The sequence below is a fragment of the Ochotona curzoniae genome, unplaced genomic scaffold, assembly GCF_017591425.1.
Source record: "Ochotona curzoniae isolate NIBS_2020 unplaced genomic scaffold, NIBS_Ocur_1.0 contig_2688, whole genome shotgun sequence".
In the NCBI taxonomy this organism is placed as follows: domain Eukaryota; kingdom Metazoa; phylum Chordata; class Mammalia; order Lagomorpha; family Ochotonidae; genus Ochotona; species Ochotona curzoniae.
Genome location: NW_024465553.1, coordinates 8693929 through 8981371, shown reverse-complemented (window position 1 = coordinate 8981371; position 287443 = coordinate 8693929). Strand labels below are relative to the sequence as shown.

General features: G+C 44.7%; 5 protein-coding genes across 20 annotated transcripts; 3 read left to right on the top strand and 2 right to left on the bottom strand.

Moving 5' to 3' along the window:
* Window positions 1-21111: 21111 nt before the first annotated feature.
* On the top strand, window positions 21112-42278 carry SPATA7 (spermatogenesis associated 7). Of its 3 annotated transcripts, XM_040975198.1 has the most exons (11): window positions 21112-21210; window positions 26548-26622; window positions 28255-28350; window positions 30806-30853; window positions 33012-33145; window positions 34027-34493; window positions 35481-35547; window positions 37364-37479; window positions 40701-40778; window positions 41396-41453; window positions 41674-42278. In XM_040975198.1, exons 1-11 carry the CDS (start codon window positions 21192-21194, stop codon window positions 42253-42255), a joined length of 1740 nt encoding a protein of 579 aa, XP_040831132.1. In that variant the 5' UTR covers window positions 21112-21191; the 3' UTR covers window positions 42256-42278. The 3 variants fall into 3 exon arrangements, with proteins under 3 accessions (XP_040831132.1, XP_040831133.1, XP_040831134.1); XM_040975199.1 differs by lacking the exon at window positions 40701-40778; XM_040975200.1 differs by lacking the exon at window positions 21112-21210 and having other exon boundaries at window positions 26565-26622; window positions 28283-28350.
* A 5442-nt stretch (window positions 42279-47720) lies between these two features.
* PTPN21 (protein tyrosine phosphatase non-receptor type 21) lies at window positions 47721-96548 on the bottom strand. Its single transcript, XM_040975197.1, has 18 exons — window positions 96341-96548; window positions 78933-79102; window positions 73851-73948; window positions 73105-73172; window positions 72354-72424; window positions 70652-70739; window positions 70059-70147; window positions 69378-69465; window positions 67900-67979; window positions 61610-61670; window positions 60612-60696; window positions 56593-58025; window positions 53331-53468; window positions 52148-52369; window positions 49510-49638; window positions 49137-49371; window positions 48636-48796; window positions 47721-47849 (listed from the first exon to the last, which is right to left on the bottom strand). Exons 1-18 carry the CDS (start codon window positions 96518-96520, stop codon window positions 47721-47723), a joined length of 3525 nt encoding a protein of 1174 aa, XP_040831131.1. The 5' UTR covers window positions 96521-96548.
* A 13810-nt stretch (window positions 96549-110358) lies between these two features.
* On the top strand, window positions 110359-150827 carry ZC3H14 (zinc finger CCCH-type containing 14). Of its 4 annotated transcripts, XM_040975193.1 has the most exons (17): window positions 110359-110533; window positions 110773-110815; window positions 116515-116629; window positions 119558-119598; window positions 121172-121379; window positions 121995-122406; window positions 123243-123403; window positions 123755-123855; window positions 125290-125442; window positions 133243-133317; window positions 138435-138594; window positions 139295-139527; window positions 142778-142898; window positions 144657-144793; window positions 145078-145166; window positions 146264-146370; window positions 146816-150827. In XM_040975193.1, exons 1-17 carry the CDS (start codon window positions 110498-110500, stop codon window positions 146820-146822), a joined length of 2199 nt encoding a protein of 732 aa, XP_040831127.1. In that variant the 5' UTR covers window positions 110359-110497; the 3' UTR covers window positions 146823-150827. The 4 variants fall into 4 exon arrangements, with proteins under 4 accessions (XP_040831127.1, XP_040831128.1, XP_040831130.1 ...); XM_040975194.1 differs by lacking the exon at window positions 110773-110815; XM_040975195.1 differs by lacking the exons at window positions 138435-138594; window positions 139295-139527 and having other exon boundaries at window positions 110360-110533.
* Window positions 148236-240371, bottom strand: EML5 (EMAP like 5). Of its 3 annotated transcripts, XM_040975189.1 has the most exons (45): window positions 240113-240264; window positions 239736-239991; window positions 222001-222160; window positions 219370-219468; window positions 217068-217136; window positions 215589-215774; window positions 213360-213495; window positions 212166-212367; window positions 205872-206009; window positions 204185-204441; window positions 202518-202730; window positions 200311-200478; window positions 199301-199407; window positions 198803-198921; window positions 196949-197135; window positions 196016-196121; window positions 194965-195058; window positions 194401-194501; window positions 192930-193132; window positions 191745-191856; window positions 190698-190825; window positions 188914-189055; window positions 183361-183513; window positions 182567-182698; window positions 181137-181225; window positions 179331-179507; window positions 176636-176837; window positions 175760-175886; window positions 173519-173533; window positions 171923-171931; window positions 169464-169542; window positions 168452-168581; window positions 165912-166010; window positions 163891-163911; window positions 161736-161909; window positions 160846-161054; window positions 159247-159404; window positions 157656-157770; window positions 155551-155739; window positions 155208-155380; window positions 154122-154284; window positions 152467-152570; window positions 150995-151148; window positions 150367-150467; window positions 148236-150158 (listed from the first exon to the last, which is right to left on the bottom strand). In XM_040975189.1, exons 2-45 carry the CDS (start codon window positions 239930-239932, stop codon window positions 150122-150124), a joined length of 5934 nt encoding a protein of 1977 aa, XP_040831123.1. In that variant the 5' UTR covers window positions 239933-239991; window positions 240113-240264; the 3' UTR covers window positions 148236-150121. The 3 variants fall into 3 exon arrangements, with proteins under 3 accessions (XP_040831123.1, XP_040831125.1, XP_040831126.1); XM_040975191.1 differs by having other exon boundaries at window positions 239736-240371; XM_040975192.1 differs by lacking the exon at window positions 171923-171931 and having other exon boundaries at window positions 239736-240371.
* Window positions 240372-249680: 9309 nt separating this feature from the next.
* Window positions 249681-287114, top strand: TTC8 (tetratricopeptide repeat domain 8). 9 transcript variants are annotated; one of them, XM_040975181.1, is made up of 16 exons: window positions 249681-249876; window positions 254734-254763; window positions 259483-259603; window positions 260674-260737; window positions 260845-261004; window positions 261210-261299; window positions 263931-264004; window positions 266497-266545; window positions 270622-270707; window positions 272741-272828; window positions 276012-276122; window positions 281363-281502; window positions 282864-283038; window positions 283339-283461; window positions 285653-285736; window positions 286546-287114. In XM_040975181.1, the coding sequence occupies exons 1-16, from the start codon at window positions 249763-249765 to the stop codon at window positions 286660-286662; spliced, it is 1626 nt and encodes a 541-aa protein (XP_040831115.1). In that variant the 5' UTR covers window positions 249681-249762; the 3' UTR covers window positions 286663-287114. The 9 variants fall into 9 exon arrangements, with proteins under 9 accessions (XP_040831115.1, XP_040831116.1, XP_040831117.1 ...); XM_040975182.1 differs by lacking the exon at window positions 254734-254763; XM_040975183.1 differs by lacking the exon at window positions 266497-266545 and having other exon boundaries at window positions 263931-263975.
* The last annotated feature ends 329 nt before the right edge of the window (window positions 287115-287443 follow it).

Here is a 287443-nt window from a genome sequence, read left to right as displayed (position 1 = left end):
GCTCACTTGGGGAGTGAATCATCGGACGGAAGATCTTCCTCTCTGTCTCTCCTCTCTGTATATCCGCCTTTCCAATGAAAAAATAATAAAAATAAATCTTTAAAAAAAAAAAATGCAATCATTGAAAGAGACTACAGAGGTGATTCAGTGACAGCTTTTCAAACTTTCCCAGAGTCTTTTTTCATCATTATTGCAATAATACAATACCTGACAGCAGGTAATTCAAAGAATACCTGTTGACTTAGCCCAAAGTTTTGAAGCTAAAAAGCTCAACATGGCCTTGGCATATACTTGGCATCTAGTAAGGGCCTTCTTCACTACTGCCCACTGTCTCCTCCTTCACCTTGATCAAGACCCTCTCCTAAAAATTCATAATAAGCCAGTAACTTACATTGTATGTTTACCTCCAATACCATTCACTTCATCATCCATTCATCTTATTGCTCTGTTTCTCCAGTCTTCTGTACCTCATGCTAGCACATGCATGCTGATATGAATGTTAAGGTTTTCAGGTGTGAAATGGCTAATCAAGAGCAGAAACATCACGAGATGGTGATTAGAACTAGCAATTTCTAATCCCCCTGTGCTGCTCACAGGCTATGTATATCTGAGTAAGGTCACTTAGTCTTTCTGAGCTGTTGTTATTCAGTTAAACATTTTGCTGTCTAATAAATTCTATTTTAAAGATGTATTTATTTATTAGAAAGACAGTGACAGAAAGAGGGAGACATGGAGAGAACTGTATATTGTTTCACTCCCGCAGACACTCAAAACAACTGGGGCTAAGAGGCAGGATCTTCATCCCTATCTCCCGTCTAGGTAGCTGGAACTCAAGTACTTGAATCATCATCCACCACCTCACAGGCACACTCTACCAAGAAAGTGGATTAGTGGTCAAAACCAGGGATGAAGATGTCCTGAACCCAGTTTACCCCATTGCGCCATAATGCCTGTTGCAAATTCTGAAATTCTAAGTACTATTTCTGTGTATGCTCCATCTATTCAAGAAAGCAACCATCTTTTCTAGTGGTGAACTTTTGGCATAGTGATTAATATATTATCTGGGATGCCCCAAGTCCCATATCAGAATGTCTGAGTTCAAGTCCCTGCTCTCCTTTCAGTTCCATTCATGCAGGTGTGCACCCTGAGAAAAAGCAGTCTCTGCCATGCAGATAGGAAATATGGATGGAGTTCCAGATTCCTGGTCCAGCCCTGATCGTTGCAAGCATTCAAAAAGAGAACTAATGAATGGAAAATATCATTGCATGCGTCGCTGCCTTTCAAAGGTAACAATAAACAGAATGTGTAAAATCATCTTTTCTGATTTATTTTTCTCCTTGCACTTGATCTATCTCATCCAACAACATAGAGAACTCACTAGAAGCATGCCAGTGCGTGCTTCCTTGCCTTAGTTAGGCTTCCTCCACTCCCATCGTGGATGGAAGCTGAGCAATAGGTCTGATCAGAGCCGGCCTTTGTTTTAGTAAACAACAGGTGTTTTGTTTTTGTTTTTCGAGAATAGGTGGTTTGAGGTAGTCACAATTGTGTGTATTTTCAGGATCTCCTGTCCTTCCCATGAAGTGATATGTCCTGTTCCTTGACCCTCCACATTTGCAGTTAAAACAGCATTTCTAAATGTCCTTTCATTTTGCAGCTTCTTTATTTTTCTTTAGTTTCACATATAATATTCTTGATGTTTGCATCTACCAACGTTGTTTCTCTTTATTCCTGGTGCCCTGGTTTAACCTTTTATTTCTTTAGAATCTGTGTTTGCAATTGTGTCTCCATTCATACACAGTTTGGGTCATGGTCATTTAATCTTTTGTGTTTGTTTAGAAGATAATTGACCTCCCAGCCAGAATCACATTTGTTTCTTTGTATTTTTAAGAAAAGGATCTCTTAAAACATTTTATAATCCATCACATGAAAAGTTTTCCTTTTAATATAACTGATTTGTATTCAGAAGTTTTGACTGTATTTAGTTAGCTTTATTAAATTTATTTATTAACATACATAAACATCAGTGAAAGAGGGCATGGAAAGTACTAAGTGATAGAATGTCTGTTCCAGGAATAAATCATTCTGAGTTCAAGATAATATACAAGAATGTACAAGAGTAGCACATAAGATTTCAGGACCTTGGACAGTTAAAAAATATTCTGGCTGTAATCCCTAGCATCATCAACAAGCTTATGGTACATTTTTTAAATCTAAAGTACCATACAGGATATTGTGCCTTAGAATATCTTGATGTTATTTTTCCCCAGCTGAAGCAGAAGAAAAATGACCATTCAAAAGTAATGTGGACAAATAGCATTTCCCCAGACTATTTTTTCTTTTTAAGAAATGGCAGATTTACAGAGACAGAAAGAAAGGTAGATCTTTATTGGAAAGGCAAATTTGCAGAGAGAAGGAGAGACAAAGATCTTCCACACACTCGTCCACTCCCCAAATAGCTGCAATGGCAAGAGCTGAGCCGATCTTAAACCAGGAACCAGGAGTTTCTTCCAGGTCTTCCCCACAGGTGCAGGGTCCCAAGACTTTGGGCTATCCTCTGCTGCTTTCCCAGGCCATAAGCACAGAGCTGGGTGGGAAGCAGAGCAGCCAGGACATGAACTGGTGCCGATATAGGATGCTAGTGCTTGGAGATGGAGGACTAGCCAGTTAAGCCAACATGTTGGCCCTGGTCTTTTTTTTTTTTAATTAATTTATCTTTACTGGAAAGTCAGAGTTACAGAGAGGGAGAGACAGAGGGGGATAATACTTCTACTGATTCACTCCCCAAATGGCCTCAACCCACTGAATCTGAGCCAATTGGAAGCTAGGAGCCAGAAGCTTCCCCCACATACTCCGTGTTGGTGCAGGGGCCCAAGGACTTGGACCATTCTCCTCTGCTTTCCCAGGCACATTAGCAAGGATCTAGATCAGAAGCAGAACATCTAGCACCCACGTGGGATGTGGTGGCAGCTCCATTATTTATATGAAAAGCAGAGAGGTTAAAGAGGTGTTCCGTCTTTGGTTCCATTCTCCAGATGCCTGAAGCAATCAGGGCTGGACCATACTGAAACCAGGGAAGCAGAATTCACTCTGAATCTCCCGTATTGACAGGGACCCATGTGTTTCTGCCATTAACCACCTTCCACCATGCACTTTAACAGGAAACTGAAATTAGCAGTGAAGCTGGGGCTCACATCCAGGCATTCAAATATGGGATGCAGGAATCCTAAGCGGATTCTTAATTGTGACAACAGAAACTGACCCAAGATCTTCTTTATCAGAGAGATGATGTGGGAACAGTTATTCCTGAACATTCTGATAATCGGTACTTGAACTGCAGACTGAACCTTGAGGATGATCAGAACTGAAACAGACATAAATGCAAATTATAGACCATAGGCACGGCGTGATCGCTCAGTGGCTAAATCCCCACCTTGCACATGCCAAGACCTTCAATGGGCACCGGTTCATGTTTCGGCTGTACCACTTCCCATCCAGCTCTCTGCTTATGGCCTGGGAAAGCAGTGGAAGAAATGCCCCAAACCTTGCATCCATGTGGGAGATTAGGAAGAATCTCTTGTGTCCAGATCAGTTCAGCTCTGAACACTGATCTTTCACTGTGTATCTCCTTCTCTCTATAAATCTGCCTTTCCAATAAAATAAATAAATCTTTTAAAAAAACTGACCATAGAGAATTTTCTATAGCTCATATTTTTATGAGAAGAAAATAAACTGTTCTCAGAATACAGGACAGTTAGTGGTTTCCAAGGTTTAGTGGAACTCTGTTTTACACTCTAGTAGAGTTGCTGCAGTGCGAGATGAAGTGTCTTCCTGGACAGTCTTGCCATTTAAAGTGTAAACCAACACTTTGAATCACACAATTATGAGGAACAACAGGTGACTGGCATTAGAAGGAAAAGCAGTTCAACCTCACCAACTTCTGAGAAATGCAAATTAAACAATAGGAGGTGGTTTTTCATCTATCACATGGGCAGAGATGAAAAGATTTCCAGAGCTGTGGGGAAATGGACACTTTCATGTGCTGCTTGGAAAGCAGCTTCTTCCCAATCACTGAGAGGGTCGATTTGAATATATGGATCAAAAGTCTAAAAAAGTAATGGAGAAGCTGCATATGTAAAAACACACAAGGTTCACTGTAAAATAGGGAAAAACACATTACCAAGTCAGACAATGGCATATTTACAGTATGAACACATTCTGAAAAGATACATACCAAATATTATCTGAAAGCATACATGGGGAGATGTTTATATTTTGTTTGATGCTTTCTAGCATATCTGCATTCCAACATGAATTGTTGCCTCATTTTTTTAAATAATTTGCCTAATTATCAATTTTTAAAATTCTAGCACAGAGACATTTATCCCTTTCATAAGAGTTGGCCTTGGCATATTTAAGGTATGAAGGCCAGCAGGTGCTTGACCTAGTAGTTAAGATGTGGCTAGGGAGGCTGTTACTTCATATCAGTACGCCTAGGTTCCCGTCCCAACATCACTGCCAATTTCAGCATCCTGGTAATGTGCACCCCAGGAGGCAACAAGGGATGGTTTAGGTACTTAAACCCCTCCCATCTGCATAGGAAACTCAGACTGAGTTCCCTACTCCTGGTTTCTGCCTCCTGTTGTCTGCTGTGGGCATTTAGGAAGTGAAACATGGAGAGAATCTCTCTCTCTCCCCAGTTCTGCCCGACATTGATTTCTGTCTTAATAGTATTTAAAATTAAATAAGTATTGATTTAAAGTAAGTTTAAATTTATATTAATTTTTACCTTTAACATAAATTCTAACTTTATTTTTTAATTTTTAAAAATAAGTTCTTCTTATTAAAATACTACCAAATATGTAAATCTGAAGATCCAAATGGACAAATTTTTATTATAAGGATCCAGTCAGAACATAACTTAAATTCTATCTCTTTTCTTTATAAGACATGAGCGATGGTGCTAAAGTATAATCTGTTTCTCCTGGGATTACAAGAGAAAAATCAAGTTTGCTTTCTAGAACTATATTTGTAAAGTAAAGGGCTTCTGCAATCATTTATTGGGCTTTTGTTGTATCATTTAAGAAACAGACCAGGAGTCTTTTCTCATACTCAACTGTATTTGAAGTCAACAGGTGTTCTCAAATTGAACTGTTTTAGAATATATGATGTATTTGGCATTGAGTCAAAGAAACAATGGGTTTTTTTTTTAACCTGGAGAAAATCAGTAGCAGGTGCTTCTTTGTCTATTTTATCAATTCCTAAAGAGAAGTGGGAGTGGATAGCATCCTTCTGTCTCCCTAGGAAACTCATGAGTATGGAATACAATGACATGTATTTTCCTCAGCAATGCCATAGGAAAGAAGGCTGGGAGCACCTTCTCCTGATGCTGCTTGCCGTAAGTGAAGCAGCCAGGGAGGAAAAAATATATACATACTCTTCCACCTGCACCTCTGCAAATCAACTCATACTTATTTCCAGAGAACTCTAATTTTTGAAAAAAAGAAAATGAGAGCAGCTATTAATTTAATGTCTCTTTCCCCTTCCCTAACACGTTCCAGAAATCTTGAATCTTTGTACAGTTATGTTTGCCTGATGAAAAGATCTATGGGATGAAAGTCCCCAACAGCACATTTGTGGTGAGTTGCCCAAGCTCAAGCCCAAGGACAAGTGTCTAGAACCAATCTCAGGAAGTACAGTCAGGACTCACGGCCAGTGGCATGGCACACATCTCTCTGTTGTTTCCTGCCATCCCTCCCTCCTCTATCAAATGAACCCTAAGCAGGCAGCCTCATTACATACTAAACTTCTATGTCTATACAAAAGTCCTTAAGAAACTTCCAGTCTTGGTATGTAAATATTCTTGTTTGTTTAAGATTTATTTATTTTTACTTGATAGAGTTACAAAAAAAGAGTGGGAGAGATGGGGAGAGAGACCTTCCATCCATTCACAGGTTGACTCCCCAAATGATCACAACAGTCAGAACTGTGCCGATCTGAAGCCAGAAGCCAGGAGCCTCTTCCAGGTATCCACATGGATGCAGGAGTCCAAGGCCTTGGAGCAACTTCTGCTGCTTTTCCAGGCCTCCAGCCAGGAGCTGCATCCGAAGAGGAGCAACAGGGACATGAATTTGCACCCACATGATCCCACATCAGCCCACTGCCCCACCAGATCCTCCTCAGCATGTAAATATTGGCCTTTCAAAGAAATGGCTCTGCTTGAAACAATAGCATAACTTATTTCTGTACATCATGTAATGCTGTAAACAAAATCTGAGTGAGTGTTTGCATCAGCTAAGGCACTTTAGAGTTTCAGGTGACAGAAAAACTGGCATGGTAGCCTAGTGGTTAAAGTCCTTGCCTTGAACGTGCCAGGATCCCATATGGGCACTGGTTCTAATCCCAACAGCTCCACTTCCCATCCACCTCCCTGCTAGTGGCCTGGGAAAGCAGTGGAGGACGGCCCAAAGCCTTGGGACCCTGCACCCACGTGGGAGACCCAGAAGCAGCTCCTTGTTCCTGGCTTTGGTTCGGCTCAGCTCCAGCTGTTACAGCCATTTGAGGAGTGAATCAACGGACGGAAGATCTTCCTCTCTGTCTCTCCTCTCTCTCTATATATATATGTATAACTGCCCATTACAAAGTAAATCTATAACAACAACAACAACAAAACAAAAACAAACAAACAAACAAAAAAAAACCCTGAGACTGTACTAAGAAGACAAAGAATTCAAAGACTGCCAGGACCAGAAAGATCAAACATCAGTGACTTCATCTGTGGTTTAATCTTAATGGTTCAAAACACCCCAATTCTCTCTGCCTCTCAGCTTCTCTTCTTCTAAGTTGGCTGTTTTTCAACAGAACCTCTCCTCCAGTGACAAGGTGGACACAACTGCTCTCCATCTTGTCCTCCTAAATTCAAACTCACCATAGAAGAGGTTTTGTCTCTCTTTGTAGTCCTAGGACAAATCTTGTTTCACGTAAATAACTTGGACTGGGTCAGTTGTCGGTCCTTGAGCCAATGACCGCATTTTCCAAGGCCGTTAGCAGGGAGCTGGATGCAACACCAGCCCCAATAAACTATTTCCTGATATGAGTTCTCGAAGCACAAGTCTGTTAGGTTGGTTAGAATTCAGCCAACTGGCATTTGCGTGCATTTCTCTAAATATCTACTGAATTTTAAATGTTTAAAATTTTAAAAGGAAGAGATCAGTTAAGTTTCCAGCCTGTCAGTTCCTTTCATTTCTAACTCCCTTGCCGTTTCATAAAATTGTCTCTCAGTGCTAAAATACTTTCCCCGATTTACCAAGTGGTGGGAGGTTGCTGCGATTTCTCTATCAGTGGTTTTTATGGTGCTTTGGGAAGCACAATGTGAATGATTAAGCATTTGGGGATAGTCACAATTTTTTTCATAGCAATCACAATATTAAGTCATAATACTTTATATATCTAGAGGCAGAGAGACAGATGAATGTACAGACTCAGCCATCAGTCAGTTCACTCCCCAAATGCCCACAATGACTGAGCTATCATATCAGGAGCCAGGAACTCAGTCCAGGTCTCCCATATGGGCAGCAGAAAACAATTACTTGGGCCATGGTGAGAACCTCGCAGGATCTGCATTAGCCCTAAGCTAGAGTCAGGAGCCAAAGCAGAGAATCAAAGCAATGGTCTCTGGTGTGAAACACTGACCTCTTAAAGACTTCACTGCTAGACCAAGCTCCTGCCCTACACCATGGAACTGTCTTTTTAAGATTTATTTATTTTTAATTGAAAGACAAAGTTACAGGGAGAAGAAGAATGAGAGAGAGAGAGAGAGAGAGATTTTCCATCCACAGTTTTACTCCTTAAATGGCTGCCACAGCCAGACCTGGATCCATAGCCAGGAGCCAGGAGCTTCTTCTGGGTCACCCACATGATGCAGGAGCTCAAGGGTTTGAGCCATCCTCTGCTGCTTTCCCAGGACATAAGCAGGAAGATGGGCTGGAAGTGGAGCAGCCAGGACATGAATCAGGACCCACATGGGATCCTAATGCTAACTGCGGAGGATTAGCGTGCTATGCATGACGGGGTCCCCAATCATGAAACTTCCATTTAGCTTGTTTTACCTATGCAGAGTAACACCCTAAAGTCCTCAGTTTCCACTTGTAGATTATACCACATTGATTCCTATGAAGATCACAGCTCTCGGAACATTTCTTTATGACAAGAATCACGTAAAATCTTCATTGTTTGTTCTGAAATGTTGTTTGCAATAGTGAAGAAAAGTATAAAAAGAGTTGTTATCCATTCTCATACTGTGGCTTTTTACCACCTCTAGCTTGTATCTAGTAGATACAGAGTAACTAATGGCCAGGTTTTTTTTTTTCAGACTTATTTATTGTTATTGGAAATGCAGATTTACAGAGAGAAGGAGAGACAGAAAGAAAGAACTTCCATCTGTTGCTGATTCACTTCCCAAGTGGCCATAACAACCAGAATTGAGCTGAAACAAAGCCAGAAGCCAGGAGCCTCTTCCAGGTCTCCCACGTGGGTGCAGGATCCCAAGGCCTTGGGCCATCCTCGACTGCATTCCCAAAACAAGCAGAGAGCTGGATGGGAAGCGGAACAGCAGGTGCCCTATGGATCCCAGCGGTTGCATAGCAAGGATTTAGCCATTGAGCCACTATGCTGGGCCCATGATCAGGTTTTAATAATAATAATAATAATAAATCTCCATTTGGGACCCCATGTTTCAGTAGCTTCCATGTGTGCCAGCAAGTCTTCCATCCAATCAGAGCTTTTTTTCAGTGTTGCAACTTCCCCTGTAAATACAAACATTCTGCATAAATACAGAGAGTTTGTGTTAGCATTGAAAGTAATCAAGTTATTTCCTGAAGTAGCATTCTATTAATCAGATAATGGAGTTCATGTACCATGCAAAGTCATAAAAATATAAAAAAGCATAAAAAGTTTTAAATTATGGAATTATGAGTCTATTTGGAAGACATTTGTAAAAAAATTGGCAAAGGGCATGCATCAGGCAGAAATTGTTTTATTCTAAAGTCATAACAGGCAGTGGAGGGAGGGCTTCCATCAGTAACAATCATGTCAAATATTACAAATATCATGACCCATAATGTTGAGAATAACATTTACTATCTCTTGGAAGTTGCTGTACTTCATCTTTGTTTCTATGACATGAAGAGACCTACCTTCCCAAAGCATTTTTTTTTTTGTATTTTATTTCTATTTGAAAGGCAGAGAGAAACAGACATGGACAGGTGCGGAGTTATCTTCCGTCTGCTGATGTAATCCTCAGAGGCCCACAACACCCAAGGCTGAGCCAGGCGGAAGCCAAGAGCTCCATCCAGGTCTTCCACTTGGGTGGCAGGGGTGAGCTACGAAGCCCATCCACTGTGGCCTCCCACAGTAGGATTTAATGAGAAGATGGAGAGCTAGGACTCACACCAGGCACTTCATATGGGATGGGTGTGTCCCACGCAGCATCTTAGCGGCTGCACCCACTGCCAGGCCATCCAAAACATTCTATGGTAGGTGGCAGTGATGGTTTTGCATTTCTTGGAACCATAGACTGATTTTTTTCAAATTCACTGAGATATCCAAGTTTTTATAAAGCAATATACCTTAAATTGTGTTCTGAGGAACCCTGGGGTTCCTACTTGCTGTTTCAAGGAGTTGGAGAGATTTGGATAAGAGAAAGAGATTCAGCCCTGAGCCATTATTAACAAATAGACCCCTACTTTATTTTGTAATATCCTTTCACAATACTTTTATTGAAAAAAAATTTCCATCTATTTAAAAACGGGGGAAAAATTAAATAGATATCCCATTGGCTGCAGATATGCTTGAAATGTAAGAGTTTACAAACAAGGAAACGGAGGCCCAGCCACTTAAGGAAACTGCTCCAAATCCCCAAGCCAGGCAGGGACAAGACTGGAGCTGGAATTGTTTCTGTTGTCTAATCCTAATTGGGATGGGCTTCCCAAATGACCACGTCCCCAAAAAGAGCCCCTGAAAGTTCCACAAAGAGGTTGGAAAGTGTGGGTTTGAAACTCTCATTGCTTTTTTTCATCCAGACTTTTTAAATTCCTCTACCTTCAATGGTAAAACCTTGCTACAGAAACCATGTAATGCATGGTCTGCTACATGAAATAACATGGATAATAGAATCAAGGATAAACTATTAAGAATCCATGTCCTGTTTACTCCAAAATGCTATTTGCAAATGGAAAAAGAAATTAGCCTCTAAAAACATTAAATTGGTTCCAATCTGGAATCCTTCAGCAGAGGAAGGCAGCCATGGGAACTGACTGGCTGATTCTGGAGCTAAACTAAGCCTCTTTAAGATATACTTTGGTTGGGTATTTTTTTCTTAAATATTAAGATGTTGGTTCAAAAATGCCTGTGTTATTAGACACCAGCTTTTTTTTTCTATTATATCATTTTATTTTTTCTAAAAAGAATTCACTGCAATTAGGTGTTTTATTCAACTCAGTAGCCCAAGGGTTAATTAAAGATAGGGACTTCTATTTTTAGCTGTTACTATAGCCAGGCTCCCATTCAATCTAAAAACAGCTATGCCTTTTGCACCGTTTTTAACCTTGCAAAGCTGAGACTCCTGCCCATCCTCAGTCAAAACCATGGCAACCAGTGAACAGCACATATCCTACATCTTGCCCAGTAGTCCTTAAAATTCTTCAATCACAAGACAGGAAATCTGTTTTGTTTGGATGTCACTAAAGAGCAGATTTACATCTCACAGTGGCCAACCATCTGCTTCCCCCCCCCCTTTTGGCAGGAGGAATGGTGATATAGATTTAGTATAGTGTAAGCATTACAATCAGCAAAAGACAAGAATCATTTGTATTAACTTTTTATTTCATGCCTCATTGAAAAAGAAAATCCATGAAAAGTCCCAGAACCTCCTATAAGATTAAGTTAAATCATAAAAATAAAATATAGAACAGCGATACAGCCCAAATGTCACCATTAAATTGAGAAACCTAAAAGAAAGCATATTTTTTTAGTTTGTTTGTTTCAAATCAAAAATAATTTGGGGAACAGGCAGTTTGGTAAAGTGGGTTCAGCAGCCAAACTTGGGCCCACATCTCAAACAGAGTTGTTGGTTCAAGACCCGGCTGCTCAGCCTCATACCCATCTTCCTGCTAATGTGCCTGGGAGGCAGATGCTTGCTCCAGCGCCTGGGGGCCTGACACCCACAAAGGAGTCTAGGCTGGAGTTTCCCGCTCCTGGCTATTGGAGGGATTTGCAGAGTAAACTAGCAAAGATCTCTCACTCTCCACTCTCTCATTCTCTTTCAGTTAAATGAATAAATAAATTCTTTTTAAAGTAGTTTTCTTTTTCTGATTATGAGGTAAATGTGCACTCAAGTAGACAATCCATGCATGTTAGGAAAATATAAAGGTAACAATTAAAACTAGCCTAATCCACCAAGAAGCCATTGTTAAAATTGTGATAACCATCATTCCAACACCCCTAGGGGCATATGCAACACATATATGTCTTATGTTGTATTCACAAGACTACAACCATACATGATGTTTTAGTTCTTTCTCTAATTAGGTTTATATATCACTCAGTTATCTTCACAGGACACACTTTGTATATATGACATCACTCTATCAAAGCATGTACACATTTAAATTTTTCATCCATATCATCCTGATTGCACCCTAGAAAAGCTGAGTCAGTGAATATGTCCACCAACGAGGCAGGCACAGACGTTTTTCTGCATTCTCACCAATGTTCCTAAAATTGCTTTACCTTTTAACCTCTAAGAGGTAAGATGACATGTTTGGATAGTAACAGCTTTTCCTCTACCGAATCATAACTAAGGAAATACAATTAAATCTAATGAGATAGTTGCCTGAGTTGATGTTGATAGGCTTCGTGTCCTGTAATTCGACATAATCTCGCTGCTCTATCAAGCAGCTACTTGAAGCAAAGTTCTAGGGAAAGAGAAGCTCAACATGAGCAGTAAATGTATCTAGGGCACATGAAAACAGGTTTGGGGACTGCAGATTTCCCATGTTTGTTTTGTGGAGGGAAAATATAAATCAGAGTAGAGTCAGAGCTGATTGATTTGACCAAAAAGAACTGAAATCTCACCCTTTATGCCACACTGCCCTTCCCGGGGGTCCTGTCCCACGGGAACATTCAGTCTACACTGAGACACAGGGAAGAGTTGCAGGAAAGCCCATCCTCACACATCCTCACACAAAAATAACTCAATTTGCATTTCTGGCACCTAGATTCAGGACACATTATGTCCCTAGGCCAGCATTCAGTATAGTACTTCACACGGTAGATGTTCAACAAGCAGTGGCCATGACCTTTCCTATGTGCCTGCTGTGGCTGAGAGGGGCAACCTTTTCTTGTTGCGTAAAGCAGTTCCTACTCATGGTACCAGCCTAGAGTAGCCTAGCAACTGAAGGCTGTGTTAGCTCCATGAAGACACACCCTCTGCCTGGGAGGCCCCAGCACCTTCCAAGCCTGTCCAGGCCTGAGGCCACTGACTTGAAGCAAGGGGCTGGGCTCCAGAGTGCACAAACAAGGCAAATTCCATTTTCTAAATTCTGTTTTTACCCTTTGATACAACATGATTGAATTGTTGTGACATCTTTGACTTTTACTCCCTAACCTTCTGACAGTTTTATCAAGATTAGTATTCTTATTAGTCACTAAACAGGGGTATTGTAGTCCATTCAAGCTGCCATTCTAAATGGCCATATGTTGGGTAACTTAGACAGAATAGAAATTTCCTGATGAGGACTCGCTTTCTGGCATTCAGACTTCCGCCCTTATCTTTGTAGAAAGGGCAGGCTATCACCATGAGGCTCCTTATAGAGACACTACTGCCATTTATGAGGGGTCCACCTCCATGAGCCAATCATTTCCCAGAGGCTCCACCCCTGATGTCATCATAGGGGCATTAGAATGTAGAAACTTCAGAGAATAAAACCATTTAGACCATAGGAAGGAGTAATTCACATTTTCTGTGCTTCAGTGTTGTTTGGGTTTTGTTGTTGGTGTGTGTTTTGTTTCGTTTTGTTTTGTTTGTTTTTGAAAGTCAGATATACAGAGAGGAGGAGAAACAGAGAGATCTTCTATCCAATGATTCACTCCCCAAGCGGTTGCAACGGCTAGAGCTGAGCCGATCCAAAGCCAGGAGCCAGGAGCCAGGAACTTTGCAAGTCTACCATGCGGGTGCAAGGTCCCAAGACTTTGGGCCATCCTCAACTACTTTCCCAGGACACAAGCAGGGAGCTGGTTGGGAAGTGGAGCTGTTGGGATTAGAACCGGCACCCATATGGGATCCTGGCACATGCAAGGAGAGGATTTTAGCTGCTAGGCTACTGTACCAAACCCTCAATGCTGTTTTTAAATGGTACATTTCAAGTGCTACTACTTCAATTTAGTTACTGGGTTCTCAGAGCTGACACACAGGGTAACAAAGCTCAGGAGCAAGACCTTCTGATTGTTGGGCAGCAGGTGAACATATCAGTGGTTGATGTGCACTCACAAGGACCTAGGAGCCACATTCTACATAACCACTCATGCAAAAAAAAATGCACTTTCTGTTTTCACAAATAGGAAAAAAATATGCTAAAAGCAGTCTCTTGGATATGATGGACCCCACATATTGTCATCATAAGATTAGTCACTCCATGGGAGAGATGCCCCTGGGAACAACACTTTGGCTAGGATGACAATACACTCCAAGGGATAAGAGTAGACCTACTATTATTTTTTTTTAAGATTTTACTTATTTTTATTGGAAAGTCAGATATACAGAGAGGAGAAGAGACAGAAAGATCTTCTGTCCAATGATTCACTCCCCAAGTGAGTGCAACGGTCAGTGCTATGCTGATCCAAAGCCAGGGGCCAGGAACTTCTTCCAGGTCTCTCCACACGGGAGGATGGCTTTGGGCCATCCTCGACTCCTTTCCCAGGCCACAAGCAGGGAGCTGGATGGGAAGCAGAACTGCCGGGATTAGAACCAGTGTCCCATATGGGATCCCAGAGCTTTCAAGGCGAGAACTTTAACCATTAGGCCATCATGCCGGGCCTGAGTAGACCTATTATTACATTTGCTGTAGTCATCCCATGTTCTTCCTTCTCATTTACTCTTTTTTCCCATACAACTGTGATATTGCACAGGAACAAAGAGCATGACAAAATCCCATGAAACATACGATAAAGTCAGATGAGAACAAGAAAAGATTAATGTTTCGGGCATTCCAAGTTAACTTGGTTTAAAGAGACTATTTCCAAGAAATACTTTGGATCGAGATTTGTGACGTTAGAGATGTTTGCTTTGTCCTCTTTTACGTCCAGTTCTTCCTGTGTGTTTGTCATCTTGCTCAGTCAGAGGACAAAGCAGAAGATGACACACTATACTCCAGGAAAGAAGTGAGAGATTCCCTCAATCAGATGCTGAGAAAGTCTATTTTTAGTGATTGCTGCTATTTTGATTTCCATCAGGCCAATTCTGCTTGTTGCTACAAATGACTTGGCACTTGGGTTTCAATGTGTATGTATACCACCAACCTGATAACCTCTCCTTCCTATGTATACAGCTAGACTATTTCTGGGTTGAAGCAAATGGAATGTGAGAAGTGATCTGGGTCACCTCCAGTGCCAGGCCCATAAAAATACCCGTGAGAAATCCTCCTTGTTCTCTTTTCTTTCCTCCTCCAGCTCTGTGTCCCTGACCAGGCAACCACGAAGTTGTGTTTGAATGCTGGTGGAAGCTCCATAAGTGAAATCCTTGAATGAGTGCACAGAGCTCAGTTCTCTCAGTTCAGCTGCACTATTGTTCCTATCAATACGAGTTTACATAGAGAAAACATAATCACCTGTGGTATAAGACTGCTGTAGGCAGGGAGGGAGAGAGGGCTGTTACACTTGTTAGCCAGAGCCTAGGGAGGGGAGGGTTTCGGGCCTAGCAGTTAAGACACTAGTTAGTGGTCTGGGGTGATGAAGCAATGGCTAAATTCTCACCTGGGAAGTGCCAGGATTCCATATGGATGCTAGTTCATGTCCCAGCTGCTCCACTTTCCATCCAGCTCCATGTTTGTGACCTGAGAAAGCCATAGAAGACAGTCCAAAGCCTTAGGACCCTGCATCTGGCTCCTGGCTTTGTGTCAGCTTAGCTCTGGCCATTGTGGCCATTTAGGGAATGAACCAACAGATGGAAGATCTTTCTGTCCCAGAGATTTGGTCTGTCAGACACAAGGTGAAGTCTCCATTCTAAAAAGTTTTTTGATTGATTTTCATTTTCATCCTGATATGGGGCACCGCTGTCCTAAATAGCAATGAACTGATGCCTCAAACATACATTCCAGTAGGCCTCTTAGCAATATCAGCGTTTCAAAGAAGTGCAGGCCTGCTGGAAGCAACATTAGTTGCAATTGAACCTTTTTATTTTAAAGTATACAAAATTGAGACTCAGAGGTGCTATTTTCAAATTCACAGAACCAGACCATGTAGACCAAGCACCCCAGCCTTGTCATTCTTCTTTCTATTACGTTTCCATGGTATCGCCAAACCTCTAGCATTATTAGAACTATTATTCTGGATAACCTCAAGTGTAGAAGAAAAATAACCTTAGGGGAAAGGTAACGTCCATAAAATTTGAATATGAGTTTGGTTAGTTTCAAGTCTGTTGTCAAATTGCTCCCAGCAGAAACTGTAAAAACACTCGAGCCTAAGAGCCAAGACAGTTTTATTTTCAGTCTGGTCCCAGGAGACATTCTGCATCGAGTATTCCAAGTGATCAAGAAAGGTAATTTCTAGGAAAGTCTATTTCCATACTCCAGCATAAACACTACAAAAAGCCTACCTATGATTGGCTGGGATTATTTTTAACTGTGGCTAATGGAAAAATGCAAACATTCAGTTCTCTATTCATCGACATGGATGTGAAACCCCTGAGGCAAGGGACTCAAGCTCCTCCTGGTTTGCTGTTTTCCTACATGTCGGCTTCATCCCAAAGCTACCTCATGGTCTAAGATGGTTGTTCCAGGCTTGCTATTGTAGCCTCATTCCCACCAAAAGGAAAAAAGAAAAGAAGAAAAGAGGAACTCATTCCTTCCTTTAAGGACATTTCCCTTCTCCTATTTTATATACACACCCCAGCTACCAAGGAAAATGAGAAATATACTTCTGACTCCATATGGCCCAACTAAAATTTGAGAGTGCTTTCATTATACGGGTGAGGGAAAATAGATACTGCGATAAATAGTAGTTTCTGCTATAATTTGTGAGAGAATCTGTGTTTTTTATATATAGATAAGATTAACATTCTTTATTGTCTAGAAGAGCAAGAATTGTGTTTCTTTGAGTCATTTTTATTTATTTGAAAGGCAGAGAAAGAAAGATTCTTCATCTGCTATCTTACTCCCCAAGTTCCCCCAACAGCTGGGCCTGGGTCAAACTGAAGCCAGGATCCCAGAACTTAACCCAAATATCCTCTGTGAGCAGCACGGATCCTACTGCCCTCACCTACTGTCCTCCAGGGTGCCCCTCAGGCAGGCTGGATCGGAGGGCAAAGCTGGGCCTTTCTGATATGGCACATGGGCATCCCAAGCAGCATCTTAACTATTGTGCCAACCACCTGCCCCAAAATGTTTTCGATGACCACTTCAAGCGTGAATGGATGCTCTCTTCTGAACAGAATGCAATTAACTAATGAGATTTTACCCTCCTGGACTCCCTGAATTTTGATCAAGACTCACAATCCGTCAGTGTTCAATGCATGGAGCAGAAGATTTAGTTAGGTGCTAGGGCACTCCTACTTAGGAGGCAGTTGTCTTAAATGGTATCTTATCCAATATCATATGGCCACAGTTGAACTTTTTTGTTTATGTGGGGAAAAAATATCAGAAGAGATGAATAGTTTGGTTATAATATTTTTGTGTTGGCTTTTTAATGGTACATTCATTTGTAAACATAAAGCACACTGAGGGCCCGGCATGATGGCCTAATGGATAAAGTCCTCGCTTTGAACCAGGATCCCATATGGGCACTGGTTCTAATCCCAACAGCTCCACTTCCCATCCAGCTCCCTGCTTGTGGCCTGGGAAAGCACTTGAAGATGGCCCAAAGCCTTGCGACCCTGTACTCACATGGGAGACCTGGAGGAAGTTCCTGGCCCCTGGCTTCAGATCGGCTCAGCTCCAGCTGTTGCAGTCACTTGGGGAGTGAATCATCGGACAGAAGATCTTCCTCTCTGTCTCTCCTCCTCTCTGTATATCTGACTTTGTAGTAAAAATAAGTAAAATTTAAAAAAAAAGAATACCTTGAATGGAGATTGTTAAGCCTTTAAGCCAAAAATACCCCCTAAAGTACTGTGGCAATTGATTGACAGTGGAGGAATAAATAAAATGTCATCTTAAGCAACAGAGAGGTTTCCTAGTAACCACAGAAAGCTTCGGTTCTGTTCACAGAGGCTCATTCTTTTAATTGGATGGGAAGATTTAAAGAATGCAGCTGGGAAGAGGTGGAGAAATGCAGGAGCTGGGCAATTATTAGTGGGCATAATATCACTAGTCCCAGGCACTTCAGCCAAAGGGTCACAAAAGACTGTATTTATTCTTTGTTTAACAGTATAAGAAACCACCCAAGCTATTGTCAGATCACAATTTTGTGTTCTTAATTGTGGGAAAAATGAAAATATGGAATTAGGCATAGTAAAAACTGCAATGCAAGGAAGCAATTGGCCTAACAGTTACGACGGCAGCATCACATATCAGAATGCCTGGATCCCAGTCCCAGCTCCGGGTTCAGCTTCAGCTTACCTTTGATACACACTTGGGAAGTGTAAGTGATGTGCAAGTGTTTGGGTCCCTGGCACCCATGAGGAGACCCTGGCTGATTTCCAGGCTTTGGGCTTATCACTGGCCCGGCCATTCATTGTGGGCATCTGGGGAGTGAGCCAGCTGGTGCAACATCTCTGTCTATTCCTCTTTCCATTCTCTCCAGTAATTCAAACCTTTTAAAGTGCAATGAAAGCTCTGTATGATTTAAAATTACCTAAAATGACAATAGTCTATGGACAGGGATATATTTGTATTCAAATGTCAGTGTTCTATTCCTTAACGGACTCAAAGTGGTCATTTGGTGTCAGTGCATCTGATCATTCCTCTTTTCCTATCTGTGTTCTGTTGGACACAGGACACATACTGCTTTATGGAGAATTATGGTCATTTCTGCTCTCTCTCTCTCTCTTGCCTCCAACAATAAAATTAGGAAAAATCAAGTTACCAATTGACACTGATAAAGATTGTTTTTAATCCATTAAGAAACGTTAGAGTAATTTTTTCCTATGCTCAGAAAGGAGCTCAATACATACATTCTCAACTATAATGGGAGAGGTTCTGCTTTTGAGACTCTTTTAAAAATGCTTGTCATTTGACCTTAAATTCTTGAATAAGATTTACAGAGTACTATTGCCTGGTCACAGCTGTTCTTGTCACCAGGATGGAGCTTAAAACCCAAAAGCCCCCTCTAGTGACAAAGAGCAAGTTTTTCCACTAGTCAGTAACATGATAATAGCAAGCTGTACAGTTCTGCTTTCTCATTTAACTATTAAACAAACCAATGCTACAATATTTTGATTGGAGAAAAGCTGAAAATAGTCAACAACATGAATTCCCAAGCATTTTCAATAATCAATATCTAAGGGATTTTGTGATGAAACAAAGGTCCATACCAAGTACACACATAGCACTTAATTTTATCCTGCTATGATATGCACACCCTTTAAAAGTTCTCTTAACTTCTTTCACTGTCATCCTTCAGGGACTTTCATGATTAAAATATATTCATAATAACCTGAAAAACAGAACAAATATTATTTTGACTTTTTGCTTCTTGTTGTTACTACTGCACTAGATGGACAATTTTCACTGATGGTGCTACACATGTACAAACAATTCTGAATCCCAGGAATTCTCTGTGTTATGAAAATAAGGATCGTATATAAAGATACAGATTGGGGCTGGCACTGTGGTGCAGTAGGTCCAGCCACCAGCTGTGATGCCAGCATCCCATATGTGTCCCAGTTTCAGTCAAGTTGCATGCACATGGGAGATCCAGAAGAAGTCCTGGCTCCTGGCCTCAGACACTCCTGGCTTTGGCCAGTGTGTCTATTTGGAGAATGAAATATTGGATGGAAGATCTTTCTGTCCATCTCTTCCATTCTGCTCTTAAATGAACAAATATTTTTAAAATATGTATTAATTATATAATGATAACATATTTTAATATAATAAAATGTAAATAATAAGATGTATTATGTGAATTACACTATATGTTATGGTGTGGATAATACACATTTTATTTTACTTATAGCCTTAATTCCAATGGGCTTAAAACTCATAAAGAAGGAGACATGTTTAATGAAATTAGAATATAGTAGAATAAAAGCCACCTTCATAGTCATGAGATTTAAAGAAATAAAGGAATGTGCTATGAATATTATCACAACTGAGGACAAATCTTAATTTTGAGTCTCCCGTCAGCTACGACAATAAGGGAGATCTAATAATACACTTACACATGTTGTTTCATTAGGAGAGACAAAATTTTCCTTGTAAAATGCAGATATTCAGATCTTTAAATATCTGCAAAGAACACAGTTAAGATCTGGTGCAATAACCTAGTGTACATCCTCCCCTTGCACACCCAGGATCCCTATGGGTGCCGGTTCTAATCCTGGCAGTCCCACTTCCCATCCAGCTCCCTGCTTGTGGCCTGGGAAAGCAGTCAAGAATGGCCCAAAGCCTTGGGACCCTGCTCCTACATGGGAGACCTGGAAGAGGCTCCAGGCTTCAAATTGGCTCAGCTGTGGCTGTTGTGGCCACTTGGGGAGTGAGCCAGCAGATGGAAGATCTTCGTCTCTCCATCTCTCTGTAAATCTTTCTTTCCAATAAAATAAATCTTTTTTTAAAAGAACACAAAGCACTAGAATAATTCCTGAATATGAATTGCATGTTTCTATATTCTGCAGCAGTCTTGAGAAAGTTGGCTGAACAGGGTCCCTGCAGCTGGTCGTACTGCCCAGCAGAAGTTCCTTCTACAGGAGGCTCAGGCCATCTTCTGCTGCTTTTCTCAGGCTGTCCATACGGGATACCAGAGTCTCAGGTGGACACTAGCCCTTGCATACTAATTCTAATACCTGTGAGGTTAGCAGCTTTTTTTTTTTTTAATACTTTGTAAAAAGTGGGAGCTAAAGCTCAGAGACGTTCAGAAACAAATTCAAGATCAAGCTGGTGAGAGGCAATGTCTGACTCCAAAGGCAATTCCTTTTCCCCTTTACCACACTGGTTCTCAGCTGTGCCTCCCAGAGGACACTTGCAAATACCTGGAGACAGCGTGGATGGTCACAACCGAAGGTGGGGCAGCACGCTTCCAAGGAGCCCAGACTAGGCAGGCACCCCGACCTCTGCTCCTCTCCTTAACATCACTGTTGAGAAATTCTAGAAACATTCGAAGATTCCTTGTTCCCATTGTAATTCTATTTCCAAGGAGTCAAAGGTAACGGCTTCAAAATTATAGTCAGCCACGCTTAAGTCACCCCCTTCAGTCGCATTACAGCCTTCATTCCGCAAAGGAAAATGGAATGCAGCTTGAGAATAAAAGAGGGCAGGCACAGGCGGGGGAAGGCAGTAAGCAGAAGGAAAATTCACATTACCCGAAGGTAAAAATGAAGATAAAGATTTTTTTTTTCTATTAACCTTAGAGTTCCCGGACTCCTTGGAAATGCAGTTATGTGGAACTGCTTAAATGAGATTAGCCTGACTTCGACTAATATTTGCATTTGATTTTCAGGGGCTGGGGACGACCCGGAAGACACGGATGCCAAGTGAAGGCAGCTCCTCTCCCTGTTCTTCCTACAAGGATGAGGTGACCGGTGGTGACTGGACTTCTGACAGGCAGCCGCCCTGGGCGACAGACCAGCGCCGTGGGCGGAGCTGCAGCCGCCAACGTCGCCCGCGCCGTGACGTCACAATCGCGACGCCGACGCCCGGGTCTTAGCAACCGGGCTGGCTACAGTGTGGCGCCCGCGCCTCCTCTTTCCCAGACCTCACAGCCAGGGCTGGGCCCAGCCTGGGGGAAGACCGGCGGGACCCAGCGTGTCCCACGGCGGCTGCGAGAGGACGAGCATGGACGGCAGCCGGAGAGGTAAAAAGGGCAGCTGTGGCAGTCGCTGTTGCTTTGCTGGGCTCTGTCGCGCTGACCCCGGGAGCTCGGGCCGGGGCAGCCTGGCCTCGAGGCAGAAGAACCGGGTTCGTTCTTTGCCAGTTTAACAACCTCCGTGGGCCCTGAGTCTTCCTCATGTGTTGGGGGAAGGGGAGAAGTGTGAGATATCCAGACCCGGAGTTCTTGAAGATGAAATAGAAGGTTCGTGAGACAAGTATTCGAACCGAGTCTCCCGCAGGACCCTTCCCTAGAATATGAGTAGGAACCAGGTTGACTGGGACTTGCTGATTTAGAAGTTATGGGGGGTGGGGAGTGAGAGGCCCCGTTTCTGATAAGCTTCCCAGTGAGGCCGGCAGAGCCGCAGACTGCGACTAGAGATTGGAAAGACTAATCCCTAAGCTGTGGTCGCGTTGCACCTGCGGCTCCCGGAGCCCTCCCAGTCAAGCGGTACAAACAGGCCAGATCCGAATCATCTGTGTCCTCACACTGAGCTGGTAACATTTCTGTGCTCAGGCTAGTAATAAGGCAGATGGCAGACCGCCTCCCGGGTTTAAAGGTTTTTTTCTCTTTACAAGGACACCTTTGTTTGCTTGCATTTTATCATCATATTTTTATTCTTAACGACTTGTGTTGTAGTTTCTTACCCATAATGAAAAGACAACTTTCTTTTTTTTTTTTTTCTTTCTTTCTTTCTTTCTTTCTTTCTTTATTTTTGGTCACACAGACACGAAAGGAAAGAGAGGTCCCTTCTTCTGGTTGACTCCTCCAGCGGTTCGGGTGGAGGCAGAAGCCACAAGCAGGGACCACCACCCACATTTCCCGTGTCTGTAGCAGAAGTCCAGTTGTTTGGGCCGTTGCTCTTACCTGCCAGGGTCCCCGTTAGCAGGATGCTGCAGTCCGAGGCGCCCAGTGGTTCCTCGTTGAACAGCCTTGAAACTTGAGTGCACCTCAAAAATAAAAGCTCTTCCGAAGTCTCTGTCGATCAGAAAGCTGTATCATCTGACCTTTTACCCCAAATCCCAGAAACGCCAAGCCAGAAGACTTCTGTGGCCTTCGGAAGTTTTACAGTGTGAACTAACATGAAACCCTTGCTTGTATGGCAAAAATTAGTCTTAAATCACTTAACCCACAGAACATCTTGTTAGACAGGTGTTACAACGAAAACAAACCAAAAACCCATGTGTTATCCTTATTTCATAGAGAACAGAGGCACCTGAGTAAAATGTCGACTCTGAGCGCAGGTGAGGAATCGCCACCCTTTACAGTCTACATGCTACAGGAGAGGAGGCAGCACAGGGAGGGGACACACACAGAACATTAGGAATGGTGGATATCATGTAATATACTATCAAACGTTGTCAATTACGTGTACTCAACAATGGCTGGGATGGTCAGTTCTCACACATCTTAAGTTACTAACAGAATGCCATGTATTTAGGCAAAGAAAAATAACTAAATTTCTCGTGTTTCCTGAGGTTAGTTTTGATTATTTCAGAACATCGGACACTGAAGTGCCACAAGAAAAACAGTGGTGTTTGTTATTTTCTTATTTTAGACCTTTTTCTTTTCTTTTTTTGATGAGGTAAACCTTCAAAATGGCAGTATTATAGAAAGAGTAATTTGGTTTATAATCTGTGACTTTCATCTTCCTGGGCTTTAATTCTTGGTGAAACAGAGGCTTGGACTAGGTAACCTGTAAGGTGCTGTGTTTCCAGCATCTTTTAGGGAAGTGAAAAGAAAAAAACTGAAAACACTAAATTCCTTTGCACTGTTTTATGAGTGACTTTTGGGAAGAAAAAGAGTGGAAAGAGTAATAGGTTAGGGTTTTTTTTGTTTGTTTGTTTGTTTGTTTTAGAATCAGGCATGTGGCCTGGTGTTAGGATTCCCAGCATTCCGTGACGTGTCATAGTGCATCCCAGCTCTGCTCCAGTTCCAGCTTCCTGCTAACGCACACCTTGCAACTCAGCTGGTTTGATTGACCCCTGCCACCCACAGGAGACCTGAACTGATTTCCCAGCCCCTGGCTCGGTCCTGGCCCAGATGGGCTGTTGTGTGTGTTTCGGGAGAGCGCTGACTGATGGGAGTTCCCTCTGCGCCCACCTCTCTGTCTCTAAACATATTTTATCTATTTGTCCCAAGGCGATAGTTATCCATGCTGACTACCAAAATTCCAGTATTCCTAAAAGCCCTGCCATAAGAAAATGACTCTACCATCCCGCTGGAGAGTTCTTTCTGGCCGTCTTTAAAATCAAATGAGTCATGCTGTCATTTGCTGCTGAATGTGTCTGTTCTACCAAGACCTTCAGTCTGATGTACAGGATTCCGGTCTGAGGATGGAATTCTGGTTTGGGGCTACTTTTCCAAGCCCATTCAGTTACTCAAGTCCAATCAGAAGAAAGAAATCTGCACAGTGATTTAAACAAGGGAATTGTTAAAACCATGTCAATGAGTAACTATAAAATACAAAAAAAAAACTGTAAGGTTGCCTAGAGCCGATGGAGGGTACTGAAGGAAGGAGAAATTTGAAAGGGGAATTCTTCCCAAAGACTCGGGTTCAGGTCCTATTAGAGAAGTGTGATTATTCTGACGCCAATGGTTTTACCACTGAGGGGGCAGCACCAGAGGCTTCCCTCTCCAGGGGAAACAGTCAGTTGCTTAGCCCAGTCACTGAACAAACATGAATCACAACAAAGTGGCCCCAGGAGAGGATTCTGTATGTGGAGTTGTGACACAGTATTACCTTCTGTGTTCACTGGAGTCATGCTTGATGCCTACACGGGACGCAAGGCTGGAACCAGAAACCGCCTTAGCTGGTGGTGGTCCAGAAGCCTGGCAACTCCCGACAACACCAGCTCTTGGAAAGCAACACTTTGACCTTTGACAGAATAGTTCCTCTCCTCAAAAAGTGATTTTAGTGATAATCTCTACAACAGAAAGGCTGAATTGGTGTTAAATGTAACAAACACATAAAAAGATATTTTAAGAAGATAAAATGGCTAGTTTATCGATCAGGCTTAAAGCTATAAAGGTGTGAGGAGGATGCCAAGTCTAGAATAAATATGGTTAACTAAAACAAGGAAAGAAGCATCAGACCCAAAATTCAGGAGCAGATGGTGAAACTTGCTGGAATAAATAAAAGCAACTGGAGACAAAATGTTGATGAAGCTGCTTCTGCATTACAGGTCAGAGCTGGAAGAAAGATAAAAGACTTGGTACAAGTCAAGCTCAGGCTGTCTGCGTGGTGATTAGTGCAGGCAGGGAGGTGGGAGGGGTTTGTTAACTGCTGTTGCCAGAGTCTAGGGGAGTAGAGGGCCTTGGGCCAAGGAGTTAAGATTCTAGTTAGGACATGTGGATTTCAGGGTTTTGTTTGTTTGTTTGCCAGTTAATCCTCTGCCTGTGGCACCTGCATCCTATATAGGTGCCAGTTCATGTCCCAGCTGCTCCACTTCCCAGCAAGTTCACTGCTGATGACCTGAGAAGGCAGCAGAGGACGGCCCAAGACCTTGGGTCCTCACAGTCATGTGGCAAACTCAGAAGCAGCTCCTGAATCACTCGGCCGTTGCAAATCAGGGTCCTACCTGTCAAACCTACCTTCTCACAGTGGCATGGGTCTCTGCCCCCACATAGCTGTTTCCACACAAACGGTCCCTGTCAGACTTCTCAGAGCCCCACTGCCCGCGCTCTGGGTGGGCTGCAACCTTACTCTCCCTTTACCTGCTGTCCTGTTTTCACTTTTCTTTTTCAATGAAATATTTCTTTGAAAGGCAAACTTATAGAATAAGATGATCCACCTGCTTGTTCATTCCGCAGTGAGCAGGGTCTGGGCCGCCAGGAGTTTCACCCAGGTGTCTCTTGTGGGTGTAGGGGCAAAGTACTTGGCCCATCTTCTGTTGCTTGTCAGGCACATTAACAGGGAGCTGGATCAGAAGTTTAGCACCAGTACTGGAACCAGCGCCCGTTCGAGATTTCTTGCCTTAACTGGTTACCTTCTCACCTGTTAGTACATATAAAATTCTTTTTTCTTTTTTTTTTAAAGATTTATTTTATTTTTATTGGAAAGGTGGATATACAGAGAGGAGAGACAGAGAGGAAGATCTTCCATCCAGTGATTCAGTCCCCAAGTGAGCGTAACGGCCGATGCTATGCCGATCCGAAGCCAGGAGCCTCTTCCGGGTCTCCCATGCAGATGCAGGGTCCCAAAGCTTGGGCTGTCCTCAACTGCTTTCCCGGGCCACAGGCAGGGAGCTGGATGAGAAGTGGGGCTGCCGGGACTAGAACCGGTGCCCATATGGGATCCTGGGCATGCAAGACGAGGACCTTAACCACTGCGCCACCACGCCGGGCCCGAGTACATATAAAATTCTAAAACCCAACAGAATGGAACCTCTGGCTCTGCCTTTAGGGGAAATAGCAAGATTTCTATTATACAGAGTTATTTCTAAATTAATGTGCTCTAAAACCTTTATTATTATTATTATTATTTGAAAAGCAGCATTACAGAAGAGGAGAGAGACTGAGATGTTCCACCTGTTGGTCCACTCCTTAAGTGGCCGCAGAGGCAGGGCTGGATCAGACCAAACTCAGAAACCAGAAACTTCATCTGAATTTCCCACATGAACCCAGGTACTTAAGGCGTCTGCTGCCACTCTACCAGGCACACAAGCAGGGAGCTGGTTCAGAAGTGAAGCAGGCAGGACGTGAGCCAGTGCCCATACAGGACGCTAGTGCTACAGGCAGTGACCTCACTGCCACATCACAGTGCTGCCCCTAAATAAATGTTTGTTAGATGGGATCAAAGAGGGGACGAGTGACTTGGCCTAGATGAATTGGTTGGCCTTAAGGTTTTAAATCATATACTTTCTGGCTTTCATACACTTTTTTTTATCTAGTAATATATGATATAATTTGCAATTACTATCTTAAAGTTATTTTCAGGCTAGACTCGCCTGCAGTTAGCTCTAATAGTAATTGCACATCTATCAAGAGCTTAGCTGTATTACCCTAAAATAGTTTAAAAATCTAGTAAGAATAAAGTCAGTGTATAACAAATGATACTATTGATATATTTATCATGTTATCTCTTAAAACCACAAGCAACAAGTGACCAAAAATAACTTATTTTCTTAAAAAAAAAATTGTGTCTGTGACTATTCAGTTTTTTCCATTTGATAAAGCACAGCTAAATTATGTGAATGAACAAATGTTAAATGACTTTGGTGAACAAATTGCTCTTTAAAAAATATTCGTTTTTTTTTAATGAAATTCCTTTTTATTTATCCTCATTTTTTTGTTTGTATGTTTGTTTGTTTTGGTTTAAAGTCAGAGCAACCTCTGTCCTTCCCAACTTTGGTCCACCAAGCCTATTTAAAGGACACTTGAGTACCAAAAGTAATGGTAAGTCAAATACTTAAAATGGTTACTTTATTAGAAGACTATTGTTGTTTTTTAAGATTGTATTTATTTATTTGTTAGAATTAACAGAAAAAGGGCCTGGCACAGTAGCCAGTGGTTAAAGTCCTTACCTTGCATGCACCAGCATGCCATGTGTGTTCTGGTTCATGTCCTGGCTGCTCCATTTCCGTTCCAGCTCCCTGCTTGTGGCCTGGGAAAGCAGCAGAGGATGGCCCAAAACCTTGGGACCCTGCACCCTCCTGGGTAACCTGGAAGAAACTCCTGGCTTCTGGCTTTGGATTGGCTCAGCACTGGTCATTGCGACAACTTGGGGAGTGAACCAGGAAATGGAAGATCTTTCTGTCTCTCCTTTTCTCTGTAAATCTGACTTTCCAATAAAAGTAAGTAGGTCTTTAACAATAAAAAAAAAAAAAATTGCAAAGGAAGGAGAAGCATAGAAAGAGATCTTCAACCCAGGGCTGGGCCAGACCAAAGCCAAGAGCTTAGAACTTCGTCTGGGTCTCTTGTGGAGCGGCAGGGGCCCAGGGCGGTGAGCTGACCTCCATGCAGCTTTCAGGCACAGGAGCAGGGATTGGAGGTGGTGCTGTGACACGGGATGCTGGTTGCAGGAAGCAGGTTAACTCATGCCACACTGCTTGCCATCGGAGTCAAACGTCCAAAAATATATTTTTAAAAAAATTTTTTTAATTTTTATTTTTATTGAAAAGGCAGATATACGGAGAGGAGAGACAGGGAAATACACAAATGTGAAACTAGATTTAAAATATACATACATGGAAAAACAGGGCAGGACCAGTGCTATAGAAAAACAACTATTGAGTATGTACTCTTCTGTTGTGCAGAATTTCCCTGTAAGGACTCGTTTAAGAGTTGCAGAGAAATGGACAAAAATAACAATAATATAAAATGATATGTGCAAAAATATGTCACAGAGTATACATCTGGGACAGGAAACGAAGCATCAGCATAGAAAAGTCACTCACTTTCAATCACTATTTGTCATTTTAGCTTTCACTATTTTAAAAAACCAATGCTTACATCTCAAAATGATTTTTCATGTTTTAAAAATTATTTCTTTGCTTTTTATACTAGTATGTAAGTGTTTAAGTATTTTAGATGACTTAAGAGTTGTTATGTACTTTTGTGTGTTTATACTGAAGATAATCCTACAACTTCAGGAAGGATACGCTTTACTAATTTGTTGATGTTGTTTTTAGGTGTAGTTAGAAACTTGCTTCTCACAATAGAATCTTTGTGTAAGGTTTTAGAGTATTGGCTTCATTTCATTTCCGAAACTTCATGGATTGTTCAAGTATTACCAATGGTAACATAATCCAGCAAGTTGCTAAACCTTTTTTATTCAAAAGATGAGACTCAATAGAAAGAAATTGTTTTAGAGATTTAGTAACAGATTAGATTCTAGGCTCTTCTGCCTCAGACTCTCATGTCTGTAAAACTTGACCTTGGAAGGGTTTGCATCCAGGTCATCAGTAGGTCATCAATGTTGTCAGTGTGAGATTACGACTAGGCCATAAGAATGAACTTAGTGAGCTGTAACTTATGATTTTATATTGATTTTAAATATGAAATGATTAACTGTGTTTTGATTTGTAGCTTTTTGCACTGACTCCTCTTCTCTCAGATTAAGCACGCTCCAGCTGGTCAAGAATCACATGGCTGTCCACTATAATAAAATCCTTTCAGCCAAAGGTAAGAATATGCATTTTTAAGCCTCCATTTCCCTTCTCATTAGCATAACCTCAGCTTTGAGGTCACTTATATGCAGTAGAATGCATTCATTATAAGTATACAGTTAAATGTTTTGAAAAATGTGTGCATACATGCAGCTGTTGCATCACTTGGGGAGTGAGTCATCGGACAGGTCTTCCTGTTTCACCTCCTCTCTGTATATATGACTTTCCAATAAAAGTAAAATAAATCTTTAAAAAAAAATCTGGGACCCATGCTTTGACACAGTGGTTAAACCACTGCCTGCACCATCCTATATGGGCATGAGTTTGAGTCCTAGCTGCTCCACTTCCAATCTAGCTCCTTATTAGCATGCCTGGGAAAGCAGTGGGTCTATGGGTCCCTGCCAGCCCCATGGGAAACCCAGAGGAAGTTCCTGGTTCCTGAGTTCAGCCTGACCCAGCTCTACTAATGTAGCCATTTGGGGAGTGAACCAACGGATGAAAGATATCTCTGTCTCTTCAAATTAATTAAAATACAAACAATAAATCTTCATAAGTATAAACATTTTATACACATGCATACATACATATAATCTATTTTTTACAACTTTTTTTTATTTTTGAAGATTCATTTATTTTTATTGGAAAGAAAGATATACAGAGAAAAGGAGACAGAAAGATCCATCTACTGGTTCACTCCCCAAGTGGCCATAACAGCTGGAGCTGAGCTGATCCAAAGCCAGGAGTTAGCAGCCTCTTCCAGGTCTCCCATGCAGGTGCAGGGTCCCAAGGCTTTGGGCCGTCCTCTACTGCTTTCCCAGGCCACAAGCAGGGAGCTGGATGGGAAGTAGAGCAGCCAAGACCAGGTGCAAGGCAAGGATCCAGCCACTGAACCATCTCATCGTTCCCTTGACAGCCTGTTGAAGATGTCTGTGGCTGATCTTAGCTCACTTAGATTTTAAAAATTATTTTCTGGATGGGAAGTGGAGCTGCCAGGATTAGAACCAGCGCCCATATGGGACCCCAGCGCCTTCAAGGTGAGGACTTTAACCGCTAGGCCACACTGCCGGGTCCTTGTTTCAATTCTTAAATTTAAGTTTATGGGGCTGGTGCTGTAACATACCACCTACAGCACCAACATCCCGTCTGTTTTCCTGCCAGTCCTGCTCCCTGCTAACATGTCTCTGAAAAGCACATGACCCAAGTACATTGGTCTCTGCTGCCAGTGTGCAAGTCCTGGATGGAGCACGTGGCTCATACCTGGGCCTAGCACTGGCCACTGCGACCAATTGGGTAGACCAGCGGATGAGAGATCTTGTCTCCTTGTGTGTGTCCCTTCCTCTAACTCTGCACTTCAAATAAATAAATGAATACTGAAAAATAGATCTCACTTTGTAATCCATTTTGAGTTCTTGTATATGGTATGTAAAAGAAATGAAGATTGCCCTTACTGAATTAATATTGCATCTTTTTAAAACTCCATTGATTGTATATGTATGTCTATTTATGAATTTAATCTTTGGTTCTGATGATCTCTATCTTTATGCCCATATCATACTGTATTACTTAGCATAGCGTATTTGAAGTCTTCAACTCAAGCCTGTTTTAGGATTTCTATTTCAAATATGTGAATGTTCATGATATAAGGCTGTTAGGTTACTGGTACTCTGTTTATTTCCTTTTCAGTTTTTGTTTTGAATGTTCATATTGTTACTTTAAGTTTACTTACATTTTCTGTAGTATCTACTGAGCTATTAGTCCCAACCAGTGTATTTTTATCATGAGAATTTAAATTTTTCGAAAGATTTTTCTATTTTTTTTAAAGGCAGAATTGGGGAGAAACAGAGACATTAGATTATCCACTGGTTCACTCTCCAAATGGCCACAGTGGCAGGGCTGTGCAAGGCCAGACTGGGCACTCTAGCAGGAAGCTGGGTCAAAAGTGAGCAGCTGCGACACCAACAGGTGCCCATACTTGATGCCAGCACTGCATACAGCAGCTTAATCCATACCACACCAAAGATCGTCTCTGATTACTGTGTTTGTAATCTCTGAGAGTACGCTGAAAGTCAAAACATGAAACTTTTGAGTTCTGAAACTTTTTGTGATTTCCACATTTGATATTATTGTCACTTAAAAATATTAGTAATATTTTGGGCCCAGCGCCATGGCCTAGTGGCTAAAGTCCTCGCCTTGAACGCTCCGGGATCCCATATGGGCGCCGGTTCTAATCCCAACAGCTCCACTTCCCATCCAGCTCCCTGCTTGTGGCCTGGGAAAGCAGTAGAGGACAGCCCAAAGCTTTGGGACCCTGCACCCGTGTGGAAGACTTGGAAGAAGTTCCTGGCTCCTGGCTCCAGAAGATCTTCCTCTCTATCTCTCCTCCTCTCTGTATATCTGACTTTGTAATGAAAATAAATCTTTTAAAAATATATATTAGTAATATTTCTAAACAGCTTATTTCTCTCTCTCAGCTGCAGTAGACTGCTCAGTTCCAGTAAGCATGACTACAAGCATCAAATGTAAGTAATTCATGGCATGTTGCTTTTTTAGAAAATATGACAGAAAAACAAAGTTTACCATCTTAGCCATCTGTGAAGAGTCCAGTGTCATGAGGGACAACCACTGCCATCGTCTCTGTCCAGAACCCTCTTCATCTTGTGTCCACTAAGCTGCAGCCCTTCCTCCCAGGCCCAGACCCACTGCTCTGCTTTCCATCTCTCTGCATTCGGCTGCTTTCCCTTGGCCGCTTTCTTGTGCTGGTTCATGTGCCTCAGATAAGCTAAGTCATTCAATGTTTGTTCTCTCGTGACTAGATTATTTCATCATTTAGTATTTATAATAATAAATAAAAGATCTTTAAAAATATTCCCCACAGTTACAGAGCACGTGCTGGGTTAATGTTTTTCGGTTTTTTTAAAGAACATATCAAGTCCCTTTACAAAGGAATTGTGTCATTTCACATTTCCGCCTCTCGTGGCAGGAGCATTTTAGTTTTCCATGTCTTTACTAACACTTGTCACTGCCTTTCTGATAACCGTCATTGTGGGAGGGTGCGGTTCCTCAGGTCTTGGTTTGCACTTCCCTTCTAACTCGTGGTGGTAGCGCTTTCTTTTTCACCGGCACATTGACCATTTTTATAGCTTTGGTGGACATACTCAAAGCTTGGGCCAGTTTTACTTATTTAGCTATTGATTTACAAGTCATTTTTATATTTGGGATGTAATTTCTTTGTTAGAGACATGATTTGTACATATCTTTCCCCCAGCTGTTACTTTTTTTGTTTTCTTATAAGTATGCCTTTTGAAAAACTGGAAGGGCTTTTAATTTTGATTACCTAAGAATTTTATCCTATTAGCTTTACCTCTAAGACTGCAGTTCATATGGAGTTGATGTCTGGTTGGTCCTGCTTTGCCTAGGAGTAGAATGATAGATCTGACTGGAAGGATTCTGCGTGCACCACAAGCATTGTCAGCTACTATAATTTAATTGATATGTTCATAACTAAGTGCTTAAAGTTCTAGAATAACCTGAAATTGGTATTTCAAGCTAACATTTCCAAGGGTAGATATGCATCTTTACTTTAGCATGCTTATAATATTAATACTTATCCTGACCATTAAGATGGAATAGATTTCAATGAAAGACCATTTTTTTTAATTATGTATGAAAATATGTAACAGTTTACACTTTAGTTTTCTATGTAATTCTGAGATTTATCTTTCCCTAAAAACTAGTAATTTTGGAGGCCAGCATGATGATGGACTAGGCTAATCCTCCACCCTGTGGCAGGGGCATCTCGTATGAACCCTGGTTCGTGTCCCAGCTACTCCATTTCCCATCCAGCTCCCTGCTTGGCCTGGGAAAGCCATGGGAGATAGGCCAAATCATTGGGTCCCTTTATCCATGTGGGAGACCCAGAAGAAGCTCCTGGCTCCCAGCTTTGAGTCAGCTCAGCTCTGGTCATTGCAGCCATTTGAGGAGTGAATCAGCACATGCAAGATGTTTGCTCTCTCCTGTGTAAAATCTTTTAAGTAAAAGTAAATAAATCCTTTTTAAAATAATCATTCTTGTAATTATGGAAAAATAATATGGTACTGATACATTTTGAGAGAGAAGTCTGAGTTTAGTTCAGAGTATGACATACGCATTTGGTGATTACACAGTCACAAACAACATGGTCAAGAATTTCTAACTTTCATGGCTAAGAGTATTTGCTAGGAATTGCTTTTTTAAAAATACATTTAATTATTTCAAAGAGAAACAGAGGCAAGTATGAAAGAGATCTTTCACTTCTCTTGTGCCCACAGTGGCTACTTCAGACCCAGAGTACTTGAGCCATCGTCTGCTGCGTCCAAGGTGCCCCCTGGCAGGAAGCTGGAGTTGGAAACAGAGCTGGGATTGACACCCAGGCACTCCTACGTGGGATCTGGGTGTCTCAGTCACAGCTTGACCATGCTGCACCAGACGCCCACTCGAGAATCCTCCTCCAGCCCTTGCATTTGGCCAGATTGTCACATCTTTCTTTTACTTGTGCTGTTTAATCTATTTAGACTTTCCATAAATGAAAAAGTGTGTGTGTTTTTATTTTTATCATATATAAAATATTTCTGTTAAGAAGATATTTATGTTGTTTTGGTCTTTTGTTTCGTATCTTAAAAGATTTGTTATTCCCCTTAGATGCAGACCAACAACGAAGAGAGAAACTCAAAAAAGATTTAACCAAATGTGAAAATGAATTCAAAATAACTAAAAATGTGATGCAGACTAATTCTAAAAACAATTCCAAGTCATTTTTTAAAACCATGCAAAAGGTAAGTTGACATACTTTTTTTCAATCTTTATTATTATTTGAAAGGCAAATTCACTGAGACAAAGAGAAATCTTCCATTTGCTGGTTCACTCCGCAGGTGGCCATGACATCCATAGCTCAGCTGAGTCAATTCAAAGCCAGGAGCCAGGAGCTCCTAGTGGGTCTCCCATGCAGGTGCAGAGTTCCAAGGACTTGAACTGTCCTCCACTGCTTTCTCAGGACACAGGCAGGGAACTAGTTGGGAAGTGGAGCAGCTAGGACATGAACTGGTGCCCATATGGGATGTTGGTCCTGCACGCCTGAGGATTAGCCAGTTAAGCCACCATGTCAGCCTCAAAGCAAATTGTTGCTGTTGTTAAGATTCATTTTTATTGGTCCAATGGTGTGGCTTAGCAGCTGAAGTCCTCGCGTTGAACACGCCACTGGGATCCCATATGGGCGCCGGTTCTAATCCCAGCAGCTCCACATCCCATCCAGCTTCCTGCTTGTGGCCTGGGAAAGGAGTTGAGGACAGCCCAAAGCCTTGGGACCCTGTACACCCGTGTGGGAGACCCGGAATAAGTTCCTAGCTCCTGGCTTCAGATTGGCATAGCACCAGCCGTAGCGGCTCACTTGGGGCATGAATCATCGAACAGAAGATCTTCCTCTGTCTCTCCTCCTCTCTATATATCTGACTTTGTAATGAAAATAAAATAAATCTTAAAAAAAAAAAATTACATCTTAAATACTTGCATAGAACTTTGTGTACAATGCTAACATCTTCAGGAATATATATATTAATATTGTAAACCTGAAACAGCTTTTTCTTTCTTTAACTTTAATCTGGAGATCTCTGCGTGAATGTGTTGTACAATTGGTGACAATCCAATCACATGTTCTCAGCCCTCAGGGGAACCACAGGAAGACGTGTTTATAGAAGAAGTAAACGGGTCTGCATCCTTGGCAAAGTCACTCGTCTCTTCCACGGAAGGACCACTCCCAGGTCGTCCTAGATCGGGGAAGGTCCTCATCGGCGGCGCTGAGAACTGCAGCTCCACCCCGACCTGCATGGACCACACAGCCTCCCAGCCCCACAGGACCTCCTCTGGGCCCTTGTACAGCAGAAGGCCCAGAAGCACCTTTCCCAATTCCCACCGGTTTCAGTTAGTCATTTCCAAAGCACCCAGTGGAGATCTCTTAGAAAAGCATTCTGAACTCTTTTCTAACAAGGAACTGCCATTCACTCCACGCACCTTAAAAACGGAAGCAAAATCTTTCCTGTCTCAATATCGATACTATATGCCTGCCAGAAGAAGAAAGGGCTTCACAGACGAACAGGTAGAAGCTGAAACTCAGACTGAATTTAGCAGGTATGGTGTATCAGCAGCCGGTCGTAAATCCTTCAGGCACATCAGTGAAGAGAGATTGAGTACTGTTCCTTGTCCTTTGCTTCATGCTTCAGGGTTTCTCGGTATACTTCTGAATGAATGACTTCTTCTATGTGTCATTTGAGCTGTCAGAGGACTGTTCAGAGAAACGTTTACTTGCTTTTAAATATACCTTCAAAGAGTGTGAAATATTTGTGTGAATATGTGTACATTAATTCATGTTGAATGTGGCAAAATGAGCTAGAAGGATGGGAGGTGGGAGGAAGGTAACTCCCTCTGCGACCCCCCCGTTTCCCTCCATGCAAATGCTCACACCAGCTTTTTATGGCAAGAACTGCCCAGGAATAATCTAAGCAATTGGGATAATTTTTGGAAATTATTTATACTTTGCTTCAGGAATGTTTTCACATATCGTAGTCTCTGGCACATGATAAGTATTCAGTAAGAGTTGGCAGATAATTAAAACAAATCTTGTAGAATATTAAGGATGAGGTAGTTTGCATTTATTTTTCTAGTGTTACCTAAGTAATTTAGCTAGTGTTAGCTTATAGTTATTTTTGAAAGTAAAGAACAGTTTAAAACTAATATTCCTTTGGGTATAGAAAAAAGCTACAATATTAAATAGGTCTGTGTGTATTCAGTCAATTAAGGAGTTGAGTCTGTGATAGAACTTGTTGGGGAGAAATGATGATAACTATAGCACATCCTTTTATACACATGTTTATGAATGTTTCCAAGATAATCCCATTTTGTTTTCTGTTGTTTCTAACTGAAATCTAGTTGTAAGCCAAAAAAGGAAAAAACAACATATGTAGTTCAGACTGTATCTCATTCCTGGTTACATATTTAGGAATTACATGTTTAGCGAGAATAGATGGGCCTCTTTCTCTTACGTTCATCTTTTTCTAGAGTAGAGTTATCACTTTACATTTTAAAGAAGTAATAATTGTTTCTTTTAATGTGTTACAGCTTTCATTCGGGTTTGGGGACAGCTAAGAGTAAGAACTTGACAAATTCAGAAGGGAACATACAGCAGGTAATAGATCTTGTTGTGTTTCCAAGTTGAGCTACCTTAGCATCAATAGAATGTGTGTAGACGGACTGTGAAGAATAAACCCGTAGTGGCGCTTGCTGCATGTGACCCCTGGTCCCGCAGTGTTGCCCGTTTACGGGTGACCATAGTTGTCGCTGAAATCCTGCCAGTCATTGGTGGTTAGCATCTTTACTTGATGATTGGCTGGACGAATGGTTGGATAAATGAAATGCCTGAGTTACTATTGTCAGAGCTACACTCTTGAATTACTGAAGGAGCTAGCAAAGTTGTACGGAAGTTACTTGACATTTTATGCTATACTTTTGTAAAGAACTGCCACTGATTGTGTTATTAGACATGTATTAGTATTATTAGACAGAGTTGGTGGATGTTATCCTTTGTTTGCCCTTGCCTTTTCGAAAACTACAAAGCTGCTTGTATTTCGAATGCTTATCAGTCATATATTTTAAAATATCACAACTTTAAGTCTGAATTTGAGGCAAACTTTGTTTAAAGATTCATTTACTGTTATTGGAAAGAGAGAAGGAGAGACAAAGATCTTCTGTCTGCTGATTCACTCCCCAAATAGTGGCAAGGTGGAGCTAAGCCAATCTGAAGCCAGGAGCTTCCTCTGGGTCTTCCATGTGGGTGCAGGGTCCTAAGGCCTCGGGCCATCCTCCACTGCCTTCCCAGGCCATAGGCAAGGAGCTGGAAGGGAAGTGGAGCAGCTGGGACATGAACCAGCACACATATGGGATCCAGGTGCATGCAAGGTGACAATTTAGCCACTAGGCCATCGCACCAGGCCCTGTGTGTGGGTTTTTATGATTTATTTATTTTTATTGGAAAGGCAGATTTACATAGAGAAGGAGACAAAGATCTTTGATTCATGGTCTCATTGCCCAAGTGGCCACAACAGCCATAGCTGAACCAATGCAATGCCAGAGCCACATTCTATCTCCCACATGTCTGCAGGGTTCCCAAGACTTGGAGCATCCACCATTGCTTTCCCAGGCTGTAAGCAGGAAGCTGGATGGGAGGCACAGCATCCAGGACATGAACCAGCACCCCTGTAGAATTCTAGCACTTGAAGGTGAAGGATTAGCCTGTTGAGTCATGGCTCCAGCTCCTGGTGTTTACGTTTGGACAATCAGTCATGTTCTGTGTCCTAACTTAAATTTAGCACTTATACGGGCATTTGGCCTAATGGTTAAGATGCCAGTTAGGGTGCCCATATCCCACATGGGAATACCTTGATTTGAGCCCGGCTCTGGCTCCCGACTCCAAGTGCCTTCGCCCTGTGAAGCCCTGGCGATGGCTGAAGTCACTGGGATCCTGCTACCCGCCCCCAGACCTGGCTGAGTCCTGGCTCTCAGCAGTTGCAGGCGTTTGGCCAGAGAACCAGCAGATGAGCGGATTCTTCTGTCGTCCTCTCTCTCTGTGCCTTCCAGGTAAATTAAGTAACTGAATTTTTAAATAGTATGCTGCTAATGTTGTTCATCCTGCCAGTGCTGCCAAGCTTCTGCATTTGAAAGAAAGGAGCTATTTTAATTTCTGAACGATGAAATTTTTTTCTATGTTTATTTTTGATGGTTTATTAATATTTAACATGCTGTTCATTCAAATGCAAGAAATATGTTTTATCTTAGATTAATTTAAAAAGTGCTGATTGAATAGAAATGCTGCTCTAAGATGTTCTGCTTTACATACTGGGCACCTCTGTTCATGTTCTCAAAATGTACTCTATTTTATTTTTGCTTTCATGGTATACTTTTCAAGCAAAATAGTATTTTTTTTTTTCTTTTTCTTCCATTTCCAGGCATCTAGTCGTTTGACACGCGATACCGCAGTGGACAAAAGTCCTGTGTCTCGACAAGGGCCCAGCAGAGCTCGGGACGTGCTGGAGGGTAGTCCCTCCCGGCGCCTCTCCCCCAGGTAAGCAGAGCGCACTCCTGGGCGAGACAGGTGGGTGAAGTTAGGATTGTCCAGAAAAGGTTTACATGAGTTTTTCAAGCTCACTAATAAAGGGACAGTACTAGCTGGCTTTGTTTGCTTCATGGTTTGTAGAAAAGGACCTTTTATTTTCCAGGATATGTACCCTGGCAGTGCTAACATGTTTGTGTGGAGAAATGGTACCGAGGTACCTTACCATTTGTAATTTTGAATATTCACCATAGGTTATGCTTAATATTTGTACTCACGCTGCATGGAGGCTCTCTGAAAACATTCCTATTTCTTAATTATGGATCACCACGCCTATGCAAAAATGTATGACCAGCAAGTGGTGGGACATCAGAAGATGCCTTTGATGAATCTGGCTGTCAGATCAGTTTCTAGGAGTAGAAATGGCCTGTGAGACGAGGGGCCAGGAGGAAGAGATTCAAAAGGGCAAGAATGAGGTTCTAGGGACCAAAGAGAAGGACAGTGTCCAGTCCCCTCGGGCATTCACTAACCAGTGTGGGTGAGCTCAGCTTGACCCAGACCATACTGAATATGCAAACACTGGAGTATTGTCTTTGCTGATCGTTGCTGTCTGGAAGTAAAGTAAAATATTATAATTTAAAAATCAACTTTGCTACTTGCTAACATTAACTTTGGCAAACTAGTTTGCTTAATTTACTAAATAATAAATAGGAAAATACCCAGCCAGTGTATTTGACTGGATAGTCTGGATTAAATTAGAGCACTGTTATAAAAGTGCCTTAATTCTGAAACATATTATAGAATATAATATTGTTGAATACTTATGTGCTGACCATTATTTTATAAAATATGTTAGCATTCTCTCTCTAGAACAGGTTGTCACTATTCCTTTCCTTTGCATCCTCCTGTAGAGAGTACGATTTAAGATCTTTTGACTGCTTCATTTTGTAGTATGGGAATCATGAATTAACGATTACAGAAACCAATACTAAATAAGCCAGGATTTAATACTAATCTCTCACAGCCAGCCTACGAATATTAATCCCATAATACAGACTGAATCTGGGAAAATGATCAGAGTTTTCTGGAATAGTTGCCTACTTTTTAAAAATAATTAGCATCCATAATTCTTGTTTGTTTTTCATATGTGAGTGTATGAAGAATTTTTAGAGAAATGTAAACTTTTCATGATGACAGGGTACTCCACCAGAGTCTTCTAAACTTACCAGAAGTTTGTGTATACTAATACCTGTAGGTTGTGATGTTGAAAATAATCTGTTTTGCAGTGTTTATTCCCAAACTGGCAACTTTTGCTTTTTTAAAGATTGATTTATTTACAGAGAAAAGGAGAGATAGGTCTTCAGTCCACTGGTTCCAGGAGCCAGCAGTCTCCTCTGGGTCTGCCCTGTGGAGACAGAGACCCAAGTAGTTGGTCTTTCCCAGGCGGTCAGCAGGGAGCTAGCTGGGAAGTGGAGCAGCCAGGACGTGCACCGGCGCCCAAGTATGAATCCAGCACATACAGGTAGAGGATTAGGTCGCAGAGCCATCTTACCGGGCCCCAAATCAGTTTAACTTTTTATACATTTTAATCTCTTCTCTGATTTGCTTATCGACTCTTCCTCCTTTAATTTGTTTATTGAGTAGTTATCTATATTTTCTGATCACACATTTATTATCTCATAAAATGGTTGCATGTCTGGTTCTGCCACAGTAGCCTAGTGGCTAAAGTCCTCACCTTGCATGCGCCAGGATCCCATATGGGCGCCAGTTCGTATCCTGGCTGCTCCACTTCCCATCCAGCTCCCTGCTTGTAGCCTGGGAAAGCAGTCGAGGGCAGCCCAAAGCCTTGGGACCCTGCACCTGCATGGGAGACCTGGAAGAGGCTCCTGGCTCCTGGCTTCAGATTGGTTCAACTCCAGCTGTTTTGGCCACTTGGTGAGTGAACCAGTGCATAGAAGATCCTCCTCTCTCCTCTCTGAAAATCTAACTTTCCAATAAAAATAAAAATAAATCTTTAAAAAAATGATTACATGTCTAAATATGAAAAATTGCCATTATATTTTCATTAATTTTCCTATTGGGATTTTTCCCCTCCCCTCCCAAGTATTTTGAAGCAATAAAATTGCTTTCTAATCAATAAAATTTTCTTTTTTTGTAATTACTTTAGTTGATTAGGGCTCAGAGGATCAAGGGCTACAGGAAAGTGGCTAAGACCATTGTTTCCACATTATTTTTTTTTCTGTGTCTGGGGTAAGGCGGGGATAAAGGGAGAAGCCCCACCCAGCCTCCCACCCGTCCCTGGTCACCGACGTGGGGCATGCTCCGAAGGCACTGCTCAAGTGGTTTTGATGAACAGTTCTGAATTCCTGCCAATCTCACCATCCCAAGCACGATGAAATCTCTTCAGAATCCACTGGCTGACACAGTCCACCTAAGACTCTGCCCAGATTTTCACTGTAACACATAGCTGGGCTAGATGATCGGTTTGTTCTGTCCTCTGTTGTGGTACCAGCTGTCCTCTGCAGGTTCTGATGGATTGCCATATCCTCCCTGTGCACCTGGGTATGCTGTCTACTGCTCCATCTGAGCCTCTGAGGAGGCTCAGCTTTGGCACTTGCACTGCATGGTCAGACCAAAGAACCTGCAGTTCTCTTCATGGTTGGGGTTCTGAGATCAGCGCTTCAGTTGGAGGGATCCCCAAGGAAACTTAGTCCTCAGTAAATTTCCTAACCTTCAAACAAGATGCTATTGTAAAAACAGAAGAGACTGCATAGGAAAGGCCTGACCCTCCAGCTGCTGCCCGTTTCCCTCCCGAGTGCTCTGTCCCTCACACCGCAGCTGCTGGCCCGGCAGGGGCCTGAGGACATGGAAGATGCTCTGCGGGAGCCCCCCTTCCCGGGAGCCCCCCTTCCTGGGGGACTTCGGCACATTACCTGCTTCCCCTTGGTTGCTTTCTTCTTGTCAAGTTATATTTTTTTACTGCTGTGGACGTTACACTCTATTAAGTAACATTTTCTCATTGTTAATGACAGTCCTTGTACAACTTGCGAAGGTTGACATATTTCTTTTATTATGTTCCCCCGGATGAGAGAGAAGCAGGTCTGTAACAGGAGAGATTGGTGTTTCTAATTAGATATTCATGTTTCCTACACTTTTTGGAATAAACAGTAATTTCAATTTAATGTATTAGTTAATAAGTTAATATGTTTATTATGTTTCCTTGTCTTTTGTAGCAAGGAAGAACTGTCGTATCTGAGTTTTATTGAAGATATAACAGATGAAATTTTGAAACTTGGTTTATTTTCAGACAGGTTAGTTGATTGATTTCTTAAGACTTAGTTGTAGATTTATTTGAAAGTTACGGTGACAGAAGTCGGGGGAGGAGCAGAGAGATTTAGAATCATCCATTCCCTGTTTACTCCCCAGATGCCTGTAAAAGCTCTGCTTCAGTTCCAGCTCCCTGCTAATGCGCACGGTGAGGTCATGGCCCCAGTGTTTGGTTCCTGCAACCCACTTGGGAGGCCAGGAGTTCCAGACTCCTGGGGTTGGCCTGGCCCAGGCTCACGGTCTCTGCACAGTGAACCAGCAGCTGGGAGAGCTCGCTCTCACTCTGTCTGCACCTGCACATGCATCTGCCTTGAAAATAGTTTTAAAAGCCATGTTATTGACAGAAACATGGGTAGCATCTCATCTCAGACACACGAGCACCTGTTCTGTCACCTGAAAGCAGATGCAAGGCAGAAGCCGTACTGGCTGCCACGACGGAGAACTTGACAGATGGGGAAGGAGAGGCGTCTTCTGCTTGAGAAAGGAAAAATTATTCTAAAAAGTATTTTCAGGTTTTAGTAATTTTAGTATTATACAGCTATTATGTATTTAGTTGGTTTTCTGACTTTTAGACATTAACATTTTTCTGTGTCATTTGTAGGTTTTTAGAACAACTGTTTGAGCAACACATAACACAGAATAAACATCATCTGGAAGAGGTTTGTCTTTCTTTGGAATTTCACTAGAAATATTTAAATATGGAAATTTTAAAGCTATTCTGTATCAAAGAGCCCATTAAAAGCAAGCAGTTTTCTTTAAGCTTTTTGAGGGAGTAGGGGAAGAAAGTCAGCTATCAGTCCTGCTGAGGTTTTCAGCACAGACCAAAGTAATTCACTTTAACTAGCTGGATTCATATGACCGTGTTTTTCTTGATCCAAGGAAAAAATGCGTCAGCTGCTGCATGGCTTGAAGGCCGACTTAGGCTGCACCCCCAAAGAGGATCCACTAAAGCAGAATGAGGCCAGTGTGTTGAATCTGCTGGACTTCGAAAAGGCTCTGAGTTCTACACAAAATGGAGTTAAAAGTGAAAGTGGAGTCATGATTGAACAGGAGCGTCATGAATACCAAACGGCTTTGAACATGTTACTGTCTGCTCCGAAGGAGGAAGCCGCTCAGACATTCTCCCCACCTGAATTTTTTATGCCCATTCATAAATCAAAGTGTTCACCAGGGGTTATTATTCAGCAGGTGAATAAAGAAAAAGATCCTGAGCGTTCAGCCAGTGATGACAATGTAAGTGCTTCAGACAGCTTAACAGACCAAGAAACCTCTGTGAATGTCATTGAAGATGACAGTGACACCGACAAGCTTGACACTTTCGAAGACTTTAGCTGCCTTAGCACATCACTCTCGGAGTCTGTTCGCTTCTCCAGTGTCCGAGGTGACAGTAATCAGGACAAGGAATCACCAACTTCTAAGATCATGGATATGAGCATCGAGGACTGTCCTTCAGATGCTTGATCTTCTGAATAAATATACCAAATGACCAGTAACCCAGTACTACGACTACTTTTTTTTTCTTATGTATTAAGATTTCTGTGTTACAGATCTGCAACACATATAAACCATAAATTTAGCAAATTAAGGTGCTGTTATGTACTGCACTGTTTCTCTGGATCAGGAGTCTTAAGCATGGCATAGCTGAGTCTTGATCAAGGCTGTGGTCTTAGCAGAAGGCTTGAGTGGGTGAAAGAGCCTCCAGGTCCTTCACATTGTTGGTGGAGTTCACCTTGCAGCTCCAGATGCGAGGACTTCGTTCCGTTGCTCAGCAGTGGCTGGAGAGTGCCCTCAGTCCTCTGACACTTGTCTCTGCTCACAACACTACTGCTTCGCCAAGGCTACCAAGGGAACCAGAGACACTGCTGGTAAGATAGTCTCATACAGCTTAAGAACGGGAGCCTTTCCATCGTCGTCATGTTCTTTTGGTTAGTAGGAAGTCTGGGTTTGACCCACTTTAAGGGGTGTAGATGTTACACAATGACTCAGCTAAGCTGCTGTTCAGAGATGCCATCAGTCTCAGCCCCAGGGTCCCCCATTCAGTCCCACTCTCCAGGCTCGAATTTCCCTCCTTTGGCTGAAGCTTCCGTCTTGCCGTCATCCTCCACCCTTTGAAGCTTCATACCTACTTCTACCTGACTTCTTTGCCGTACCCAGTCTTTTCTGTGCTCCAACTCTGCATAGCTTCATGTCTCTAGGCTCATGGCCCATCCCAACTTTCATACATGATTAAAAGTGATTTTTGGCCGTTGCCAGGTAGGTTATAAAAAACTCTAAGAAACAATGGCTTAGGCTCACCAGCAGTATCTTTTTTTAACTTACTTTTTCATCTTATCTAAAAGGCAAACAGCTCCCATCTGCTGCCTTACTCCCCAGATGTCTGCAAGAGTGAAGGCTGAGCCAGCACAAAGCTGGGCATCTCCTGCCTGTGCCCCGGGAAGCGGTGGCAGGAATCGATGCGACTCGGAGAGGGCAGGGCTGTGAACCAGGCACTGCAGAATGGGAGGTAAGCCCCCAAGCCAGCAGCAGATGCTGCACTAAACATTTAGCCTCGTTTCAGCATCTTGTTTTAACTGTTTCCTATAAATTTTTTGCTTTAATAATGTTTGAACATTTTGCCACATTCACTCCAGAATCTTTTATATCTTTTTCTCTACTTTCAAACAGCTCAAGAGTAACGAGTAAGCGTGCCTTTCGAGCAAGATTGCCTGAATTTTTGTTTTTAAGATTTATTTATTTGAAAGGCAAAGTGACCAAGAAAAAGATGTTCCACACACGGATTCACTCCGCACATGACTGCAGTGTCCAGGGCTGGAACAGGTCAAAGCCAAGAGCCAGGGACTCCATCTGAGTCTCCCACATGGGGCTCAGGGACCCACAAACTTGGAACAAAAGCTTTTTTTTGCTACAATTTAAAAATCCCCTACTAATGCAGTTCAAATTGCAGGGCTACTAGACTGAAAACATGCTGTTTGTTGTGTACTGCTTGTTACAGGCCCTGCAGACTCCAAGCCAAGGGATTTTACTGATAACATCACAGCTGTTTAATGGAAGTTAAGGGATAATGATAAAACATTCATTAGCTAATAATTTCCAGAGATATGAAATATTCTGGCAGCCAAAAGTCAAAAGTTCAGTGAATCCTCTTATGCAGTTATATTCACATTATTAAAGCATAAATTCAAAATCTGTGGTGACTGTTCCCTTTTCCCTTCAAGATTAATTTTTTCAATTTACCCGATTTTTTGAAATATAATTGTTATTTCAGATTACAAACGTTAAAATCTTTAACATTTCTGGAAGTGACATGGGCAGGCAGGCAATCTTACATGCATGTGACCTAACAGTGTGCTTTCACACATCTGCCTTGGAGCTGCTCCCCCTTAGAGTCTTGCTGGCTGTTTCTTTTTCCCAGTGACATGACTGGGGGTGGCCAGGACACGGAGGTGGCAATAGGAGAGGTGGGACTCACCAGTTAGCCTTCCCTCATGTCTGGCCCGCCTCACAGCTGGGTTCACAGCAGCCCCACGTCCTCCATTAAGCCACATTCTCCTCCCTTGTAACTCTCAAGTTTCCGCAGCTGTGGAACTTCCCACAAAATACTGGCCAGGCTGCCTTCCGCAGCTCCTGAGTCTCAGCTGCTGCCTGCAGAAGCAGGGAGTGCATCCTCTCCTCTCCACCAGGGGCAGTAGGGAGAGAAGCAGCCTGAAGCTTCCGGAAGCAAGCATTATGAGGACAAGTTAGGAAAGTTCACAAGCGCTTGGAGCATTGTTTACAAAGGCAAGTGTCATACAGTTCAACATAGAGATCCACTCTAATGGCTGGCATTTGATCTGGAACTGTACACAGCTTGTTAAGTCCTTGCAACACCAGTGTCCCTTATTGGACGTGCACTTGGCGCTGGTCCTGGCTCCTTGTCCATGTGCCTGGGAAAGCAGCAGGTCACAGAACTCAGGCTCTCCACCCAGTGTGGAAGACGGAGTGTTCCAGTCTCCTGGCTCTGGCCTTTTTCTAGCCATTAAAAGGGCTAGGAGAGAAAGTTTCAGATTTGTTTAAAAGGCAGAGAAACAGAACCATCCGTTTACCACTTTACTCCGCAAATGCGTGAAACAAGCCAGGGCTGGGCCAGGACGGATCTAGGAGTCCAAAACGCAATCCAGGTCTCACATGTAGGCAGGCCAGCGGCCAGCTGCGGGGGCCATCACTTAGTGCCTCCCAGCTCTGAGTCAGCAAGAAACTGGACTCGCTGTATCCCAACCTCTGCGTTCAAATGGCCCCTCAGTGTGAGGCTTCTAAGCTGCCACAGTCACGTGAGTCAATTCTCTAGTTTTCATATAAAAAAAAAATTATAAAAATTACAGTAATTCCTGCTTCGATTTGTACAAATCTAAAATAAACCTGTTCTTATAAACAGTTGCATTTTATATACATTTAAAGTTGTTTAACACTATGAACATTGCCATGTCAGCTGAGAGTGTCCGAGGTTGAGCTTCTTCGTTCATTCTGGCACAGGGTTTGAAGGACTAAATTCTAGGGCTTTCTGAATGCTTCACAGTACATGTTCCAGAAGAGACAACTGCAGTTAACAGTCCAACAGCGTTCCAAAATAAGCACCTGCTCCACTCAACACTGTCAACGCACATCTCATCCAAAAGACCCCACTTATCAATAGAACACACTACTGTGTAAGCTACTTTTGTAAAAAAAAAAAAAATCATTTTGATAACTTTGCTATGAAGTTAAGGAATACGATTCATGAGGTGCACAGCACTGTGTGGCAGACAGTAACGCTTTCCGCTCAGACATAGGAAACCAGGTTCAGCAAGAGAAACTTTTATTCACAAATCCTTTCATAGTGACTAATTGCAATGAAAGAATTCAGGCCTTAGAAGCGATGTCAAACAAGCAACATTTTAAGGGTTACAGATTTAAACAGGATAATTCGTCCTCTTAAGTTCACTTATCAAATTATAACAGGAACACAAATACACCATATATTACTCTTTCATTAGATTTTTGTTTTACAATGTTCTTACTGCGACACTTCAGAAGGTTCAAACTCCGCAGGATTTGTGAAGAACGTACCGCTGAAAGAAAACGCTTTGGAAACATTCCTATCCTGTAGGCGGTGTGGAGAAGGAAAATGTCACCATTAGAAACTCTTCGTGCCCTCTGGGGAACACTTTCCTTCTTTGCTATCAGTATTTTGTTCCTAAGTGGGAAGTGTGCCCATTTTCATGACTGCTTTCTGAATTTTATTTAGATTGTTGGGTTCTGAAGTAGAAAATTGTGTGTCATAGCTGATAATGCACATTTAGCACTCCCAAAAGTGAGGTAAACTGCTTTCAAAGTGACATGGAAATCAAAATAATGACTAGAATGTTGTATTCAGGGAAGCAGCCCTAGATACAACATTTTAGAAGCTCTGCGTTTATACGAAATAACCTCCTAGGAAGGAAAAAGAAGACAGATGTTGGGCAGAATGTACCAGTCTGTCCCTCCTGTTCATCAAGAACCATGAACAGGGCCATGCCAGCCTGGCCAAGGCCTCACCCCTCAGCTCAGCCTGGCTTGGTCCTCAGGGCTAGGCCATACAGGAGAGGGAGCGGGGATACTGAGCAGCCATGAGCACCCCAGAACTGAAATGAGGGGTTTAAGAATTAAAATCCAAGTGCCTTTTATGTACCACATTAATTTCTTGAGACTGACAAGTTTTGCTTTGTTTTGTTTTGAAGGGGGGATTGTGGTTTTGGGACAAGAGATGAATTTATTCCTTTTTTTTTTTTTTTAAGTCAAGATTATGTGAAGCTTCCTCAAGGTTTCTTGTAATAATGTAAACCTAAATTTAGTCACAAACAGAAGAGTACAGTCAGGCGGAAGCACTCTAAAGGACAGGCCCTGAAGGCCCTGGCACAGCTCCGTGGGTCAGCCTGCTGGCCGTCCCCGTCACAGAGCCGGCTAACACTGTACTGGCGTCCTGGTCAGCGCTCCACTTCCTCTGCTCCTCCTCATCTCACATGCTTTCTCCTCTTGCGAATACTTCTGAAACCACATCCATTGTCACTGTCTCGTCTACAAAAGCAACACATACAGGAAAACCCCCATTTTTTTGTTTTTAACAAAGTGCTTAATGCCATCGTATCCAGTTGTTCTTTACTTCATTTGCAATCGGTAAAATCAAACTCCTTTAGGTTTACAATACTGAAATATAAGGAACCTGATTATTCACATTTTTAAAATAATGCGCCTTCATTTCCAATTTTCCGTTACATTTGACTCATTTCAGTCTTAATGAGTTGAGCTCTTGTTCTGGAAAATATAGAAGTTACAAATATATATAAGTTTTAGGATAAAAAATTTTCTAAATATAAAAATGCTTTCTGTGTTTCAAAATAACACTTTTGAGAATTTGTTTATAGTTTTGGGTTTGGTAACTAAACCAGAAGGAACCCACAGCTTAAAAAAGATAACACAGTTTTAAATACAAAGATATTACAGGAACCACTCATATCTACAGATCATCACCACAGAAAATTCAACTTCTAAGAAAACTGCTAAATATTTTAATCATAAAATAGAACTCCATTTTCAAAACCTAGTTAAGGATAAAGATCTATGCACTTTAGTGATTGCCAGAATTGCCCAGCATAGCTTCAGTAAAATAGAGAACTGTCTAGAAAATTCAATCTCCAAAAGTGTGTGCAAGTACTGCAAATCCCACAGCCCGCAGCAGGGCAGTGCCCTCAAGCCAGTCCTCCTAGGCACCACTCCCCGACTCGACCCGTGCCACCACGCCTGTGCACCACCAGGCCCGGGGATTGCCATGTGCTTCAGGTGTTGAGGAGAAAGGATGAGTTAGGCAAGCACTTTTGTCTTTTAAAAGCTGTAAACGCTCCATGTGACTGGGTCCCTGTGGAAGCTGTGGGAGCTTAGATGAGCCTGGAGCTTTTCAGGAACTGAATGAGAACTCTGTAGACAAAGGTGTACTGGCAGAGGGTCTGCACCAGCATCATCCGCTGTTGCCGCAGCATGTCCAGGACTCGGGGGATGTCCAGCACCTAGGAGAGAGACCATGATGAAGGTGGCATGCTCCCCTGCTCAGGCGGTGCACGGCCCTTCTCTGCCTGAGCCTCTGCTGTGCAAATTAATAACCGGTGAGAACCTCATTCGTGCGGACTACACAGACCATCCATGTGAATTTTCTCAACGTTCCCCAAGTGAAGCTCACTGATTTCCTTTGGCTGTAAATACCAAGATTCAGCAGAAGCAGTGTGCTCATGGCTCTCAGTGCCTGCTCAGCATTTCCTGCACAGAGCTCTGGCTGGCACTAACTGACAAGCCAACAGGTGTTCCAAGAAATGAGAGTTCTAACCACAAATTCAGAAGTTAACGAATCAGAAAATATTAAACAGCCTGGTATTTCTTACGACTATTCTGTCTCCTATGCTCACAAATACTGCACTCTCCAGGAAAACAGCCTTTTGCACACAACACTGAATATCCGGAGATTTCCACAGTCCCGGGAGATGTGTTCTCCTGAGCCAGCGGGCAGTGGGCACTTGGGAGGCCACTATGTCACCATGTCACACAGCGTGCTGTGTTAGACTACACTTCTGATCCTGACTTCCTGCCAAGACGTACCCTTGGAACACAACAGGTAACCACCCAAGGAGTTGGGTTCCTGTCACCCGTCCAGAAGACCTGGACCGAGTTCCCTGCTCTAACTTTGGGCTGGCCGAACCCCAGCCACTGCAAACATACAGAAGCTCTAAGGTCTGTCTCTGTCCCGCTCTACTTTTCAAATTATTTTATGTTGAAGATTTCCTTTATTTGAAAGGCATCACCTCATTGTGTTCCAGACAAGCGATCATGATCTCTGACAGAATGACAACGCCAGTCCTTCCCACGCCGGCACTGCAGTGGACCAGCAAGGGAGGGCTGGGGCTTCTGGGTTCGCTTGTGCTGTTCGTATGGCGTCGAACAGACTGGATCTCTTCAAGATACGCTGTGGAAAAAAAAATCAAAGAAATAAAGCACTCAGTTTTCCCATCTCCATGGGTTGAGAAGGCTGCAGATAAAGAGGCCTGCGCACCTATGACCAGTCCCAGGGGCTGTGTACGGATGTGGGCACGTTAGCACCTCCACCTGGGCCTCCGCACGCCCACCTGCCAGATGAGGGGGAGCACTGCCCAGGGGGGAGGCAGTGCTGAGAGTCAGGGCTGGCATTCTGCAGCCTCCTACTTTGAACAGCTAAATGATTTTGAAAAGCCTAAAGTTTATGCAGCAACACAAAGATGCGAGTCTAACGGCTCTGCAGGAGGTCATCTAGGAACCAGAACACTTACACAGAAAGCCCTTGAGGTCCTCTGGACAGCCATGCTCAGGCCAGTCTGTATACTGCAGATGCCACACTGTCCTCTCCTGCCCCGTGAGCAGATGCTTCATCTTGAGGCCGGTGGTGGCATAGCAGCCGGAGTCTGTGCGGAACCGCGTGGTGATCTTAAACCTCCCATAGGTGACAGTGTTGTGCCTGGAGCCCAGTCGGGGCCAATACCGGAAGCTCTTCTCCCTGCCACCTTCCTGTTAGAAGATGAGAAGGTTGACCACCACCACACAGGACCTTCTCCCAGAGCCATCTCCTGCAAAGGCCAGGGTCCTACACAGGAAACATGGACTGTCTCGGGGCTGAGACGTCAACACATGGAATCGAGTACTCACCTCCTCTGCCGTCACCATTGCTATAATGGCAACACCCTGTTCCCATACCATCTGCCAGAAATCCTGGCAGGTATTCTGTAATGGTCCCTGTGTGGCAATGTAGTCCCATTCAATTCCACTGACAGAGACCTGAAATTAGAAAAGATTAAAAAAGTTAACTTGTATGTGCATGTAATACATGAATGTATTTGTGTATATGTTTATAGTAATACTAAAAAAGCAAACTGATTATTCAGAATTCACAAAGGTTTATATCTCAATCTTTTCTCTTGAATTAATATAACACGACCTGAGATCATCTGGTTAATGTCTTGGAATCTCAGTTCTCACCTATAAAAACCAAAGTATTGAGACAGGCCTGTGGTCTAGGGACTAAGGCACTCAGGTACCACACTGCAGTTCTCTGGGTTTGATAACTGGCTTTATTCCCACCCCTGACTCCAGCTTTCTGCTGACACATTGTACAGACCCTCGTGGCAGCAGTACCAGCCCCTGTGTGGGAGGGATGGATTGAGTTCCTGGCCGCCGCTAGCTGCCAGCCTTGGCCTTGGCCCAGCACCAGCTGCTGCGTGGGGCCTTAGAGCGAACCAGTAGAAGGGGAGCTTGTTTACGACACTCCGCATCTCAAATAACAAATCTTAAAACAGCTGAAATTTTAAAAAAATAAAAGTATTGCCTACTTTCCTAGGCCTGTTGTTACAACTGAGTCAATTATGCTTGGCACTGCTATTATGATTCCTCTTACCAAAGTTCTCTCGGTGGCTGGCACTGTGGATAGCAGAAGCTGCCACCTGCAATGCCAGCATCCCATCTGGTGCCACTTGGAGTCCCGGCTACTCTACTTCCGATCACGCCCACTGCTAATGGGCCTGGGAGTACAGAAGATGGCCTGAGACCTTGGACCCCTGCCAGTCATGCGGGAGACCCAGAAGGATTCTGGCTCCTGGCTTCAGGAGCCCCGAAGGATTCCTGGCCCTGGAAGTTGGGATCATTTGAGGAATGAGGAACCAGCGAAAGGAAGGTTGAACTCAGTCTATACTCTTCTCTCTGTAAACTCTGCCTTTCAAACAAATAAAAGAATACCAACATGTTAGTATCCCAGATTCATTTATTTTTATTTGAGATTTTTACAGAGAGGTCCTCTACTGCTTGCTCCCTTCCCAAATGAGCACAGCAGCCAGAGCTGAGCCGTTCCAAAGCCAGGAGCCAGGAGTTCCCTCTGAGTCTTCCACACGGCTTGAGACATCCTCCTCTGCTTTCCTAAGTCCTAAGCAGGGAGCTGAATTAGAAAGGGAGCGGCCAGGACACGGACCGGCCACTCATGGGATGCTGGTGCCGCAGGTGGACGATGAGCTTACTCTGCCACTACACCAGCAGTACCCCACATTTCAAATACATGTCCGCTTCCTGAAGCATGCTGGCAATGAATTCAAAGCTTGAAAACGTCAGATTTCCAGGGAAATTTTTCTTATTGTAAACTCACTTCTGAAATTCTAGATCAAGAGAACTCTCCCTAACATTACTGAAGTTCTCCAGTTAAGACTTAACCTCTTGATCCTGGCCAGTACAGTAATTACCAGGTGTGCAGTCAGAACTGGGTCTAATCACAACTCCACCAATATTTGGTGAGAGTAACAACTGCCCTCTGAACGCCTACTTAGTATATTCCACTGTGCCACGCCCTGTTCCACCCACACTCTCACCTAAGGCTGCCAGAGCCTCTCCCACCTCTGCCCTACCTCTTCTCACTGAGGGAAGCCTACAGGATCGGGCTCATCACTTCTTCATTTGGAGGTGAGAGGCAGTGATGGGTGAGTGGTCCACCCGGGACACAGCCCCAGCTCTCACACTGTATACCGCTGAAGACTGAAGCAGCTGTGCAAACACTTTATCGGTTCTTAACCAATCAAAAAAGGCTCGGTGAGTTAATCCAAAGAAATGCTTAATTTGTAAATATATTGTGACCTGGCTGACACAACAGAATACCGCAGGTAAAGATTCCCCAGTGTATGGCAATCCTGGCCTGCGGGTCTGCGGAAAGCCTTGGGTGCCATCAAATGTTGACTTCAGAACAGGGGCGAGAACTACAACACTTGGCCATACATACTCATCCACCTGCTATCCAGACATCTCTCCAGTCCCAGATAAAGAATCTACCAGTGTGACCCGAGGGGGGGACACTGACTCTGCTGTGAATCATCACTTCGCATTTGGATGTGAGTTAAATGCAGGGAGAAGGGATGCCACCTTTTATAAGTAAAATTTTCTAAGCACCATCAAAAAGCCAGACATGAGTGACATAAAAGTACACTCAGTTTAAGCATAAGGTGAAAACAACATCTTATAGCGCCTAAAAAAAAATGCACAAGCTAGGAAGAACATACAAATTTAAAAGGAAAATGTTCTGAAGCCAGAAAAATCAATGTGTCCCGAGTGCTGGGCACAGTGGTCTCCCACATGCAGAAAACACACGCGACTTTGCCTTTTCATCTAGCAGTAGCAGCTGCATTTCCTAGCTTGTAATATCGTAGTTACAATGGCTCAAATCAGGGTGTCTGTAGAGTACAAAGACGTGAACACATTCTTGTGCTGCATCCAAACCATATATGCCGTTTACCGCCCTGGACATTCCTCTCACCTTAATATGAGACGCGTTGATATAGCCGGTATTGTTCTCTTTAGTTGGGACTAACTCCACTCGTGCATCATCATAGGGAAGGACATCTTGGAATCGATTTCTTTCTGCGTTTTCAGGGAGACGTGCCGTGGCGCACTCCCCATCAACTAGCCGTTTTTTAAGAATTCTCTCGTACTCTGTGAACACCATCCCCTGTTCTAACCGCTGCTCCAGGATTCTACACTGGAAAACAGAACGTGTGGAGTTACACGAATGCCTTCTCACGTCACAGCATCCCTGAAACGTCCTGTCCTATACTGCAAGCCTGCAACATCCAATATTGAAAAAATTCTAGATGTAACCAAAATTTAAATTTTCCACAAATGCAACAGTTTATGGGGGCCTGGAGGTGAAGCTAAATGTAATCACATGCTCATTGTAAGCTTTTATTGTTAAAAAAATAAAACAAAAAACCCATCAGATTCTGTTAACAGCTCTCGTCAGGAAAAGCTGGCTCCAGCACTTTCTGAAAGTGACTCAAAATGCCCCCAGTGTGATGCTGTCTGAAGCCTTGGTGAGGAAGATTGCAAAACTGTCTGAAGCTGAAAATTGGCCTCAAATAATTTGCTGAATTTGTTTTCTTTAATCTTTGGTCCGTTTTATGACCTCTATAAAAAAGAATTCTGGAGAATAGTAAGTCCTACACCAAGAATATCATCGATAAGCAAATGCTTAAATTTTATAACAGGTGACATATAAGACATTAAAAGCAGTCAATATAGGAAACTCCAGGATTCAGTTTTCAGTAGATTCAAGCCTGTCTCACTTCTATACAATCAAATCTATACAAAGTATATCTCAGTAATATTTTTCTAACTAGTTTAATAACTGTTTCCTCTCAAGATAAATTTTCAGTGTGATAAAAGCATTCATCATCTGATTTCTTTTTTTATACACTCATACAGATTTCTTCTCAAGGCCACCAGAAGGTAAGACCACCCCAAACAGCTGCAGGCAGTTAAGCACCCAGAACTAAAGCCATCTAGTGACATTAGCCAGAGAGCTGCCCCAACCGTGAGGCATAATTCCTTAATATTTCTTATGGCTATTAAATTATGCTGCAAAATTCCCTAAAGTCCCATGAGAGAATTGGGTGGTACTTGCCAACCGTCCCGGAGGAGGCCAGGACCCAGCCCGTACGTACCCGTTCGTCATTTGTGGCCCGGGAAGGCATCTGGTCCCCTTCATCAGGCAGAGGCAGGCGCGAGAGGGAGAGTCCATTCAGGGCTGCCAGTTTAAGAGGACCAATTTTTTTTGCATCACCTCGAGTCTTTTTCATTCCCTGTAAAAATATGTGTGTATCTGAAATAATTCAGAAATGCAGTCCCTTCAGAAAGCAAGTCCCCTGGGTGGAAGACCAGAAACAAAGGGAGTATTCTCCTTCGGCAGGCCCCAGCAGACTCCCTCCTTCACACATCGTTTGTTTCACAAATATTAGGAGGACTGCATTCCTTTCAAGGCCAAAGCCTTGATAAGTCTTCCAGATAGAAAGTCTCGAAACTCAATTGGTTACAAGGCTCTGTTGCAATGAAAAGTGAGGCTCCAGGCAGACAGCATTCCTCCACAGAACCAAACCCCAAAGCAGGACACAAAAAGACTAGCAGTGGTCCACCAGAAAAAAAAGGGGGGGGGGGGCGGGTCAGTTAAATGCAATCACTTGATTATTGTAAGCTTTCATCATCATCATAAAAAAAAAGTCTGATACTAGCTCTCACAGAGATTAGCTGGTCTGGCACTTCCTTGCCTAAACATGACTCCGAGTGCCCCACGGTGCAGGGATGGTGGCAGCCAGCACGTGGAGGGAGCTGCACATAGTCCAACCTGAGCTAGTGCATAGGGCCCTTGGACAAGGGCTGCCAGGGCTTTACGTGACAACTGTCAGGCAAGGCAGGAAAGCAGGGGGGAGTATTTCTGTGGGTGGATGAGTGCTGAGCCAGGTCCCTGGGGATGCGGGTGGGTGGGACGTTATAAAGCGTGCCATCCTGAGCCCGGCACAGTAGCCTAGCGACTACAATCCTCACCTTGAATGCGCCAGGATCCCATAGGGGCGCCAGTTCTAATTCTAGCCACCCCACTTCCCATCCAGCTCCCTGCCTGTGGCCTGGGAAAGCAGTCGAGGACAACCCAAAGCCTTAGGACTCTGTACACATGTGGGAGACCTGGAAGAGGCTCCAGGTTCCTGGCTTCCAATTGGCTCAGCTTCATACATTGCGGCCATTTGGGGAGTGAATCAGTGGACAGATCTTTCTGTCTCTCCTCCTATCTGTATATCTGCCTTTCCAATAAGAAATAATTAAATCTTTAAAAATAAAAAAGTAAAAAGATAAAATGCTTCTTCCTGTCTCAACTTATGTCACTGTTTCTAATTCTGAATAGCTTTAATTCACATTAGTATTTTTCTTTAATTGTAACAGTGAAATAAAGATAAGGACACCCTTCTATTACAATCCAGAGACACACTGGGCCTGGCCACTTCAACGCCTCAAAAGTATGCTGTGACCTTGGCCAAGCACTGTCCATTTCACAGTGCCATTTCATTCTCTCTGGAGTCATCTCCTTTACAAATAAAATGAAGTCACAGAGAAATTAAACAGCCTGCCTGAGTCACGTGACAGCTGCTCTGAGTCACGTGACAGCTACTCTGCGGGTGCCTCGTGCCAAGGGCACGGTCCTTCAGTGAAGTGTGATGCTGAGCTCAGCACCTAGCAGGCACTTCCCCGTGCCTGACCTTGACTGGGACTCCACGCCACGAGGAAGGAGGAACAGGGAGAGTGTCCCTGTGTCACAAACATGGAACTCAGCACGTGGCCTTGCTGCCCTGGACCACTCTAAGGTGGATCCCTTCAGCAGAATCCACTTGTTAAGACCATCGGTACTGAAGCCGGTGAGATGAAAATCAAAATTAATCAGAATTCTCGTGTTTAGCTGAAACAGCCAAGCCCCACTCAGAACATCCAGCAATAACACGAGCTTGAGCAGCAGGCTGTACTTGTACAAAGGTCGCTTCGGGAAGGTAGACCGCGTGTACTATCGCACAATTCTGTCGCTGGCTCAGTTCCTCCTGCTGAGAAATGGGGAAGCCTGTCCGCCCCGAGTCCTCTGGGGCTCATCAGCTGGCACCCTCAACCTCGGCCCGCCTGGCACACTGGACTGTACCATCACATGGATCAGGAAGAAAAATACATCAAAATCTTTGGCCACTCTGTAAGCGGTTTCTATGAATGCTAGTGTTGTTTCCTAAGCACCAGAGTGTTGTGTTGGGCTTTTTCTTGTCCATCCAGGTAGGCATCAGGCAGAGATGAGGCCAACAGGCCAGGCTGCCAGGATGTTGGAAGCCACAGCCTGGTGCACCTGCAGACACTGGGATGGGGGTGCAGGCCACGAGGAGCCAGCACCACAGAGTGAATCCACTTCCTGCCAGGGCGGACGCCACCCAGCTCTGTCCTTGGGAAATCAATTATAGGATGGATGCCAACTGCACACAACACCTGAGCAAACCCAACAAGGACGGTACTGGGGTACTTGCAGTGGGTGGCTAGCACGGAAATCTTGGCTAAAATTAAGACATTTTAACTCTCTTTTCCTTAACACATCACCAAAACCAGCTCCCTCTCACCCCCTCCAATCCACGGATACCCTTTCACCGCATCTACTTCGTGGACTCCAGCAAAACCAACGGGGCTCTAAGCGTTTCTACAATTCAGATCTGTTCAAGACACAGAATGACATAAGGAGGCAAACAAAAAGGGGAGGGGCATATCTAATGACGTAACCAACAGGCCCTGGGACTCCCACATTCCATCATGTCCCACCTTCACTTCCCTTTCAGCCCAGCTGACGTGCACGCTGGGAAACAGCAGGTGGTGGCTCATGTAGGACACCCAGGTGGGGTTCTAGGCAACCCCAGAGGTCACAGGCCTTGGCAGTGACCCAGGGAATGGAAGCTCGCAGCCTGCTCCGCTATGGTTCTTTGCCTTTCAAATAAGCAAATATAAAGAGGAGCTGGCATTGTGCCACAGAGTTAGGCTACGACTTAGAAGTGCTGGTATCCCACTTGGGTGCTAATTCAAACCCTAGTTACTCCACTTCCCATCCAGCTCCCTGCTCATGTGTCTGGGAAGGAGCAGAAGATGGACCCGAGCCCTCGGCCCCTGCCACCCACGTGGAAGAACGGGAAGAAGATCCTGGCTCTTAGCTTCGGCCTGTCCCAGCCCTGTTTCTTACGGCCATTTTGGGAGTCAAACAGCGGGTGGAAGATCTTTCTGTGTCTCTCCTTCCTTTGTAACTCTGCCTTTCAAATAGATAAATAAACATTTAGATAAATATTAAACAGACAAAGTCTGAGAACAAGCAGACAGGCCATTTTCCCCGGGGTCCGAGGGGCATCCGCTCACTGCCCAGCTTACCCCCAGTGGTGGGAGGCCCTCCACGACATTCTTTTTCCCAGACAGGAGGTCCGACACTGGCCTCTTCTTGAGCGAGTCCCTCCGGGCGCGGTATCTACCCGACGTGGTGAGGTCGGACTCCGACATGGAGGATGTGAGCAAGCTGTCCCTCCTGAGCCGCTGGGTATCAGCTGTCCTGGAGATGGGGCTCGTGTCCCCCACCCTTGGCTCTGTCTCTGGGACATGGGGCTTAGGCTCCAGGATGTGCAGAGGGCCGCCAAGGGGGCCTGCCGGGGCACACAGACAGCTCCGTGGTGGCTCCTGGGAGTAGCCGCCCTGTTGCCGGGGCCCCTGCACACCTGCAGGGAGGCCAGCCTGGGCCTTGCTTAGTTCCTCAGGGTCCTCCTCCTCCTCACTGCTATGTACCAGCATGGTGGCATCCGAGAGAGACTTGTGATGGCCGTACCTCAAGCCCTCGGGCTCCTCTTGCTTCGTGCTCGCAGTGAGGATGCTGGGCTGGGAGGCCACGGGCCGCGGGGCCACATCTGCAGCCGAGGCCGACATGGTCCTCTCCTTGAGTCTCAGGCCATCGAAGCCGTGGCTCAGCCCTGCTATCTCAATGCTGTTCCTCTTGTGCAGCTGGGCGTGCCTGGCGGCCGTGAGCGGCTCGCTGACCTCCTGCAGGGAGTGAGCCACAGGCAGGCTGTCCTCCTGGAAGGTCTGCACTGAGTGGTGGACGCGCCTGGTGATGAGGTCCGGGTTGCTGCTGCTGATGTAGAGGTGGCGAGACAGGTCTGGGGTGCTATTGGCAGGCCTGGGGTATGGGTATGGGGGTGGCGGCCGGTACACCTGGGTCCTCATGATGTTTGCAGCCGGGTACTCCTGGGCCTGCAGCTGCACGTTGGTCAGCTCAGGCACACTGACCGCCCCCACCACTGGCCTCCGCTCAGCGGGATAGGGATAGGGAGACTGGCTGTGGAAGCTGTAATTCAGATTGAAGGGGTAGTGGGCCGACTGCGGTGAGGCCAAGTGTGCGTGATCACGGATCTCGGGCTGGCTGTAGACCAGGGCATCGGGCCTGCTGTACGCAGACGAGTTGCCGATGCTGAGGTTTCGCAAGGAGTGGCTCTGTCGGTCCCCGTGCACCAGGCCCCGGTTGAGCTGCTTCATGACAGTCTCATAGTCCGGGGTCGGCCGGTACGAGGGTGGGATCAGGGCGCTGTGGCGATGGGATGGGACATAGTCGGGTCTCAGGACGTCGCTCCCCGTGATGCTGGGGTTGGAGGACATCGGGGAGGGCTGCAGAAAGGACTGAGGGTTATTCAGGGAGTTGGTGCTGTGCGCGCTGTAGACGCTGCCGTTGCGGATGCGGCCATTCAGGTCCATCTGGGCTCTATCCAGACTTGTCTGGGAGTGACAGTAATAGCCGTTCTGGCTGGGTACAAAGAGGTTATCTGGAGGAGAAAAGAATTCTGAAATGTAGTTTAAAATGCCATTTTAGAAAAAGGCATTACATTGGAGCAATTACTGCAGCCAGACACAGAACGGGCCCAGAGCTGAGACGACTCATGGAGCTTCGAAGGTCCTGCCTTCAGCCACCCCAGAGCCCAAGGGGGACTCGGCTTCCTCACGCAGCATTAGCAGATGGTCCTGCCCACTCACAGGGTGCTGCTCAGTACCTAGCTCCCACAGAGACAGGCCAAACTGCAGTCCAGTGTTAAGACCATAACCATATCACGTTTTTTCCAAAAATTCAAACCATGTCTTACTAGAAATATGAAAAAAAAAAAGACCTTCTGGAACTCTGTGAAACTCAGAGCAGACTGCTGAGGACCCCAGACTGCACGTTTGCCTGGGAGGGGAAGGCGCCTTGCGGAGCCCGACCAGCTCCAGCACCACCATCTGTGAACATTCCCTTAACTGGAGTTTTTAGATTGCTAGTGTGGGTCCCTTGAGAATGAAGACAGCTTCCGCTGACAGGGCAAAGGCACAGCAGAGAAGAGCTGTCCCCAGCCCACGCTGTCCCCACAGCCGCATCCCCTAGGGGCACAGGCTAAGACAGCTGCCACTGCCCCTGGGCTTCAGCGAGACGGGCACCCGTGGACCTGACCTTATGACAACCACACAAGGATGCCTGTCCAGGGGCCAACAGTTCCCCGGAAATGCTCATGCTAGCAGGGGTTTCTAACACTTCAAAGAAACTCCACAGTAATCTAGTCCAAAGCAAAAAAAAAAAAAAATTGCTGCAAAAAGCACTTTCTGTGTTTCCAAAGCTCTGCAGAATCTGAACAGCAACTGCTCCTCAGTCCGCCCACGGGCAGTGCGCACGGCGTGTCCTGGCAGGGCACACAGCCACCGTCCTCACCGCTCACTTCCGACGCCTCCTCACCACTCTGCTTGGCCCAGCCTCAGACACTTGGCCACCCCCGAGTCTCTGCCATCACAGCCTGGCTCCCTCCTCCAGCTTGTCTAGACCTGACTGGCATCCTGCCCTCACCTGTGCATCCCTCCACCCGGCCGTCATGTGTGGGTCTGCCACCTGGAGAAGGCAGGAATGCAGCCTAGTGGTTAGCGCTGCTTGGAAGGCCCACAGCCTGTATCAGAGTGACTGAGTTCAAGTCCCGACTGCAATCCCAACGCCAGCTTCCCGGGGAGACAGCAGGTAGGGGCTCAAACGGGTGGGTCGCTGCCACGCATGCAGGTGTCAGGAACTGAGTTCTGGGCTCCCTGCTTCAGCAGGGCCCAGCCACAGCCATTGTATACATTTAGGAAATGAACCAACAGATGGGAGTACATACATTCTCCCTCTCCACCTGCCTCTAACAATGAATTCAGAAGGTAAGGGCTACAAAGGGGAAAAGCTTCTATAATATGGGCAAGTAAAGGGCAAGGCATGCACAAGAATCACCACTTCTCAAGGAACAAAGAGAAGAGTTGCAGGAGGTGAGGGTGCAGGACAGCCTTCCAGGAGACACAGCGTCCGAGGGACCTCCAGGATAGGATAGGGGGAAGCACCGAGCAAGGCCAGCCTCGATCAGCAGCAGGTCTACCCCTCCCGAGCACAGGCCGGATGAGGCCTCCTCGTCCCAGACCATCATGGATGACACGTGGAAACGGGACAGATGGCAAGGAGCTAACTTCAGTGTCCTCCTCCTCTGCGACCCTGGCCCACCGCCTGCCGGAGGACAGCGGCTCCCGAGTGTACACCTCTGAGCAAGGCTGCCAAGGAGCACCGCAGGCAGCGGGCCCAAGCAGGGTGTGACCTTGAGCTTTGGGAAGCCATGGAGAGTGGAGGATGATTTCTCAGTGCAGCAGTGCTGAGTCCTTGCTGGCTGGACAGCAACGCGTGGACAGGCAGGTGCTCTGCGTGACAGCCAGCACGGGCAAGGCCAGGAGGGCAAGCTCAGCTAGGCAGGGACACAGGGAGCCGGAGAGGAGCAAAGGAACAAACGGAAGAGAGGAGAGCGGGCTGGGGGAAGAGCTGGGAACGGGCCAGGACACAGCAGCGGCCAAGCGTTCTTAGGAATGTACTGAAGACAAAGCAGTGACCCGCATGGCACTTGACGAGTGTGACCGGGAACCTTACAGACCGGGAGCGGAGGAGGAGCAGCAAGAAGAGACCACCACCAACGAGCAGGGAGGGCTGGGTGTGCAAGTCAGACCAGGGCAGGTGGCAGGGAGGCCAGTGAGGGAGGAAACACGAGCGCCACCTGCACCCCTAAGTGCGGCTCCCGATGGGGCCCCGCACTGTGCTCCAGCACCCATTGTCCCTGCCCCAGGAGCAGCCTGGGCGGCCTCACCCTTCTTCCCACCCTACTGCAGAAACCCACCAGGCCAGCTCCACATCAAGGCGGGGAGTGAATCCACGCACTCCAGTCGCCCAGCCCCACATCGTTACTCCACACGTTCCACAATGAAAACGCAATGGGCTCTGCTCGGAGCTCAGCACTGGCTACCAGCAAGGACATTCACTCGGCAAATCCTGCCTGGGCACGAATTCACACACTTGTCCGCAGTGGGAACTATGGCGGGCACCTTACCTTGGGAGGAAGCATACGGCTCTGGGTAGTGCCCGTTGTAATGCAGCTGCGGCGGGGGTGGCATCACGTAGGGCTGGGGTTTAGGCTGACAAGTACAAAGTGAGACACAGGTTAAAACATGTCCTCACCTACCAGGGGCAGCCTGCGTCTCGGCTGGATTCTCTCCCTCCATTGAGAACGGTCTAGAGGAGTTACCCTCCAGACGTATGGAAAACTAACCCAGGGACGAAGCTCTCACTGTGCCTATGGTTTGCAGTGTCCCCTGCGTGGCCATGCCCAGCTCTTCACACAGAGTCCAAGGAAACTGCAAGGACCAGAGAGGGTGCATCCCAAGGAGGCGGCAGCAAGCAGCAGCTGACGCCGGTCTCCTCCTAGAAACAGCTGCGTGTACGCAGCTTGCACGCGGGGCAGCTACGGGGGCACAGCAGGTCACCTGCTTAGGACACCCACATGCCACAAAGACGTGACGGCCCAAGTCCCAGCCACTCAGCATCTGATCTGGCTCCTGCTCTACGTGCCTGGGAAGCAATGGGTGACAGTCCAGGTACTTGGGTCCCTGCCACCCATGTGGGAGAGCTGGCTGGGGTTCCTGGCTCCTGACTGGTACCCAGCCCATCCACGGATGTTGCAGGCATCTGGGCAAAGAGCCAGCAAACGGATGATCTCTGCTTTCCCCTCTCCCTGTCGCTCTTCCAGATAAGCAAACCGTAAAGCAAGGAAACTTACAGGAGCATGTTATCTAACATTCTAAATACCTACCAACTTATGATGACTTGTGACAAATAGTCCAAAATTTTCATATACATTATTCTAGTATTTAGGTATGTATATTACAATTACGTAACTATTAGATTGGAACTATGGACAATTGGACCAAAAAAAAAACTCAAAGATTACCACACTTTTATGGTCCAGACCCAAAACCATCACTGAAAAAAAAAAAGCAATAAAAACAATAATAAATAAACAGCAACAATCTTCTTTTCCCTTTTTCTTACCAGAGACACCCTGGAGGAGGACCTTCTGCGAATGGGGTTCACTGTGGCAGGCTGGGTTGGCCTGTAAGGCGAGAAGGTTTTGAGGAGAGTGCACACACAAGCCCTGAGCTAACGAGGGAACAGCAACTCCGCCAAACACAGGCCGACACACACTAGGCCGACATCTTCTATCGCCACCTAGGCCAGGAGACCCCTGCGCTGCCCATCAGCTGTGTCACCTGGCAACCTGGCCCCGCAGAGGCAGGCTCCAGGCAAACGCCTCTCTCCCCGCCGCCAGGTCAGCACCCAGCACCCCCACCCTGCATCCTGGAGGTGACCGCAAGCGTCAGCCCGCTGGCCCGAAGTGACGGCAACTCCTGGTAAACCCATACATGCACCTCCATAGGAGATGTCTCTGCGCCGTTTAAAATAGACCCTTTATAAAGCAACTACACAAATGGAGAACAAATTAAGAAGCAACCAAGAGTGTCAGGGTGTCGGCTGACACGGATGTGATCATCTGAGAATTTTTAAATTACCCATGCAAGTTCCATGTGAGAACAAACAAAACGGTTTAAAAAAGAAAGAAAGAATAAGAAGCCAACCAATGCATCAGTGACATTATTGCCTTCAGGGAGGCGGGCCTTGTCCGGGCTTGGGGTGCCACCCTCAGGGAGGCGGGCCTTGTCCGGGCTTGGGGTGCCACCCTCAGGGAGGCGGGCCTTGTCCGGGCTTGGGGTGCCACCCTCAGGGAGGCGGGCCTTGTCTGGGGTTGGGGTGCCGCCCTCATCAAGAATCAGACCTAAGCACCTGAACGCGACGTGTTCTTGGCTCTGTGGGAGAGTCAGGAAATCCTGTCGAAGCACTTTTTTTTTTTTTCTCAATCTTTTTGCCATCTGTTCCTGACTCATGAGCTTATGTGACCTAGAATTTCTGCTTACAGAAACCTCCTGAGATCCTTGGTTGTATGTTATAAACTAATTACTAGAAAGTCCAACATCACAAAGTGAACAATCAACCCAGCTCAGTTGGCGAAGTGACCCACAATGTTATGCCTTGTGTCTCAGAAATCCACATTAATTGCGGCACTCCTATCTGGTATCTTATAGTGAAACCCGAATATTAACTGATCACACACACATATATATATATATATGTAAAGTTCTGAGACAAGAAAATTGGTGCCATTTTAGAATCTTCACCTCAGGTGACCACAACTATTACTCCTTGTTGAACTCTGAAAATCACTGCCCTGTGCTGTCCTGGAAGGATTCAGGCTCTTGAGAAGCAGGTGCTCCTTTTCCAAAGGATTTTCCCTTCCGCTCGTGCTCATATCAGTAACAGATCCGCACGGACCACCTGGGCTTTCTCTTGAATTTCTAGAATATTCTTTAACTAAACAGTAAATATTCCTGAGAACTTGTGTCCAGAATTTTAACACGAGCACATTCTACAGCCCTGTCCAAGGGGCCTCTGGTTATTCTCCACTGTCAGGAGCAGTTTACGCCAACAGTGTACTTTGAACTTGACATATAAGAGGTGTCTAAAGGGACTGCATTTTCAAAGTACTATAAAGCAGGATGAAGGGTTGTGGATAGAATCTTCTCCCAAAGAATCTCAATCATGTGACCACAGGTGCCCAGCCTGGAGCAAAAATAAAACCCAAGGATGCAGAGCTCAGGTACAGGCAGCTCCCGACACCAACTATGGTGCCCTGGCTGGCACAGCACCCAGAGTGGGGGCACACACAGCCCATTGCAGGAGCCGGTTCTGCTGGACACAAAACCAGCCGGTTTGTCTTCCAACCTGCCAAACAGTTTCTGGCAGCCTTGCCAGCAGCCTCCTCAACAGGGCTCCCACAGGAAGAGCTGACCCTGAGATCAGGGCACAGGAGACAATGATGCACCTGCCAGCCAGACTTTGCAGGCAGCGACTGTGCACACAGGCGACAACAAGCACGAGACAGCTGAGGAACACTTAAGAGAAACCCCTGGGACGCAAGCCCTGAACCAGGCCGTCAACCAGGCTGCCAGGACGAGCAGAACACGCGTGGACTATCGAAACCAGGCCGAGGAGGAGCACACGCGGTTATCATGCCATCGGCACACCAAGCCCACAGGTGAGGGCCCGCCATGATCCTGATTGTACAGACTAACTGGGCCAACCCTGATCACCTGGCAAACACTGGGCAGAACTGGCACTGGAACCAGGTGGGGCTGTCAGACGGCTCCACCTTGCCCCTCCTGAGGCATCATTTATCTAAGCTCTTCTGCAGCTCCAGCCACCCTGGCCGCTCCGGGGAGGAACAGGGCACAGCGTGGTGCCTGCTGTGCCTGGCACACCCAGAGGGAGCACTGACTTGCATGTGGATTGAACAACACAGTGAGGGAGGGCGCGGCTCACATCTCTAAGAGTCAAGGCAATCCTGCTCCTTTCTCCCGGGTGTGTTTATTTGTAGCCAGTGGAGCTGGTGATTTTGATCAACAAAATATCAGACTGTAGGAACAGAGAAGTTTTGTCTCAGTGACTCCTCTTGAACTTGCTATAATAAGGGAAGGAAGAACAAGAGCTATTTTCCTCTCTGATGCTCACGCAGCCCAGGACATGTGCAGGCTGCTGGCTCAAAGATCAAAGGTTGGGAGCCCAGCACAATGGCTCAGTGGCTAAATCCTCGCCTTGCACTTGCCGGGATCCCATATGGGCACTGGTTTGTGTCCTGGCTGCGCCGCTTCCCATCCAGCTCCCTGCTTGTGGTCTGGGAAAGCAGTCGAGGACAGCCCAAAGCCTTGGGACCCTGCACCTGTGTGGGAGACCCAGAAGAGGTTCCTGGCTCCTGGTTTCAGATAAGCTCAGCTCTGACCGTTGCAGCCACTTGGGGAGTGAATCATCGGACGGAAAATCTTCCTCTCTGTCTTTCCTCCTCTCTGTACATCTAACTTCCCAATAAAAATAAAATAAATCTTTAAAAAATAATAATAAAATTTAGAAAACAGCCTTTTAAACATAATTAATTCCCATTTTCAAAAAAATCATCTGTTCTATCCGCAGACACAAAATATGCAAATGACAAATATGTGAATGTGGTCTATTCATACTTGCGAGTAAACAGTGATATTCTAAAAGTTAATTTTCTGAGAATAATCAATTTACCATAAATAAGCAATCAGTTGTTAGTTTTCTTCTGAATTTTAAAATTATTACTAGGTGGGGAATTTGCCAAAATATTCAGTTAAATGCGGCATTACAATAGAAAAAAAAACAAAAATATATAAAAAGACAAATAAAAATAAACAAAAAGGGGGATGATATAGATGCCAGCTAGACAGCACTCAGATTTACGGCTTATTCTAAATAACTGATTCTCCACTATTCTCCAGAAAAGAAATGAATGAGGTAATGAGGGCACAATGCTATGAATACTCTTAAATCTGTGAGAGCCTTTAAAGTGAATGCTCTGTGTTCCAGCTGCAGATCTACCCTACGAGCTTTAGAACACACTTCTGCACAGAAATAAAGTCACCTGTGGCCAGGGACCAAGCTAGCAATGGCAACCACAGGCAACTGCTCTGCACTGGGAACATCACCGAATCCAACCACCAGAGGGCACCCTTCCACCTGCAACTGCACCAGGACTCCAACTCCTAGAGTTCCCACATTGCTGCCAGCACGATGGTTACTGGGCACCGGTTCACCTCTCGGCAGCTCCACTTCCTTTCCAGCTCCCTGCTTGTGGCCTGGGAAAGCAGTCAAGGATGGCGCAAAACCTTGGGACCCTGCACCCGCGTGGCAGACCCAGAAGAAACTCCTGGCTCCTGGCTTCAGATCAGCTCAGGTCAGCTCCAGCCAAATCTTGGGGAGTCAACAAGCACATAGATCTTTCTCTATTTCCTTCTTTCTGCATATTGCCTTTCCAGTAAAAAATAAATAAATCCTTTTTTAAAAAGGGGAGAGGTCTCCCACATTCACAAAGGAAAGTCCCGCCCAACACACCAGACACCAACGACTTTCACTTTTTTCTGAAGGGACCCGACAGCACCCCAGGCTTCCCAGGCAGAGCTCCTGCCCCTCTTCCTGCTGCAGATCCATTCAGCAGTCACTGAAGGCCCTTGCTGGGCACCAGGGCTGCAGCAGCAGAGGGAGTGTCCGTCCTCGGGCCATGCCTGGGACGGAGGGCAAACAAGACGCAAGGAACCAGCACACGTGCTCAGCCAGGAAGAAGACAGGTGTGGGGGACGGGGCGGGTGTATAAAGAGGGGGTACACGGGATCAGATGACTGACTGTAAGGGGGACACAAGAAAAGATCCTTCCGGCTGAAGGAGGAGAGAAAGGAGAGTTCGAGGCTGGCGCACACGGCTTGGCAGGGATACCAGCATGGCCGGAGCAGAGAAAGCAGGAGAGGGTGACCGCAGCAAGCCTGGAGAAACAGGCAAAGACAGCGAGGACCTCGCACCTCTGCGGCCACTGGGACGCGAGGACAATGGACAGTCGTAAGGAGAGGGGCAGGATCTGACTCCTGAAGCACTAAGCTCGTTCTGACTGACTCGGCCAGAGAGGAGCAGATGTGCAACGGGAAGGAAAGACCAGCGCTCGGCTGCGGATGAGCCACCAGGGCGGCCTCGGCAGCAGGTGCAGCAGGTGCGTCGGGACAGGCAGCTTCTCCCCCGCTTCCAGCTGACAGGTAGAGAGGGATCGCCACCTGCTGGTGCATTTCCGCAACGCTCAGAACAGCAGCACCCTCCCTGACTGGGGCGGTCAGTGTGACCTCCAGGGTCAGGAGAAGGTTCGCATCAGGGGCCAGAACCAGGTATAGAAGCGGAGGCCTGTGGTGTGGGATGCAGGTATGCTAACGGTTGTAGCACTGGCAGTGCTCACTGCTGCATCGTGCGTGGCACGAGAAGGAACAGAAGTGTGCCTGCAGATGGAGCACGGTGCACGCCGGCTGCTGGCCTGAGAAGGGCAGGGGAGACGTGGACTCGGACCAGGAGGAGATCAAAGGGTCTGTTGGTCCCATCCGCTGTGGATACCTCTTAGTGCTGAGGGACAGGTCAGGGTCTGTAGGTCCCATCCGCTGTGGATACCTCTTAGTGCTGAGGGACAGGTCGGGAGGCAGCAGTGTGCGGCACTCAAAGCTCAGGGAGGAGGAGCTAGAAGGCAAGCCTGCCACACTCGGGCACGGACGCCTGAATCAGTGGGAAGGGGAGCCGGCAGCGGGGGCAGCTAAGAAACAGGAGGGGAGAGCCGGGAGCGGGCGGCGCCTGAGCAGCAGGCAGCCTTGAGGGGTCAGTGCCCTGAGCTGCGGGGAAGCCACCTGACCTTGACCAGCAGTGTCACCAGAGAGGTGGCAGTAAGGAGCAAGGGCAAGAACACAGACCTCCTGGAAACAGGAAACGGCGGGGCGGGGCTGCAGGGGAGCTGGCCCCAAGTGTCGGGGGCGTGTCCCTGACAGGTGCACTGCCGGCTGGGATCCCCCAGGCCTGCTCGAGGGCACCTTGACTGCGAATGGTGAGCAGGGTGTTGGTTTTTAACAAGAATGGGTACTTTTCCCTTTTTACACTCCAATACGCAGAGTGGGAATAACTGAATGGAACAAAATTTTACAGGTGTATCCAGTGGGATTTGGCAGCCTCCTGCTGCTGTGTGTCGGGGAGGCAGCAGCTGGGGGCTCAGTTCCGTGACCCCTGCTCACTTTAAAGACCTAGACTAGCTGCAGACTCACTCCCAACCTTGACCTGACCCAGCCCTGGCTATCACAGGACTGAACCAGCAGATCAAAGATTCCTGTCTGTCTTCCTTCCAATAAAAAAACTTTAAAAGAAGTTGATCCAAAATAAAATAAAATAAATAAAACACCAAAAAGAAAAAAAGAAGTTGATCCAAAGCTAAAATGGGGGAGGGGGCAGGGCAGGAGGGGTCATTTAAACACAATTAAAGTGAACAATTTATCAGAAAAGTGTCAAAAAGATGTCTGACAAGTTTCTCTCCGAATGATACTTAAGATTAAAATGTCTAAATCCAGGGCTGGCACTATGCCTCAACTGGCTAACCCTCAACCTGAAAGCGCTGGCAGCCCACATGTGCAGCAGCTCCTGTGCCAGGGGCTTCACTTCCCGTCCAGCCCCCGTTCCACGTGGGAGACCAGGAAAAGGCGGCTGGCTTCAACTGGCTCAGCCCTGGCCGTAGCGTCATTTGGCAAGTGAACCAGCAGATGCAAGACCCCCGTCTCTCCTCTCTGCAATTCTACCTTTCCAATAAAAATAAAAACCTCTAAATCTGTCACTCTCTGCTATTTCCATGAGCGCAACATACTTACAGGTTACACTGGTTTAGTCGGTAAAATTTGTGTCTCGCGACGCACAATCTCCACACGTATTTGGCTGTTTCCATGTCTTCCTGGCAAACAAATATGCACAAGGCAACATGAACCGTTGTATACGACCTGGTATTTTAATGCAGAGTTTGTCGGAGGACAAGGCTAATGACCGGCCAGCATTTCACGACAGTCACCTTCTGTACACTGCGATCCTGCGTATCCTCCCACACGAATGCCATGCGGGGTCTGAATTATGACGGCAACAGGAGGATTGTCCAGTAATGTGAGTCTGATATTAAACTGTTACAGAACGGATATGAGGGTCCACACGCCCACCTCCCACATCGGGTGCCAGGGTTGACACCTGGCCCTGGCTCCAGCTGTCCCTGTGCCCTCGTAGGAGACCCAGAAGAAGCTTCTGGCTCCCGGCTCTGGATCAGCTCAGCTCTGACTGTTGTAGCCACTTGGGGAGTGAGCCAGCAGACAAAAAAAATCTCTCCCCATCTCCTTTTCTCTGTATATCTGCCTTTCCAATAAAAGTAATAATAACACATCTTTTAAAAAATTAAAAAGGACAAGGGTAGGCAACCGCCACAGTCAGTAGCCCCTCAGGATGCTCACATCCCATCTCTGGGTCTCGTTCCTGTCTCAACTCCACTTCTGTTCCCAGTTCCTGCTCATGCTACTATGGGAGACAATGTTGCTGGATACTATGGGAGACAATGGCCGGCAAGCAGGTGGCCGCTGCCACTCCACCAGGAGACCCGGAGTGAGTTCTGGGCTCCCGGCAGCGGCAGCGGCGAGCACAGGCAGCTACCGCAGTGCGCTGCAGAACAAGCCTGCAGCCTGCCGCGCCCTTCCTAGCTTGTCGCACACTCTGTCTCTCTCCCAAATACTTTTTTCTGGTTGTTGTTTGGTTTGGGGTTTTTTTTGGTTTGTTGTTTTTGCAAACAGAAAAGTTATTTGAGAAGGGGCGAGGTGAGCGGGGAAGAGGGAATTGGAGGAGGCGGGGTGCCTCTCAGAAGGAGGGGGGACACCGCAAATACGTGTTTAAAAAGAGTTCTAAACGTAGTTTCTAAAGACACATTTTATTAGTCACATATATCAAGACTTTTTAAACAAAACATTTGACTCAGACTCCATATCGCCTTCATCAAGAAAGCAAGGTCTAATAACACTTAAATATTTCTGCAAATGATTTGTTAGTGGAATTAAATATTAATGCTTTCTTGCTGTCCCGTGCAGTCCCTGAGTCCTAATTCAAAGCTCACCATGACCTGCAATACTTCCCCAAGGAATCATTCACTCAACAACACTGAGTGAGTGATTGTTTTTGGCCAAGTGCCATTGTGTGAAAGGTAGTATGATTCCTAAAACTTTGTGATATTTGTAAAATATGAAATGCTGTAATTGTTAATGTCATCCCGTCTCCCCCCAAAATAAAATGACGCAAAGGCCAAGTTGCAGCGCTTACTCACAGTTTGAAACTGGATGGTCTCCTCTTTGCTGGCCAGCTCTAACGCAAAAAAGGACTTGTTGTGGGACATGTTGGCGATGTCATGCCACCTGCAGGACGACACGGAGGACTGCGTGAGTGCTCACAGGTGCAAGGGGAGAAGCATTTTCTCATTACCATTTTTATTTATTTTTTTCTTTGTTTTATCTCTATTTTTTTAATTGATTTATTCGAAAGATAGTGTGATCAAAAAAGAGAAACAGGAAGGCCGGTTTCTCCCGCGGGTCACTCCCCGGGTGCCGGTGACAGAAGCGGGGCCGGGACGGAGCCAGGAGACCAGAACTCCGTCCGCGTCCCCCATGAGTGACGGGCACCCAGGTCCCTGAGCTGTCCTCCCGGGGTGCAGGAACGAGCAGCTCTTACAGAGGCAGGGCAGCAAGTACCTGAACTGGCACTCGGATGCAGACTGCAGGCATCCCAGGGGGCTTTTATCCCTTACAGCACAATACTTGTGCCCAGATTCTTCCTTAAACTGGACGCGTAAGTCAACATTTGTGAATCATTTTGTTAGAAATAGTCATTTCAATCAGCTAGATTAGCTCTGCCTTCACACAGATGAAAATAAACATTTACCAAATAAATGAAAACTAGAAATCACCAGTCAGGGCCACAGGGAATATGCAGAAAGAAGCAAGAAAAACACCTGAATATCACAGGGGGCCTCCCATTCTTGTGCTTCACGAAGATTCCTTCGAGACATGCTCCGATGGATATATCACTTCCTTGGCTATCCTGAGAGGAGAGGGCAGCAGAGAGAGGTGTCAGGAAGGAGGTGTCAGAAGGCTACAACATCATCTACTTCAGTCAACTTGACTCTCAAAGCAAAGATGCCCAAAAGCTCGAGCAGGAAGGAGCAAGATCAGTGTGACAAACAGTACAGCTGTGCCCCACAGGGCAGGGGGCAGGCAGCCGCACCCCGTGGAACACCCCGGAGCACAGGCACTCAAGCTAAGACCAGGAGGAGACCATTATTAGCACGTCAGAACCCGGTGCAACCAGTGTCACATGGGCAGCCCAGTCCAGAGCGGAGTGTGACGTGTGGGGTGCACTACTGCACGTGAACACCTGTTCCGAAGCATGGACTGCCAAGGCTGTGGGTGACGAGCACCTCGGCTTTTGAGCCTGCAGGCTCACACGTGTCTCCAGCTGCCGCACACCACGGCAGTCTCCAGTGTCCTGGCTGTTCTCTGGCCAGCTGCCGAGTCGGACCTCGGCGAGCCCTGGCGCCATGCTCACCTTGGCCGGGTAGCTCTCTTCGCCGTAGCCGTCCATCGTCTCCACTTCCTGCATGTAGAGCATCTCAGCGTCGGGAGCGGCGAGGCCCCTGCAACCCAAGACACATTTACTGACGCTGCTCACAAAACCAATTACTATTACTCTTTGTTAAACTAAGAGCTTTTCTTAAGGACACATCCACTTGCCATAAGACACTGCAAGTATCTCATAATTCTGAGTATCTGTGATTCTTATTATTATTATTCTAATATTTACCAAAAGCCAACCACAGGCTATGTAGGCAGGGTTCTGAATGAGAGCAAATTACATAAAGTTTATGCTTTAGGCAGCCTATGGAGCAGATGGAACAAGAAAAGCTAGGATCTTTCTAATCTACTGAGTCATTGCTTATCGCCCTGAGAGGTGTGGCAGTAAACCCCCAATGCCAAGCACAGGAATAAAGAGTGGAAGATCCTTTTGGACCAGGTGAGTCACAAATGGGCGGGCAGTGTGCGTGACGCACAGGTGACTGAGCGCACTGCACTAACTTTAAGGAAATGGATGGTAAATGAAAGAACAGATGAAAGTGACAGAAATCAGGACAGCATGTGGCTGAAGAGCTCAATTGGGCCAGACAAAAAAAAAAAAAAAAAAAAAGAGCATGGTTCTCCTGGCCGGCAGACAGGTAAGGGAGGCCTTTCATGGCAGCGTAAGAAGCGCAGGCTGGAGGAAAATGAGAGGCGTCTGGCGCATCTGGGAAGAAGGGGAGACGTGGAGGAGGGGAGGGGCATTTCAGGATGATGAATCCTTGCCAGTCGTCCCAGGACCACAGCGGGAGGGCAGGGGCATCACGATCGGGCCCCGTGGCCAGCGCTGTGGGCACAGCAGGGAAAGCGGCCGCCTCCGATGCAGCATCCACTACGGTTCCCAGTTCCCCGTTCACTCCACTTCCGATCCAGCTCCATGGTAACGTGCTGGGAGAAGCGGTGGAGGATGGGCCAGAGGCTGCACCCCGCACCCCTGTGGGCACCCCAGAGGAAGCTCTGGGCATGGTCTCAGCTCTCGCTGCCATCTGGGAAGTGAAGCAGCAAATGAGAGAGTTCTCTCCCTCTCTCCCTCTCTGACTTTCAAATAAATAAACCTTTAAAAAAAAATGCCCACACCTATGACAAGTGGAAACACTAAGTTTTGTGTGTTTGTGCTTGGTTTTTCCCTCTCAAGCCGCAGAAAGATTACTTGTCTTAAAGATTACACATAGAAGGATCCAATGACATATACATTTCCTGCAACCCTTCCAACAGTGTCTATCAGCACACAGTGGGCGGACGGGGGGCACTAAACACCACAGCTCCTCAGGGGACAGCTATGTGGCTTCATGGGAAATAACCCTGCACCGGACCTATCCCAACAGAAAACCACCCACGCCCCACGCTAACCTGCTACAGGCCTCAAAATGCACGCTGAAGAACTGACAGCTTTCAGAGCGGCTGCCGTCAACACTCCCCAGCCCCCTGCCTAGAAGGGCGTGCGAGTTACCCTACGGCTGAGCGCTCACCTGGAGCAGCACTGGGTGCAGGGCGGGCACTGCCCCTAAACGCTGGTGACTTGTAATACATACTAGCCACCGCAGGAAAGGACCAGGCTTGCCCGCTGTCACTGCACACGTCACACTTTGACAGGTGTGACCTCTGCCTCCCTCCCCTGTCTGCTTTCTTAATGTTACCTGTATTTCTGATGTAGTAGGGCCACTTTCTGGGTTGCTTCTTCCAGGACTTTCGCATCTTGCAGCCATGCCTGAAGAAAACACGGCGGCAGTAACTGTGTGAGACAGCTGACCTGCATCGCCACCCAGCAGTCACCCTGGACCCCCTTCCCAGGCAGGCACAGCGAGCACTGGAACTATCTGCAGGGGATTTAGCTCACGCAAGCCACGGTGAGCTTTCCAAGGAACCAAGGAAGCAGCTTCTGCTCAGGGGTCAACACTCCTGTCCTGAGAAGCATTCGGAAGGACTGAAGCCAGCTCCACCACCACCTCTCACGCATGGCCCGCAGACGCAGATGCGGCCCCTCCTGCAGAAGGTACTGGCTCCTTCATTATCTGCTTTTAAAATGGCTGCTGTGAGGTCAAGTTCATTCCACCAAAACTACGTGAGGCTTCAAGCCTTCAGGTGCAAAGTCAAGCTTCAGCAAGGGCTCACAGACACCAAAAATGAACCTGTCTCTCCAGGCTCAATCAAAGCCAGGTGGGCTGGGCACAGGGCCAAGTCCACGGTACCTTCCACCCCTGTGCTGGGCATAGGGCCACATCCACGGGGTCTTTAACCCCCGTGCATTTGCAAGAATCCAGAAAAACACAGCACTCGCACCCAAGAGGCTATGACCCTGTCCAGCAAGTCCACCACAGGGAACGGACGTCAGGGCTTACCACGGGCACAGGAATAAACCATTTACAAAGAGGTTAAAAGGAGTCTTACCACCGGAAACAAGGCAAATTTCTGAAGGAAGTCCTGGGATTCATATTGATCAAAGTCACCAAAATCGGCTAGACAGAATGCAAAGATTCACATGTTAATGATACTTAACGTGCAGAGCCAAAAACAGGAACAATAAAATTCAATATTCAAATGCTTGTGATTCCAAAGTCAGTGCTGTATTACACCTATAAAGAGAGCACTGAAAATACCACTTGAAAATATTAATTAGGTGGCGTTGTGATCTTGACTTGCCAAAAAAAAAAAAATTTTACTTCCCATTAAATTAAAATCTGCAGGGCCAGAGTTGTGGCACAGCACATTAAACCAGCGTTTACCTTGAGCACATTCCCATATTGGAACGTGGGCTGCAGTCTCGGCTATTCCACTCCTAACACAGGATCCTGCTATCGAGCCCGGGGAAAACAGCGAAGCATGACCCAAATGGGCTTGGGCTTCTGAGCCCACAGGGGAGAGCTTGGCGCCCAGCTTCTGGCTGGCCCAGAAGAGGCTCTTGTGATCATCTGGGGAATGGATGAGCTAGATAAAAAAGCTCTGATGCGCTCTCTCTGTCAAATAAATAAATAGCTTTTCCCCTTTTTCCCCTGAAGGAAGCCCCTTAGTATTTCACTAACATATAAACATTACTAAAAAGGCACACAGCAAGTCAGCTAGTTGAAGAATTCTCGTCTCTGTTAACACACCTTTTAATCTGACAGAGCAATGTCATCATTAATTGCCCTATTTACCTTGAACAGCCAAGCCTGCCAGCTGAATAGCTTGTTCCAATGTACAAGGAATGTTTCCTTCCAAGATATCCTTCTTCAGCTGCAAATAATACTGATACCTATTTAATAAAAAAAAAGGCAATTTTACAAAGTCAATATTAATGTTACCCCTGAGACAATGCATTTTATCGCTTTTCAGTAGAGAAGCATAAAGCAGTCAGAGCCTTAACAGCACCCAGAGTTTCAAAGAAGGAAAACAATGATCTTGGCCGTATCTACACCTACACACAGCCTTTAATCAATTTAATGAGTCACTTATCCCTAACTGTAGTTATTTCCAAGCGAAAACCATCTGTAACATTACAACTGGTCATTTGTAGCATGCCTTCTAAGACAGGTCCTGCAATTTGTTCTTTTTGGTTGCGCAAATGAAGAATGGAGGGCTAGCCTTCACTATAAATATTCTCAGGCCCAACGATTAAGAAGGGGTTAGAAATAAAATACACACACACACACACACACACACACACACACACACACACACACACACACACAGAGAGAAGCGGGTTAGAATGCCTGCGCCCCACATCAGGGGATCTGGATTTGAGCCCTGCCTCTGGCTCCTCATTCCACTTCCTGCTCATGGGAACCAGGGAAGCCGTGTGGCCGTAACGGAGCCCTGCCACCTGCATGGGAGACCTGGACCGAGTTCCTGGCTTCAGCCCAAGCCTGGCTCAGCCCTCAGAGGCATTCAGGGGAATGAGCCAGGGCACAGGAGTTCTCTCTTGCTCTCCATCACAAATAAATAACAAAACTCCAGGGACAATGCTATTGCTAGGCTTTGCTGCTCTGTTTGGTTTCTACCTAGCACCGGAAAGTAAAACCAAAAGAAAACATTTGCTCCTGGTATTTCAGATCATATTTGTATTAAGAAATTTTTTTATAAGTACCAAAAAGAAAAGCTGCAGTCAAGAGTCAAGACACTTTCTTAGTATTCTATAATGTGTTTATTTTTCTGTTTACCCTCTATATTTTTACCACACTCAGCTCTGGTTATTAGCCAAGCTTCAGATCTCCAACTTAATATTCTGCATGAACTTGGGCAAGTTATCATCTATGGATCTCAATTTTATTACCAGTGAGATGAGGGGACCATGACCCCCTTCATGGAGCTGAGAAGTATTAAATGATGGATGAAAAGCTCTAGACTAGCACAAGACCAGACACCTGGCAGGTACTTAAACAGCAGCACTAACTATCAGCAACCTTGGACTTGAAACCATCAAGCAGTGGTGGATCGTGTCTCCATTCTGATACAGCTCAGAAGTAAAGATTTATCACTTCCTTTTGATTTATTTGCTCAGCAAACAAGGGCCTTCGCTGTGTTGCACATTGTTGGGGCCAGTGACCTTCGTGGGAATCCATGATGCCATCCCGAGTCCAGCAGGTCCTCCAGCTGGGCTGTCAGGGAAGCACGGCCCTGCTTAAGTCCAGAAGCACCTTCTCTTGACTCATGTCACACACATCCTGGCTTACGACACCTTCCTCTGTTGAAGTTAGTTTTCAAGTCTCTGTTCTTGCTACCAAAGAATCTGACCAAAACACCACCATGCACCAAGGTGGGGCACGACTGAAGGCTGACTTTGCTTAGTCCACCTGCAGGATCCCTGAATCTCCCTCAGTCAGGAAACAGAGTACGGCTCGGAGACCCTGACCAAGAGCAAAGCTGCAATTTTCCATAATATAGCTCCTTTTCAAAGCCGAGCTGGAGGAGGCAAGATGTAAGAAATCTATACATTAAATGTACTGTCCACAGACTCCCGTCTACGTGTTCGAGACTCTTTCCTGAAATCCAATCAAAACACAGAATGCAACTTGCCTGGAAGAAATAGTTTAACCTTGTACCAACATTTTTATTTTGTCTTAAATAAACTGCTATGAGAGTGGATTTTTCCATATTCTAATTCATCCCTTTCTAAATCAATGTCCTGGCTATAAAACTGTACCTGAAGATTCTCTCTTTAAGCGACATATCACAAAATTCGCCAAGGTTACAAGAACGCTTCCCTACACCACATAAGGCTGGGGCTCAAAATGCTTCTTCTGTTTCAACTACGTGGAGCTCACAGCTAATATCCACGAGCCGGTTCTAATCCCGGCGGCCCCGCTTCCCATCCAGCTCCCTGCCTGTGGCCCCGGAAAGCAGTCGAGGACGGGAAAGCCTTGGGACTCTGCACCTGCGTGGGAGACCTGGAAGAGGATCTGGGCTCAGCTCCAGCCGTTGCAGCTGCTTGCGGAGTGAGTCATCGGACGGAAGATCTTTCTCTCTCTCCTCCTCTCTATATATATCTGACTTTGCAATAAAAAGAATAAATCTCTTTTTAAAAAATAAAAATAATAATAACATGACTGACTTTATAATTATTAAAAGAGAGAGAGAGACCAAAATCTTGTGGGCTGGCATTAAGGCCTAATTTTGATTAAAAAAAAACACACACACTGATGAAACCACTGCAAAACTGTTCTTCTACACCCTCCTGCCTCCTTGGAAACCACTGTCACCAGGCCATCAGCTGGCCCTTCTCCGGGCCATGGCAACCCAGGGAGCAGAACGTCTGGGAAAAGGGGCAGGTGCCCTTGGACACTCTCAGAGCGTCATGTGAGTCCCACGTGACTGACTCCTTGAAGTCTGTGCTGTGCAGCCAGATCAATCTAACTTCACCAGGTTCTCTTCAATAAGCAGTCCTAGCATCTGACTCTAACAGGCCTAGGGTTCCTCCATCTTTCCTAGAGTTAATACCATGTGTAGGTCTGGATGACGCATGCGCTGTGACACAAGCATCCTTTCACTGGCATATAATCTCACCATCTGATACGTCTTCCATGATCTTTGTAAAATACAGGGTTGATCAAGCCTGTCGTCTTTTTTTTTAAAGATTTATTTTATTTTTATTGCAAAGTCAGATATACAGAAAGGAGGAGGAGAGAAAGAGAGGAAGATCTCCCGACCGATGATTCACTCCCCAAGTGACCGCAACGGCCCGTGCTGTGCCGATCCGAAGCCAGGAGCCAGGAACTTCCTCCAGGTCTCTCATGTGAATACAAGGTCCCAAGGCTTTGGGCCGTCCTCAACTGCCCTCCAGGCCACAGGCAGGGAGCTGGATGGGAAGTGGAGCTTCTGGGATTAGATACGGTGCCCATATGGGATCCCAGCGCGTTCAAGGCAAAGACTTTAGCCGCTAGCCACTAGGCTACCACACTGGGCCCCAATCCTGTCATCTTAAAATCTAAAAATGAATCATGACTTTATAACTAAGAATAACCAATGTTTTAAAAGCTCTCTAGGTAATATCTGAAATATTGTGAGAACACCGTCTGCACTATGCCCCTGCTTTACACAAGCTATTTACTCTAGAAAATTCCTTCTGAATTCTATCAAAAAGTCAACTTCTTTACTTTCCCTCTCAGGCTCTTCGCGCCCCAACCCTAGGAATTCAGAGATTTAATTAAAGTATTTATTATCACAAGATACTGTAATTACTGATTTACATGAAGGATGAGGAACTCCCCAAGGGTAAGAGAGAGCAGCCTTGGTTGCATATTCATCAACAACAGCAACAAATGCACTTAGATCCTATCATATCTTCAGTAAATGTTTAAGTGAGTTAAATTGACCAGTTCATGTTTTTCTTCCTGCCTTCTATTTCTCTTGTCAATATTTAGATCTCAGACCTGCTGTGTAATCAGTTCATTTTATCCCTACCACCTGATCCTTGCTTCTTTGGCTTTCCATCCCACAGGTAACTGGCAGATTAAAAAAACAAAAAACCCCCTCACTGCATCCAGCACAGGGCTGTACCAGGTCCTCAGGATCTGCAGGGCACAAGGCTGGTGAATTAAGAAAAACAACACTAATGAAACCACGGGTTTGAAACTGAGGAAAAGGGCAGGTATTTGGCGCCCTCCTTGCAATGCAAGTCAGGATGGGGTGCCTGGACTCGATCCTGCTGCTGCTGGACACTCTGGAGGTACAGGGGATGGCTCGGCTTTCTGGGTCCCTGCCACATACCCTGGGGGCCTAGATCCAGTTCTGGCCTACTGGTTTTTGCCTGTCCGTGTGTCGGCTGTTGCAGGCAACTTAGGAATTGAAGCCACAGATGAAAACCCTGTCTGCCTTTCAGATGAAGAGATAATAAGAAAAAATTTGTAAACAAAATCTGGGACAAAGATAAACACACAAATAACCATAAAAACAACTGCCTCCTTAATTCAAGCAGAAGTGAACTCCAGGGCCGTGGGGAGAAAGCAAAGCGCATTCCAGTCTGAGAAGACAAGAAGCTTGAAGGACGAGTCAGACGGAAACACACAGCAGGCAAAGACCAGAACACGAAGACCAGCAGGAATGCAGTGTGCCCGACACACTGGCAGTGGTACGGTCTGATCCCAACAACGCAACCCAGAGTTTGGAAAGTAAGGTAGCAGCAGATTTTGGAGAACTTAGAAAAGTAGGTACAAGAATTGAAACTGTATTTCATTGTTTTGTTTTTATTTTCTTCAGGAAAAGAGGAAGGGAACATTAATCTCTTTTCCAGCCCTTCCTGTCATCTTTGCTCTCTGCTTGTGGTCCTTCTCCAGGGCCTCAGCAGGCTGAAATGTTCTCTTTGTCTGCTGTCCGCCCACAGCTTCCTCACCCAGCTCCCTCCAGAAAAGATGGTCATGGGAAGTTACAGATCTCAAGAACCTCGGCACATGACCGCAAAGAATGAACACACATTCTATGACTAGTTGTTTTGAATCCCCACTCTCATTAAAACCTAACAGGGAATCCAACACTGTAGCGTTAAAGGTGACGCACCCGCGCACCTATAAGAGTGCAGGGACAGGGCAGGGAACCGTCCTTCCCTTGAATTGTGCCTTTATGCCCAGTGAAGTCATAGCTCACCCAACATGCAGTAGAACTCCCTGACATGCCACATACCAGCCCGCCCTGCAACGCAGCGGCTGACGAGGCCCGCAGCCAGGCATCTCCAGGCTGCAACCTTAGCTGCGCTTTCTCAGCCTCACTAGGGCATGCCCCACAGACAGCGGCGTGCGGCTCCTCACCTAGTCGTCTCCTGCTGCAGCTGCGAGACGGAAGGCACGTAAAACAGCACTCCGAAGTACACGGTGGGTTCCAGGGCGCATTTATCCAGCTGCTTCTTCAGAGGCTTCTCCAAATCCACCCAGCGGCGCTGATTTTGCTTGTTGTAGTACCAGAGGCTGAAGTAAGTGACCTGGAAAGACAGGGACGGCACTGACGCGGGTGGCAAGGACAAATGGATTGCGGGGGCCTTCAACTGCACCAGCCCACGACCCGGGACCAGGAGACCGCAGCCTCCCCGCGCCTCCATCTCAAAAAGGGACAGTAAGGAAAACGGGAAGGACACAATAAAAAGGCAAGACACATCCAGAAACAGAGGTAAGAGTCAGCCGTCACACATGCCAATCCATTCTTGAGATCTGTACAATAAAATGCATTCACAATCTAGACGTGCAACCTAGTAGGCACTGCAAAACGTTATATACACACATTCACAACAAAAATACTAAAATATAGATTTTATATAAACATATAAAAAATATATACATATACATATGCTTAGTTTTTCAATCACCAAAATGTTGAATGTATCATAGTATTTTAAAATAAACTTAAGTCAGGTTCTTCAGAATTATGCCTAAATAGTGCTACTCCAACTTGCACCACTCTCGAATCGGGTTCTTACTGCATTTTGGGGCCAGCATTGTGGCGTACTCAATGAGCCCCAACCTGCAACACCAGCAGCATCCTGAGCCACACCTCAAGTCATAGCTGCTCCTTTCCCAATCCAGGTCCCCACGAAGGCACCTGGGAGAGCAGCTGGTGAAGGCCTATGCGTCCCTGCACCCACACGGAAGAGCCAGGCAGAGTTCCAGGCCCCTGGACACTTTTCTGGAGTAATTCAGGAAGAAAGCCCAATGAGGTGGCCTAGTGACTAAAGTCCTCGTCTTGAACGCGCCTGGATTCCATAAGGGTCCTGGTTCTAATCCCGGAAGCTCCACTTCCCATCCAGCTCCCTGCCTGTGGCCTGGGAAAGCAGTCCAGGACGGCCCAAAGCCTTGCGATCCTGCACCTGCGTGGGAGACCTGGAAGAGGCTCCTGGATCCTGGCTTCAGATTGGATCAGTTAAAGTCTTTGTAGCCACCTTGGGAGTGAATCAGCAGATGGAAGATCTTCCTTTCTGTCTCTACTCCTCTCTGCATATCTGACTTTCCAATAAAAAAAATAAATTAAATAATACAAGAAGGTGCCAATCCCATTAAAGCCATGGGTTTTACAAAAGTTTTGGACCCTTCAGATTAATCTGTACTCTTGTATGGAGCCCTGCGTCATCCTATGGCTCTTAAGCCTTGGCAAGAGTGAGGAAGGTTTTACTTTAATAGAAAGTGATATTACTGTGGACAGCATTGTATTGCAGCTAGGTAAGCCACTGCCTCCAGCGCCAGCATCCCACACGGGTGCGGACTGGAGTTCCGGAGTTCCACTTCTGATCCAGCTCGCTCCTAGTGTGCCTGGGAAGGCAGCAAAAATCGAGCAGGTGCTTGGGCCGCTGCACCCACGTGGCAGACTGATGAAGCCTCTGGCTTCATTTCCAACCATTGTAGACATTTGGGGAGTGGACTAGTGAAAGCCACATCTTTTCTCCTTCTCTAAAGCAGACTTTCAAATACATATTTTTTTTGAAATTATTTCATTTAAATATTATAAGCTCTAGTAGTACAAATGCAATCACAAGACTTCTTTGCCCAAAACTTCACTACAAATTTAAAACAGTTACATAATGTTCCAAATTAAATGTTCCTCTTAACTTTTATATGCAGAATAAATTCTGAATTCATGTACAGAATGGGAGTTCTCTCAAATACACGAACACACATACACACTTGTGAGAAAGCTACACCTAGTGTAGTAACATAAGTAGCACTCACATGTTTTTAAGCAATGTCAAGATATTAGTCCTTAGCTCTCACCTGTTTTGTAATGAAAGTATTAAAGTAAATCTGTTAGCCCTGGGCCTAGCAACATGAAACAGTATTAATGCACTTCAAAGGTAAAATGAGGCCCTGTATGGTAGCCTAGCAGCTAAAGTTCTTGCCTTCTATGTGCCAGGATCCCATATGGGCACTGGTTCTAATCTAAGACCGAGTGAGGTCTTCACCCACTAACGCACGCCTGAAGTGTCTGCACGGCCAGGGGCTGGACCAGGCGGGTGGAAGCCAAGAGCTTGGGTCTCACAGGGCTGGCAAGAATCCAAGAATTTGGGTTACCTGGGGCTTTCCCAGATGCCAGAGAGCTGGACACAAAATACAGCAGCTGGGACTCAAACTGAAACCTCTATGGTGTCCCTCTATGGGCTCCTGGTGTCCCAGGAGGCGGCTTACCTCTGCTCCACAGCCTTGACCCGCATGCTAGCTTTTAATGACATTTGCAGCGCATGCTTCCCGGTAGTTCTCATTATCAAACGTCCCAATCGTTCCTGGCACGGGAGTGTATCTCGGAGTGGTTTCTCTTTCTCCCTCCGCAGCTTTGCCCTCTGGTGACCACAGCAAGCTTTGACCTCTAGGAAACTCCCTGCAACAGTACCCACGGGAGAGTCCCCGCCATCAGGGCATCTCCGTCAAAGTGTTTCACTTCAGATATCCTGCCTTCTCCTTTTCTATTTTGTTCTGGTTAAGCACATAAGAATGAAGTGATTCCATGATTTATTCGTAGTTATTTAAAATCTTTCCCAATTCCCCCACTAAAATTGTACCAATGATTTTGCCTGCTGTGTTAGCTACAGTTAAAAAGAAATATTAAACATGAAGCTTGGCTTCTTCTCACACCATATGGTTGACTCCTTTTAATGGAAGTGGCACTGCCCCTGAGAACAAAGCAACTTGATCCTATCTGCTATTGACAGAAAAGGATGGTCTAGAATTTTGAGCTTGGGGAAGAAGGTACAATGCAAGACATCACAGGCGTAAGCAGAAAACAAGCCCTTCCCTGACCCAAGCATCTCTCACCGCATTAACATGTCTGTTTGGCTGCACTAATTTTTTTAAAGATTTGTTTGTTTTTATTGTAAAGTCAGATATATAGAGAGAGGAGGAGAGAGAGAGGAAGATCTTCTGTCCGATGATTCACTCCCCAAGTGAGCACAATGGCCGGTGCTATGCCGCTCCGAAGCCAGGAGCCAGGAACTCTTCCGGGTCCCCCACATGGGTGCAGGATCCCAAAGCTTTGGGCCGTCCTCGACTGCTTTCCCAGGCCACAAGCAGGGAGCTGGATGGGAAGCATGGCTGTCGGGATTAGAACTGGCACCCATATGGGATCCTGGCACATTCAAGGCAAGGACTTTAACCGCTAGGCCACACCACTAGGCCCCTGTACTATTTTTTAAAATCAACCAGAGAGACACACAAATTCATCCAAGACTTTTTTTTAAAGCCATGGGTGATTGGGTTTGATATGTTAATCCCCTAGATAATAGCAAATACAATTTCATCCTGAGGCCTCCCTAGCAAAAGGCAGCAGCCAGGAGACTGCATCGGGAAGGAGGAGAAGAGATGGCACTTATCGAGTCTGTCCTGGGCACAGATCACCTGTCAGGGGTCGTTACCAGGCATCAGCCTAACTCAAGCTCAGCGCTCACGTCCACACTGGGTCTGCCATCAATAATGCAGTATCCCGTCTGACAGCAGCAGCCACACCGCCGCAAAGCAGGCAGCGTTCTTTTATTTCCATTTCCTTGTCATCCATTTTCTTCCAGCCTGGATCAAATGATGGATTAACTATTTTACAGTCGGGGTGATAAAGCACAAACATGAAAGCACAAAATTCCATCACGTAAGTGAGCACTCAAGAAAATTACAAAAATATATCCTGGTCTTCCAATTGTACCGCAAGTTTATTCAACTGAGGCTCAACTAACTCCAAAATCCTTACATGGACACATGCCTATTGCTGGTAAAACCTTTGACTTTCAGATCACGAGTCAAATGATAAGCAAATTTCAGTGACTGAAGGTCCAGGGGATAGGACTGTGTCACAGAGGACTAAGCCACTGCTGGAGACGCCAGCATCCCAAATGAGCGTTCTGTATGAGAGCACCTGGTTTGAGTGGTGAGGACTACTCTGCTTCTGATCAGCTCCCTGCTAACACATCTGGGAAAGCTGGGTGAGATGAACCAAGTACACGGACCGCTGCCTTTAGCCTGGCCCAGCCCTGGCAGTTGTGGCATTCGGGGAGGGAACCAGTAGACTCAAGAACCCTCTGTGTTGGTGTCTCTGACTTCCAAATTAAATGAAAATAAACTGGGCCCTGCATGGTGGCTCACCTTGCAAATGCCAGGATCTATGTGGGTGCCAATTTGTGTCCTAGCTGCTCTACTTCCCGTCCAGCTCCCTGCTTGTGGCCTGGGAAAGCAGTCAAGGACGGCCCAAAGCCTTGGGACCCTACACCCTTGTAGGAGACCCAGAAGTTGTTCCTGGCTCTGATCATTGCGGTCACTTCGGGGAATGAACCGGCAGATGGAAGATCTTTCTGTCTCTTCTCTCTGTAAATTTGCCTTTCCAATAAAAATAAATAAATCTTTAAAGAAAAAAAAGAGAGAAAAACCTAAATGATAAATGAATATCAAAAGAAAGGGTCCAGTGCGGTGGCCTAGTGACTAAAGTCCTCGTCTTGAACGCACTGGGATCCTATATGGACGCCGGTTCTAATCCCGGAAGCTCCACTTCCCATCCAGCTCCCTGCTTGTGGCCTGGGAAATCAGTCAAGAATGGCCCAAAGCCTTGGGACCCTACACCCGCGTGGGAGACCTGGAAGAGGTTCCTGGCTCCTGGCTTCGGAGCAGTGAAGCACCAGCCATTGCAGTCACTTGGGGAGTGAATCATCAGACAGATCTTCCTCTCTGTCTCTCCTCCTCTCTATATATTTCTGACTTTACAATAAAAATAAATAAATCTTAAAAAAAATCAAAAGAAAAAAGAGAAACCAAAATGAATGTTGGATATAATACATTGCTACAAGGAATCTAGCCCAGGTCATTTATATTGCCTAAGAAATATTATCCAACATGTTCTCCACTCCCTTTAAAAGGAGACAACAGCTCTACTGTTTGTAACCCGGCATTATGATGAAAGATGTGAGGATTATAAAAAGCAAGGAAATTATTTTTGTGGTTAAAATCTTATCAGATACACAAAGGACCTGCTGTACACAGGGCGGGGGAGGAGGCCGTTGACACTGCACTCCAGCAGCACCCAGCAATGTACACACGCATTCCACAGCGGAGCGCCTGGGCCCGCGTCCCAGCTCAGCCTCTGATTCCAGCTGCCAGCTGATGCAAACCACGCAGGCGGCAGGTGAAGGTTCAAATACTTGGATCCCGGCCACGCACGTCAGAGACCCAGAGTGAGTTCCAGGCTCCTGGCTTCAGTCTAGCCCACTCAGGCTGTTGTAAGAACTTAGGGAATGAGCTAGCAGATGGAATCTTTCCTTGTCACTACCTTTCAAACATAAATAAGAAATAAATGTAATTGGGTTTGCTTCATTAATCAAAGCGTATAAATCAACTTTTTGCTCCAGCTACATACAAGGTAGTTTTCCAGTTGTAACAGATACTTCTACCATGTACAATAACGCTTCAGGAAAATAGCAAAGCTGCTTCATTTTTAAATTACCGAACAGCTACTTTTTCCTTTTTACTAACATAAGGTTCCATTTAATAAGGGCTACACTCACAGTCTGAAAGGGTTTTTAAAGGATGTTCCTCACTGAGGATCAAAGCATAGCATGTGCTCAAGTCACTAAGCAAAGGTGGATAATTCCCAAAAACAAGTTCAACTTGTTTTGAGGACTAAGTAACACTACATCAGTTATATTTCATTCTTGTAAATGTTATTCAGAAATATGTAAGAAAGGGTTGGTGGTGTGGTACAGCCAACAATTGGCCTTATATGTATGTGTTATCAGGGTAACAAATTACACTATATTATCCTGTATCTAATTAATATGCATTCTGGGACTGTAATAAAAGAAAAACAAAGGGTTAAATGATAGACTCATGAACTGTTGCCAAGAAACCCAAATGGAACAACCTTTGATGACTGCCCGACGTCCTTGCCTGTAACTCAGAGGCTAGGCTGGATCAATCACCACAGTGGGGTGACCAGCTGCACCAGGCGAGAGCACACCAGTAATGGCAGCAAGTCCTGCCAAAGCAGTCCCTGGGTCCACTTTCTGGCTTGGATGAAAATTCGGACTTTGTGAGCGGGAACGGTGGACTGTGCTTTGGGAAACCTCTCAGCAGGGAATCCTGCTGGCCTATAGTGCCTCGACTGGACAAACCAGCTCTGCCAGGGGGCAGGCACGCCAGGCTTCCTGCCACACAGCTCTGCCCTGAAGCTCCTGGAGCATCCTCCTCCACGGTGTCCTGCTGTCATCACGATGGCTCACAGTCCTTCCTGCTGTGTCTGCTGTGACTTCAAAGGTGTGTGGGAAAGCTTGGCCCTGGTCTCTGTGAACCAATGTGGGAGCAGAGCCTGTGGCTACACAGCCCCTCTGCCATCCCAAGGGCAGATCTAAGGATTGCCGGTCAGTCTCAGGCTAGGATCGGAAGGCGCACAAATGAGGGCAGAAGATGCAGGGGGGGCTGGAAGGTTGAGGAAAAAAGAGGGGAAAGAACAGGACCCCCTGCTTCCTTCTGGCCAACCCACCTTCTCAGATCAAGACAGGAGGTGCACAAGGTAGGAGCGGACAGTGGATAGAAGATAGAGATGAGGGAACAGAAAATGGGAGGGAAGGAGGGCAAGCGTTGTATTGTAGCAGGTTATGTTGCTGGTAATCCAGTATCTCATTCTGGATCACCAGTTCAAGTCCTGGTTGCTCCACTTTGGATCCCTGTAACTGCATGGGAAAGCAGTGCAAGACGCCCCGCAACTACCTGGGGCCCTGTCACCCGTGTGGGAGGCCAGGATGGCATTCCTGGCTCTTGGCTTTAGCATGGCCCATTTCTGATGGAGGGAGATTTATCTTTTCTGCCTCTTATTACCAGAGTTTTAGAATGCCTTACACAGTATAGTATTTATTTCATGCTTTTTAAGACTTTACTTATTTATTCGAAAGGTACAATGACACAGAGAAAAACCCACGACATGACATATTTTTCCATTTGCTGGCTCACTCACCACAGCCAGCTCAGGGCCAGGCTGAAGCCGGGAGCCAGGCTCTCCATCTGGCTTTCCCAGGTAGGCGTCAGGGCCTCAAGCATTTGGGCCAGCTTCCATGCCTTTCAGGGTGCATTCACAGGAGGCTGGATCAGACGCAAAGCAGTCAGGACTCAAACTAGCCCTGATGGAGCTTATAATCAGAGACTTACATAGAGAGGGAAAGATCTTCCATCCATTGGCTCACTGCCCAAATGGCCAGAGCTGAGCCACCCTGAAGCCAGGAGCTTTTATAATCAGAGACTTAACCTACCACACCACAACACCAGACCTTACATTTTCTTTTTGTTTTTTAAGATTAATTTATTTTTATTGGAAAGGCAGATTTACAGAGAGAAGGAGAGACCTCAAAGAGAGAGAGAGAGAGATCTTCCATCCACTGGTTCACTCCCCAAGGGTCCCAATGGCCAGAGCTGAGCCGATCCAAAGCCAGGAGCCAGGAGCCAGGAGCCTCCTCCTCTGGGTCTCCCAAGCCTTTAGGGCCATCCTTGACTGGTTTCCCAGGCCACAAACAGCGGGGCTGATAGGAACTGGAGCAGCCGGAACAGGAACTGGCACCCATACAGGGTGTTGGTGCTTGGACGCAGAGAATTAGCCAACTGAGCCATTGGCCAAGACCTCTACATTTTCTTTAACAGAGAAAGTCTACTTAGTATTTCTTCATGAAGAGGGTTTCTGCTTAGTTGGTTGGATGCTGGTGGTAGTCGAAATGGTAATTTTTTCCTTTTTTTTTTTTCATTTCAAAAAAGAGAAAAGGAATACGTACTTGCAATTTTTCTTTTAGAAAAAAAAAATAATTATAACAGTCAGATAGAAATGAGCAAGCCCAGGAACTGGAAGACCTGAATTCTAGCTGGGGGCCATGAGCAGCTCTGGCCAGGCCCTGGTTGCACCAGAGCAGGCCAGGTCTGCCTTTTCACAGGCGAGGCAGACATTATACAAACAATGACACAACAATCCTAGCTACATCTGGCAGGATTCAACCTGCTTCTCCTTCTGTTACTATAATGTCTAAGTTTAAGTGTTCTTTCCTTAGGTCCCCACTCAAACATACATCTGACTTCAGATGTGCCAGCTGTAAGAGCAAGTCAGACTCTAAATACTTTCCGTGAGGTTGGCATTTAACACAGCGCTAAAATATTTGCTTAGAACTCCGGGGTAGGCATGCGGGTGTCAGAGTCCCCAGTCGGTTTCCGATTTCAGCTTCCTGCTAAATGTGCACCTTGGGGAGCAGCAGGTGACGGCTCATGAAGATGGGTCCCTGCCACTTGCAGGCCAGGCCCAGACCGCATTCCAGGATCTGTTTCCGCCTGGCCAGGCTCAGGTATTGCATGCATTTGAGGAGTGAACACCAGATAGAAAGTCGGTCTCTCTCTCCCTCTCTCTCTTCCTCCCTCCCTCTCTACCCCTTTCTCCCTGAACTTCAAATAAAAATAATTTTTAAAAAAATGTGAGGACAGTACCATGGCTCAGCAGGCTAATCCTCCACCTTCAATGCCAGCATCCCATGTGGGCACCAGCTCATGTCCCAGCTGCTCTACTTTCCCATCTGGCTCACTGCATATGGCCTAGGAAAGCAGCAGAGAATGGCCCAAGTCCTTGGGACCCTGTACCCGTGTGGGAGACCTGGAAGAGGCTCCTGGCTTCAGAGTGGCTCAGCTCTGGCCATTTGGGCAGTAAACCAATGAATGGAAGATCTTTCCCGCTCTGCATTTCCTTCTTTCTGTAAATCTGCCTTTCTAATAAAAACATAAATCAACCTTAAAAAAGAAGAATATCTTTATACTAACAAACCTGTTTCCAGTGAATCTGTATTCTTTGGGCACTGCCCATCACACACTGACTCCATCAGGGCTGGTGAGATGGCCCTTGAAATCTGCTCCACTCAGGGTCAAACCAAACAACTGTAGAAAGCATCTGTTTCAATGTCCAGTACAGGGTCAGTAACCCCAAAGTAACTGTTCTCCTGAGCACATCCCAAACCACAATGTATATGAAAGCAAACCAAGCAAACAGCAGCAGCAACCTAGGGCAGTGGAGCTGGCTCTCTTGCGACCCACGGGTAGTGCCCAGGCACTGGATTTGGCATCAACAGTGTCTGCGGCCTCCAAAACCCCACTTAGCCAGCTGCAGTTGAACTTGACAGTGCAAGCAAGGTTCAATCTGCTGAAATTGGCAGTGGACATCAAGATTACTTTGTCAACGTTCGAGACATCCACTGCATCATGACCGAGCCAAGCTGTTTTTAGATGCATAAAGAGAAATGAGCTTCTACCACTCAGCATGTGACTGCCTGCATGTTTTCCTGGCCTGCTCAGTTAAAGTTGACTCAAAATAACACAATTACACTGTCCTATTTATAAACCCAAACACATCTTTTAGGGATCTCCTCAGAGTGATTTACTACCCAAAGTGGCACACATTCAAGAGAGAAGGGACGTTTCCACCTCATGTTGCAAATGGTCATCCCGGACTGGGGAGATGCACACGTTCTTCTAGGGAAATTATTACTGGAAGCAAAAATTTCAATTGTGCCTGGTCATTTGCCAGACAATCTTTTCCAAGACAGAAGAAATCTAAATGGCATTGGTTTTTGAACAAATCGCTCAGAAAACCAAATGGGCAGGGTGGGGAAGCAGTTAAGAGACCTGCCCACATCCCATAACTGCATTCCTCTGATCTTCCCCCCAACCACTGAATACAGCTGTGGCTAACACAGACCCCAGCAGGCAGTGCAAATGGCTTGAATGTTTCCTACGAGCCATGTAGGACATGGGGCCTGAGTGCCCAGCTCCTGGCTTCAAGCCTGCCCCAGTCTTGACCACTGTGGGCACCTGGAGAGTCAGAGTAAGTGTTCTCTGACTCTGACTGCTCAAGTTCAAAAAGGAGAAAAAGGGGGTGGGGTGTTCCTTAAGTCAAAGCTTAGGTCTGCTAGAGAAAAATTTCAATCTTGACTCATGGCCTTTCTAGCTTAAAGATCCAGAGCCTATCCGTTGAACTGCTCATATCCTCAATTTCTTCATTTTCAAATGGAAAAGACAATGCTTAACTCACAGTGCTGACCGGAAGAGACCAAGCAAGGTTAGTGTCCAGCCCAGTTATGCTCATTCACCCAACTGAGAGCTTCCTGCATTGTAAGGGATGGAATTTGAAACCATACCCCAAGGACCAGGGCGGAAATGTAAAGCGCCCCCAAAACAACATCAGTTCCCCCACATTCACAATGTGAGCAAATCCAGGCTTATCTCCTCATGGCTGTGGGACTACTCTACAATGGCCAACTGATGGAAAAGAAGTTAAGGGCACCTCGTGTCTGAGTAGACCCAGTGCTGAATCAGCCCTTAAACTTGTTAGGCATTGGGAAGTGATGGCATAGCAAGCTAATCCTGTGTGGCACTGGCACCCCGAAGGGGTGTCGGTTCAGCTTCCCACTAATGTACCCTGAAAAGGCCTTGGACCCCTATACCCATGTGGGAGACCTGGAAGAAGCTCTTAGCTCCCAGGTTTCGAGCAGGCCAGCTCTGGCCATTGCAACCACCTAGGAAGTGAAGCAGCAATGGAAGATATTCTCTCTCTCTCTCTGATTCTAAAGTAAAAAAATTTTTAAGCAATTCACTTGAGAGCCAGCACAATGGCTCAACTGGTTAATCCTCCACCTCTAAGCACAGCATCGCTATATACATGGCAGTTCCTGACCCAGCTACTACACTTCCCATCCAGCTCCCTGCCTGTAGCCTGGGAAAGCAGTGGAGGAGGGCAACCAAGTGGGGGACCCAGAGGAAACTTCTGGCTTTGGATCAGCTCAGTTGTGGCCGTTGCAGTCATTTGGAGAGTGAACCAACAAATGGAAGATCTTTCTCTCTGTTCTGCTTTCTGCATTTACATGTGCCTCCAATATGAAAGAAAGAAAAGAAAAGAAAAGAAAAGAAAAGAAAAGAAAAGAAAAGAAAAGAAAAGAAAAGAAAAGAAAAGAAAAGAAGAAAGAAAGCTCATTATAAATAAAGCTATTTCCTTTCTGTGTTCAAATTCTGTAATGACATGTTTAAATGTTCAATACCTCTGTTTGTTATATGTAAATCCCATACTTATGTACACAGCTAACTTTTTGTAAGATTTGTTTATTTTTATTGGAAAGGCAGATTTACAGAAAGGAGAAACAAAGAAAAAGAATTTCCATCCGCTGGTTCACTCACTCCCCAAAAACCAAAACAAGGAAAGCCCTCGAGTATTGATAGAAGGCTTTGAACTTGGAAAGGGCTTCCTCACGCCATAACCCCAACTGAAAATACTGAAAGAATTCCTTGTCCCTACCTCAGTCTTAGCTGTCTGAGGGCCTAACTCCTGATACTAACTCAACTCCAAAGGTGCAGGAGCTCACAGGTGTGAGCCTGTTCCCTCACACGCAGTTCGACTATTTTTAGAGTCCAAGTGAAAAACAGCTTGTACAGAAGGAAATGCATACGAAATTCTTGAGGTCTACTCAGATAACAGTCAAGATAAGGTCAGTGGATATTTGAAATACCTAAGACACTAATTTAAAATAAAACACGCGGTTGGCCAGGATGGCTAGTGTTATACGGCTGATTCCTCTATTCCAACACACCCCCTTGCCTAACAGCAACAAACAGAGCCCACGTCCTCCAAGGCTCTGAGAGCAGAATTGCAGGAGAGTCCAAACTGTCCGCTAAAGCAACTTCCTGGGCACGGAAATCCTCGCAGGGAACCGAGTAATTCCTTCAGTGTCAGAAGAAGCTTCAAATTGAAGAAGAAACTGGGATCAAAGGGGAAAGGCACTTTCACACCTGTTTTCACAGCCTTAAAAAAGGCAGTGGAGAGGGCCCAGCAGCGTGGCCTAGCGGCTAAAGTCCTCACCTTGAACGCGCCAGGATCCCATATGGGCGCCGGTTCTAGTCCCGGCAACTCCACTTCCCATCCAACTCCCTGCCTGTGGCCTGGGAAAGCAGTCGAGGACAGCCCAAGACTTTGGGACCCTGCACCCATGTGGGAGACCCGGAAGAGTTCCTGGCTCCTAGCTTCAGATCGGCATAGCATCAGCCATTGCACTCACTTGGGGAGTGAATCATTGGACACAAGATCTTCCTCTCTGTCTCTCCTCCTCTCTATATATCTGACTTTCCAATAAATAAATAAATCTTAAAAAAAAAAAAAAGGCAGGGGGGAAGGGTCAATATTGTGGCATAGCAGGTAAAGCTGTTGCCTACAGTTCCAACATCCCGCATGCATACAGGTTTGAGGCCCACCTGCTCCACCTGCCATTCAGTTCCCTGCTAATGGCCCGGGAAAGCAGCGGAAGATGGCCCAAGTACCTGGGCCCCTGCCACCACACACAGAAGAGACCCAGGTGGTGTTTCTGGTTCCTGGCTTTGGCCTGGCGCAGCCCGGGGAGTTATGGCCATTTCGGAAGTGAATCAGCGAATGAGAAATCTTTTTCTCAGTAACTTTGCTTTCAAATAAATAAATATTTCAAAAACAATGAAGTGACTAAAATATAACATTAAACAAAGATTCCTGTAAAAGATAAACCCCAAACAAAAAAAATTTAGAATCTTTTTTTCTTTTTAAGATTTATTTTATTTTTATTGGAAAGGCAGATATACAGAGAGGAAAAGAGAAAGGCGAGGTCTTTCATCCAATGATTCACTCCCCAGGCAGCTGCATCGGCTGGAGCTGAGCCAATCCAAAGCCAGGAGCCTCTTCCGGGTCTCCCACATGGGTGCAGGAACCCAAGACTTTGGGCTGTCCTCGACTGCTTTCCCACAAGCAGGGAGCTGGATGGGAAGCGGAGTGGCCGGGATTAGAATCAGCACCCATATGGGATCCCAGCACATTCGAGGCAAGGACTTTAACCGCTACACTATCGCGCGAGGCCCAAAAAGTAGAACCTTAAATCAAAATATCATAAACCTCTTTCTAGTTCCTAGGTATCAGATTGAACCTAATGAGTAAAAACAAAAACTCTGTGGCTTACTTTTTCTAAAATTATAATTTTTAAAAAAAGATTTATATTGGAAAGGCAGGGTTACAGACAGGAAGAAGGAAAGATAGAAAGATCTTTTTCCCACTGATTCGCCCCTCTAATAGCTGCAATGACTGGAGCTGGGCCAGACCAGGGGTTCCACACAGGTCTCCCATACGGATGCAGCGTCCCAAGCACTGGGCCATCCTCCACTGCTTTCCCAGGAACACTCGCACAGAGTTAGATCTGAAGTGGAGCAGCCAGAACTCAAACTAGAACCCATATGAGATTCGGCTCTCACCGAGGGCAGTTGCTTAACCAACTCTGCCATAGCGCCAGGTTCCTCCGCCCCCAACTTCTTCCGCCCCCTCCACCTAAGTCTGCTTTTTGAGGACAACGGCAATGACATTCAACAATTCAGTTTTTTGGGTGGCATTGAAACACCAGTTCAAATGTGACCAATTACGATGACATGCTAACATTGTCACAGCTGAGTAGGTATCAGAAGTGTGTAACTCCAGCGCCCACTAAGCTTAACACTCAGTAAACAGCAAGCATTTTTCTCAGGGAAATGGAAGAAGCAATGAGATTTACAAAAGAACAGAATTCATCCCAAGAGAAACTAACCTGTCACCACAGCATGGGCACAGCAGTCCCAAAAGTCACAAAGACGGACACCTCTGCCACGCAGGGCTGCCCACTAGCCTGGGTAGATGCCAAGTCCTGAGGTCACCAGGAGGGTGCATTCTCTCCCACAGAGCCCAGGGAAGCACTGCCCCCCACCGGACAGTGGGGGCCGGAGAAGGGACATTCCAAGACCCCAAGCAATCAGTCAGGTCCTGGAGGGGGCACAGAACTCCTTCTGCAAAATCTCTCTCTCCCAGGGCCACACCTCACCAAGTCACTTCTGGCCTGCTCGGGGTTCCCAGGTGGCCAGCCTGCGTGCCCAGGCGCTCAGGGCCTGGCCAGCGAGTAAACATACGGCTCATGGTGATGACTAAACGTGCCTCCTGGGTTCACACATCCTCCTCCAAGAGCTTGAATGACTCAGGATTTTCCTCTAGCAACGTAGGACTTCAAACTTGACCGTGACTGCTAAACTCTAGATTCCAGGTACCATGGGATGATACTGGCTGAGGCAGGTTGGCCACACCCAGCTGACACCTTCTTGTCTCACCATCTCCTTCAAACCTTCAGGTTTTCAAAATCAGAACGTTTTCTAGTCGCCCTGACATTCTTTACCGACACCTGCCGCCTCTCTTGAAAAGACTGTTGCGCTCAGAGGGAAAAACAGGCAGAGAATTTCAACAGCTCCAGGAGGCCTTGGCTGTGATGAACTGTAACATTTGCCTGCAGGAATGATTTGCTTTCCTATTTTTAATGTGAGTTTCTGTATTTTAAATAAGGAATTTAGAAAAAAAAATTAGCACACTAAGTTAACTAAATTAAATATGAATCTTTTTGCCTTTGATTTCTTAATTTAGCCCTAAAAAAGCTGAACCTGGTATAGCATGACAATGATAGTGTGCAGTCCACGTGGCTGCCACCCACACAATAAGGCAAGCAAAGACCTCCCCTGCTGAGTTCCACTGGGACATCAGCACAGCCTCTGAGACGACTCCACCTGCTACAGGAACTCCAAGCTCGCTTCATGAGAGCAGAGTGCAGGAGGGCATCACAGGGCCATTGCTTGGTGCGAATCACACACATGCGGTACACACACCAACCAGGAACAGGTGCCACCCCACTAGGATTATTTCTGAACAGTCACTTGGTTAAGATTAGGCCTGGCACTGGAGCCATCTGTTTACACACGACAGAGTGGTTTGAGAACTTTCAAACAAGTATGCCAAACACTCTAAGCAACACTGTTGTTAAGTTGGAAATTGTGGCACAGCCTCTCCGGAGCAGCCCCTGACCAGGTGCCCCTGCCCGCTCCCTCACAAAGCTTTCCGTCCTTCTGTTAAACAGCAGCCTTTTGGTTCTCAGAGAAGATGAAGCTTAGGACAGAATGTTTGAGTTCAAGTCTTGGCTCTGCTCCCAATGCCAGCTTTGTGCTACTGCGTGCCCTGGGAGGCAGCAGCTGATGGCTCAAGCAGGTGAGCCCTGACCCCCAAACGGAGACTCACACTGAATTCTCAATTTCCGGCTTCAGCTCCAGCTACTGCTCTCTCTCTCTCTCTTTTTTAAAGATTTATTTATTTTTTTATTATAAAGTCAGATATACAGAAAGGAGATATAGAGAGGAAGATCTTCCGTCCAATGATTCACTCCCCAAGTGAGTGCAATGGCTGGTGCTATGCCACTCCGAAGCCAGGAGCCAGGAACTTCTTTCTGGCTGTCCCACATGGGTGCAGGGTCCCAAGGCTTTGGGCCATCCTCGACTGCTTTCCCAGGCCACAAGCAGGGAACTGGACGGGAAGTGGAGCTGCTGGGATTAGAACCAGCACGTATATGGGATCCCAGTGTGTTCAAGGTGAGGACTTTAGCCGCTAGGCCACGCCGCCGGGCCCTCTCCTCCCTTCTGTATATCTGACTTTGCAGCAAAACTAAATAAAAAAAAAATTTTTTTTAAAGAAAGAAGGAAAACTAAATCAGGCTTATCAGACTCTCACAGCTGTATTTAGTTGCTTGTGGCTGACACATCAGTTCCCAAACTTGTAATGTGAGGGAGCAACCTCTCCAGACATGCTGACCAAGTTATGCTGGAAGGCCTGGTCCAACCTGCGTCCACCATGCACATTCCACGCCTGCCACTCTGCACAAAACCCACTCCAAAGTTGAAGGCAAAAGCCAAAACAGGGGGAAGGCAAGGTTCCGCCTCCTTCCTTTCCTGCCCTGGCTGAAGATGGCCAGCAGGGGGCTTCATAACCTCTTGCCTGAACTCCACCCCTGCCCTGCTCCCTCTGCCCCCAAATCTCCCAACTTGCCCCTCCCCCATCACCTCTGGCTTGCTGAGCATCTCCAAAGCTGCTCTGCTCTGCCTCCTTACCACGTGTCTACCCCCACCACATCCTGCACGCCTGGGGTATCCACCAGGTCGTCCCCCGCTAAGCCTCCCAAGCTTCCAAAAGCCACCCACTCCGCAGCCCCGGCCAGATCCACAGGACCCCAGTCACCCTGCAGCTCCTTATCACCCAACCATCCTCCAGAGTCCACACGTTTGTTGAAAAACAACCCAGGGTGAGCCCAGGTCCTTCAGAAAGCCCGGCACTGTGCAGCCCCTGCAACACCCTTCCACCCTCCCATCTCAGCTTCCAGCACACCCACTGCATCCCCCTTTGTGGGAAGGGTCCTTCCCAGACCACGATGGGCCCCCCTACACACACACACACACACACACACACACCCTGGCCTTCTTAGGGTCTGGGCCCTATGCCACTCTCCCTCGGCTGACCCTCCCTTGACCACCTCCCCTGTCACACTCTGTATCATCTCCATTGTCCTGTTATCAGAGAGCTCCAGGTACAGAGAACTAAACCCTGAGGTCTTCAATCAGGAGAAATGACAGGATTTTTTTTTTTTTTTTTGACAAAGGGCAAAGTTTATCTGCGCCTGGCTGTTTATGAACTACAGTATCCACACAAGGTTTTCCAGTCAGGGATAGACCATGGGAATGGAAGTGGAAAAACCAGTTTCCCTTCCTTTCACTTACCCCAGAACCAGGGAGGGTCCTCCAGAGAATGAAAGGCCTTCCTTCCTGGGCCCCACAAGCACAAGGCTTTCCGTGGCTAGCCAGGTGAGGATGCTACAACTTCCTACCGCTTAGATGAGAGCCTCTTGTGATAACCACAGCAGCCCAATTATTAACACTTGAGCGGCACCTGCACTTCAACCCCCACAGCCACTCCAAGAAGTGGGCGGTCCTGTTATGCCCAGGGCTCAGAGACAGCCTGCCACACCTGACCAAAGAATCAGTGGAGGAGACCCGACGTCCAAGGCAAGTAGGCACTCCCATATCCTGGCCAGGCCTGACCTGTGCAAGACAGACAGTCCACGCAAGACCCAACGGATGGACCCGGAAAATTCCAGACGATCCACTTGGGGATACAGATCTACAAGAATTCGGATAAGCCAACATGCACTCCGAGCACAGTCCGGACTGCATTTCAGAGGGACACACACATGTTCGAGGGCCTGCGGGCTCAGCTCAGACATGGCAGGTCGGGCATGCTGGGAGCCCCACAATGGATGAGCCTCAAGTGAAGACATCAGATCCGACCAGAAGGGCCTACAGCTTACCTCGCGCAACTCCAGCCTCTGGGCCACCGCCTCCAGGCTCTCCTGGCCGGTGCTCTCCACGGACAGCGTGAACTCCACGAACTCATTGTTAAGCAGCTGGATCCGGGCCACCAGGCAGCTCTTGCTGGACACCGTGTAGCGCCGGGTGCGTTTCAACTTGAGTCCAAACGGCAGCGGCATCTTCTCCCTTCCACAGCGTAGGCACGAGCAGGAAAACGCAGGCCACCAAAGCCGGCCGTGTAGCCACGCCGGGCTCCTCTTGGGGCCAGCCGGGCTGACCACACCAACGCTGCCCAGTCCCCGGCCGCTCACCCGGCCGCCGCTGCCGCCATTAACAAGCAACCGAGTCCCAGTGTCCCAAGGCCGAGGAATGGGGGCATCCGCGCCTGGGCTGAGGAGAGAGGAACGGGGGTCACAACCGAAGCTCTTGGTCTTCAGAACTCGGGATCCCACCCCTGGCTGAGCTCTCAGGGGATCAGGAAGGCAAAGGGGGCATTTATCCTGGGGGGCGAGGGTGGGGCGCCACGCCGGACTCCACCCCTCAGAGAAGCCAGGCTGAGCGAGGTCACAGCCGGCCCAGCATGTCCTCGGCTGGGTGGGCAGCTGGACGGTGGGAGACACCCTCCACCCCCAGGTCACTCTGTGGGACTCCCCCAAAGCTCCTGGGCAAAGCAAAGACAGACCACCTCCTGAAGGGCGGCTCATGTTTCCGTCCATTAAAACACATTATCTCTGAACCTAGAAGGGAGGGTTAACACGAGGTGGATGGGAGGTTTACAGGCGCTTAAGCATTCAACACCCATAAAGCAAAATCATCTTTCCCGGTTGATCAGCCTTCACCTCGTCCAATTGATGCGTGAACAAAGTTACAAAAAGAATCTATGGAAAAACTCTAGTGGGAACCACGTGGGTTTCTGGGAGACCTGAGCCGGGGCGTCTACAGAGGCGATGGGCCCTCCCCTAGCTAGACCCGCAGGCCAGCGAGGCCCTAGACCCCATTGTGGGTTAGATTGGGGGGGCGCGGGGTGAGGAAACCGCCGCGCCCGCACCGCTCCCCGCGGGAAACGCACACCGCGTTGCCAGGCCAACGCGGAACCTCGGAACTGTCGGCCGCGCGACCGCGTTTCCGGACGGAGGTGATCCGGCCGGACCCGCCCCTCGGCTCCTGGAGGGAACGGTTTTCAGCACGGAGACACCTGGAGCCCCACAGGTGGTGGAGCGAGGCAGGCGGATCCTGCTTGCCATCAGGTGTGGGGGCCACTGCACCCCCCCAAGGACGTTCCTAACACCGTCTGCAGCCCCCACCTGTGGAACCTCTGGGGCGAGGGGCACGTGACAACGACTGGGCGAGAAGGCGTCGCTCCAAGTTGCGATAGAACAGTTCTCCCAAACTTGCCAAACTTTGCCAAAACAATCAATGGCTTGGTTTTTCTGGCCACCCCCAGCCTGGGACGCACAGAACCCGAGCCCTCGTAGAGCCAGCCGCTGCCCTCAGCCATGTCCGGCTCCCCAGAAGCGGATTGAGCTAGGACCCCCCCACCCCACCCCACCCCCGCCTTGCCAACCTTTGAGATTCCATTCCGCAGAGGCGTGCTGCGTGTCGGGAGGACAAGACAGCGTAAGGAGCCTCTGGAGAAATCCAAGCCGACTCCTCCAGCCCTCGCTGTCCTTAAGGAGATTACGAGCATGCTATAATTACATGCAGAGCCGCAGCTCTCAGAAGCACCCAACCCTGCCTTTCTGTCTGTTTTGTGTTTCTGTTTAAATTCTGGTTATCCCCAACTAGCCTGGAAGATAAAACCAGGAGAAGGGTGGGAAGGAGGGTGGGAAGAGATGGAGAAGGCCTGAGGGAAAAGGAGGGGGTAAGGACAAGAACAGAAACAAATAAATAAATAATCTGCATCTACTTAAAGCCCTGTGGTAATGAACAGCCTTGGCCCAGCGCTGTGGGCAGGTAAAGCATAATAGAACATAACAGAAGCCCGATGGGGAGAGATGATCTCCACCTGCAATCGTTAGGGGAATAGTAACTAAGGGAAGCAAAAAATAAATAAATAAAATAAAATGCTTTTAATCAAGAAACCTTAAGCATTTGACGAAAACACTGCCTGGAAACAGGCCAATTAAATGGTTTAGAGGAAGAGATAAGATCCTGCATATATACATACATACATGCTAAATGTAGCATGGGCCACTCCAAAAAGTGGCATTTTCTTCACTACAAAGAAACAACTATGCCCTTAAAGGCAAAAGATACTACACTTTACAACTTGATTATTACCTTGACTTCTCAATAGGCGAACTCAGGGTAAAACTTACAATTTCCCTGAGGTTTGAAATGCTTTGCAGCCTCAGGAATAGGGTAAAAACATCATTTTCGCTCGGTTTCGGTGGCTGTTATAATGGAACTGGCATCTGCCTGCACCAGGGGCAGCTGCCCCCCACCGCCCCCTCTCTGACAGACCCAAAGCAATGGCTTGGTCTTTGCTTATTTATATACAACCATGCTAAATAACAGTCACAAATGTATCCATGTTTACACATCTTAATTTTTAGTTCCACACAGGATATGCTAGCAAATGATTTTATAAAGTTATGAATGCCTGAATATTAAAAACCAAGATGCTTTGAGGGAAGTCCCTATCGGGTGTAAAACAATATGCAATGACGTAGATGAGAGTCTGGGATTGTAATTGAACCATTCAACAGGTAATTTATAGATCACTCTTAGAGGAAAAGCCTAGGAGATAACTTGCCTTCTCTAGAAAGAAACCAGATCTTAAATTCACAAAAGCTACTTGGGAATATCCACTTGCATTTTCCCTCTCCCTTTCCTGTTCCAAATGTTTCTCAAATACACTGTAACTGTGGATCCTGCCCAGTTCCCAGTCTGCTGCTAAGATGCTCACCACATGTTAACAGGTTGCTTTAAAACATGAAGTGATCAGTAACAGGAAAACGGAATAGCTATGGCATTAAATCAAACCTGTGCATAGCTCCTCTAGAATTAAAAGCCCTACACACAAGCAACAACAAAAAAAAAAGGACATCCATCTTTCAATCTTTCAAGAGTAACATAACAGGCATATCCCAAACTTTCAAAAAAAAGTCTGGCAGTAACTATTGGGCATACAGCACCAGTTGTCAGTTGGAGACACAAATGTTTTGAATGTGTCTGTGTATTATAAGGCTTTCTCAGCGAAAAAAGAAAATAGGACAGCATGCCAAGAACAGCCAATCTAATCAGGATTTGCAGAAATCACAAGTCGGAATTTGCAGACCCAAGAATTCTTTTTTCCAGAGTAAACACGCTTTACTCCAAAAGCAAAAACAACGCTTTACCAAACACTGCTTCCCTCCCCTCCTCGCCAGAGCCACCTGGCAACCTTCGATATTCCGAGAGGCACAACCCCGTTCCAGATGCAAGCTCCGGCAGTCGCAAGTTCGAGACCCCCTTACGAACCCATCCAGGGGATCCCAGCAAACCTGCAGAAGGAAGGCTTCTCTCTTTGTTACGCTCCTGCCCCGGGGTCCGGCGGCCGCGACCCCACTCTCCGAGGCTGTCCGGCGCTCCCCGGCGCCCGCCCCCTCCCGCCGGCCGCGCCCCGCGCCCTCACCTGCTCCCGCATCCTCGGGGCCGCGCGCCCGCTCAGCGGCCCGCCTCCCCGGGCCCCTCCGCGCGGCCCCTGCACGCCCGCCCGCGCCGCGGCGCGCTCATGGGGTTCGCATGTCTCACTTCCTGTCTCCCAAAACGCGGCGCGCAGACCATTCCCCTGGGCAGAGTCGGGCGACGGCGAGGGGAAGGGCCCGGAGCGGGGTCCGGCCGGGGGCAGGCGGGCGGGCGGACGGACGGACGGACGCGGGGCGCGCAGCCGGGGCAGTGGGGCGGCCGGGCCGGGCGGGCGTCCCTCCCCCTGGGCCGGGCGGGAGGACGGATCCGGGGAGGCGGCGGCCGCCCGTGACCTCAGAGAGTTGGAATGCGGGCGGCGGGGCGCGGGGGAGGCGCGGACAGCTGCGCCCGGCCGCCGGGGAGGGGGCGCGCCGCTGTGTGTGTGTGTGTGTGTGCGTGTGCGTGTGCGTGTGTTTTAATCGTATGACGGTTTATTTTAAGACTTTCCAAATAAAGGAAGGCTTTGAATTAAATGATGAAGGGGAAAGAGTATTTTATTTCGATTTCAGATAAAGGGCACCTGTGTGTGTGTGTGTGTGTTTTAAATCCCTGTTAGATGGTCTGTAAAATGCTAACGTTGCTGTATTTATTCTACTCTTGGATATTCTTGAAGACAATTTGAATGTGTTTGTTTCTTTCGTGCTTGTTTCTAAGGATGGGTTTCATAAAGCTAGCTTCATCAGTACTGCAAAGGAAACCTACTCCCTCCCTCCCCCTCACCCTGCTGCGCCCCAACACACAGGCTGATCCCCTTCAAATGATTTCTAGATTATTCCCCCAAGAAAGCTACTGGGTGGAGCCTAGAAGGATGGAGTCCCCCCCAAACTCCCCCACCCACGCTCAAGTTATCAGGATTCAAATCCCACTTGCAACTCTTCAACTGAATGACCTTGCATAAGTTTCTTCTGATCTCTGTACGTATTTTCTCTCCTCCCAAAAACAGGGTAAAAATAATCACTACTTAATAATGTGTAAAATATGTGTAGTGTTTGACCTTATCGTGAGTCATCTTTATTATCATACTGCGTCATTGCCATTCATGTACTTCAGCCAAGAAATAAAACTTGGGACCCTAATACCATTTCTTTTTTAAGATTTATTTATTTTTATTGCAAAATCAGATATACAGAGAGGAGGAGAGACAGAGAGGAAGAGGCCTTCCATCCAATGATTCATTCCCCAAGTGACTGCAACAGCTGGTGCTTCACTGATCCGTAGCCAGGAGCCAGGAACTTCCTCCAGGTCTCCCAGGCAGGTGCAGGGTCCGAAAGCTTTGGGCCATCCTTGACTGCTTTCCCAGGCCACAAGCAGGGAGCTGGATGGGAAGTGGAGCTGCTGGGAATAGAACTGGCGCCCATATGAGATCCTGGCACGTTCAAGGTGAGGACTTTAGCCACTTGGCCACGGTGCTGAGCCCCCTAATGCTGTTTCAGTGGCATTTGATCTTATCGGGTAATGTAAGAGGAACAGAGACGATGGCGATGATTTTGAAATAATGAAAAAAACAGATTTTCTGCTGACTGGGTTACTCCCCAAATGCTTTGCAACAGCCTGCACTGGGCCAAGTGGAAGCCAGAAGCCACAAGCTTCATGGTGAGCTCCCATGTGAGTGGCTGGGCTCTCCAACACTTGGGCCACCTTCCATGTCTCCCAAGCCATTAGCAGGGGGCTAGAGCAGAAGTGAAGCAGCCTGGAAAGGAATGGCGTCCATATGAGACTAGAATCACAGGCAGTGGCTTTAATCCCAAAGCCTGTTTAAGATTCATTTTCTGGGTCTGGCGTGGGAACCTAGTGGCTAAAGTCCTCACCTTGCACGTGCTGGGATCCCATATGGGCACCAGTTTGTGTCCTGGTGGCCCCACTTCCCATCCAGCGCCCTGCTTGTGGCCTGGGAAAGCAGTCCAGAACAGCCCAAAGCCATGGGACCCTGAACGCACATGGGAGACCTGGAAGAAGCTCCTGACTCCTGGCTTCAGAAGCTCCACTATAGCCACCTGGGGAGTAAACCAGCAGATGGAAAATCTTTCTATGAAACCAGAAGGCCAGAACTGCAATGGAGTCTTCTACCCGGGGAGCAGACACCCAGTCCCTCGGGCCACCATCCTCCGCTAGCTTCCAGTGCTCCACTAACAGGAAGCTGGATTGGAAGTGGAGCAGCCAAGGACCATCCGGCGCTCCAGTGCAGGATGTACGTGTCTGAAGCCATGGAGCCACCATGCCTGCCCACAGGAAAGCGTTTCACTCGTTTTAATTGCCGTGATTTTGTGTTAGCGCGCCAGTGTGTGGAAATCTTTTAACTCTTGCTGTCTTCCTGCATGTTGGGAGCTTTCTGGGCATCAGGCATGGTCCCTGGCACAGCAAGCTCCTCTGACCCCATGGGTGGTGAACACACTACAGCCACATCAGGGGTATGAAGCTTGATAAGCAGCCCTGTCATGTAACTGCAAGCAGATACGATTACCTGTGTCTCCAATGGGGGAGAGGGGCAGGGAGGATGATATCAATTCATCGTGCAACCGGTATTTCACTGTTTGTATCTAAAAAGAAGGGGGAAAAAAGACCTAGAAATAGGAATTGGATATCTTTCTCTCCTCTCCAGCCTGTCATTTCCTCTGCTGAAATGTCTCAGGATTTTGTTCCTCTCTCTTCCCACTGGCACACCCTAACATAAATGCTCATAGTTTTAACATCCGGATTACAACAAAGGTGGTCTCCTTGCTTCCAGCATCTTCTCTTCCCGCCGACTAACCCTAGGCTGGCTTAGCACCGCTGCCCCCGCCCTCCCGTGGGCTGTGTCACCCCTCCCGTGAGCTCACCAGGCTAAGCTCCTCTGCCTGACCTTTGGGGACTTGGACCATCTGGTTGGTTCGCCCTCGCCCCACCCCACCCTCCAGCCTTGCTCCCAGCAATTTTCCTCTGGGTTTTAGCACCTGCTGACCCTACCTCACTTCCTCTGCCCTTTCTGCTTCTCCCCAAGTCTCGTTTCAAAGTTTTGCTTCCAGGACCCCTTTCTAGCTGTCCCATTGCACCGCATTCCCCACGCTTGGCAAGAGCTTTTCAAAAGTGTTCCGTGAAGGTTTCTTTTATATCTCCTAGAATTCCTGGAACCGTGCTGGGCGGAGAAGAGGCACTAAATAAAAATGTGTTAATTGAATCGGGAAGAAAATGAAAGAATTTTAAAAATAGAAGATGATTGTAAAACCCAAGTGATGTGAGACAACCAAGCTGACCTTCCTCCTTCCGAGTCTGCAGATGTCATTGGCTCATCAAGTGCTTAAGCTCTGTCTCCTCCTGTCCCCTCAGCGGCATTCATTTTGCAGCAACAATCCCATGGCCTGACCCTTGAACAGTGCCCCTGTAGGACAGTGTATCTTAATTTAGACACATCAATGCTAAAAGATAGGAAAGGGTATAAAGTGAAAAGTCCCCTTCTCACATGCCTTTAAAAAAAAATTCTAATTTTTATTTGAAAAGCAGAGTGACAGAGAGGAGAGACAGAGAGATCGTCCATCCTCCGGTGCATTGCCCATATGGCAGCAACGGCTGGAGCTGAGCCGATGCAAAGTCAATAGCTTCTTCCAGGTCTCTCATATGGGTGCAGGGCCCAAGGTCTTGCATCATCTCTCTACTGCTTTTCCAGGCAATAAAGAGGAAGCTGGAGAGGAAGCAGAGCAGCCAGAACTAGAACCGGTGCCCACAGAGCTACCCAGCCCGCCTTTTATCCATGCTGCTGTTCTAGGAATGACCCGAGTTACCTTACTCCTGTATATTTTCCTAGAGATGCCTACATACATTAAAGTTGCCACAAAGATGCCACTTCTTTTCCCTTTTACCCCAAATGTGGCATATTATATGTTGCTTTACACTGTAAGGAAATTCTTGCCAAAATATTGAAATACATTAAAAGTTAAACCAGGGAGGCAGACATTTGGCACCATGGTTAAGACACTGTTGGACCAGCACGGTGGCCTAACAGCTAAAATCCTTGCCTTGAATGTGCCAGGATCACATATGGATGCCAGTTCTAATCCTGGCTGCCCGGTTCCCATCCAGCTCTCTGCTTGTGCCCCAGGAAAGCAGTGGAGGACGGCCCAAAGCCTTGGGACCCTGCACGCGCATGGGAGCCCGGAACAGGCTCCGTGCTCCTGGCTTTGGACTGGTGTAGTGGCCACTTGGGGAGTGAATCAGCAAACAGAAGATCTTCCTTTTTGTATATCTGACTTTCCAAGGGGGGTAAAAAAGGTGCTGCTTGGGTTGCCTACATTCCACATCAGAATACATGGGTTTGGGCCCAGCACGATAGTGTAGCAGTTAAGGTCCTCTCCTTGAACGAGCCAGGATCCCATATGGGTGCCAGTTCTAATCCTGGCAGCTCCACTTCCCATCCAGCTCCCTGCTTGTGGCCTGGGAAAGCAGTCGAGGACAGCCCAAAGCCTTGGGACCCTGCACCTGAGTAGGAGACCCGGTGCAGGAGACCTGGAAAGAAATTGCTAGCTCCCGGCTTCGGAATGGCTCAGCACCGGCCATTGCGGTCATTTGGGGAGTGAACCATTGGACAGAAGATCTTCCTCTCTGTCTCTCCTCCTCTCTGTACATCTGCCTTTCCAATAAAAATAAGTACATCTTAAAAAAGAAAAATACCTAGGTTTGAAACCTGGGTCCAAAAATCTTAAATGTTCACAGTAGGTACTTAAAAGAGAGAGAGAGAGAGGAGAGGGGAGGACGGCATTGTCATGAAAACAGGTAAGCCAATGGCCATAATGCTTGCATCCTATGTTAGCCAATTCAATCTCGCTGGCCTACACTACACCCAATGCAGCTCCTTGCTAATGTGACTGAGCATGCACCAGTATATGGCTTAAGCCTCGGACCCCTCCACATGAGACACAGATAGAGTGCTGGGCTCCAGGCTGCAACCTGACCTAGCCTCAGCTGTTGTGGCTGCACACAGAGTGAACCAGGAAAGATCTTTCTCTCTCTGTGTTTGTGTCACAGTGTCTCTCAAATATATGAAATGTTCACAGTGTATGTATTTATTTAAAAGACAGAGGCCCTTTTTACATGTATTCAACAGTCAGGAGTGGGTTAGGCTGAAGTTGGGAATTTGGAATTCAACCCAAGTCTTCCACTGGGATAGCAAGGATCCAGTCACCTCAGATAGCACCTGCTACTCCCCAAAGAAAGCGTTAGCAGGATACTGGAATCAGAAACACAGCCAGGACTTGAACCCAGGTCCTCTGATACAAGACAAAGCATCTGAAATGGAATCTTAACCTTTTCATCTAATCCTTTCCCCCACCTACACACCCAGGCCCAGCTTCCTGCTAATGCAGATCCTAGAAGCCAGCGGTAGGTCATGCTTTAAGCATTTGGATCTCTTCCACCCATGTTAAAGACACGGATGGAGTCCCAGCATCCTGGCTTTAACTGGCCCATGTTGTTGTTATTTGTATTAGTGGGATATACCAGTAGATGGTAGATCTCTTTTTCTCTGGTTTTCTGGCTTTCAAGTAATACAGAAGTGAAAGAAGGCTCCATGCATGGAACAATGATACAAGAAAGGTGGAGTAAGATTGCATTTGGGACACTCACACTGGATTCAGGGTGCCTGGGTTCAAGCATCTGCCCTGCTCCTCATTGCAGCTTCCTGCTCATGAAGATCCTGGAGGGCAGCAGATGACTGAGGAAGTAACTGGAGCCCTGTCATTCACATGGGAAGTCTGGGTTGAACTCCAGACTCCAGGCTCAGTCTGGTCCAAATGGTGCCTTTGAGGGTTTTGAAGACTGAATCAGTTGGTGGGAGATGCCTCTGTCTTTCTCTGTGTATCTTTCAGTCTCTACCTTTGGAATAAAATAATTAAATAATTTTTTTTTTCAAATTAAGGGAAGGACCTGGCCCTGTAGCCTAGTGGATAAAGTCTTCGCTTTGCATGCACCAGAATCCCATATGGGTGCCATTAATTCCCTGGCAGTCCCACTTTCCATCCAGCTCCCTGCCTGTAGCCTGGGAAAGCAGGCAAGGATGGCCCAAAGCCTTGGGACTCTGCACCCATGAGGAGGTCCAGGGGAAGCTCCTGGCTTTGGATTGGCTCAGCTTCAGTCCTTGCAGCCACTTGGGGTGTGAATCATCAGACAGAAGATCTTCCTCCCTGTCTCTTCTCTCTGTGTACCTGACTTTCCAATAAAACTAATGATTCCTTATGAAGGACTACACTATTGTAACAAAATGGGAAAAATCTGACGGGGGATGGGAGTTTGGTGGGGAGGCGAATCTCAGCCTATACAAAATTGTGGAAAAAAAAATAGTAGATAACTCTTTTCTTAAAGATATACAGAAAGGAGGAGAGATAGAGGAAGATTTATTTATTTGAGTCAAAGTTACAGATAGGGATGTAGGGCGAGAGAGATCTTCCATCCACTGATTCATTTCCCAAGTGACTGCAACAGCCAGGGCAGAGCCATGATCCTGGAGTTTCATCCAGGTTTCCCACCAGCGTAGCTGGAGGTAGAGTTGTCGAGGGAGACAGCTGACGCAGTGACATAGCAAGCTCACAGCTAACCTTTCACCTGCCATGCTGGCATCCAATTATGGATGCCAGTTTGAGCCCTGGCCACTCCACTTCTGATCCAGCTCCCCACCAGTGGCCTAGGAAAGCAGCAGGGGATAACCCAACACCAACCAGTATGCGGATAGGAGACCCGGAAGTCGCTCCTGGCTCCCAGCTTCAGACCAGCTTAGTTCTGGCTGTTGCAGCCATTTGGGAAATGACCCAGCACATGGAAGAGCTCTCTTTCTGCCTCTCCTTTTATCTATCTGTAAGTCTGACTTTCAAGTAAAAATAAATAAATATTTTTTAGAAAATAGAATAGATGTTGAATTCTCAAACTCCTACAAGTCTCTTTTCAGTAGCTGTAAGCTGATTGTCCTAAAAGTGAACTCATTCTTGAATATATTTTAACACATTTCCTTATTTATTTTCACAAAATAATCTCTAGTTTTTATAAAATGTTTGTTTCAATGCTATTGAATTAAATATTAAATATTGACTGACAATTACATGCCCAGTAACAGTAAAACATGTTTTTGTTTTTGGTTTAAAGGGCAAAACAAGGGCTAAGAGCCTGCCTGTTTTACACACCGCGAGTGTCGGGGAAGCACAGCCGATCCTGCTCCTCTTTGTGCGTTGGCTTCCAGCTCAGCGTCTGGCTCAGCATCAGCATTTAATTTTTCATTAACAGACACAGCTCAGAATGCACCACAATATCAGCTTATTTCAACGATGCAGGTTGAAACTCTGTAGGGGAAACTGGTATCTTGCTATGACTAGTCCCTGCTCTGTTGCTGGTAACGTAACAGCACAGACTGGATCAGTTATAAGGGAAAAGGGCTTATGTGGACTTGCAGTTCTGGTCCAGGAGCAAGTGGACCAGAGGATTTAATCAGGGTCTTCCCCACTAGGATCACTAGGATTTAATCAGGGTCTTCCCCACTAATGTCTTTATCTAGTGCAAGTGTTTTCTTTTTTCAAAAAAACTTTTTTTTTTTTTTTTAAATTCTTATTGCAAAGTCAGATATACAGACAGGAGGAGAGAGAGGAAGATCTTCCATCCGATGATTCACTCCTCAAGTGGCCATGACGGCTGGAGTTGAGCCGATCCGAAGCCAGGAGCCACGAGCTTCTTCCAGGTCTCCCATGTGGGTGCAAGGTCCCAAAGCATTGGGCCGTCATCAACTGCATTCCCAGGCCACAAGCAGGGACCTGGGTGGGAAGTGGGGTGAACGGACTTAAATAGGCGCCCTTGTGGGATCCCGGTGTGTGCAAGGCAAGGACTTGAGCTGCTGAGTCACCACGCCGGGCCCGTGTAATTGCTTTCTCTAGACCCTACCACCAAGCAGCATTGCTGGTTTAGGTTTCCAATCTTCTGAATAATTTACAGGGAATTGAATGTGAGTACATGCCATCTTGGGGACACTCAGGCACACTCCCACACACACCTGTGTCATAGATGAGGCGACCGAGGCCCTGTGGGGCCACATGCCTGAGGTCTCAGATCCCCAGGTCCACTCTACACTGTCCTGCTCCAGGGTCTGCACGTTCCCCTCGGCTTGGCTGCCTCCTCTCAGTGTTGAAGAAATATACAATCCTGTAATTCATCCATGAGAAAGAACACTGTTGGAAATGAGGTTCCAGATTCCTTTGGCCCTATAACCATGTAATAGGTGCCAGCTATGTGCCTGCAATCCTGAAAGAAATGTTGGAGAGACATGAAGATTACCATGAGTCTGTAAGTTTTATGGAGGAATCTCACACACATGGGAACTTACCATTACAGACGTTGTGCCAAGTGCTGCATTAGTGGCTCCCATACAGATGCACGCTGACTGTTGCCAGTTAAAGAACATGGTGAACAGGTGACTTGGGATCTGAATCAGTAGGTTTGCGGTTAGGCTCTTTGTAAGCCTAATTTCATGAGACGAACGGCCACCAAGAGGAATGGAGCGTTCCTTACGTCCAGGAGGCAGCTTTCCTTCACTTGCCGTGTGACAAGCTCTTTGCCACAACCTGTGGAGCCAACACCAAGACCTGTAGGAGACTCCAGGGACCACCCAGCAAAATGTGGGCCCCCTATTCATAAAATCACATATTAAATAGTGGGTTTATGCATTTATTTTTGACCTCCTTGAAAGAGAGAGTGATAGAGAGAGAGAGAGAGAGAGATCTTCCCTCCGCTGGTTCATTCCCCAAACACCTGTGGCCAAGATCGGGCCAGGAAGAAAGCAAGAACTCCACGTGTGTGTCTCCTGGGGTGCGAGGGGCTGAGCTGTTGAGTGAGTCACACCCGCAGGAAGCTGGTTTAGAAGCCGTTGTCAGGACTGTCTGACACGTATTTGGCTGCCTTGCGAGGCCCTTGGCAGAGGACCCTAAAGGAAGCTGGCCTCAGATGGCCACTGCAGCAGGAAATAATTGAGACCTGTGTGGGGTTTTGCGATTAAGGTCAATTAAGCTGCTAAGGACAGAGACAGGAAGCTCAGGAGAAGAAATCAACCTTGTATGGGCAGAGGGGACATGATGAAGAGTTGAGTTTTGAAGCTCTAAATGCAGAGAAAACATGTATGTCATCCTCTGGGCTTTGGAAGTTGGGTTGCCTGAGAATCCAAGGCTGAGAGATGCTGCAGGAGCAGCAGCTGTAGTGAGAGCTGACGTCCGAGCACTGGAGGACCTGCTGTGTTCAGAGGCGGGCTGGAGATGAGGATGGATCCTGGGCAAAGGTGTCTGGGGGAATCTGCCGTGGGGAAGGCCTGTGAGGCAGGTGCTCGGCCTGGCAGGCAAGCACCTGTGTGAGGATGCCTGCGTGTCCCAGAAGGGTACACACAGCTCTGCTGCCTGTTCCTGCACAACCTAGGAGTTTGCTGTGATGACTCAGGCAGCAGAGTTTCTGCCTCTCCTACGAAAGAACTTTGTTTTCAGACATTTGCAGAGTAAACCTGTGGTTGGGAGCTGTCTCTCTCCACCTCTCAAATTGAAAATGAAAGTTAGGTGCAGGTGTGATGGCTCAACTGCGGGATCTTCTAGCTGCCAGTGCTGGCGGCATCCCATGTGGACGCCATTTCATGTCCCAGCTGCTCCAATTTTCCCTTCCAGCTCCCTGATTGTGGCCCAGGCAAAGCAGCAGAGGATGGCCCAAAGCCTTGGGTCCCCGTACCAGCAAGGGAGACCCAGAGGAAGCTCCTGGCTCCTGCCTTCGGATTAGCTCAGCTCTGGCTGTTGTGGCCATTTGGGGAATGAACCAGCAGCTGGAGGACATTCGCCTCTCCTCTCTGTCGATCTGCTTTTCTCACAAAAATAAATAAATATCCCACTTTCCCTACATGTGTCATGATTGTATTTGAAGAAACAACCGACATGGGGGGGGGTGTGTAAAGCAGGGGGAGGGGAATCCCAGACTACACAAAATTGTAAGATCAATTTCAAAAATTAAAAAAAAAATTACAACAACAACCGACCAGGAGTATCTGGATCAATAGTATATGCCTTCTAAGTTAACGGTGCATTTGAACTCGGGACCAAATCACGGCCCAAGGCCTTCCCGCTGTGCGCGTGGAATTCATCACGGAAGGAGTAAAAGCTGGCTTTTTCCAAAGGGAAACCCGAGGTGCCGAGGAGCCCGTCTTCCTGGCCGCCGGCAGAGGGCGCCAGAGCGGCGGCCTCCCGGCGTGTGCGCATGTGCGTGCGCCTGCGCGCTCGGCCCCCGCGGCGTCCAAGGCTCCGGGACGGCGGAGGCGGGGATCCTCGGTGTTGGCGGCTGGCTTGGCGACGGCGGCTGTGGCGGCGCTGGCGGCGGCCGTGAAGGTGGAGGTGGCGGCGGCCGTGGAGGCGGCCGTGGAGGCGGCCGTGGCGGCGGCCGGGCTGTGGGGAGAGAGCCCGCGGCGGGCTCTGGGTTCGCGAAGCGCCGCGCAGTCGGAGCCCGCCGCCCGCCGCGGAGCCATGGAGATCGGCACGGAGATCAGCCGCAAGATCCGGGTGAGGAGGGAAGGGCCTGGGGTGACGGGAGCCGGGGCGACGGGAGCCGGGGCGACGGGGCGACTGGGTGACGGGAGCCGGGGATGACGGGAGCCGGGGCTGCGGGGCGGCGGGGCGGCGGGGCCCGGGAGGCCGGGGGACGCGGCGGGCCCGGCTGGGCCTGCCGAGGGGCGCCGGGCTTGCGGCGGGTCAGCCTTGCTCACTCGCCTCCTCTTCCTCCTCCTCTCTGCTTCTTGTAGAGCGCCATTAAGGGGAAATTGCAAGAATTAGGAGCGTACGTGGGTAAGTTCTCCGGACGTCTTTCAACCTGCTGCAATGCCGCGATTGCGGCCCCAGTGCCTGGGAGGGAGGGAGGGAGTGAACGTCCTTTTTATTTATTTATTTATTTTTTCATCTTCTCTCCTCCGGTGCTGTCGCCTTGACCTTGGCGAGGCCCCCCTCTGCCTGCTTCAGACACTGGTTACTTTTCGGCTGTCCCCTCCTTGCAGCCTGACCCCACCCCCCCCAAGTTCAGCCCCGCTCTCTCGGTACTGTTTTCTCCCCGTTGTATTCTTTCCCTCCTGTTGTGGGTCCCTGCTTTTTGACCTGTCCCCCTCGGGACTACCGTTTCTGGATGCCAGGGAAAGTGCCTTCTCTGGCTCCCTGTCCCTTTGGTTTGTCCCGAGCGTTTGCTCTCAGGCCCGTGCTTTAACTCGGGATAATCCTGCTTAGCACCAGAAGGTACGTACCAAGAGGAAAGCCCTAGGCCTTGCTGACTCGGGCGTCTGCTCGGCTCCCAGGCAGGTGTCGGCTGTGAACCTGCGTAACTACCACGAGCTACACCTGGTGTTAAAGTTAATTTGAAATACAGAGAGAAAGTGCAAGCAGCTGACTTTCCGTCACTCGCTGGAAACAGCCTGGACTAAGCCAGGCCCAAAACCAGAGCTGAGACCGAGCCCTGGTCCTTCACCTGGGCGACAGTGACCCAGGTACCCAGGGCAGCCGCTGCCTGCCTCCCTCCTTCATATTGCAAGAAGCTGGGTTGGAAGCTGAACAGGAGCTGGGGGTGTGTGTGCTCTAGCAGCAAACAAGAAGCTCACTTCTGTTTTTAAGTTTTATTTTTATTGGAAAGGCAGATTTATGGACAAGGAGAGACAAAGATCTGTCCGATGATCCACTCCCCAAGTGACTGCAGTGGCCAGTGCTGCGCCGATCTGAAGCCAGGAGCCTGGAGCGTGCTTGGGGTCTCCCATATGGGTGCAGGGTCCCACGGCTTTGGGCCATCCTCAACTGCTTTCCCAGGCCACAAGCAGCGAGCTGGGTGGGAAGTGGATCTGCCAGGGTATGAACTGGTGCTGGTAGTATTTGTTGCTAATGACCCATTCAGCTTTGCAGTGAAAAATAGAATTCTGAAAGATCTGTGTCTGCTTTCCCAAGTTTGACAGCTTCCTTGTACTTAACAGATTGATGAAGATGTTAACAGATGCAAGCTAAAAACATTGTGTAACAAAATTTATGTAGCTAAGTGAACCAATATTTTCCAAATGCCCTACACATAATGGTTAGAAGTCTGTGGGGCTGACGTGTCATTAAAACTGCATGTAAAGTGTTGCTGGCGTTCCATCTGGACGTCAGTTTGCATCCTGGCTGTTCCATTTCCTGTCCAGCTCACTGCTAATGGCCTAGGGAAAGCAGCAGACGGCCTGTTTTTGGGTTTCTGCTAACCCGTGTGGGAGACCGAGCTAAACCTCAGCCTGGCCCACTGCTGGCTATTGGGTCCATCTAGGGGATACAGCTGTAAAACTGCATGATGGATTTTCATATAGTGGTCCAAAAAGTATTGGTGCAGTTTTAAATTGCACATTACTACTAATGTTGAAGCAGCTGTTGTTTGTTTGAGGTATGTTTTATTTTAATTATTTGAGATGGAGATGTGGAGTTGGCATTTACTGGTTCACTTTTTTTTTTTATCATGTGGTACACTGGTTTACTTCTACAGTGCCCACTATTTCCGGGGCTGGGCCTAGAGCTGTGAGCCAGGCCAAGCCAGGAGCTGAGACGCCAGTCCTGATCCCTTACCTGGATGGCAGTAACCCAGATATTCAGGTCACCTGTTGCTTACCCCCAGGCTTCACATTGCAGGAAGCTGGGTTGGAAGCCGAGCTTGAACCTGCACCTGCTGTCCCCCAGGCTCCACGTGAGCTTCAGCTGGAGCTCGTTGCTTGAGGAGTTGTGATGTAGCATTATCTGGAAGAGGTGTCTTTCTTTGCTGGCTTGCTTCCTTTTTTTTTTTTTTTTTTTTTTTTTTGTAAGTCAGTATTATTCTTTGTTGGACTTAAAGAAAACTATTGTAAGCCAGAGAGTCTTAGATTATCTGCCAGTTGCCTGTCTGCGTGTATATGTATAAAACTTACTGAAATAGTTTTCTAAATACTATGAGAACAGAATTGGAACTGGTTGGTCCCAGCATGCCAGCACGGTGGTGCCGTGCGTTCAGCTCCCAGCTGTGCTACCAGTGTTTGGTAGTGCTAGTTCTGGCTGCTCTGCTGCCTTTTATTTATTTATTTTTTTAAAGATTTATTTTTATTGCAAAGTCAGATATACAGAGAGGAGGAGAGACAGAGGAAGCTCTGCTGTCTTCCTGCTGGTTCACTCCCCAAGCGGCTGCAGCAGCTGGTGCTGCGCCGATCCGAAGCAAGAGCCAGGAGCCTCTTCCAGGTCTCCCATGTGGGTGCAGGGTCCCGAAGCTTTGGGCCATCCTCGACTGCTTTCCCGGGCCACAAGCAGGGAGCTGGATGGGAAGTGGAGCTGCCGGGATATGAACCAGTGCCCATATGGGATCCCGGCGCGTGCAAGATGAGGACTTAGCCGCTAGGCTACTGCGCCAGGCCCAGATTTATTTATTTTTGCTAGGAAGATTCACAGAGGGAATCTTCTGTCCACTGGTTCGCTTCCCCAGTGGCTACAATGAGTGGAGCTGAGCCAGTCTGAAGCCAGGAGCCTGGAGCTTCTTCCAGTTCTCCCACATGGGTTCATGGACCCAAGGCTTTTGGGAATTCTGCCAGTACTTTTCCAGGCCATAAGCAGGTAGCTGGCTGGGAAGTGGAGCATCCAGGATGCAGACTTGCACCCATGTGGGATCCCAGCATTGGAATTGGAGGAGTAGCCCGTAGAGCCATCATGCTGTCCCTTACAATAACATTTAACCATCTGAGTATTTGTATGTGTATACATTATTATCCTAAAGAAGGTTACTTTTTAAAAGATGTTTCTTTCTTTGAAAGGCAGAGCTACAGAGAGAGACAGATTTCTTCATTCACTCGTTTGTTTCTCAAATGGCTGAAACAGCCTAAGCTGAGCTGATCCCAAACCAGGAGCTTCCTCTGGGTCTCCTGCATGGGTGCAGGGGCTTAATGACTTGAGACAGCCTTTTGTTGCTTTCCCAGGTTGTAAGCAAGGAGTTTTGTTGGAAATGGAAGAGCTGGGACTTGAACTAGAATCCACATGTCCTGTGGTGCTGCAGGTCACGGACCCAGAAAGTGACATTCTAGTTCTATTCCAGAGCGTCCTTCAGGGGTTGTGTGTCCTGGGTAGATGGTTATGGTAATTCGTTGATTCACCCCCCGAGTGGCACCAACGCCTGGAGCTTAGTCGATCTGAAGCCAGGAACCAGGAGCCTCCTCCAGGTCTTCCACGTGGGTGCAGGGTCCCAAGTCTTTGAGCCATGGTGGACTGCTCCCAGGGCACAGGCAGGAAGCTGGCAGCAGGGGTGCTGGGTTTGGAAGCAGCACCCATACGGGATTCAGGTGTGCTAGGTGAGGACCTGAGGCACTAGGCTGCTGGGTCGAGCCTGGTCAGGGTCATCTGAGTCAGCATTTAACTTTATCTGTCACGTTCCTGGAAGAGTGTGTCCTGATCACAGCAATTTTTTGTTAGCTTTTTATTTCCCACTGCATGTGCTGAGGAAATTATATGAACTTTTAAAAGCTTTGTGAAGTAGTTGAGATGTTTTGGATTGCAGGTGTTAAAATCAGCAGTTGGACATATCTTGATAATACACACACATCTAGGGAAGCCATCGCCACCCTCCAGGTAGCCTTCACTGCCTCGGTTTCCCTCTCTGTTCTCCTGTTCTCATCCTACAACCAGCTAGTCACAGGTCTGATAGAATTTTAGAAAATGCCAACTAATCATAGTGAAGCCTGCAATCTCTCAGGATTGTTGGCATCGTGAGGGAGAAAACCAGGACTGCCGGGGGATTTTGGCCTTTTGTCTTTTGATCCTTTCTCGGTTACCACCGTCAGTAAATGAGCTGCAAGGCTAGTTTACTATAGTGGTTAGAGGAGTGGGAGTCTGAAAAATAAATGGCTTGTCCTAGTTTTGAATCTAATTTCATAGTGTGTGCTTTCATGAAATACCTCAATTTCTCTGTAGATTTTTTAAATTTTTTTTCTCTGTAGATTTTTTTATTTTCAGTAACATTCTGGACAGAGTGAGAATCAGAATTGGCTATTCCTGTGCTGATGGACTCCGCAGGTGCCTGCAGCAGCCGGCTGAAACCAGGAGTGTCGTCTGGGCTTCCCACGCGGGTGATGCCCTGCATCGCTTGAGCTGGCCCCTGCTGCTCACCAGGGGGTGTCAGCAGGCAGCTGAGGCCGAGGTGTCCCAGGTGGCCGCTCAGCTGCTCTGCCTTACATTTGGTTTTTCAGCATGCTTGCACTTTTCTTAAACTGGATTTTTAAGAGTTATTAGTATTTTCCTAAAAGAAACCTCATAGAGTACTTGTAAAAATGAGCTTTTTTTCCTTTTTTTTTTTTTTCCTGGGGTTTTTGATGGTGGTTTTGGCTTGTTTATTGCTGAGTTGGATTTTGGCCCTTTAGAAAGAGGTCTTGGGCTCACCCTCGGTGGTCGCTGTGTAGGTTTAAACACTGTGTTGGGTTACATTGTTTAGCTACCATAAAGAATGAATTTTTGAAATAATGTATGAAGTTTTGAGGTGGTTTTTATTTAGTTGGTGATGTTGTGAAAGTTAGACTGAATATTTAAAATATGCTATTACCAAGGATAAATGCATTCTTTTGAGAAATGAATATCATTTTGGAATATAAATTAATGGAACAGCAAACATTCTTCTGGAGGCCTGTGAAGCTTCTCAGATGATTAAAATGTATTCACTTTAATTCCACAATTTTAATGTTTAGTTTTTTTTTTTTTTAAGATTTATTGTATTAATTTGAGAAGGCAGAGTTAGTGAGAGAGAGAGCGAGAGCGAGCGCTATTCCATCCACTGACCACTTCCGAGATGGCTGCAGTGGCCAGGGCTGAGCCAGGTGGAAGTGTGGAGCTGCTCCTGGGTCTCCCATGTGGGTGATAGGGCTCCAAGGACCTGGACTGTCCTCTCCGCTTTCCCAGGGGTGTGAGGAGCAGCTAGGCACAAGTGGGGCAGCGAGCACCGCGTCGGCTGCTGGTGCTGCAGGCTGAGGCTTAACCCACCAGCCCCTCAGATGGCTGATTTTGTATCAATTGTCCCCAGTTCACATCCTTTTAGTAATTTAAATAATTGTGAATGAAGAGACAGAAAAATAAAGCCAGGAGCTGGGATTGCGGGATAGTAAGTTGAGCTACTTGTGGCTTATGCCAGTTCCTACGTGGGTGCTGGTTTGGGTTCTGGCTACTTCGCTTCTGATCTGGCTTTCTGCTATGTGCCTGGGAAAGCAGAGCAGATGGCCCAAGCACCTGGACCCACCACGTGGGAGACGCTGATGGAACTCTGCTTCTGCCTGGCCTAACCTGGCGGTTACAGCGTTTGGGAAGTGGACCACTGGATGGAAGAGATCTCTCTCTCCCTCTGTCTTTTGCAAATAAAACAAAACGTTGTAAAACAAGATTGTTACAGAATTGAAATACTGATTCTTAAAGCTACATCTGTATTTTCAAACATGTCAAGCATAAGGAAATGTTCAGAACTTGAAAATGTTTAATACCCTTTTCCTTTTGAATAGATGAAGAACTTCCCGATTACATAATGGTGATGGTGGCCAACAAGAAAAGTCAGGACCAAATGACAGAGGACCTGTCCCTGTTTCTAGGGAACAACACAATTCGATTCACCGTGTGGTATGTTTCTGAATATGCCTACTTCAAACCAAGGTTTAGCACAGCTAAGCAGAGGCGTTCCGTCTGGGGGGAAGCCTTGCCAGTGAGAGGAGCTGGGCGGGAGCTGGGAGAGCAGAGCCATTCCAGTCCAGCGGCTCGGCTGAGTCATTGCTTTGCTTGCTTGGGCTTCTCCGACCGTGAAACAGAAATAGCAAATTACCTGCTTTATAAAACTGTTGGAATTGGGTGATATAAAATGCTTGTAGACATGCCTAGCACGTGAGTGGCTAGTATGTGTCAGTTGTGAGCTTTTACATTTATTTATCCCCCTCCTTTTTTTTAAAGATTTATTTTTATTGCAAAGTCAGATATGCAGAGATGAGGAAAGACAGAAAGATCTTATGCCCGATGATTCACTCTCCAAGCGGTCGCAGTGGCTGGAGCTGAGCCAATCTGAAGCCAGGAACCAGGAGCTGCTTTCAGGTCTCCCACAAGGGTGCAGGGTCCCAAAGCTCTGGGCCGTCCTCGACTGCTTTCCCAGGCCACAGGCAGGGAGCTGGATGGGAAGTGGAGCTGCCAGGATTGGAACTGGTGTCATATGGGATCCCGGGCGTTCAAGGCGATGGCCTTTAGCCACTACACTATTGTGCTGGGCCCTTTTTCTTTTGAAAACTAACTTGGAAGGCACCTCCGTTGACTGCTGTACTTGTCAGATGCTTTTCAGGGGCCTGGGCTGATCTGGGCCAAAGCACAGAAAGAATTCAGTGCGAGTTTCCCCTGTGATGCCTGAGCCGTCACTACTGCTTCTGGGCCTGGTCATTGAACCCAGGCACTGTGGGGTGTGGCAGGGCGGCATCCTAGCTGCTGAGCTAAACGCCCATCCCAGCAACTGTGTTTTCAGATATAACTAATTTAATTGTGAATACCCCTTTTAAAACCACACATGTCTGCCATTGGAAATATACCATCAAAGGATAAGATTTTTTTTTAATATTTATTTTTTTATTTTTGTTTGAAAGTCAGATATATAGAGAAGAAGAGAGAGAGGAAGATCTTCATGCAATGATTCATTCCCTAAGTGAGCGCAACGGCCGGTGCTGTGCCGATCCGGAGCCAGGAGCCAGGAGCTGCTGTTTCTAGGTCTCCCACACAAATGCAGGGTCCAAGGGCCTCAGGCTGTCCTCAACTGCTTTCCCAGGCCACAAGCAGGGAGCTGGATGGGAAGTGTGGCCGCCAGGACACGAACCAGCACCCCTGTGAGATCCCAGGCATGCAAGGCGAGGACTTTAGCCTACTAGGCTACCGTGCCAGGACCTATACTGTGCAGTTTTTAAAAAAGATTTATGTTTACTGGAAAGGCAGATCAGATTTACGGAGAAAAGGACACAGAGGGAGAGATCTTCCACCTCCTGGTTCATCCCCAAATGGCCACGATGACCAGAGTTGAACTAGTTCAAAGCCAGGAACCAAAAGCTTCTTTTGGGTCTCCCATGTGAGTGCAGGGACCCAAGGCTTTGGGCCATCCTCCACTGCTTTCCCAGGCCACAAGCAGGGAGCTGGATGGGAACTGGAGTGGGCTGTTCACAAAACAATGTACAGATGGGGATCCTGAGGCTTGTAAGGTGAAATTCAGCCACTGAGTCATCGCTCCAGGCTCTACTGGACAATTTTGAAGGATACTGGGAGGATGAAGTGGTCCTTAAATGTTGTCCTACGCTGTCTGGGCAAGCTAGTGTACTGTTACTGTTTAGACAGTGCCTCCCTCACTGGCCAAAAGCAGGGGGCAGATGCTGCAGTAGAGCAGAGAGCCTGCTTGGCCCACCAGTGTGTGTGCATCCTGTGCCTGACGCCTGGATCAGGTCCTGTCTGCGTCAGTCCAGCTTCCATTAACGTGCTGACCGTGAACCTGGCTCCCCGCTCCCTGTGTGAGTTCCTGTTGCCTGGGCTCGGGCTGATTCCAACTCAGTGGTTGAGGATATCTGGGAAGGAAATCTCTGGATAGAATATTTGTTGTCCCTTCCTCACTTTCAAATAAATTCTCTTGAAAAAATCAGTAATAACTGATTTTGGTTCGGAAATTACTATTGTGAAAAAACATTTTTAAGCTGCAGTCTTTGTTTCACGCACTTTTTTTTGTAAGCCAATCTTTGGTTCAGCTAGTCTAGGTTGGGAGACTGACCTAGCACATCCTTCCTCAGGTGATGGCATGTTTCAGCTGGTTGAAATCAGAGCATTTTACTTGAACTTGCCAGCCTGCTAATCAGTTGCTGTTTAACTTGCTGATGTCTGGGGGCGCCGTTGGGCACCTCGGGTTGTTGTGATTCCCTGGGGACTTGGTCATTGTCCCCCGAGGACAGTGGCAGAGCTGGGCCTCTGCGTGCTTTGGTCTGGCGCTGCAGGCCCTTGGAAGGGCTCTCGGGCACACTTGTTCCGCGTGTGTGTCGGAATAGTTTATTGGAAGCAAGCTTGTCACATGATTAAACATTAATTCTGAAAATATTTATAGTAAAGTGGTAGTGCATATTTTGATGTGACTTATAACTTAACTTGCCCCAGGATTAAGTCCAGGAAAATATATAAGTAATTAAAACAGTATAAACTGTTATCGAACACTTGTAGCAACATTACATGTTTGTGATATTTGTTTTTACTATAAACTGCATTGAGTCTTTTAGTCCTGGGAAACAAAGTGACTTTTTGTTGACAAAAATTCTGTTGTCATTTGATGTCCTTAATCCTTTATTTTGTTTTCAGAGGCTAGATTCTGAAAATAGTGAAGAGAAAATAAAAACACAATTTTTCTACGGCACTCATAAAGCCTTTTTAAAGAAATGAAACCAGTTAATTTTAATGTCATTTACTAATATTTATCTATCTGGTTGTAAATGTGATCAAATTTAGAATGCCAGCTGAAATAAAAATCTTGAGGCCTTTTCTGTTTCTTTTTAGGCTTCATGGCGTATTAGATAAACTTCGATCTGTTACAACTGGTAAGACTGGATTTTTTTTAAAGATTTATTTATTTTTATTGGAAAGTCAGATATACAGAGAGGAGGAGAGACAGAGAGGAAGATCTTCCGTCCGATGATTCACTCCTTAAGTGAGCGCAACGGGCCGATGCTATGCCGATCTGAAGCCGGGAACCAGGAACTTCTTCCAGGTCTCCCACATGGGTGCAGTGTCCCAAAGCTTTGGGCCATCCTCGACTGCTTTCCCGGGCCACAAGCAGGGAGCTGGATGGGAAGTGGAGCTGCCGGGTTTAGAACCGGCACCCATATGGGATCCTGGCGCGTTCAAGGTGAGGACTTGAGCCGCTAAGGCCACGCTGCTGGGCCCAAGACTGGATTTTTATGGGACATTTCATTTTACAACAGTATATGTTTCTTTTTTCTTTGAGATTATTTACAATGCTTTTGGGGGCAGAAAGTGTAACTTACTTTCGAAGGAGTGGTTCATTTGAGCTTTTTAGGAAGCACCAAGGTTTATGAATGAAAGAGCAGCAGATGGAATGGCTTGGATGCGGAGGGCGGTGCAGTGCTGAGGACTGGTCGTAGGTGTGGGCGGGGCTTCAGGCTCGGGCTCTGGGGTTGTTACTGAGATTTACTGAAGTTCGCCAATAATACATCGAGTAAATCATTTAGTGACTAATATTCAGTTAAAATGAATACTGTAGAAGATAGCATGAATATGCACAGATACGCTATATAAAATTTTCAAAAAATTGGAGTGTATATTCTCAAAAATCTTTGAGGTAATTGATGATCTTTAATTGTTACTTAGAGATCTCCTACAATAGGGGCCCGCACTATGGTGTGGTGCACTAAGCCTCTGCCTGTGGCACTGGCATGTCATATGGTTGCAAGTTCAGGTCCTGGCTGTTTCACTTCGGATCCTACTCCATGCTTGTGGGCTGGAAGAGCAGTGGAAGATGGCTGAGAGCTTTGGGCCTCTGCATGCATGTGGGAGAGCCAGAGGAAGCTCCGGGCTCCTGGCTTTGGAGTGCCTCAGCTCTGACCGTTGCGGCCATTTGGGGAGACAACCAGCAGATTGAAGAGTTCTCTGTTGTTGCTCCTTCTCTGTGTCACTCTTTCAGTAAAAATAGACAATTTAAAAAATATTTATTTAAATTGGAAAAGCAGATCATATTTATGGAGAGAAGGTGAGACCAAGAGGGGAAAGATCTTTCATCTGCTGGTTCACTCTGTAAGTGGCTGCCATGGTCGGGGCTGAGCCAATCTGGAGCCAGGAGCTCCTTCTGAGTCTCCAAGAGGATACAGGGTCCCGAGGCTCTGGGCCATCCTCCACTGTTTTCCCAGGCCACAAGCAGGGAGCTGGATGGAAAGTGGAGCTGTCAGGACACGAACCTGCACTCATAGAGGGTCCCCGAGCTTGCAAGGTGAAGGTTTAGCCAATGAACCACTGCACTGGCCCAGATAAATCTTTAGTAAAACAATTTAAAAACAAATAACGTGTAATGCTTTGGAAATGATAATGAGCGTAGAAAAGCTTTTTAAATAATTACATAAACTAAAAAGACTATGTTTCACTTTTGTTTTTTTCCAGAACCCTCTAGTCTAAAATCTAGTCTAAAGTCTTCTGATACCAAAATCTTTGATAGTAACGTGCCTTCCACCAAGAGCAGTGCGAGTCGGGGCGAGGAGAGGAGGCACGAAGCTGCCGTTCCACCTCTGGCCGTTCCCAGCGGCAGATCTGAGAAAAGAGATTCCAGAGTGTCTGCAAGTCCCCAGGAGCAGAAAAGCACCAACGTCAGGTCCGAGTGCTGCATGGGCGGGGCGTGTGAGGGCCGTGAGTGTGAGCCCGATGTCAGTTGTGCACGTCTCGCTTGCTTGCCTAGCTTTAGAGGGAAGCGATTCTAAGCAGTGTTTAGGAAACGGTAAGACCTCAGTGTGTCTTTTATCTCAGATGTGGGAAATCAATGTTGAAAGTAAGGATGTAAAGTCAGAGTAATTTTGAAAGGAATATATGATGGATACCCACTTTTTCAATTATTTAAAGATTTATTTATTTTTCTTGGAAAGGCAGATTTGGAGAGAAGGACAGACAGACATCTTCCATGTGTTGGTTCACTCCCCAGGTGGCCTCAGTGGCAGGAGCCAGGAGCTTTTGGGTCTCCCACGTGGTACAGTGTCCCAAGGCCCTGGGCTGTCCTCTGCTGCTTCCCCAGGACACAAACAAGAAGATAGATGGGAAGTGGAGCAGCTGGGACATGAACTGGTGCCCTTATGGGATCCCGGCGCATGCAAGGCGAGGACTTTAACCACTAGGCTACTGACCTAGGCCCAATAGCCACTTTTTTAGTGCCTTTTAAAGTTGTCATTCTTGAAGATTGGATGTAAAGTGTTTATCTGATGCTATTTTTCAATAGGCAGACTTGTGATGATGGAACTTCAACCCGGCTGATGTCAACGGTGAAGCCCCTGAGGGAGCCAGCGCCCTCTGAAGACGTGATTGATATCAAGCCGGAGCCAGATGACCTGATTGATGAGGACCTCAATTTTGTGCAGGAGAATTCCTTATCTCAGAAAAAGCCGACCGTGACTGTTACGTACGGCTCTTCTCGTCCTTCGATCGAAATTTACCGGCCACCTGCCAGTCGCAGTGCTGACGGTGGTGCTCATTTGAACAGGTGGCAGCTGCAGCAAGTGCAGCAGCCGAGCAGTGGGCACGTGAGCAAGCAGCTTGGTGCACAGAACAGTCAGGGCTACGAAGCTGGACGTTTGTGTGAGCCAGAAGTACAAGAAACCTACAGCCCTTTCTTCAGAAACAGTTCAGAAAAAGTGGGTATTGAGGAGGTTTGTATGTAACTCTGGCTTGCCGTGCTGCACATGGGTGTGTTTGGATGCTAAATACTTTTTTAAGTAACTAAGCAGGGTTTGCTTTAAACTGATTTCATTGGTACTCAACAAAAGACACTAGATTTCCTTCTCCAAAGCTGACTTCTGGTGATTCTCTTTTTTAATATGTGTATTTAAAAAAATTTATTAATTTCTTTGAAAGGCAGAGTTGCAGAAAGAGGAGAGAGAAGGATCTTGCATCAGCTGGTTCACTTTTCAAACAGATGCAGCGGCCGGGGCTGGGCTCGGCTGGAGGGAGGAGCCCGGAGCTCTGCCCTGGTCTGCCCTCTCAGGGTGCAGGGCTGAGGGCTCAGGCGGCCTGCTGCAGCTTTGTCAGAGCTGGACTGGGTGTGAGGCAGCCAAGACTCAAACTGGCACTCAGGTGATGCTGTTGCCAAAGGCAACGGCTTGGTGCCCGTCTCTTATTTTTAAAGATGTATTTATTTCTTCCAAAGTGGAGTGCCTTGCTGCACCGCGTACCCACTTCCCTGGAGATACTCTGTATCACGGCTGTGGAGCTTGGCGTTTCTGGCTTTTGGCATGAATTTACTTGTCCCTCGCAGTGTTTGGTTAGTTTTAGATTGTTGGTGATAATTTTGTTAGTTTCCTCAGCAGTTCCAAAAGTTGTGATTTCTGTTTTAGCTGAAGATAGGCTGTTAGGCATAGCCAGAGTGTTTAGTGTGAAACAAGTATGCAGTGACCTTTTAATATGATCGAGATGAAACAATGGTGGCAAACCTGTGTTTTTCACAGTTGGGTAAACAAAGTTTTGATTGCAGGATGAAAACTTTCGGAAAAGAAAGTTGCCTGTGGTAAGTTCAGTTGTTAAAGTGAAAAAATTCAATCTTGATGGAGAAGAGGAGGAGGAGGAGGAGGACTACGGCTCCCGGACAGGAAGTGTCTCCAGCAGCGTGTCGGTGCCTGCGAAGCCCGAGAGGAGGTACTGACCCTGCTTCACCCTAATCTCGCCGCCTGATGGAAGGGGGAATCATGGAGATAAATACCAGTCTAATAACAGAAAACTTTGCCAGTGGCTTTTGAGGAATACCTTATGTTGATTAATTACACAGTAGTGAGAGTTAATCATTAACTTTGGAGAGTATTGCAGAAAGTATTAAAAGCTTAATGTGGGGGAGAAATAGTTAATTTAGATTATTTCAAAAAGCTGGAAGGTCCAGTCTGCATTTCCTGAGAACGCCAGCTGGCCTGTTGAGGACCTGGGGAGGGTGTGGTAAAGGCAGTGCGAGGTGACAGATGCACAGACAACTGGAACCTTTCTTAACTCTTCCAGGCCATCCCTTCCACCTTCTAAACAAGCTAACAAGAACCTTATCCTGAAGGCCATATCTGAAGCTCAAGAATCTGTAACAAAAACAACTAATTACTCCACAGGTAATTCAAGTGTGCTATCAGAGTTCTAGAACCACTGAGAAAGCTCAGCAGACTAAACAGAACAAAAGCACCTGTCCGACACCGCAGGCGGCGGAGGGTCCTTCTGCGGGAGAAAGGATTTCAAGTGAGAAGCTGGTGCGATGCAGTTCTTTGAGCATCAAGGAATTCGTGATGGCTAGAAAGGAGCAAAACTGAGTGATTAACTGAAGTTGGGGAAATTAGTTTAAAACTTGTATGTGAATAGGTGAAGCCTCATGGAACATAAGAAAAAGAATTGACCCATTTGTGATATTCCTGCCCCTGTCCCAATGGATGTCTCAAACTGTTTTACAAGTGAGCGTAAAAGTATCACAGAAAACTCATTTTACAGGAAATTCATTGAGAAATGTGAACCAATTGATAGGTGCCATTTTGTGTTGTCATTAACTGCACTCTTTGCCTCACCTGCTGGAACCAGTGCTTAAAGAGTTAAATTTTGGTAACAATTACTCATAAATTTAGCTTTAGATTTGGTGAAAGCTCTCACAGTGCTGTTCTTGCATGGGAGTGTGTTTTGACCTCCCTTCCTAAACTGTAATCTATTTAGATGCTTGTCTGTCCTTTTGTTTTTCTTATCGCTAATTGGACCTTGAACATAAAACTAGATAGGTCTGGCTTATAGAGAAAAAAATAAGTATTATCAGGCAAAGCCAGCATTGTGTGTGTATGTGTGTGTTTGGTCAGCAGTTTTCTTGAGAATGATGAGAAATTTAGAGGATTTTCATGACCTTGGAATTTCCCACCATGATAATAGTTGGAGATTGCCCAAGGGTGTTTTTTTTCTGTTGTCTATTTTTTATTTAAAGGTTTGTTTATTTTTATTGGCAAGGCAAATCTACACAGAGGAGAGGCAGTGGCAGATATGCCATTTGCTGGTTCATTCCCCCACGTGGCCACAGTGATTGGAACTGATCTGAAGCTGAAACTGGGAGCCAGGAGCTTCTCCCCGGTCTCCCATGTGGTTGCAGTGTCCTGAGGCTTTGGGCCATCCTCCACTGCTTTCCTGGTTCATAAGCAGGAAGCTGGATGGGAAGTGGAGCACTGTGGCACAACCGTTCCCTTGTGGCACTTCATGATGCAGGGGTGAACAATTGCACCAGCCTCCAAAGTTTTAAGAAATAGCAAAGTATGAGATACCAGTGCTGTAGCAGGCCTCAGAACAGGATTACAGAATACTGAAATCAAGGTATTTGACTTAAAATGCATACACAGTGTGTTGCCCATGTGTGGGAAGTGTTCGGAAATGCTGTCAGACAGTGAGGGAATGTCTGTGCACTGACTTGGGGTTCTCTTGGTCTGAACCCGAGTCATGTTGATGTTGACGTAGCAAGCTTACTGTTGGCTTTTCATGTGTTTCTGTGTTTGCATTCTCACCTTGTTTGCTTTATGTAAAAGTCCCACAGAAGCAGACACTTCCAGTGGCTCCCAGAACTCGACCCTCTCAGGAGGAATTGCTGGAAGTGGCTCAGGGGCAAGGCAGGATCCCCAGAGTGAGTGCCCCCCTGAAGGACGAGGCAATGAAAGGAGAGAACACAGAAAAAGGCCAAGGTAAGCGGTCTGTGTCACTCGTGGCTAGACTTTGTAATGACGCGTTAAGCGTTTTTAGTTCCCCTGTGAAAACCAGGTTATTGTTAGGTCTGCAGACACAATGAGAGCTGTACTGTGAGGAATGCTCTATATACATATACTTTTCAGAAACATTTTAAAAGGTAAGAAAATAATTTGTATGGAAATTTTCAGCATTTTCAAAAATGGAAAGAATGAAAGCTCTTGAACCCAGTCACCAGTTTTTGTAATTAATAAGAATTCCACTGGTCTTTAGAAAATTTCCACCTTGAGACGCACACTTCTGCATTTTACAGCCTTTTCAAGGTCGTCATTTTTATGTGCCCCTTAAGAGAAGGAACATACACGCACAGAAGCCTCTCAGCGTCTGATGGGGTCCTGTCCCGTGGGGAGCATACTGTGAGGATGCACTTAATTCTACTTAGCTTGCATAGGTCGAAGCTGTTTGGACGGTACTGTCGAACACCTGTTTCTTTAATTAAGTATTGCGCCTTCTCTCAAGGAATGCAGGATGCTGCTTTCTTGCTGGGGGCTGTGGCTCCCCAGAGTCTTGCATCACGTATTACCAACTTGGGAGGATGTACAAGTTAAAGATCGTGGGTGTGGTTTCTGCTGAATGTGGTTGCTTGCGCACTGTCGTGATGTCAGGAAATCATAAGTTGAATGATCGATCATACATCAGGAACTGTGTGTATGATCTGTCATGTTGGACTGGAAGCACTGTGAAAGATGCTTTTTTGTTGTAAGATTTATTATTTATTGGAAAGTCAAATTTATAGAGTGAAGGAGGAGAGAGAAAGATCTTCCATCTCCTGGTTCACTCTCCACATAGTTGCAGTGGTTGGAGCTGAGCCAATAGAAGCCAAGAGCCAGAAGCGTCTTCCGGGTCTCCCATGCGGGCGCAGTGTTCTAAAGCTTTGGGCCATCCTTGACTGCTTTCTCAGGCACAAGTAGGGAGTGGGAAGGGAACTGGAGCAGCCGGGATACGAACCAGTGCCCGTATGGGATCCTGGTGTGGGTGCAGGGTCCCAAGGCTTTGGACTGTTCTTGACTGCTTTCCCATGCCACAAGCAGGGAGCTGGATGGGAAGCAGGGCTGCTGGGATTAGAACCAGTGCCCACATGGGATCCCATTGTGTGCAAGGCAAGGACTTCAGCCACTAGGCTATTGTGCCAGACTCCAAAGATTCATATAAAGTTAACCATTTAGGTTTTTTTGGCAGGGAGGATTATCGTGAGTAAAATCTATATGGGAAACCAAAGATTAGCTGATTCAAGAGAATTCTTAAGCAGAAGCATATAGTGAGTGGTGTCCACCAACTTGTAACCTTATGTATGTTATACAAATTTATTTGTTCTGCCTACAACATAAAACCAAAGGAACTTTCCTTAAGCTTTCTGTATTGATAGATTGGAAGATTTTTTCTTTTTTAAAGATTTATTTTTATTATTTTTTCATTGGAAAGGCGGATATACAGAGAGGAGAGACAGAGAGGAAGATCTTCCGTCCGATGATTCACTCCCCAAGTGAGCGCAACGGGTCGATGCTATGCCGATCCGAAGCCAGGAGCCTCTTCCGGGTCTCCCACGCGGGTGCAGGTTCCCAAAGCTTTGGGCCGTCCTCGACTGCTTTCCCAGCCCACAGGCAGGGAGCTGGAAGGGAAGCGGGGCTGCCGGGATTAGAACCGGCGCCCATATGGGATCCCGGGGGTGCAAGGCGAGGACTTTAACCACTTGCGCCACCGCGCCGGGCCCGGAAGATTTTTTCTTAAGAGTTTATTTATTTTAATTGGAAAGACACATCAGTGTCACGGAGAGGAGGAGAGACAGAAAGGTCTTCGTGTGTTGGTTCTGTCGCCAAGTGGCCGCAATGGCCAGAGCTGAGCTCATCTAATGTCAGAAACTGGAGCTTTATCTGGGTCTCCACTATGGGTGCAGAGTCCCAGGGCTTTGGGCCATTCGTTGTCTTCTTTCCCAAGCCACTGGCAGGGAGCTAGACAGGAAGTGGAGCAGCCCAGACATAAACTGGTACTAATATGGGATCCTGGTGCTTACAAGGCAAGGATTTAGCTACTAAGCCATCGTGCTGGGCCCAGGTTGGAATACTTTTAATACTATTAAAATGTATTATATATCAATATAAAATAGTGGGATGGGACAGTATTCATTGTCCCCAGTGGATTTTTTTTTTGTTAGATTATTTTTATTGGAAAGTCAGATTTACAGAGAGGAGAGACAGAAAGATCTTCCACCTGCTGGTTCACTCCCCAAGTAGCCGCCACGGCTGGACTGCACTGACCTGAAGGCAGGACTGTATTTCGCACACGTGTACAGGGTCCTAAGGCTTTGGACCATCCTCCACTGCTTTCTCAGGCTGCAAATAGGGAACTGGAAAGTTAGTGGAGCAGCAGGGTACAAACTGGTGCCTATATGGGATCCTGGTGCATGCAAGGCAAGGACTTTAGCCACTAGACTATCGCGCTGCCGCTGCTGCGCCCCCCCACCCCCCACCCCCCACCCCCCGTGGGATTTTTGATTCAGCCCAATCTCAGTTAAAATGCCATATGGAGTTTTTGCAGAAATCAGTAGATTGGTCCTAAAATTGACACTGAAGTTAAAAAGTGGCTCTAAATAGCTGAATTTATTGAAAAAGTATTGCTGGGTTTTATTTCTAGTTTCAAAACTTACTGGGCTGGTACTATGGCATAGTAGGCTAAACTTATGCCTGTGGAGCTGGCATCTCATATGGGCACTGTCTGGTGTCCTGGCTGCTGCACTTCTGATCTGGCTCTGTGCTGATGGCCTGGGAAAGCACAGGAGGATTGCCTAGGTCCTTGGGATTCTGCACCCACATGGCTGGGAGACCTGGAGGAGGCTCCTGGCTCCTGGCTTTGACTCGCCCAGCTTTGGCCCTTGGGACCATTTGGGGAGTGAACCAACAGATGGAAGATCTCCTTCCCTTTCTCTCCATAACTCTAAATTTCAAGTCAAAATGAAATAAATCTTAGGAACAACAACAACAAAGAGACATGGAAGACATCAGTGGAACAGACTTGAGCACCCCAAAAGTAACAATTATGTTGGATTTCATCAAAGGAAAAGTTAAAGGGCAGTATCAGAAAATTCAAAACTCAGAGTGGGAATCATTTAATGTGCTAATAGCAAATCAAGGCTGGCTTCTGTCTCCATGTCTTTGAATTCACATCATATAGTATGTATGTTCAAAAAATTTTTTTAAAATTTACTTGATGGGCCCGGCATGGTGGCGCAAGTGGTTAAGGTCCTTGCCTTGCACGCCCGGGATCCCATATGGGTGCCGGTTCTAATCCCGGCAGCCCAGCTTCCCATCTAGCTCCCTGCCTGTGGCCTGGGAAAGCAGTCAAGGACGGCCCAAAGCTTTGGGACCCTGCACCCGCGCGGGAGACCCGGAAGAGGCTCCTGGCTTCGGATCGGCATAATATTGGCCGTTGTGCTCACTTGGGGAGTGAATCATCGGACGGAAGATCTACCTCTGTCTCTCCTCTCTGTATATCTGCCTTTCCAATACAAAAAATAATAAAAATAAATCTTTAAAAAAAAATTTACTTGAAAGAGTTACATAAAGATACAGAGCTGCTTCAATGGTCAGAGTGGAAGGCTGGGCTGCATTGAAGCCAGGAGCCAGGAGCATTCTCGGTGTTTCCACATGGGTGTGGGTGACAGGGCCCCAAGTACTTGGGTAAGCTCCCCTGCCTGCCCAGGGGCTTTGGCTTGGTGCTGGATAGGAGGTGGAGCAACCGAGACTCAGCGCAGTGACTGTTCAAGAAGCCAGTCACTCAGGTGGCAACCTCACCAACTGCGTGCTAGTGTTGCCCTTGGGAATTTTAGCAGATTTTTTTTTTTTTTGTTAGCGGAAAGACAGATACACAGAGGAGGAGAGGCAGAGAGGAAGATCTTATGTCTGATAGTTCATTCCCCATGTGGCTGCACAGCTGGAGCTCTACCAATCCAAAGCCAGGAGCTCTTCCGGGTCTCCCACGGCAGGTGCAGGGGCCCAAAGCCTTGGGCTGTCCTCAACTGCTTTCCAGGGCTGGATGGGAAGCGGGGCCACCAGGATTAGAACCTTCGCCTATATGGGATCCCGGTGCGTTCAAGGCGAGGACTTTAACCACTACGCTATCGTGCTGGGCCCAGCTTAATGTATTCTTAATGCAACATAATTGTAGCAGAATGTACATTCATAATATATATAATGTATTCTAACAGATTTGTCTGTCTTGGGATCCATCCTCCTTCCTTGCCCTCTTCCTACAAAGGACCTCCAGTGCAGTACTGACATTGCAGGGAGAACTGAAACTGACAGATGCTTAGAAATAGGCTGAGGTCTGAGCGAAGTGTTTTCAGCTCCTGCAGCTGTGTGTTCTCAGTGTTGCTGTGTTGCTCAGTGCGTCCTGTTCCTCTGCATCGCCCGTCATATGAAGTGAATAATAGAAAGTTCTTGCTGTTACATGTTTTCTTTTTAGCCAATCAGAAGCCATGATTACTTTGTTCTGATCATAGGGTTTATTTGGAAAGGAGTTTTAAGTGGGGCTTACAGTGTACGAGGGGCTGCGTACTAGGGCTTCTTAGTTGCAGAGAAGAAAAAGTTGATTTGGCGGTCTCACTATTTTCATTGACTTTTAGCTCTTACTCTGGAAGTGTAGCACTGTTATTTTTTTAAAATATGGGTTTTAAAATATTTAAGTAGTTTGTGATCACTATTTTTACTGTTCATGAAGTAATTTAATGGGCTGGGAAGGAGAAATTACTTTATCAAGGGACAGAGGATTTGTTTTCAATGTCTTGAGGTTTCTCTTACCATCTCTACCAGTTTTCCTCTCACCGGAGCAGGTGATTTAGGTTCTGTAATAAATTCCTCTTGTTTACTAAGTGAGAAAGGTAATATTTCCCATTTTCTAAGGAAAATATCCACTGGTATCAATGAAATTAAAGGAATGAAAGCAGTTTTGAGAGTGGAAGCAAATCTTGTTTATCTCAGCGTTAGTCACAAAATGAAGCAAAAAGCTCGTCTTCAGGGGTCAGAGTGAGTGTCCAGCATCGGCGCCTGAGTGCGACAGCGAGTCGGAAGCTCTCCAAGGTGAAGTTAGTTTTGAATCCCACTGCAGGTCTACTGATGTGAAAAAAACTGTCTTCCCTAGAAGCACTGGGGCCTCTTGGGCCCATCCTGTAGGCTCTTTCTACATATTTTGTAGTCGCTCCTTGTGGAGGCAGCAGGTATTGCTGAGTTGCCCATGTACCTTTAGTAGTAAATTTAGACTCTACCTGATTTAGCTGAGAAGCCTACAGAGTATCAGAATGGCAGCTTTTTTAGTGACATTCTCTAAAATGATGTATTGAGAAGATAAGTGTAGAGGGTTGAAAAAAGACTGTAAATGTGAGGGAAGCCATCTTAGGTATATTTTTGTATACAGTTATTTTTATTATTTTATTATTTTTTTTTTACTTGTTTATTAGTAGTATCATTTTATGATACAGTTCCATAGGCCCTGGGATTTTCCTTACCCCTTCCCAAAGTTCCCTCCACTGAGTTCCCCTATATTGTCACTATAGTATAGTTCTTCATAAACAGTTATATGTCCATTTATTGCGGGCACAATGGTAAAGAGTCCAGCATCCTATTATCAGGATAGTTAACAGTTTCTTTGGGAGTTTATCTTTGATCTAGAGGTAGATGTAAACTGCATTGTATTATCCTCATAGTTGGATATGATAATCTCCATTCACAGTTAGTATACATCCCCTTAAATGAAAAGCCACAATACCAAATCAACAACGGAAAGAATAGAAATTTAGTGCCATGAAATTAAATAACATGCTACTGGATATGATAGTCTTCATTACACAGTTACTGTACATCCCTTTAAATGAAAAGCCACATAACAAAACAGCAGGAAAAAAGAAATGAAAAATGCCATGAAGTTAAATAACATGCTCCTGAGTGACTAATGTGTTGCTGAAGGAATGAAAAATAAGGAACCTTCTTAAAGAAAATGATGCTAATGTATAATCTGAGTCGGTGAAGAATTTAGTCAGAAGAAAGTATTTTGAAGAGATGAAACAAAATAAAAGAAAACCCAAATCCATGAGATACGGTTTGCGCTGATCTTTGGTGAGATATGTCTTCTGTAGACAACAAATGGATGGATTTGGTTTTTTAATCCAGTCTACTAATCTATAACATTCAGAGTTAATATGAATGGGTGGTAATTTGGTCCTGTCATTTTAGCAGTGGTTGTTTGTTGATTTAGTCTTCCGTTGTTATTTTACTGGGATGTTCTTCACATTTGTGTTTGGCTTTGGAGGGTGCTATTCCTTTTCTCTGTCAAGAGAAGCCTTCATTGTATCAGAATGACATCTTTTTATTGGCATTTCTAAGATGATGTGTTGAAGATAAGTGTAGAGAGTTGAAAGAAGACTACCTATGAGGGAAACCATCTTCATAGGCATATTTTTCTGTGCAGTTGTTTTTAGAAAATGTTTATTTGAGGGGCTGGTGTGGCAACTCAACTGGCTAATCTTTACTCTGTTTGCAAGCTTCAGTATCCCAAATGGGCCCTGGTTCGAGTCCCAGCTGCTCCACTTTCCATCCAGCTGCCTGCTTGTGGCCAGGAAAAGCAGTGGATGATGGGCAAAAGCCTTGGAACCCTGTGCCTGAATGGGAGACCTCAAGGAAGCTCCTGGCTTTGTATCTGCTCGCCTTGGGCCATTGCTGCCGTTTGAGGAATGAACCAGTGGGTAGATCACTTTCTACCACCCTGTAAACCTACTTTTCCAACAAAAATAATTGTTACAAATTTATTTATTTGAAAGGTAGATTGAGAAGGAGAGATACCTGTCCACTGGTTCACTCCCCGATGTCTACAGCAGCAGAGCTGGACTGCGCTGAAGCAGGGACGGACTGCACTGCAGTCTCCTGCATAGTTGGCAGGAATGGTGATCTGTTACTTCCCAGGCACAGGAGTGGAGAACTGAACTCAAAGAGGAACACGTGGGATGCTGACTGGTGCTTGCTGTGGGATGCAGATACCCTAGGGGTAGCTTAACCTTGTGTACCGTGGTGCCTCCCCTTGCGTATGAACCCAGTTGGCGTAAGAACCTATGGAACAGGCTGGGAAGTCCTGTAGCTGAGCATGCTTTTTAGACAGTCACAGTGCTCATGCTTTGCTGACAGAAGCCTAGTACAGATTTTCTAAATGTTACATTCCATTGTTTTCCCATCCATCCAAAGCTGTCTTTAGCCAACTCCATGCTCAGATAACTGGAAAGTTCTGTTACTGTTGGCACTCATGCTGTGTTTATGATGCATTTGGCTAGGGCCAGTCTTTGGAGGCCAGCATTGCTGTTCCCTTCTCAAGGCACCTCCCCGTGGCTCTTGCACTTTTTACCCACCCTGACCCTGCAGGCTTATCTCCAGTCACAGGACACTGCTGCCCCACGGAGGGGAACAGGAGGTCTCTGTCTCCATTTGGGTAAAATTGTTGTGGTTTTTGCCTTTGCTCTGCAATTGTTCAATTGTACTGTTAAAGCTTCAAGGTTTTTAAAAATGATTTTCCTTTAAGAATCCAGAATCCAGAATGATTAATCCAGGATTTAAGTATGTTTTGTGTCTGCTGTGTGCCAAGTGCCTTTGACACTAACGTCCAGGGCTCTGGATGCTCACCAGGATGCAGCTCTGCCCCGTTGTCCCAGTGCTGTTGCTGTTTGTGCTTTAAGCTTTAGTGAAATTGTGATATTTATGTTCTAGGAATGCAACACAGGCAGTTGTTGTCCCGCCTGCAGATTGACCCAGTAATGGCAGAAACCCTACACATCAGTCAAGGTTAGTGATTTTGAGTTACTATTTCATTCCTTCTATCTCATGTAATGCATCCGATATCTCTTAGATTCTTCCTTAAGCTTATGTATTTAGATGTATGAAAATATTTCAGGGCCACGATATTAGACCTGCATTTTCTTCATATTATGTTTTTGTTGTTGTTTTGCATTATCCAGAAGCTTCTTCCATGCCATTCCACCTGAGTTCCTGGCACTTACTGGCCACATTCTCTCCTGCTAGGGAAAGCTTGAGTCCCTGCTCATCCATCCCTGTGCAGCTTTGGCCTTTGCCTTGAGCTGATCCGGTGCCTTCCCCTCAGCCTAGCTTGGTGTTTGCTTGAGGATCTTACTGCCAGGCCATGCTCCACATGCAGACACGTAGACTGGGCCCTGCGGCCTGGGGTCATTTGTCTATGCGTTCTCAGTGCTGGCTGTGCCCGGCATGGTCAGTGTCTGCCGATGATGCAGAAACAGGGCAGGACCAGTGGGCACCTGGAATTATCTTTTGCCCTTGTCTGTTTCCTCACTTTGCCCTTAGGGAGGTCTGGTCCCCTAGTACCACTGCCATTTAGCCTTTTGCTGAATCTTCTTCCCTCTCACGACTCCACGGTGACTGAGCTCCATGGCACTCTCTGGTACTCTGTCCTCTCTGGGTTGCTTCTGCGCAGAGGCCAGATCCTGCCCGGTGATGACCACATGGTGTCGTCATACATCTCCTTCTCTCCTGGCCCCTCCCTCTCCATCAAGATGTTTAGCTGTTCTCCATCCTTGTTTTTGCCCTTTCATCTTCCAACATTCCATCCTGCTTTTTGTATAAGAATATTTTGTTTTTCAAGAAGTTGGGCAGCCAAAATCTGTATGTGTTGTATGTTCTGCATTTTTCCTTTAGTTTTCTTATCCATGATGTACATGTAGTTGGAAGCATTAGATAGTTCCATAGGATTTTGAATGATCATGTGATCATGGTCTTCCCTCCTGTCATTTTTTAAAATTTCTGAAAATCATTTGTTTCTGCCTTTTTTTTTTTAATATGCTGCCTTTGTTTCATGCATGCAGTAGTTAAGGCAGGAAAGGGAGAAATTGCTCTGTTTCTTTTCTCTCCAGGTTGTTTCTGTTGTCTTGCGTAAGGGCTGGCCCTCAGATGTTTGGACCTCTTGATGGTCCCCGAGGTGGTGGCATTGTGGGTTCTGAGCTGATGCCTGGGGTCCTCTGGCTTCCCATTGTGGAGATGTCCTGGGGGAGTAATGCTCTTGTTCCTGTCTTTGGGGCCCCTTGAAGTTGTTCCTTTGGGGCCCGCCCCTGGGCCAGTCAGTTTATCCAAGAAAGGCCAGAGTTCTGGGAGCTGTGGGGTGCAGTGCTTCGGGGTGGATCACTCCCACAGGTGGTCAGCCCCATGGTTACCCGGCACCTCCCACCGGCTTGTAGGCCTGCTTTCCAGTCCGCGGAGTCGCCCTGGTCCAGAGACACTGTGTTTACTTGCCCGAGAGTGCAAGCTCTGCTTTCTCCAGGAGAGAATGTGTGAAAGGGGGAAAGGTTAGCCAGAAGGTCCGACTCCTTTCAAGCATACTGAATTAGTATAGTTGGACTATATTGTTAAGGTGTGTTTTGTCAGAGACCTAATGTTTCCTGGCTGGGATTCTGCAGCAGGAACCTTAGGGAGGTCTGACTGCAGTCATGGGCCAGCTTCGGGAGTGAGGCTGAGGAGTAAAGCAAGAGCTTGTGGCGTTGGAGTTGAGGAAGAGCTGCTTCTGAGGGGCGTCCTCCGTGTCTGCTCTGTGGCGCTGCCAGGGAGCCTGTGCCGCGAGTTCCACAGTGTGCTTGCGAATCTTAGATTTTAATTGTTCATTTTGCTGAGTTAATTTCATGACTGTCTGTTTCCCAGTTTGGAAATATGGTGTTTTTTCCTTTTATAGCTAACTATCTTTGTTCAAAAATGCTTGACATTTTCTTGGTTTCAAGAGAGAATAAAATATCCAGGTGCAGTTCCAGCTGGTAGGGAGCCCCGGTCTCTCCCTAGAGGGTGTCCCTCCCTCTGCCATGTCTGGCTTCCCAGTGATTCCAGGTCGCTGATGCTGAAGATGGCAGAGGTGCCAGCTGCTTGCAGACAGCAGAAAGCTCCGGTTTCCTGTGTGCTTTGCTCACTTGGCAATAGGTGGCTTGCGTGGCTGTGTTTCTTGTAGCCATTTATCCTTCAGCCTTCAGCATTTATGCTCTCATTTCTTTCCATTTTCCTTTCAGCACCCCTCCTTGACTGTCCCTTTAAAATGTTAACTTCAACATGGATCCTTCCCTCAGCAGTATTATTATTATTTAAATATCTATTAATTTGGAAAAGTTACAGAGAGAGATCCACCATCTACTGGTTCACTTCCAGCTGGCTGGCCCAGGCTGACAGCAGGAGCTTCTTCAGGTCTCCCTCGTGTGTAGAGGGGACAAACACTTCTGCTTTTCCCACACTTCACAGGGAGCTGGACTCAAGTGCAGCAGCCAGGATTTAAACCTGTGCTTCTGTAGGATCCTGTATCGGCAGGTGGTTTTAATTGCTGTGCCATAGCACTGCCTCCTCGGTATTGTTTTTATTTCATCCACAAAAATCCTCCAGTACACACGCACATGGGTTTCAAAAATTTGTATACAAACTAAATTTATTTGAAAAGCAGAGAGGAAAAGAGAGAAAGCTTTCAGCTGCTTATCGATTTCCCAGATAGCCACAGCAGCCAGGGCTGGTCCTGGCTGTAGACCATTCCATGTACCCCATGCAGGTGGCATGTGAGCTGGTAGAACTGTTTTCTTTCACTCTGCAGGATGGGCTGCAGGGAGTCAGGAAGCCGTAAGGCCCACCTGCGATGGGCAGGTCATCTGTGGGCTGTGCTTGGACTGTGAACAATCAGACACTCATTTCACCTTCAGTTCACTCTTGCTTGTTTTTCTCTTCTTAGGATCAAATTTGAATTTTTTTTTTTTTTTTAAAGATTTATTTTTATTATTTTTTCATTGGAAAGGCGGATATACAGAGAGGAGAGACAGAGAGGAAGATCTTCCGTCCGATGATTCACTCCCCAAGTGAGCGCAACGGGCCGATACTATGCCGATCCGAAGCCAGGAGCCTCTTCCGGGTCTCCCACGCGGGTGCAGGTTCCCAAAGCTTTGGGCTGTCCTCGACTGCTTTCCCAGGCCACAAGCAGGGAGCTGGAAGGGAAGCGGGGCTGCCGGGATTAGAACCGGCGCCCATATGGGATCCCGGGCGTGCAAGGCGAGGACCTTTAACCACTTGCGCCACCGCGCCGGGCCCAAATTTGAATTTTTTAAGGATTTTTTTTAAACATTTATTTTTATTGGAAAGGCAGATTTAGAGAGCAAGTCACAAAGATTTTGCGTCCACTGGTTCACACCTCAGTGGCTTCAATGGCTGGGGCTGAGCCAATCCGGAGCCAGGAGCCAGGAGCTGCTTCTGGGTCTTCCATTTGGACATAGTTCCTGAGGCTTTGGGCCATCCTAGACTGCTTTCCCAGGCCACAGGCAGGGAGCTAGATAGGAAGTGGAGCAGCCAGGACATGAGCTGGCGCCCATCTGGCATGTGCAAGGCGAGGATTTAGCTGCTGAGCCATCGCACTGAGCCCCACAATCTGAATTTTTTTCTTGTACAAGTGAAAGCCCACAAAGGATTGGATCCAAATACTTGTGGCCTCTGCTGTGTCCTAAAGCTGCTGTTTGACTTTCCTGTGTTTCTTGTCTCAGCTGCTTCTGTCTCCCTTTGCTTCTGCCCTGACCAGGGAGGTGGGCATGGTCCCGGGGATGGTGGCAGGAGTTGCCCTGCTTTGGGCAGTGTGGGTGTTTTCTCCCTTTCCCAGGTGTGTTGGACAGAGAATGGGTAACATCTGAACTTGAAGCCTCAGCATCTCTCCTGGTCAACGAAAGCCTCTGGCCAACATCTGGAGGCCCTGCTCCTTTCTGAACAGCTTTTCAGAAATCATGTGGATCTTGTCAATTCCCTGCATAGCAGGTTCTCTCGGTTCCCAACTACTCCAAAGTGTTGAGCAGATTCTTCCCCCTTCAGCTCTCCTTGCCCCTTGCGTGTTGGTGCAGCCCGTGCACGTTCCGCGCCTGGCCACAGTGCTCCGTGCCCCGGGGAGCCCTCTGACTTTCTATCCTCGTTTCCTAGCTGTAAAGCACCTTGTCTTCTTCTCTTCTCCTCTCTCTTTCTTCTCTTTCCCCCATTCTCTTTCTTTCCCCTCCCCCAGGCTTCTTCCTTCTCTTTTCTTGACTCCTCACTTGATATACTCATCCTTGGTAAGCTTTTCCTTGATTCTCCAGCTACAGTAGCTGCTTTTTATTCTCCCGACATCTTATTCACATCCCTTTTGGATCACCTTTTGGGTAAAGCTATTCTGCAATTGTATATGTCTGTTGTTCTTTTTTCTGTTCTTTGTGTACCTAGTACAGTACTGTGAGTTGTCTGGTAAATGTTAGTTCCATAGGTGGACGTGAATGAAGTGCCTGTGAAGTTTAATTCCTGTTATTTCTCTTCGTTTTAAAGGAAGTGCATAAGCGCAGGCAGATTGAGAAAGTCACCACAGTTCCTCTGAGGTGCAGGGCTCAGCCTGTTTTAGAAAGTAGTCGTGTTTAGTTCTACGTAGGCTGAGCCTTAAATGTCTATTTAATGCCCTTTCAAAGTAGTCCTGTATTACAACTAGGTAGAATGTACGCCAGCCAAATTCTCTTTACAACATACTCTGCTGTGTAAGTTGTTCCGTAGAAGACAAATATCCATTGTAGAAAGGTCATTTGGTCCATCAATTCTGTGAGCAATAGGACTCGAGCTTCATGCTTTTAGGGAAGACTGTTGTGTCCTCAGGGTCTCCTGTTCTAGGTTGTTAGGTGCCTTGTCTGAGAACTTTGCTCTGTGGCCAGGAGTAGTCATTAGAAGCATTTGTGCCGTCTCGGACACTGAGATCTTTGTCAAAATGGCTGGAATAGAATTGCAGCCCTATTTCTAAGTAGAATCAGTTGTTTTTCCTTTGTATGAATATATGAAAGATTGACATTCTTCTCACATGTGTGATGTTGGGAATGCAAGGTATATTCAAAAGTAAACATTTGTGGCCAATTTTTTTGGCTCAGATTACTATGACATGGAATCCATGGTCCATGCAGACACAAGATCATTTATTCTGAAGAAGCCCAAGCTGTCTGAGGAAATAGTAGTGGCACCAAACCAAGAGTCGGGGATGAAGACTGCAGATACCCTGCGGGTACTTTCAGGACACCTTATGCAGACACGGTAGATGGTTTCTTTTTCTTATGCAGCTAATTTGTGTGGTTACATAGTTCAGTTAACCATGAGTTCCCAGCTCCCCCCTCCCTCCCCCAACCCCCAGAGTAGAGTGCTTCTATTCATTGAGAAGCTAGGCCAGAAATAGTTAGCTAGATTGCCCTTTTCAACGATTCTGATTCGCATCTTTCCTGCAGACAAATGAAGCCACGTTGTGTGATATATACCCATTCATAAGATTTTTAACTGTATTTATATCCAGGAAATGGATTTCTGAAAGCCAGGTTACTAAAATCAAGAAATCTAGAGTTAGCACATGGGGTTTGGATGATTCTTAAGTGTGGCATAAGAGCAAATGTACAGTTAATAAAATGAGAGTAAATAGCATAGCGTATCAGTGGTACCGTTTTCTTTCCATGGTGGCCCTAGTGAGATCAGATGTACCACTGGGCTTGGGGGGCGGGGGTGGTGGGTGTGTCTACTTGGGATGGAGGGTTGCCAGTGCTGAGGGCCTCGTGCGAAGGAGCCACCACCTCTGTGCCTGAAGCTGACCAGGTCGGGGCTGTGGCTTGTTGTCTTGCATTTGATTTTTCTGAGCTGAGCTAAACGCAAAGCAGGGGAGTGGTCGTTGTGCTGAAGTGTACGTTAGGAAGCGCAGCGTGTCCTGCTTGTTTCCCTAATTCTATGGTATTTTTTATCTGTCTGGCAGAGATCTTGTACAACCAGATAAACCTGCAAGTCCCAAGTTTATAGTGACGCTGGATGGTGTCCCCAGCCCCCCAGGATACATGTCAGATCAAGAGGAGGACATGTGCTTTGAAGGAGTGAAACCCGTAAACCCAGCTGCAGCCTCACGTCAGGGACTCAGAGGTCTCCTGCAGCCGCAGCAGTTGCAGTTGCTCAGCAGGCAGCTTGAGGACCCAGATGGTAGCTTTGCCAACGGTGTGTGAGAGCTCAGAGGTGCCCTTCGCAGGGTGCGGTGGCTGGGGAGAGCATCTCTGTCTTGTTTCTCTACCGTGAATGGAGCCTGAGTGATGCGAGGCCTTGCTCTGATGAGTAACGCCTGTTTTTCATTTTGCAGACAGAACTACTGGGCAACTTTAGGATCTTCCTCCCGCGTGCTTTGTAGGTGGGCTGTGTGGAAATCGGCCACGAAAGCTAAAAATGCCTCCTCTTCACTGTTGTTCTTGCTACTGTGTCTGCCTTGCTTGTGTTCTTTAGAAACTATTCCCTTACCTCCCTCTTCTACAGGCAGTTCTTCTATAGTTAACAGGGAGAAATTAGTGATTTTGTTTTATTCAGGCAAGTGAGAGAGAACGCCCCCTGTTGATTGGCAACCTCCCACTGAGGCAGGCTGCAGTTGCGAGCCAGGGACTCGGTCCAGCTCTCCTGTGCGGATGGCAGGAGCTGATGACCTGTGACCTGTGCCCCAGGGTGAGCTTTCCCAGGAAGCTGGAGCTCTGACACGGAATGTGGGCATCGCCACTGCCGGGTTTACCGAAGTGCTCACCTCAGCTGTGGGGTTTCATGGTGGAGAGCAGTATGTGGCAGGACTCGGGTGTGCTCAGTGCATCCTTGCTGCTCCACGGGTGTCCGTGACCACTGCGGCCAGCAGCACTGGCTGCTCTTGTGTGATGGAGGATGGCCAGCTTGCACCTTGTGGTCTGCTGACACACCTGTTAACAGTACCTCTTGAGTAGCAGGAGAGACTTCCTGGATCTTTTTGTTTTCCTAAGGATTTATTCTTTTCAAGAGAGAGAGAGACAGAGATCTATCCTCTAGTTTTCTCCCTGGATAGCCGCAGCAGCTAACACGGGCAGGGTCCAAGCCAGGAGCTCTCCCAGGTTAGTGCTGCCTTGGACTGCTTTCTCCAGGCCATTAGCACAGGAGCTGTGTTAGAAGTAGAGCAGCTGGGACCCGGACCAGCGCCTGCGTGGGATGCCAGCATTGCATGGGACAGCTTCACCTGCGTCCAGAATTAGAGGGGCTTAAAAATGAACAGATTCAAAGGAAAAAAATAAAGTGGATTTTGAAATTTTTTCCAAGTAATCTGTATTAAATAATTTAGTTATTAAAAGCATAATAACCCATAGGGGGATCAAGAGTCAGCGAAGCAGCAGCACTGTAAGCTTTGTAATCTTTGCTGCTGGAAAAAATTAGTGTAGGGAGTTGAAAACCTGATCTGTCAACTGGACCAGTTTCAAAATTGCCAATGAAGTAAAAACTGCAGTTGACTTATTTTGCCTAAAACAGGAGAACTTTTTTTTTTTTTTTTTTTGTGCTACTCTTGGGTTTTCAGTGTGGTGAAATCTGGTCTCTTAAGCTATAACTTACAGAAGTGCAGATATCCATGTTAGATGTCATTGGCATCTAAGCAGCTACAGTGACATTGTAAGTGACCTGTTGGTCAAAAGTCGTTTCTTGATTGCACACAGCTGGGGCTTGGGGCCATGGTGGGGCCATGGTGGGGCCAGCTGGGCAGTGGTGAGCCAGGGACGGGGCTGCGGAGGGACAGGGGAGCAGGACTTGCTGGGAGAGGGAACCTTGCAGCAGGGAGAACTGAGTGAGGTGGGCACTGTCCTTTCCCCTTTCCCCTTCGGTGTCCAGGTGGGAACTTGCGATTACATTTTGTTTGTTTTCTGTTTCAAGGGTGCTAGGCCAAGCTACCAAGAGCAACCTGTGTGTGAAGCCATAGCTTCTGGCCATCCTTACATCATTGCATTAGCACAGATCTTTAGCTTTTAATAAAAAGAATTATTTCTTGAAACTTAAATAGGAAATGTTTGAATATAATATCAAGTCAGTGCCATTTGGGGAAAAGCAGAGTTGTGACCCTTGTGCACACGACTTAACATTTCAGTCAGAAAGTTGGAGTTGCCGGTGAAGCTTCTCTAGTGTTGCCTTTGCGTTTCTAGCTGCCTTATACCATGTATTCCTGCCATGTTGCTCGCCACCAGTGAGTAATTTCCCCTCTGTAATGAGAAGGTGTACACTATTGTCTACTCTCTGTGGCCCAGGAGGGTAAGATAAAACACAAGGTCCTCGTTCCCACCCCATCAGGACTTTGTTTAGAACCAAGAATATCAGCAGTGCATTTAAGTCCTAGAGCTCAAATACATTTGATGATGCTTCTGTCTGGGCTGCAGGACTGCACTGGTATGCTGGGTCTCTTGTAGTAAGGACAGAAGTGAGGTCACTGGAGAGCAAGTTGGTTGCTTATTTATTCAATTTTCCATTTAATCATCAGCCTGGAGGACATCGTGAGGAAACTGAAGTTCAGAGACTTTAGCTAACACTTGCCCCTAGTATCTAGCTAAGCTGTCAAGTGGTGGGCCATGTTTGAACTTGAACCTGACCAGTGGCAGGGGGACTGGAGGGATTAGGTGATACTTTGAGAAACACAAAGTGAACTGTAACAAAACACTACTAATCTCATGATACTGTGTGTGTTTCTTGTGTTTCCCTAGAATGTCCAGGTTAGAATGTGGCAGATGTGGCCTGTGGCTGTGGCATGTGTGATTTTGAATCCAGTGTGCTAGATTTGAAATAGCTGCCTGCATTTGAGGCATGCAGAAAGGAAGGCTTTTGGCTTACGGGACACAAGTGCTACCGTGCTGTCAGTAGCTGACGCTGTCATTGGACATGTGAAAAGTGGATAGTGGCTGCCCTGCCTGTCCCTGTGTGCTCATTAGCAAGTCTTGTTGCAGCCCACCTGTCCAGCCCCACTGGCAGCGTTAGGGAATGGCATCCTGATCTGTTTTAGACAAAACGGTTTTCCTCTCTGTAGATGTGAGCTTAGCACTGGACTGACAACTCCAGTGAGTGGGAACGCTTCTTACTGGGAGGAGTGGTCTTTTACATTTCCTTATATTTACAGTTTCTATTTAATTACATTCGTTTCCTGCTGCCATCCTTCCTTCTCTTTCATATTTACTTTGGTTCTGAACTAACACGGAGAACTAGAGATTTCAGTGAAAACTTTGACCCTGTTGGTAGAATCAAAGCTCACTTGGGTTTTCACATTGAGAATTGTAGGCTCTGATCTGTTGTAGGGTTTTGTTACCAATGCTTGTCCGATTATTTGGGGTGACATGTTCTGAAAGACGGTAGATGTTGGGATGGGGTTTGAGGGAGTAAGGTGAAGGGGCAGAGGTGACTAGAACTAATGAGAGGCTTTCGTTCCTCCCCGCAGCTGAGATGAGTGAACTGAGTGGTGCACAAAAGCCAGAGAAGCTCTTGGAGCGCTGCAAGTACTGGCCAGCTTGTAAGAATGGAGAGGAGTGTGCGTACCACCACCCTGTGTCACCCTGCAAGTGAGTTGCAGCGCACGGCGCCCCCTGTGCCCTTTTCTCGGTTCCTCGTGGGGCTGCTGTTTGCGTTGCTGTGGACTAAGTTGAGTTGCAGAACTGAATGTGTTGGCACTGCCTAGGGCTCCCAGAGCAGCATGCGTTTGTGTGTGCTCGGGACTAGAAGCTATCTGGGCTTCCCTGAGGATGTTGTGCATTGGACAGGTAGTATGCTCTGTGTTCTGACACAGATACAGATTTTGAGGTGTTGTGGAAAGTTGTGGGTAATTAAAAAAAATCAGTTAAAATTTTATTTTTTAAAGGTAGTTTACAGAGGAGACATAAGAGGTGTTTATCTGCTGGTTTCTTACGCACAAATGGCTGCACTGCCCGGAGCTTGGCTGGTCTGAAGCCAGTAGCTTCTTCCGGGACGCCCACATGGACCATCCTCTGCTGTTTTCCCAGACACATTAGTAGCGAGTTGGATCAGAAGTGGAGCAACTAGGATGCAAACTGGCACCCATACTGGGATACTGGTTTTGCAGACAGTGGCTCTACCTACTGTGTCACAGTACAGGCTCCAAATATTTTACATTTGTGTTCAATTTGTTCTTTTTGGGTGACTGACTACAGTTGCTTTGTGAGATGGCTTTTAGGATGTACATTTTGTCTTATGAATGGAATTGCTTCATGTTTAAACTTTGTGGAATTAATAGTTTTTATGACTTTAAAAAGTTTACAGAAAATGGAAAAGATAAGCTTACTTTGATGTGAAAGTTAAACTGCATATGAGGAGCCCTCAAACTGTTCACAAAATATCTACATGTCCGTTGTTGGTGAGGCACGTGTGCTGGTTCACTGCCCAGGGTGCGCGGCAGCTGGGGATGAGCCAGCCACAGTGCCAGCTGAGTCTCTCTTGGGGGCGCGGGGCCTCGCGTCCTTGAGCCGTTGTCTGTGTTTTCCCGGGCACATTTTCAGGGAGCCAGGCTTCAACCAGCACTCTGCTAAGACAACCGCGACACCATGCCTACCCTTGCAGTATTTTTTATTTCCATTGTTGAACACTTTTTTTTAAGGATTTTGAAAGAACCATGGAGAGAGGAGGGATAGAGAATAATATTCCATCTCCTGGCTCACTCCCAAAAGACTGTAGTGGCCGAAGCTGGGAGCTTCTTTGGGGTCTCCCACATGTGTGCAACGCCCAAACCCTAGGGCTGCTCTTGGCTGCTTTCCCCTGATCATTGTTAGGAAACTGGTTTGGAAGTACAGCTGGGACATGAACCACATCGGACTCCAGTACCGACTGAAGTACTCCACGTAAGACGACATTGGATGAGTCTTTTAATATTTATCCTCCCCGGTGACCACACCAGCCCGGTCTGGACTAAGCTGAAGCCGGGAACTCCAAACTGGCCCCTTGTCATGGGCAGCATGTCCAGTCCTTGTACCATCCACCAGCAGTGTGTATGTGGGCCTCTGGTTGAGTCTTTTAGCACATGCCTTGCTTTCCGTCCTTACTATAAAACTTATAATAAAATGCAAATATTTGGACCTTGAGTACGGAGTAAGCGGGTTATCCTTGTGACAGAAAGCTTTTATGGTGATTGTGGTGACAGCTTTTAGCACAAGGCTGTGTCCTAATTTGATATCTGACCTGATTTACAAATGGAACCTTTTATTTTGGGATCTCTCAAAAACAATGAAGGGGGTATGAAGAGCTTCTCTACAACATACTAACACTGCCTCGAGGAAAGTAAACATGAATGTGCTTTTTTTGTTTCATAGAGCCTTCCCCAATTGTAAATTTGCTGAGAAGTGTTTGTTTATTCATCCAAATTGTAAATACGATGCAAAGTGTACTAAACCAGATTGTCCCTTCACTCATATGAGTAGAAGAATTCCAGTACTGTCCCCAAAACCAGGTGAGTGGCTTTGTGTGTTTGTACCTCATTAAGGTTAAAAAGAAAATATTTTCTAACTGTAAATAGAAGACAACAAAAATGTTGGAAGCAATTTTGATAGGCATGGTTTAAACAGTCTTTAGAGCAAATGTGTCCTGTTGTTCTGAAGAGTGCTTATTGACTAGTGAATATGGAAAACTCACCATCCTAATTTAAAAATGGTTTTTATCTTATAAATACGTCAAGATTTTGTGAGACAAGATTTGTTCATTCTTCATTCTTTTATTTTTTTTTTTTTTGTTCAGTTACAACACCAGGAATACCTTCTAGTGGTCAGCTCTGCCGTTACTTTCCAGCTTGTAAAAAAATGGAATGTCCCTTCTATCATCCAAAAGTAAGAACTTTTATTTGCCTGAAAATTGTAACTTCTTAGTGTTATGTGAGGTCATTAGTAAGTTGAATATCTTGTTTTCCTGTTACACCCTCTTTCCAAAGTGATGTCTTAGTTGTTGCTAAGGCCCCGTCGTGTGCCTACGCGCTCCTGGTCTGCTGCTTAGACTACATTGTCTAGAATACCTTTGTGTTGGTGGCCTAAACTCAGGGGAGGTAGTGACAGCTTGGTCACATTTTTCCTTTTTTGTGCCTCTGACCCATATGTACCTTGTGTCAGAATCATGGAGAGCAGTCCAGTAGTTCTGCTCAGTACCAGCCAGGGAGCAGGGTGCAGCCCACAGCCAGGGAGGGGCCTTCGCCTCTCCCGCTTAACTGAGGGATATTGCAGGAAGTGGAGAAATTTGCATTGTATGCAGTTCTCTGGGATTTAAAAAAATACATGTATCGGGCCTGGTGTGGTGGCATAGCAGTTAAAGTCCTCGCTTTGAACATCCAGGATCCCATATGGGCACCAGTTCTAATCCCAGCAGCCCTGCTTCCAACTTCCTGCTTGCTGTGGCCTGGGAAAGCAGTTGAGGACGGCACAAAGCCTTGGGACCCTGTGCCTGAGTGGGATATCTGGAAGAGCTCTGGCTGATGCAGCAGCTTGGGGAGTGAATCATCAGATGGAAGATCTTTCTCTCCCCACTTCTGTCTCTATATTTGACTTTGCAATAAATAAACATATATTTGAAAGAAGGGATACAGATCTTCCATCCATTGGTACATTCTCCAAGTGTCTGTGGTGGCTGGGACTGAGCCACGCCTAAGGCAGAAGCTAGGAGTTCTTCCAGGTCTCCAAGCATTTGGGTGATCCCCTGCTGCCTTCCCAGGCACATCAGACTGGAGCAGTGGCAGATGTGTGGAGCAGCTGGGACCTGTGGCCACGTAATTGCTGTATCAGTGCCAGACCTTCTCCCAGAATTCTTGCATGCTGGATTGTTTGGTTAGGAATTTGTGTGCCGAGGAAGGTCACTCGTCAAGGCATCCCTGCATTTACCCTGTGGTGGTGGTTGGGATGGCGCAACTTGCCTGTGGCTCACACACTGCGCTCTTCAGCATTGCAGGTTTAACACTCAGTGTACAAGACCGGACTGCACATTCTACCACCCCACCATTACTGTACCACCACGACATGCCTTGAAATGGATTCGGCCTCAAACTAGGTAAAGATGGACATTTTTATCAGATACTTGTTTTAAATATGTAATTTGCAATTTGCTTATAAGCGTACAAATGTGGAGGAACCGGAGGTTTCTTTAGCAAAATAATTTTCTATGGGCTCACATTTTATCCAGTGATTTTTAAACTTTAATGATCCTCTTCAGATCAGATTTTAATATTTGTGTCTGTATAGCCATAATGAAAGCCAGCAGGCTTTACATATTCATATACTGTTTATTAATCCCACATATTTTATTAGTTTTAAAGCATTTAAAGGAAGGTTGAGTGTTTTAGTGTAGCCTATAAAATCGTTTCTTTGTGCTTTATAGCATAACTTAGTTTCTTTTTAAGAAGTCATTTGATAATCTAATGTTCTCAAGATTTTAGGTGAGGTACTTGATATCGTGGGGATATAAAGCAATTAATTAAACGTGTGTTTTTGTTCAGCGAGTGACCCAGTCCTGCCTGGCAGAAGACTGTGCAGTTTCCATCTCCTGCTGAGACGCTGCAGAACTTGGTCAGACCTTTGAAACGTGGACTATACTGCTTTCCTAATAGGAGTTTATTGACTACTTGAAGTGTCTAATTTTTCAAATTTGTGAGCTTATTAAGTGGTTTTAACATTTGGTGTTTTGTTTTTTTGGTTTGCTGTCTTTATGAAGAAAAGCCAGTTTAAGGAAAAGCTAAAATTCTATTAAAACATTTCAGGCATGTTTGTATGCTGCTGTCTTAAGTATCAGCATTTAAAATGTGCTCTTATTGTCAGCAATGTTCTACAAGGGTCCACCATTGCTGTGTGTACAGAGTAGCGAGAATACTGGAAAGTAGTCATTTAAAAATTAATTGCTGCTTTCACTTTTTCCAAAGATGACAATGTTCATAGCCCCCCTTGGGAGTAAGTCACGGGCATTCTGTGCTGCTTTGAGTGAGTGCCACTTTGGTAAAACGGTTCCTAAGTCTCCTGATCCTCTGAAAAAGATGAGCGAGATGGGCATACAGGGTGGAAACGGTTGAAATGACAAGTGCAAAAATATGAACAATTCCTTAAAATGTTTTACTGTTAACATACTTTTAAAATAAAATTTGGGGAGAACTACATTATCACAAAGTCATACAAAATTTGTACAAGTATATACATAAGATATCAAACTCACAATATTATAAATAATTTCCACATTCTGAAAAATTTCTCAGAACGCTGCAGAAAATATAGGTATTACTGAAGATAACTTTGGATATCTAAAAATTAGATTTAAATACTACATTTTAAATGTCAGAACTATACACTTACAGAGTAGATGGGTAAACCAAAAAAATCAAACTTTTGGCCTTATTATAAGTTTTGTGTATCTGATTTCTAAAATTGTTAAGGCAAGAAGTGTCAAATGCTTTAGAATTAACAAATCGATCACCAATTTCAAAGACTTGCTGTATCAGTGTTTTTTAAAATCAAAGGTTAAGTGGTTAGAAAAAAGACATTTTCAGGACCAAATTAAATAAACTTCTCTAAGAAGAAAACGCTGCTTGACTAAGTCCTATCCTGATGGATACTAAACCCACACATTTCCAAGTCCATCCAGTGGAGTTCTAGAGCCAGCAGCTGTCTCCCGTGTGTCCGTTGCGTTTCCATTGGAAAGAGAAAGCATTAACCAGTCATGAAACCGATCAGGAAGTTAAAGTTTGTTGTGTTGAATCACAAATAAAGACAACACTAAAAAAGCGAACGCAGCACAAAGGGCGTAAAGCTGTGGTGTTAGGCTCGAGTGCAACGCTCATTCCACTGCATTCCGAAAGCTGCTTCTGTGGAATTTAAGGCATTGATTCCCTCATTGTTACCTAAGATGCTTCATGTCTGCAGAAGAAATGGCCTTTTTAAAAGTTTCTGGAAGTAGACCTTATAAATGCTGTCTCATTATATTCTCATAGTTCTGAAGAACAGAAATACGAAATAAGGACTTCAATGGTATATTATAGCATATGAAAATCAGATTTTTCCTGCTAGCAGACACCGTCCAGAAACACACTGAAGAGTTGTGTTCTTAGTTCTGATGGTTATGGGCTAAAACCATTGCCTGGATAACTTTTCTAAAATGAACCATCATGAACAAGGGAGGGAATGACTGGTTGGGCACAAAGTGCACTGTGTGCATGTGTACAAATAAAAGGGGCCCGAAGTCTCAGGTTACAAATTCAGGGTCTTTTATACTACACACAAAAATAATTCTCTGGGTTAAAAAAATATACACGTAGGGGTAATTCTTTGTGGCCTGTCAGGTTTTGCATCTCCCTTGTGAAGTGACCAGAGCAGGCTGTGGAGCTGGCAGTGACTAAGGCGCATTGTCAGATTGACCTCTCGGAAGGAGGCACTGCCCTGGGCCTTTCTCCTACACAGTCGCTGGCCTACGCTCCTAGCTCTTACCTGCACTGAAATGGAATGTCTCTGAAGTCTAAAGTTTACAGAAAACCCAGAGGGCAACTTTAAAATTGCAAGAGGCTAAAACTTGCTAGTATTTTACTTTTCATGGGGAGACGTCTCATGTTGCTTGACCCCTTCGTCACACTTTCAGTCACTGGTTAAGCTTTCTGTGGCATTCTCTGGTTTTGTATGCACAAACTCTTTATGTGAAGATTCTGAACAGGTTCTCCAATATGTGACAAGATGTCAAACCAGACCAAGATTCCAGAAACCTGAGGGGATTTATTGTGCAAAAATAATTAACATCAGAAAATAAAAATTCATAGGACCAATAGAGCATATTCAGTTTCCTCACACTTAGAAAAATATATCTGCAGGGAGCAGTCTAGGTCCTTTCAGTCCTCGGGAAGCTGGCGGGAGGCTTCTGCCTGCCCAGAGCGCTCCTTGGGCAGCATTTCCTGTGCGAAGGGTGCAGGTGCCCTGGAACCATTCGGGTGGGAAACCACCCACTGGGTGGCAACATTTAAATAAATTCTCCCAATAGAAAACTATAATATTTGATTTCAAGAGTTATTGTGTAATTAAGCAGGTATGAATTTAATGTTTTTACATGCTAACATTTATATCTTTAAATATAGAATATTTTCCAGTAATTACTATCTAAAACCCTTTAAAAACTGTACACCATTGGATATTATTAATTCATTCTACTACTTTCCCACTGATGACAACCACAGTCATGTTTTAACTTTTGGGCTAAAGAGATGACCTCTGAACAAAGATTAACAACTAAGAACAAAGCAAGCAGACAGCACCGGAGTCAGACTTCGCTGTTTCGGATCTGCCTGCATTCAAAACTGCAGTGAGCGTGTCCTTCACCTACAGGACTTCCTGTGCTCCGGACACTGTGTGTCTGCTGTTTGCTTTCTAGAAGCTGCTCCTGGAGGGTGATGGTGGCTTTCCCTTCCCTCATGGAAACGCAAGGGTTAGGCTAGCTCGTTCAGCAGCGAGCCTTAGAAACAAAATACAAAGGGTAACATGGGGAAAATTATCCGAGGGTTTTTTTTTTTTTTTTTTTTTTGAGGAGTGTTGTGCCCTTAATAGTTTGCACATTCCTCAATAAAGGGGGAGGGCAGGTTTGCATCAAGTACACTGTCCTTTGCAGCGTATTACCTGGCAATGCGCAGTTACCAGTGCACGCAGCACACCCTGAACTCGGATGCTTCTCACGGCTGCAGTCGGGTTAGCACCACTTGGTCGTGCGGGTTTTGGTTTTGGGTGTTTAAGTCTGATCTCGGTGGTGTCACTGCACTTGCTCATCTCGGCATCCAGATCCCTCAGTGACTGGCATGTACGCACTTCCAGACAAACACACTGTAACCAGAGTGAGAACAGTGCAGGTTGCTTTAACACTTCGACATTTACACCGTTTTTCAGTTGAGCTTTCAAGTTCTACCTGTAATATTTTCCCTGTTCACTCCTTTTAGTCTGTGTAAGCAGATGACTCCAAGGAGCTGTGGGTTGTGCTACCTTGTGAATTAGTACAAGTCTGCTCCACTTCTCGGGCTGCGACACCACTCACCTGCAGTCCTCACCTCCAGCACTGACCACATGTCGGTCCCCACTGGTAAACCGAATATTTGTCACATGGGGTGAATGTCCCAAGAATCGTTTGTGCTTTGCCTAAATAGGGAAAAAAGAAAGAAGAACAAAGCTTGGCGTAACTGATGTATGCTCAACCCAAAGGTTTCCATTAGGAACCCTCATTCTATCCCGAGAGCCCTAGCGAGCCCTGGGGGTCAGGAACCCCCTGAGAGCCCTGGGGGGTCAGGAACCCTTACTCTGTCCCCAGAACCCTGCAGAGCGTGGGAGTTAGGACCACAGCCAGCAGAGGGCGCTTCAGAGTTAGTAGTGGACTGGAAATTTGAACAGTGGGTGGTGAGATGTCTCCAGATAGCTGAATTTTTTTTTCCTCCTGAGGAGAAATACTTGAAATGTGGTGACTGTAGGTTTAGTGAAAAGCCAATTTCAGCTTTGCTGGAACAGTTTTCTTAAATGGGATTGTGGGAAGGAAGAGGTTTGTTCAGTGGCCTTTGATTTGGGTTAGGAGTTGCAATGGAAATTTTAGAATTGTCAATATTTTCAAGTTCTGTGGGGGAAAGAACTCATCTAAATTGGGAATAAAGGGATACAACAAAACAAAAACTTACAAACTTTTCTGGACATGGGAAGTCAAATAACTTGACCATGCCGAAGTCATCCCCTGTTACAAGGCTGATTCCGGAATGCGACACACAGGCACAGGTGACGTCCGCCTTCTCGGTGTGTCTGGGCCAGATTCCCATCACTTCATCACCCAAGGTACTGCAGGGGAGGAGCAAGAGGAAGTCCACAGGAGCACGCAAAAGCAGGTGCGCGATAAGGAGTCCTTGCAAATTCATCTCTCAATACCGATCTGTGTTACCCAGCAAGTAAGTTATAAGGCAAGTTAGAGACTACTTGAATTTAGACTTATGTTCAGAATGAAATTTTATAATTTGGGCTCCACACAATGGCTCAACTGGCTGATCCTCCACTTGGAAAGCACCAGAATTGCTTATGGGCTGTGCTTCATGTCCTGGCTGCTCCACTTCCCATCTGGCTCCCTGCTTGAGGCTGGGCCTAAGGCCTTGGTCCCCTACACTCCTGTGTGATACCTGTAGGGGCTCCTGGCTTCCAGTTTCCTGAGCTCTGGCCATTGCTGCCATGGGAAGGGAGCAAGCAGATGGAAGATCCGTCCCTTCTCTGCAGATCTGCCTTTCCAATAAAAAATTAAGAAATCCTTACAGCTTATAGGACATGTACATTAATTATCTTTTTAACTTTCAATCAATGCTTTTTTTTTAAAGTCATTTTTTAAAAAGATTTTTATTGCAAAGTCACATATATAGAGAGAGGAGGAGAGACAGAGGAAGATCTTCCGTCCGATGGTTTACTCCCCAGCTGGCTGCAATGGTCGGAGCTGAGCCAATCCGGAGCCAGGAGCTCTTCTGGGTCTCCCATGTGGATGCAGGTTCCCAAGGCTTTGGGCCGTCTTCAACTGCTTTCCCAAGCCATAAGCATGGAGCTGGATGGGAAGCGGGGCTGCTGGGATTAGAACCAGTGCCCACACGGGATCCTGGTGCATGCAAGGCGAGGACTTTAACCACTGCACTATTGCGCTGGGCCCAATCAATACTTTATGTAAGCTGTTAAAACTATTTTTCGAACTAAAAGCAATACTTAGCTATAGGAATTTCAAGGCCTTTTTCATTGACTAAAAGTGGTGGTTGCGGTTAGCTGTCATACAGCCAGCAAATCTGAATAAGGAATAAGGTATGATTTCTCCCAACTTCCTTTAGGAAAACAGTATGTTAACACCCAGTATGTGCTTATATTTAACATTTAGGAAAATAGGGCATCTTCTAATTTATAACTTTGATTTTTGCTCTTTTTGTGAGAACTCGATTTATCCTGAAACTGATAATGCTTGAAAAAGATCAGTAAAAACCAATTCCAGCATAAACTTATTAAGTTTATTCTCAAGGTTCATTAATAAAAACTCAAGCCATTCCACTGGTAATCATGAATTTTAACTTTTCAGAAACAGGTTTTCCCAGGCTTTCCGGCCTGCCAAGCCAGTTCTGAGAACTGAAGTAGTTACCTGGTCCAGGTGGCCCATGTAATCCTGTCAACAGCTGCAGGATCCAGAAGAGGTTTCCCTGAAGGCACTTCGTAGACATGCCGTTTGTAGCAGCCACTGGAAACCTTTGTCATGGGAAAATGAGACAAAGATTCTGTAAGGTGAGAGGCAAAATCCACCAGCAAATTCTACTTGATTACATGTCTAACAGGAAGAATGCGTGAAATGAGGCCTAGTGTTGTAGCCTAGTGGCAAAAGTCATCACCTTGCATGTGCTGGGATCCCATATGGGCGCCGGTTTGTATCCTGGTTGCTCCACTTCCCATCCAGCTCCCTGCTTGTGGCCTGAGGAAGCAATGGAGGACGGCCCAAAGCCTCAGGAGCCTGCACCTGTGTGGGGGACCCAGAAGAAGCTCCTGGTTCCTGGCTTCAGATTCAGTTCTGGCCATTGTGGCCGGTTGGGGAGTGAGCCAGCAGAGGGAAGATCTGTCTCTCCTCCTCTCTGAGAATATAACTTTCCAGTAAAAATCTTTTTCAAAGATATATTTTAACTTTTTTTGGAAAGTCAGATATACAGAGAGGAGAAGAGACAGAGAGGAAGGTCTTCTGATGACTCGCTCTGAAGACAGGAGTTTCCTCCAGGTCTCCCAAGTGGGTGCAGGGTCGCAAGGCTTTGGGCTGTCCTGGACTGCCTTCCCAGGCCGCAGGCAGGGAGCTGGATGGGAAGTGGGGCCTCCAGGATTAGAACTGTTGCCCTTATGGGATCCTGGCACATTCAAGGCGAGGACTTTAGAGACTAAGTTACTGGGCCAGGCCCAAAAATAAATCCTAGAAAAAGAATGCATGAAATGGGGCTGGCATCTGTGGTGAAGTGGCGAAAGCAGCCTCCTGGCCTCCAGCATCCTGTACAGGTGCCGGCATAGGTCTGGGCTGCTCCACTTCTGATCTAGCTCCTCCTGGGGAATGAACAAGTGGATGTCTCTTCCTCTGTAAATCTGTTTTAAAAAACTAAAATACAAGTTGTTACTACAAAAGGGAGAAAGGGCTGGCATTGTAGCCCTGTGCATTAAAACATGCCAACTGGGGGCTTGGCTGCTTCACCTCCAACCCAGCTTTCTGCTAATGTGCCTGGGTAAACAAGATGGCCCAGTGGCTGGGGTCGCTGCTGCCCACCCCGTGGCCTCCTGGATGGAGTTGCGCGTTCCTGGCTCTCACTTGGCTGTGGCAGCCATGTGGATGGTGCATCAGTGGATAGAAGATCTGTCTGATCTTTTGTAACTGCATTTCAAGTAAGCGAGATCTTGTATAAAAAATAATAAATGGAGAAAAAAGATTTAACGAGGATGAAATGGGGAGACGTAAGAGTAGGAGATCTGTGGGATGGGCAGTATACAACATGAAGACTGGCACGTTATCCAGTTGTATATATGTAGGATTTCTAGCAAGTGAGATTAGCTATTGGCATGATTAATTCATGGGTAAATGAGGTGACAGGATGTTCATCTTCAGTAACGATTTACTACTTAAAAACTCATCTCATCCCATCATGTTCACCCTAAGTATACCCAGTTAATTTAAGAAAGAACCAGTTACAGAGGTATTACGGAATTAATGCCGAGGCTACGGTGAGGTGCACAGGCGCCGGCCCGGGCAGCCTGGCACAGGGGGTGCTCTACCTGGAGGTACGAGCCGTCTGCTGAGAAGTCCATCTGAAGGACGAAGCTCGGGATGTCCTTGCAGTAGCTGATTCTGTTGAGAGCCGGGCCCAGCGTGAGGTCGTAGAAGTCCACAGAGTTGTCCCCGGAACCCACCGCCAGGTGTCGGGAGTCTGGGCTGAACCTGAACACAGCAGTACAGCACACACACAGACCTTAAACACCTGTGACGTAACTGGTCATGTACACTAAGATTACATTTATCTGTGTCCAGGAAACAAGAAGTCCCTGGCTCCCACTGCCTTCAGGATAGGTCTAGATTCACTCACCCCGATTCATCCAGTCCTGTCCTTCCCAGCACCCTTTCCTGGGAAATGCTCATTATTATTACTTCAGTAAGGGAGGATTAAGATGTGGAAAAAGTGATGGTAGCTGGGAACACCGCCTGCCCTGACTCGCCTCAGGTTACACTGGGAAGCTGGGGCACACGCAGGAGGGCAGCGTGGGGAAGTAGCTGGGCACCGTGGGGCATGCAAGGGCGGAGGGAGATCATGGTCATTGCAGGGGGATTTTACTGCGGAGGCCAGCTGACGCTTTGGCAGGCCCAGCTTACGGATTGTATCTCCTGGTCACATAGAAACAGCCAGTGGGAGCCACTGAAAAATCTAAATTCAGATTACATTTTATATTACTTGGGGATATAGTTGTTCAGTGAGAACGAGCTACATATTCCAAAAGGGACAAGAAGAGACAGGCTTGCACCTGGAATTAGCTTTCCAAGGTGACGGCTTCCGAAGGCTGGTGGCTCTCGGTGTTAGTGCTGGGAGGGGATTCCAGGCACACTAATGTGCCAGACCTGTCCAGTGTGACACCAAGCATCACCCAGGACTTAAGACAGTGTGGCATTGTGGTTGGTGCCTAGTGGCTCTGTAATTTAGCAGAGGAGAGTTATATAAGTTCTATAAGCAGCTAAATTTTGGCATAGCTGATGATATTTTAAAATATTCCCAGTCTTCCAGCTCTTGGCTGCTTTGGGTAAGACTTCTTCAAGCGCAAGCTTGATCCCCACAGTGTAGGTTTTTAGAAAATGTTCCTTTGTGGACTGACCTGATATCATGGATTGCACTCCGCCTGTCTCTCTTCTTTCCCCATATTTTCAGGGAGCTCACCAGTAAAATAATAAATTCTCCGTTTTTCATCCCAATAGCCACCATGTCCCCTTCAGGGCTGTAACACACAGTGCGGGCAGCATGTCCCAAATTCACCTTGTTTAACATCTTCTGCATGAGAACCAAAAGGGTAAAAGAAAACATTAAATGAAGTACTTACAAACTAAACCAATTTTATCTAAACTCCTTAGCATAATTCTAAGATGGTTAAGAGCTAGCAATGCAGGATTTCTGTTTTCTTAGAAACTGTTGATACTTCTCTGAAAGTTGCTTGTACCTACTTTATCGGCAATATCCCAGAGCCTCACTGTTCCATCTTCGGCAGCAGAAAGGAAGAAGTCCTTGGAAGGATGTGTTGCCAGGCCCCAGACGGGCCCCTCCATGTGACTGTGCACCAGCACGTTACACGCAGCATTCTTCTCCCCAACTTCAATGATCTCGGCATTCCGGGTCCCAACCAGTATCTTGCCCTAAAACACAAGTGAGAGCCTACACTGATGTGAGGCTAGTTACTTTTATTAATTGCAGCACTCTGTTGACGCACTGGCTTAGAACTCGAAGCTCATCTGCTAGCAGCTAAAAGGCCACAAAGTTCTCCTGTGCTGGTGACCGGGCAGGAGCGCCCGGGGCTCAGCTGCCCGCTGGAGTCACAGCTTTTCCCTGTGGTAGGAATGCCACCTGCATTCTTCAGTAATCAGTTTTTAAAAGATTGATTTATTTTTATTTGAAAGAATGATTTAGAAAGAGAAAGTAAGAGATCTTCCATCTGCTGGTTCACTCCAAAACTGGCTGGAGCTAGGCTGATCTGAAGCCAGGCCATAAGCAGGGAGCTGAATGAGAAGTGGAACAGGTGGCACAAGAACCAGGTGCCACTTAGGATGTCGGAACCACAGGCAGAGGCTTAGCTTACTCTCTGGCCTCTCAGTTTATTTTAGGTTCAGTTAGAGAGGGTGAGAGAGATCTACCTCCCGTTCGTTCCCCAAATGGCAGTGGCCATGGCAGAGCTAGGCCACTCAGAAGCAGAAGCTTCTTCCAGGTTTCCCACGTGGGTGCAGGGGCCTAAGGACTAGGGCCCTCTTCCACTGCTTTCCCAGGATAATTAACTGAGCTGGATCTGAAGTTGCGCAGTCAGAATTTGAACCGGTACCCAATCAATGTGCCCACATGACTGGCTTTATCCTCTGTGCTGCAGTGTTAGCCCCAATACTCAAAGGTCTGATTTTGACAGTAGTAATCCCAAGATCTCCAGAGGAGTAAATTCACGGATACATAAAAGTGGAATTTTTAGGTTAAAAAGTGTAGGGGTCAGCAGTGTGGTATAGCATGCCCAACTGTCACCTGCAGTGATGTTGGCTTCCCGTGTGGGTGCAGGTTTGTTTCCACTGCTTCACTTCCGATCCAGTTCCCTGCCAACGCACACAGGAAAGCAGCAGACGGCCTCAGCACTTGGGCCCTGCATGTGAGGGAGTCCCAGCTGCAGCCTGACCCAGCCCTGGCTGTTGCCAACTGGTAACAAACCACTGCATGGAGGGGCTCATTCTCTTCTCTAGCTCTGCCTTTCATATGAAAAATCTTTTTAAAAAAGTGTAAGTAAATGGAAACAATATGCAGACTAAAAATAACAACATGTATGCATGGTTTGTAGGCTTTTTCAAAGTGCATGTAGGGCCCGGCGCGGTGGCGCAAGTGGTTAAGGTCCTCGCCTTGCACGCCTGGGATCCCATATGGTTCTATCCCAGCAGCCCCGCTTCCCTTCCAGCTCCCTTCCTGTGGCCCGGGAAAGCAGTGGAGGACGGCCCAAAGCTTTGGGTCCCTGCACCCGCGTGGGAGACCCGGAAGAGGCTCCTGGCTTCGAATCGGCATAGCATCGGCCGTTGGCTCACTTGGGGAGTGAATCATCGGACGGAAGATCTTCCTCTCTGTCTCTCCTCTCTGTATATCTGCCTTTCCAATTAAAAAAAAAAAAGTGCATGTAACGGTTTTATAGGAACGTGTTGTGGGAAGTAGGTGAAGCTGCCACCTGCGACAGGAGCATCCCAGCCCTGAGTGCCCACGTGAGTCGTAGCTGCTCTGCTTCTGCCCAGCCCTGCAGCATGCCTGGGAAGATGGGGTCAGGTCTCTGCCACCACTTGGAACACTTGGAGGGAAGTCTCTGGCTCCTCAGCCTGGCTGTTGCAGCCCTTTGGGGAGTGATCCAGCAGAAGGAAGCATGCGTTCTTTCTCTCTTCCGAACATTCAAATAAATCTTGAAAATAACATGGTTTCAGCTAGGCTTCTCGTGTTCTCAGTGTGTGGGAATGCTGAGGACCGGATCCCTGCCAGGTGGGGTCCCACGGCTCAGCCAATGGCTCCTCGTGCAGCTCACAGCGGCCCCTTGCGGGCTTACCTTGCCTCTGCACACGGCGCGCACGCAGTCTGTGCTGTGGCCCGTCTCCAGGCGGAAGGCGCGGCACCGCCTCAGCTCCTGGTCCCACAGTTTCACCGCACCTCCTTCTTTGGACCTAGGTAGAAAACCACCACACCCCACAGTCATTCCCGGAAGCTCACGAGCAGAATACCAACATTTAAAAAAAATGGTCCTGATACAGACTTATTGCCAGTCTTCTCAACTTCCTTGAACAAATACAGCAGGTTCTGTATTTCAGTTGAAAAAACACATTTGAGTTCTAGCAAAGTTTACTTTGTGAAATAGTCTGACAGCACGCCTTCACCACCCTCCTCTGCTCTACTTCTCAACTGAGAATATGTACAAAACAGTTTGAAATGTTACAAGGGTAACTGAAGAACAAAGAGTAAGGTTACAGATGCTGCACGAGTGCTTTCATTTTAACAACCCAAAGAGAAACACATTTCTTGCCTGCCACTATCAAAATATCCCCCTGGGGGCGGGTGGCAGGGTGGCAGGGAGCTGTCGGCACCCCATCAGGGAACTTGGGTGAATCCCACTTCCTATTTGGCTTCCTGCCCATGCACCTGGGCTCCTGCCATCGCGGGGCAGACCAGGACAGAGCTCCTGGCTCCTGGGTCTGGCCGAGCCCGAGTCTGGCTGCTGTGGGCATTTGGGGAGTGAACCAGTGGATGGATGGAGGTCTGCCTCTCCCTCTCTGTGGCTGTGCTTTCCAAATAAACAAACCTGTAACAAATGTCCTGTTGGACAGTTCAAGAGACCAGGAGTGAACAGGGCTGGGCCCGACTAGATGACATGGAAAAGTCAAGTGTTGGAGGAATGTGGGAGAGATAAAACAGCTGTTACTGATTTTTTGGAAGTTCATCTGCTAGCTGAACTGCCTGTCTGCAGAAAATCACGCCCAAGTTCACCTGAGTTCCTTCCGGAGCTGAAAAGGAGGAACTCTTTGCTTGGGTTTCAAGTAAGAGGGTCCTTCCCATATGGGCAAGAGTTTAAATTCTGGCTGCCTCACTCCCAACCCAGCTCCCTGCTTATGTATTGGAAAAGCAGTGAAGATGACCGTGGGCCCCTGCATCCAGGTGGGAGACCCAAGTGAAGCTTTGGGCTTCTAGCTTTTATCTGGCCCAGTCCTGGCTGATGCAGCCATCTGGGGAGTGAACTTGCGGATGGGAGAAGCATATGTGTATGTCTCTCCCAACTCTGCTTTTCACATAAACAGATATTTAAAAAGAAAGCAGCAGGCAGCCTAGACACAGCCCTGTTCAGTGGCAAAGACTGCTGCAGGTCCTTCATCACTCAGTAGGCATGCGTACAGGCAGGACATGAAGGTAAATTTCTTATCTACCCCGCGGGAAAAATACCACTCCGGTTGGTAGAATTTAGATTACTCTGCATTATGCAACAAAAACCCCCAAACAAAAAACCACCTTGCCAGGAATTTCAGACCAGAATTGAGACTCAACAAAGAACACGAAAGGCAAGCAAGGAAGAGGGTTGCAGCCTGGAAGTGACCAGAACCAACCCAACGGCACGTGCACCCGGCGGGAGACTGAGCAGAGCGAGAACTCACGGCCTTTCCTTGCCACCCGTGACAATGAGTCCATCGCGCAGCGTGGTGTACATGGCAAACACGGGCCCGTTGTGCGCTCTGGCCACAACTCTGCACAGCATGTGATCTTTCCACACACAGACATCCCCACTGATGGTACCTGTAAACGTCAAGTTATTCTGAAAAGGAGTGGGGAGGGGGGAGATACACTCATCAAAAGGCCAAGGAGAGTTCAGAACAGCCGCGCCCTCCCAGGATGTACGCCTCGCATGCAGGGCCAGGAGGGGCCGCGCACCTGCCTCGGGAGGAGGGGACGGAAGCTGGAGGCTCCGTCAGGGCCTTTCCTGCTTCATGGGAGTAACCCTGGACACGCGTTTCCTTCCAGATCTAATATGTGCTAACACTATATTATTTCTTTACATTGCTTCTTTCTGTCTAGTACATAACTTAAAGGTCACAAACAGCCAAGTGAAAATGAGAAGAGGAGGAAGTTAAGCCATCGTTACAGGGTTTGGCAAGGAATTTCATCACAGAGAAATGAGATGACTGTACGCCACGTTACAGGAGTTGGTGGCTCGTGAGTTCACTCCAGCAGATCCGGGAGCACCATGAGCTCACACCTGCTGGCCGTCAGTGGGCGCCACGGACACCACGGTGCTTTGCCTCCCTTTCTTCCTTACGGCCCCTGGCACGGAAGCTTCTCAAACACTAAGCACAAGCCTGTCGTGTCAGGGGAGGGAACAGTCCCACTGTCTCGCTCCACGCATCAGTTAGCAGGCTCCAAGAGCTCACTCCTGCAGCTGTTCTCTATGGAGAACGGGCAGCTGATTGCATGCGGGGTTCGGATGAAGAAAGCCAGGTGGGCAAAGCCCATCCCAGGGGCTTTGGGATAAATTGCTTGTCTTATGTTACAATTACCTAAATATCCAACTGAACTACGTGTGACATGGCAATTTTTTTTTTAACTTAAATGTGTACTTAAACTGTTCTAAAATGATGATTTTCTTTAAATTATTGCATAAACACATAAATGCATTACTGAAGAAACTGCTTTTTACTGTATCAGATCAGAGCCAGGGCAGGGCAGGGCGCTCGGGCTAGAAGCCCAGCTGGGAGGGAGCCAGGACAGGGAGGGCTGTCTTGCCAGTGTCTCGTCAGGACTAGGAGTTGTGGTCCCAGCTCTGCTTCCCCCTGATTAAAGAGCCACGGGCCCTGCACAGGTCACAGTACAGGAAGACACTCAGCAACTGAAATCCTCAACGGATGCTTCTCGAGTTGCCTGCACTTCCTCTGACAAATGGCCAGAGGTCCAGGAAACACTGCTAGGAAGACAAACCTAGGGATGTTTCTGGTGACAATGACACGATTCGCGGAGCTTTCTGAGAATGCAGTGGCCCAAATGCTTCAGTGGACTGCTCGGTCCCTCTCACTGCCTTTCTTCCTCACTCCCTCGTTTCTCAACGTGTTAGATCTTCTCCAAGGACACGTATACGCCTGACTGCGACAGACAACACTCAGCCAACCCCAGCGGCCACATTCACCCTGGCGATGCGGCTGACCAGCAGCCAGCGTGGCCTCAGGAGCTACCACTACCCCGCGACACACATTCCAGAGACATACTGCACCAAACGCCACGGCGAGCATGGTCTGCATGCGGGCGTCCTCCAGCGTGCTCAGCAGCCCCTTTCTGCTGAGGAGAGCCCTTCCTGCCAGGGTCCAGAATTTCACGTGCTTCACTCCCACAGAGACAAACTGCGTGTCCGAATCCGGCCGGAACTCAGCCACGAAAATGCGCTGATTGTGTCCCGCTCTGCTGGCAATCCTGGCACCTGAACGAGATGCAAGCAAGTCGTGTGGTCAGTAGGAGAACCAGCGGAATCTCCCGCTGGGGTCAGCAGCTGTCCAAGATAAGCAGCTTGTGAAGATGTCCTTGGCCCGCTGCTGGGCGGTGGCAGGACTAGTCACTGGTTACCACCCCCACCCGACCTCGCAGCCAGGTGTTTGGAGTCCTCCCACCTCCAGGACCCATCATGGATTAAGGACCATGTTCACTAATGTTTTCTCCATTACTTTCTCTTTACATAGTTTTAGAATTCCCTCTAAAGCATACTGGCTAATATTCCCCTATTGCTATTCCATTCTGATTTTTAAGCTCTGTTTCATTTTCATTCGTTAAGACCCTCCATGGTCAATCATATTAATAATTAGCAAAGACACATTAACAGTGTCTGACAGAAAGGAAATGGCAGTGAGTCATTCATAATCATACATTTCAACAGTTTATCTGTAAGCTTCCAATTTCACAAGGTTTTTAATGTAGGACTCGCCCATAAGTCCCATCTGTAACCACGCCCCGTCAGGGATACAGGGAGCGGCAGCTTCAGTGGCCAACTCGAGACCGACATTACACGCAGAATTAGCATTCCTAGAGAATCCTTGTTTATAAAACATCTCACACACACACATGCACACACACGCACACACACACACACACACACACAGAATCCCACCTTCTTGCCATCTCCAAATAGTAATGGTGTGGTCGGGGTCTAGTCCCACGGACAGCAAGAGTTTGCCAGTAGCACTGAAGCTGACCGAACATACCCCCGTGGAGTGGTAGCATCTTAGTATAGAGAGGGTCTGCTTGTTCATTGCATCCCAGACGTGAACAGAAGGGGCGGTAGCTAAACAGAGACAAAAAGCCAAAAGTTATAATGCACCTGTTATGTTACCGGGTCTAGAGCTGAAACACCTGTGAAACAGGTACCCAGGAAAAACTGCACTGCGCTTAAGAATACAGCAATACTGAGACTTAATTTTAAAGCACAAAGGTAAAGGGGCATGAAAAGAAAAACACAGACTCTGTCTTCAGGCTACGCTGCAAAGACTTTTGAGAAAATATTGAGACAAGCACACCTGGCAACCACATGAAATAATTCCTCAACAAAGGCATGCTTGACATGCATTTTGACCACTCTGCATATATACAGAGTATTTAGACACGTGTGCGTTCAGCACAAGTCTCCAGTCAGCACTGGTGCGATGAGCAGCGGGCGTCACTGAGAAGGGATGGGCAGCCGTGGGCACAGATACCCCAGAAAGCACTGCAGATACTTCAGACTTCTCAAAAATGGTTTAAAAGACTTCTTTTAAAATAGGATTTTACAGGGAAGATAAAACTGTACATCATTGAAAAATGTTTGTTGCTGGCTATAATGCCGGCTCCAGCATTATAGCATTTGTTCCTCCTTGGCGCTCCTTGGGAATGCTGGTTCGAGTCTCAGCCGCTCCTCTCTCCAGCCAGTTGCCTGCTAACGGCCTGGGAAAGAGCAGGAGGCGGCCCAGGTGTTGGGGGCTTGTCACCCACATAGGAAGCGTGGATGAGGCCCCTGGCTGTTGATGTCAGCATCATACCTAGGCTCTCCGGTATGCTGGTGACACTAGTGCTGTGGCCCTGCTTAGCATCGTCTGCCTTTAGTCTTGACTGTTGCATGTAGCAGTGGGTGCCAAAACCTGGCCCTTTGTGTTTGCATCATGGCCTGAAAAATGCCTCAGGAGCTGCAGTTTCAGCCCAGAAAGTACATTTGCTGCAAATACGTTTGGGAGTGGGGATCCTGCTGCTTTTGTTTTTGACAACGTGGTATTCAAACATTTGTTAGCAAATGATTTTTATCAAAGTTTCACTTGAGCACACTGTCACCTTGTAATTTCAGATTAAATTCATTATGAAGACAGTATCAAACAGACAATGGAAGTTTCCAAAGCTATCTGGTGCTCAGTACCAGTCATTGAGGGTGGTATTTCTTATTCAGAAATTCTTTAAAAAAAGAAAAATTCCAATCTTGGCTCTGAGTTTAAAAATTGCAAAGAAACTTCCCTGCTGATCCACCACTGAGCTGCTGTGTGGGAGGGCAAGTCAGCTAGCTGGCTTCCATCTGTAACAAACTCCCAGACATGATTGACAGATAAATCTACGGGCAAATAAATTAACCACCACAACTCCCAGACGAAAGCTGCAGGTTCAATAACAAACAATATGTTGAAACACTGTTAACAATTGCCTGCTGATGAATGCATTATGAGTAAGTACATATTTGAACACCTTATACTGTTACTGGCTTTGTAAATTTAGTCAACTATCTGTTTATTTATTTAATTTTTTATTGCAAAGTCAGATATACAGAGAGGAGGAGAGACAGAGAGGAAGATCTTCTATCCAATGATAAGTGACCGCAACGGCTGGAGCTGAGCCAATCCAAAGCTCAGCTTCCTCTGGTCTCCCCCGTGGGCACAGGGGCACAAGGCTTTGGGCCGTCCTCCACTGCTTTCCCAGGCCACAAGCTGGGAGCTAGATGGGAAGCGGGGATGCCGGGATTAGGTCCTGGCGTGTTCAAGGTGAGGACTTCAGCTGCTAGGCTACCGCCCCGGACCCTCAGCCCTCGGCAGGTTAGAAAGTGTCAAAACATTCTTGTGATTAAATCAAGCAATGTGTGTGAAGTGCTTACAACACTGAGAACTCTTGCTTCTTTTAAATTATTATTGAAATTGAACTCAGTGTAACATTACAATGATACATTCTTCATGTTAAAAAAATTCACAGGTTTCACAGAATGAGACATTTGAATCGTGCATAGAACTCAAGCAGGAACTGTTCCATATCCTTACCTGACATTTCTGCTGAATCACCTACAATGGAAAAGTGGCAGAAACATCATTATCCACAATGCATCAACTGTTACAGGAAAATCTGAAAAGGCTCAGTTATTATAGTTCTAAATAAGTTAAATAAAGTGTCATATGCAAAACCAGCTTCACTATATTACACTCAGCAGTGAAAGTACCCCTTTAATTATACATAGATTTCAGCATTTTATGGGTTATCTTTCCACCTTTGTAAACAAAATCTTGGTATTCCACGAGTTACATGAAATTTTAATTGTAATAACCTTTAAAACAGTTTTGTTATGATTCCCACTGACAGGAGCTTTAGTTGGGTTTACACGAGGCTCTGCCAGCGGCTGTTCGGGAGTGTTACTCTCTGCAGGAAACAATCAGAGCTACACCTTGTGTAAAACACGATGGTGAGATGAGTTCTTGTGTGACTCAAAAAGGTAAGAGTTCTTCAAAGATTTCTACATGAGTAAAATGCACGCCTGATGTGTATGAGGTGGCTAAGAAAATGTGAAAGTCTATATTCATATTCATGGTGGAAATGCCTCTTCAGCAAATGTTTAAAAGTGACAGTCTTCAGCGAGAAAGAAAAAAACCTGAGGAATCCACTGGGGATAAGTGATGCTTGCACGTTGAGACCACCTGTAACTGATAAAATACCACATAATCAAGTGTTTCAATTCGTCTACAATCTACATTAACAAGAAGATCCATGAACAAGTTGTCTGAAACTGTGATTGAATCAATATTTCACATATATGGTACATGATACATTTGTTGAACAAATGAATTTACTCAGTAAAACAAATGGAGCAATACCTACACGCCATGAGGCTCTGAGTCAGCTGCTTAGATAATGCAGATAAGCCTCACGGGCCTCACGCTGGGACACAGTGAAGACTCTCCTTTTTCAAAACACTAGGCACAGAAGCAGCTAGACTTCCATATGCTTACATAAAGATCAGAATGTTTTCGTATAACAGTGGGTGCAATGGTCTACTTCCTTTTAAATGTAGAAAACAGCACAGAAAGGAAACGTACAGGGGTCCGTGTGGAACAGCTGGAGATCCAGGCAACCCAGGGACCATGTTTCTGACTGATCAAGTTGGCACTTGTGTGGGTGAGTGCGTGCCAGGATGGGTCTCGGCTAACTTAGCTTAAGCGAGGGGCAGCGGGAGCAGCTTCGGCACGGGTCTAGAGCCTCGAGACCCCCTTGGTTTCAGTGTATGCCTTCAAAGTCTTCTTGCTTGACGGCATCCTGAGACCCCGTGGACCCATGCGTGCAGGTGGCAAGAAGCCTGAGGCCCTCGGGGTATTTTCCCCTCTCCCTTAACCCTTTCTGGTAATTTGGGTACTTTCCAGTAACTTGGTCACCTCCTCTCCCTGCCTACCCTGGCCCATACCCATCTTGTGATAAACTTGTGATACTTTTGTAATAACTCCAGGATGCGGGTGAATTATGTAAGTTGTGGTGGGCTACACAGTATCACCTGGCAAAGTATGTGAGAGTTGTGCTGATTGGCTAGGTTTATATATGATAGCTGCTTATATCCAGCAGAAATACTGTTACTACCCTGAGGCTTCTTTCTCCTGACCCCACCCTATATAAGCTTGTGCTTGTTTTTTTAATAAATAGACAAGTTTACCGTAACTGTCTCTGGTACTTCTCTATTGAGAATGCTGTTGCCGCACCATGTTCCCTGAGTGGGTGGTCTAAGGCCAAGACCCTCCATGCCGAAATTAGAAATTCTTATCAGAGGACTAAATCCGACTATTTCAATCATCACAAAATCGTTTATCTTAAATTCAAAGGTGTCTGAATTAATTTACGTGATCAGAGTGGTGACAGAAAGGGAACATCAAGGAAGCCAGAGAGCCGGGGGTGCTGTGTGCACAGGGAGCTTCTGCACAATGGATGGAGTTTTAATTTCTTCCTCGGGTATTGTTTGTTTGTTTTTTTTAAAGAAATAAAACAAATGTTTCAAATTACTTCTTTTCAAAATACAGAAACATACCTACTTGGCCAGTTGCCACAACGTTGGTAAATTTGGGATGCTGATTTACAGTGAGGCACAAAATATCATCATTATGTTCTTGATAAAAACTCTGAGTTCCTGTAAAACAGAATTTGAGAATTAACTTTGAACGTTTTAAAGTGGAATAGACATATTCCAATAAGGACATTTTTTTGCTTGTTCAGGATATATTTTAGATTATTTACAATGTCTATTCACACCATCATGAAGACAGAAAAATGAATCAGAAGTCTTCACACACACACACACACACACACACACACACACACACACACACACACACACACACACAGTGCCATATGAGAATTAAGGATCAAAATGTTACAGGCACTCAGATCAAAAGATTCTTCTCTTGGGGACACGGCATCCCTAAACTAAGCTGGATGGACCCCGAGAAGACCTTTCTATGCAGAGAAACGCACAAAGTAAAATGCAAGTCAAGGCACAAAGGACAGGCAGCCTTGGGTGTGCATCTAGATGGCTTGCTTGGCCCAAGTATAGGACCACGAAGCAGAAAAAGTGAGTAATACGCTTAGAAAGGCATGGTGGGGCTGGAATGATGGAACATCTTAGAAATGTTAATTATCATTCTTTCTGTTTTGATTTCCTAAAGGTTCATGCACAAACCAGTGGTATTTTTGTGTTTAATAATGTGGCTATGTATATTCCTGTTTCACATTTACCCTGTGACTCAGAGGGAGGCACTCGAGTTTTTTGATTCAAGTAGCAACATGGTTGACCTAGATGTAGTGACAGTGAAGAAACTGCAGAGGACTAGGACAGTCACCCACGTGGGGGACAACAGAGATGGCTTGATCCAGTGACGCGAGGACGTGGGAAATGAGGCCAGAGCAGTCAGCTGGACTCAGACAGCAGAGAGTGATGAATTCCAGGTTCTCCACAAACAGAACAAAACAGAATTCACCAACTATAATTCACAGACCAAGTACATATGCTTTTTAAAAACCTTCTCTTCAAAGTGAAATGCGCTTTGGGGCCAGTGCATTGACTCAACTGACTAATCCTCCATCTTCAAGTGTGTCATCCCAATAGGTGCTAGTTTGTGTCCCAGCTACTCCAACGCCTCATCCAGCTCTCTGCTTGTGGCCTGGGAAATCAGTGGAGGGTGGCCTAAAGCCTTGGGACCCTGCACTCCTGTGGCAAACCTGGAAGAGGCTCTTGGTGCCTGGCTTCGAATTGGATCAGCACCAGCTCTTGTACCCGTTTGGAGAACGAGCCAGTGGATGGAAAATCTTTCTGTCTCCCTTCTCTGTAAGTTTCATTTCCAGTAAAAATAAATCTTTAAAAAAAAAGTGAAATGTGCTTTCAGTTTTCTAGAGCTAAGTCCAGCTGAAGGGACAAATGAGTAGCTATGTGTGGTATGTGCTGTTGGCTAGGTGGTAGAATATCAGCTCACAGATAAAGACTTCTAGACCAAGAACACAGAATGGGTTCCCTAACTGGCAAGAGAGAACTTAACCAGAACTGCAGCAGATGCTCCGCTTCTCAGCATTTCACCATCAGAAAGGTGATTAACTACAAGCCATAACGTTAAAGACAGGACCTGGCATGATAGCCTGGTGGCTGAAGCCTTGCCTTGGTCCACTGGGGTCCCATGTGGGTACTGCTCCACTTCTTATCTGGCTCCCTGCTTGTGGCCAGGGAGGGCAGTGGAGGATGGCCCAGGGCCTTGGAACCCTGCACCCGCATAGGAGACCCGGGGGAGGCTCCAGGCTTGAGAGTGGCTCAAGCTCTGGCCGGGGTGGTTACTTGGGGAATGAGCCAGTAGATGGAGGATCTTTCTGTTTTTTCCTTCTCTCTGTGAATCTGCCTTTCCAGTGAACAATAAACAAATCGTTCTTAAAAAGATTAAAGACAAACTTATAATAACAAACATGAGTTTTGCATTCATTCCTTTTCTTATCTTTTAAGAAAAGATTTTCTTCCAAAGTACTACTTTTAAGATGGCACACATTATTGATGGAAACTCGTCACTGATTTTCCGGTTGATGCTGGAGAATCCTTCTCTTTAGGGAATCAAAACAGAAAGATCACGCTGCTTAGTCCTGACCGGGGCTGGGGGATGACTGATGGCTACGTGATCAATCTCATTTCAAACTTCATAAACTGAAAATTAAATACTTCCTGTCACCAATCGTATTATCACATTGGTCCTCAAATGGTGCTAAAAGAACTTTGTTCTTCAGCAATCCAGTTAGATAAACATCAAGAAACAGTATCGTAATTTCTCGGACCAAACAAAGTATCATTGGCACAGCCAAGGACAAGCAGCTTTATAAGGCCTCGGTGGGACCAGCCCTGCACCAGTCACCACACTTCAGAGCTTGGAATTTGGTTATTAAAGTATCACTAGAAAGTTCTGTAATGTTAAAATATTTCTAGTCTGGATTGTTTCTCTTACACATTTCAACTACGTATGGTTTTAACAGACTCTTCAGCTGCTGCATATAAACCAAGCATGGAGGCCAGGGCTCAGCCGCGGAGTCAGGGTTTCCTACCTGTAGCCACATTGTGCAGGATCCCCACGGATGCTGTGTGGTAAATGATGTCATCACCATCATTCAAATAGTGCACGTTATTCCTGCAGTCTCTGCCCCGGTACCCAAAAACGAGCTCCAGCACAAGGTCCTGTAACAACCAGGACAAAACTGTTGCAAAACGACACTCCCTCATGCTTAAAGGGTCACCCCAGTTTTTTGTTAGACATGTAATACCATCTTCTGTCAAGAGGGCAATGTTTTGTTTTGCTTACAGACAAACAGTATGATACTAGATTTTCTAGCTTTGCCTATACCTACCATGCCACTATTTAAAAAACCATTTTTTTTAAAAATAATTTTTATTGGAAAGGCAAATTTACAGAGAGGAGACAGAGAAAGATACTCCATCTGCTGGTTCACTTCCCAAGTGGGGACAATTGCCAAAGTTGAGCTGATTCAAAGCCAGGGGCAAGGATGTTCCTCTGGTCTCCCACACGGGTGCAGGGTCCCAAGACTTTGGGCCATCCTCGACTGCTTTCTCAGGCCACAAGCAGGGAGCTGGAAGGGAAGTGGAGCAGCCAGGACATGAGCTGGCACTCACGTGGAATCCCAGCGTGTTCAAGATGAGGATTTAGCCACTATAATCACTGTGCCAGGCCACTACCATGTCATTACATATTTAAACAGCAGAAAGTTAAAATTATAACTGCTACTAAGGGACTATGCTACTGTGAGAACTCAGGGGGTGGAGGGAAGATGACAGGAAAATGGGGAGGGAGGAAGTGAAGGGGGGCGGACAAACCCCTTTATCTATAAAACTGTATCATGGGGAAAAAACTATGCAGAGATATAACAATGTTTTTTAAACAAAATAAACTTGCAAGCTAAAACTCAGCATAAAAGCCAAGCAATACAAATTTTACAACCAAACAAAAAAGGGGTATGAAGTGGTTATCTTTATGAAAATTGAGGAGGACTTGCAGGTACCTGGGCAGCGGGCAGTGGGCAGTGGGCAGTGGGCTGTCCTTACCTCGATGGGTCTCTTTTTCTTGCCGACATTGTTGCTTTGGAGCTTCTCGGGGTGTGGCGGAGCCCTGCTCACGGGCGGCCTGCAACCGAGAGGTGGGGAGGGGAGAGAGCATCACCCGGGCCCTTGCCCAGCCACGGTCACCTGCCCGAGAGCTCTGTCACCCCCTCTCAGAACCGAACCCAGGCCAACAGGCCAGACCCCGCAGTCACTAAAGCAGGTGAGCGGGAGGATTCTCGCACTTTATTCAACTTTGTCCATGCGGTTTCATCGCGTGAGCGACACAGTAGCACCAAACCAGACTGCGTGCAGACAAAACGTCAGTTTAACCTACTCAGCGACGTCTTGATGGCCCGGTTTGCTGCCCGCAGCATCTGGCAGCATCTGGCACGGGCAGATAAACCATTATTGCGTGTGATGAATTACAGTAATTTTCCTATTTTTGGCAACATAAATCATGCTTGGACTCACACTGTACTTGTTACCAATGCTGCCTCAATCCCTAAGTGTGCAGGATTGGTTGATGGCACCATTGTCACGTGGTGACCCAAGCAAGACAGGTGACAGCCACACTGCACAGCGCAGCTTACAGCACTCCTTAAAGTGTCACGATTGCTACTGCCTCAGTTTTCTCTGCTTGCTTTATTCTATTTGCTAAGTATTTGCCAACTTGACCTACACGGTCGCCCTCATAGCTAGTCCCTTTTCTCTTCAAGGTCACTTTGGAATTCCTAACGGGCATGAAGTGTCCACAGTCCGAAATGTCAGGCTCTTCTCTAAAACCTTTTCATTTAAAAACTTCGGCCTGTCATGTTTATCTCAAATAACTTTGATTCAAATATTCAATAATCTGACACTGAATCCAAGTCAGCCATGCACCCACACGTCTCCAAATTCTAAGCTAATATTTAATGTGTGAAAATGAAATCCATGAGTGCTACAGATTTTCCTGAGAGAAAAAAAAATCCCAACATGTATAACTCATAATATTTAATGCATAAGTGATTTGTACTTCAAAATAATTACCACGTAATACAATCAAAATATCATATGAACACACAATTTAAAAGTACACATTTTTGAATACACAAGACTTATAAAAGCTTAATGTCCTTATCAAAAATATAAACAGCTTTTCAAGTTATCGCAGAAACTTGTTTTAAATCTTCTTTACATACTTTTTTGGAATTTCTGTAAGCAAAACACAGAACTAAATTTACAATATTTAATATTTAAAGATATTTCTGCCATGATCATTTTCACAAGTGACAGAAGGTATGGGTTTCCTTCCAAGGCAGCATTGGTGCTGAACTTTATTCATTGTTATTGTCTAATAGCTTTTATTGTAACTGAACAATAAAGCACATAATTTTTAATCTATGTAATCCTATATAATAATTAAGCATATTTAAAAGATAATTTACATATTACTTAAAATGATACAACTTTTTAAAAAAGATTTATTTGCATTGGAAAGGCAGATTTATAGAAAGAAGAGAAAGAGAGTAAGATCTTCCATCTGCTGGTTCACTCCCCAAATGGCTGCAATGGCCAGAGCTGAGCTGATCTGAAGTTAGGAGCCAGGAGCTTCTTGTGGGTCTCCCACCTGTGTGCAGGGTCCTAAGGCTTTGGCCCATCCTCAACTGCTTTTCCAGGCCATAAGCAGGGAGCAGTGGGAAGTGGAGCAGCCGGGACATGAACTGGTGCTATATGGGATGCCAAGTTTTGTAGGAAGAGGATTAGCTAATTGAGCCATCAAGCTGACCCCAAATGATACAACTTTTAAAGCTTTGTAAGTTGGTTGCATACATTTTTAGCAAACCAGTAAACTAGGGCAAGTCCAAACATTAAGATGCTATTTATTACACGGGCACAAATTCTTTAATTTAAAATTTAAAATTTTGAATTTTATAGTACAATTCTGTAGAGTCTGGGATTCTCCCCACTCACTGGTTTTCCCCATATTGTTACAATAGTATAGTCCTTCATATGGATTTATAATTCCATCAGCCTGTTTTTTAAGTGTGTCCCAACATTGCTGGTACAATGACAGACAGTCCATCATCCCATTGTCTAGATATGTCCAACACTTTCATTGGGAGTCCATCTCTGATTTGGATGTAGGGATACACAGGCATGCATTCTAAAGGGGAGAGAAAATGTGACTGCGGGGCACTGGTGGGCGGTAGCACATGAAGCCTGCACCTGTGACATGGGCAGCCCATGGCAGCTCCTGGCCTCGGCCTGTCCAGCCCCAGCAACTGGAGCCACTTGGGGAGTGAACCAGAGGACAGACCGTCTGTGCTCCTCTCTAGCTCTGCCGTTCAAATAAATATAAATCTCAAAAAAAAAAAAAGTGAGAAACTACAAACGGAGTAAAGAATACTAATACAGCTCGTTTATGGTGAATAAAATGAAAGTTGAAAGAACATAACATTAGGTCTTGTTAAAGACAAAATTACCTGGAGCCTCTTTTTGCAGCAGAAAAAAAGGAAAAAGATTATAACACAAATTTGAACGTAAAACAATAGTGAACTATCTACTACAACCAAGTGTTTTGTAAGCCTAAAGCAGAAGTCTACACTGCATACACCGAAGGTCTGTAACTCTGAGTTTACCATTCCATATAGGAAGAAGTTCATATCCCTCCATTAGTGGCAGGGAAATCAGAAGCAAGGCAAGAATTTCACAGGTTCTAACTTTTAAACTTTAAACCTTGCCATCCTTCATTTTCCTACAGACTATTTATCTTCGTTCACCGGCTTCAGAGGCTGCCTGTGTGGGGGCAGTGTGGGAACCCAGAGGCGGATCCCCCGTTCCCGGTGGGGGGTGTTGCCGGTCAGCCAACACAAAGCGAGCTGTGTTTACGCGGTTTCTGGGGGAGCCGGGCACGGCATCAGAGGGTCACAGATGTCTCCTTCGCCGTCCCGCGTGTTCTCTGCACCTCTACAACATCCCTGCGAATCCTCTCCTAATCGCTTTCTAAATATCACTGTATTTACAGAACACGAATACATTTCATGTATTTCACAATACAGACTTAGGAGCAAAGCGATACCTCCCAGCCCGCCTCCCTCCCTCCACCCTTTTCTTTCCTTATTACTATTTTTTTTAATATTCGCAAGCACATATTTTGAATAGAGCATCCCTTTATAAGCTCCGATGATTAAGTGCTCCATCTAGGCTGCAGGAGTCGAGAGAGGTGTTCATATCCGAGACACAAAGTATCTCCACTTAGTTGTTTTGAAACAAATGACTGCAGAATAATGAAGCCTTCTTACACATCACGGCCTCCCAGCCTCCCCCTCTCCCCCGCCGTGTGATCCTGCAACTGTCACGGTTCCCTTTAATGGAGAAGCCAGCTCTGACCATGCGACTCAGGACAAGACGCTGGCCCTGCGGCTATGGAGAGGGCCTAAGCTCCTGACGGCCTCTTTAGACATTCTAGCACACTCCGGATTCTTCCGTGAACTCATCTCTTTAACCAGAGCATGGATCTCAGCTGCCGTCAAACATCGTCGGGGATGCTAGCTACGCCAGTTTCCATACAACCGGGTCTCCAAGCTACTCTTCTCCCATTCTGTCTCCCAGTTCTTTCTTCTTGCTTCCCTTAAACTTAAAATTCACTAGCCATTTTCTGAAGACTTACCTCACCCTAGAGGGCCCCAAAGAACCCTTTCTTACACATGCCCTGCTACGGGACATACAGTGCCACAGCTATCCTATTGTGATGTTTCTAAACGAACAGATAAAAGATGCACTAAACGAAGCTAAGAGGTTTGCAAATAGTCATTTGAACCACAAGTGTGGCTGTTTGAACTCGTGAGACGTAAGGAAAAAATAATACTAGACCATTATTGTGAACTTGCTTGTACAATAAAATGAAGACTCATAACCACACATTTGTATCTAAAAATCCGACTTCATTTTATTTTCTACCTCAACAAATTGTTAAATATTTTATAGGGAAAACATCATTAGCGTAAAGTATTATACACATCAAAGTGGAATGAAGAGTACATTTTTGAATAAGATATTTTCTTCAATAAAAAACTTACCTTACTACCCCCTGCCTTTGTAAGGAATAAAAGAAAAATAGAAAAACACAAATGAAAATTGATAGTGAAAAAAATGTTGCAGTTTAGTAGACATGATATAGGCAAGATATCAACAAAATTAGAAGCAAGCACAAAAATTTCTAAAACTTAGATCACAAAGTTTTAAACACTTTTACTACTCAGCTGGTTAATTCTGCACCTCCAAGCACTGGAATCCCGTATGGGCACCAGTTTCTGCTCCAGTGGTTTCACTTCCCATCCAGCTCCCTGCTGTGGCCTGTCAAAACAGTAGAGGATGGCCCAAAGCCTTGGGACCCTGCACCCGCGTGGGAGACCTGGAAGAGGCTCCTGGCTCCTGGCTTCGGATTGGCTGAGCTCTGGCCATTGTGACCACTTGGGGAGTAAACCATTGGATAGAAGATTTGTCTCTTTCTCTGCAAAAATCTGCTTTTCTAATGAAAACAAATCCTGAAGAATACTTTTATTATTAAAATATTGAAATTTTGCTTGACAAAACTGGCTACTTCAAGTGCACAAGATTTGCTACAAAAACATTGAAAGAGGCAGATGTAAAATTGCTTGAAACCACTTAGGGAAAAACAACCCACAAACTCATAAGCCAAAAGCAGTAATTATCAACTATCAATGTACATGCAGGAACTTAAAAAAACAATATGCTTGTTTATACCTTTAAGTCTTTTATTTTAAATTTGGGGACAGTGAGAGCGGATGAGAGAGGGGTGAGGAGAGGGGTGAGGAGAGAAGGGAGGGGGTGGGGGAAGGGGATGAATTCCATGCACTGGCACTCCTCCAAGCCTCCAACAGGAAGGGCCGGGCTGGGCCGGAGCCAGGAACTGCATCCCAGGCCAGCTGCCTCCCTCCCAGGGTCTGTATTAGCAGGAGGCTTTGCTGAGGAGCCGGGACCTCCATTCCTGGAGAATTTCCCCTTCTTGCTTTTTTAAACTCCACCTCTGATGTCTTTGTTTTTCCTGGTCTCTTGCTTCTTTACCATTTGTCATCTTTGAATTAAAACACCTCCAGAGCACAGTCTCTTTTAAAAAGATTTACTCATTTTTATTGGAGAGTCAGATTTACAGAGAGGAGAGAAAGATGCTCCATCCGCTAGCTCACTCCCTAAGTGGTGCTATGGCCACAGCTGAGCCAATCTGAAGCCAGGAGCCAAGAGCTTCTTCCGGGTCTCCCACGTGGGTGCAGGATCCCAAGGCTTCGGGCCATCCTCGACTGCTTTTCCAGGCCATAAGCAGGGAGCTGCATAGGAAGCAGGGGATGTCGGGACATGAACTGGCACACATATGGGATCCTGATGTGTGCAAGGTGAGGACTTCAGCCACTAGGCTACTGCACCAGGCTCTACAATTTCTCTTAACCAGTCATCTGCCTCAGATACTAAACGTTCTTTCTCCATATGAAATTTCTCTAGGGGTATTTACTTTTCACTTGCTTATTCTGGACAAAGAATATTAATCCCCACTAAAGGCAAGGCTTATCGTATTTTACCTTTTTTTCCCCCATTAAATACCTGCTGTTTTGGAAAATATATGAATTGATGATGATCATTGATTTTGGACGCAAAGGGGTACAGGTGTTCTAGAATTGAGTTCTGGGCTGGTGCCGTGCATGTTAAGCTCATGACTGGAGCGCCAGCATCCCCTGTGGGCACTGGCTTGAGTCTGACTGTTCTTCCAATGCAGCTCCTTACTCATGTGCAGTGAAAGCCGGTCCAAGCCCTTGGGTCCCTGCACCCTGGCTTCGGACCAGCCCGCTCTGGCCCTGCTCTGGCCGCCTGGGAAGTGAATCAGAGGCCTGAAGGACTCCGTCTTCCCTTCTCTCTCTCCAAATCTACCTTTCAAACAAGAATAAATCTTTAAAAAAAAGAATTGAGTTCTGCCTCTGTTCAATGTTTCCTAAAAAGCACTAGGCATTAGATTGAATTTTTGTCATCTCCTGAACTGCAAAAAATTTATTTATAAAAGTTAACATAAGATCAATCATACTTGGTGTACAAGCATATCTATATACACACATACACATAACTTCCTAAACTTGTTAAGATAGTGCTACTCTCAGAAAGTTTTAAGGACGAACATTTTTCTGAGCGGTGCTGGGAAATGCGTAAACAATATGACTGTCATTCAGTTTCTGCCAAAATCCCACTTGGTTAAATAATGAATTCAAAGGTTAAGATTAGCATCTTTTTTCCGTCTAACTTTAAACCATTACCTCTCATCGACTGAAGGCTCTTTTTGCTGCAGATGAGGCTTGATCCCAAGCATCGGGCGGATGCTTGTTGATAAGGCTCTGACGGTGTAGCGGATTTCATTCTCTCTTGTGACGTCACTGTCATAACCTGATATCAAAACATAAGGGAAAGATCATCGAAATAAAAAAATGAGAAGTGATGCTTTACTTGCTCGGATTAATTACGACTGTGTACACGTGATATAAGGATGTCCAGCGACATGCAGTAAGTCATGCTAGAGCCAATTACGGAATGACACGGTGCCAGCAAGAACGATAGGCTAATGCATGTAATGGTGCCTTCGGAGTATTACTGAGTATCAGATTTAAAAATAAGGCCAGTGTCGCACCACTTAATATTACATACATAAATGCGTATTCACTTCCAGACATATCCCAAATAGGGACAGGTAAAGTGGGAAAGATTCAACTAGAAGGGTTGTATTTATCTTTATTGAAAATTATATTTGAATACTATATTAGAAAAAGTGAAAGATTTAAAATATGAAGCTGGGAAATATGAAATTTATTTAAAATAGGACTGCCTTACATTTCTACATGAAGGATATTTAAGTCATCATTACATGACAGGCTGACGCTGTTTTACAGTTGGTCTTCTGGATTATTTTTATAATTTAAACACACTGCATCAACATCACGAGAACGGACTTTGCGCATTCCACAGGCAAGGTTCTAAAGGCACACTTCCCTCGCTCCCCTGGGCTGTTCTCTCAGAGTAACAAAACCAGATCTAACAGCAGGACGATCTAAACACTGCTGCTTGTTCTGGCTTGCGCAGTTCTACTCTAGCTGTGCTGCAAGTTCCCCGTGTGGTTAGGATGTCTCTGCACAGCATACCCCCATCTTCTTCAGAGTCCACGTCGGACTCCTCGCTGTCACAAGGCCTCTTCTCCTGGTAGCCTTCTGTTTCGTTGGTCCAGACCATTAAAGACATGTCTGCACCTCCGAGGGTCACCAGCATGTTGTCATCGTAGGTCCAGCGGACATTCGTGACATGCGTACTATGGGCCGTGTATCTCTTATACTTTCCAAATTTTCCCTAAAGATGAAAAAAAAAAAAAAAGTTCAACCTTTCTGAGAATTCTCCTTTGAAAATCATTCATTTTGATTTTTTCTTTGTGTAAAGTAAGAACTTAATTGTTCCAAATGCAATGCATAAAGAAATTAGAAAATACTGAAATTCTTATGAATAAGAAGGATGGATTCTAAAGCTTCGTGGAGGACAGGATGAGGCCAGTGCTTCCACACACTCCTGGTCCCACGGGCACAGCTCCTTCGGAAGCCAAGCTGGTATTTTGTGTTAAAAGCAGAAAAATGTTCGTCTCTTTGCATCCCCAACCTTCCTGCTAGAAACTATGCTGACAAAACGGTATTCATGTCAAAGATACCACATGACACACCCAGCTGAGAAAGCACACAGACGCCTGTGCCGAGCACGGCTACAGACGCCAAAGGAATGAGGCAATGTGTGTATATATAATCTATATGCACACACACACAAGATATTTGAAAAGCAGAATGACCGACAAGGAGAAACAGCATGAGAAAGATCTTCCATCTGCGCTTTTCTCAAGGTCTACCGTTTTCAAGGCTGGGCTAGGCTGAAGCCAGGAACCAGAAGCTTCCTCCAGGTCTCCCACACGGGCGGCAGGGACCCAGATACCTGGGCCATCCTCCACTGCCTGCCCGGGTGCACTAACAGGGAGCTGAATCGGAAACAGAGGACATAAGGTTCAAATCGGTACTCTGATGAGGTGGAGGTCACCAGAGGCACCTGCTGTGTCACAACAGCTATCCCTCTAAGTCCCCCACATTTCCATCTTAATTCATTGGCGTTTTTATTTCTGAGCATCATGCATGCACACACACACACATTTTCCCTTTAAATATGAAGAAAACCCAAGTTACAGACACCATTCACTTAAAAAAAAACAAAACATATTCGTTTTTATTGGAAAGTCAGATTTTTACAGAGAGGAGGAGAGACAGAGAAAAAGATATTCCGTCTGCTGTTCCACTTGCTAAATAGCCACAATGGCTGGAGCTGAGCCGACCTGAAGTTGGCAGCCAGGAGCCTCTTCCCTGCCTTCCACATGGGTTCAGTGTCCCAAGGCTTTGGGCCATCTTTGACTGCTTTCCCGGGCCATAAGCAGGGAGCTGGATGGGAAGTGGAGCAGCTGGGACATGAACCGGTGCTTATATGGGATCTTGGCGTTTGCAGGTAGAGGATTAGCCAGTTGAGCCATCACACTGTCTCCAACTCCATTAACTTTTAAATCTTGAATATTAGCACTACCAAATTACGAAAGTAAATTTCAGATCAATAGGTCACTGGCAGGCTTGAAGTGAGATTTTTTTTTTTTCACTGTTAAAATAAGGGCAATCTTGACAACAAGACACTGTGAGTAGTGAAACTGGTGAATTCTCGGAGGGCAAAGACTTAGTAGATGCTGGGGGGGAGGGGGTCTGCTACCAAAGCATTGTCAGAGGGCGGCTTCTCCGGGACTGTGAGGCACTCACTGTATGGAGAGAGCAGGCATCTTGGCTCAGCGAGGGAGGGCTAATGCCCGAGACTCCAATCTCCTATTTCAAATTCACACGTTGGCTCTTGTTGGTACAAGATTATATACAGATTGCTGACAATGAGTTCATCTAAATTCCATACAAGAATTTTATTACTTTTATTTATTTATTTTTTTGGAGAACAGAAGCTCAGGATTTTGTAGTTTGAAGGAGTTGATTCTAAAAATGAATCATCACATAGATTAAGTATCTGCAGAACTTGGTTTCAGCCAAAAAAATTATACATGACATTAAATCAGTGTTGTTTATTTTATAGGTGCTTGAAGCATTGTGTATTTAATTGGTTGAAACATTTTAGCGATATTGTAGCAAAGAAGGTTTGGCTGTATTCTAGACAGGGCACCTGTCTCCAATCCCATCACTCAGCTTCCTGCTAATGCGCCCGGTAGGCAAACACAGCAAAGTAACGAAGCTGATGCTGCCACCAGCCCGGTCCAGCAGCCACCAGCCCGGTCCAGCAGCCACCAGCCCGGTCCAGCAGAGCCCTGGGCGTGCCAGATCCTGGGGGAGTGAACTGGTGTAGGCGAGATCTTTATTTCTGGGTGTCTGTCCCTCAGCCTTTCAAATAAATCTTAAAGAAAAGCTTAACTTATAAAAGTTAGAACCATAAACAGTTTATATTTACTTTTAATATATATTGAAGCAAAAGAAAGAAAAATGACTAAAGTCTGTATTATAACAAAAGGAATATTTCCTTTAAAGAATATTTACCTCATTCTGCATTAAAACACACTGTGTAACTTAAGGCACGAAGTCATGAGTTATAATAGTTCTTCTAATTATATATAGTGTCAAGAGGAACAAATGTCGCTCTGCAGTTTCTTGTTAAGCTACATATTACACGTGTATGATTCATGTTACAACAAAGAACTGCCAGGAAATGGCATTACCTTAACTATTTTCTAACTACGATCATTAGAAAAGTTAAAAAAAAAACACACACACATACTTTAGCAGGATATCTGAATAACTTCACAAATCCCAAGTCGTCACCGGTAGCCAGGACCACTCCGTCACTGGTGAGGCAGCAGGCAGTTATATCCGTGACTTCTCCAATTACTGGCCAAATTCCCTCGCAGCACACACCAAGGACACTTGTCCACGATGCCCAACCAATTTTTTCTACCTAAAAAATGAAAAAAGAAAGCTTAAAGTTTACAACGCACACCTATGAAGAATAATCCAAACACGGACTGTTGCCTTTATCATTATATATACTTTTTATAAAAAGTTAAATTATTAATTTTCTTGGCTTTATAGCTTCCCAGTCTACTAGCTTCTACAGAAAAAGAAATTAACATTATTTAAGACATTGAAATGAAACATTTATATAATTTTTATTTTTCCTTGAGCGTATGCTTATTTTTTTTTCAACCATTTAGAATATTAAAACATTTTAAAATTCACAGCGGGTACCATCATAGGCATGAGTCTGGATACTGCGAGGGATTCCCCAGACCTGTGAGGGTAATTCTGGTATTCTGGTAGCTGATCCTTCACTCTCCTTTAGTCTCCCAGTCTCCGCACACCTGCAGTGCCTCCGAGAACCCTACGAATCATTTTTGAGACTCGCAGCTAGCTTGGACTCTAGGGATTTTGAAACCGCAGTAGAAAATCGTAGAAGGTGTGCGGAGGAGGCTGTTATTCTCACTTCCTCATTCCGAAATATGAAGAAACATTCTTGTACCTCATGTCAGAATATCTACTCATGCATTCTAAGCCAGCCTTCCCCCCCCAACTAATTAGTACTAGAAATCTAAATTTTTACTTAAGAGTCCCTCCCTTTAATAATCCACGTTCACGCTAAAAAATTTGCTGAGTTTCATTTCATGGGCCATGTAAAAAAAAAAACCTTGCTAAGATTGCCAGGCAGAAAGCTGAACAGTGGGGCAGGCTCCTGGCACAGCAGGTGGGATGCCACTGGGATGTCTGCCCCCTACCCCAAAGCGCCTGGCTGGAATCCTCTGCTTGGCATCCCGCTTGCTGTTCGTGTGCAGCTGGGGAGGCGGCTGCTGATGGCTGAGGAGACTAGGAGACTAGCCTGCACTCTGGCCTCCTGGCTTGGGTCTGGTCCAGCCCCAACTACTGCCAGCACTTGAAGAACGGGGGCTGGGACTCGAACCCAGGGACTACGACAGAGGATATGCACAGCGCAAGCACCACGTTCCCTCTTCCACATCCCAGCTTCCGGAATACAGTGTTTCACTGCTGTTGCTTCAAGCCTTTACAAAATGTGTGTTAAAGTTGAGCACATTCCATGTGCTTCACACACACAGTTGTCCCTAAGACCCTGGGCCATTTTCTGCCACTTTTCCAGGAACATTAATGACAAGGCAGCTGAATTGAAAGTAGAGCAGCCAAGACTCGAGACAGTGCTCACGAGAGATGCCAGAGTTTGCAGCAGCTTAACTCACTGTGCCACAATGCCAGCCTGCCATTGCTTTGTTTAAACAGCTGTTGGTCAACAGGCATGTTAAGCACATGGGTTCCAAAGGCTGTGTCAAACACACAGTCCTCCTGTCTTAGACGGCGTGTCCTCCGTTACTGTCCGGAAAGCAGCTGGAGCACAGCTGGGCATACAAGCGCTTCATTCCTTTTCTGAAAACAAAGTTTCTTTCCTTGCTCATCTGAGTATTCTGGCTCAGTAAAATAAGCTTATTCAAAGAATATTCGAGAATGAGCATTTACGTGTGACTAAATGACGGGAATCAGATGCTGCCTACCAACAATACCACAGGTACGATCACCTTCCTACCTCCACACTGGGGATGTTTTGTTTTTTCCCTCTGGGAGCTTCAAAGAATATCTGTTCTTTAGCACCAGTGTTGACCTGTAAAAGCTTTCCTTAAAAAAAAAAAAAAGGAAAATACATATATGAAAATGATACATATATACTATTAGTAAGAAGTGAATATTTATCGGAAAAATGATTTTTATGTAAAAAAACAAAAACATAAAACTAAACAATCAACATTAAGGATATTTTATTTCCTTAATATTCATACAACTATTTATTAAACTCATAAATAGCTCATTTAAAACAAAAAATCCACTTTATTTGAAAGGCAAACCAACAGAAAGAGCTCTTCCATCCACTGGTTAAATTCCTTCAGCAGCTGGCCAGAGCAAGACAGGAACTCCATCTGGGTTTCCCACATGTGTGGCAAGGCCTCAAGTGCTGTGCCATCAGCCCCTGGCTCCCAGCCTCACTGGCAGGAAGCCGGATCAGAAGCAGAGCAGCAGGGACTGAACCGGCACAATGCAATGCAGTTGATTTGCAGCACTACAAAGCCTGCATCCAGTTTAACTGTTGGACATAGAGGTAAATACAAATTATCCATTTTTTTTTTAAAGCCGAGGAACAAATGTTGGAGTATTTCTTAAAAGTCAGTGTAGAGCTGGGTGTTGTGGCATAGTGGTAAATGCTACCTGTGACGCCTGCCTCCCACGTGGGTGCTACTTCATGTCCTGGTTGCTTCACTTCCGCTTGAGCTGGGAAAGCAGCAGCAGATGGGCCCAGTGTGTGGGCCTTTGCCACCCTGGTGGGAGACCCAGGTGAAGCGGCTGGCTAGCCAAGAGCTGGCCGCTGCAGCCTCCTGGGGAATAAGCCAGCACATGCAGGAGCTCTCTTCCGGTCTTTGCCTCTCTTTATTACTCTTTCAAAATAAGCAAGTCTTTTGAAAAAGTCAGTGTAGATATTCTGTTTAACAATAGTTGAAAAACATTAATGATACTACATATATATTTCAATCCAGGAAATAAAAGCTCTTAAAAGGAAGCATTTAAAATTATTTTTTAAACACTGTTGCACACCAGTCTTCAAAAAAACAAAGATAATCAAATTCTTTACTGAACAGTTACGACTACTTTTAGAAATTACATTTATATCAAATGATAGGACAAATGACTTTTAAATCCCAATGAACATTTCTGTCCTGCAAATTTGAGGTTAATATTTTTATGAAATCTATCTGACAAAAATCAGGACACTACCCTGACTAAATTTTTGTCTATTTGAATTCCAGTAGGTAAAATGCTGAAAATTCTAAACTCTATGATGTTGAAGTTCAGATGCAAAGAAAGTAGGACTAAAATCCTACATTTTTCAACTCACATTGTATTTCTGCTTCTTCTGAGAGTCGCATGAAATCGAACGTGCCTCACATGAAGCGTGCAAAGCCTTACCTCTGGCATCCCAGTCTATGTGGGTTATGTAACTGGTGGCGCCTTTGCAGATCCCGACCCGCTTACTGCTCAGGACATTGTAAATGTCGACGAAGCTGTCGTGGGAGGCCACCGCCAGGTACTTCCCAGAACCTGCAACAAAAAACATGTCCGCGTCGCCTTATCTACCTCCGGAGGGTTTCTGTTGTCCAACATAGTGCAATTAGGGTTAGTGTTCTTCCAATTTTTTGGAGGTATCTTAAGATGTCCCACAGGTCGCATGAACACAGATGCGTCAGATCACAAGGACACGTTTTTCCCAGTATAATTTTAAAAATGAAGCACATTTTTACTGAGCAAAATTAGTTCAGTAGAGGGCAAGTGCGAAAAAAAAAATCTATAATTTGGAGACACTTTGTATTTGACCTCTCCTAAGCACTCCAAGTTTGGGGAAAATTGAATTCAACTATATAAGTAAGCTTTCACTTTAATGTTAATTCCCAGGGTACATTAGGTTTGCGATTTAATAAGAAATACTTGGAAATTGGTGGAGAGACATTCATGCAATTTCTAATGACAGTAGTTATCCAATCCTGGATATTAGGAGAAGTGCCTCAACTGAGGCAAGGCAAACGTAGGGATGACACAAAACCAGATATTTGCACTAATCTAACATACATGGCTTTAACCTCCCACCACACTGCTCTTCTGGACAAAACGATAAAATTTTGAGATAAAATACTGCTCATGAAAATTACACATTGATAGTGCCAGACTTGAGTTAAAAATCAAACACAATCTTGATGGAATCTTACCGGGTGAAAACCGAATATCTGAGATAATATCTTTTCTGTGGTGAAAAGATACCAGATCTTCCAGAGTGTCCGCATTCGCCAGCAGGAAGCTGCCATCATTGAGCCCCACAGCCAAGGCTTTGCCGTCAGGAGAAAAGCAGCAACACCTCCCGCCTGCAAGACAGCGTACGTGTCAGGCACTTTTAAAAATGAAAAATGTAAATATATAAAGACTTTTTCATTTCAAAGAGGGGCTGGCATTGTGGGGCAGCAAGGCAAGCTCTTGCCGCGATGTTCATATCCCAGAGGAGTGCTGGTTCCAGTCCTGGCTGCTCCACTTCCGGTCTGATGCGCCAGGGAAAGTAGCAAAGGACGCTCCAAGTTTTTGAGCTCCTGCTCCCACAGGGAACACCCAGATGGAGTTCCAGGCTCCTGGTTCTGGCTATCGCGGCCATTTGGGGGATGAACCAGTGGATGGAACGTATTCATTCTCATTCTCTCAGGAATGAACCAGCACATGGGAGAGGAATCTCTCTCCAACTCTGCTTTTCAAATAAGTAATTATAAAAATGGAGCCAACAAAGTCTTCTATGAAACTCTAAGAACTAAAAAGCTTTACATCTGTGTGTAATAAATACAAGGACTCATTAACCCTAGAAGAATCAGAGCATGCCTTTTTTGGGGGGGGGGGGGCTAGTTTAATAGCTTCTAGCTAATAAATCGGAACTTTAAGAAAATAAGACCTTAATATAAACCTTAAAATCTTAGAAAATTTGACAACAGGTCATTATTAGTTGAACCTAGGAAGATCTATGTACATAAGTTTAAAAACCATAAATAAAAACACACAAATGAAGAAGTGATGGCAATATGATTAACTTTGTTATTAATGAAGTTACTTTTATATATATAAAGCTTAGTGCTGGGCCCGGCGCGGTGGCGCAAGTGGTTAAAGGTCCTCGCCTTGCACGCCCGGGATCCCATATGGGCGCCGGTTCTAATCCCGGCAGCCCCGCTTCCCTTCCAGCTCCCTGCCTGTGGCCTGGGAAGGCAGTCGAGGACAGCCCAAAGCTTTGGGAACCTGCACCCGCGTGGGAGACCCGGAAGAGGCTCCTGGCTTCGGATCGGCATAGTATCGGCCCGTTGCGCTCACTTGGGGAGTGAATCATCGGACGGAAGACCTTCCTCTCTGTCTCTCCTCTCTGTATATCTGCCTTTCCAATGAAAAAAATAATAAAAATAAATCTTTAAAAAAATAAAGCTTAGTGCTGTACTGCTAAATAAAAACACAAATGCAGGCTCCCTCTCCCAGCCAAGAGATGCAGCAGCATATTCAAAAGCTCTAAAACTTCTGCTGTTTTACACGAAACGTGACGAGGAAGGGATGGAATACAGCTGTGAAAGAATGGAAAGCTGGAGAGTGAACTGAGGATAGGCCATCGATCATTTGTTAGGCAGACATTGGTAACGCAGACATCTAGGATATTTCTGAGATTTGAGATTCAACAGATGATGATGGCCTGGAATAAGCTGGCAGGAGGAGTGCCAGAAACTGGTGGAGTTTGAATACATTTCTAAGATCAAGCTGGCAGCACTTCGACCAACCAGGTGTGAGATAACAGAAAAAGGTAAATGTCCATGCTAAGCTGAATGACGACGCCCTTTACAGAGGTGCAAAAACCTGGATGAGCTGTGTTTGGTTCTATACCCTTTAGGGGTGCAGAAAAGAAATCTAAGTGAAGGCATGCAGGAGCTGGCTTGGTTCAGTGACACTTCTCTGGGGCCCGAGGGAGAGCAGGCTAGCACTACACACGCGTGTAGATGGCAGCTACAGCCACGAGACCGGCTAAGTGATGATCACCTTGTGCCTCCCAGCTCCAAGTCCACCCTTGTTTCTCAATCAAAGCTCAGGGATCAATCACATTTTAAAAATCTGCCTGGTTAAAATGCCCTATCTTAAAAATAAACCATATCAAACAATAAAATGCAAAAAAAAAATAAAAATAAAAAAATAAATCTGCCTGGTAACAGAGAAAGACATCAGGGAACGTACTTGTCTGTTTTGGACTGAGTTCCAATTGCATGGGAGGAATCACATTTGAGAACTCAAGCTCAGGAAGTGACACAGGTCTTGGAGTTGAGTTTACATTCGTTACAGGGCACACACAACCCTGGCGGATGAAATGAACTTTCAGTGATTCTGGTTTTACCCCAGACACTTGGAAGAAGGAAATGTGAAATCTCTCTGGGAACACATAGCCTTGATCCGGACTTTATCAAACTGCCCCAAAGTCCGATGATTTAAACTTACTTTTTTAAAAAGATGTTTTTATTTTCATTGGAAAATCAGATATACAGGGAGGAGGAGAGACAGAGAGGAAGATCTTCCATCCGATGATTCATTCCCCAAGCGGCCGCTCAAGAGATGGAGCTGATCTGAAGCCAGGAGCCTCTTCTGGGTCTCCCACATAGGTGCAGGGTCCCAAAGCTTTGGGCCGTCCTCGACTGCTTTCCCAGGCCGCAAAGCAGGGAGTTGGATGGGAAGTGGGGCTGCCAGGACACAAACCAGTGCCCATATGGGATCCCAGCATGTACAAGGTCAGAATTTTAGCTCCTAGGTTACCGCACTGGGCCCGAATATGAACTTTTGATCCAAATTTTAAAGCATGCAAGAAAATGGACCCCTAAGAGGGAGTCAGTAAGAGAGAAGAGAAAGAAAATATTCCCAACCAGAACACCAGCACAATTGGTTTCTTGGGGATGTCCTATAATTAGACTTTAACAAGAAATCTACTACTTTTTTTGACAGACAGAGATCATTGTTAGCTTACACGCCAATGAGTCAACACAGCCAGGGCTGGGCCAGGCCAAGACCAGAACATCACAGCTCAGCCTGGATCTCCTGCAGCGGGGAGGCAGAGACTCGTGTTATTTCAGCCATTACCAGCAGGAAGCTGGACCAGAAGCAGAGTAGCCAGGACTCAGGAAGAAAGTTTTAAAAGAAATATAATTTCTGAAAATGAGCTAGTTGATGGGCAGGTGTGAAGGGCTGTTATAAAGAGAGAATTAAGAGCCAGAATAGGGGATGGCAATGTGGAATGTGGGTAAAGCATCGGCATGCCGTGTACGCGCTGGTTAGTATCCCAGCTGTTCTACTTTCCATCCAGCTCCTTGCTAATGGTCTGGGGAAAGCAAAGATGATCCAAGCATCTGGCTCACTGCCCCCTACGTGGAAGAGCTGGAAGAGGCTCCTGGCTTCAGCCTGTCCTTCCCAGAGCTGTGTGGCCCTCTGGAGAGTGAGCCGGGAACGGAAGATCTGTGTCTTGTTTTCCCTTTCAAATAAATAAATGAATCTTTAAAAGAAAAATAAGTGTCTTAAATAATGCAATGCAATTGCTACACAGAGACAGAATACAGAAGATGAGCCTAGCAGAATGAGTTTGCTGCCCTGTTATGCTCCGTCCTAGAGTTTCCATGGGGAGGGCCCACGCGTCGGTGTTCCTGCCGCCCCACGGGAGAACTGGACTGAGTTCCCAGCTTGAGTCAGGCCATAATGTGCATCTGGAGAGCTGGCCAGCACACCCAAGCTCTCTATCTCAAATAAACAAAAATTAAAACAGAAACAGAAGACCTTTTAACATTCATAATTAATTACAATTAAAAGCTGGAACCAGGGGATACAAAAAAAAGTTAAAGGGGAACCTCCCACCAAGTCATTTAATAGAGAAATTCAGTAGAAGGCACAACCCAATATTTTATCACCTACAAATGTGCTATGCTTCTTGACCTCTAACGACTTATTTTTATAAAACACTGAACCTTAGCAAAATAATTGTATATCCATTTGAAGAAAATAGTATGTTAACTGAATGTCTCACATAGGTATATTTTATAATATTTAATCAAATATGACCTGTTATCTTGTTATTCTCAGCTAGTATAAAACATCTCAAGTTAGGAAAATCTTTTTCTTGAACCAATGATAACAAAAATCAATTAAGGATGCTCATAGAACAATATTTAAAAACAACATACAGAATATGAATTTTCCCTACAACCTGACATAAATATCCAGTCTTAGGAGACACGACCGCTGTGAGACACTTCTCAGGATTGAGAGATGTAAATCCACAGATAAAGCACACAAGCAACTTAGGCAAAATGAAAACAAATAAATGCACACGTGTGAATGATACTAGGAAACCACGGAATGTAGAATAAGGTGAAAGAAAAAAGTAGAAACCAGAGAAATATTATCTTTTTCCCAAACACTTCTGGAGCAGTTGTCAAAAATTAAAGTAAAAAAGTCAAAATATGTCAGACCAGAGCTGTGGGATGCCAGGGCAAGGGCACTAGTACCACGTCACTCTAAGTGCAACAGCGTTAGGTCCAAGTACAAATCCAGCTGCTGAAGGCTCAGGATGCCCGTGAGAAGCACGTGAGAAGCACCCCGCCCCCTGCCTGTGCTGAGCTGCAGGTGCACATGGAGCAGTGCAGGCCACTTCCACCTGGTCTGCACTGAAGGAACTACAAGGAAAAAAGAAAAAATCCTGGTGCACAAGTAGCATCAATAAGTGAAAAAGGAAAGGCAATGACTGGAGTTCGAGTGCTCTAATCTCGAATTTTTTGTTAAATATACAGAATAAATAATTAAAAACTCGGACTCCGCCTGAGAAGCCGACGGAAGAAAAGGAAATTAAGTACTGAATTATAAATGTACACCAACTCGGCCTTTCGTATGGCCAGACGTCCCTTCCTACATCTGTTAACTGTATCATATTTTTTTGAAAAAAAGGTTTCTTTTATTTATTTGAAAGGCAGAATTAGAAAAAGTCAGAGGCCTCTAGCTTTCCCCCAGGTCTCCCACACTAGTGCAGGGGCCCAAGGACTTGAGTCTTCTGCGACTTTCCCTGGTGCAATTGCAGCCAGCTGGACTGGAAGTGGGGCTTCCAGGACTTGAACCAGAGCCCGTGTGGGATGTCAGCCTTGCAGGCAGTTTAATGCACTGCGCCACAGCACCAACTCCTGTTTCATATTTCCTACAGTAGCTGTCCCCAATTTTTTCAACTCAAATTCCACCTGTCATGTCCTTATTCTTTAGCATAACATTCCCTACCACTTCATAAAGCAATCTTCAGCTGCCTCTGTCTTGGTGACTTGGTTCCATTCTACGCCGACAGCTTTGTTTGCCTCATACGATGGTATTCAGTTATGTTCCAGCCTACAATATCCTTCCCTTACTCTTCTATCCTTTTAAGATCTCCTTTCTTAAGTTTTGAATTACATATAAACCGTAATTATTGAGGAGAAAAACACCATGTCTATTTACACCCCACTGTCTTTCTTCCAGCAGGTCAGTGACAATTAGCTCAACTTAAGCATGATCACAGGCTATCCCTTAAAGACTGGGATGATGGGTTTTCTTTATACAACACCAAGAGCAAGTGACTATTACAGCAGAAATATTTTGAAATATTTAAACCTTTTTAAACATGTGCCAACTATTAATTTCTTATGTTTATAATGGTTAAACATTTTTTGACAACTCAATCTGTAAGTGTGAGAGCCTCTTACCCTTTTTCAGTTTCCGGACAGCCAACATACAGTGGCTAGGCGAGAGGTCCCATATCCTTAAGGTTTTATCATCACTCACAGTAGCACAGATGGGCAGATAAGGATGTGTAGCCAAACCCCACACCTCACCTTCCATGTGTCCCTATAAAGGAAACATAGTGAAGATCGGTTTATCCCCAAGTTGTATGTATGCTGATGTGTGTGTAGGTAAGTGACTTCATTCGGAATTTTTGCAACAGTCCATAATGTGTGTTAACAGGTAGGATAATGAATAAGTCTAGCAAAAATAATAATAACTCTATGACTACATTATCATCAAGTTACTATTCAAATTAACTTATTATCAGACATTTACTGGGTGGAGGAAATGGAAACTGGTTGCCTGAAACGTTAGTAACTGTCACACAGGAAGAACTACTGAACGACAGAGTGAGCAACTGCATAGAGACGCTCGTGAGCGAAACTGGCCTGACTTCAAACAGGAAAGACAGAAACGCAACTGCTGGAAGTCTCTGAAACCGTCACAAGGAGACAACAAATGAAAGATTTACACAAGCAAATCTGTTAAAACCCGGGTGGGATCATGGGAGGCCCTCCTCATTTGGATGGACTTGTGCTTCCACCACACACTCCAGGCTCGGCTCCCACCGGGAGGCTAGCTTCCTGTGTCAGATAGGAAGTGAGCATTTTTCATTGTGCCCCCAGCTCTGGGTTGCTGGTGGGTACAGCAGCAGGAGCCGACTCCAGTTTGGTGTAAAGCCACTTGGGATAGGGGGCGCTGGCAGCAACTTACAAAGACCTGAAACTACTGTCCCTGCTCACCCTCAGGAACTTCCTCCAGGTCTCCCACATGAGTGCAGGGTCCCAAGGTTTTGGGCCATCCTTGAGTGCCTTCTCAGGCCACAAAGTAGGGAGCTGGATGGGAAGTAGATCTGCCGGGATTAGAACTGGTGCCTATATGGGATCCTATAATTGATTTCTATATTAGTTTTGTTTCTAATAACTTAACTGGATTATTTAGTTCTAATAATATTTCAGGTTTGATATTCAAAGTATAAGATGCTACCTATACCAAAAATATGAAGGATCCAAGTAAATTGGTATTTAAAAAAAAGATTTACTTAATTTGAAAGGCATGTTTACAGAGAGGAAGAGAGACAGAGAAAGATCTTCCATCTGCTGGCTCATTCCCAAGTGGCTTCAATAGCCAAAGCTGATCCGATCCAAAGCCAGGAGCCAGGAGCCTCTTCCAGGTCTCTCACATGGGTGCAGGAGCTCAAGGCCCTGGGCTGTCCTGACTGCTTTCCCAGGCCACAAGCAGGGAGCGGGATGGGAATAGCAGCCAGGACATGAACTGGTGCTGATATGGGATCCCTGTGCTTGAAGGAGAAGAACTCACCAACTGAGCCATCACACTGGGCCCATAATCTAAGCTAGAACTTAAAAAATAATCTAACTGGAGAATTACAAATAAAGCATTTGCCTTAGGCTAAACAGCTATATTGAAAATAAATAAAAATTACAAAACAAACACATTGAGTTAAATTAATTACAATTGGCTTTATTTCCACTGTTCTGCGATTTTGTAATAAGCAATCACTTCTTATTTTGGTCACCACTCCACAACAATATGCACCTTTGTTTACATCGTCTTTTTCTATATTTTAATAGCATTAATAAACATTTCCCTAATTTAACATCTTTCACCATTGCTAATTTCTGACTCTTACTTACCTAAAGAATCACCGAGACAAAGAATTAAGCATTTCAGATTTTACAATTACCTGAACCAGAAGCGTTATTGGGCCACTTTTATCCACTTCTAGTATTTCTCCGTTCTTTGTGCCAACTAAGATATGACCATGTCCTAGAGATATGGCACGTATAGATGGGTTATCTTCCAAGAGAAGACCTGAAATGTTAAGTGCAGATGTTCAAGTATGAGGTTCCTGTAACACAGGGAGATATGTATTTCCAATGATGCTATTTTACCAGTGACAATCCTGCTAGAATGCTGTTTCTCCCTGTATTTTAAATATTCCAGTAAATGGATTGCATTCCCCCAGTGCATTTATCTCAGAATTCTGACGGATCCTGCCCCAGACCCCGCTGCTCTTCTGACAAGTGTCTCTTGTTCTCTCACATCAGGGACTCCTCATCACTTCCCTCACCTCTCAGACCACTGACTTGGGTTCATTTCCATTCAGCATAAGGCATATTTGTTCCTGTCTACTGGGCCCTGGGCATGCTTCAGAGGTTGATGAACCCAGCTCCTGCCTTGTCAGAGCAGACAATGAAGAAAGCAGACCCCGTGTGAGGAGAGTATTAGAAATGAGAATTTCACCCTTGCATTTTGGGGAGGTGAGAAAAAGGAGAGCCATTCCAGAGGACAGTGCATTTGAGATCTGAAGAGTGAGCATGTGGAGGCAGCAGGGTGGAGGGAGGGCAAATTCTGGGCACAAGCTTTGGCCTGCAGGAAGGCCTGGTGGTCAGAAGCAGGGAGGCATGGGGCCAGGAGGAGGAACTTCACCAAGAGGAAGTGGAGGCCAACCAAAAGCCAACCAGGGTTGGGGCAAAACGGCAGTCAAGTTCCAGCTGTGACACAAGTTGTGCTTACATGGAAATCTTCCGAAAATTAAAGGGTCAAAAATTAATCATCTTGCATCTGGTTAATATTTTGTGTATATCAGAGATTTTAAAAAGGAGTGCAATGACACTGGTACCCCCTGATTATCATGTCCATCGAATAAAGAAGGAAAAATAATTCCATGTGTTCTGCCTCAGTGATCACACAATCCTTTTCCTTCCAAATACACCAAACCTGAGGTCACCTTTGGATCCTGGGGCCAAGGCGGCTCTTTTAATCGCATACGTCTTGAGGCATCGTTCAAAGGTGTCACCCCAGAGCGCAACTACTCCGTCTTTCCCTCCAGTTACAAATCCCTAAAAAAATAAGATTTGTGTCAATAAAGAACTAAATATGAAAAGTAATAACTTGTTTCATATACAAGCTTTTAGAAGAAAGAATATAGGTAAAAGTTATAGCGCATAAATAGGGATTGGCAGAATAGATTATGTTTTTGTAAAACAGCATGAAATCTTCAAGAATGTTTACAGTGACAACAAACTTTTACTTTTACAGTAGGACTTTGTGACAAATGGTTTCTAATTTAGCACAGTAAGTCAGATCTTCCACTTTCAGCAAGTTAAGCAACAGTATAGCGTACTGGAGTCTAACTTCGTCTTTTAAGAGGAAGGAATAAGGGCATCATGTGGTAAGACATGCAACTATAAACTCAATTCTCAGATCACCTTTAGCTGCTGGGGCCAAAGCAGCTCTTTTTTATTACATTAAAAAAAAAAGATTTATTTTTATTGGAAAGGCAGGTTTACAGAGAGGAGAGAGAGAGAGAGAGAGAGAGAGAGAAAGGTCTTCCATCCGCTGGTTCACTCCCCCAGTGGCTGCTATGGCTGAAGCTGAGACAATCTGAAGCCAGGAGCCCGGAACCTCTTCTAGGTCTCCTACTTGGGTGCAGGGTTCCCAAGGCTTTGGGCTGTCCTCGACTGCTTTCCCAGGTCACAAGCAGGGATCTAGATGGGAAGCAGATCAACTGGGACACAAATCGGCACCCATGCGGGATCCTGGTATGTGAGAGGTGAGGATTCAGCCACCAGGCTACTGTGCCAGGCCCTATTGCCAATGTTTTGAGGCATCTTTCAAAGGTATCTCCAAGAGTCACTGCATCATGCTTCCTCCAGTTACAAATCCTCAGCATCATCTCTCCGACACACAGTAATGGCTAAATAAACATCAAGTTAAAAATTTTCAAAAAAAAGTAAAATCTATTGAACTCCGTATTCAAAAGTTTGAGGGGAAAACAAAACTAAACAAGGTCAAGAAGACCCCAGACTATTTTCAGGCAGCCCAGGCAAGCAGAAAACGCACACTTTCCTTTTGAAAGCGCTCCACTCTGTATGATCAAATCACACCTGACTTCGGGTCCGTGTTTGCTCACCTTTTCCAGAGCATGCATGCTGAACACGGGCCCGTCGTGCGCTTTGACTGTTTTTACAAGAAAGACGTCTCTCCAGATACACACGTCCCCCGTCGACGTTCCGGAAAAGGCCATCTCTTCGGTGCCCCCGTACACAGCACACATCATCGTGTCCTGCTTCCCCAGGGTGCCTGTGCAGCCTTTCCTGCCAATCAGTCCTCCGCCTGGCACACACAATCACAAAAGTATCACCCTAAAAGTGTGCACAATTATGAAGAAGTTTCTTTTCCACTGTTTGAGTAGAAAGATAATGTTGAGAGTTGAAAAGAAAAATACAGGTGTCTCTGATTGCACAAAAACCTTGTTTCTATTCTTCTAGGTCAAAGCTTTTTAAAAACACAAGGCACAGGATAAGTCCATTTCCGTCCCTTCTGAGCTTTTTATGATGTTTTATTGTGATCTATACAATGTACAGAGTGGCTGTACATATCCTGCAATCTGAATGTTACTGGAATTTCAGAACTTCAATAAGCTTATTCTTTTCTAATAAAGGTGAAGTACCCCTGATCTGAAATGCACAGTACCAGAATCTTTGCACAGAATACATACTGAGATATCTTGGGGATGGGTTCCTGTCCAACACCTGTTTAGTCTGCAGGTAATTTTTTTTTCACATTCTTTTTTAATAACATTGTGCGTGAGACAGTTTCATGATGTGGAGCCTTCCATACCTGCGATGTCATGTCAGCACCCTAAACATTCTGGAGTTTGGAATATTTCAGATTTCAGACTTTCAGACCAGGAATTTCAGACCAGTTTTTTTTCTTTCTGTATTCACATGTTTCCTTGAAAGACAAACTTATTGAGACTGATAACACACCGTTCAAAATTTTTTTTATAAGCACATTATTCTTTTTGGAAAAGAGACAACAATTTTTATTTAAGAGTGTGAACTTCCACATTTGTAACTTACAGCTGCCAATGACCAAGGTAACAGGACACTCCATATCTATATCATTTTATAACATTAAGATTTTTATACCAACTATTTTCATTTTAAACATAATTTCACTTAAGAAAGGAGTCTGGAACTTCATAATTCTTTTGCAAATATGGTTACTACAAGACACAGGAGAAAACCTTAGATTTGTTTAAAACACACCGAGGTAACAGTGCATCACTGTTTAAACTTTAACTGCTTAGAATGATTTTGGATTTCCAGAACAGCCACAGCTCTAACACAGCACATCTGCCCATCTCTCCTCCAGTCTCCACTGACGGTACCAGCTTGGGTTACCGCAGACCATTTGTTGAAACTAAGGAGCCAACATGTTTGGTATATTCCTATTAATTGGACTCTCTGCCTTACCCATGATTCTATAATATTCTTTTCCTAGGCCAAGACCTAGTCCAGGACTCCACATTACACTTGAAGTTCCTTACAAGTGTAATAATTTAAGTTTCAAAGGAGAAAAAAGGAGCACTTCCTTACCTGCTCTTCGCCAAAATTTCAAATGTTTAATTCCAGCTGTAATTAGTTTATCAGGCACATAAGGATTCATCTTTACAACAAAAATCTTGTCTTTACTTCCTCTGAAATGAATAACAAATGTTCCGGCTTTAAAGAGATGCCCTTTTCGCCGTGACATTTTGCTCAACCCACCATCCTGACCACTACGTTTACTGTGCATTTTTCCTCATTTGCTTCTTAGGTCTGAGCTGCATGACCTTCAGCAGCTTGTTGTTGTTATTTGACTCCATTAACTCTGCTCAACCAACGTCTCCAACTTACGAACTATGAATACTGAATCTCTTAGGAGATGACGAACCTGTAACGTCTACTACCTACTGTGTACACGGAATGCTATCGGTGCCATGAATGGGTTAAGGAAAAAAATTTTTTAAAGATTTTTATTGCAAAGTTAGATACACAAATAATAGAATCAGAGAGGAAGAGCTTCCATCCGCTGATTCACTCCCTAAGTGGCCACAACCTTAAGGTTCTAACAGCCCAAACTGCAGTATCTTGTCAACATGCTATCAAGTGTTGCCCCACCTTGCTAGGGAAAGCTTCTCTCCTTTCTTCCAATCCCACAGCACGATGGTGTGGCTATCGTCTATTCCAACTGAAGCCAGTCGTTTGCCATCCGCTGTGAAAATTAAGCAGATACACACTGGCCATTAACATCCACAGCACTGAAAATGTTAGGGCATTGTATAATCAAAGCACTCCACTTAATGAAACAGTAAGCATTACGTGTTCCCAAAGCTTAAAAAGAACCAGTGCTTCTAAGGGGATGGGGAGCAACAGTTGCCGAAAGCATTTAAACGTCTCTGCTGCCTTCCCACCTGACTTGATCCCATTAGGTTGGGATGGGAGAAAACAATAATGTACTAATTATGTTAATTTCAGAGCTTTAATTACAACATAAAACATACGTGCATTGAAAAATCACACTAATTCAAAAGCACATACAATTATGTTAACTAAAAACAAAAAAAGCGTGAAAAATGAGATTTAAAAGATTTGCTTAGATTAATTCACCTTCAGAATGTTGTAAGAGTTCAGTGACTATAAAAAGTAAGATGAAAACCATGTAAGTTAGAGAAATATATCGTTATTGATATGACTCTTCTAGTGAGCATTAGTCATTCTGGTTGTTACTTATACCAGGCAACAAGTAATGAATATATTAGACAAATCATTAAGATAACTAATGAGGCATGCTGACAGGTAAATAAGACATCTGTAGGCTGTGAAGGTTGAGACCACAGAAAATACTTCCCACTCTGACACTTCTTGTAAGCTTCAGTACTGCTACTGTGCTATTTCTCTTATAGACTTCCTTAGTTTGCCACTCAGTTTGTTGTTCCTGACTGTGATTGCTTCAGCCACAAGAAAAAAGCGATCATAAAATGGCCCATTTTATGACATATTTTTAAAATAAAAATTATATTCAATATGAGTATTGACTAGCCAGAAGATTCATAGTCTCATAGCTTGTTTCAGTGGGATGGCAGTACGCACATGTACTGGATGTCACGGGTCATGTCGGAGCAGCGAGTGGCTCCCGTATGCATCATACCGGGATGGGAAATGGCCTTACCTGAGAAGTCCACAGCACAGACCCCATACTGGTGGTAGCCCTTTAGGACTGACAATGGCTTAATGGTCTCCGTGTCCCATATGTGTATCGAGGGATCCCTACCTACCTAAAATAAAAACAATTCGTTATTTTTATTTCTGTTAAAATGACAGGAGACTTAATAAGTTTCTATAAGGTAAAATGTATTATTTTCTAGTTGATTTTCATCTCATTTCGTAATGAATATGCAAGCTTTTCCATCTGCTGATTCACTCCCCAAACACCCACAGCCATGACTGGGCCAAATGGAACACGTTCATCTCTCTAACCTGAGCTTCATTTGTAAAACGGAGGAGGCCATTTTACTGTCACAGGCTCAAGGCGAGAATTAAACACGTATGTAACAAGACAAGACACTGACCACGGGCTTGCGCCAGGAGACCTGGCCCTTCGCTGCAGGTGTCCTCGGAGTGTGGTATCACTTGAGCATCCTCCCCGTGTTAACACCCGTACTACCTGCTTTGGTAACTATGAATGGGTTCATTTTCACTACAGTTTCAAAAAAAAATTAATGCTCTGATGGAGAAAAACCCCTCACTTCCAAATTCAGATTAAAATAATAACTAAAAACAATAAAGCCGTAAGAAATAAGAGTTGGGGGTAAATTTTGTCTTTAATATATACATACCATTTAAAATTTTCTATTTTTCATTTCCCAGAGCACGGCTTACATAGGTCTATACACACCCAAACACGGATGCACTGAATGAGTGAATTTCAAAAAGTTTGTGGAAAATGGAAATTAAAATATCAGGTTATGGTACAAAATATGCTTAATGTTATGCATTTTTTCGTAATACAGGTTTCCCGTGAACTTCCTGAAGATGCTTCTTACAGATCCAAGCAGGCGATCCAACTTTCAACTCGAACAACTCGTCTTTCAGAGAAACCTACCTGGCCCGTGGCCACGTAGTCCTTGAGAGGATGGAGAGCCAGGCAGAGGATGTCGTCATCGTGCCCTAGGTAAAACCGCTGCGTGTTCTGCTGCCGGTTGTAAATGACACCCACTGCCGCCACGTGGTACACAATCTCACCGATTTGGGTGTAAAACAGATTACTTCGGCAGTCGTAACCTCTGTAACTAATACATAAAACAGATCACTGAGCGTATCCGATCAATACAGGATACACAGAGAAACAGGTAGCCTTTTGGATGTGTCCTTCTAGTTTTACAGGATGTTGGACAACAGAAAATTCCACAGCCTCAGGTCCCACACGCTTTTATGAACTGATCTGATTACGTGTAAGTAAACCCAGATGACTGTGCTGAGCGAAACAGACACAGAAAGATGCAACAGAATACTGTTTACATTAAATCTATTAACTTGTATAAAAATTGTTGCTTTTCTATAAATTAGAGGAGCAAACGGATTTGCACTTTGACATGCATACATATTTCTGAAACTCGGAGACATGACTGCTTGTGTAACGGGGAACAGCACCTGGGACAGGTGGAAGTTTTATTTTCAAATTATTCTTTTAAACATACTTTAAACAATAAATATTTATATTCCAAAAATAAGCCCAACCAATATTTTTAAAATATTTTGTAAGTATGCTTGAAAAGTAGCCAAATCTTTAGTAATTTTTAAAAGTTACTTTAGTTATGAGTTAGAGAGGTGGTTCTCTCTGCACCAGCTCACTTCTTAGACGCCCACAGTGTGTGCGGCTGTGGCCGACTGAAGCCAGGAGCTGGGGGCTCAACCAAAGGCGGCCCAGGAGCCGACCTGGGACTTGAACGCAGGTGCTCCAGCATGAGATCTGGTGTCCAACTGGTGCTCTAATGACCGGTGACACACTCCCACCCTCAATCTGGCTAAACTAGCCAATATAATTTCATTCACAGAAACTTTGCTTACACTTCAAAGAAACAGGATTTGGTGTTGGCACCGTGGATTAGTGCGATAAGCTGCCTTTTGTGATGTTGACATTTTGTATCTAACCATCAGTCTGGTTTGCTCCATTTCCAATCTTCCTACCTGCTTTAATATGCCATGGATCTGAGGCCCTGCTACCCTCGTAGGAACCCCTTTGGAGCCCCAGGGTCCTGGCTTCAGCCCTGGCCCTTCCCTGACCACTGCAGCCCTGACCCTCTGTGGGGAGCCAACAGCAGACAGGAGACCTCTCTTTCCTTCTGTCCCTGTTTCAAACAAATAAATTTACACAATGCAATTATAACACACAGCTGTATTAGAAACATTGCCTATTTTAACGCTATAGAAAAACACTTTTACCGAATAATTATTTTTCAAATCTTTTAAAAACATTATCATGTAAGAAAAAGAGCGCCAGATGAGGAAGGACAGAGTGCACCAGCTGCCACGTGCAGACGCACAGCTGGATCGGCAGGTGTTCTGAGAGAATCCTGAAACTGGATTTCACAGACACACAGCACCAAGGCCAAACGCTCAGGTGCAACGAAGCCAGAGCATCGTTCCACGTTAGACATACTTTGTAGAGATGTTTATTTCTTAACTTTATTGAGTTGCATTTGTTTAAAGAGAAGAGGTATGTCTCGCTAACACTAAATTTTAATAAAACGATTTTTAATTTCATTTAGCAGACAGTTATTTAGTCTTATCACACGCCAGGCAAGACTGAAAGCCACTGCCTTATCAACGTCGCTTCTCGTCCTGCGTGACAGGCGCTCTCTGCTTCGTGTTACACACAGGCAAAGAGGGGCAGGGAGAGGCCCAGGCTCACACAGCCAAAATTCAAATGTCTGAGTGAAGAACAGGGGTGTCATACCCGTGGACAAAGTGTAACCGGATGCTGCTCCCCGGAGCCCGCACTCTCCTTTTGGAGGCCATACCCCTCTGCTTCTCTCTGCACTGCTCCTTAAGCTGAGGTAGATCTTCTTTGTAAACCTTTACAAAGGCACAGAAGCAGGAATCTTAGCACAAACATCAACAAAGGCATTCATGTATCCCGACATGGTGGTTACTGTTGGCCTTTAACAACTGTCTCACACGTAAATACTCGTGAAAAAGAACAAATTCACATTTTCCATCTGTCGCACTGACAAATGCATGTTAAGTATTCCAAGACGTGTGTACTTCCAAGAGAGTTAAGAATGTACTGTGACAAAAACCTCTTAGGAAACAAAACAGACCTATATCCTGTGTTCAATATAAAGCACATTTCACAGAAATACACTATAAAAGTCCAGGAAACTAAAATCGCAGAGGGCAGTAACGAAGCAGTGACTGGCCTTTGCAGGGGAAGCTGTGTGGTCACGGAGCTCACCTGCCGCCGGTAGGTGAGCTGTGTCTCCTGCTCGATCTCAGAATCCAGCTCTGGAGCATCAGACAGATCGGAATCCGACTCATCGCTGTTGGAATCAGCCAGGCTCTCTGGAATTTCAGAACGACATGTTACTTGTTCAGGGGGAAGACATTTTCAACACAGCACTGTAAAACTGACGGGCGGCAGCCCGCGCTGTCAAATGAGACGAGCCATACAAGCACCAGCTGGCATTACCTCACCAAGCGACACGGGGGGAGTCCCATGCTGCACCACAGATAACGGTCCTCTCCTCCCACTGCAAACAGCTCCTTCCCACCCCTTCACCCGCTCCCGAATGACCGCCACACCAAAGCTAACTGTGCAGGTGTCAGCGGGTATAACCTAGAGTTACCATGAAAAGTCACTAAGAGATGCTACATGTCACAGATAAGCTGACATCACACATTTGTTTTGGTTTGGTCTCAAAAAGCATATAGCTGAACCTAGCCACCCCTCTTCCAGTGGATATGTTAAATGCTTGCTTTGCTAACACGGCTGTTTCTTCACCTTATCATTTGATAGAGTAATTTGGTTGCATTTTTTAATCTATTTCAGGCCCTGTGATATCTTTAATTTGAAGTTTCTGCTGACCGGAGTGACAAGACCAGCAGCAATACAGAACTGCTGAAGTATCAGAACCACTTGAGCAGCGCCCTCGGAGCGTGCCCCACATCCGGGACCCTGGGATGGTTGGGAGGCTGGGTGTGGCTTCTCCCCTTATCTCTCCCCTCCCCCCAGATACGGGAAGAAGAAAGGAGAATGTAAAAGCAATGGTCTCACCCACCTTCCTCTAGCCCTTGACCTCCGCACCCTAATCAAATGTGTTAATTATGAAAATTAAACTTTATACAAAAAAAAACTATGCTGTTGATTTGCGAGACTAGACAACACTTTCATAGTGAAAGCGTTCTACTGGGGTCACTGAAGAGTTATTTGGTGGGGAGGCTGCTGAGGCCACGTGCAGTACTCACCTTGGGGTGCGATGTGAACAGCCTCTTTCAGCTTTCTTTCAGGAATAAACTTCCATTGAAAAACAGAGTGATCCGCTCCACCAATAGAAATAACCCACTGATAGTCATGTGACCACCTGACGTTAGTCACATGAGCAGAATGGCCACTGTATTTTCTGAACTTGGCCCCTATAACCAAAACAGATGTTTAAATAGATTTTTAAAAAAAACCCACTTCAAATAAGAATCTCCACACAAGAACCATGGTGGCATCCTTCCATTGTATTAACTGTGATCACATGGGAAAAACCTGCATTTAAAAAACGTTGAATCTACTAATGAATGAGTTGATATCAGGGGATGCAAAGGCTCCCTCTGCTGATGCCTCATTATCTGACCACTTCCAGAAAAACCCAGCAGTCACCGGTCTTCACATTGAGACGTTTGAATGCTCAGGCCGAAGGCCTCTGGCCTCAAGTGATGTTTAAAGGACTCGGCCCATCATCTCCACTCTCACCGGTCTCAAAGCAAGTAGCTACAGGAGCCTTTCAAAATCCAGCATTATTTAACATAACCAGACGGAATTTAAGCCAGGAAAGCAAGCTTGGTTCTATGAGCAGACATTGTGGCACAGCCACCGGCAATACCAACAGCCAACACTAGAGGGCCTCGCTTGAGTTCTGGCTTCTGCTTCTGACTGGGCTTCCTGCTGATGTAGCTGCGAGGTAGCAGCTGTCCAAGCCCTGGGGTGCCTGCCAACTCTAGGGGAGACCTAGATAGAATCCTGGCTCCTGACTTCAACCTGGCCTAGCCCCAGCTGTTGCAGGCAATCGGGAGTGGGATTTGAACCAATGGATAGAAAATATCAATCTCTGCTCTATATTTTTCTTTCCAATAAATATAAATATATATTTTTGTAAAAAGTCAATGCAAAACACCATATCAATTGAAATTTTTAAAAATGCCCAATTCCCCTACAATGTACTTCATGGCTATTGTCTTAATACAGATCTTCTATTGAGCATCTTCCAGCTTATGTTTATCTGATGTTCCATCCCATGTGGGCACCCGTTTGAGTCCCAGCTGTTCCAGTTCCCTGCCAACGTGCCTGGGAAAGCAGCAGAGGACGGCTGGCCCATGCTGAGGCCGAAGGGCCACTGGGGAATGAACCCGTAGATTAAGCATCTGTCTCCCATTCCATCCCTCCCATTCTCTGCATCTCTGCCTTAAAAAAAAAAAAGACAAATGTTGATGCACTAGAAATACACACCACACCTCATATAAAACCAATTCCCTACGAAGGAATTCTTCAAAAATTAAGCATCCCAAGAAACTGATGTTCCCAAATAGTACGCTTTATTTTTTTGTATTTACAATAAAAAAAATGATTTTGTATCCTGCTTTAGTTTTGGTTTACAGGAATTTCAGACTCAAATCTGGAGTGTGACTATTGTCGCTTTAAATCTCATTTTAATTTAGTATCTCCATTTATATGTTCCTCATTACTGATTGTCTATTCTTAACTGTTTCATTGTGGATTTAAAGTTGGGACATTTTATGAAATAAAGCATGAATTAGATGAAAGATTACTTATGTGGCATTTCATCTAATTATTCCCAGCTATGAACAGAATATCATTTTAAAAGAGTTCAAGGGAAAAAGAGGTGATATATAAAATATATAGAAAATAGCAAATGGTAAGACTTTTTTTACACCTGTTATTGAATATAATCAAGGGTCAAAAAAAATGTGTACTAAAGATTTGAACAAAGACATCCTGACACTTGAAAACTCACCAAGAAACTAGTAAGTTCCAAATTGTGGCCTAAGTTTGAAAAGGGGACTATTTTCTCAGAATTCCTGAGAAAAAGACATAAGAAAAATGTCTCCTAAAGGTACACAGTCAACAAGTAAATGACTAAAGGTGACAAGACATGAGGGAACCACTGCAGTCCGACTTGGGAAGCGGCTTAGGAGGAAGTAGGAAGAACACTTCCTTAAAAACAGAGGTATGGCTTACTCACAATAATGAATTTAAAAAATAATTTTTAGTAAAAATTGCACTGTCAAAGATGTGAAAATAAGCTTTGAATGAGCAACAGAAGGCCCTTCAACAATCAGCGTATATTTTTAAAAATACTAAATCCCTTATTTGTCTCATAACTAATTTTCTATAAGTCTTTTTTAAAGAGAGGTTACTTAGTAATATTCTGAAAAAAAAAAGATACCTTTTCTTAAACATGGATATCGAAATAACTTCACTATTCCATAGTCGTCAGCTGTAACTAAAACTTGACCGATATAATTTCCATCTACTGAATTTATATCGTTGAGGTCTGAATACTTGGGCCAAATCCCATTCACTTCAAGGCCAGAGACACATGTCCATGAAGCCCAGTGGACACCTTTGATTTCTTCTTTGCTCGACACTTCCTTCCCGCCTAAAAATAAAAGCAGAGTCTTAAGAACTTTACTCTTTTTTGTTCAAAGTTAACTGATAATGCAGTCAACTCTGAAATTTTAAGTTTTCCCATCCCAGTTAAAAGAGTAAAAGTAACTAGGTAGATAATTTTTGATAAGAGAAAATCAACTATGAGGAATTAAAGAGAAAGACCACTACTGAAAATTATATTGTTGAGACACACACAGAGATTTGAATATGATTCAGCTGGCAACTTCACCCATGGAGAGGATGAAATCCTCTACTGAATCCTATTAAAATAATGACACAGATGAGTCATAAACTGGTAAGTTACAAGAAAAAGAAGCAGCTATGAGAAAATGGCATATCAGGATCGGGTATTTATTAAAAAGAAACCTAAGATATATATTAAGAAGAAAGAGAATAGAAAAAGCCCAGGAAGGAAGGATTAGTGTACAGCACTATATCAGGTAAGAGGACTTTAGTCAACCTTCCTTACATATGGACTGTTCATAACCAAACAAACAAACTCTGGGGGAAGTGATTTAGTTGAATTCTACAGCCGGTCTGATGAAACACCTTAACTGGAAGTTAGTGACTAGGTCACTAAGCCTCGTGTTAAATAAAGGATTAACAGGCAATATTTTGAAGATTCTATTTCTATTTCTTTAAAAATTCTTCAATGAGGACTGTTACAAACTTAGGGTATCAGTTATATCATTAATATTTTCAAAATTTGAGGTAACCACAAAAATTTATGCTCACACAATTTGTAGCAATTATATTTACTTCATAAGTCCATCCACAGAAATGGCATTCTGACCAATATCCACTGGGACTTGGTGATTTACCATTCAAAAGCTATTAAATTTAATATAAAAGTAAATGTCTTAAAATCGCCAAGAAAAGCAGCTTTAATTAAGAACCAAAAGGATTTATTAGGTGGTTGCCAAGTGGAAAGGTATGAGAATCACAGGGGATGTTGGTCAAACAGTACAAAGTCTCAATTAGAAATAATGATGAATGAATAAATTCTAAAGGGCCATCACACAACATATTAACTATAATTAATGATACTGCATTATTCCATGGGTCTGCTTACAATTTGCTAGGGCAGTAGATCTTCAATATTCTAAGTACACATACATGGAACAATACCCGTGCGTGGCACAGAACGTGGTAAGTAGCTGGATAGATAGGACAATTATTTCACCATGCTTATCCAAGCGAAACATTGTATTTTAAAGATACAAGTCTTAGACGTCAACCGTATCTCAATAAAACTGAGGAATAAAACCCAAAAGAATCTTAGTAGGGCACACTTGAAGACCACTGTGCCCAAGACATCTACTCATATCTCCTTTGGCTTCTTAAAATTACATATAATATGCACCACTCTGGTGGAATTCCAACATACTGTCCAGAATTGAAACTATAAAATTGGTAAGTCATTTATTTACTGGAAATTTTTACCTGGCATTCTGTAAAAGAGCCTTTTCCCGGTTCCATCATTCGTCTGTAGATACCTGCTGTCCGAGGACCAGTCCATGTGAGTAATCAGGCTCAGGGAGCCAGCACATTCACCCACTTTCTTGTAGCGCTGAGCGACCCCGTAAACGTCAACTGAGCTGTCATTGCATCCGACAGCAAGGTAAGCCCCGTCGGGCGAATATTTCAACTCGTGAATGGCCTCTTTTCTGTCTTTAACATGTACAACTTCTGTCATATCTCTGTGGAAAAGAAAAAAAAAATGACATTGGATGAGCAAAAGCACATCAGGATTTGGTTTTCAAATGTGAGGCTATGATCAAGTGTTTAAAAACAGAGAGAAATGTAAGACCAGAACAATTATTTTTGCTTAGCAGAAACTTACGAGGTCAAGAAGTGCCAGGCATAGATGAGAAATGCTGACATTCAGCTCCTAAATCATTATTTTTCAAAGGTTTATTTGGAAAGTCAGGGAGAGATCTTCCATCCTGTGGTTTGCTCTCCCATGGCCACAAGGGCTAGTGCTGGGCCAGGAAGAAGCCAGCAGCTTCATTCGAGTCTCATGTGGGCAGCACAAGTCCAGTCCGTTGGGGCCATCCTTCACTGCTTTCCCAGGCACAAGACCAGGGAGCTGGACTGGAAGTGGAGCAGCCCGGACTTGAACCAGCACCAGCAGAGAGGTTTTGAGAAACAACAAGCGCTCAACAGGGAATCAAATTAGAGGGGAAAAGAAAAACATCTGCCAACTTTTAATGCTTAGAGTACCATTAATGAGGATTTTTCAATATGAAGTGGAAAGCAAAAGCCATATTGGAATGACGTTTGAACTTGTAAAGTTTATGGGACACAAAGTTCTTGGAAAATTTTCCTTGAAACAGAGAGAAGGTACAGATGTGTGACAACAGGAGAGGGTAGGTTTATTAGAGGATATGTGGACATACTGAGCATGTGTTAATAGGCTTCATTGGAGGAGGGCAGCCAAAAAATCCTTTGGTGTGGAGAACAATTACAATGGACACCAAGACTTAAACCAACGTGCAATTGACCAGGGCAATGCTAAACGACCCTTTCATGGTTGTTATGACACAGGGGTGAAAAGTGTCAAGTGTTCGGAAGCAAACGGCTAGGCGCTGGCTCAAGTCTGAAATTATTTTAATGTATTTACAGCTGAGCCTACTCCATATCTTGAGGGGAAACCTTACTGTAACCTCACCTTGATTAGCCCTGCTTAAGCAGCTCTTCGCTATCAGGAAGCCTTCCTAGGCACTTAATAGAATGAATGAATGCATGCATCTTCAGGCTTTGGGAGTCATAACAAGACAGAACTAAATCAGAAACTCCATACAAGTAAGTATATAGTTGCCTCCTATTTAAAAATATTCACATGTTTTACTTTGATTCCATATGAGTGTTTTACTTATTTGAAAGCGTTAGAGAGAGGAAGAGGAGGGAAGAGGGCGAACAGGAGCTTCCATTCCTTGGTTCCCTTCCCAGTTGGGCACAACAGCTGGATCTAGGCCAGCCAGGCCAGAAGCTTTTCTCAGGTCTCTGGAAAGCATTTATACTTAATGCAACGAATACCTAACATACACACATATAAATAAGAGGACAAAAGGATCAATAGTTAACAACGAGTCTTACTGTGCAGAAAATGACCGCCTTGGTGCCCTACCTTACTCTGAGCACAGTGAATGAGCCATCCTTCATTCCAAGGGCAAGATGGATTCCATCCACATTGACAGCTGCGCAACGAATCGGTTCTTCCATATTACACCTGGCTATCAATGCATGGTCTACCAAGCTCCAAATCCTGCAACATTTTAAAAATGAAAAAGAAAGGTTCGTTGGTGCATACTGTAAGAAATGCTGACAGTGTAAGAAGATTTTAGTTGAAATAATTTAAGATAAAATGAAAGGCAAGGTGACAGAAAAAAAAAAAAGAAAAAACAAAACAGAAGAAGAGAACAAGAGAGAAAAGATTTTTCATCTGCTCGTTCCCTCCCCAACTGGTGCAACGGTTGGAGTTGGACCAGGTAAGAACCAGGAGCCAGGAATTTCATCTGGGTCTTCCATGTGAGTGGCAAGGACTCAAGAACTTGAGCCATCATCCATTGCTTCCCAGGAACACCAGCGAGAAGCTGGACAGGAAGTGGAACAGCCAGGACGTGAACTGGTACCCCGATGTGGAATGCAGGTGTCATAAACAGTGGCTTCACAGCTGTGCCACATGTCTGCTGCTAGATGTTTTAAACAGTATGCTTTGTGAGAACGAATGCTTACCTATGAAAACAGGATTGTTGTTCATGCTTAAAATGGCAGAGATTGATAGAATATTTTGTTTTCAAGACAATGAAATGACATCAACTTTTCAAAGCTGTCATTTTAGGTGCATGATCTCTGACCTCACCAAAAAAGAAACCTGCATGTGTATATTCTTAACACTAACACAGTCCTTTTCATTTAGAAATAACAGAACAGATGAACTATCAAAAGTCAGAATCCACTCCAGACTGCAATGTTAAAAATTCCCCCCCAAATTCTATAATTTGCTTATGTTCAGTGCAATAAGCCAGTCACAAAAGGACAAATATCATGTTCTGTTATAAGGCAACATTTCTGTAAAATACAAAACAAATGGATATACAGGTAAACAAGTATTTACATATATTCTCACAGAAGAACTGTGTAAGGGAGGCTAGCATAGTGGGAAGTGAAGAGCCACTGTAGGTACATCTCTATTTCCAGATAGGAGGGTGACGCCCAAAGAACCTGTTAGACACACCTTGACACACCAGATGTTCCCCCACTGCCGATATCTACGAGGCCTGGATACACTTAAACAAGAATGGACTTGTTGAAGGACTACACCATTGTAACAACACGGGGAACATGAGGGGGTGGCGAGGATGGGGAGGGAGGAAGAAGAGGTGGAGCCGGGAATCCCTACAACTACAAACTTACATCACGGAAAATACAAAATACAAAAAAAGAGAAGATAACCAGAAAATACTCAGTGCTTAAAAATTAATCTTTTACGCTTTTAAATAATTTAAAGGATAAATACAAATCCTAATGAACATCAGTTAATATTTTGAAGTCAGAAAAAAATGCTTCACATCAAAATTTGTGGAATGTAGCTGAAATGGCTCTAAAGCAGTTTTTGGAAAGTGCATAAATTTTAATGAACACTGTAATTTAGTAAACAGCCACCTACCTCAAGTGCTTAGAAAAGGAACAGCAAAACAAAGTAGATTTTCTCAATGTTTTATAGCAGTATTCGTTTTCAAGGATAATTTTTTAAAATCTGATGGTTATGTGACAGGCAAATTGGATTTTGCATAGGAGTTTCATGCCAGGAAATGTGCATATCCTCTCTGCAAAGCCAACAACGTGTCTGTATTTTCCCCTGGATTTTTTCTACACACGTAATTAGATCACCTGTGAATGCCAGCTGCTCTTTCCAACCCTCCTCTTCCTCTATCCATGTGTTTGCATTTTTGGGTCTTACTGTGTCCACAAGACTTATCTGAGAGTGGAACAGAATGCTCCAAGAGGGCATCTTTGTCCTTTTCTTCATTTCCTAGGAAAGCTTCCAGAGTCCGAATGTCAGCAACAATATATCCGGCCCAGCATGGTAGCTGATGACTAAAGTCCTCACCTTGAATGTGCCGTGCCGGGATCCCATATGGGTGTTGGTTCTAATCCCAGCAGCCCCGCTTCCCATCCAGCTCCCTGCTTGTGGCCTGGGAAAGCAGTTGAGGACGACCCAAAGCCTTGGGACCCTGTACTCGCCAATCCGGCTGCTTGGGAAGTGAGTCATCTCTCCTCCTCTCTGTATATCTGACTTTCCAATAAAAACAAAAACCGATATATCAACTGAAGACTTCCTGCGCTCTGCCACAGGGGTTCATAAACCACGGCCCACCAGCCTCAGCAGGCTTCCTGCTGCTTCTTTCTGTACAGTCTGAGCCCTAAGAATAGTTTTTACAGCTTCTAAGGATTAAAAAGTATGAAATTCATATTTTTTTATGAGTAAAAAAATGTCCCTGTGTCTGAGTAAAAAGGTGCCTGAGTCCAATTTTACAAAAACGGCATGTTGGTGTGCTTCTGCATTGCCTCTGTGACGCTCTCCAGAAGCAGCGACAGTGCAAGAAACCCACGAGACACACCACTTCGCCCTGTCTCCTAGGGCACTGCCAAGGGTAGCCACACAATAGGAGTTGGAATTCCCACGGCTGTGAGTCCTAACATGGTGGCATTTTACCACCTACTGCCAACACCTGCCCATTATGTTACAGCAAGAAGGAAATTAGGAAAGTGAACTCACAGTGCATTTTTAAGGCGCAGTGGCATGAGGGCTGTATTGCTATCAAATGGATGGGAAGGCACTGTGACCTGTCGTGCAGGGACACTGTGGCAGTGGTCAGATACAAGCACATGTCCACATTACAGTTCATCACAGTGTTTCCAATCATGGAAATCAATGGCTACAAAGATTAGAAAATCTGATAGAATATCTCAGCACAGAATTCCTTCACATATTCAAACACTAGACGGAGACTGCAAAGAAAGCAGAGTTCCGAGTGACTAGTTTGTTAACCAAGCCAAGGAAGGAGAGGCGTTTATTAGTGGTGAATGAACCAATCATCCTGGTTGCAGCAGCTGAGCAAGTTCAAAATTATTCACCTTTCAGTGAGAACAACCTGAGACTATTTGGAACAAGACTGAATTTTGACTAGTTTTCTTCGGAAGGCAGCTATGCGCACCGTTACACCACCGCCGCCATTATTGACAAGCTTTCTTTGAATCTTGAGTCAGCAAACACTGCTGAGCCAGTAGTTGTTCACTCGAGGCATCAAAGTCTGAGGTGACCGACTCCTCTGCACACAATGACAAGTATTTTCAAAAACCCTGACACAACACCAACTTCTTCCGATTCAAACTGGAGTCTGTTAATATGCGTTGCGACGGATGGAGGCAAACACAACAAGGAAAAAGCTTACATTTTTGAGAACTGTGTGCACGGGAGATTCAGTGAAATTACTTACAACTCTCACAAAAGGTTGATTAAAAAAAAAAAAGAACACGTTGCTTAAAAAGGGAGAAAAAAGGGCCCAGCGCGGTGGCACAGTGGTTAAGGTCCTCGCCTTGCATGCCCGGGATCCCATATGGGCGCCGGTTCTAATCCCGGCAGCCCCGCTTCCCTTCCAGCTCCCTGCCTGTGGCCCAGGAAAGCAGTCGAGGACGGCCCAAAGCTTTGGGACCCTGCACCCGTGTGGGAGACCCGGAAGAGGCTCCTGGCTTCGGGCTGGCATAGCATCGGCCGTTGCGCTCACTTGGGGAGTGAATCATCGGACGGAAGATCTTCCTCTGTCTCTCCTCTCTGTCTATCCGCCTTTCTAATAAAAATAAATCTTTAAAAAAAAAGGGAGAAAAAGAAAATGATACAGAAAAAATGGCAGAAATGTGGGCAGTTTATGGAAGCAATTCTAGAGAATAATTATTTTCATTATGGGGGAAGCAGTACTTTTCTATCTTGCCTATACAAATTGTATTCAGGATGATCAAATAGTTGATGAGGAGAAATTAGAGAGAGATGATCACTGCCACATGAGTACTAAAGGATAAAAATTAAATATCAAAATATGAAACTCTAAGATTGATTGATTTTTATCTTGGAAAGGCAGATTTGCAAAGAGGAGGAGAGACAGATCTAGCATCTGCTGATTCACTCCCCAAGCGGCCACAAAGGCTAGACTAAGCCAATCTGAAGCCAGGAGCCAGGAGCTTCTTCCAGGTCTTTCGCGGCCTTGGGCCATCCTCTCCACTGCCCTTCCAGGCCACAGGCAGGGAGCTGGATGGGAAGTGGAGTAGCTGGGACATGAATTTGTGCCCATACAGGATGCCAGAATGTGCAGGACTCAGTGAGCCCAAAATTTGAATAGATACAAGCTTAATAGATTCAAGCCATGCACTGTCAACAGGATAATCCTGTCCCAAAGGGATGAAAAAAAATATTTCAGGGTAAAAATTCCTAAATATTGCCATGTTTGTTCTACAACGACATGTGTTACAGATGCACAGTTATCTGTGGTATCTAACTTCACAGTTAAGACCACATGAGGTGGGAAATGTCTAAAAATATCAATAGAAATAGTGGAGAAAAAATTTCAAAACACTAATTTACATACCAATAGCTGTTTATATTTTAAAAATATACCATGCATATCAAACAGGTGCACATTAACACCCAAAAACTATTCTAGACAAAAACTGATCATTGCATCTCATCAAATCTCTAGATGCAACTACCAGCTTACAAAATATGGGGCATATAGAATGCATTAAAATATAACACTGGCATGCATTTAGCCAAATGTTCAAATTTAGGAAACTCGAGTGTGAAGACTTAGTTTTCCCAAAAATAAACTTTAGGAAGAAAAAAGGAAAAGTAAAGGAATGAGGTTGTAAGAATGGAAGTAATTAAAAGTCACGTCAACAATTACAATACTAGACCTTCCTGGGATCCTAACTCCACACAACCATAAAAATGTCTGCGAGACAATCAGAAGGATTCCTACACTGGCTGGGCATTTTCTTAGCTACATGAGAGGAATGTTATCTGTTAGCAGTATTGCAGTGATACTTAGAGTTATCTTTTAAAGACAGACTAATGCATTCACGTGTTGCGTAAGGACAGTTAGCAAGGGACTGCACATACCACGGTCGCAATCCAACTGCCTCAGGATGCACTTATCAGAAGGCATTCCTTTGTTAAACAATGCACAATTAGATTTATGGATGATATGTGGAAAAGGAGCAGATGACAAACTGGAAAAACCAGTGGCTAGTAGTTCTCAAACCTTATGAACTTGCTAAAACAAATTCCCAAGTTGCTGATATTAGGTTCCAGAAAAGGCCTGATAATTTGCATTTCTTCCTAGTTGCCAAGTAGTGCTGATGCTGCTAGCCCAGAAATCACACATTCAGAACTACTGGTCATAGACAAAGAGCCAACTGCTTTAACATGGAGACAAGACAGGTAGTTTTGCATTCTAATTTAAATCAATTAGAGAAAAAAACCAATACATTAAAGAAGTCATTTAAAAATATCCTCCAAGTATATAAAAACATATACTACTCCTCAATATGTTTTACTTCTAAAATATTTTTTGTTGTGGTATTACCTAGAACTGGCAATGGTGCAAGGAAATAGGCACTGTTATGTTGATGATAGGAGCTGCCTTGGTGTATGGCATGGAACAGATACACAGTCAAGACTGTTGAGTGCATATATTCCTTGAACACTGCCAAGTATTTATCATTCACATTTACACAAATACAAAATGACAGCTGCATGATGATTAAATGTACAGAAGTATACCTAAATGTCCATCAGCAGCAGATTCCTTGAATAAACTACAGTATATTAATACACTGCCGTTAAGAAAGCAGAGGAGGGTCCGGTGTGATGGCTCAACTGGCTGATTCTCCTCTTGCATCCACCTGGACCCCATATGGGCACCAGCTCGTGTCAGAAATGCTCTACATCCCATCCAGGTTCCTGCTTGTGGCCTGAAAGAGCAGCTGAAGACGGCCCAAAGCCTTGGGACCCTGCACTCAGGCAGGAGCCCAGGAAGGAGCTCCTGGGTTCATCACTGGCTCAGCTCTGGCTGCTGTGGCCATCTGGGGAGCGAACCAGCAGAGGGAAGATCCTTCTTTCCTTTTCTCCTTTTCAATAAAAATCAATAATTCTTTTTTTAAAAAAGCAGAGGACACTATGTTCTAATATCACTTCTTAAGAGAAAAAAAATCCTATTAATAGTTGTCAATTATATTCATTTTAAGTAACCATTAATTTGTTTACTTGTTATACCCCAAGGTATAAAACTGAAGTCAGGGTATTTACGTTTTATTTACGTTTAACTGGGGATAATTCTAGACTATGCAATTTAGATTTGCTTACCTGACCGAGCGATCATCACTTCCAGTCACAGCCAGAGGTTTAGTAGGATGGACAGCAAGTGCCCAGAGTTCACCTTCACAGTGCCCTTGCATAATCAGGAAAGGTTTATTTCTTTCATGTACCACAATCTCAAAAATCTCACTGTCCTGCGTCCCAACTAGGATGTGGTCACCTCGCCAACAAACACTCCTCACTGACAAACCTGGTAAAAATGAATTGCGTTTAATATCAATGAGGATCTTCCCAAACGGAAATTAATGTTTGCATTTGTTAATGCCTTAGGTGAAGGCCCGCACCCACACCCTAACCTTCACTGTTGTCCATGTGGAATAACATTTCCTCACTTTAACACACCTAACTCCTACTCTTTCTTGTTGTTGGAGCCCAGCCATATTCAGACTACCTCCTCCAGGTCCTGGTGCGCGTAGAGACTGCAGAAAGCATGAGAGAGAGCAACCTTACAAATTTCACTGTTCAGTTGTGCAGATTTGATACTAACAAGCAAAACATATCAAACTAGTGCATGAGTTTAATGTCTAATATGTTCAGCAAACCTAATGAAAACAGAATTACAGTTATTACGTGCCAGACATTCTTCTAACCATTTTATAAATCTTAACTCATTTAGTCCTATGAGATATTAGCCTCAGTTTATTGCGTTTACAATGCTGTCTAGACGCAGCCCTTGTTATCTTCACTCCTACTCTGATGTTGTAGTGTAAAAGTCAACACATTCATTTTTAGAGCAAAAGACCATTTTATTACATTAATCATTTTTAAGAGCTTGCAAACGAATACCTTCCAGTTGCTGATGACTTTGGATAAAGGGAAAAACATACCGGCAAATATTTAAAACCAGTCTGAACAAAAGTTCCTTCAACCTTCAGCATTATAAAAGTTGATTTGCCAAACAATTATATTTAACATTCCAATAGTAAAATATTTTCAAAATGCAAAGTTACCAGGCTGCCTGTCACATCTCTCTGCAGGGCTCATTACACAGGCATCAGTTGTTAGGGAGAACTTTTGTCACAGCATTGGATCTAAACCCTGTCAGTTAAGTATCTCAAAGGATTTCAACTGAATGTGCACAGGAGGAAGAGCTAATGTACATCTTACATTCACCGAAAGAAACAGACCATCTTGTGTACATTTACAATTTCTCTGGTAATGAGGAATTTGTTTTGCCATTACCTTTGTATCCCTGGTCTGTTTCCCTGAGGTCAATCACAGTAATTGGTTTAAAACTTAAATCCCAAAGACGGATGCAGCCATCTCTGCCACCAGTAGCGAAGCCTTCCTCACAAGCATTCATGCTAAAAATGCCTGCCTGAAGAAGGAAATGAAATAATTTAACAACATATATGCAAGTAGAACTCATTTAACACATTGTATGACATACGAATAAACCGATGCATCAACAGGCCAACGTGGCAGGGCAGGTTAAGATGTCCTCTGCAATGATGGCATTCTGTATGGGAGCAGGTGTGAGCTCCAGGTGCTCTACTTCTGACCCAGTTCCCGGTCAACGCACCTGGGAAGGCAGCAGAAGATGGCCCCAGGACTCCTGCTGTCGAGGCAGGAGACCAGGATGGAGTTCCAGGTTCCTGGCTTCAGCCTGAGCCCGCCACTGTGGTCACTTAGGCAGTAAACCAAGAGATGGACAGTCCATCTCATTCACTCACTGTTGCCCTGCCTTTCAAATCAACACATATAAAAAATGCTGTGTGTAGGTAGAAACTCATTGAGCAATAGAACAGTAGAATAAACAAATACATCAGAAACTACAAAATAAAATCTGGAAATAAATCCATACAGGCTTGACACAAATACAAGATGATATCTAATTACACCGACATAAAAGAAAGTAAACTTTTTAATTTATATAAAAATTCATGATATATGAGCAGACTCAAAATTCCAAATGTAGAAAATAAGAGATGCAGCTTTTAAAAAAGTTGTAGTAACAGTCAAGCCTGCGGTGACACCATAAGATCCCATTTGGATGCTAGCTTGCACCCCTGCTGTTGGGCTTCCTGTCCAGCTCCCTGCTTTAAGTGTCTGGGCGAGCAGTGGAAGACCATCCAAGGGCTTTGGTTCCTGTCACCCCTGTGGGAGACCTGAGTGGAGTTCTAGACTCCTGGTCACAGCCGTTGGGGAGCAAGCCAGAAGATGGCTGTGTCTATCTTTGCAATCCTGCCTTTCAAGTAAAATTTTAAAATCTTAAAGATGAACTTCTTTGATGATAAAATATACAAATAGATGGCATAAATATTTGTCAGAAGGCTTACATACGTAACATGAACAAACAAAAATAGCTACCATTAGGGAAAACAAAACAAAAGAGTAAAAGTTCAGCCAAACAATTATATTAATAGGAAAGGAATTGAAGTGGTCAATAAATTGAAGAATTCTCAGAAACAGGAGAAGCTCACCAAAAATAAAGTTCAAATAAGAAGATACAATTTTCCACATGGAAGATAAGCTGAATTGTACAATATCGGTCCGATCTTGAGCTGACAACAGCGAGGAGAAAAACAGTACTTTTAAATGCTGATGTGAGAATGTAAATTACATTGATTTTATTGACAAAAAAAATCTTATTTCTGGCTTTCAGATGTTTTGTTTAAAGCAGGGATCTTATTGCAAGCAATGTGACAGCTCCATGCTGTCTAGCCAGCTCCCTGTTCTTTGTCAACGAGACCTAAGTGCTAAAATATTTTTTTTTTTAAAAAAAATCACTCCAAAATTTCTCAAGTAGGTAAACAATATAAAATTTTTTTTTAATCTAAAATAGAAATTCACTCTAAACATTTTCTGATCTGACACTGATGTACATGGAAACTTCGTTAGGTACAAAATTAAAGGATTTCTCCTTCAATCAATGGAATAATTTTTTCTAGACCTGTACCCAATGTCCCACTGATAAATAAGAACACTAGCTTTACTTTACTATGGCCATCTAGATTTCTTTTAGGTATAAACAATTTTTTTTATTAATTACATTGTATTATGTGACACAGTTTCATAGGCTCTGGGATTCCCCCAACCCCTCACCCTACCCTCTCCCCATGGTGGATTCCTCCACCTTGTTACAGTATTACAGATCAAATTCAGTTGAGATTCTTTCATTGCAAGCATATACCAAGCAAAGAGTCCAGCATCTAATTGTTTTTCAACTCCCTGCTAAGACACCATGCTAGTGCAATTAACAAGATACTAGATATACAATTTTAATAATCCATGTCAAATGCACGTTTCTCTGAAACAAAAAAAAAAAACCAACAAAAAATGGAAAATTCAATTAGAGTAACATTTCACAAGCAGTTGAACCCATCAGAAATGGTATGGTATGTTATACGAGCTGTTCAAAGACAAGTAGTAGTTAACATCCTGAAGTGTTAGATACTTAAACCCACTTACAGTATGGGCTCCTTGTATTGTTCGCGTGAGATTGATTCCTTTCCAAACATAGATGTCTCCGTTGAGTGCACCAGAATACGTTAACTCATCCCTTGCACAGGCCAGGCACAATATTGTCTGAAGGTCACCCGTCTTACCAAAGACACCTCGTTTTGGGGTCAGAGCGTTTCCACATAAACTCCAGAACTAAAAAATACACAGCATGAGCAAACGTCCACAGAATGCTTGTTAATTAAAGTACAATATTCTGAGGCTATGCCAGAGCAGCTGAGATTTATCTAAGAAAATGCCATGTAATATGATAAAATTCAATTCTCTTCTCATCTGAGTATAATCAAAAGCTATGTTATAGTAAGTAAGTCACATATTTCAACCCTAATCTGTAAAAATAAGGTGGTGAAATAGATTATTTTAAAAAATACTCATTTTTTTCCTGCATTTTCTGAAAGCAACTACATAAAATTTAGGATTAAAAATTTGGGAACCGGATAGCAATGGAAACATTATAAATAAGAATGAAATTTAATAGTAAAACCGGTGGAGATAGGAAAGTGGGGTGGGGCATGTCTAGTATGTTATTTCTGGTTGCTAGTTTCAAAGCCAAGCGATTTCTTCATCTAAAGATTGAAATAAGACAGATTTCCATCTAGAATGATTTACTTATTCTTGGGAGAAGACAGGGAAAGCAAGTATGAATTATAACCAAGGATTTTGCTGGTTTCAGGTGAATTTCCATTATTTGCAGAGGGAGAGGAAAAAAAAGAGGAAAACCAGGAATGTATGCATTAAACAGTTCTACATGGAGAAATTAGGCAAAGGGATTCAATTCAAACGAACAGTAAATGAAATGTCCTTTAAAATAATGTAGTTTTTATTTATGGCTTAAAACCTCAAAACTCAAAGAACTATGAATCATGATACTTAACCATTAAAATTAAGATTAATGAATGAGCCATGAAGGGTTTCAAGCTTAAAATTTTAGTAATTTCAGTGGCAGAGTAGGCTCAACCTTTGACACCAGCATTCTGTATGGGAGCTGGTTCGTGTCGTGGCTACTCCACATTTCATCCAACTCCCTGCTTATGGCCTGGGAAAGCAATAGAGGATGATCCAGAGCCTTGAAACCTGCACCCACATGGGAGACCTGGAGGAGGTTCCTGGCTTTGAATTGGCTCAGCTCTGGCCAATCTTAATCTTACTTTCTAATGAAAATAATAAGTCTCTCCCCCCCACCCCATAGAAAGACATACTATGTTCATGCATTGGAGTACCCAATGTTGATACGATAGCAGTTCTCCTTGAACTGACCTATAGATTTAACACAAACCTGATTTCAATTCTTAAATACGTGGGATAGCTCAATTCATTAAAATGAAAAACTGTCAAAATTCTAAAATTAGACCAATTTGCTACTAGAGTGGTATGTATTCAGCCCTGGAGACCTGAGCACGGCTATTACAGAACAAAACCTCCTCGTACCTTGATGTGCTTTACGCCACAGCTGACAAGTTTATTTGGCTGGTACAAATCCCAAGAAATATCAAATATCTGCGAACAAACAAGAGTCATGGTTATAAAACTTTTTTTTGAAAATCATTTAAGAATGCTGTCCAAAAGAACAAATGATTCCAAGCTATCATAAGTAATCAGAAATGCACACTTCTAAATAGATAAAATTTATAACAATATGAACATAAATCCATTTTTATGAAGCAGGTAGTGGAGCATAATTTAACACTTCTATTTTTAATTTTTAAAGCATTTAAATTGAAAGAAAGAATTATTTTAAATAACAGGAACGGCTCAACAAAGGCAGAGAATAATCATGCTTGAGTAATTTCTACAGGGGAGTGATTCTTAACAGATTATATAAAACACTTAGCAAAAATACGGGTGTTTCAAAGTCAATCACGCAGAACCACTTACAAAAAAGATCCAAACATTTAGTTCATGTTCTTATTCTTTAGTTCTCTTATTGTTTATGGAAGAAAATTGACTTCTAAATTTTGAAGGCCCAAGTATTTATTTAATTCCAGTTTTTTTAAAGTAAAAAAAAATTTCTAAATCTCCTCGGTAGCAGTTTAAATAATCGATGCATTTACTAAATTCAAAGTACTAACACAAGAAGTGCTCTGCTGCTCTGAGAGCATTGTAGGTGGTCTATAATTTGAGAGGCAAGGCTACAGAGACAGCACCAGAAAGGAGGACTTCCATTCAGTGGTTCACTGCCCGACTGTGAGCAACAATCCGATTAGGCCAGGGGCTCAGCCTGGGCTTCCCAGCATGGCTGGCAGGGACCCAACTCCTTGACCCATCATCACTATCTCCCAGGTCTTCACGAACAGGAAGCGGGAACTAGGAGGCAGAGCCCACGAATTAAACGCAGGAAGTGAATATGGGACATAAATGTTTAAACAGGCATCTTGACTGCTCAACTCCCAATTACACGCAATCTCTCATGCAAATTGTATTTGAGAAAACTGAAAACCAAATACATTCTCCAAAATGCAAACATGCAAGATTTTCAGCCTATCTTTTCCAGATTAAAAAAGCTTCCACAAAACAGAATCACCAACTATGCCTCAGTGCTGTTCCGGGTTAGATTCATCACATATGTGTGTGCACGTGTGTCTCTGTGTGCACATATACAAATCAGATATTTACAAGAATTTATGGTAAAATGTTTTTATCTATGAGCATAAAAGCAAAATATTTCATTTCAACACTGACTGCAGTCTTTATATTATATTAGCTTATATAGCTTTAAATAAAAATATATATGTTTTAACAAACTTCTGAAATAAAAATATTAGGCTTCCAAAATTTAATGGTAATATTTAGATTCACACAGGCAGCATAACTTTTACTATAGTGCACAGCAATGAATTCACAATAAATAAAACTAACAGAACCCAAGTACAAGACATCCAATTCAAATTGAGATTTGAATAAAGGATATTGGTATATGAACAACCTCATCAAATAATACACACTAAATATATATGCAGTCCTTACAGGTTAATTTTAACTTCAATAAAACTGTCAAGAGAAAAATGCATAATATTTGTTGAAGTAAACACTGGTTTAAAAGTTCTCTGCTGAGGTTAGAGCCGCACACAGTACAACTGTGAAGCCACCAATCATGACCTCCACATCCAAATTCTGGGTTGAGTCCTGGCCCCCTGCTGATGCCACTGGGAAGGCAGCAGAGAATGGCTTGGTCCCCTGCCACACCCATGTGGGAGACCAGGGTGATGTCCCTGGCCCCCTGACTTCAGCCTGGCCCGGACTTGGCAGCTGCAGTCATTTGGGAGGAAGATTCAGAGGATGGAAGACCTCTCAAATGGTCTTTAAAAAAAAATTCATGCTAACACTATACATGTGGAATCATTAAGTCCTATAACACACATGTGCTCTAAGATCAGTATTTATAATTACACATTAAAAAAATTTTTAAGTAGCTTCATTGAGCTTGAAGTCTAGTAAACATACAATTCACCTGAAGAGTACAACCCAACAGTTCTTGGGATGCTCACAGAATTGTACAATCAACACTACAAAAGGTTTTAGAACATTTTCATCACCCAAGAAACTCAGTAGCCCCTTAACTAGTCTGATCTTTCATAACTGTACATTTTTTTCTAAAATAAATGATGGAATCCTAACTGTCCATAACGTAAGTGGCAGTTAAAACACAGAGGAATGACAATCCCTAACCCACCCTCGGCCCCGGCCCTGTCCCATCTATTACTCATTAGAAAGCGCCATCATAAATACTTACTCTATCTGTGTGACCAGGAGCCATAGATAACAGTTTTCCCCTTTTCCAATCCCAAACACAAACTGTGTTCTTTGAGTCAAGTCCAACCGAAACCAAACGCTACATTAAATCCAGGAGAAAATGAAAAGGCAAAAAAAAAAAAAAATCAAATTATATATGGCAAATAAATTTTATTTGTGGATGTATAAACATCAACACATACACATTTGTATTTTATAGATCTCACAGAAAAAGGTTAGATGTATTTCATCTTAACACTTCAACAAATGTATAGCTATTTATAATAAAAACACACTGTCAGTTCTAGTAAGAATGACATAATATACTTATCTTCTCTCCTTGCTGCCCCAACCAAACAGCAACAAAAACATCAAGAGATTACCGAAGGCCCTCAGGAAAAATTAGTGAAGCTTCTAATACTTCTGCAAAATATTATATAATCTATAATCATGTGCCAAAACTCATAGGTAAATAGAAGCATATAACTGACAAAACTGTAAAAATTTGATTTTTCACTCTAAACTATCAGAAGTAACCACAACTTAGATTTTATTAAGTATGAAGAATGTACTTTATAAATTATGTTTGTATTTTTGAGACAAAATATCAATTAAATTTCCCATCCACCTACTCCCCTCCTCTCACTTACTATAAAATTTCAGTCTGTGACGTAAATGTGTGTAACTAGCCTTTTCAGGTCGATTGTCCTCAGTAAGCCGACTGATGCCAGAGTCTGCATGGGGATTCACTTCATTAAGGGGAAAACCTCTGGGAGAAGAACTCTCCAGCATTGCCACAAGCTGGGAAACTCATTACTGGATAAATCTTAAACGATTACTTAAAATTTCAAATCTAGTTAAAAATGCAAAAAGTGTACACCATATCTTACTTGATTTCCCATAAACATTTTATAGACATAAAAAATAGACATGTTCTCTTAAATATAATTCTAAGGTATTGTCTCATTGACGTCATTTCGGAGCCACTCCTAATTTCATGTTAAATTGTAGCCATTCCTTACTCTTTAGCTGTACTTAAAAGTGGACGAATTCTTGTTGAAACGTAAAGAACCGCTTCCTAAGTTACACCCTCCAGAGGCAGTAGGGCTTCAGAGGGTGACTGGCCTGGGGTCCGGCTTTGGCTCCACTTTCTAGCTGTGCAACCTGGGGCAGGCTATTTAACCTCCCGGCCTCAGTTTGTTTCTCTGTAACACAGAGATCATCACAGTATCTCTTGCACGGGGTTACTGTGAGGCTGGAAGGACGCAATGCAGGCTGGGCACAAGGCCTGGGACCTTAGAATGAGCTCAAGATCTTTTTTAGTTTAGTATCTTACAGGTTTGTTTTCATAAGCTTGGAATTTTAAGTAGCATGTTCTCTTGAAGATTTCTGTAGATAAAAATTCATATATCCAAGACTTTTAAGATGTTTAAAATAATTTTTAAATTAAAGGTTTTCAAGAACTAAAAGCTTGGAGCAGGAGTTCTCCTGGGATGGATGAAAGAAATTTCTCAGCGATGCAAGGAAAGGAAAACTTCCTTTTCTGAAAGGAAAACTTTAAGGCCGGGAAGAAAGCTATTGAAAGTCATAAGACATCTATTAAAATAGCTTGAATTCATGAAATTGTATGTCTCATAGTACTTTCTAATCTTGCGAAATAAAGATTGCATATTATTCTGTTTCTTTGAAAAAGAAGAGACTTGAAAGACAATAGTAACAAAGGCACATTAAGTTTCTGCTACGGCTTTAGAGTGATATCGACTTAGGAACGCATTTTGACAGGAGGATCCAGTAAGGCCTCTACAGCTCGGTTCTCAGAAAGTCACCTCTGGTTAGAAAGGGACGATCATTACTGCCACCCAAAGCAGCTATGTCTCAGAGGAATGGACAAAACGACAGCCGCTTCTGTAAAACCCAATCTCCAAAACCAATTTTAGGTCTTGGAAAGCAGACAACTAATTTTTTTTTCCCTGAAAATTAGGATGATTTTAAGGTTTAATTTTAATATAAAACTTTTAAAAGACTATGAATTAACCACATCCTCAAAAAACAACTTCTCACCACTCATAAAACATGTTCTGGTTGTAACAATTTCCATGACAAAAGTAAACAAAAAAAAAAAAATAGAAGAAAAGCCCTTGTCTTAACTTCTTAAAAGGCAATGTCTAGAAGGAGGAGATGCTCTGGATTAGTCAGTGACGTGATTATTACATCTTTGACACTTTATCTTGTATAAAAATGATTCATAGAAATCTTTTCAATAGGATTTTGATCAATAATCTATAATGAAACCAAAGACTAAAATACAAACAGGTCTCCTCAGAAAGACAATTTTCCCAAGATATCTTCTATCTATCCTACCAAAATACCCCAGCTGGCAAGTTATGAATGAAATTACATATAAAATCACAAGCAGGTCATAGGTCAGTCCTCAGCATTTCTCTGGCTTTCAAGGTTTCTAAAAAGGATGCAATAAAAATTTCTGTTGCTGTTTTTTTTTTTTTTATATATATAAATCAACCACCCACTCCATCTAGCCTCCTTCACTATTGGATGAATATATCATCTGCTTTCCCATCTACTCCATACCACACTATTTTCAAAAACGTTCTTCAAAAAAGTTGCCACCTACCTGTCCATCTAGGTCGAATGCTAAGCAAGCTATGCCATGCGTATGAACATCTTTTAGGACTGAGACGGTCTGCACAGTGTACGAATCCCAAACACAGATGTAAGGCTCTTTCCCAACTTGTCCCGTTGCCACCAACACTCGTTCAGGATGCAATGCAAGGCTGCAAAACAAATAGTAAGACACCACTGTGCTTAGTGAGGTAAGCCCCTGAAGACAAACAGCATGCTCTGTCATGTGTCCAACACAGAATACAAAAACAAAAACAGACAAAAAAAAACACAGGAACGCGATGGGCATCTTGAGATTTGACTGCTATTTTTTTATCCATTGTTTGTATCCTTGTGGAATCACTGTCTTTCTAACTGGTTGAGGATTACAGTTAGTGGTGCATTGAGGACATGATTGTAGAGTGGACGGAAATTATGCCTTTCACAAAAAAATCAGAAAAAAAGCAAGGAAGGAAGGGGATGGAGGAGGGTGAGAGGAAGACAATGAGGGGGAGGGAGAGTGGGTGAGAGGAAGCAATGGTTATTGTCTAAGAACTGTACCCACAAAATACACGAAATCTTTTCATATCAATAAAAACTGCTTTTAGAGCTTTTGATATACACAACCTATGTGAATGTGAACATTATACCTAATTGTTCATTTATTTAAAGCTGGACTTAAAAAATTTCTGTAAAATGTATGCTAAGGTTATCATCTTTGTCTTTGTGAAAACAGTGATACACCAACTATACCCTCCAGACTCCCCAGAATACATGCAAGTGTTGCAAGAAACAGCCTCCCAAAGCATCCACTGCACGACAGGAACAAGTTAACAGCCTACCACAAGTCAGCTCATCCTCCATTCACTGTTAAAGCCCTCTCCTTCCACCTTCCTATTCTTGAATATAGCTACACCAAATTTTAACATCTCAAAATAGTACTTAGTAGCACTCTTACTATAACATTAACATCTAAAGTACAAGTTCATTTTAAGAAACTGAAAGGTCACATGGAATTGACACTAAGTAACCTAGGAGCCTTTAAAAATACAATCCGCCTGTTGGTAACAGTACATGTGGAAAAGGCAGAGAACATCTGATTTACTTGCTTGTAAGGTCGTTAAAACATACTCTACATCATATTATTTTTTTCTATGCTGATGTGACCAAATACCATAAATTTAGTATCTTAAAACAGCACAGCTGTGTTATTTCACAGTCAGGCAGGAACGACAATCTGGTTACAGTGTGGCTCAGCTCTGTCCTCTGCTTATAGTCTCACAAGTCCACACTCAAGCTGTAAATACAGATCTATTCCTTTCTGGAATGTCTGTGTGTGACTCAGCTTCCAAGTTCACTCACGATGTTAGCAAATTCAGCTAGTTAAGGACTGGGCGCTGCGTGTGTAAAGCTCGCCCCTACTGTCAGCAGGGAACTGCCTGGCTTCCTCTGGTCACCAGAAGTCCTCATCAAATGGCCACCTCCACCTTCAGCCGGCAATGGTACACCAAGCCCTCAAGTTGGGACTCTGTTCCCGTCTTGTCATTGGGCTGGATAAAACTGTTTTTAAGGGCTCATAGACTGGATTGGCCCCAACTGGGAGATTCAAGATAGCCTCCCTACCTAAAGGTCCATCTTAATTGCAAATACAAGTCACTTTTGTAAGGTTTAACTTCCCAAATTCACAGGTTCCAGAGATGTGCATACATTACTGTAGAGATCCAGAAACTATTCTTGATATCCATTCCTGTATTTCAGTTTTAAATATCCTATTTGTCTAGGTTTTTTTTTTTTTGCTAAAATTTCTACTGTTTTGCTTATTTCAAGAATGTCTTCCTTTATATCAATGATATTCAGGCATAACAAATGCTTTAAATTCTCGGATGATTCTAACACCCTGGTCATCTTGGCACCAACAATCGTCGTCTTTCCTAAGTTATTGAGATCTCCTAATGCTTGGGTTGTTTCTGGTAATTTCACATTTTGGAAATTCGAGATGCTATATGATGGGCTCATATTAAGATCTTACAGAAAATGTTGACATTTTTGTCCAGCTGGTAAGCTGTCTAATTAGGTTCAAGGCAAATGCCCCAAGTCCCCATCTGTGGTTCCCTTCACCACACCCACACATATCACAGGGAGTAAGCTGCAACTTCAGTGACTGAAGCTCAGTTCAAGACCTTTGCTCTGCTGCTTCCAGGCAGCTGGATGCGTGGATAGCACAGCAGTGAGTCAGGGATACCCAACACGGTCTTACATTGATGTCCTGAGCACCATGCACTCCAATCTCTCCTCTTCACTTCCCAAGGATCCCCTTCCTTTGTACTATGGTTAGAAGCTGAGGATATGATCCTTCAGGCAATGTCATATTTCCCCACACTGGCTCTGCTTAAAATCCTTTTGCTTACATTTAAAAATTTTTATTTTTAAATTTTATGTATGAGACCGCATGAACGAACACACACACACACACACACACACACACACACACACACACACACACACACACACACACACACACAGATTCGCTGCCTAGATGCCTGCATCAGCCAGAGCTGGAACTAAGCTGGACCTGGAAGCCTGAGCCTCAATCTGGGTCTTGCAGGCAGACCTAACCACTAGAGTCACATCTACCATCTCCCACAGGACACAACCTGCGCATCTTGGTTCAACTGGTCCTGTGGCCTGCTGCTGGAAACCTGGATGGGGCTCTCGATCCTGGTAGCCATTCTGGGCAATTGGGAGAGGCACCCACAAGCAGAAGCTCTGGCTCAGATGTTTTAAAATGTAAAGAAATCATCATCCCTATCAAGAACGCTCAGTTTCGACTCAAACTCTGTTTTGGTGACCTCGTCCAAGACATTCACCACTGCCGTATTTGACATCAGTGGTTCTCTTCCTCTACTTTCATTAACTTGAATTCTGCCATGAGTAAAAACTTTTTTCCTCCCCTATTCATTAATTTAACCTTCCATTTGTTTGTATTAGTATGTACTCCTAGATTTTTTTTTTAAGGATTTACTTATTTTCATTGGAAAGTCAGATTTACAGAGAAGGAGAGACTGAGAGAAAGATCTTCCATCTGCTGGTTCACTCCGCAAGTGGCCTCAACGGCTGGAGCTCAGCGGATCTGGAGCCAGGAGCCTCTTCCGGGTCTCCCACGCGGGTGCAGGGTCCCAAGGACTTGGGCCGTCCTCTACACCTTCCCAGGCCACAAAGCAGGGAGCTGGATGGGCAGAGGAGCAGCTGGGACAGGAAGCATGGGATCCCGGCACATGCAAGGCGAGGATGTTAACCACTAAACCATCACACCGGGCCCACTCCTAGATATTTCAAAGGGAAACTAAATTTTCTTTAAAAGACAGTAAATACTTTTTGTAGTTTTTGTCACAACTACTCAACCAGGTTGTTGTAACACCGAATCAGCCACGTGTAACACACATTCCCAGCGGGGCATCATCATCACCAGGGGAAAATGCTGGTACAGATACACATGCAGCACAACAAGTGACACACAGTGTATCTGTGGTATTAAATATTTGTAGAATGCATACCTAAAAGGGTTCCTTAGGAGAACAATAAGGAAAAAGCCCTTGCAAAACACAGATGTGGGTAAGCACTCATATCTGCTTTCCAATAAAGCCTTAGTTGCAAAAACAGGTGGTAAGCCAGATTTGGGCTGCATTTCTCTGGTTGCTAACATTTATTTCACTCTGTGGTAGTGGTGGGCAATGATTTGATCTGACTCTGCCAAGGCAACTCTAGGTAGAACGCAAAATTCAATAATCAGCAGATTGATTTTGAAGCTGACAACTTGGATGACCTGTCAATGATATTTTAAGTACCCAAATGGCCCTTGACAGAATTAAAAGATTCCCTATACTGCTCCATGGGTTAAAAAATCAATATTATGATTTATTTTACAATTCAAATTGTTCCACGTTTTAGAGGGTCTTGAATCAGCCTCCATATTCAACAAGCTACCATCTCTTTTTGAGCACTTACTTTATTGTATCACAAACTATTTCAGTAATCTTCCTACCCCAGTTCCACAATCACCTACTTCTCAATGAAGCCCTTGTTCCTTTTATTAGAGAATATTTAAAGAATAAGACCTGGGACCTCAAGTGGTAACCCAAAGTCCTCACCTTACATGCCCCGGGATTCCACATGGGCACCAGTTCATGTCCCTAGGTGCTCCACTTCCCATCCAGCTCCCTGCATGTGGCCTGGGAAAGCAGTTAAGTGGGGAACAGTCATTTGTCACAATGATGATTATATTGCTTGGGACACCTACTTTCCATATCAGAGGCTGGGTTCAGGTTCTGGGGCCTCTCTCCACTCCAGCTGCAGCTAATTTGCACCCTGGGAGGAGCAGATGATGGTTCAGGAGGTGAGTCCTTGCTGTATCATAGTGGCCTGGATAGAGTTCCTAGCTCCTAGTTTTGGCCTGGCCCAAAGATGTTGTGTGTATTCAGGGAGCGAATCAGTAGGACGAAATCTGACTTTTTGCTCTTGAAGTAAAAAATAAAAAACTTCAAGTAAATGGGAACGTATGTGTAGGGAACGTATATATGTTAATGCTAGTCTACATAAGGGAATTGGGCATCTATGGGTTTTAGTCCCAGAGGATATTGGATTCAAACCTCCAGGGATACCAAGGGTTGATATATTCTGGATTCAGAGACTCTCTCTGCCTCTATCTATACATTAAAAAAAAAATGAATGAAAGCTCGAGGCTGGTGACATGGCACTGGTCTCCCACATTGGGCTGGTCCCATGCTGCACTTCCAATCCAGCTCCCCATTCTTGGTCTGGGAAAGCAGTGGATGATGGCTCAAGCCCTTAGATCCCTTCACCCAAGTGGCAAACCCAGAGGAAGCTCCAAGACCCTGGCTTCAGCTTGGTTCAACTACAGCCACTGCAGCCTTTTGGGGAGTGAACCAGTAAATGAAAGATCTCTGTCTGTCTCTAATTCTGTTTTTCAAGTAATAATTTAAAAAATCACTCAAAAGATTGCAGCTCTCATCTCTGATTCAAATACAGAAACAGGATATTATCTTTTCCTTATTTATAACCTGTGCATCCAAGAATGAGAGACTGGGCTCTCACAGCTTATGCTCTATTTATTTACTTCATTTGGGTATACACACAGACGTTTCAAAATTGCTGGCCCTGGAAGAAGTAATTTTTATGTAGTGTAGAATTATATAGAGTTCTTTTTGTCTTTAGTCCTACTATATCCAGCTAAAACTTTTTTCTACCTTTTTAGTTATTCATATTAGCTGCTCTCTACACAGCTTAGCAAAATAGGAGGAAAGAGCTTGGGAAAATGCCATTGGGATTTCATTCTACTTGATCGTTTTGCAGTTTTTGTAGTTTTTAATGATGCCGTGGCTATGGTTCGTATAGAAAGCTCATGATCATGAGATTTCGTCATTACCGTCTACCTGCCATTGCCTTAGTTACCTTGGAATCTACAACTGCTTTCATGAGGTTCAACTTACAATTTCGCTTTTTATAAGTAATGATTTTTGTATCCCATTTCCTAATTTTTCTTCTAGAAACTTTATGGCTTTGGCTCTCATTTAAGATATATGGTCCAAATGCAGTCAAATTTTGTGTGTTGCTTAGCAATACCTTAAGGTTAATTTTCGACTTGATGTGGATACTCAGTTGTTTGGAACGCTAATTGTGGGAAAGACTTTTTTAAAGCACATTTTACATGCGCACAGGAATTATCCAATGCAGAGCAAAATACTGCTGTGGGTGATAGCAAGAATTTTAGCAGAAGACAAAAAAGTAGAACTTTTGTGCAGGTGGAGGAGGTCACTGGAGGTGTAGGCCGGCTGCACTGCTCCTGATGGGTGGAAACCTGAACGATTTCTGTCTACAGCTCCAATTTTCTTCATGAGAATGAGCGCATGAGTGTTTTTCATGTATCCTTAATACCTTACAGCTAAGTTTTACCTACAGAGTGCCTGGTAGATTGCTTAACTTATAATAGAGCTCAACAACACTTGGGCATTCGTGTGGGAGAGATGAAGAAGTATTCCTATTCTAAAACAGTTAAGATAATTACTCATCCACATGATGACACTATTATTTGAAATATACAGAAATAATGGATTATTAGATTTTTTTTCTCCTAGTAATACTTCTGAGTAATAGGCATTAGCTATGAATACTGCCATCTAATCCCACAGTTATGCATTAAGTTGTTTCAAGTTACTAATGTCTAAATTTATCATTACCGTAAAGTAGTACCATTAAAACTACATAAAGAAAGCTGTCATCTTTGTACATTTCCTTTTCTACATACAATTATATTAGTAAGGGTCTCTTTATCTCACACATTTCAAATAAGCATTTTACACTCTTAGATCACCCTATTAAACACTTGGCTGATAAGTATGTGTTCCTTTGCTCAACCTCCAAATTCCCTAACATAATCCCCCTCTACGAATCCACCTTGCAGCTGACAAGCCTGCCTTGTGCTTAAGGAATAATATAGATGGAATTCAAGGAGAGATTTCACTCCCCACAAAATTCATCAAATTGAGCAGCAACTGTATTGGTATACTTCTGTGAAAACGGAAGAAATCTCTATTCCTTGAAATCCTCTTACTTTCAAATATTTTCCATCTAGAACTAACTTTCTGTAATTACTGCTTCCTTCCTGAAATACTCCCATTAACCTTCAACTATGAGCACATCATTTTAAAAAAATAACCTCCCTTTTCCCCTAGCCTGTCACCCCATTTCTCTGCTTGTCATTCGGAGCAAAGTTCTCCAGAGTTGTCTCATCTTTTTCATTCCCTTTGTCATTAACATATTCAAGGTCATGCGTCATCTTGCCAGATCCCATGATTAATTGTATGTCATCATTTTCTTCCACTTTACAATAGCGTTGAGACAACTTAGGTGTCCCAGTTGTCTCAGTCCCTTCTGTCTCCTCAGCTACGGCTGAACTGTCTCACCTGCCCAGCAATGGATGTCAGGGGCCCAAACACTTGGGCCATCTTTCATGAGCAGTGAGCTGTATCAGAATTAGAGCAGCTGGGACACAAACCAGCTCTCATATGAGATACTGGCATCCCTGGCAGCGGTACAACACTGTCCACAGGTGCTTTCATCCAATCTCAAGGCGTTAAGCGAATCTGTATCTCTAGTCCAGAGAAAAGGATATGTCAACTTAGCACGTCTAAAGGAAAGTTTACTCTGTTTACTCACCCTCCTGGTTTGCTCCTCCTCACCTTAGTGTAAATGTTATAAATATACACTCAGTTGTTAATCTCAAGAACTTTTTTTAAAAAACAAATATCTGTTTTTATTAGAAAGTCAGATTTACAGAGAGAAGACACAAACAGAAAGATCTTCCATCCACTGATTCATTTCCCAAGTGGCTACCATGGCCAGAGCTGAGCTGATCTGAAACCAGGAGCTTCTTCCAGGTCTCCCACATGCGTACAGGGTCCCAAGGCTTTGGGCAATCTTTGGACGCTTTTCCAGGCCACAAGGAAGAAGCTGGAAGGGAAGTGGAGCATCTGAGGACATAAAGTGGCACCCATATGGGATCCTGGCATGTTGCAAGGTGAGGATTTAACCACTGAGTCATCACACCAGGCCCTTGAACCCTAACTTCTAACATGTTCCCACTTACTATTCTCCAGCCACTTTAGCCTTTCAGTTCCTCACAAAGCCCAAGCTCACTGTGCTAAGTCCCTGTATAAAATAATCTCCCAAATCTCACTCGATTAGTTCCAATGTAACTTGTTCACAGGGGACTTCTCTAACATTTCTCTCTAGTCAAACATGTTCCAGCCATTACCCTAGCTCATTTACAGTGGTCACTATCCGAAATTACCTTATTATCACTTATCTACTTGCCTCACTAGAATATATACTCCCATTATATCCCTACATGCCTACAGCAATGACTGGCACATGGAAAGTATTTGGTTATAATGTTTAAGTGAATTTCTAAAAAAAAAAAAAAGCTGCTGCCAACTTTAAGGCAGTTTTTTTTTCGAATAAAAAATCTTCAGTATAGAAGACTGTACAATTCTTTTTTTTCTGCATCCTCTTTCTTTAAAAGATTTATTTACTAGGACTGGCATTGTAGCATAAAGGGAAAAGCTGCTACCTGCAATGCAAGCATGCTATATGGGTGCCAGTTTGAGTCTTTGCTGCTCCATGCTAATGTGCCTGGGAAACTAGTGAAGACGGCTCAACTTCTTGGGTGACTGCACCCACATCAGAGACCTGGAAGGAGCTTCTGGTTTCTGCCCGATCCAGCTCTGGCCAGTGCAGCCATTTGGGGGATAAACCAGTAGTTGGAAGATCTTACTCTATCTGAGCATTTCAAATAAAAACAAGTAACAGGGGTGAGCACTATGGTGTAACAGATGAAACCTCTGTCTGCGGTGCTGGCGTGCGTCCCACATGGGTGCTGGTTTCAGTCCACACTGCCTCACAGTAAAGAAGCAGAACACTGAACATAGAAAAATCTGCCATGTCTTGGATTGGCAGAATATCAGGATGTACTTACTATTGAAAGCAATGTACAGATTCAATGCAATCTCAAAATGCCCATGGCATTCTTCTCAGATCCAGAAAAACGACACTAAAACTCACATGGAACACAAGAGACTCCTGAGAAACGAATGCAATCTTTAACAATAAAGACAAAGCCATCAGAATACCAGACCTCAGGATGTACTACAGGGCAGTTGTAACTGAACTGTTTTATAAACACAGACATGAATTTCAGTGGAACAGTGACCCCAGAAATTCTACACATCTACAGCCAACTAACCATTGACAAGCAATCCACAAATCAATCCAGGGAGAAAGGACAGTTTCTTTAACAGTGCTGGAAAATAGGATCTATGTGTGCAGAAGTGTGAAACGACCGACTCTCACCTTACACAAAGATCAGCTCTAAATGAAAGATCTAGATCTACGACCTGACACCATCCAATTACTGGTGGAAAACATCAGGGACACTCTGGAAGACATAGGCAAACTTCTTGGAAAAGACCCCAGAAGCACAACTTATAAAACAAATGGGATTATGTTAAGCTAAGAAGCTTCCACATTGCAAAAGAAACCATCAACAAAGTGAAAAAATGGCCAAAAGAATGAGAGAAAATAGTTGCAAGGTATGTATTTAATAGAGATTTAATACCCAGGATCTTTGTAACAGGTCAAGTAGTTGAACAAAACACAATCCAGCTAAGAAATGGGCAAAGAATATTAACAAGTATTTTTCAAAGAGTTAAATTCAAATGGCAAGTAGACCTATGAAAAATGCTCAGCTCCACTAACCATCAAGAAAATGCAAGTAGAAACACAATGAGGTTTCACCTCACCCTAGTTAGAATGGCAATCAGTAAAGAAATCAGAACCCAATAAATGCTGGTGAAGGGGGGGGGCGGAGTATCCCAATCACACTGTTGGTGGGAACGTAAACTAGTGCTACTGTTATGCAAGACAATAACAGAGATTCCTCAGATATCTGAGAGAAAATGCGGTACTTATGCACTGTGGAATACTACTCAGCCATTAAAATGCAAAATCTGGTCCTTTGCAACTAAATGGATCTGGTTGGAAACCATGATGCTTAGTGAAGTAAGCCAATTCCAAAAAGAAATGTCAGGTTTCCCACGATGTGTGGTAATGCACAGAGTACAAAAAGAAGCGTAATCTTTGTGAGACTGACATTCCTCCCAAAGAGTAGAGCTTTCTTTATTCCTACTGCTATGTGTTGATCTTTCTATTTGATGGAGTGTCAAATCTGTGATTGCAAAGTCAAATGAAAATATGTCATTGCAAACATTAGAGGAAAAAAAGGGCAAGACAAGGAAGGGACCAGAATGTGGGCACGAGGGAGGTGGCACTATGCTCCTGTATCTGTACTGACATTTATTCACTTCATAGAAGTAAAAAATAAAAAGCACTTCAAAAAATATTTGAAAGTCAGAGTTAGGAAGGAAAGCCTTTCATCTGCTGATTCATTCCCCTGATGACTGAAACTGCCAGGACGGGACCAGGCCAAGGCTGGGAGATTCTTTTACGTCTCCCATGTGGACAGCAGGAGCCCAAGCACATGTGCCATCTTCTGCTTTTCTCAGACCGTTAGCAGGGAGTTGTGTCGGAACCGGAGCACTGGGAACATGAACTGGTGACCTTCTGGGGATGCTGGCACGATAGGTGACAGCCTTACCTGCTCTTCCACTGTGCCAGCCCCTAACCTCACTATAAAAATGTGACAATGAGGAGGTTAGATTTGATTGCATCTTCTTGTGGCCAACTAATACTACAAGCATCATCATACTGAGTAAGATGTGAAAAAGTCAAGAAAATCTGCTATGGCAATTGCCATTATCTCCCATCTATTGAAATGACTAAGTGACACGACCTTCCACACAGGTCCAACTCCTGACCAATAAAGGCCTTTCAAAGCGACAAAAAAGTTTCCAGGGCATATTGGGCAGAAAATGAGTGTATTCTTGGGATGGGAAATGAATACATAACTCTCAGAAACAGAAGAGTGATAAAGTTTTCTTGACAAGACCACCAATGGCAATCAGGCATCTCAGTTCTTCTAAGAGACCTGGCAAACAGGTGAGAGTGCATGCTTTTCCTGCCATCAGTGCATTCCTGGGCCTTTGCTTTCAATTAGCTGCCCCCTGTTCTGCCACACATTCCACGCTTCCTGGAGAGACAACTTTCTTAGAGTAACAATCCAAAGGAAGCCAGGATTAATGTCTGTTTCACGCTTGATTCCAGGCAACTGCAGCTGGAGCACGCCGTGCATACGAGTACTTGTCCTGACCAGATCTACACCAAGGTGCTATTTTTAACTGTCCCTGAGAAAACACCACTTGAGAACTTCACAGGAGGGGATAATCTGTCCTCATGATAGTTAAGCCCTATCCCACATTAACATTGTGGATGTTTGGCTGGTTCTGACTAGAGGGGACTGCTTCTGGCTTCAACGTCATGAAATTTTCATGACACAAGCCATTCCTCCAAATCCGATGGAAGTAGCCCTTACGTCTGTTCAAGTAGTTATCTGAGACCAGGCTAGGGTAGATCTCGCTAGGTATCATGCAGAATGCTTGTACTCATACATATAACTGGACCTTCCAGGTATCCAGTGCGTGAGAATTTTTCTAGATTGATGATACAGGATGGGTGCGCCTTTGTTATTTCAGTCCAACAGTACTGCATTGATCCAGAACAGTCCTTAGGTCATATTAAGGATGCTTCTCTTAATAAATCCCCACACAGCCATGTCATCCCAGGGGGTAACAGGGACCTTGGACAAGAGGCCCAAGATATTTAAGAGTGTCTTAGTATTTAGCATAATTTTCACACTGCTATACAACTCTAATGTATAATAGCAGGGCAGTAAGTTTGGCTGATCTTAATTTTTTTTCACATTCATTCCTAGACCACAAGCCAAATATGGATTACTACTATATCTAGAGCATATTGGAATCATTTGGGAAGCTTAAAATTAAAAAGCAGAAAGGGCCCACAACAAGAAGACACCTGAACCTCACCATAAACACACTGAATCAGAATTTCTAATGGTGGGGTGTTGTTTTATTTTTAACTCTCCATGGGATTCTGTTACAGAGCTGTAGCTCAGAATTAGGAATCTAGAGCAGTGATTTTCAAACTTCAGACTGTGTAACATCACTTGCAGGGATTAAAACCAATGGCTGAACTCCAGAGTTTCTAGCTTGGCAGGTCTAGGATGAGACCCCAGAATTTGTATCTGTAGGAAAGTTCCAGGAGATGGTAAATTTCATGTACTACTACTAGTAACATGAGTCATTTTGATGACTTCTTGCTACCCCCTTTTTCCTATTCACCTGGACATCCAGAGCAAAAGTCTTGGGGTTATAAAGCAATCCTTACAGGACAGCCAATACCTCCACTAAGACAATACAGAACATTCCTTTTTCCCTCTGCACTCTCTTGGCCCCACATTCTCTGAGATTCCCTCCTGTTTCTCTGATCATACTTTGTACTCTTCCTTCCTGCATTAGTCAGCTTCTTGTCACTATAACAAAAAGCCTGAGAAAACACATCTTAAAAAAGAAAAGTTACTTAGCTCACTGTTGCGGAAGTTCAAGTTCAGGATTGGACAAGCCCCTAGGCTTGGTGTCAGATGAAGGTGGCAATGGTGGAGCACAGGGCCACACGGAGGATCCCATACCAAGCTAGCAAGCAGGGGGAAGGCTGGCAGGCCTTTTTATAACCAACTCTCCCCGGAGAACTACCTTCCAAGGGCATAGGCTAAAGAACCTTGACCCGCCTCCTGAACACCATAATTGGGCTGTTTCCACTATCTCCCCATTAATGTAGGATTTTGGGGGTTAAACTGGAGCATGATTTGGAAACCACAATCCCTACTCAGATCACAGCAACCTCCTCTGCATTTAAATGTCAGAGTGCTATTGGCATCTTTTATTTAGAACCTTTCTCTGTATTCACTCCCTCGGTGATCTCATCCAGGTTCATGGCTTTAAATATTATCTGCATGCTGAGCACCCAAATTTATACCAGCCCAGATTGCATCTGTAAATCATAGGCATGTTTAACTGCCTAATTCACACCCCACGTGGCTGTTAGGTATTGCAAATGGATTCTTCTACAACACAGCTGCTGCTAACTCCCCACCTCCTAAATAAACAGAAAACTTGCTCTTTCAAGTCACCTTCCAATACGGTTATTGGCAATTCTACTTTCCAGTTTTGACCAAACACTGAGTAAATCATCGTTGACCTTTCTGTTCTCTCACAAGTTACATCTCATCCATTAGTAAGCCATGCCACCTCTATCAGATTCATCCAGAATTTGACTGTTTCTAACTACATTTCCTGTTACCATCCTGGATTAATCTGTTTTCCCTTGACTGGATTCATGCAGCAATCTTCTAAGTAATTTCCCTGCTTCTGTCTTGTCCCTCCCCTTCTGTCTGTTCTCAAGATCCAGAGGGACTCTGCTAAACTGAAAGTCAAACACAATCGGATCTCTCTCAGTCTCAGGCAGGTAGACCCAAATCCTCTCACAGGCCAGTGTCCTACACAGACCTTTCTTCTTACCAGTGTCCTCTGAGCTCACTTCATCCCAGCCATGCTAGCTTTATTGTTCCTCAAACACTAGGTATTCCACTTTCAGATTTTGTCACTCGGTAGTCCTCCAACCTAACCCATCTTTTCTTCAACAGCCACATAGTACCTTCCTTATTTTCTTACTTCTAAGTGTCTACTCCAGGCATCACCAGAAATGCCTGTGACTACTCTACCTAAACACCTGTCTGAACTCTTGCCAATAATCCCCAACTCACTTTCCTCCACCCCTTTTTTTCCCTTAAACTAACCCCCACAGACACAATCTACCTTGCTTATTTCATACTCTTCCTTCCCCCACCAGGAGATATCAGCTCCACAAACACGAGGAATTTCATTCACTTGATTCGCTGTCATGAACCTGTAGTGTTAAGAATAGTCCCTGGTGGCCCAAGCCATGGCATGGCAGGCTAAGCCTCCACCTATGGAGCTGGCATCCCATACGGGTGCTGGATAGTGTCCTGACTGCTTCACTTCCAATCCAGTTCTCTGCTTATGACCTGGGAAAGTAATGGAAGATGGCTCAAGTCCTTAGGTCCCTACACCCATTTAAGAGACCTAGAAGTTGTTTCTGGCTTGCAACTGGCTCAATTCTGGCTGCTAAGGCCTTCTGGGGAGTGAACCAGAGAATCGAAGACTTCTGTCTCTCTTCCTCTCAAAAAATCTTTCAAATACTGTGGATCCTCATTATTTTCTTACAACACAAGACCGTCGGTACAATGCTACTGCTTCATTCCTTTCTTCTACTCTTGGCATTATACTCCTTAAGAGCATCATTGTGAAGTCTCATGAATCCATGTACATTTAACAGGTACGCTAACACTAACCTTAGTACACAAAATACCAATTAAATCCAATATTAAAAGTTATTTTTAAATTTAAAAATAATTACAGTAAGAGAACTTCCATCCGGCTGCTTCACTCCCCATATGGCTGCAATGGCTAGAGCAGTGCCGATCGGAAGACAGGAGCTTCTTCAGGGTCCCCATGTGGGTGCAGGGGCCCAGGACTGGGGCCATCCGCCACTGCTTTCCCAGTTCACAAGCAGGGAGCTGGACTGAATTGCAGCAGTCACAACACCAACTGGTGTCTATATGGTGTGCTGACCCTGCAGGCAGAAGTTGAGCTTACCACACCACAGCACCAGTCCCTAAACTCGGTATCTTAAGGCAGAGACTCTTATAGAACACATATACTCACAAACATTTCTTTGATGAGTGAAAAACTTTGACATAATTAAATTTAACAGCTACTATACACTTATTAATCCATATTTTTACCTTAATATGCACCTAAAACATCACACTTTTTATTTATCTGCATATCTACACAAAAGACATGAAAAAATTACAAAGACTAGATATTACATACATCTAAAAATCTGGCTTTTTCCATGTATTTAGCCAACATGTTCAAGGCATTTTCACCATAATTCTACATAACACAAATTTCCCTAAATATCTTTATATCTTAAAATGTATAGTATCTGAAAAGCAAATAGCATTAATATTTTGATAGCAACACACAAAATCATTATAAAATCTAAGAAAGCTATCCCCCTAGTTCTAGGTACTTAAACACAAAGACCGTGGATTCAATCTACATGTAGTTTAATGTTTTTTTGAACACCTTTTACAGTTATTAGAGAATACTTTAAAAATTCTGGTCCCAGGCCTGGCACAGTAGCCTAGCAGCTAGAGTTCTTGCCTTGCAAGCACAGGGATTCCATATGGGTGCTGGTTCTAATCCCGGCAGTCCTGCTTCCCATCCAGCTCCCTGCTTGTGATTTGGGTAAGTAGTCAAATACTGCCCAAAGCCTTGGGACCCTGCACCTGTGTGGGAGATCTGGAAGAGACTTCTTGCTCCTGGCTCCAGATCAGAGCAGCTCTGACTGTTGCAGCCACTTGGGGAGTGAATCAGCACACTGAAAGTCTTCCTCTGTCTCTCCTCTCTGTATATCTAACTTTCAAATAAAAACAGATCTTTTAAAAAAAAAATTCTGGTCCCAAGCTCAAGTAGGAGAATTTATGTTCATCTCCTAAACTGTTTATATAGAGAATTCTAGGAACAGGAATCAGAATGGCAGTACCAGCTGAAGCACTTAAAAATAAATGTGTTGTCTTTAAAAAAAAAAGCCACTTATAGAAGCAGTTAAATATTATCCCAACAAGCATATGAAAGTACTACAAGTTCCTAAACATAGAGCTAACAGACATGGCTACTTTTGTGCAAAACAAAAGCAGGAAGTCTATGCAGACAGGCGTCTTCCAAATATTTCTGGAAAATGCATACTGTGAAGAAATTATGAATGGCTTTAAAAAAAATCTTTGGTTTGAAAGAGAGACAAGGAAACAATTGTATCAATTTGAGATGAGGGATAAGAAAAAAGATGACTCCAAGAGTGCTAGATTAGAGATACAAGTATTTCTCATATTGAACTTATTTTCACAGTCAGCAGAATAAATGCAAGCAAAAATATGACATACAAGCCTACAAGTCACCTTGGGAGATTAAGAAAATCAGACAACGCATGGGCAGGCACTTGGCCTGGTGGTTAAGGCTCACGCATCCCATTCTAGCGAGCTTGGGATTGGGTCCAGGCAGCAGGTGTTCTGCTAGGTGTGTCCGGTGAGGCAGTGCTGGCGGCTCCAGCTGGGTTCCTGCTACCCATGGGACACACCCAGATTGAGTTCCCAGCTCTCCCTGCCTGCGTGGGCACGCGGGGAATGAACCGGCACACGGAGTTCTGTCTCATAAACATTGTTTCAAAAGCTAATGCACATCCCCACAAACTTCTTGAAAGCCAGTCGCCTTTGGCAAAAAAGACAAGCAACAAGCAACACAGAAGAAGCCATGTCCTATGGCACCAACGGCGGCAATCCCGGACAACAGGAACCTTAGGGGAACAGTCAGCAGCTGCCAGACTGGCCGTGACTCATCCGCCACAACCTCCAGCAGCACCCATGCAGTCTTTTCCCAAGCACTGAACGGGTGAAGATCACTCAAGCCTTCAAAATCCTACACACCTGCACGCAACCCAACAGGCCGAGCGTCGGCAGGAAGGCACAGGCGCAGCTGCTGTGAGCAGGTGAGGCTAGCTTGCCTGCTACTTCCCGAGACCTGACCCATGGGGAAGAAGGGACCCCTGAGGGGCTTAGGGAGGAAGGCAAGAAACCCACGCCTTGAGGTGGGCCATTATTACAAGACGAACCAATTCTGTGTGTGCTTGCGCTTCAGCCAGCCATTTGGACTCTACCGGTACATATGCGCTGGTGAAACACAAAGAATCCTGGCTTGCGAAAAAACGAGAGGATTTATCCCTTGTCTTGCCAAAGGAATGCATTCAATGCAATCTCAAAGCACTCCAGCGGGTGTCGAAGGAAAGCAAATCCTTTCAAAAAATCACCTCCCTGTCCTATGCTAGGATTTCCATTTCTGCTTGACCGCTTCTTGCCTTACCGTTATCTGTCCTCAACCTTTAAACTCCCTCTAGATACACAGACACACAAGGCAGAATTCCTAGCTATGTGATTGCGATCAGAGCTTCCTGTCTACACCCAGGTAAGATGCTGCAGACGAAACGCCCCAAACCTGTGGACCACAAGTAAGGGAATAAGACAGAATAAGGAACACCAAGTTTATGTTTCAAAACCCACAGCAACACACACACGTTCCTCTGGAAGGAACAAAAACGCTGTGCTCGAGGCAATTATTAGAGGACTAGCACAATTTCTGGGTCTCCTAGCTTTGGCAAAAATCAGTTCTGACACAGTGACTGAATATGGCATTTCAAATATACCGCTCAGCCAAGACATTCAGACCAGCACTGAGACCAACTTCAAGATACTGCTTGAGAAAAACCAGAAATATCAAGACACACAAAACCCAAAACCACTACTGTGATTTAAGTTTAAAAAAAGAAACTGCAAACAAACAGGAGTATTCTAGTGAAGACGCAACTAGAGAACTGGAAAAAAAGTGGAGTCATTTTTAGCAGCTTTTTTTTTTCAGCCCAAACGGATCCCAAACAGCCTACAGGTGTGCGAATTTTAACATCCAAGGACTTAGCTCTTTGCTAAGAGAAAGTAACACAGTGAAACCTGAACTCAATAACGGCCTCAATGAACTCAATGAGAGGCCAGAGTCGTCCCCACTCCCCACCCGTGGCCTCCAGGCTTGCTGCACTTGCCTCGGGTCAATTCTCTTAAAGACTTTCCCCTCACTGGTGCTTCAATGCGTTTAATAACTTAAAACGTCTCCCGAGATGTAAACGAATAGAGTGCCACCAAAATAACATTTTCGCAGTTTCCGTGATTTTTTGATGGGGGAGGGGGAAGAGAGGAGGATGCAAAAATTCCAAAGGAACGGATCTCGGTCTCACTGCACCGATCCGAGACAGTGTCCCTACAGGAAGATGTGCGGGGTGCTAGCCTGCGGGACTGGGGACCGGACAGCTGCGGCTTCCTCTCCAGGGCCCTGCTCCCCGCAAGGGGGGTGGAGAGTCCAGACGCGCCCCCCAGGGTCGGCCCGCGCCCCCTCCGCCAGCGGCTGCAGGGGTGACCGCGGCCTCCACCTCCTCACCCCTTCCTTTGGGTACCTGATGATGTCGTCGCTGTGGCCCCGGTAGAACTTCTGCCGGTGCTCCCGCGGGCTGTACACCACGCCGACCCCCGCCACGAAGTACACGATCTCCTTGGCCGCCGTGTAGTAGAGGTTGTTGCGGCACTGGTGGCCCCGGTAGCCGTACACCCACTCGAGCCGCAGGTGGCAGCTCGGGGCGCTCCGGGCCGCCATGTCGGGGCGCCCACCCGGACGCTCCGGCTCGGGCCCGCGGCGGTGGGAGGCAGCGGCGGCTGCGGGGCGACGAAAGCCCTCCGGATGGCGGCCCGCACTTGCCGCCTGCTGCGTCTTTTAAGCCGCACCCGGCAGGTGCATCTCGTTGGTGCAGCGGCGAAGAACGCCGCCTCAGCCCACGGGCGGCAGGGAAACCCTCGCCTCGAGGAGCATGCTGAGGGCCCGGGGACGCCGGCGGCCGTCCAGTGGGTGTCCCAAGCCCTTCTGCCCGCCTCGGCTCGCCCAGGCCGTGAGCGGAGCCGAGCGGCGGCCCGCTTCCTCCAGCCTGCGGCGCCTCTGCCGCCGCCGCCCGCGCGCCCTGCTCCCGGCCCGGGTCACCTGCGGCGCTCGCGCCCCGCCGCGGCCTCGTCGCCACGGCGCACAGGGCCCGCGCAGCGCGCTCGCGACCCCAGCCTCGTGCCCGCCGCGTCCGCTCCGCCCCAGCCGGAGCTCGGGCTCCTCCGGTCCCCCGCCCACACCCTCCGCAGCCCGGTGCCTTCCCCGGGCGCGCGGGCCGCTGAGCCCTCGCCTGGCCACGCAGGGCCCACGCTGACCCCCTCGGCGACCCCCAGCCGGCGTGCTTGCTGGGGGAAGCACCGGCTGGTCCAGCGCTGGCCGTACGCCCGGCCTGGGTTGTATGGATTCCCAGAGAAGGGAACCCCAGGATGCTCACAAGCCCCATTTTCCTCCCCCTTCCCCAATACTTTGTGTGTTTCCTGCTGCCTAATGGGGCCCTCTGGCCCAGACATCGGATGGGAATAACGCCTGAATTCCTAAGTGCGTGTTTTCTTAGTTGTGTTGATGACCTCACAGCTGAAAGCAGTTTAGATCATAAAGTGGCAAGGTCGGCTCTATTTCCCAGTTGCAACGTACCTGGTGTTGTCTGTTTTTACTTTACTTACTTATTGAGCATCATCGATAACGCTTCATTAAAAGAGACTACTTGCGTGGTGATCCTGAAGTCAGGTGGCTCAGGTGGAATGCGCTTGCACTCCTGGCGGTGTCATTGCCCTTTCTACTCAACCGCCAAGTCTGTCTAAGTGATCTGAAGGGTTCAGCATTGTGGCATAGTGTGTTAAAGTGCTCCGAGCAGGTTCTAGTCCTGGCTGCTCCACTTGCCGCCCAGCTTCTTGGAAATGGCTGGAGTGCTTGGGCTCCTGCAGCTGCGTGGGAGGTTTAGGTGAAACTCCTGGCTCTTGGCTCCCCTTCCCCCCAACCACCTCCCCACCTTAACTAGTGTGGCCATCTGGGGAGTGAAATAGCAGGTGGAAGAGCAATCTCTCTTTATCTTCTTGTCCCTTTAACTCTGCCTTTTAAATAAATAAATCCCTTTTAAACCCTGGAAACCCACAATGAAGAAGTCGTATGTTCAGGGTGACAATCACAAGGTTTACAAGAAGTATCTGTCCATGATACAGCGATGTGAACTGTTGTTTAACAATTACCCTTCTGGCCTGGCGTGGTGGCCTAGAGGCTGGAGTCCTTGCCTTGCACGCGCTTGAGGGCTTGAGCCAGCCTCCACTGCTTTCCCAGTAACCTGGATTGGAAGTGGAGCAGCTGGGACCCATAAGGGCACCTATATAGGATGCCAGCACCACAGATAAAAGATTAGCTTGCTATGCCCTGGAGCCAGCCCCTCCATTTTGGATTGTGACTTTTAATCTACATGTAGTCTAAATGCAAGTGAAGAAGGACCATCTCGGAGGAAAGCATCGACACACATGCCGTGAAAAGTAAACACTGAAGGAGTTTAAATTCTCAGCAGAATCTGAAAGCTAAAAAGATCTGATTAAATTTCTGGCACCTGCTGTAAGGACAAAAAGAATCAGACTCACAAAGGAGTCTCTGGACAAAGATACCTACAATGTCTCTTCAGCAGCTGCAGGGTTTGTTTTTAAAAATAAGAATATGTTTGTTAATGTTTGAAAAGATGTGACATTTTCTGGCTATACACTTATGATGTGTTAATTACTGGTTATGTGTAATTTTATGAAGACATAGAAGAGTCCTTTTATGTAGGATATAGAAGAATAGGAAGTACTTTTGTGTGTTCCTGATTTTTCACACAATGTCTTATGGATCCCTCGACACACATGTAAGTACTCACATGATAATATTGAACTTTAATTTTCCATTATCATATTTTTCCACTGCAGTGTTTAATGACCCAAGGGTAGAGTGTGAAGCAAAAACATGCTTAATGAAACTTTTCTCAACTGAGGAGTCAAGGCCAGAAGGGATGCTGTGACACAAAGGGGACTAGAAAAGGAGTCATTCATAAATACGAGAGGAAGAAGAACCAAGCTGTCCTGTCCTTTCCTATCACAATGACATATAATCCATTATTACTAGTGTCACATCAGAAATATCAAGCTTTTATTGCTAGATGAGATTCCATCAGCTTTGTCTTTTGAAAGTTAATACAAATACAGATATTGGAGAAAGGACCCCCAAATTCTACAGATTAACAAGTGGATATTTCTTAGGCATTTGAAACATAAGCTACAGCACCTCCTTTGGTAATGCATTTCCTGAAATTTGATTTCCTGGTATGGAGTTTTAAATACTTGGAATAGTTTAAAAAATCAAGCAGGTGATTTCTTCGTTGGCTACTGCTAGTTACACACCAGACCTATGCTAGGTGATACCCTTAGTCTATAAGAGAAATAAAGGGCAAAGCACAAAAACCAGAATTCACGCTGTTCATTCTAGCTAGTAAATGCAGTCAAGTTAGGAATAGTGTGGATATTTTAACAAATTGTCCATTAAAACACATCATTGACACACTGTTAGCCTATTTTATGCACAGTATAACACAATGCCTGGCACTTCAGCCGACACTCTATATTTTTTTTGTCAGCAATAAATATAAAAGAGAACATTGTATAGTCACAAAATAATTCTGATATTTAATGCCATAATAGTCAGAACTTCTTCAGCTCTATATGGCAAAATGTACAAAATTCTACATGGCAGAAGACTAGGCAAAATGACTTGGTGGGGGAGAGAATTTTAGTATTTCATTAAATTGAAAAGTCCTAGAATGGCACCAGTGGACTTGGGTCTTAAGGCTTAAGCGATACTGTCAGAATCAGGACATCACATTTGACTCATTTTTATTTCGGTTGACTCCATTGCTAGAGCAGCCAAATAGTAACTAGAGGACCAGTCGTACCATCCTATTCTTTTAGTAATTCCTATGGAGAGAGTTTTTCTCAGAGCTCCCCTGGGAAACCACCAGACTTCAGTCATATTGTCTGTGATTGGGTGACTTGAAGTATGGGCCAGTCTTTAAACTGTGGAGTAACACCAGTGGGAGAGGATCTTTTCAATAAGAAGGGTTAGATAGCAGCATTGGCCACCCAGGGCTAACCTGGCTGCTTTAGCATTCCCTAATCTCCCAACACACCAAACCAGATATGCAATTCAATATCAAACAGGTGTCTGGTAGATGAATGTAGTAACATCAACACCGGGCTTCTCCTGACACTCTCCTGTCTCCTTCTTCCCACTAGTTGACGTTCACCTCCTGGGGAAATAGACTTCATGCCCACACTTCCAAGTTGCATCACTCAGTTTCCTCTGGGTCTCAGCTGTTGGTTCTCTATGTCCCAATTCCCATAGTGACACAGTCAATTGCATTGCAAGAGAGGAATCTTACTCGGTCCCTGGGAACCTGTCTGCTCTTTGTCCTGGTGGGGAAAAAGCTATTTTTATTAGATGGACACCAGGCAAATCTGATACTCTCTTTGTCTTTTGATATTGTTCCATACACAAATATCCTTGAAAAACATATTGCACAATGGCAAGCCATTGCTGTTATTTATTTATTTGAAAGAGTTACAGGAAGAAAGGGAGAGACACACTTGGAGAAAAGGCAGATTTTTCCATCCTCTGGTTCATTTTCCCAGGGACCACAATGGCCAGGGATGAGCCAGCCTGACGTCAGGAGCCAGAAGCTTCTTTCCATGTGGGGGGCAGGTGCCCAAGCACTTGGACCATCTTCTGCTGCTCTTCCAAGGCTGTGAGAAGTGGAGAAGCCAGGACATAAAACAGCACCCATATGTGATGCTGCTGTCAAGAGCAACAGCTTTACCTGCTATGTCACAACACTGGCCCCCACAGTCTGGATTTTTTTTTTTAGGATTTCGAGGAGGGAGAGAAAGATATCTCATCTGTTGTTTCACTTCCCAAGTGGACACAACTGAGCCAATCTGAAGCCAGGAGCTTCTTCCAGGTCTCCCACGCAGGTACAGGGTTCCAAGGCTTTGGGTCATACTCTACTGCTTTCCCAGGCCACAAGCAGGGAAATGGACTGGAAGTGCAGCAGCTGGGACACAAACCGGTGCCCATAAGGGACCCTGGGGCTTTCAAGGGAAGGATTTAGCCACTGAGCCATTGCGCAGGCCCTGGAATCTTTTTTTTTTTTAATGGTAATACTCTAAGCAAATCAAGTGCACATCTAATTTGCTGCCCTCATGTACATGTATATGAATATTTTTGTGGTAGATCAGAATAGCAGGTAAGGATATAAGAGTATTTTGCATAAAGCATTTTTTAAAATTAGAGCTTTTATTGCACATTTTAAGTATTTGTAATAGGAGTCTATATTTGACACATGAAAGGGAGATTTTGGTTTAATTGAACTGTTATCACATTAGCTAAAATATCAGGCCTATTTTTCTTTTAAAAAATCATTTTGAAAGAATCCACCATGGCCCCTTGCCACCAGAGTAAAATAGGCATGTTTTCATATAGCATTCAATCACATCAGGGTAAGATGGAGTCAGAGGCGGTTGTCATATAAATAGAATTGATATCAGAAGGGTTCTAGCTTTCTTCAATGCTTTAAAATTAATTCATTTTTAGACCTCAGCATCTGATTTTCAGAGTGCAAGAAGCTTGAGAAAAAGCAATTGAGTGTAATCAGCTCTCCTTATATGCTTCGTTTAAAAGTGTTCAGGCTGTCTTGTATGATCTGAATCAGAAAGCCTTGATAAATATTCCTAAGAATGCCTAGGTAGATCACCTTAGTGAACGTGTAATTGCCTGTGAAATTCAGACTTTAAACAAGCAATTTTAGAATGAAAGGGGATGCATAATCCTTGCATTCACTAAAATTTTTGCCACAATAACAGGTGAGAACTTCATTGGAGAGCTACAAGAGGAAAATAGATCTTGGCAGATGGTCAATAAGTTAAGGTTAATGGAATGTAGCTCAAGTGCAGAAATTGAGGGATATTTTCTTCATTTTCATGGAAGTCACTAGTTCATAATGCTTTGGGATGTGGGGTTTACTGAGGCAAATAGCAGAGCATGTCTCACCAGGTAACAAAACATCATTGCTTAAGTACTTGAAATACCAGTAATATTGAATTGCGACCACTTTACAGTAGTTTTTCTGTGAATAAAGTTCACCTAAGGTTGAAGATGAGAAGAATGTGAATAGCTACAGAAAGTAAAGCTTTTGATCTACTCACAAATATCGACCTCTATCAATGGCACTGACTAGACAAGGCAGAAGGAGTATATTTCGTATATGCTAGAACTAGCACACAATGATTCACAATACAAAACAAATTGTGAGACTAACAATATAGATGTATTTTTGTACATAGCAATTTTCTAGAAAGACAATTACCTGCAATTGAGAAGTAACAATGTTGGCTCTGCCTTCTCAATAGTCAAATCTCTTAATTCTGTTAACTGCATTGTCTGGAATGTTCTAAACAACATTAAATAATAATAATAATAATGCTAGCATAGCATATTCCATATTTGGAGTCGTCACCCTGCTCGTTACATAACTGCAGCCTTGACAGCTTAGGAAATGCCTGCACAGGTAGGCAATCAATGAATGCTTGTTGATAAATAATAAATTTCCCCCCAAAGGATTATGTCATGGAGACATGTGAAGTGTCAAGGAAATCATGTGGAAAGAGTTGAGTACCAAAAAATAATGTGGCTTGCAATATTGAAATTATGCTTGTAATATCTATTATATTCTGTATGCTACATTCTATTCATGTATCTATTCCATGCAAACGCTCACCAAATTGCAAGAGTATTGTTATAGTGGAGAAGGATTATCTGGCAAAACAGCTCCTGGGCACTTTTCTTCCTAAAGCTTTGGGTACCTTCCCACTGACACTTATAATAAGCATGATAATATTGTTCTTTGGTCCTTCAGAAAGCCAACCAACAAAACGCTTGAGCATCCCAGGAAACTGTCGCCGTGCTGTTTGTGTTTATTGCTCCAGTTTTGTTTTAACAGAACCGCTTCCATCTCTCGGTAGCCATTGATTTTGGCTTTTGCCTTGTCTTTGGGATCACGCTGCTAAAGTCACGTTTTGTCTCCATTTCAGTTCTTTGAAGAGCTGCTTGATGATATTGATCCCACTTGTTTAACATTTCCAGTGAAAGCTCTGGCCTTGTCTGCGGCTGATCTGGCACAACAGTGTTGGCACTCACAGAGCAGTGAGATTGTTACACTCTTCGATTTTCAAGGTTGTCTAGGCTGAACCCACTGAGACGTCTGTAATGTTGCCTGCTGCTTCTGCTATTGGTCATTAGTCCTTTCTCATTTAGGGCGTGGACAGAATGGATTTTTTCCTCACAATTGATGTGGATGGTCTGTGGGCTTCTTTTTTTTCCCTATTTTTAAGATGTATATATTTATTTGAAAGGCATTGTTTCACACACACACACACACACACACACACACACACACACACACAGAAACGTACCATGCATAGATTCACTTCCTAAATGGCCACGCAGTCTAGCTTGAGGCAGGCCAAGTCAGGAGCCAGGTGATTCCTCTGAGTCTTGTACGTGGGTGCAGGGGCCTAAGTACTTGGGCAATCTTTTGCTGCTTTCTCATGCACTAGGCGTTCAATCAGGGCTGTCATCAGTCTGCTGAATGTATTTGTTCCATTGCTTTCTTTGTCGTATTTCCTTGTCACTTTGTAAGATTTAAAACCATTTTGAGGGGCTGGTGCAGTAGCACAGCTGTTATGCTTGCGATGCTGGTATTCTATATGCATATCAGTTTTTTGTCCTGGATGCTCCACTTCCAAACCTGCTCCCTACTAATAATGGCCTGAGAAAAGAAACAAACAAAAAGGCCCAAGTATCTGGGGTCCTGCCATGTGTCACGTTGGCATTTAAAGTCTCTCTCTCTGTATGTATATGTATATTTATTTATATTATATATATATATATATATATATATACATTTGAAGGTGGGTGGGGAGTGTTTTTATCTGCTTCTTCTCTCACTGATTACCTGAAATGGATGGAACTGGGTTGAAGCCAGAGCCAGGAGCTAGGATCGTAGTCCAAGTCTTCCATGTGGGTGGCAAGAACCCATCACTTGTGCCATGACGGCCCCGGCCAGAGTCGGTCTTGATGGGAAGTTGAAGGCAGGAGCTGGAGCCAGGGCTAGGAAATGAAGCGAAGCATGTCGTGTGGGAAATGGGTGACTTAAGCAGAGGCTAAATGCCTGTTCCTGGTCTTTGATTTTAAGCTGCAGAGATGTCTAGTTGCTGGAGAATAAAGGATACGGATCGGTGCACTGGGATCTTTGTGGCACTGAGCCTCTTCAAGGGAGTCAGTTGTTTCCCAAGGCACCATTTTCTCCAGGAGGAAAACAATCCTGGTCTTTTTTTTTTTTTTTTAAGATTTATTTGAAAATCAGAGTTACACATAGAGAGGGAGAGATTGAGAGAGAGATGATTGAGATCTTGTCTTCACCGATTCCTTTTTGAAATGCATACAATAGCCAGGGCTGGACTAGCTTGAAGCCAGGAGCCTAGAACTCCGTTAGGGTCTCCCACGTGGGTGGCAAGAATCCTAGGCCAGGGGCTGTTCTTGGATGCTTTCCCAGGCCATTAGCAGGGAACTGGATCGAAAGTGGGGCAGCCTGGATACAACCAAGTGCTCATCTGGTGTTTCACTGCTACAGGCACAGGATTAGCACGCTATGCCACCTGGCCAGCCCCAGAGCATCTGTGGTTTTAAGAACTCTCTACAGAAACACCAAACTAGTCTTCTTAAAAACTGACAAAGTCAGCATCTTGAAGTCTAAAAAGCTGTCAGACCAGAGTAGGTGAAGGAACTAGGGTGTCGGAATTTACGGTGGTATCTTCAGTGAGATCTTGGAACCGAAGTTTAGAAGAAAACTACTGACTACCCCAAAGGCTGAAGTGGATAGTCGTGTATCAGCACCTGTTTCTTAGCTGTGACAAATGTGCCGCAGTAATACAGTACCGTGTTAGCACTAGGGAGACTTGGGGGAGGAGTACATGGGAACACTTTTCCTTAAACTTGAGACTATCCTAAAATAAGTTTAAAATATCCACGTTAGAGGAAGCCAGCTTTGAGAATCACTTGCATAAGAATCTGTTTACATCGTGCCAGGACAGGAAAAGATTGTGTGAAATATTGAGCTCAACTGTTGATGGCCGGCGCATATGTTCCTATAACCTGAGCTGCACAATTACCATTTCTAGAAGCACTTCCAGGGGACACACAAGTAGACTAACTGTAATCAACATTCTTGTATAGATATATATATATATATAAAAAAACACATCGATACAGACTGTTTTCTACTTTAGAAGAAACTCATTCTATGTTTAGAAATGAGTTTCCTTTAAATATAGGAAAAATATAAATAAATGGATTAAAAATATGCTGTATGTTTTACCATCCTAGTGGTCTGAGAAAATTGTGAATGATTTCACTCTGCCAAGAGCTGTTGCTAATCCTTCTCCTGTTCTTCTTCTTCTTTTTTAAATAAGGGAGACTTAGAGCTACTCAGGACATCATGAAGTATTGGGTTAATTTTTTCTCACCTGTCCCTCCCAGAGATCCCTGAGTTTTCCATAATGAAGTCTACGTGGATTAATCTCACCACATTCTTGTCTTTCTAACCATTGCCTTCCAAAATATTTGCCAACTACGTAAATCCCTAGAGGAAAGTCTGCCTCCTACTTGAAGAAAGCACCTTGCACAAATAAGCAGGGACCGAACAGCACGTGCCTGGATGACAGTTTCCTAAAACTTAAAAGAAAAAAATTTTGTTTGCATACATTATCTATTTTGGCGAAAGAAAAAAAAAAGTCACCAAAAAATTGGAACTCCAAGTCTCTACGCATTGTTGAACTAGCCAACGCTATTAGCAGCCTGTTGCCAGCCAGATTCCAGAGCCAGTCCAGCTCCCTAACAGTTCCACCAGACGTTAGGAAAACCATTCCTCTTCTGTGAGCCTAGCTCAGTCTTCTCATCTGTGTAATGCATGGACGAGATTAAACGATCGCCAACGTCCAGCATGGCCTGGACATTGGGCGGGGTAGTACTGGTGAAGAAGCTGTTAATATGCCAGCTTCCGGAATGGGCGGAGTGAGAAGGATAGAAAACAGAGAAGGCAGAGCGTTCGGTTGCTAGGCAACAGCGCCTCCTGGTAGACGGAAGACCCCAGATAAAGGCGTCTAAATTATTGCCTCTTGATTTACACCAGACGTCTTCTAGACATTAATAGAATCTGTGACCTGTACAGTTGCCCCCCCTTTTTTCCCTTTGCAGTCGACGTATGGCAATCGCCGTAGCGGAAGTCTGCTCGCGGTGGTTTCTTATGTTTCTGTTCTCAGGCGCGACACGGGCACCTCTCTCTCCAGCAAAGCCCAGTCTCCAGGGCTGGGCAGAGCCCATGGCCGCGGGCTCCTTCCTTGCTGCCCACCGCCCTCTCCGCCGTTCCCGGCCCCGGCCCCGGGTGTCCGCGGGCCGCCATGGGCCCCGAGATGGAACCGCTGCTCCTGGCCTGGAGCTATTTCAGGCGCAGGAAGTTCCAGCTCTGCGCCGATCTGTGCACGCAGGTGCTGGAGAAGTCCCCCTATGACCAGGTACCCTGACGGCCTCATCAGCCGAGGCTGGTGACTCTGGGGGATGCCCGGTCCTCGGGCGGGAAGGACGGGGAGGTGGACCCCAGGCTAGCCACCTGCAGCAGGAGCCCTCGGCGCCGTCCGCGCGGGTCCGCGCGCTGACAGCATCCGTGCCTCTAAGTGCCCCTCAGAACTCCGCATTTCCGTCGGTGAAAAAGCCTGATAAGTCATTGATACTTACACAGGGATGGGCTCAGCGTGTGTTTTAATTCATTTCTAAAAGAAGAAAAGAAGTGTAAGCATCCATTTGTGAAGCGCCACTCCCTCTTTTGGATCAAACACGTGATTCTGGTACCTCATGGCCTACCTAGTGCAGCTTGAGGCTAATACGCAAGTTATGGGAATGAGAGAGTATGGGAGGAGATAGATTTATGATTAAATAATGACCTGAGCATAGTGAGAGTGAGATGCTGTCGTCCTGCTGGTAAGCGGTAAGGCCCGATAGGCAGATCTTGGAAGAAGATTCGAGACTAGAAGTAGAGCTGTCGTGGTTTATTCTAGTAAATGCAGAATATCCCCCATGCTTGTTGCCCCCCAGCTTTTCCTTCTAATAGCGTTGTCCTGGAGATGTATGAAAAAGGGGAAGAACTGGGGGCAAGTTATGAAAGCAGAGGCCTGGGAGGGAGCATTTTGACTTGGTTCGCTTTGGTGCCCAGCCGGCAGAGGGGTCATCACCCGTTGGACGGCACATCTCCCCTAGCACAACCCAGTTAATGAGGGCGCCGAGCCGGCTTATGTTCATGTTGGTTCATGTTCGTGAGTAAGACCATGTTTCCAGGTGGGTTTCTCAGCACGCTGCTAGTAACAAATCAAAGGGAAAAAATGGTTTACCCTCTAGGCACCTTGTGACTCCTGAGGGTGTGCCAGGCTCAAACCAGGAGCCAGGAACTCCAGCTGGCTGTCCTGTATGGGGAGCACCTGCTGGAGCCACCACCTGCTGCCTTGCTGGGTCCTCATTTCCAGGAGTTGGAATCAGGACCAGTGTCATAGCTTGAATGCAGATGCTCAGATCCGAGGTACAGCCATCCCAAGTGACAGTTTTAACTATCTAGGCCAAATAGCTGCCCCTCTGGTTATTCTCAATTCATTTCAGCTTTTTAGAGTCAGCTTAGAAATTCTGCCTCGAGTGTTTCTTGTAGTTATGGGCACTGATGTTTCCTAAAGGACTTGGTTGGGTATTGGTGGAGGGCTTCTCAGTCTGTGAAGTGCCAGCTGAGACGTGATGACAGTGGAGCAGGATGCCTTCAGCTCCCCAGGGAGCTGGTTTATCTTCATGCACTCGGATCCTCCTGGACATTTACTGAGGCTTCTGCAGTTTAGACTGCGATTGTAATGGTCATTCCGGTGCTGCCACACTGGATTGAGTGGTAGGAAAAGTGACTTGGAAGCAATTCCCAAACACCTCGAAGACCAAGGAAATCAAAGTATTGCTTCTGAGTGTCAAATATTCTTGCTTTTTTTTTTTTTAATTTTCCGCAAACATAAGATCATTTTTCTTTTTAACTGTTGTCTCACCTTTGTTTTTGCTTGTTTTTTCTCCCGGATGCAGAGACCTTCTGATTTGATTTTTGTTAATCTTATAAGCTGGTCTGGGCACTGCAGAAACACAGCATGTTGGGCCTGATCCATCAGCCTATTGAGGTGAAACCCACCTACAAGGCTATTTCAGCTGGGTTGATTTCCCTTAGGTTCTCTGGGTTTTGTTTATTTTCGTCTCTTTCAAAAGTCAGAATAGTCAGAAAGCAATAATACACTAGGGAGAAGCAGATTTTCTTAGACAGAATGTATTGGATATATTTTGAAAAAAAAAAGATGTATTCATTTCAATTGGAAGGTCCGATTCAGGGAGAGAAGGAGAGACAAAGATTCTCTCCTGCTCACTCCCCAGGTGGCAGCAACAGCTGGAGCTGAGCGGGTCTGAAGCCAGGAGCCAGGAGCCTCCTCTGGGTTTACCACGCAGGTACAGGGTCCCAAGGCATTGGGCAATGCTCCACTGCTTTCCCTGACCACAGCAGGGAGCTGGATGGAAAGTGGAGTGGCCGGGACACGAACCTGCACCCACATGGGATGCCGACACATGCAAGGAAAAGACTCCAGCCATTAGGCCATTACATCAGGCCCTGTATTAGATATTTCAAAAGTGCATTTTATGTGGCTACAGAAGGACTAGAGGGTAGGTTGAATATATTGATAGAGTGTTTGGTAAGAGGGAAAGGTTCCTGAAAAACATGGATTCAGAGCTGTTCTTCCCAGACGCATAATGGTTAAGGGGGCAGAGAGCATGGGCTGTAAACATGGATATTAATGTTCAGATGTTAAAGAGTATTAACTGGTGAATTTATTACATTGCCCTATTTTTTAGTATAATATATTAATAGTCAGTTGATAGTGAACATTGCATTTTTTCCCCCAAATGTTCCTGTGTTTGAACCAGTGAGAAGTTGCAGGCTGTCCCAGGAGCAGGTGCAAAGCAGTCCTCCAGGAGACAGCAGGATGACCTAGAGGGAGCGCTTGCCCCGGCGACCCAGCAGTGATTGTCCCGATTAGTTGTGTAATCTGATTACTGTTCTTTGTGTTCCATATGCCAGATTTATCGCTTTGAAATAAGTCCTCACTTTTTTTTTTTTTTTTGCTCCATTGTAATTAAGTAGTTCATATAACTTGGATTTTTTTTTTCAGGCTGTGGAGTTTTTAACAAGACAGTGTGCTTTTGTTAATGGGGTAGGTTTCTGATGATTAAAATCAATGAGCCTGGGGAGGAGAGCTTTGATTTTATATCAGAATGGGAACTAGTATTTCTCACATTCTCCTTGCCTGCCTGCAGCCTGTGCCTATACCAAGAGGTCACAGAGGAGTGAGGGTTCTTGTGAGTTGAAGGTGGAGAGAAAGCTGGAAATCCCTGGTTTTGATGAAAGATAGGGGACCAGGGTTGCCCAGTAAGCTGTATGTCAAAATTTGTTTGAGAAAGTGATCCAAATCAAAACACATCTTTCTGTATGGCTGATTGGCCTCCTCCCTGTGGGCAGTTTGTTTTCTGAATTTGCCTTCTGGCTGAATTCTACAGAGCATGTTCCCATTTGGCTGCTAGATCACTTGATCTCCCCAGTCTTCCAAAATCCATCATTTCCATGTTCTCTTACTTTTTTTTTTTAAATCTCCCCTACTTACTGCATCCTGAATAACAACTTGGCAGTTTCAAGCAGTACTGAGTCAGCTCATTAGCCAGGGTGAGTGTTGGTGACAATTAGTTGCATTCAGAATGATCAGGGGATTCAGTTCTCTGAGGCGAGTACAGCAGTCCAAGAGAAAGCTAAACCCGGGGGAGCAAAGAAGGAAGCAAGCTTATGAACTCAAGTTGATGCCAACAAGACTTTGGGTGGTTCTCGGCAGGGACACTCTGCTCACTGTGTCTTAACCCACGTTGAAGGGGGCTCGGAGGGGAGTTTTAGTTTCACCTGCAGTAACCGGGAGTCAGTTCTGCGTTCTGAGAAGCGGAGTGATAGGTGGATTGGTGCTTCTCTGGTAACCTGGTATTTGGCTAATTGTAATATATGTGAAAGAATGCTGACAATTGTGTGTGTGTTTTAATGGATGGTTTTATTTTGAGTCCTTAGAACTATTCCTAAGGCGTAGGCACATTAGCTACAATTTGAGAGGGAAATAAAGATTGCATGACTTGTTCAAGTTCGTAGAGCTAAGTAGTTCCCTTATCAAGACCAGGTGAATTGACCCTAAGACAAGGTTGAGCTTAATACCCACAGAATTACTTCTGTGGAACAAGTGAACTTACCTGTGGTTCCCTACAAGGGTGGATTCATTTAAATCACAAAACTGTAACTGAGAAAGGCCCAGAGAGAGCTGAAGTGATTTTCCAGAATGGGACTTTCCCTCTCTGAGCACTGAACCCTGGGAACCCTTCTCCTTCCTAGTCCTACGGCAGAACTCTCCAAATGAACCAGGTCTGTCCTTGCTCTCCGCAGAGCCCCCAGGAGCCTGCTCACCATCCTTGCTGTCATCACAGATCCTGAGAAGCACATCCTCCTGTCCAGGAGTGTTTAGGTTCAGACACTAGCTCTACAGCTCGACCCCAGAATTTTCTCATCTGTAAAGTGGAGTTGATGATATATAATTACTTCCAAAGGTCATTGGGAGGTTTTTGTTAATATGAGGCCGGTGATCAACAATTTTAGCTCCTGCTATTGTTGTCTCCCTAGGGACAGCATAGTACTTTGTAGAGAGTCTTCAGAACAATGGAATTAAAAGATAAGCTTCTTTTGATGCAAAATAGTTTGAAATTAGACATAGTTTTTTTTCATAATATTAATTTTTCATGAACTTCCTGAAAAACCCTAATATTTGCAATTAGGATTCTGTCACTTATCTATTTTCTGAAAATATTGTTGGTAATTTTGAAAGCATTTATATTTGTGTAGAATAGAGGGGCATATATTATTTGAATTTTGCTTCTCCTCAATGTTTTAACTACCATAACTTTATTTTTGAATGTATGGAAATGATGCCTTGATAGAGTTTTAAAAAATCATTCTATTTACTGAGGTATTGTTTTTATTAAACAAGTAGTTGTGGTATCTGTTGTGCTGTAAATGAGGATAGATTACTTGGAATTTTCTGATTCTAGAAAAATACACTCTTCAATGTGTACTAGTTTAATGGAATTCCTGAGCACATTTGTAGAAATACAGCTAACAACTGAATCTGTTTTGAATGAGTTAACAATTTGCCTACAAATAGTCATTGACTTGCTCTGAGAAACTGAATTTCTTAAAAAGTGTTTACTGCCGTCTTCATGCTTCCCAGGAGCCAGGTCCTGAATTGCCAATGTCTCAGGTAAAGGTTTAGCTGCAACCTTTAGTTTAGAGAATACTGGCTTAGTTGTTGCGGTAGATTAGAAGGTTCCCTGTAGTGTTATAGAATTAGCTGTGTCTCCCCGTTTTGTACCTTCTTAGATAAACAAACTATTGTTATTTCCAATACTTTGGTTTGCATGGGTAGCTTTGTAGAACTAATGTCGTGTATTCATTAAGAGTTGGCAGTTAAATAGGAACGACCAATGATGACCAGAAGGATGAGAAAAAAGTAAATGCAGGAAGGACAGCCCTAGGCTTGGAAGGGCAGGTGGGGAGTCGGCAAAGGCAGGTGTCTGGGACATGCCCTCTGACGGTTTGGATGCGAGGTGGGTGCTGAGAGATCCACCCCTGCTCAAGACAGTCTTGCATTTAACTCAACTGGCAGCTCTAGGTAACAGGAGTTTGCTACCGCGAGGAACCGTATCAACTTGGTTAGAGATGGGAACAGCCAGAGAGACCTGCTAACTGGAAAAGCCTCGGAGGAGTGGACTGGGAAGACACCCTGCAAGAGATGTGGACAGGGGAATGTGAAGTGAAGCTTTTAGGCCGGGAGGGTTTGCAGGAAGCCTGTGAGTGAGCAGAGGGCTTGTGGAGGGAGGGCTGAGAATGAGCAAGCTTGCATCTTGCCCTTCCAAGTAACTTAGCATGCTAATGGTCATTCTTAGGTAAATAAGCAATTTGAAATTCATAGGGGATTTATAAGTAATCATCAACCCTTGTAGATTAGAAAGCATTTTATAAAGTAATCATAGGGAAATCTGTAATATTAAACAAACACCATAAAAAGGCTAAAACGCAGCACTCTGATCTCTAAGTGGATGGTATATGTCATTTGGTGTTCATAATCTTGATTTATAAACTGATAGATGGGGAGAAAAAAGCCTATGATGTTTTCCTATGTGATACATGTACGAATAGTTCAAGAAGGATCTAACCTATAAATTAATGTCATTTGTGTCCTCATTTTGGAAGACTTTTTCTAAAAATTCAGTGAAGACCTTCATAATTTGCACTGTAGTTGTGGCTGAAGCACTGTGAAGGGTGTGAAGTTTCGCTGGGCTGGAGCTTCGTGAGGAATCTGTGTGTAGTCTTGCTTTCCTGCTCCGTTTGGGCACACTCAGTGACCTGCCGGGAGTGACCTCAGAGGGGGCAGGGCTCACTGGATTCTTTGACCTCATCCTCACACTTTCCGTTTTTTTTTTTTTTTTTTCTGCAACGGAAGCCAATATTGCACCTAAAGTTTTTATTCTCATAGGGGAGGCACAGTGTCGGCTGTTACTGATTTTTGCTGCGATGCCTGAGTCAGGTCCGACAGTCCGTTCTTGCAGTATCCCCTTTCCTGAGAACCTAGCAAAGTTGTTTCTTTCCTGCTGTATTAGGTGAAACGGAGAAATGTTGTGCATGTTTTGTCTGGTCAGAGGAGCTTTATTATTTTATTTTCCTGACTAAAACTGGCTTAACCTCACAGCAGGTAGGACAAGGGAGTCCGGTTTTTCTGATGTCACCTGGTAGTCTTTGCCTGAGGAGCAATGTCTTAGAGACCGATTGGACAGGTGAATGGAAGGAGATTATGTTTCATGGACATAAAGGGAAATCCTTGTGTGACGATTTTTCCATTTAATTTGAAATAACCTATGCTTTTTCCCTTAAAAAAGTCTCTAAGCATATATATATTCTTATTTTTATTGATTGTATAGTACTTTTAATACTCAAATATGTTTACATAAACAATCCTTTTAAAAAACTACGAGACTCATTTACTAATACATGAAAATGTATCCGATAAAATAGACATGATTTTATTCATATACAAGGAGTGGTTTGGGGATTACTGTATTGCTTTGCATATGTTTTATTTTAATCACTGATTAGTTTTGAATTCTTGTTTAAAAAAAGCAGAGGATTTTGGGACTGTAAAACATACTTGGCTTATTTTCAAAATAAAAAAAATATTAATTTTGAAAAGCCGAAGCCCCATCTGCTGCTTTCATTAAAATCTCAAGAATTATACACATTGCCAGGAGCAGTTCTCTGAGTACAGTCTGATGCTTAATCAAGCAGGAATATGTGAGTTTCAAGGTCATTTTTGGTAAAGTCAGGAAAATTGATTTTCTCAAACCTGATTAAATCTGAAATTGAATAAGGGCTTAATTAGATTTTACTGTGCATCTTCACGTATCAAAAATTCTCACCATTTCTATTTCTGAAGACTTAGAGTGTAGAAATTTAGAAAGGTATATAATGTATGTTTTTGGAAACATGGATTGTTATATAATAAAATAATTTTTTGAAAGTTCCTGTTTGTCTTGTGATGAAAACAATTTTTTTTTCCCATTTGGTGGGGAGGAGAGTGTGGATTTACTTTCCCGTGTTTGACTTACCTTAATGGAAACGGTTTACACCTTCCTAGCATTCTTAAGGTTAGAAGAGAATGGGTGTGAAGAGCCATGCTGATCAGATCTTGAAAGAACAGTGTGTTAGAATGGAATGTGTACAGGACCGTTACAGACCTCTGTCAGTGATAGCATAGTTGTAAATGCTCGGCTTTTCAAAGCTTGATTTAAGGGAGGCTGGGAGAGCTTAGCTCTGAAGCCTCATTAGCTCCTGATTTTCAGGGTGAACACCCTGCACACTGCCCTGCAGCATACAGGATCCACCACCCAGGCCTGCCCTGCTCGCTGGCTTCTCTGCTTGACCGGTGCCTGCTCTGGACTCTTCTCTCTTCGCTCTTCCTTCCTACCCAAAGCTGGGTGCCTCTCCTCCAACCTTCTAGAACATTGTTGTCACGGTTTCCCCATGACACTGACATCCTTTGAAGCTAGAGCCAGAGCCGTCCTTTGCTTATCTTTGCATCCCCAGGTACTGACACACACCAGGTACTTCCTGGTGATCTGAGAATGAATCAGGGGACCCCATGTCTTTCATTTTTTTAAGCAGATAATGCTGTAGTCCTTGCTGTCCACCAGCCAGTGCCGGGCAAAGATGACCTTTTCAAAATCAAAGCCGCTAGATGACCGTCAGGGCAGTGTAAAGTGTGGAAATTTAAGATAAAGCAAGATTGCCTTTTTTTGTGTTTGTTTGTTTTTCATCTTTGAAATGAAATTAAACCATTAGTCCTAGCCAATGATGCCTTCTTGGCCCCTAGGGATGGCTGTATAGATCTATTATCTTTCTTGATCTTTTATGAGTGAAAAATCTCATTCTTACTATATTTTAACATCTCCCACAGTAGATGCAGTTCCAATTGAAATTGATTTGTTTTCTTTTACAAACAAACTAGTTTTTTTTTCTACTCCTTTGATTCCTTTAAATCCACTTAAGATGCTTGAGTCATCTTGTTACACGTTATCTGATAAGAATTCAGTAAACCGTAACCAGGAAAATTAAAAGCCAAAACGCCATCCATCTGACTGCATGTAATTTCATTGCAGGAACCTCACTGTGTTGTGAAGGAAGCCTCCTTTATTTCCCCCAAAAGGAACGCATGGCATCTCCTCTGTGCATACATCCCGGTCACCTTAGCACACAAAATTCTCTCTGTTCCACTTTCTGTGAAACTCCCACTTGTCATCTGTCACACACCACTCTGCCTTGTCCTTTAATCTAGTAGGTGACATACATTTTCAGCGAGATTGGGATCCATGCTTTCATCTTCCTGCATTTCCATCTCAGGGCCTCCTTCTGTGTTGCTTAAGTAGGAGCAGCTCAATAAACAAAGGCTGACTGATTGAATGTGCCTTCATTTCTCTACATGAGGACTTTAGGGATCTTGTGGAGCATTCCCCTGTACTCTGACTGCTTCCTTCCTTCAGCTGACTTCATGGCCAGGTTCCTGGTATACAACACCAAACAGTCCTTCAGTCCCCCTGACTCCAGAGTCAGTTCTGTGCTGCTGCTTTAAGAGTTGACTCCTGCAACTGGCAGGTTAAGCTACCACCTGCAGCACCGGTATCTCATATAGGTACATTTCCAATCCAGTGCCCTGCTAATACACCTGGGAAAGCAGTCAGAAGATGGCCCAAGTTCCTGGACCCCTACCACCCATGTGGGGGATGTGAGAGAAGTTCCTGGCTGGTTCCTGGCCAGCTCCTGGCTTCCAAGTGGGAGTGAGCCAGTGGATGAAAGATATTTCTCTGTCTCTTCCTTTTAAAGAAATATTGACTTCTTCCTGAATCCACTATAGGATACCAAAGTTTATTGTTTTATTCTATGGTAAGGCAGCAAGGTAAAATTCTATTTCTGTTAAGGGATTGGCATTTGCGATGACCCTGTCACTTTAGAGTCATTGAGTCCAACTCCTGACCCCAGTTTCTGACTTACAGCTTCCTATATCTGCAGACCCTGGAAGCAGGAGTGATGTTGACTCAAGTAGTTGGATTCCTGCTACCCATCTGGGAGACCTAGATTGTATTCCTGGCTCCTGGCTTCATGCTTGTACTTGCAAAAAAGGGAATGTTTGCAAGCTACCAGATGGTTACTGCACTTTCACATACTAGGTAGTTGCTATATGGGTCGTTTCTTGATTAGTAATGACCTTGCCTTCTTGTTTTGTTGTTCTGGCAGAGCTCTTTCTATTAGCAACAAGTATTAAGTGGTGAATGATAAAATGAAACAGTAATAACAGAGACTGGCTAGCTCCTACAGGCTAGGTAGCATTTCTCACATTTTAATAACTGTTTTATTTATGCATGGCTTTTAGGCAGCCTGGATTTTAAAAGCACGGGCACTAACTGAAATGGTGTACATAGATGAAGTTGATGTAGATCAAGAAGGAATTGCAGAAATGATTCTGGATGAAAATGCTATTGCTCAAGTGCCACGTAAGTATTGATTTGCAGATATGTTCATGAAATGTCATTAGGAGCAAGAATACTAAAGAAACAGGAAAGGTAGAAATAGATGGATGGATAGCTATGTGGACTTGCCACACGCACTGTTTACAGAACATGGGGACACATGAACGCGAGTTTTCTTCAAGTAACGGTGTTGTCTTGCACTATGTAGAAGAAAGTCCTTCTGCAGTTCAATTGTTATTATCTGAACGTGTGCAATTGATGTATTTAGCTTGCATAATAAAAGCTATATTATGCACATAAAAGTTTATAAACGTGTTCTGTTGAAACCACTTTACTATGTCAGAAGATTGTTTCCTGGGAATAGAAATGCAAGCAACATCCAAGCGGCAGAAAGGTTCTAAAAGAATCTTAAAATCAGTTGTTTGAAAGCATCACTTCATTGTAATTACAGGTGGTTTGTTTAATGCTCAATGTGAGGTAGGGAAATGCCAGGCTTGTCCCAGAGGCCCAGTCCCAGCTTGCAGGGATGATGTTACGAATGGTCCTGGATGATCACCGTGCTGGTAATTTATTAATTATAGTTTTCCACCACACATATATTTTGGAAAGTAATTGCCCTCTTAAAATTTCAAATTGAAATGGAGTAAAAACATGTTTTCTGTTAAAATATCTTTATTCTCATCGTTTTGCTCTTTGTAATGTAAGACATTCAAATTCCAGATATTGGAAACAAAGCCTTTGATGGAAAAAGTTTTAATGAAAAATACTTCAAGTATGAGTATAGAGCTATCATTTTGAACTTCAAATTCTGGTTGTCTTGAGTTTGAATTCCAGCTCTAGTAATAGCTTAGCCTGCTTACTTAATTCTATAATCCTTTGTTATATGAATTGATGTGGCCTGACATATTGACAAAATTAAATGTGCTAAGTGACTTGATGGATGCTCATTGAGTATTGATCTCAAGCATATTCTGTAAAATACATTTCCTGACAATACATTACCAAGCCAGTGTAACTGTGAAAGTTGTGTTAGCTGACAATTTTTACAGATTAATGAATACTAATGTGAAATGAATTTGCATCTCATCTCTTAGGCCCTGGAACATCCCTGAAACTGCCTGGGACGAGTCAGACAGGAGGGCCCAGCCAAGCTGTCAGGTACGCACTTGGATTTTATGCCCTCTGCCTCTAACTATTGATCATCCCATGTGGGGGTCTTTCACGAATGAACTTCTTTGTGCTCCACCAATTTACTGTCTTCACAGGCCACTCACTCAAGCTGGGAGGCCCATTACTGGTTATCTCAGGCCCAGCACGCAGGGTGGAAGGCCGGGTACAATGGAACAGGCCATCAAAGCACCCAGAACTGCCTACACAGCCCGCCCTATCACCAGCTCCTCTGGGAGGTTTGTCAGAATGGGAACGGTAAATTTCTTCTGCTTTCCTATAACCTTATATTACTAAAGTAACCTTGTGTTAGAATAAGCCATTTTCCACCATTGTAACAGTGAGTTATATATAAACTTTTTGAACTATGTTAGCTATGTTTTCCACATACTTTTTATGCACAGTAAACTTATGCTTTGGGAGAAAGTCTCAAATTTCTTAATTCTGTTATTTTCCCCCATAGGCATCCATGCTTACAAGTCCTGATGGGCCATTTATAAATTTATCTAGACTGAACTTAACAAAATACTCCCAGAAACCTAAATTGGCAAAGGTATGCACTTAAAATGATTTTAAATTTTGAAATGATGTTGAAAGTATAACTATAATGACTTATTTTAGTCTGGGATTACTTAATGAAGTACTTGTACCATTCCATACTTCAGGAAACTTTTCTGTGGTGAGGCGAGTAGGTAGCAGGCAGCGTCCTCGCAGAATAAAGCATAAGAGGTCATCTGTCAGTATAATCCAGGTTGTTGTTTACGCTTGTCTAGACCTACAACTGAGTGCCATGAGGCACGTAGATAGCAGAATGTTAAACTTGCAGCTGTAGCTAAAGGACTATTCTGCTGTAATCATGTGGATGGGAAATGATGCGAGGAGAAAATGAGGAAGGAGAATGGGGAGAGAAAGGGGGGAACGCTCTACCTACAAAACTGTATCATGGAAAATAATAAAAATAATTTAAAAAGAAGAAACAAAGAAATGTAATACATTTTTTTTTAAAGTAAGGCCATCTGTATGTGTGCCTATCTCCTGTTTGCCTGTTCTTCTTGCACCTGTCTCAGAAAATCTGTATCCCTGTCGGATGTTAGGCATCTCAGTAAAGATAATTCAAGCTGGACCGTTCAAACCAGCTACATTAGTAATGCTAATTACTCCAAGATGAAATGCCCCTTTATATTAGAAGGAGGGAGAAGAGGAGGGGAGAGAGTGAGAAGGGTGTATGACTATGACCTTTCTAGAATAAAAAACTTGGGAGTGAGCTTGAAATAATGTAGCTAGGCGCACTTACCTTCTGGAAAGTGGTTTAAGCCTAACCCTGGTTTTCAGCTGGACTTGAGCGCTGAGCCTATTGCTAATCTCAGTTCTTTAAAAAAGTTTTTTTTTTTTTTTTAAAAAAAGAATTATTTATTTGAAAGAGTTGCAGAGAGAGGAGGAAGAGGTCTTCAATTTGCTGGTTCAATCTCCAGATGGCCACAATGGTGAGGGCTGAAAGTGGGCTGATCTGACGCCCACCTGAGATGCTGGCATTGCAGCCTGTGGTTTTTGCCTGCTTCTCCACAATGCTGGCCCCGCTAAATATGTTTAATATATTTATGAAATATCAGACACTCTAGGTCAAATAGAAATAGACAGCAGCCACACAGACTCAGAGTTTAAGTCTAAAAAAGAAACGTCATAGTTAGGGAATGAATGAACCAGTTATATTTTGTGACTTCTGGCAGTCGAGTCACTTTCATGAAGCAGAATTATAAAGCTTTGCGGACTGCTTTTTATGTGAGTGGAATAGTAAAAGTAACTTAGGGGCTATCAGGAGCTTCTTCCAAATCTCCCACATGGGTACAATGTACCTTGGGCCATTCTCTGCTACTTTCCCCTATGTGTTAGCAGGGAGCTGGATCAGATGTGGGGCATCTGGAACTAGAACCAGCGCTTGTATGGGATGCCGGCACCAAAGGCAGAGGATTAGTGTACCATGTTGCTGTGCCGGCCTTGACTCATTTCTAAAATCAGCATCACTTGGAAATGTTCATGGTGATGCTCTCAGGGTTGTAGCATCGTTTTCATAGCAGTAGTAGGACCAAATGCACTCTTGATTTTAAAGGAGAAAGAAAAAGAATCTATTTGAAAGAAAGAAATAGAGAAAGCTCATATCTGCTGGTTCACTCCCCAAGTACCCACAGTGGCTGGGCTAGAAGCCAGGAACTTCATCAGGCTTTGCCGTGTTGATGGCAGGGCTCGGCTTGAGCCTTACTTGGTACTGCCTGCCAGGGGCACATCAGCAGGAAGCCAGAATCTGGAGCAGAGCCAAGGCTCTCACGCAGACTCCCTAAGTGGGGTAGGTTTTGTAATCACCTAGCGGCCAAAAGCCCGCCCCACTCTGAGGCTTCTTTGCTGATAGCCTCGGTGTCCTACAGGGATGCTAGCCTCTGCAAGTGTACAGTAATGCCATGGTGGGCAAAGGGGGTGCCCACATGTGGCCATCCGGGAAGTATCAGCTGAGCTGGATGGATTATTGACAGCGGTTCTCAGCTCTGGCCATATATCGGAGTCATCTGGAGGCTATTAAAAAAATCTAACAGGACAGTGTCACTGGCTCCTTGCCTGAGCCCCCATGTGGTTCCAGTGTGCAGTTATGTCGAGTCATGAATATCCTGTTAAAGAAACTCGAATGATCTGAGCATTCAAGTTCCCATAAATACCATAAAAGGAGAAATAACTGTAAAATGAAGCAGAAACAGCAGCTGACATTATACTTAGAAACTCTGTTTCGGAAGGAACTTCTTAATTGTCATTATTAATATCGTAATCACGCAATAACAGTTGTAGAGAATAGGGGTAAATTGGCTGATTGCGTGTGACAATCCTGAAGTTGGTCCTTTTTAAGCAAACTTGGTATTCATCTCTTTCCAATAAGATAGCAAGCATAATGTGTGTGTGTGGGGGGGGGGGAGTGCATAATTCCTTAACTTTTTAGTGTGTACTCTAAAAGCAAGAATTAATTGTACATAGTAATATGTTTAAATTAGTGAGTGTAACAGAGGCTGACTTGATTCTTGTGAGTTCCAGGAACTGTAGAATAGCCTGTGTTTTTGATCCAGTTGTTTCTGGATTTTGATAGAACTATAGAGTGTGTTTGCTTACAAATCTAATGTATTTTGTAATTTTTTTTTCTTCACAGGCTTTGTTTGAGTATATTTTTCATCATGAAAATGATGTTAAGACTGTAAGTTGTGAACTCGTGCTACTTTATTTTAGTTTTCTGATTTGAACAGTTTAGACTTTGTACTACTCATAATATTTATTTATTCGGTTATTTTCATTTTATTTGAGAGACAGAGACCCAGAGAAAGCTCGCCCATGTGCTCGTCCACGTGTGTGTGTGCAGGTCGGGGTGGGTCAGGCCAGAGCCAGCACCCTGCAGCTCAATCCAGGTCTCACACATGTGTGGCAGGGTTGTAAGCACTTGGGCTGTCACCTGCTGCCTTCCCAGGTGCCTTAGCAGGGAGTTGGGTCAGAAGCGGAGCAGCCGAAACTTGAACCAAACCTTTGACATGGAATGAGGGTGTCCCAGGGGCAGTTTAACCTTCCTATTCCATTTTGGATGAGATGGTTGAGAAGATAAAGAGATATGAAGAAAGATTTAAAGAGATATGAAGGAAGGAAGGAGCCACACAGTTGTGTGTGGGAAGGGCCTCTCAGCCAGAGAGGATTTGACCGCAGAAGCCTCACTGTGGAACTTGCAGAGGCTGTGTAAGGGAACCAGGAGGAAGCCCCATGGCTGTGGGTGGAATTCCAAGGGAGAAGCACAATAGGTCAGAGTTCAAAAACAAAACACATCACCTGCTGTGTGTAGGTTCATCGTGAGGATGCTCTAAGTCTGGATTTCCATAGTGTTGGTTAGGAACAGGAGTCACATTGACCAGAGAACTTATTCTAGAGAGATTCCAAGAATGAGCAGGTTTTTCACCTTGTTATGTGAAGAGCAATATAGAATGTTTTCAAAGTTCTTTATATGCATTGATTTTTAAAGTTAATTAACAAATAAAGGAATGACTCAAACTCTTTATGTAGGCAGCAAAGCTTTTTCTTTTTCTTTTTTTTTTCCAAATGAAATCTAACCCAGACTCTCACAGATATAAGTGGAGCTGTTTGAATGGGAGCAGGGATAGCAAATGTTAACATGCCCCCTGAGCCACCTTGCTCCTTCCACGCGGGAGCTTCTGCCCCTACTCACTGGTGGGGGAGTTGGGCTCTGGTCCTGGATTATTTAGGGAACAGAGAAAGAGCTGTTTTAGCTCGTTGGACTCAGAATCTTCCAGCGGCCACTGCTGAATCTGCTGGTAACCAAAGCTTTACAGGTGTTGCCAGTTTTCAGCCAGGATGGGGACCTAATGCTATGGAAAACTAGCTTGAAAACTCTAGAAATGTTGGCAAAGATATCTTATAATGTGGGAGACTTATAATGTGGCTAGGGAGTGTTAGCAGGCTTTAAAAACCAGAAGTGCTGCGTGACTGGGAAATAAGATGAGGCGTGCTTTGTCTCCGGGACGGAGCTCAGTGTCCTGAGTGCAAAGGGACAAGAGAAAAATGACTCTCAAATGCATCTCAGCAACAAGGAGATGACAGAAAATACTCCTGAGAACCGGAGTCCCCCTATATGCTGTTCTTAGGAACAGCAGCGCTCTTCACACACTGGAAATAAACCCTGCTGGCTGTAGCGCCGGACTCCTGTTGAAACAGATCTTTATAATTGATTAGCTGACACTTGAGAAGATTTATGCAGGGACTTCCTTGTAGATATTTCATCAGTGAAGAATTTAAAAGCATTTCAACCAGCCAACAGCAAGATCCTTCCTAGATTTGATGGGGTTTGTGAAGCCATCTTACTCCTCTGTGTGCAGAGTCTGTGTGGTGAACAGAAACCAAATCAAACGTGCAAAGGCCGTTCAAGGGGGCAAGGTGCACCTCCAGGGGGATTCCAAACTGTTAGAGGAGTTTGTCATATTTAGGAAAGCTTATCTGAATTATTAAGATTGTTTTAAATGAAAACAAAAGCATCCCGCATAGGAATGAAGAGAAAATGCCATTAAACATGGACATTAGAAATGTACTTTACCACTAAACACTCCCCAAAATGTAAAACACGGATATTTTTTAATTCTGGGAGAATGAAGCAAATTGTTACATATTATTAAGGATATTGTTGATGCTAGTATTGCGGCATAACAAGCTAAACTTCTGTGCGGGGTGCCAACATCCCATATGGGCACTGGTTCAAGTCTGGGCAGTGCCATTTCTGAATGGCTCCCTGCTTATGGCACAGGAAGGCAGTGGAGAAGAGCCTGAAGCCTTGTTACACTGCACCCATGTGGAACACCAGGAGAAGCTCCCGGCCCCTGGCCTCAGGTCGGCTCAGTTCTGGTCATGTGGGGAGTGAACCAGTACACCGAAGATCTCTCTTTATGTCTCTCCTATTATAACACTGCCTTTCAAATTAAAAAAAAAATAATAAGAAGAAATATTGTTATAAATGGTTCAATAATTTGAAAAACAATATAATTTAAGTAGGTAAGCCATTAAGATGTTTATTCAGTGTGTTTTATTTCACTTATCAGGAAAAATTGGGAAATTTCAGGGAAAAGTAAGGTACGCTATTTGCCATTCTAGCAGAAATACTTTGTAAAGAATCAGCGTTCAAGGATAGACGATGGTTTTGATAATAAATAGCATAATGACATTTTGTGTGGTCATTACAAATTCTGCTTACAAAAAGTAGCAGAAATAGAAAAAAATGTTTATTTTATGTGAAGGAAAAAGCTGTGCTGTTCAATAGAGTTAGAACTTTAAAAGTATGTATTTATGAGAAATACAAGAAGGTATTACATGTAAAGAAAAATAGTAGTATTATCAGGTTAAAACATTCATTCCTCAGAAGTTTCTGGCATGCCTTGCATCAGGCTAACCCTGGGTTAGCACCATAAATAAAGTAGCTGTACACCATGGCATGAAGAGATTAATTTTCCCACCTTTTTTTCAACGTTTTTAAAAGAAAGGCTGTGGCAACTTTCACTTTATAAATTTAGCCACGTTTTCGTGGCAGGAGTCAACTACCCTGCTCTTGTCACGTGTTCCACGCTGCTGCTTCCGCTCACCCCCAGACCACCATGCTTTTTGGTAGAACACAAAGTAAAGCCATTGGTGTTGTTTGGTTAGTGAAAAGCACAAGTCGTTGCTTCTTTTCCTTTTTATGAACTAATTCATTTATTGATTTACTGGCTAGACAATCCTCTAAATGAATAATTACCGAGTGCCCGTTTATCAGTTGGTGGCGTTTATGAAAGATGCTAGGAGGTGTTACTTGAAGATGCAGACAGGTGTGCGAGAGGCCATGCTGGCTGCTGGATGAATCGAGTAGGGCAGTTCTCTGACTTTCTCATGTTCTCCTGGCTGTGTTACAGCGCTGCCTTGGATCAGATCACGTCATTAAATTTGTCACTCTAGATTTTGCCACACATGTTCTTTTCTGAATAGAATGATTTACATAAAGAAAAAAAAGCATGCCATTTTTATAACATATGCATTTTGCATAATAACTGGGAGGGAGGAATTTGTTGTTTAACATGCTTAAAAATCAGAAGTGATTTTTTTAAAATAATGACTGAGTGGTCTTTGGATTTCTCTTTAAATATTTTTCTGTAGGCATAGAGAATATTACAAATAACATGAAGAATATTTGAAATGATATTTAAAGATAAGAAAGAATAAAATTGTTCTTCCATGGAAAACCATATTTCTATTTTGAGTTCTTAATACTTTCAAATTTAGGGCAACATTGACAAAACTAAAGTGACATGTGCTGTGTGTTGGTGATTCTGTATTTGGACATAAAATAAAATATTATAAGTCACTTTAGGGAATACTTTGACATAGTACTTAAATGTTAAGAGGAAGTGGTGTTGCTATAGGGAATACTGGATATATGCCTTTGAGTTCTGAATAATTCCCTTTTCTTACCCTTCCCTCTTTGGACCATATTGGCAGTATTGACAAAACTGAAGGAGCATGTGGGCTCATGATTTTTGGAATCTTTATTCCCATATGCTCTTTAATTTCATCATCCTGATCTTGTCACAACTCGAACAGTAGTGCAAGGATGATGGTTTGTTAACCCCGAGGGTGGATGTACTCATAGGCCTTATGTTCTCTGGATCTCGCCAAGATGCTTTCCTTTTATTTTTGCACTTCCATAACCCCTGGCTTTGAAAAATTACATTCTGGGCATTTCCTAATAGCCAGATACTGGTTTTACTAAATTATTCAAAGATCCTTAAAAATAAGGAATATAGTCTTTTTTTTTTTTTTTAAGAAAAATTGGGAGCGACTAAAGAACTACGGATCTCCCATCACCACTTTGATTTCTAAAAACGTTAGTGGCCTCTAGTTAGGAATCTTGTTACTATGACAGTTTTATTTAGCCCTTAAGACATTTCCAACATAAATCAGAAATTGAGGCTGAACGGAACCCAGTCAATAGTGTCTTCTGTGAGCACAGCGTTGTTTCCTAACCGTGGAGATGGGACAAAGACTCTGTGGTGGGGACCCTAGGATTCACTCGAAATGGTTACAGATATTGTCCTCTAGTGTAGTTCTCATGGGAAGCATGATCATTAAAACAGAATCTGAAATCGTTTTTATTCTGCATCAATAATTCATATTCATTTCCTGAATGAGATTAGCACAGACGTGGATGGGACACTTGTCTCAGCACCACATCTGAACAAGCCAAAGTCAGCAGCCTGCAGCATAAACCTCCCCTTGGGCGGGCAGAGTGTTTATAAACGTTTTTGAATATCTTTTTCTGGAAAAAAAAAAAGGAGCTTTGTGTTTATTAAACAGAAAAGTCATTATTTCTTGGCCTTTTAGCTAAGCTCAAGCATATATTAAACAGGCAAATGAATATGATCTAATCGCTGGGAAGTCTTTTCAGATTACGTTAAATTGATACATTCAGGCGTTTACAATGCCTGTTTGAATCAAACTGATTGAAAACTATTTTCCTAGCATTTCTGGAGAGAGCGTTAATTGAAGTTATACTTTTCATTCTTTTGCTTTCATTTTCATTTCTGGCTGGAAAGGAAAAAAGGAAAAGGAGCAGAGCATGGGAAAGTCGTGTATAGCTTGTTCTTAATTTCCGTAGCTTTCAAGTAGAGATGTTGATTTTTCGAGTCCATTAGAGGCTCAGCATGGTGACACCAATCTTTTAAGAGGTTTGCATATTTAGAGGTCTCCCCTGGAGCAAGAGAGATGGGGAACGCCAGGAAAAGCAATTAATTTTGCAGCAGGAGATCCAAGGAACTCTCCTGGTGTTCATTTCAGAAAGGAGTTAATATTAAGAAGTGGACAGTAATGTGGGAAGCATTTTGAGATAATAGAACTGAAAATTCAAGAGTTACTTTCACCAAGCTGTTGGACATCATGATTAATCATCACTGGCTAAAGAATGAAGCATTTTCAGCTTCGAGAGAAGAGATAATAAACATGCAGTAAGAGCTCTCTCTTATTTAATAAAGTTCTCCCAAGTTAATAAACCCAGCTTCTATTCACCAGATCTTTAGGGGAGCTTCAGATTTCTTTGTTGTATTAATTTGTTAATTAATTCCTATTTATTTGATTAAGAGAGAGAGAAAGAAAGAGGACAGACATCTTCCATTTGCTGGTTCACTCCCCCAGATGGCTGCAAGAGCCAGGCTGGACCAGGCCAAAGACAGGAACTAGGGACTCAGTCTGTGTCTCCCATGTGGCTATGACAGGAGTTTAACTGTTGCTTGCTGCCTCCAAGGGTGCTCATGAGCAGAAAGCAGGAACTGAGGCTTGAAGCCAGGCATCCAGTGTGGGTTGCAGGCATCCCAAGCGATAGTTCGGCTGTTAGGTCAAAGACCTGCTGTCAGGAGCCTCAATGTGTGTAAGGATTGATTTGCTTTTATCATCACCAAAATGGTTTCTACTTCCTCTATGTAAAACCTAAATTCCTATTCAGTCATGTCTTATTTAATCTTTTGTAAGCATTAAAAGGAGCAAACTGGAAGATATTAAAGATGTGGGATTTGAAGAGTTCCTTGTTAGTCTGCAGCCAAGGCTAGGATAGTGTCATAATAATGAAATGAGGGTTGTTGAAGATAGCAGCCAGCCCAGTACTGCTTGTGTTCGTCATGCTTTAGTTTCTCGTTTTCTATATCCTTACTTGTTTTTGCTTAACAAAGAGGGACACACAGAGACAGTTCCCATCTGCTGGTTTACATCCTGATGCCTGTAGCTGAAATGAGGCTCGAGGAACTCAACCCAGGCCTGCCTCCTGGGTGGCAGGAAGCCAGGCACCCCTGCCACTGCTGCTGGCCGCCAGGGTCCACATTCGCAGGACAGCAGAGTCAGGAGGTGGAAGAAGGTGTTGGACCCAGGCATTCTACCCAGCCTCCCCTGTGCCAGGCCCAGCGCCTGTGCCTACGTCTGTCTCCCAAGTCCGCAGTCGGACACGCCGTGCACACCGGAGGCTTGAGGCGCTGAGCTTGGGAGCGTGATTTGAATCTTTAGATGGCAGATAAACAGTGGGCAAAGGGTACACACGCCTAAGGATTTAAAAATATCCGTTGTGCCTTGTGTATTCAAATACTTTATGCATGTGCTTTCTCCCCGTCTCCTGCGCTGCTAGCCCTCTGGGCTGGAGCTGATTATTTAGGGGAAATTGGCAGGGCCATCTGGGAACGTGGATGACCTGGGTCTCTTCTGCCGATTTGCAGCACGTGTTTTGCCTGATCTTTCTGTTTAACGTTAGCTCAAAAACAGCCCTCATTGAAGGTGAATTGTTTTCCAAGGCTCTGGACCTGGCCGCCCTCTCCACGGAGCATTCCCAGTACAAGGACTGGTGGTGGAAAGTGCAGATTGGAAAGTGCTACCTCAGGTGAGAGCTTTGGCCCACACACCTTACAAGTGGAGATGTATTTTCAAATCTCGAATCCATCCTCTTTCTGGGGGGTGGGCGGTGGGTATATTGCTCATACCAAACGAGAACCACTTGAGAAAGCGTTTGCTTAATAATCGCGTGATGGCAACAAAATTGGATACTGAAGGGTGGAGCTGGGAGGGGAAGGCTTCAAGGTCATCCTCCAGCTCCCTTTTTCAGATGAGGAAGGTGAGGCCAGAGAGTGGGCTGCGGTTTCCTGTGGGAGCTAGTTAGAGTCCCTGGACCGGAACCAAGCCTGCGGCCCTGGAGGTCCTATCCTCTTGACTCTGAGTCTTGTTTGTATTTATACTTCACGTTTGTTTGTTTTGTTTTGTTTTGTTTTTTTAAATCAATTTCTGTTCTATTCTGGCTTCATATGTGTTCTTATAATATTTAAAATATTTTTTGGGGGGAAAAAACTCGTTATCAAATAAAAGTAGATGAGAGGGCTTTTAGAAAGTTCATGGATTTTAGAAAAGCTATGCATACATTTTAGTGTTTTGCATGAAAATAAACTTCTCTTTTAATTTCATTCTCCGTGAACTCTGTAGACTTCCCAAGTGCCTTTTGCAGATTGTCATGGATACTTAACAGTCGTGAAATCCCGTGACTGTGCTTCAGCCTTCACATGTTGAAGACTAGCATGCTGAAGTGATGTGTTGTGCATTAAGACATGTTTTTTCGGAATTGAGAGTTCTTTCATGATATTTTAAATTTGTGGGACCACAGGCCCGGCACGATAACATAGTGGTTAAAGTCCTCACCTTCCACGCACTGGGATCCCATAAGGGCGCCGATTCTAATCCTGGCAGCTCCACTTCCCATCCAGCTCCCTGCTTGTGGCCTGGGAAAGCAGTCAAGGACAGCCCAAAGCTTTGGGACCTTGCACCCAAGTGGGAGACCTGGAAGAAGCTCCTGGCTCCTGGCTTCGGATTGGCTCAGCTCCAGCCGTTGTGGCCACTTGGGGAGTGAATCAACAGATGGAAGATCTTCCTTTCTGTCTCTCCTCCTCTCTGTGTATCTGACTTTCCAATAAAAATGAAATAAATCTTTTTAAAAAATAGATAAATTTGTGGGACCTTTGAAGAGGTAGGGACTTCTACACCGTCCCACAATGTCTACCTTTAGGCTGGTCTTTAGGGAGTCACCTTGAATCGCTTTAGTTTCAAGTCTTGCAACAGCTGTTTGGATCCAAATCACATCCATGCTTAAGTTCTTTGAAAAATGTATAAAGCCATTCTTTAAAATTGTTAACGTAAAGTTACACAATGGAACCCATTGTATATTATTCTCATTTCATTTGACAAAAGAAAGCATTATTCCCCCAGTGGCTCTTGGCTGACTAGTAATGAGTAACTTTGAGGGAGCCTAGCAGGCTGCACCGGTCGGTCTTCTTGTGTTGAAGACAGGCTGAGCTCGTGGGCTTTAATAATCAGTGGTAACAAAATATTTCCCGGGCAGAAAAGTGGGCACCGTCCTGGGGGCAGTCATGTGTGGGCAGGAAGCAAATCTCAAACTCACAGGCTGGGAAATCAGTATCAGATACCTAGAAAAAAGAAAGAAAGTTCTAGAAAAGTAGCAATTATATGTAAAAAAATAGTTTTAAGGATAATTTTTAAGACATGGACTTTTGTCTCAGGGCAAAGAATATTTTCCAAAAAAAAAAAAAAGTCATGCTCTGTTCTTCCTGTTGGGTGGAGATTCTAAGCGTTTATTCAGGTCAGTTGCCATCTGCCTGGCTGATCCTAAGCTCTGGCTGGTGAACTGATGTGACCTGGCTTACCGCAGCTATTAGCTGTGCCCGCTCGCTGGCTCCTCCCACCCAGTGCTGGGGTGGGTAGCCACGGCCAGCCCACGTAGCAAGTTCACTGTGTGAGTGGGCAGGATTACGTAAGAACGAACAAACAAACAAACAAAACCAAAAAATAGGCCTGATGGAGTGTTTTTTTATTTTAAGTTGAATGTCTAATTTGTTGCATGGCTGTTTTTAGATTGGGAATGTATCGCGAAGCTGAAAAGCAGTTCAAATCTGCCTTGAAACAGCAGGAGATGGTAGATACATTTCTCTACTTGGCGAAAGTAAGTAAATATTTTCAACTTGAGTGAAATGTGACTTCTCAGAATCAATATTTACATTCAACGGTTGGCAAGTTGTTACCTTCAGATTTGACCTCCCTTTCTTCACAGCCAGGGGAAAAGCGAGATGATGCAGAGGCTGGCGGTCTAGGGAGAAATTGATCACCATAAGAAGATGTGGAAACCCCTTGGCAAGCTTGCCCCGAGTACAGAAGGATACGTCCTAGGTCGTCCCTCACCACATTAGGTGGCAAGCCCCAGAGAGGCCTGCCTTTCTCCAACACACCTGCCTGCACCTGAGCCGGGTGTACGCAGCAGGGCCTGTTTGTGTGTGGGCCACAATTCCTCAGCTCCGAGTAATAGTAAAAATAACATTTTTCCCCCTTATTAAGCCCCTGCCAGTGTAGGGCATTGGGCCAGGTCTATTTTATAGGCAGTTTTATTTAACCGTCACAATAACCCTGCAAGGAAGGTCTTATCTTTCCTTTGTACTCTCATGGCAAATGAGACTCATGAAGGTAAGTCAGTTTTCCAGGGTCAGTTGGCTGTTGAGAAGCAGCGTTCAGGCTGGGGTCTCTGAGGCTGCCTAAGCTCGTCAGTGCCACCCCCAGTGCCACCCCCAGTGACACCCCACAGCCACCCCCAGTGCCACCCCCAGTGACACCCCCAGTGCCACCCCAGTGCCACCCTCAGTGCTACCCCCAGTGACACCCCCAGTGCCACCCCAGAGCCACCCTAGTGTCACCCCAGAGCCACCCGCAGACACGGAGGGAGTGAAGGAGCCTCTTGGTGTCTTCATATTAGGATGAAGAAGTTAGGTCTCGACACTTACTCAGGCTACTTGAGACAGAAAACCACTTGATGAAGTGTTGTTAGGAGACCAGCTTGCTCTATCTGTAAGAATTTTTGATTCTATTTTTAAGATTTAAAAATTCATTTTCATTGTATTTGAAAGGCAGAGAGAGAGAGAGAATGCACATTCCTGTTTGCTGGTTCTCTGTCTGAATGCCTAAGAGGTTGGGCTGCTGTGGACTGACTCCAGGAGCCAAGAACTCAGTGTGGGCTCCCGTTCGGGTGTCAGGGGCTCACTGTCCAAGCCATCGCCTGTGTGGTCTCCCAGGGTCTGCGTTAGCGGGAGGCCCAGCTTCCCGCCCAGTCACTCTGATGTGGAATACCAATGCCCAGGCAGCATCTTACTGCTAGGTGATGGTCAAAAGAAAATGAGATATAAAAGGAAGTGCTGCTAGTTTCTAAACAGACTAACAAAAGTTAGTTCCCCAGACCTGGCACGGTAGCCTAGTGGCCAGAGTCCTCGCCTTGCACCTGCCCTGGATCCCCTGTGGGCACTGGTTCATGTCCTGGCTGCTCCACTCCTCTACCAGCTACACGCCTGTGTCCTGGGAAAGCAGTCGAGGACGGCCCAAAACCTTGGGACCCTGCACCTACTTGGGAGACCTGGAGGAAGCTCCTGGCTTCTAGCTTTGGATCAGCTCAGCTCTGTTCATCATGGCCACTTTGGGAAGTGAACCAGAGCAGATGTGAGATCTTTCTCTCTGTGTCTCTCCTCTCTGTAAACCTGCCTTTCCAATAAAAATAAATAGATCTTTTTTAAAAGATTTATTTTTATTATGTTTTTTTTTTTTATTGGAAAGGCAGATATACAGAGAGGAGAGACAGAGAGGAAGATCTTCCGTCCGATGATTCACTCCCCAAGTGAGCGCAATGGCTGATGCTATGCTGATCCGAAGCCAGGAGCCTCTTCCGGGTCTCCCACGCAGGTGCAGGGTCCCAAAGCTTTGGGCTATCCTCGACTGCTTTCCCGGGCCACAAGCAGGGAGCTGGAAGGGAAGCGGGGCTGCCGGGATAGAACCGGCACCCATATGGGATCCCGGGGCGTGCTAGGCGAGGACCTTAACTACTTGAAATAGATCTTTTTTTAAAAAAAAAAAAAGTTAGTTCCCCAATAAAGTAAAAGTTATATCATAGAAAGTTAGTATACAAAAAAAATAAAACTGTAAAACTGTTTATCTGTTATGTATTAACCTTAAATTCTAGTAGAAGTTTCTGATCACCCCAGGTAGTAGACTTTCTGAAAGGAACACTTGAAATGAAGACATATTATTTTTCCTTTGTTAACTGGCCATTGATTGGCTGAAAAAATGGTGCTTTTATTGTAAATGTTGTTAAACCATGGTTTCATCTATTTTTCAGTAAACTGATTTGTTTAAATCCATTATTACCTACCTGGCTTTTTAGAGCGATAGGTTAACTTGTTTTCTTTAAAATATGGAGGAATGATTATTATGTAAAAGAGATACATAGATTTTTTTTTTAGGATTTTTTTTTTTAGTATTTTCTTTCTTGCAGATTTTAGTTGCTAATTAAGATCATTAAATACTCTATATCACCAGGCACATTAATTTAATCATTTATTATATTTTTAAAAATGATGAAGAAGTGTATAAGGTAAAAGGCCAGCGTTTTCACCAAATCCTGTCCCTCCAATCTTATACTTTAGTGATAAATGCTATTGACAGATTGATGTGTGTCCGTGGTTAGAAAATGAATCTGCAGTCATAAAAACAAATATAACCTTCTGTTTCCATATGCATAAAATCACAGTGATCTGTGTTGAAGGCATTCCTACTTAGCCAGTGGCTTGTCCATGCTGGTGTCTCAGTTGCTCATGAGGTGGAGCTAGCGGGTGAATGGGTGTTCACCAAGCATTATCTGGTTGAGCACCCTGACCGCAGCCTGCTCACGCGCTGAGGGGTCTGTGCGCCCGCCTCTGCCCTGCTGCTCTCGGTCCTCGTCCCGAACCGTCGTTCTTGCGCTGGCATCTTCCTCTGCTGGCCCCTAATTGGCCCCTTAATGCCATCTTATAGACATCCCTTAATGTCGTGTCTGCTCTGCCCTCAAAAGATTTTCCCTTCATCCTTTCCTTGTCTAGTTGCTGCCCAGTATCTTATATTGCAGGAATAAATGAATGAATGAATGCCTCTTATGCAACATGTGGAAATAAAACTATAGAATCAATACTGGACATTCAGCCTCACATTTCTGAGTTTTGTTTTGTTTTGTTTTGCTCGTCCTATGAGATTGTTAGCCAGTAATTACAAGCTCTCTTTGTCAAATACTGTCATTTTAAGAACTGACACTTGTATGGAAATGCATCTTGCTTTTTAGGTTTCCATTGCATTGGATCAACCTGTGACAGCTTTAAATCTTTTCAAACAAGGCTTGGAGAAATTTCCAGGAGAGGTAACTCTACTTTGTGGAATTGCCAGGATCTATGAGGTAACTTTCATATTATTTTTTAAAGTTGATGTGAAATAGAGATTAAATGCTACCAAGAAAGCTCGTGGACTCTTGAGGTTCTAGCAAAAAAAACAATTTACAAAATTATTCTTGTTAGCCTTCTGGTGTGTCTGTGGAATATGAGATTTTTGTGTATGCATTTGGCTGAACTAAGTTTTCATTGTGAAGTATTTCGGACTTACAGGAGAGAGTAGAAAGTGGCTGGATAGAGATTTAAATTCTTTCTTCTGCGTTAGTAGCATATTTGTTACCCCAGCATATTTGTGGATCCTTTTTCAAAGTCTCCAGGCTCAAATATCACTTTTTTCATACATGATAAATAAATATTTTAGACTTTTGTGTTGTGTTCTGTCGATCTGTTTATCCAGCCTTGTTATGCTGTCAATGTTATGCTGCTTTAATTACTTTATAATGTATCTGGTGGAATTCATCTTCATTAGGAGTGTCTTGGCTACTTTAGATATTTACTTGTTCTTATCAATTTTAGAGTCATGTTCTAGCGAGCCGTGTCTCCCCTGCTGCCTGATTAAAACGGCTTTCCAGTAAGTCCTGGAATTCCTGGTATCAGGTTGGGCAACCTCCCTACCTTGCTTTTCTCCGCAATTGATTATTCTTGGCTCTTCCAAACAGATTTTAGGAATGACCTATCAAGAATAATTTAAGAAAATTCAGTAGGGATATTGATTGAGACATTGATTGAGGATACAGCTCAATGAATATATTTTGCAATTATTTCCAGGACCATATTGTATCCACATAACACTAAACTCAGTAATTTATCAAAATTCAGTGTATAGTTGTCTCATGGCCAAGATTTATTATTGCACCAAAAAAATACAAAGTGAACTTAGGAAAAGATTCATGGTGCAAAATGCAGGTGGACCAGGTGCAAGTTTCCAGGAATCCTCTCCCACTTCCTTCTTGTGCAACAGGTTGTGACCATGTGGGAGAAGCACTGTCTACCAGGAAAGCTCAGAAGGGACGGGGCACATGGACACTCCTTGCCTACTACATGTCAAAATTGCAGAATCACAGAAATGAGCAGATGCTCCGCACAGACAGCACCTTATATATAAACAGTGCAGATGTAGCAAGTTACTGTTATTATTTGGGGACAGTTTTATATTAGTGAGGAGAACCAGTCAAGCTGAATCAGAAGGAGCGGCTGGGACATGAACTGGTGCCCCAAGGGGGTGCCAGCGTTGCAGGTGGACGCTTCACCCACTACACCTCAACACCACAACCATGGCATCTTCAATGCGGTAGTTGCTGTTCCATTAATTGCTGAACAGAATTCCTTCCAAAAGTTTATTATAGTCACTCCTGTGGTGTCAGGGATATGGAATCGCTCTGGAGCTGCCTTCCTCCTCCTCTGTTCATGGTTGATTTGTAACAGAAAGGAAGTGTGGAGGACAGCAGTGGGAGGGCCAAGGCAAGGACATCAGACACAGATGGGGAGGACAGCAGTGGGAGGGCCAAGGTGAGGACGTCAGACACAGATGGGGGCGGACAGCAGTGGGAGGGCCAAGGCAGGACGGCAGACAGAGGGGATGATCGAGCAGCCAGCAGACGTGAAATAGTTAGATGCAGTATTATTTCCCTTTGGATTTCCCTAGTGAATTTCCCTGATGCAGTTGACCATGCCACTTCAGATCCCTGATGTATTCTTGTCCTCCTCACGTGACTGCGGATTGGATAGAGGAATTTGCTCCTTAGCGTGGCAGCCTGCACGGTGCTGGATGTCTGTAGGGATTTTGCTGTGTACATCACGCTTTTCCTTGGGGGAATTCTCTTCCTTTTTTTGTCTGCTGTTTATTTATCACTTTCATTTTGGTACTGAATCCTAACGTTTCCCATTTTAAAATGAACACGTTTTTCCTGCCAATGGTTCATTGCCTTTTTTTTTTTTTGGTACAGACATTTGTTTAAGAGGATTTATCATTGCTTGGTAGTTAGAGGCATTTTGTTTAAAAGATAGATCTGTATTTTATCTGTTCATTGTTGAAAGGTGTTTGAACAGAAAGGCCTTTCCCTAGAAGTGTTACTGTAGGGGCCCCGGAACTTTGTAGTGTGTGAAAATCACCATGGGAGATGGTACAAGAAACATGTTACAAAAAAAAAAAAGAAAGAAAACATAGTCCGTTCCTCACCCTGCTGAGTCAGAAGTCCCGGGAGCTGGGACTTGAGGTGTGTGTGTTTTAAATATTTATTTAAAAGACACAGAGAGAAAAATGGAGAAGGAGAGCGAGATCTCCTGTCTGGTTTGCTCCCCACGTGCTGCGGCAGCTGGGGCTGGGACAGGCTCAAGCAGAATGCAGGAACAACATCTGGGTGTCCCTCGTGGGTACCATGGACTCACCCACTGGAGTCATCCTGTGCTGCCTCCCAGAATGCCCAGTAGCACGAAGCTGGGTTATAGGTTGAGTTGGGCCTTGAACCCTGGCACCCTTGAACCCTGCCCACCCTGGAAGGTGGGCATCCTGGATGGGAGCTGCTGTCCACACGCCTTCCCTGTGTGTATACTTTCAGCGAGCTCACTGGGGGTTTCTGCTGTAGAACAGACCAAGAACCAGGACAGCATCCACTTCCTTAAGTTACTTGCTATTTTACTTCAAGTAATTGAATATCTAATTATAGTTAGTATTTTTTAATTTGTGCCAAAAATAACCAGTGTAAAAATCAATTGCGTGATTCCAAGCTTATTATATAGTTGGAATGACATTTATATAGCGGAAAGTGTTATTCTAAAACACATTAATAAAATCTATTCTAGAGCTGGTATAATTTAAGTAATTCTGATGCAGGAATAAGTAAAGGGAGCAGAATAGAGCTGACATATGTTCATGCATATGAACATTGAGGACGTGGTAAAAGATGCCTGTTAAACCAATTGAATTGAGTGATAGACGCAAACCTGAGATGAATGAAGAACAAACCTTTTTCAGATGCAAGAATTGGAACAAGTGGCCACAAAAACTGGACAGCTTCTATCCCTGAGTTAGACAGAGCCAGCTTGTCACAGGCATGGCTGTGCAGTCTGCAGACCTTCTTCACTCAGGAGAGCCTCTTATTTTTCACAAAAACATGCTATGAGATTGATAGATTGGATGTATTATTCAGAATGAAGTAATAGACATTTGAAAATGTCAGTTCAGCTTATGATATCGATAGATATGACATAAATGAAGCTGTTTTAAGATTATCAGCAGATTTTAAGTGTTTAAAGAGATCTTGAGTTCAGAAAACTTGAGTGTCTCTGTTACAGTAGGAGTGGGGTATAAGAACATTTTAGAAACTTTTATTTTTGCTTTTGAACTTTTCAGTAACCAGAGGCACTGAATTAGATGCCAAGAGGACAAATTATGTGATCTTGTTCTTAGGAACTTGTAGCACTCCTATTTCATGGATTCTGTAAGACTTTCATTGTCCACATTTTGGGTGTTTTTGGAATTGGGGTGCATCTGAAAGTAGACAGGGCTTTTGATCTCTGAGCCAAGGGGCAGCTGTCACGGAGCTATTGGAACCTGTTGGGAGTTCTGGCAGCATGGTGAACTCGTTAATGATTCCAGACTGTGGCCGTGGTTGACACCTGCTGGTAAGGCTCAGAAAGCACAGGCAATGGCTGTCTCCTGGCTGCAAAGAAGATCCTAGCGACAGCAGTGAGCGGCCTTTAGCAAATGCTGAGCGTGAGTGTGAGTTCTCACTGCAAAGAAGTGATGCGCGCGAGAGGCCATGGATGTATGAAGTAGTCTGGCCTGTCCATTTCACATTGAAAGGTCTCATCTCATAAATATCTAGTTTCCTAATTGTCAGTGAACATAAGAGAAACAATGGCATTGCCAACAAATGGAACAGTATTATGTGAAATAGTGTGTACTTGGGCGACCAAGTCAAAAGTGATGCTGGGACATTTAGGCTGGGAATTAAGACTCCCTCATGGCATACTCACCATGGCGGGCGGGGGGCGGCCTGTGATTCCCCACTCCTACTGTGACAGAGACACCTGCTGCTACCACCTTGTGGCAGTGTTCAACCACGAGGTTCTGGTAAAGCAACCAGGACATAAAGTGGTGCCCCTGTGGGATGACACTGTTGTAAGTGGCAGCTTCATCCACTATGTCACAACACTGACCTCCTTGCTTCTTGTAATTAGTGGAATCCAATATTTGATAAAGAATGATTAAAATGTAACAAACCAGGAATCCTCACAGAGTGAGAAATAATGCGTGATCCACGTAATGAATGTCGTGTAAGTTGAGAGGCAGAGAGAGCAATGTGGAGTGAGGGGTCTTGGGAATACTTTTGAAAGGATGTGGATGGAGGCTGAGGTGGACCTTAAGGTGAGTTTCAGAGAGCTAACATTCACCCATTACATTTATTTACAATGAGCAGTATTTTAGAAGGAATATATAGCAACTCTAGGAAATGCTTACTTTTTTTGTTTTTTTGGGTTTTTTTGGTTTTTTTTTTGGCTGATTTCATTCTTTTTATCCTGGGCTCTTGGTCTGCCTGCTCCCGTGCTTCCCTGCACTTAGCAACCAAGATATTCTTCACTCTTTATCTATTCCTTGGGGAGGCAAACGGCCAAAGCTCCCACACTGTGGTTCAGTCTCCAAAGGCACACAGTGACTGGACCTGAGCTGGGCTAAAGTTGGGTGCGGGGATTCAGTCTGGTCTCCTGTGTGGCTGACAGGAACCATTTGCTTGAGCCAACGGTGTCACCTCCCAGGCTCTGCCTTGACCTGGAGGGAGGAGCCAGGCCTGAGCCTGATTCCTGTGAGATGGACACAGGCACTTACAGCAGCACTTAACCAGGAGGCCGACTACTCATCCCTCCCTCCAAAATGTTCTTTTAAAGTTGCCGACATCGTGCAGTTGCATTCATCTTCTGCTTTTAATCCTCTGGCGGCTTTCCTTCAGAGCAACTTCAGAAGGAAATCTGAGGTTCTTCCTGGGGTTGACCAAGGCTCTGGTGCCTCTTTGTTCTCCTTTTGTGCTCCCGACAGCCCTCTCTCCAACTGCCCTTGACTTCTTGTGTTCCGTCCCAGGCTCGTGCACTTGCTGGGAGTGTTCATTCTGTGTCCTCGGGGCCTGCCACAAAGCCTGGCACATGATAGGCTCTTAATCAATATCTATGGAGTGCATAAACTTTGCCAGAAAAAAAAACTCATGACCAGTATTTATTAAGTATTGTGTTTTTTTGTCTTGATGGAGAATAGGAAATGAACAATATTCCCTCAGCGACCGAGTACTACAAGGAAGTTCTGAAACAAGACAATACTCATGTGGAAGCCATTGCATGTATTGGAAGCAACCATTTTTATTCGGATCAACCAGAAATAGCTCTCCGGTTTTACAGGTGTGCTTTATAGCCAATCTGCACAACTGCTTTCCTGCGAGACACTATGCAGCAGTAGCAAAGATGGGGCCTCAGTGTCAAGAAGTACCAAACTGAGATGTTATATGAACATTAAAGTGACAACCCAATAACTGGAAACATACAGATACTTGGTATCTTGCAGAAACACAACTGTATAATTGACTCGGTTTTTGATAGCATGTCATTGTCTGAGCGGCCATTTTGTCGTCAATCAGCAACTGTTTGAATATTTCTAATCATCGTTGCCCTTGTTAATGGCACCAATCATAAAGACACACACAGAAAGAGTGAAGAGATTTGCAAAGAGCAGTTAACTGCATGGCTTGAAAGAGGGTCACCTGTTTATGAAAGATTGTCAACTCTTGTCCAAACATCTTTTCAAAAATAAATACATTATATCATGGGTTCTCTTTAAGCACATGCTTATTTTATGCTTCTGGAATTAATTTTTTAAGTTATGGGTATCCTTTCAGCCTTGGGGAATATACAAAGAGATGATTGGCGGCTGACCAGAGCTCTTTCCAAATATATCTGAAATGCAATAATGCAAATGCATTGCGCATGCAGTCTCCTCCTGCCCCCTTGAAGGGGATTTGAGCTTTCTTAGAGCAGCTGGACTGGATTTCCATTTGCCTAATTGACCTTACTTGTCCTGTGTCCCTTGGATTAAATAATATCCAGGAGGAACATAGAGCCCTTGAGCTGCGCCGTGAAAGCCGAATGGAGGGCAGATGGATTCTTCTCCCAGTGGAAGCTTACAGACAGAGCTTTACCATGAAGTAGTAGAGGGCAGGATTCGAGAGTGGGATTCAGCTCCGCCAGGCCTGAGGAATGCACCCAGGGACGCCAGAGCTTTGCAGCATTTAGAGTGTGTGGATTTGGCCTGATGTGGCATTTAGTTCTTACGTTAGTGCTCCCACTAACTTTTTGGAGGGAAAAGCTTAGATTACTTGCGTCTGACTGTGCCCCTGCACATTCTGTACGACGGGCACCATTGCAAAAGGAGCATCTTTGTATGAGGTGGTGGTGGTAGAAGCAGGGTGTTTAAAAAGCTCCAGAGTCATGTGTAGCCAGAAAAAATTCCAGAGATTTCAGGTTATCACATCAAAACAAGCCTATCTTTTAATTCCATTTTCCAAGAATTATTTGAAGCACTCTTACATTAGCTTTAGTCTTTTTGAATTTACTATAACACTGCACTTCTGTTCTTTGAGAGTATTTACATGATACAAATGAGTTCATTTCTAATTTGGTAAAAGGAAAATGCATGTTATAACACAGTGTTGGCTTGACAGTAAAATGTGTGATCTCTTTTTTTTTTGTTTCTTTTTTTTGAAAAGGCGACTCCTGCAGATGGGTGTGTATAATTGCCAGCTTTTTAACAATCTGGGGCTGTGTTGTTTCTATGCCCAGCAGTACGACATGACCCTCACCTCCTTTGAACGTGCCCTTGCTCTGGCTGAACATGAAGAAGAGACAGCTGATGTGTGGTACAACCTGGGACACGTAGCTGTGGTACGCTATTTTCCTGATACAATTTCTGGTATGAAAAGTTGGAAGAAATTTCTAGGTATTATATATCCAGGTTTTGTCACAGTTTTCTGTGGCAGTTTAGAGGCATACAGGAGTCAACCATAGTTCATTCTCTGTCCCCAAGTCAGACTCCCCCATATGGAATTCACGCCTGACTTCTGTAATGGATGCTTGCCACTTTTTCTATAGTAACAGGAAAGATTTCAATGAGGAAAGATGGGAGGGGGGCTGGCAAAAGGAAGCGTATGGATTCACGTGTGCGAATTGGTGCCTCTCTTACAGGGCATAGGAGACACGAACTTGGCCCATCAGTGTTTTAGACTGGCTCTGGTCAACAACAACCACCACGCCGAGGCCTATAACAACCTGGCCGTGCTGGAGATGCGGAAGGGCCACGTCGAACAGGTCAGGGACCTAGCCGCAGCCCAGCGGGCACTCTGCTTTCTTCAAAGGAAAAGTGTCCTCAGTGGTGATTGTTATCTAATTTAAAATGAGCCCTGGAGGTAAAGACGCCGGTGTCCATGTTGGAGTACGTGGGTTCAATACCTGGTTCTGGCTCTGGACTCCAGCTTCCTGCCAATGCGCATCGTGGGAAGCAGGTGATGGTTGAGAGAGCTGGGCCTCTGCCACCCTTGTAGGAAACTTATATTGAGTTCTGGACTCCTGACTTCTGTCTGGCCCAGACCTGACCATTGTGAACATTTGGGATGGAAGCTGTCTTCCTTTCCCCCTCTCTCTCGTCTCCTTCTCTCTGCCTCTCAGATAAATAAATACATCATTTTTAACAAGTGATATATAAGTGGGTTCTGGATGTGAATCGTAGCTTTGTCACATGTTAGCTAAGTGAGCTTGGACAAGTTACTTCTTTAAAAAAGAAGGAGAAAGATTTTATGAGAGCAAACATGAGCTCCTGTTCTTTCCTGCCTTAGTGAACTGTAGTGCTGCTCAGCACCCTCTGCTCCCCGCCTGGCAGCTCAAGCTGACGTCCTGGGAGCCGCTTCCCCCAGACACCTGCACCTGGTCGCTTTCCCTGTTCCTCTCACCTTTCTCCAAACCACTCCTGTCTTCTTGAGCTGCTCCTGGGCCTCCATCTGGCATTTTGTTCCCATATGCACCTACCCTACCAGGTAGCCTCCTCAGAACTACCAAGTGAATCTGCTTAACGAACCAGATTCTTAACTTCTTTGCTTAAAACCCTCCAGTGCTTTCTCCTTGCCCTTGAAATAAAATCTGGAATCCAGATTGTAGGCTCCAAGGCCCTCGATAACCTGGCCCCCAGTTCTCTCCTGCACCCCACCTTGTGCCACTTCTTTCCCACTGACTTCTGAACACATAGCCGCCCTGCTCAGCAGCTGTGCGGTGTGCAGTCTTCCGGCAGGGCCTTAGAATGCTCTTCCTTCGCGTCTTGCAACAAGGTGGGTTTTTTGTTTTTTGTTTTTTTGGTCCTTGTGGTCTTAGCTTAAATACCACCTCCTTTGGATGGGCCTTCTCAAACATTCTAAAAAACCTTGATGTCATGTTTCTTATTTTCCTTTCTTCTTACTTTTAATTTTACCGCATATTTTCGTAGTTATGGGTAGAATGTGGAATGTCAGCTGTGTGAAAGCAGCGGTCTTAACCTGTCAAGTAACTTCAGTGTTCCCAGTGTGTGAGATAGTGCCTGGCCAGGGTAGGAGCTGGGTGATGTATGACCCATAAATCCACCGACTGAAGGAGTTGTGTGAGGCTTAGCATCATGCGTAAGCACCTGGCGTGGTAGAGGTACAGCAGTACACACATGGCAGGTGCAAGTTACATACAGAACCAAACTTTTAGATGCTGAATACATTCATATCTTATTAACAACAATCCAAGATAAATGTTATTACAGTCTCCAGCTTACAAAGATGAAGACTGGAAGAGGGTGAGTGACTTTTCCAGGGATCCTGGACATGGTTAAGCAGCATGGCAAGACGTTGGCCTCTGCCCTGGCATCCTGAGCAGAGGGATGAACTTTTAGCGGAAACAAAGGCAGACACCTCATTGGACAGTCCTTTGTCTCATCACCACTCCCACAGGAGTTAAGGTGGATTCGCATGCTATAAACAAAAACTAGTATAAAATGGACCCTTGCTCTGGCATGAACTTTGGACTTTAAAATGCTTTACTATCCCTGAGTTATTTTTCTTGCTATTATATTAGAGAACAATAATTTGAACCTGCTAACTCAACCAACAGCAACAAAATCTAGATTTCTAAGAAGACTTTTTTTTTTTTTTTTAGTATTGAGATAGCATTTAACTTGCAAGTCATATTGAAATACAAACTTTATGAGGTCAGTAGTTCTCAAACAATCTGAAGACTACTCCAGACTTTCAGTTCTCTTATTTTCTCTGGCTTTTGAAGCATTTATGATCAACATAGTTTAGTAAGACATCAGTAGTCAGTTGTATTTCAGTAAGTCCTATTTCACGAGGCATCATCATCTGTATTCATCACGAGAACATGTTTAATTAAATCCCACCCTGGATAAAGAATTATTTTACAGAACAAATCACAGATGCAGTGCTGACGTATGCTCGCACGCCTTTGATTGTTCCTTTTCTTTGTTACCCAGGCCCGAGCACTGTTACAGACCGCGTCAGCTTTGGCTCCCCACATGTATGAACCACATTTTAATTTTGCAACAATCTCTAACAAGGTAATCTCTTCCTTTCTTCATTTATGATCTGATATTTCTTTTTCTTTCTTAGCTTAAAATTTAAGTCCAGATATCTTGCTTAGTAGTTAAGATGCCGGCAAGCCCGGGTCCAACCCGTCCCTCTTGTCAGCACGGAGGATGCAGCCATCAGTAAAATGGGCAGAAACCATCTGCCTCCTATTTGGAGTCCCGAGGCAGTGACTGTGTGTGGGTTCGCGGCCAGCTCCCGGGAGGCCTGTGTGTGTCCCGCCATGCTGTGCTACCACAATTAAGCAGCAAGGAAAGTGTAGCTGCTTTCAAGAACGGCATCACATCTTACTGAGCTTTTGAAACCACATATGTTCTCAGCATTGTGTTGGCACCACTTAGAACCTCTCAGAGCAAACTGTGATATCTGAAATACAACCCTTTTTCTTCAAATTTGTCTTTCTAAAGGGTGACACCTTGATCAAAATAGGTCCTTGCGGTTTCGCGCAGATGGCTTGCTGAAGCTGACAGCACTGCCTGTGCTGGCTTGCAAATGCTGTCTTCTGTTTCAAACACTCCCGATGTCCAGGAAAGATACCCGTAGGCTTCTGTAGGCCTGACCAGGCAGCCATCCTAGGCTGTAACTTATCTATATCATTGGTTCTTTATTTTTATGACCTATGTCTTAGATGGATTATGATCTAGGTGAGGGAATTCTAAAATCAAAGCAGTGTCATTGAGCCGTGTACCTTGTGGGATCCTCCGAGTTCCTAGCATATACAAGTGGGGCGCTAGTTTTTTTCTGCCTCCCCCCACCTGCTTTCTGCTGTAATTTCTTACAGATCGGAGACCTTCAGAGAAGCTACACTGCCGCTCAGAAGTCTGAAGCCGCATATCCAGGTCACGTGGACACACAACACTTAATTAAACAATTAAAGCAGCATTTTGCTATGCTCTGATTGTTCCATAGACCCAACAGGTTCTTATGAAAGAGCATTGCACAAAAGCAAGAGAGCATTATGTGCTTCTATATCTGTGAAGCCGGGCTGGGCTTGAAATGAATGAAGGTGACATGGAAAAGAGTTGAAACCAAAAAAAACAGAGTGGAAACTGTATAACTGTTTCTGTGTATGATATTGGAAAATTGTGATGGATGTTTACATTTCCTAAGCAATTTTGATGCTTTCTGCAACTTTTTATAAATGTATATTTTTATAGTGCTTATACTATTAATACTTACATAGCTTTAAGGGGTCTGAAATCAGCACTTTAAACTCCACTTCTCTGGCTAAAAGTATGTGTATGCTATCTTCAGACTCTATTTAAACCTGAAGAATTGTACTTTAAACTACTTTTTGTCAACTACTTTGTGGCTATGTGCTGTGCTTTAAAATAAACCAGTGTATAAAACAAAGACACTACTGCTGTGGCTTGGATGTGATTTGAGTGGCCCCTAAAGCTTTATGGATTGAAAGTTGATCCCCATTGCAAGGTGTGAAGAAGGGTGGGAACTTAATCAGTCTTTGAGATCAGAGAGGGCTATTTGGGGGATAATTAATAAGTTCAACACACTGGAACCCCAGTGACTGAAGAGTGACCAGAGATATGTAAGATGATCAGAATGGACCACGGAGTCCTGGTACGGGAGACTCACCTGTGGTCTGTCCAGGGTCAGGCTGTATGAATCTACAGGACGGTGCGGGTTCGGGGGGAGGCTCTCAGCCTGCCTTGTTCAGTGAA

Coding starts and splice junctions, on each gene's coding strand:
- SPATA7 (XM_040975198.1), top strand. Junction 35,548..37,363: donor CAGAAGGGAACATACAGCAG/GTAATAGATCTT, acceptor TTCCATTTCCAG/GCATCTAGTCGTTTGACACG. Junction 40,779..41,395: donor CTTGGTTTATTTTCAGACAG/GTTAGTTGATTG, acceptor TGTCATTTGTAG/GTTTTTAGAACAACTGTTTG.
- PTPN21 (XM_040975197.1), bottom strand. CDS start 96,520: ATGCCGCTGCCGTTTGGACTCAAGTTGAAACGCACCCGGCGCTACACG. Junction 73,173..73,850: donor GGCAGGCTTGGCTGTTCAAG/GTAAATAGGGCA, acceptor CATTCTGTCTAG/CCGATTTTGGTGACTTTGAT. Junction 52,370..53,330: donor GGGCCACAAATGACGAACGG/GTACGTACGGGC, acceptor TCTGTTTTCCAG/TGTAGAATCCTGGAGCAGCG.
- ZC3H14 (XM_040975193.1), top strand. CDS start 110,498: ATGGAGATCGGCACGGAGATCAGCCGCAAGATCCGG. Junction 121,380..121,994: donor CAGAAAAGCACCAACGTCAG/GTCCGAGTGCTG, acceptor ATTTTTCAATAG/GCAGACTTGTGATGATGGAA. Junction 139,528..142,777: donor AGATGGTAGCTTTGCCAACG/GTGTGTGAGAGC, acceptor TCCTCCCCGCAG/CTGAGATGAGTGAACTGAGT.
- EML5 (XM_040975191.1), bottom strand. CDS start 239,932: ATGGCGGCCCGGAGCGCCCCGAGCTGCCACCTGCGGCTCGAGTGGGTG. Junction 215,775..217,067: donor GTGGCGTAAAGCACATCAAG/GTACGAGGAGGT, acceptor TGTATTTTTTAG/TTCTGGAGTTTATGTGGAAA. Junction 193,133..194,400: donor GAAATTTTGGCGAAGAGCAG/GTAAGGAAGTGC, acceptor TGTGTGTGCCAG/GCGGAGGACTGATTGGCAGG.
- TTC8 (XM_040975181.1), top strand. CDS start 249,763: ATGGGCCCCGAGATGGAACCGCTGCTCCTGGCCTGGAGCTATTTCAGG. Junction 249,877..254,733: donor AGAAGTCCCCCTATGACCAG/GTACCCTGACGG, acceptor CATGCTTCCCAG/GAGCCAGGTCCTGAATTGCC. Junction 254,764..259,482: donor CTGAATTGCCAATGTCTCAG/GTAAAGGTTTAG, acceptor CATGGCTTTTAG/GCAGCCTGGATTTTAAAAGC.